Source organism: Danio rerio, chromosome 4, assembly GCF_049306965.1.
Source record: "Danio rerio strain Tuebingen ecotype United States chromosome 4, GRCz12tu, whole genome shotgun sequence".
NCBI lineage: Eukaryota > Metazoa > Chordata > Actinopteri > Cypriniformes > Danionidae > Danio > Danio rerio.
Genome location: NC_133179.1, coordinates 39,221,094 through 39,464,886, shown reverse-complemented (window position 1 = coordinate 39,464,886; position 243,793 = coordinate 39,221,094). Strand labels below are relative to the sequence as shown.

General features: G+C 38.8%; 9 protein-coding genes, 3 long non-coding RNA genes and 12 other non-coding genes across 26 annotated transcripts in view; 7 read left to right on the top strand and 17 right to left on the bottom strand.

Annotated features, from left to right (window-relative positions):
* Positions 1–2,761: 2,761 nt before the first annotated feature.
* LOC141381654 (uncharacterized) lies at positions 2,762–10,292 on the bottom strand. The gene has a single exon (XM_073947529.1). It carries the CDS (start codon positions 7,197–7,199, stop codon positions 5,418–5,420), a length of 1,782 nt encoding a protein of 593 aa, XP_073803630.1. The 5' UTR covers positions 7,200–10,292; the 3' UTR covers positions 2,762–5,417.
* A 2,569-nt stretch (positions 10,293–12,861) lies between these two features.
* On the bottom strand, positions 12,862–12,934 carry trnar-ccg (transfer RNA arginine (anticodon CCG)). Its single transcript has one exon. It is a non-coding gene; the product is annotated as a tRNA-Arg (tRNA).
* Positions 12,935–15,272: 2,338 nt separating this feature from the next.
* Positions 15,273–15,345, bottom strand: trnar-ucg (transfer RNA arginine (anticodon UCG)). Its single transcript has one exon. It is a non-coding gene; the product is annotated as a tRNA-Arg (tRNA).
* A 2,663-nt stretch (positions 15,346–18,008) lies between these two features.
* trnar-acg (transfer RNA arginine (anticodon ACG)) lies at positions 18,009–18,081 on the top strand. The gene has a single exon. It is a non-coding gene; the product is annotated as a tRNA-Arg (tRNA).
* A 1,421-nt stretch (positions 18,082–19,502) lies between these two features.
* Positions 19,503–19,589, top strand: trnay-gua (transfer RNA tyrosine (anticodon GUA)). Its single transcript is given in 2 exon segments — positions 19,503–19,539; positions 19,554–19,589. It is a non-coding gene; the product is annotated as a tRNA-Tyr (tRNA).
* Positions 19,590–19,674: 85 nt separating this feature from the next.
* Positions 19,675–19,746, bottom strand: trnae-cuc (transfer RNA glutamic acid (anticodon CUC)). Its single transcript has one exon. It is a non-coding gene; the product is annotated as a tRNA-Glu (tRNA).
* Positions 19,747–36,904: 17,158 nt separating this feature from the next.
* Positions 36,905–46,398, bottom strand: LOC137487280 (uncharacterized). Its single transcript, XM_068220016.2, has 3 exons — positions 46,348–46,398; positions 45,345–45,494; positions 36,905–41,655 (listed from the first exon to the last, which is right to left on the bottom strand). Exons 2-3 carry the CDS (start codon positions 45,427–45,429, stop codon positions 40,802–40,804), a joined length of 939 nt encoding a protein of 312 aa, XP_068076117.1. The 5' UTR covers positions 45,430–45,494; positions 46,348–46,398; the 3' UTR covers positions 36,905–40,801.
* Positions 46,399–50,021: 3,623 nt separating this feature from the next.
* On the bottom strand, positions 50,022–74,954 carry LOC108183677 (NLR family CARD domain-containing protein 3-like). Its single transcript, XM_068220619.2, has 10 exons — positions 74,874–74,954; positions 74,319–74,369; positions 73,476–73,580; positions 72,817–72,901; positions 68,880–69,075; positions 66,574–68,353; positions 59,291–59,464; positions 52,296–52,469; positions 51,422–51,468; positions 50,022–51,159 (listed from the first exon to the last, which is right to left on the bottom strand). Exons 2-10 carry the CDS (start codon positions 74,360–74,362, stop codon positions 50,630–50,632), a joined length of 3,135 nt encoding a protein of 1,044 aa, XP_068076720.2. The 5' UTR covers positions 74,363–74,369; positions 74,874–74,954; the 3' UTR covers positions 50,022–50,629.
* A 913-nt stretch (positions 74,955–75,867) lies between these two features.
* LOC141381773 (uncharacterized) lies at positions 75,868–91,962 on the top strand. Its single transcript, XR_012402427.1, has 4 exons — positions 75,868–76,093; positions 90,234–90,371; positions 90,466–90,589; positions 90,814–91,962. It is a non-coding gene; the product is annotated as an uncharacterized lncRNA (long non-coding RNA).
* LOC141381658 (uncharacterized) lies at positions 77,699–81,365 on the bottom strand. Its single transcript, XM_073947553.1, has 2 exons — positions 79,712–81,365; positions 77,699–79,533 (listed from the first exon to the last, which is right to left on the bottom strand). Exons 1-2 carry the CDS (start codon positions 80,123–80,125, stop codon positions 78,316–78,318), a joined length of 1,632 nt encoding a protein of 543 aa, XP_073803654.1. The 5' UTR covers positions 80,126–81,365; the 3' UTR covers positions 77,699–78,315.
* On the bottom strand, positions 86,600–91,638 carry LOC137491431 (uncharacterized). Its single transcript, XM_068220618.2, has 11 exons — positions 91,553–91,638; positions 90,760–90,984; positions 90,457–90,636; positions 90,207–90,354; positions 89,956–90,113; positions 89,483–89,849; positions 89,313–89,405; positions 89,079–89,227; positions 88,822–88,998; positions 88,551–88,724; positions 86,600–88,470 (listed from the first exon to the last, which is right to left on the bottom strand). The coding sequence occupies exons 1-11, from the start codon at positions 91,564–91,566 to the stop codon at positions 88,263–88,265; spliced, it is 1,893 nt and encodes a 630-aa protein (XP_068076719.2). The 5' UTR covers positions 91,567–91,638; the 3' UTR covers positions 86,600–88,262.
* Positions 91,963–101,258: 9,296 nt separating the features above from the next.
* Positions 101,259–119,535, top strand: LOC101885455 (protein NLRC3-like). 2 transcript variants are annotated; one of them, XM_073947393.1, is made up of 10 exons: positions 101,259–101,515; positions 101,962–102,056; positions 102,300–102,413; positions 103,453–103,566; positions 104,854–106,791; positions 108,830–109,003; positions 109,656–109,829; positions 115,554–115,727; positions 116,555–116,601; positions 117,227–119,535. In XM_073947393.1, the coding sequence occupies exons 2-10, from the start codon at positions 102,007–102,009 to the stop codon at positions 117,751–117,753; spliced, it is 3,312 nt and encodes a 1,103-aa protein (XP_073803494.1). In that variant the 5' UTR covers positions 101,259–101,515; positions 101,962–102,006; the 3' UTR covers positions 117,754–119,535. The 2 variants fall into 2 exon arrangements, with proteins under 2 accessions (XP_073803494.1, XP_017211025.1); XM_017355536.4 differs by lacking the exons at positions 108,830–109,003; positions 109,656–109,829; positions 115,554–115,727; positions 116,555–116,601; positions 117,227–119,535 and having other exon boundaries at positions 104,854–106,910.
* Positions 119,536–119,858: 323 nt separating this feature from the next.
* Positions 119,859–120,156, bottom strand: LOC141381772 (uncharacterized). The gene is made up of 2 exons (XR_012402426.1): positions 120,077–120,156; positions 119,859–119,959 (listed from the first exon to the last, which is right to left on the bottom strand). It is a non-coding gene; the product is annotated as an uncharacterized lncRNA (long non-coding RNA).
* A 23,350-nt stretch (positions 120,157–143,506) lies between these two features.
* Positions 143,507–143,580, top strand: trnat-cgu (transfer RNA threonine (anticodon CGU)). The gene has a single exon. It is a non-coding gene; the product is annotated as a tRNA-Thr (tRNA).
* A 7,269-nt stretch (positions 143,581–150,849) lies between these two features.
* Positions 150,850–164,819, bottom strand: LOC137490997 (uncharacterized). Of its 2 annotated transcripts, none has more exons than XM_073947999.1 (3): positions 164,673–164,819; positions 163,359–163,506; positions 150,850–152,819 (listed from the first exon to the last, which is right to left on the bottom strand). In XM_073947999.1, exons 2-3 carry the CDS (start codon positions 163,441–163,443, stop codon positions 152,125–152,127), a joined length of 780 nt encoding a protein of 259 aa, XP_073804100.1. In that variant the 5' UTR covers positions 163,444–163,506; positions 164,673–164,819; the 3' UTR covers positions 150,850–152,124. The 2 variants fall into 2 exon arrangements, with proteins under 2 accessions (XP_073804100.1, XP_068076130.1); XM_068220029.2 differs by lacking the exon at positions 164,673–164,819 and adding an exon at positions 164,095–164,127.
* A 3,043-nt stretch (positions 164,820–167,862) lies between these two features.
* LOC103910593 (uncharacterized) lies at positions 167,863–193,095 on the top strand. Its single transcript, XM_068219990.2, has 3 exons — positions 167,863–167,918; positions 168,542–168,691; positions 189,497–193,095. The coding sequence occupies exons 2-3, from the start codon at positions 168,607–168,609 to the stop codon at positions 190,867–190,869; spliced, it is 1,458 nt and encodes a 485-aa protein (XP_068076091.1). The 5' UTR covers positions 167,863–167,918; positions 168,542–168,606; the 3' UTR covers positions 190,870–193,095.
* Positions 193,096–200,141: 7,046 nt separating this feature from the next.
* Positions 200,142–200,213, bottom strand: trnap-agg (transfer RNA proline (anticodon AGG)). The gene has a single exon. It is a non-coding gene; the product is annotated as a tRNA-Pro (tRNA).
* Positions 200,214–201,813: 1,600 nt separating this feature from the next.
* Positions 201,814–205,577, bottom strand: LOC141381755 (uncharacterized). Its single transcript, XR_012402408.1, has 3 exons — positions 204,236–205,577; positions 202,933–204,064; positions 201,814–202,778 (listed from the first exon to the last, which is right to left on the bottom strand). It is a non-coding gene; the product is annotated as an uncharacterized lncRNA (long non-coding RNA).
* A 9,681-nt stretch (positions 205,578–215,258) lies between these two features.
* trnat-agu (transfer RNA threonine (anticodon AGU)) lies at positions 215,259–215,332 on the bottom strand. The gene has a single exon. It is a non-coding gene; the product is annotated as a tRNA-Thr (tRNA).
* Positions 215,333–216,065: 733 nt separating this feature from the next.
* trnas-aga (transfer RNA serine (anticodon AGA)) lies at positions 216,066–216,139 on the bottom strand. The gene has a single exon. It is a non-coding gene; the product is annotated as a tRNA-Ser (tRNA).
* Positions 216,140–216,326: 187 nt separating this feature from the next.
* trnat-ugu (transfer RNA threonine (anticodon UGU)) lies at positions 216,327–216,400 on the bottom strand. Its single transcript has one exon. It is a non-coding gene; the product is annotated as a tRNA-Thr (tRNA).
* A 9,267-nt stretch (positions 216,401–225,667) lies between these two features.
* trnat-agu (transfer RNA threonine (anticodon AGU)) lies at positions 225,668–225,741 on the bottom strand. The gene has a single exon. It is a non-coding gene; the product is annotated as a tRNA-Thr (tRNA).
* Positions 225,742–225,927: 186 nt separating this feature from the next.
* On the bottom strand, positions 225,928–226,001 carry trnat-ugu (transfer RNA threonine (anticodon UGU)). The gene has a single exon. It is a non-coding gene; the product is annotated as a tRNA-Thr (tRNA).
* A 16,453-nt stretch (positions 226,002–242,454) lies between these two features.
* LOC137490966 (uncharacterized) overlaps positions 242,455–243,793 on the top strand; it is a 3,247-nt gene continuing 1,908 nt past the window's right edge. Inside the window, exon 1 of the mRNA XM_068219983.2 lies at positions 242,455–243,793. This exon is cut by the window's right edge and continues 1,908 nt beyond it. Within this exon, the coding sequence (XP_068076084.1) occupies positions 242,520–243,793 (1,274 nt within the window). The 5' untranslated portion in view covers positions 242,455–242,519.

The window sequence follows — 243,793 nt, the reverse complement described above, 5'->3', positions numbered from 1 at the left end:
AAGGGTGTCAATTGAAGAGGGTATAACATTCGGGGGAGAATATTCATCTTTATTAAGCTTATTCTACCAAAGAGTGAAAGGGGAAGGGCTTGCCAGCGGTTTAAGTCTTTTTTGACCATTTGAACAATTGGGGCATAATTGAGTTTCCATAGTTGATTTAAGTCAGTTGACACTTTAATTCCGAGATTAACAAATCCAGATTTTGACCATTTAAAAGAAATATTTACTATAGATTCAGCATCGAAATTACCTAATGGCAATGCTTCTGATTTATTAAAGTTAATTTTGTAGCCAGAAGTTAAACTAAAATCTTCAAAAATGATAGTGTTCAGGTGACGATAAAAACAGCAGAATATCATCTGCATAAAGTGCAATTTTGTGTTCACAACTCTTCATTGATATACCCTTTATATTTTTATTCTGTTTGATAGCTTCTGCTAGTGCCAATGCAAACAAAAGAGGGCTCAGTGGGCAGCCCTGTCTGGTGCCCCTAGCAAGTGGAATAGGTTCTGATCGTAGACCATTAGTAATAATGCAAGACATGGGGGAGTGATAGATGGTTTGAATCTCTTTTAAAAATTCACCCTTTATACTAAAACTATGCAGAGTTTCAAACAGGTAACTCCACTCAACCCTATCAAAAGCTTTCTCTGTCCCTGAAGATACAGAAATTGCTTTATAGTTGTGTTGATTGGTGTACTGTATAACATTCATAAGTCTTCTTTTGCTGTTCACACCAGATGCGGAACGCGTGGATAAATCGCGCTATTTGCGCATAAATAGCCGCATAAACGTTTGAGTTTACTCGCTTCATTTGCGCGCCAAACCCCGCTTCTTTCGCGTGTCAAATTCACTTCAGAACCGACGCGGATTCGCTTGATGGGCAGAGCTTCTGCCCGAAGACTCTAGCTTCATAGCTAAATGGCTAACATGGATTTTATGAAGAAAATAACAGTGTTTATGTGCTTTATGAAGACTGAAAAACAGCGTTGATACGTTTAGGGTCGTGTCTGAGTCCACTACATTCTTTCAGAGGTGCATCCAGCCCTGTGAGCTCATAAACTCCTCCAGAAACTTAACCTGGATGATAGAGGTTTTCAGCGGTACTTCTGACAAAGCCAAGCCGAGTTTGATGAACTGTTGTTGGTGAAGGCTGGAGGATTTCCCTCGGAACACCGACAACAGGTTCTACGTCACAATCACGCCCCCACAAGAGCAAGCTTCAGATTGGTTAACGCAGCGCAAATGTTCGCTGAAGTTCAGATTTTCGAACTCGAGAGATTCAAACGCGCAAAACGCTTAATTTGCCCCGCGCCAATCGTGCAATTTGCGTTATTTGCGCCGCAGGATGTCTATTCGCGCGTTTGCATTGACTTAACATGTATATCACTCGCGCTTGACGCGCGTTTCGCGTCTGGTGTGAACGCAGCATTATATTTGTAATAGAGAAATGTTCTGTATTAAGCCTGTCTGGTCTGGGTTTATAAGGTGGGGGAGAACTATCTCGAGTCTCCTGGCCAGCAGCTTAGTGAGTATCTTGGCATCAATCCCAATTAAGCTAATGATCTTTATGAACTACATTCATCAGGTGATTTATTTTTCTACCACTCGATTTGAACATTTATAACCTACTTGGAAAACCCGATTGAGACAAATCCTGCATGTTCGTAGCAAGTGCACATAATTTAAGCTTATATTAGTGAGTTTGCATTATTGTATAAAACTTATGCAAATGCCTAAAGCCACGTTTGCTGTAAACCGGAGTAATGAGGAGATGGCAAGATGACATACTTAGTTACTTATTTTCATTCATTTGTACTTTTGTCTTTGTTTTCTTGCCTTTGTGCATGTCCTGAGGCTTAGCTGAAGACTTACGTGGCGACATTTTATATACCCGACAAGATGCAGAAATGCCATCTAAAAAGGTTTCCTGCTGTTTGTCCAATCAGGGACAGTGACAATGTAAATATACAAATAATAATGTTAACCCTGGGTTTGTGAATGTGAAACATCTGTTAATGAACATCCAGGATTATATTTTAACCCCAGGTATAACATGAGCAGTGTGGAACATGATTACAGATAACCCAGGATTCTGTTTATCCAGCGTTAGAATGACCCAGGGTTAACAATTTTTGCATACTGTAATCCATATCTAAATCAGCAAAAGTCTTTTTTAGACTAGTTTGTTGGCCAGTTGTAGTCAGTACAATGCTAAACGTTATTGTTCCACCATAGTTTGTTTGTTTTGCCTCACGTCGTCCCACAGCAACATCATATAGTTTAGAATACTGTACAATGTTTTATAATACTTAATTATCTAAGTGTCCATTTCATTCAGCATATTTAAAATTGGGGGCATCCACGATTTTTGACATACTTCAAACAAGACCATTTTGGTTGGTTGGTGTTTGAGAATGAAAATCAACCTGTTTGTTCCTGCAGATCTTCCTGTAGGGGATCAACCTACGTTTTAATATCGATCAGGGATTAATTAGCTCATTTCAATGAATCGGATCCTGAAGATTCGAATCATTGATTTGACTCAAATGAGTTAGATTGAATCAGATCAAAAGATTCACACTTTATCTACCATTTGTCCCGCAAATAGAAGACATCGTATCTTACCAATCTTGTTTATATTATTTACGTGGCCAACGATCATAACATAACACAGTATTGGGTTAACTTTTAGCAAGGTAACAAGATCTACAGCTCGAGGCAATGACTTAGAAGCACATAAACAAGAACACAGTTCTTACAAAATGAGTACAAAGATTTATTGAGCTACACTACGATAAATGAAACTAACTACGTAATAAGCAAACAACAAACAAACACACACACACATTCACACATACACACAGAGGAAGTTCAGAGGATGCAAAATGAGTTGACAACGTCCCAAATTAATTCTAATACTTCTTGCAAGATCTTAGAATAACACCTGAGAAACCACAAAAGCAGAGATATGGCTTATCTTTAACTGCTTAAGATCAATCTGCACAAGATCAGCAAGAGACAACATTAGTTTGTGTTACTTGCGCCCTTTTTGCTGAAGTCGAATCTCCCTCGCCGGCTGGCCTTGGGGAAACACGGTGCTCCTGATTGGGTGGTTTCTCGCTTCGATGACGTCTTTGGGATTCACGCGCTCGTGAATGGCTGTTGTCCTGGGTTACCGAGGTGACGGACTGCTGAGAGTCGGTTTGCGGAAGTTCATGCAGCTTCGGGAGTCCCGAAACTTAAGAGGTTTGCGTGGAAGTTCGTAGTGACCCAATCGCGTGGCGGCGCGGTGTCCGGGCAGGCGAAAGGGGGCAGAGAGCAAAAGCATGCGCAAGCTAGCTGATGCAAAAAGCAAAGTTTCTTTGTTGCAGGGCGTTTTTAAGTGACCTGGTCTGGTTCGTCCCCATGGCACTGTCTGCCAATGAGCAGTTGCCATGAAGGGCAGGGCCACGCCCCGTACTGACATAGGAAAGGTCATTAATTAACAGACTGCATGTAGATTTCACGTGGTAGAACTCTTGCAAGATTGAAACTATCTTACATCAAACGTTACAAGATGAATACTGTTTGTACTACTAGTTTTTCATTTACACCAACGTATTGCAAATGTCACTAGCTTTCGTTCAATACCAGACATCATACATTTCAGACACATACAGATTATTTTACTCTGTTATAAGGGTTAAAACAACACATTGATTAACCTAGTTGATTGGAATAAACAGCATATGAGGAACATTATGGCATATTATTCAAAGATACATCTGCCTTAGTTCTAACATTTTAAGAGATTGTCTTTCATTCATATGCATTAATGTTTCTAGAGATCTCTTTGTCTCTACGAAATTGTGCATCTAGCAGGATGTGCCCAAGGCGAGCACATCACCAGGAGTCAATTAAAAGTCTCGTGAAATGGTTTCCGCTGAAGATCCTGTAAGGGCCATTGTTTTTTAATTTAACTGATTTAATTAATCATTGGCTAGTTAGCCGAAGGGTGCCAGAACATCTGCATAGAAGTACTGGTCAGAGGAGCCCGAAATCAATTGGCGCTCTGTTATCCTGATGGTATAAGCCCTCAAGCTAGTTCAATGAATGAGACCATTGGAGATGCCCAAGATTTCAGATTCAACTTGTGTTGACCACTGCAATATGCCGATGAGTTCCTTCATCTCCCCCTTTGACTGGTGATGTTCCCGGTGTGAACATTGGCAGGCACTGGAACAAACAGGCAGAAGCAGAGAGAACAGGCAAACACAAGACACAAACAACATCATCACTAACTGAATCTTGGTGCAGGGTTTAGGCACTTTGGAATGCTCGGGTTAGCAATGCTCAAGGTGTAGAAGAGCATAGTTTAGTATGATCAGAATTTAGGCTTTTAAGACTAACCGAGGTATTGAAGGTTCAACGAAGTTGTATAGGCATTATCTCAATCAGTAAAGAATTCAATTTTTGGTCAGCGTTATCGCATCTAAGCATGCGCGAGATGTGGGGCGTGCACATTTGAACAACTTTTGGATGGCCTTTACTCGCTCGTGGAGGAAGAGGGCAAGTGTCAAAGTAAACGTATACCCTACAATGCTATTTTGACGAGAGTCGAACCAATAAATTTTATTCTTTACCCTCAATCCCTTTTTCGGTTCTGGATTGAAGATGAAGAAATGTGGAAAACTAATCTTTTGAGTTTTCGCCTAAAACGTGTCGTCAGACAGGTGCTACAACGTTAAATTACCAATACAGCGATCACACCTTTAAGGCATTGATCCGTGAGGCTTGGTGAAAGGAGTCAATCCTAATTCTGAGCTCTGGACTTAAACATCATCTGTGGGGGTTTCCTGATGAGGAAAGAGAAATCAATTAAAAGACAGAGAGAAAGAGAAAGAAAAGAACACTGAGACATAAGGACATTGAGTGAGGTTAAGACAAACAAATGTCACATATGTAATAGCTCCTCTCTACTAGAGATTAGTCCTAGTAGTGCAGTGGAGGGGAGAGTGCATGTATTGGGTTTAGGAAACATAGCTAGGGCTAGGTGTCTTCCTAAAATGGCACAAATGACAAAAACAGTTTAGCGTTAAAATAAGAGTTTAGGATAGTGGGTCTGTGTCAGCAGGTTGGTTCCTCCCCCTTTCTGGTCACTTGGAGTTGAGGGACTGGAGTTGGCATGGCACAGGTAGGATTTGGATTGATTCTGAGTTCAGCTGCGTGGCAAACGATCAAGACAGCACTCTTAGGAATTGGAAGGGTTTCATCCACAAGTGTTTGTGTGATGCAGTGGTGACCTGAGGCATCAGGTGTTGAGTTAGCGTCTAACTCTGGTGTTCAGGTACAGTCTATTGAGTCTTTGAAGTTATGGTGCTTACAGTTCTCTGTAAGTGAGGTGAAGAGGTGCTGTTTAGTGAGGTCGTTGCTTGTCAGGCAGAATCAGGTTTTCCTTTCCTTTCCCACTTCCGATCCGCTTCCCTTCGTTGGAAGAACTCTTTCAGGATCATTTTCATCAGTTCTTGAGGGTCAAAACATGGTGATGTTGTCCCTTGTGGGGATTCAGTTGGAGCTCGATCAGCGTGGAATCTTTGTGAGTTCTTTCGTTGACCTCTTGGGCTGGTTGTATCAAGGTGATGTTGCTTTACCTTGGAAGTACCACTTGATTCCCACGAGCTTGTCCCCCTTTGGTTTACAAATGAGGTAGACCTGTTCCACGGTCTCTCCCGGTGACGTTCAGGTGAGTGTTGTCGTCCAGACAGTCCTTTCCAGCGACGGTTCCACTGTTTGGGTCTGGTATCAGCATGACAGTCTCGTTGTCTGTTGTAAGACGACACATTCCACTCACTGTGAGGTAGTCTAGCATTGTCTGGGCCTTGGGCACCCTCAAGGGCCAGATCTTGACTTTGAGTGTTGAAGTCATAAACAGCAGGGATTTTGGCACTCTTCTCTGAAGCCGTCTTTTGTTTGACGTATGCTTTATGTGCCAAATCTCGTATTTGCTGAGTGTTCATGGTGTGGGGGCATGCAAGAACCCCAAGATGGTGGCTTACCCCAGGATGGAGGTTTCTCAGGAAGAGGATTTTGAAGTTCAGGTCCTCTTCCATCTCAGGTTCATTGCGGGTGCCGAAGTAGGCTCGTCTGAGTCTGCTGTAGTAGGCTTGAGAAGACTCATGGCGACTTTGTTTCGTCTCCAGGGCAGCTACAAGTCCTTGTTCAGACTCAATGTCATCAAACTCTCTGATGAGGGCTTCTCGGAGCAGGAGGTAGTCAGTCTTTGTGTGAGCCGGCTGACGGTCCAGGAAGCTGCGCACTTCAGGGCTGGAGGTTGCTCGGAGCAAATACAGTCTATCTTTGTCAGTGACATTGGGTCGCATTTCCAGGTGAAAGTCAATGTCCTGCAGATAGGCGTGAACATCTTGGCTACCTGGCAAATTCGGCGTGAACTTGCCCAGGTTCTTGACTAGCTTGTCAAGGTCTTTGAGGTCCAGGCCACAGGGTGATACGTGGCTGTCTGGAACAGAAGGAGATGGTGAGGGTTTTGGCAGTGACCCCTCAGCTTTCTCATTGTGTGTCAGTTCATATGCATGCTTGAGTTCATCTTTAATGCTGTTGGACTCTTCTTTGATGTAGTCCAGCTGCTGCGTTAGTCGTCTGACCTCATGTCTAGCTTCACTCAGGTGAGTTTCGAGGGCTTTGATTCTGCTGTCCTTGTCTTTAGAGTCAGCATTTACTTCTTCCAGTAGCTGTTCGACATACTCAAGCTTGTTAGCGACGTCAGCATGTTCGGCTTTGGCTTGCTCCATTTCTTGGGTGGTGGCGGCTGGAGTCTCGTGAAGTTTATCAATCTCCTCTTTGGCAGCTTGATCAGTCTCATCTGGCTGTTCCGGTCGTTCCTGAGCCTCCAGTTCTAGCTGGTTGATGCGGGACTGCACATGTGTCAGCTTGTGCTGGAGCTGGGCGGAATGCCTGTCACTCAGCTTAAGGGTGGCGATGAGGACGTGACTCAAAGTACCTGTGATCTTGGCTAGGTCTTTGTGATTGTAGCTTTTGCTCGGGTCTTGCTTCATAAGGCTGTTCAGGTTCTCATCCAGCTGGTCCTGTGTCAGATGCTGTAGCGTTTCGGCGGCCTTAGGGAGGAGGCTGTCCGTTGCAACACTTAGCCATGCTTCTAGGTCCTTCCAGTGGCCAACAGGGTCTTTAGGGCGAGCCATGTTTGCGGCGGTGAGGGGGAAGACCTATAACCGACACTGACACAGACCTAGAGGGGAGAGAGAGAGAAAAGGACAAAAGAAAACAAAAACAAATGGCAAACAAAAAGTGTCAGGGTGTAATGTCAGGTGTGAGCTACTGTTGAGTGTGGAATAAACAAGTGGGTGTTGTTCTCTGTGACTGTGATCCTCTAGGGGGCGTGCATCTAACTTGTAGTCTCTTTGGGGACAGTCAGTAAACACACACAGTTAGGACAGCTAGAGAACAGAGAAACAGAAGAAGACTGATAAGGAGAAGAGTGATAATTGGCTGCTTCCAGGTTCCTAGTGAGAACGATTCCTTTAGCTTTGTCAAGCATGAGGTGAAAGGATGTTTCTCTGCTGGAAGTTGGAGATGGGGAGCTCTAAACACCAGGACTGTGATTGTTATTAAATTTCCTCCGCTGTGAAAGAAAGTACAATAACAATGACAGTATTGGTTTCTTACTCATTAGGACTGACACCATACACCAAGTAGACCACTTTTGGATGTGGATCTAAAATCAAATTTGAAAACACCTGTCTTCTGGTTGACTCGTTTCGTCCTTAAGTGAGTAGCGTCCTATGGCGAGAAAGGGTAAAGAGAGAGTCAGATCACTTTAACATAAAATGTTTAAGTTTCACAGCATCTGTTAAATGTTTCTAACATTCTCTGCTTTCATGATTCACACAGGTACAATCTCAAAAGGGCAACGGTAGTCAACTCGGAAGAAGACAATTAAAAGAAACAATAGAAAGTGAAGCAAGTTTTCAAATTACAAAGATGACAAAGTGGTGGCACTGTTGAGTCAATACATCAAAAGGGGTTGGTTTATTGTGTTATCAAGATAACTAATTAGCCTAAGTAGACAGGAAAATCCTATATTTCCTTCGTGGTTTGGCTAATCGAAGGCTACTGCTCTGGTATGCTAGCTTTAACGATGACTTGAGTTCAGTTGTAGCCACCTACAGGCAACACTGTCTCATTGCATCAACCAAACACCAGGGGGAGCACTGTCCTGTGAGGTAATTTAATACCTAAAGGATAATTTAAAAAAAAAAACTTGATTGCAAATTAATTTAAAACTAATTCAAATTAGTAATGACATGAAATGATTCAGAAATATGATTTTTATCAATAACCTTGATTAAGAGTTGCTATAATTAAATAAATCAATAATTGTCATAGAAAAGGGAAACCAAACACCAATTAACTATTAATGAAATTAAAATTTTCAAATAGTAATAATGTTGGTTAAGGCTAACACTCAGTGAGGTTGTCATTAAAGTCATAAACACAATTATGATTTAATTAATCAGCAAGCATTCCTGCAAATCAGTTATGAGAACAAATCAATTTCAAAATCAATGATGATAGGGAATGCGTGGTATTCCTGATGTCATTAAATTTGATCAAAAGTGTTTATTTAAAATTAATCAATAACTGTTATTGAGATAGGGCAGCCAAGCATCAATGAACTATTAAATGAAATTAAAATTTCAGAATAGTGATTGTGTTTGTAAAGTCCTAGGACAATAAATGTTATAATTTAATTAATCCGTAAACACTGTGCTTATAAATCAACCTCAAATATCAACAGTCATAGAAAATGGTTGTTCCTATAATGTTAATAAGTTTCAGAAGAGAAAAGCATTAATCATTAATTAAGCATTAAGCATTAATTTGATTGAGCAATCAAAAGCATTATGTTATAGTCATAAACTATAATTCATTGCTAATAAACCAACAACTTATGAGCATTTGAATTTATAAAACAGGCCAGGTTAAACAGGAAAAGCATTTGACAATTGTGATTAAACTAGCGATGAGATCGCGTACAATGGGGTTTACTAAATCTGCATTAGTCAAAGCCTTTTCCAAGAAAGGGAGAAAAATGAGAAATAAGGCAAATAGCCTATAAAGAGTGAGAAATCAAGATTCAAAATCTCGCTAGCGTGAATTAGGTTGTCACTTCAACTTAACACACTGCATTCAAGACCACAAGAAGAGCGCTACTACACTAGCCTTTAATGCTATAATGGCATAGCCATACTACACACTTCAATGCAACAGCGTGAGCTTCAGTTAGCTTAGCCTTGTGCTAATGTCTACAGCCGATGCAAGCGCGGAGGACTGCGCATGCGCACTTGAGAGTACTCTGAAAAGTCTTCCAGGACTTTCGGGAGGCTGTTACTATGACGACGTACACAGAATGAACCAATATGCGGTTATGCACACAAATTTACATGCATCACGTGAAATAGCGGCGCATTTCACACTGCTCAACATAATATAGCACTATTAAGATCTCGGCGGATCCTAGCGCTCTGTGTCAGGACTATTCACAGTCAAAGACACGCGTGGATTCAATCACGCACACTTTACTTGATCAAGATAAGTTCTCCCGTGAGAATACGCTCTGCCGCTCTCTTGAGCGCGGCGCGCTGAGTTCACTAACTCTGTTGTTAGTGAATTAAATGGCAAAAAGACAGTTAGCTACTCTGTGCTTAATTTGACCAGGGAGAAATGCACAGTTAGTCTTTAAAGCTGGGACACGCACCTTTAAATCAACTGTGAAGGCCTCATAGGAGAAAGAATAAGGAACACGCTTATTGTTTCTCAATCCGTGCGCTTTACAGCGACGTATCGTTTTTGTCTCGTGGACAAATAACTATTTACTGCAGTTCGCTTTCTCAAAAGCACTCGAGTTGCGCATTCGTGCGTTTCAACACACTGGGTACCACAATAAATCATACAGTAACACAACAACTTTGTTTCTCTGTCTCTGATCTATTCTTCCGGACAAAATAGAAAAGATAAACAATGTTTTTGTGCTTAAAAGTCAGATCGTGCTGTGCCCGCATTCTCCACCATTAATATGTAGGGGATCAACCTACGTTTTAATATCGATCAGGGGTTTATTAGCTCATTTCAATGAATCGGATCCTGAAGATTCGAATCATTGATTCGACTCAATTGAGTCTGATTGAATCAGATTAAAAGATTCACACTTTATCTACCATTTGTCCCGCAAATAGAAGACATCGTATCTTACCAATCTTGTTAATATTATTTACGTGGCCAACGATAATAACATAACACAGTATTGGATGATCTTTTAGCAAGGTAACAAGATCTACAGCTCGAGGCAATGACTTAGAAGCACATAAACAAGAACACAGTTCTTACAAAATGAGTACAAAGATTTATTGAGCTACACTACGATAAATGAAACTAACTACGTAATAAGCAAACAACAAACAAACACACACATTCACACATACACACAGAGGAAGTTCAGAGGATGCAGGTGTCCGGGCAGGCGAAAGGGGGCAGAGAGCAAAAGCATGCGCAAGCTAGCTGATGCAAAAAGCAAAGTTTCTTTGTCGCAGGGCTTTTTTAAGTGACCTGGTCTGGTTCGTCCCCATGGCACTGTCTGCCAATGAGCAGTTGCCGTGAAGGGCGGGGCCACGCCCCGTACTGACGTAGGAAAGGTCAATAATTAACAGACTGCATGTAGATTTCACTTGGTAGAACTCTTGCAAGATTGAAACTATCTTACATCAAACGTTACAAGATGAATACTGTTTGTACTACTAGTTTTTCATTTACACCAACCTATTGCAAACGTCACTAGCTTTCGTTCAATACCAGACATCATACATTTCAGACACATACAGATTATTTTACTCTGTTATAAGGGTTAAAACAACACATTGATTAACCTAGTTGATTGGAATAAACAGCATATAAGGAATATTATGGCATATTAGTCAAAGATACATCTGCCTTAGTTCTAACATTAAGACATTAGCTTTTATTCATATGCATAAATGTTTCTAGAGATCTCTTTGTCTCAACGAAATTGTGCATCTAGCAGGATGTGCCCAAGGCGAGCACATGACCAGGAGTCAATTAAAAGTCTCGTGAAATGGTTTCCGCTGAAGATCCTGTAAGGGCCATTGTTTTTAATTTAACTGATTTAATTAATCATTGGCTAGTTAGCCGAAGGGTACCGGAACATCTGCATAGAGGTACTAGTCAGAGGAGCCCGAAATCAATTGGCGCTCTGTTATCCTGATGGTATAAGCCCTCAAGCTAGTTCAATGAATGAGACCATTGGAGATGCCCAAGATTTCAGATTCAACTTGTGTTGACCACTGAAAAAGGCCGATGAGTTCCTACAGATGATTAGCGCTACTGAAAGCGCGCCTGTAGCCATTGGCAACTGACTCAGTGTGAGAGAGTGTGTGTGTTCGGAGTTTCGCTCCTGTTTTCAGTATACAAAAAAACTTCAGTAAACAGTTCATTTTCGTTCTAAACAAAGTTTTCCAGTCGTCATTATTGCTGCTAGATGAAAAGACAGAACATAAAAAGGCAACATATCGACTCATGAGCACGATGATTGACATATATTTGTAAATAAGTAGTTGTTAAAACCTCTTCTTCGTTCACCGCAAATCTTGCCTTAAAAGGAAAGTGCATAATTTAGCCTTACCCTGAGTTTGTTTACACTCTGCCTGTATTAACATACATGCTGTATTTTAATATGGCTAATTTGGATGAATTGGCTCTGACTTTTGACAGCTTTTTCTTCTTTTTACGCGGTTATGCGCGAATTATATTTCACACGCAAGATGACTAAAAATTGAAATTAAAATACCTAAGATACTGAGCCATTACTACAAGTAAAAAAAACAAACAAAAAACAAAACAACAATTATACTTTAAAGGAGAACATTGACGTTTCGAAAAAAAAAATGAACTGAACTACAACTAAATTATTAAAAATAAACTTGCGGGACTTCATTTATGTCCTGCGGCAAAATTATTTTTTTTATACTTTTAGTGATCTGCTTGAGGTAAGCCAATTTCTTTTTATGCTTAATCAACAACGAAAACATAAGTAAAAATGTAAATGAAGATATAAATGAAAAAGCTTATTAAATGACTGTCCTAGTCCTATCAAAATAGCAAACAACATCTTTTTATATTTAGGCTAAAAGACTGCTTTATTTATTTATTTAGGCCTACTTATTTGTTATGAATGTTTGTGCTTATATTTTAGTTGTCTTTTATTTCTTCAATTCTACTTTCCAAAATGAATCCTCATTGCACTTAACAAGTTTACAATGATAATAAAGCATGTTAACAAATGTTTAATGATTAATGAAGGAATTATAATGCTTTGTTTTATCGTTTCATCTTTATTTATAAGAACAGTAGCATATTTACAGCTGCTGTATAGGCTATTTCTGTCTGTTAGCATCCCTTTGTGCCCCCTGGCGGCAAATTCACAGACTGCGGTCATACATTAAAAACTCGTGCTTGTCCATTTAAAGCGGCGGCGGTATATGCCACGGCGGTAATAGCCACATTGAACTCTCAACTACTGTAAATCATTCTAACATGTACAATACAGACAAAAAAAAGCAGTGGCAATGGTTTGGTTATTAGATTTGTATGGATCTTGAAAAACCCACCAGCTTTATATGTAAGCACAGAGTACCCTTTTAGTCATAACAGGAAATATGGATGACAATGAAGGAAGTTAATGACACACAAACACATCTCAAGAAGGTTTTCACAGCTACTGTATTTTATCCAACAACCATTGCTCCCAAGTTGAAGTGAGACCTTCAAAAACGACCCAGGTGAGACTTGAACCCACAATCCCCAGCTCCGGAGGCTGATGCCTTATCCATTAGGCCACTGGGCCACGTCACTAATAGTACAAACATTTTATTTCTGCTATCATTCACATTCTTGTCTCATCGGTCCTGGGGTATGGTTCTAGCGTATAGTGCGACTGGTCTTGAGAGTTTCAAATTCCAGTCAAGGCCACTCTCATTAACTTGAAATCACAACCTTTCTGCAGCTATTTTCTTGTTTGCATTTCATCATCATCCACCTAACATGAGACCGTTAGTTAAGAGCCATGGGGTACTTGAAGTCAAGATCTCCATTACTAGAGCTTAGCGGAACCTTTTAGGTTTGTAACGTGACAGTGAGATTCAAGCAAGAATGGATGAATCTTAATTGAAGTGTGCAGCAAGTCTGAGAATTCGAAGCTATTGTCCTCAGATCATCACACCTAAGCTTTGAGTAGACAAGCCAGGATTTTTTCACACAACTTAAATGTAACCCATAAAAACACAACCCGAACAGGACTTGAATCCACAATCCCCAGCTTCGAAGGGTGATGTCTTATCCATTAGGCCACTGGGCCAATACTAGCATTTGTTATATCTGTTGTATGACTCATGAAGTTCTTGTAACTCAGAAAGCAGCACGTTAGGATCCCTATTGCTTTCAGACGATCTGGTGTGTACACCTAATGACCAAACAGCTTCTCTGAAGAGTTTTCCTTTGTCATGTTTTTTTGACCTAAGGGTATGAACCTAGCTTTTTGAAGGTCACACTGGATTGCGCTGCACAGATACCTAAAAGGAACTGCATCAAAGACAACCCAGGTGGGACTTGAACCCACAATCTACTTCTAATCTAAATTAGTCGAACATGTACTATTATACCGACAAAATAGTTTGCTACCCTCAGGCAGATGGTTCTGCCGCATCCGGTCACGTACCAGCTGGCTGAAGGAAAGTTTCTTCCCTCAGACTATCAGGCTGATGAACACTTAACACACCACACACAGACTCTACCATACCCTTACTGCACACCATCAATATGTAGCATGCACTGCACTTTAAAAAATCCATACTTGAAACAATACTGCCTACAACTATGTGGACATCTATTCATTGTACACATCGCTGTCAATTTCACATTGTCGTTGTATTTGCACTGTCTGTATTTTGCACTGTCATTTCATTTGCACTGTCTGTATTTTGTACTGTCGTTGTATTTGCACTGTATTACTCTGTATTTTGTGCTCTCTGGAGCCAGCACCTAAGCTTTTCACTCATCATAGCACACATGTTGCTGATGATGTGACAATAAAAGTTAGTTGATTTGAAAAAAGGAGCGGCAATGATTCAGTTGTAAGATTTGTTTATGGACCATTGTAATACGGATGACAACAAAGGAAGTTAATGACACGCAAACACATCTCTAGAAGGTTTTCACAGCTACTGTGTTTCATTCAACAAACATTGCTCCCAACTTGAAGTGAGACCTTTAAAGACAACCCAGATGAGACTTGAACCAACAACGCCCAACTCCAGAGGCTGATGCCCTATCCTTTAGGCCACTGGGCCATGTTCCCAAGTTTTTGTCATGGAGCTCTTGTATGCCCTCAACAAGATGCCAACGCATGGAAAACTGCACTTTGGGATCTCGATGCCAGTTTGCATTCCATCAAATAAGATGGTTTGCAACTAATGGACAAACATTTTCTTTGTGTAATCATCCACATTCGTGTCTCATTGGTCCTGGGGTATAGTGTGAGACTGGTCTTGAGTTTCAAATTCCAGACGAGGCCACTCTCATTAACATGAAATCACAACCTTTCTGCAGCTATTTTCTTGTTTGCATTTCATCATCATCCATCTAACATGAGACCATTATTTGAAAGCCACAGGGTACTTAAAGTCAAGATCTCCATTACCAGAGCGTAACGTGATTGGATAATTCAAGCAAGATTGGATGAATCTTAATTGAAGTGTGCAGCAAGTCTGAGAATTTGAAGCGAACTATTGACCTCAGATCATCACGCCTAAGCTTTGAGGAGACATGTCAGCATTTTTTCCATACAATTTATATGTAACCCAACAAACACAACCCAAATGGGACTTAAACCCACAATCCCCAGCTTTGAAGGCTGATTCCTTATCCATTAGGCCACTGGGCCAATACTAGCATTTGTCATATCTGTTGTATGGCTCAGGAAGTTCTTATAACTCAGAAAACAGCACTTTAGGATCCCTATACCATATTACATTCAGACGATCTGGTGTGTACACCTAATGACAAAGCAGATTCTCTAAAGAGTTTTCCATTGTCATGTCTTTTTGACCTAAGGGTATGAACCTAGCTTTTTGAAGGTCACACTGGATTGTGCTGCATAGCCAACTTAATAAGAACTGCATCAAAGACAACCCAGGTGGGACTTGAACCCACAATCCCCAGCTTCGAAGGCTGGTGCCTTATCCATTAGGCCACTGGGCCCTTTGTACTGCCTGTGAACTGTAATACGCATCCAGGGAGTTGCTGACGCACATAACAAAAAACAACATGAACAAAAAGTAGATTGGACCGGTTTCACTGAATTTTTTTGTGGCACTGCCAAACAGACAAAAAAGTAGCATCTTATAGGATTTCTTTGAAGGAATTCAATTAGAATTTTGATCATATTTTGGAACCATTCCTATAGGATTGTTTTATAGTACAATACATAAAAATCCTTTTGGATAATTTCTATTGTATTTCAATGAGATCCAATTTATATCTTAATTAAGATATGCTTTTTTTTTTATAAGATATGCTATTTTTATACAATAGTTTTGAATGTATTATGCTGTTTGCTAAAGCTCACCTTCATGTACTTGAGTGTACAGTATTAGTGCACAAATTTCCAAAGAAACATGTCTATACCAAAAACATATACAATGTCGCTAGACCAAACTGTGGGCTGGCCCACTCGAAACAGAAGTTCACTTTGGGCCCATAGCAAGTCCACACAAAGTGGAGTGTATATAGCCACAATGGGCGAAGTATAGGTATACTATCTGAGTCAGAAGTATGTCCTGTGAGCATGCTCTGTGGGCATTTAGTAATTAACAAAATAGTAAGGTCCCACTAATACTAAGTTGAGTCCAGGCACAAAATGTGCCTATAAGGTCCCAGTAAAGCACTTTTATACAGGGCCATTGTGGCTTTAACACAAAACAAAACTAGTTCACTTCTACTATGTAGCAAAATAGCACAATATCACTTCAACTGCATAATTACATATTTTGAAAGAATAAACTAAAATCAGTAATAAATGAAACATCTAAAAATATAAAGACAACATGGACTATTTTCCAAAGGTTTGGGACAAAACTGCTTTAGTTTATAAAAATGCAGATATAAAAGTAACCTTGTAAATAATTATTCCTTTTTAATATGTTAACCTTTCAATTTGAATATGTTAAAATATAATTTATTCCAATGATGTTAAAGCTGCATTTGAGGCATTTGTGTCCTACATAAAATAATTTGAGACAAAACAACAAAACATATAAAAATATACTTAGTTAAAAGAAAAACAAAGTAAGATTTTCATGTGTGTATTTTCTCTACCATTTGTACCTTAAAGGGTCACGAAACACCAAAACACATTTTTGAGCTGTTGACAGTCATATATGTGTCCCACACTGCTAAAAACACTATTAGGACACAAATATTGCACTAAAAAGTGTAAATTGGTTGTTTTTGCGTTATTTCAAGCAAATTTGTACTTCCGGTTTGAAACTAATTTTTGAAGCTGCGTCTTAACCATGAGATAATAGTGTGTATTCCAGCGTGCAGACTGGACGTCTGTGCCAGAGTGTGTCTTATTACGTCTTACAGTAGTAATGGTGAAATGAAGCTTTCTGAACCAGTGAAGCGCTCGACTCAATTGTATCGGAAAAAGGTTCGTTACTCGAAGCTTTCTAAATCAGAGCTCGATGAGGACCTCTTCTGGTGAAAGTGTGGGAAAGCACTGTGTTGCCATAATGTCAAATGTTCACAACTGAACAACTCATTCATGTAGTAATACAACAGCAATATAAACAAATTACTCAATTACTGTAGTTTTTACACAAGATATATTACATTACACAACTAATGATTGTAGTAAAATCCAAGATATTCACAAAGTTTATCATAACACAATTAATCCCACTCCAAGCGGGGATCGAACCAGCGAATCCTGGTTGAAAGGCGAGTGATCCAGGAGGACGCTATGTGAACGATGCTTTAGGGTTGCTTTCACCAGATTGTCTCTGTTAAACACAATACTATGATATGCGGTGGTTTTCTTTAAAGATAGTCATAAAAAAAATACGCTAATACACTTTAGTATTGTTTAAAACCTTTTTACTAAAAAATACTATTGTAGTTTAGTTTAATTACTGGTGTGTGGGACTGGTGCAGTGCTTTGAAACAAATGCATGTAATAGACGCCAATTCTCTCGCTATACACTTTACTATGAGGGTGTTTAAACCTTTGAATCAAAATTTGAAGCAGTCACGTGGGTAAAGGCGAAAATGAAGCTTCGGACGTCACTGATCACGTGATGATGGCAAAACGAATCAAGCTCCGGTACACTGCTTCACTGCGAGATGTATTGTTTTTTTGATACATGCTCCGAAGCCTCGGCGCACAACGTCACATCACTATCTTATAGTGCGGCTCGAAGGACATCTTTTGCATTCAGAGCTGCTTTCGTGAAGAGATCATCGGCAACACTGCTCAAAGTTTACCATAGAGGTGAAAAGGAAGCTCCCTGACCAGGAATTGAACCCGGGACACAGCGATAAGAGCACTAAGTCCTAACCACAAGACCACCAGGGAAGGCCTGGCTAAAGGTTGCCTAGCTGTGGGCCTCCACCCAGGTGTGCTGCAGCTGCTCTGACAAAAATAACTCTAACGTTTGCAACCTCCTCCTGGGGAAGAGAAAGTCTCAGAGCCTGGATCACAGTTCTTCTTGGGAGGGACTGTCACATGCTCGGTGTAAGAGCATCCTATCGACACCACAACTTGCCATGACAACAAAGCACAGCATGCGTTGAAGGAACTCTATGTTCACCGAGCCGTGTCCTCTTTCCAATCAGCATGCTACTGAGCACTGCTGACGCCGACTGGGCCAGTGGCGCAATGGATAACGCGTCTGACTACGGATCAGAAGATTCTAGGTTCGACTCCTGGCTGGCTCGTTCAAGATTTTTTTGCGTTGCTCTCAGTGCAGTGCGGTCGCGGTTTGCCCCTGCCGGAGTTGTTCGGTTCTACTCTGGAGTGAATCGAGTTTCTGGGGCCGCCAGCACAGAGCCTGTGGGGTGCTCTCCTGGGTTCAAAGGATGCCCCAACTGCTCTCATGTCTTGGTCCCGTACATCTCTCAGGACTTCCAGAAGAAACCAGTACAGCCACTCTCCTGGGAAGACGGCAGTGACAGCTTGTAGACCAAAATGTTTGCTGTGAGGCTAAGGCGTTCTACTGCAGCACTGATACGCATTCGAAAAGCAGACAATATTCAAAAACAAAGTGCCAGCCTAAAACAAGATTGCAGTCAAAATGACCACCTCAGACAAGTGTGAGCAATGTTTCAGTCTCTGTTATATGTCGGCAAATATGCCACACAGTGCAGACGCTCATACTACTGAAAAGGAAGTTACCTGACTGAGAAAGGTATAAATAGAAATCGGAGCCTGCTCCAAATGGCCTGGTCAGCTCCAAGCGGGTGAGACTTGAGCTCGTACATGGCACAGAATACAACCTATCGCAGTTTATTAAAATCACACCTACCCCAGCCCTAGGCCCAACCTCACGGTAACCTGCTGTGTTTTATTCAATTTTACTCCTACCCCAACCCTAAACACAACCTCAGAGTAAGCAGTTAATATATATATTTTTTTTTTATGAATGTCTACTACAACTACATCAATCGCAAACCCAGCCTACGTGCGGCATAAGTGCCTACCACTTAGAGGTCATCCAGGCAACTTGCAGTGTAATCTCCTCCACTTGTAGGTCTCTGAGCTGCAGCAACACATACGCACTCTGACACACAGACACAAAAGAAACCATTGCTTTTAACCTCCTCTTGGAGAGGAGTGAGTCTCCGACCCTGGATCTCAGGTCTTCTATGGAGGGACTGTCAGGAATCCTGTAAGAGCATCCCATCCACACAACCTCTTGCCATAAAAACAAAGCAGAATGTGTGGTGAAGGAACTCCGGGTTGACAGAGCCTTGTCCTTGCTCCAAGCAATGTGCTAACAAGGTGCTGAACAGAGTGACGGTGGCACAAAGGTTAGCGCTTATGACTACGGATCAGAAGGTTCTCGGTTACGGAAACCAAGAAACTGTGTATGAGAGAGTGCGTAAGTGTATGAGTGGCACTTGTGCAAGCGGAGCAGGGACGTGCCAGCGATCAGAATGAACTGGAGTTTGTGCCAAGACTGGCTTTCCAAAGTGGCAGTTCCCATATGGTCTAGCGGTTAGGATTCCTGTTTTCATCCAGGCGGCCCGGGTTCGACTCCCAGTATGGGAAGGCTTGAGTGCTTTTGCTTCTGTTCTTTTTGGCCAGCGGTCGGACTGCAGCTACCTTATAGGATGTGGTTGTGGAACTGCGCCGTAAGCCTTCGATAGCTCAGTTGGTAGAGCGGAGGACTGTAGGTAGGATGATGACAATCCTTAGGTCGCTGGTTCGACTCCGGCTCGAAGGACATCTTTTGCGCTCAGAGCCGCTTTCTTGCCTTCGCCAAGTGAGTTCACCACTGCTCAAAGTTCAGCATGGAGGTGAAAAGGAAGTTCCCTGACCAGGAATCGAACCCGGGCCGCGGCGGTGAGAGCGCCGAATCCTAACCACTAGACCACCAGGGAAGGTCTGGCTGAATGTTGCCGTCAAGTCTAGCTGTGGGCCTCCACCCAGGTGTGCTGCAGCTGCTCTGACAAAAATAACTCTAACGTGGTTCCGGTTATGGCGCCTGAGGAGTAGACGTGCGCGTGGTCAGCTCCCAAAAAACTTTTCAGTTTTGTCTATTAACATCAGTGATTTTGTTCGTTTCTGGCAGTATTCGTTTATTTACTGTTCTGCGACATATTGTATCTTTAAAATGTCAAAAGGAAGGGGCAGACAGGTCGATAAAGAAGGCTCTCCTTCGCCGAATGCTAACGTCACGTTGGTTGAGATTCGCGCGCTACATGATGACCTTAGAGCCTCGATCGCAGAGGATTTTAAAACATCTTTTGAAAGTTTGGCAACCAAGCTTGACAATATTCAATCCACGGTGGCTGATCATGACCTTCGCATCGGAAACCTCGAGTCCGGTGCTACAGAGTTTAGTCAGCAACTCGATCAACTCAATGCTACGTGTTTGCGGCTCCAGAAGGACAACGAGTGGCTAAAAGCTAAAGTTTCCGATCTCGAAAGTCGCAGCCGGCGCCAAAACATTCGAATAGTCGGCTTACCCGAATCAGTCGAGGGGCCGCGACCGACGGCTTTTTTCTCTCAGCTTCTGGTCGATGTCCTTGGCTCCCAGGTGTTAACCTCGCCGCCCGAGCTGGACAGAGCTCACCGCAGCCTCGCGCCTAAACCTGCACCAGGCCAGAGACCGCGACCTGTCATCCTGCGATTTCATCGCTTTCAAACGAAGGATTTGGTCGTCCGCGAATCTCGCAAAAAGGGTGAGCTGCTGTATGATGGCCACAAGATTCGTATCTTTGAGGATTATTGCCCTGATGTTGTGAAACTTCGCGCCGAGTATAAAGACGTGATGTCATCACTCTACAAACGAGGACTCAAGCCTGCGCTTCTCTACCCTGCTAGACTTCGAATAACACTTCCAAACGGTGAGAAGAAATGGCTTGCTTCGGTTTCGGAAGCCAACAGTTTCATCCAGAGTTCGAGCTAGTAGCAAACGAGTTGAATTAGACTCTACTATGTACAGTCATTAATGTCTTTCTGGCCACCTCCCTCTCCAAGGATGCTATAGGATGTACCTGTGGATTTGAGATATAAACCTGCTCAGTATAAAGACTTTTCCGTGCTTGAACTTAAAAGCTCATTTTATTTATAGTAGGCTGAATTGTAGGCTTGCAGTTTATTTTCCCCTTTTTTTACATTGCATATTATGCTGCTTTGTTTTTTTATATCGATCTAAATAAGGGATGACTAGTACTTGGATTTTGGTTCAGATTCACAATAAGCTCAGTCAGGCTTTTTTATACTGCAAGCAGAATTTACTTTTTGACATTTTTTTTATTACTTAAAGAACAGCCTGGGAGGTTGGCCCAGCGGTTTTTATATTGGACATTGTTAAATTTGATAAAGCTATGTTGATGTTGCTTAGGTAAAAACTTACTGCAGACTATTTTATGTTATGTTAAAATCCAATCTACTTAGATTTGTGCTTATTTTGTGAGGCATAGTGTTACTGCCCTTTTGTATTTTGTGTGCAATTGCTTCGCCTTTCTTTTTTCTCTTCCACCAATTTGTTTTGCAGTCTAAGTTTGTCAGTAAGCATTGAATGAAAATCGAAATTTAATATTACTGATGTAATTATTATGTTTGGGAGGACTAGGAGTTAGGAAACTTGCCTGTTATGGTAAAGTGGGTTCAGCTGCAGTTCTTGTTGTCAGCTGGGGAAAGGGTGGGTTTAAAAGTGGGTTTATCTTTTTTTCCCTTTCTTTCTTTTTTTCCCTTTGTTACTGTTGTTTTGTTTTTGTTGTGCTTTTTTTTTCTTTTTGCATTTTTGTGTGCAATCACTTTTACTGCATTTTGTATCCTCATAATGCTTCTAGCCACCTGCTATGTTGGCTGTGCATACTTGGGGGTGGGTTCTCATAGACTCGATCACGCTTATAGTATTTGTTATTAATGTCTCTCATGAGTAACAAGGTAGCAACGCGTGGTGTACTAAAATTCACTAGTTGGAATGTTAAGGGGCTTAACTCCCCGGTGAAGCGAAATAAAGTTCTTAACTACTTAAAACATTTAAATACTAGCATTGCCTTTATCCAAGAAACACACCTTATGCCTGCCGATCATCTAAAGATAAGAAAGGGATGGGTAGGTCAGCTTTACCATTCTAGTTTTCAGAGTAAGTCCCGAGGTGTAGCTATTCTCATCCACAAATCGATTCCCTTTTCAGTCTCTGAGGTTATTTCGGATCCTAATGGGCGTTTTGTTATTCTCAGAGGACAAATAAACGGAGCTCGCTTGGTTTTGGCTAACGTATATGGACCTAATTGAGACGATGAGGCATTTTTCAAAAAAATTTTGTTTTCCCTCCCTGATTTACACTCAAACCAACTAATTCTAGGTGGGGATTTTAACTGTTGTTTAGACCCTCTTCTAGACCGCTCATCTTCCAGACTCTGTGCACAGTCTAAATCTAGTAGGATCATTCAGCTTTTTATGGAGCAATATGCTGTTTCTGATGTTTGGCGCTTTTTAAATCCGAATACAAAAAAATTCTCATTTTTTTCTCCTGTCCATCACTCTTTTTCCCGTATAGATTACTTTTTGGTTGATAATAATTTGCTTCCATTGATTAGTTCATGTGTTTATAATGCTATAGTAATTTCAGATCATGCCGCTGTTACATTTGATCTGGCTCTTCCTGGCTTTTCAATGTCTAGGCCACCCTGGCGTTTTAACTCCTTACTACTTAAAGATCCTGAGTTTATAGCAGTTATTAATGATCGTATTGATCTATTTATCTCTACAAATCTCTCTCCAGAAGTTTCACCTAAGACTATTTGGGAGGCATGCAAGGCTTACTTAGGGGGAGAAATTATCTTATATGCAGCATACAAGAAAAAAATAATGAACGAAAGTAGGGTCAAGCTTCTTAATTTGTTGTCAGACCTCCAGGCTAAATGTGCTAACTCAACAGACCCTGACCTTTTCGCTCGGTTTCTCACAACAAAGACAGAATTTGATTTGCTTACCACAGATGAGGCAATTGATGCTTTACATAAAACTCATTCCAATTATTATGAATTCGGTGATAAATCAAGTAAATTGCTTGCTCATCAGTTACGTCAGTCTGCAGCTTCACATCATATTACTCAAATCTCCACCCCCACTGGTTTTTCAGCCAACCCACTAACTATTAATGACATGTTTAAAGATTTTTATGCCTCTTTATATACTTCGGAAAATATAGTCGAAGAGGCTCAATTTGGCACTTTTTTCAAATTTCTAAATTTACCCTGTATTGATTCTAATATCTCCTCTAATTTGGCAGCTCCACTTGCATTGGAAGAAATTAAGACTGCTCTAAATCTCATGCAGAGTGGCAAGTGCCCAGGGCCTGATGGCTTTCCTGCAGAATTCTTTAGGACGTTTTCTGACAAATTGTCTCCTCTTTTACTTAACATGTTTAATGAGTCTTACAGTTCAGGTATCCTTCCTCCTTCTCTCCGACAGGCTATTATTTCCCTTATTCTTAAAAAAGATAAAGATCCCTCCCAGTGCAGTAGCTATCGTCCCATCTCTTTACTTTGTTCTGATGTCAAATTATTAGCTAAAGTTTTAGCAAGACGTTTAGAGACTGTTCTCCCAGCTATAATCTCACCAGACCAAACAGGTTTTATTAAAAATAGACACTCTTTTCACAATATTAGACGCCTTTTAAATATTCTCTACTCTTCTTCTTCAAATGCATCTCCAGAATTAGTTATTTCTATGGATGCTGAAAAGGCATTTGATAGAGTCGAGTGGAGGTATCTGCTTTACACACTGAAGAAATTTGGGTTTCCTGATCAAATTATAACTTGGATTAGACTTTTATACACATCTCCAATGGCCTGTGTACGAACAAATAACAATTATTCTAAATATTTCTCACTTGGTCGCGGTACTAGACAAGGCTGCCCACTCTCCCCTTTACTATTTGCAATAGCCATTGAGCCGTTGGCAATTGCTCTAAGAGCCAGTGCAATGGCTGGCATAAAAAGGGGGGAGTTGGAGCACAAACTGTCTTTATACGCCGATGATCTCTTGTTATACGTGTCTGACCCTTGTACCTCTATTCCTTTGGTGTTGAAATTGCTAGCAGACTTCGGCCTGATCTCAGGATATAAATTAAATTTGAGTAAAAGTGAATTGATGCCTATTAATACAGCAGCCTTGGATTACCCATTAGGTTCTCTACCTTTCAAATCCTCCTTACAAAGTTTCAAATATTTGGGCATAAATGTCACAAAAAGCTTTTCGGACTTATTTGACCTCAACTTTGTCCCATTAGTGAATAATCTTAGACAGGATTTTAATCGATGGTCTCTCCTCCCCTTATCTTTGATCGGTAGGGTTAACTGTATTAAGATGAATGTACTTCCTAGATTTCTTTACTTATTTCAATGTATTCCCATTTTTATTCCAAAATCTTTTTTTGTTTTACTTGATTGCTCTATTTCTAGTTTTCTCTGGAACAGAAAAACCCCAAAGATTCGTAAAAGTATACTTCAAAGAACAAAACAATTGGGTGGTCTAGCTCTTCCAAATTTCCAAATATATTACTGGGCAGCAAATATACGCTCTACTCTATATTGGCTAAATTCATGCAAATTAGCGAATCCCCCCTCTTGGCTGCACATTGAGTCTGTCTCGTGCAATAAGTCGTCCTCTTTGGCTGCTCTTTTATGCCTCCCATATACAATGACCCCAATTAAATATTTAAATAATATAATTGTAAAAAACAGTCTCAAAATTTGGACCCAATTTTTGCGCCATTTTGGTTTTCATAATATCTCTTTATTATCCCCAATACACTACAATCCTCTGTTTTACCCTTCTATCTTGGACAGTGCTTATGCCTCATGGAGAGATCTTGGATTGGCTTCTTTTGGTGATCTTTACATTGACGGTGTTTTTGCCTCTTTTGGTCAGTTGGCCTCTCAATTTAATGTCCCTAAATCCAATTTTTTCAGATACTTACAAACTCGAGATTTTGTGCGCAAAAAATTTGTTAACTTTCCAAATGCACCGCCAACTTCAGATCTAGACACAATACTGGGCATAGATCCCTGTGCTAAAGGTTCAATTTCTAAATTATTTAATATAATTGTTAATCTTCAATTTTCTTCTGATAACTTACGGACCACCTGGTCTCAAGACATGGGAATTGAGATTACAGAGGAGACATGGAAAGCGGTCTTGAACAGGGTTAACTCCTCCTCAATCTGTGCACGTCACAGGCTTATACAATGCAAGGTAGTGCATAGAGCTCATTGGTCCAAAAGCAGGCTAGCTCGCATCAATCCATCTGTAGACCCTGAGTGCGACAGGTGTCATTCTGGTACAGCTACTTTATTTCATATGTTTTGGTCCTGTCCTTCCCTGCTTTCCTTTTGGAGACAAATATTTCTCTCACTATCAGCTATTACCACTGTTGATATCCCACCATGTCCAATTATTGGTTTCTTTGGGGTTCTTCCGCACGACCACACTTTACCCTCTCATTTTGTAGACTTTGTAGCTTTCTTAACTCTTCTGGCTAGGCGATTAATTCTTCTGAACTGGAAGAGCCCACACCCTCCTTCTCACTCTTGTTGGATAAGAAATGTTCTTTATTTTATGAAATTAGAAAAAATTAGGTACTCTCTTCACCGAACTAGCACTATTTTTATTAATTTATGGGAACCCCTTCGCAAGTATGTCCAAACTCTTCAGCTTGACCCTGCTCCTTCTGATTGAGTCCCCACCCCCTAATGCCCAGCTTTTATGAGAAACTACTTCTGGTCAACACATTGTAGACTTGTTTCTTATGTATATATGATTGCACTAGTGTTGTTGTTTTTTATTTTATTTATCTATTTATTTTTATTATCTTATTTTTATTTATTATTGTTTATTTATATTATTATTACTATTTGCTCAAAATACTCTTCAGTGTATTTGCTTATTGTTACATGTTTATGTCTTTGTAAATTTTTGTAATGTTTCACAATGTATAAATAAAACATTAAAAAAAATAAAGACAACTTGACTGGTGAGCTGCAGAAAACGCAACATCTTCAGTTATTGTTATTGCTGAAAATGCACTGTGTACCCTCTTTCCTCTATAAGAACTAGCACTTTAATATAGAACAACAAATGACCATGTGACAATCTTGGCAACATTTAAAAAGACAAAAAACATTGTTAATTGCCTTTCCTTTTTCCCCATCCAGATGAAGCTCCAAACATAATTATAACAGATGGATTAATGGTTACAAATATTCAACTTTTCTATGCCACAAGATTTTTTTTTTTTTTTACAAAACTATAAATGTTCCTTTTAAAATTATGACATTGAACAACACTTTTTCAATTACAACTATATTGTAACACTTTTTTACTGCACTTCAAATGTTGTTTACACACCGAGAGACACAATGCATCTTTTCTATTCTTACAGACTTGCATGTACCACTAAAACAATAAAAATTAAAATGATCATGCAATTTTTTACTAAATGCAAAAATTACAAAAAACAACGGTTCCCCTTCGGGGGGAACTTCAGCACTATAAGTGGATTTGATTTGTAAAATCCACGCATTGGGAGGTTCGGTTCAGAAGCTACTCGTCTGAAAGAGTATTGAACGGGCCAATTAAGAATGAATTGGCAGCGCAAGCCTGCGCAGGTGAGCGGCATAAGCAATCAACTGAGTATATAAGCTCACCTGGCGCCAGCAGACGCTATCCTTTTCGCTTCAGAGACTTTCTGATCGAGTCGATGAGGGTTCCTCCTGCTGTGACCAGCGATTCTGAGCGAACGAGAGCATTCTCCCGGTCCAGAGTGTGTACACGCAGTGGCAGACGGTCGAGCTGGGTTTCTCCCTTGCCTGGCGTTCTTTGGGTCCGGTCCTCCAGAGCGGTGCGTATAAAGTTGCAAACTTCACAGAAAGAGCAACACAGTCGTGCAGCACGTCCTTATCAGGACGGCGCTCCGACTGTGCGTTTCTGGATGCGGTGGTTTCCTGTCCTCGGATGATGGGCGCGGGCACTGCGTTACATGTCTGGGGGTCCAGCATGTTAATGCGCTGCTCGCGGGCAGTTCATGTCGTCATTGCGATGCCATGACTGTTGCGCAAGATCGCGGTTAGCCTTTGCAAAAGGGTGAACCACCCCAGTTGTCCCCTGCTCTGCAGCGGGCACTCGGGCAGATCTGAGGGTTTCAGCGAGAGATAATCCGTCGCCCACGGGCCCGCGGACCTCCCGCTCCTCTAAGCGCTCCATCCAAGCTTCGGGCGGGGGAAGCGATCCGTCTAACAGATGGTAGCCCTTACGCCCGATGACACCGGAGACCAGATGTCCACCGCGGCATCGGAGGGTGGGCTTTCATTGTCCGATGATGATCCAGACCCGCTCGCCCCCTTCGGGCTGGTGAGCGCTGTCACTACGGATCCTGAAACGGACATGTTAGCCGTGCTTTCCCGGGCTGCTTCGGCCGTGGGTTGGAGATGGTTTATCCCCCAGCTCCGCGGCCGGACCGACTAGAGGGGCGTTCCCTTCTTCCCGGAGGTGCACAGTAGGCTCACGCGGTCTTGTAAAGCACTTTTTTCTGCTCGTGCTGCGTGTTCCTCCACCCTAACCACTCTTGACGGTGAAACAGCCAGGGGGTATGTGGCGATTCCTCAGGTTGAGTGCGCGATGGCGGTAAATCCGCGCGGCGCCTCTTCTTGGCGGGATCCGCCTCGTCTCCCATCCAAAGCCTGTAAGTTATCTACCTCCCTCGGAGCTAGAGCTTACATAGCTGCGGGCCAGGCTGCTTCCGCCTTGCATGCGATAGCCACCTACTAGCGCTACCAAGCGCAGGCGCTGGCCGAGCTGCACGAGGGTGGGTCCAACCCAGGCTTACGAGCTTCGCACCGCCGCCGACTTAGCTCTTCGGACTACTGAGTCCGCTGCGTGTGCGTTGGGGAGGACGATGTCCACATTAGTGGTCCAGGAGCGCCACCCCTGGCTGATATGCGCAAAGTCGACAAAGTCCGCTTTCTTGACTTCCCCATATCCCCAGCCAGGTTCGGCGACACTGTCTGTGAATTCACCCAGGAATTCAAGGCGGTGAGAGAGCAGTTGGTGGGTGATGTCTTATCGGCGGTCCGTAGCCCGCTCCGCCCGCCGTGCCATTCATACCTGCTCCTCGCCGAAGGCGCCCGCCTACGAGAGCTGCTCCGCCCCCGCACACGCCTCAGGCGAAGCGAGCGCGTCGGGCACCTCGGAAGCAGGCAGCCCCCCTGCCCAGAACGCCGCTAAGTCCGGCAACGGACCGCGAAGCGTCCCTGGGACAGGCCATCTGGAGAAGAGGGAACTTGCTCTTTCCCCGCTGGAGGGCGGGGCCCCATTTCCAACGGCACTTTTTACTGCCATGAAAACATTATGAAAGGGCACTTTTCACTTCCCCAGATGTGACAGCCCGAAATCTGCCAGTCTGGGACGCTATGCTTTCTAGCTTGCAGATTCGGTGCGTTTCGCCAGTGGCTCACGAGCGCTGGGAGGACGGTCTCCTTTCTCCCACCCCTCGAGCCTCCCCTCCGGAGCTCGGGTTTGGAGTGAGAGCAAATATCTCACCTCCAGCTTTTCCGTGGGACCCGCGAGCTTCCTGGATCAGCACACCCACTCCGCGCTGCCCCACTGCTGGTACGTCAGCGATTGTAGCGATGAGTCCATTAGCGAGAGCTCTGCCTGCCTGGTTAGCGCGGGCCAGCTCTTCGCGGTGGCTCATACGCACAATCAGACTCGGCTATGCGATTCAGTTCGCGAAACGGCCCCCCAAGTCACGGGTGTGTATTCACCAGGGTCAGCCCCCTGTCCGCCCCTGTCTTGCGAGAGGAGATTGCTGTCCTCCTGGCGAAGGATGCAATCGAGCCGCTCCCTCCAGCCGAGATGGAGAGTGGGTTTTACAGCCCACGCTTCATCGTGCCCAAAAGAGCGGTGGGTCACGGCCAATCCTAGATCTGCGCGTTTTGAACCGCTGCCTGCACAAGCTGCCGTTCAGAATGCTCACGCAGAAGCGCATCCTCCGGTGCGTTCGTCCTCTGGGTTGGTCTGCAGCATTAGACCTGATGGACGCGTATTTCCATGTCTCCACTCTTCCTCGCCACCGACAGTTTCTGCGGTTTGCGTTTGAAGGTCGAGCTTGGCAATACAAAGCCCTCCCCTTCGGGCTCTCTCTGTCTCCGCGGGTCCTCACCAAGCCCGCGGAGGGTGCCTCAGCGCCCCTTCGGCTCGCGGGCATCTGCATACTCAATTTCTTTACGACTGGCTGATTTTTGCCCTCTCTCAGAGCAGTTGATTATGCACAGAGACAAAGTGCTCTGGCACTTCCACCTGTGGGGGTTTCAGGTCAACCGAGAAAAGAGCAAACTCGCCCCCGTGCAGAGGATCTCTTCTCTCGGGCTGGAGCTGGACTCGGTCACCATGGCAGCGCGCCTCTCCGGAGAGCGCGCTCAGCTGATGCTGTACTGTCTGAGAGAGCTCGACAGTAAAATAGTGGTCCCACTGAAACTATTTCAGAGGCTCCTGGGGCATATGGCATCCGCAGCCGCTTCATGCCGCTCGGATTATTCTATATGAGACCACTTCAGCACTGGCTTCACGATCGAGTCCCCAGACGCGCATGGCACGCGCGCGCACACCGAGTCTCTGTTACTGCGCTGTGTCGCCGCGCCCTCAGCCCTTGGAGCGACCCCTCGTTCCTACAGACCTGGGTGTCTCTAGAACAGGCGTCCAGTCTTGTTGTCGTTTCAGCAGACACTTCCAACACGGGCTGGGGGGCTGTGCGTTGCGGGCATGCGGCTGCGGACCTGTGGAAAGGTACCCAGTTGCATTGGCATATCGCCTGGAGCTGTTGGCAGTGTTCCTCGCTCTCCACCGTTTTTTTCCGGTGCTGGAGCGGCAACACGTGCTGGTCAGGACGGACAGTACGGCGGCGGTGGCGTATATCAGCCGTATAGGGGGTATGCGCTCTCGCCGCATGTCTCAGCTCGCCCGCCGTCTGCTCCTCTGGAGTCATCCGCGGCTGAAATCGCTGCACACCATTCATATTAAGGCAAGCTCAACCGTGCAGCCGATGCGCTCTCACGGCAGCCTTGCGTCCTGGAGAATGGAGACTCCACCCTGAGTCTGTTCAGCTGATATGGGCGCGATTCGGGGAAGCCCAGATCGATCTGTTGCTTCCCCCGAGATCGCTCATTGCTAGTTGTTCTTTCCCTGACCGAGTGCTCTCGGCACGGATGCACTGGCTTACAGCTGGCCTCGGTGCACGCGCAAATACGCGTTTCCCCCAGTGAGCCTGCTCGCGCAGTTACTGTGCAAGGTCAGGAAGAGGACGAGGAACAGGTTGCTGGTTGCGCCCCTCTGGCTCAACCGGACCTGGATGTCAGAGCTCTCCCTCGCGATAGCCCTCCCCTGGCAGTCCCTTCGAGAGAGCACCTACTCTCTCAGGGACAGGGCACCACCTGGCACCCTCGCCGATCTTTGAAGAGATTTTAGACGCGAGGAAGACTTAGGTAACCTCCGATTGCGGTGGCTAATACCGTCACTCGGGCTAGAGCCCCCTCCCCGAGCGCGCCTATGCCCTGACGTGGAGTCTATTCACTGAATGGTGTGTCTCTCGCTGAGAAGACCCCCGTAATTTGCCAGATCAGCGTTGTGCTTTCTTTACGCCGAGAGAAGCTGGAGAGCAGGCTGTCGCCCTCCACACTCAAGGTTACGTGGCTGCCATCTCCGCTCTCATAACGCGGTGGCTGGCAGCACCGTGGGAACGCATAACCTCATCATCCGGTTCCTCAGGGGCGCTAAGCGAATTAATCCTTCCCGCCCCCTCTCATGCCCTCTTAGGATCTCGCCCTCGCTACACAAGCCGCGTCAGATCCCTTCGATCCTCGACTCAGTATCTTTCTGTCCCTGAAGACAGCTCTGCTGGTCGCGTTGATATCGATTAGAGGGTCGGGGACCCGGAGGCATTTTTCGGTCAGTGACTCGTGCCTGTAATTGGGCTGGCTTCTCTCACGTCCTGAGACCCCGCCCGCGATATGTGCCCAAGGTTCCTACCACTCCGTTTTAATACGAGGTAGTGAGCCTGCAAGCGCTGCCCTCGGAGGAGGCAGACCCAGCCCTTCTTTATTGTCCAGTTCGCGTTTTGCGTATTATCCGGACCGCACTCAGAGTTTAGATCATCTGAGCAGCTCTTCGTCTGTTATAACGGTCGGCAGCAGGGAAGTGCCGTACCGAAATAAGTTCCCACTAGATTGTGGATGCCTTTCTTTCACTATCAGAGCCGAGATAAGCCGCGTCCCCCGAGAGCGCGTGCGCACTCCACTCGGAGTTTCGCATCCTCTCGAGCGCGCGCACGCGGCGCCCCTCTAACAGACTTCTGTAGAGCTGCGGGCTGGGTGACACCCAACACATTTGCAAGGTTTTACAATCTGCGAGTGGAGCCGGTTTCCTCAAGGGTATTAGGTAACCCTTGGTGATTGAGGAAACAATTCGGTAGGGTGTTGAAACACGCTTGCTGCGCCATTTTCCCTAACACGGAGATACGTGCGCCTTTTTATCTGTCAGTAAAGTTCCCCGTCAGGTGAGCCCTGCAGATTCCTCCGTGGCCCCCAGCACTGACTCAGCGGAGGAGTCACTTGCTGGCCCACTACGTTGTAGGTCTGCCCGCTGGTCAGCCCGCGTTTTGGGTAAAGGTGCCTGCTATGCGTGGTCCCCACTAGGCGATCCCATATGCTTATTCAGCCACGGTTAAGTCCCCCCCCCTGGGCGGACCCGTGTCTTCCCTCCCCGCTAACCACTCTTTTGCTATGCGTACTCCCCCTTTTTAGGGCTAGTCCATATGTAAATTCTGCCATCTATCCCCCCTTGGGTAACGGATGGCCTCCGCAGCGTCCTCCCTATCGGGATTGCACGCTTCCCAACGTACTGTCGTATTTTCCTAGAATTATCTAGATGCTCACGACTTCCCAAAAAATATATCTAAATCCGTAAAACTTCTGTTGAAGTAGGATAAATTAGGGCCAGGGACACGTTGGAGGACCGCGCCCCCCATGATGCGGGTGCGTCACGCTTGCTTGACTATCTCCTCATCGGGGGTGTTGGTAAGGTGCAGTCATTATGGCGCTTTCAATGGGCTCCCAATGCGTGGATTTTACAAATCAAATCCACTTATAGTGCTGAAGTTCCCCCCGAAGGGGAACGTTCGAGGTTACTAAAGTAACCCTTCGTTCCCCGAGGAGGGGAACGGAAGCACTATACTCCGTCGCCATAATGACTGTCCCTTAGCTGTTGAAAGTCTCTTCAGCTTAAAAAGGATAGCGTCTGCTGGCGCCAGGTGAGCTTATATACTCAGTTGATTGCTTATGCCGCTCACCTGCGCAGGCTTGCGCTGCCAATTCATTCTTAATTGGCCCGTTCAATACTCTTTCAGACGAGTAGCTTCTGAACCGAACCTCCCAATGCGTGGATTTTACAAATCAAATCCACTTATAGTGCTTCCGTTCCCCTCCTCGGGGAACGAAGGGTTACTTTAGTAACCTCGAACGTTACTTATCCCCTTGGCACAAACCTATTTGACTTAAGCAAATGAAACAAAAAATAAAATAAACATTTAGCAGAAAGTAACTATTTACTTTTTTTTCTCCAACTACGAAAGTAAATGGCTATATGGTTCTAACATTTTAAATATTATTTTCTCTTTAACAGAAAAAAAATTATAATAAAGATTTAGAACCACTTAAGAGTAATTCAACAATAATAAATTAATAAATAAAAACTTTACTACAATTTTCTGTTTTGCTGAATGATCCTTTAAAAGCTACTCACTGGTCTCTTGCAGCACACTGAAAACTGTTATGCTTTTGCACGTCAAACTCAACGACTCTGCTGTTGTGGTTGGCCTCCTGCATCAAGGCCGTAAAATGACGCACATTGCTCGATTGTCCTTGTAGCACTTCAGACACGTTATGTACGCAACCCTCTACTTCCAAACACTTTCTCTTTGACTCAGCCATTATACTCTGTGGAACATACAAACACACATATCTTGCCCATATCCCTCCATTGCCAGCATGTTATTCTTATAGGTCGCCATTTGCAATGGCTTCTTCAGCTAAACTACAACATGCACCATTGCAAATAATTCTGTACTATATAACTACAAGCCATTTTACACTGTACGCCGCTCCTATACAACGGCTGGATAAACCAGCGGTTTAAAATTTCACTTAGCTACACAAATCTCGCAAAACAGGAAGGAACAGCAAGGAACACGGCAACATCCATTAATTACACGTTCACAACAAGGTCTCAAACATTGTTATTTCAAATATACTTTACACAACATTTTGCCACCACCGAAACAAGACTTATAGTATAAAAACATACAACACTAAGGTCTCCTAATGTTGCCGATGTTGTACTTTCTTCTTCTCCTCAAGTCCAACGACGATCGAAACTCCAACGCCAACCACAACTTTAAACATTTATACCTTTACCAGGATCGTTTAAAGCCACCATCGCGCCCTCCTATTGGCTCACCACATATACGCTTTGACGTCCGCGTCTGCGCTGTGCGCATCTTTTTCTTTGGGTTTTAACGGCAGCTGGCATCCTGTTTGTTGTGTTACTACCCCCTTTTATACTATTTTTATTTTATTCTATATTCTTTTTTCCAATCCAGTTTATCCGGCTTTGTTTTCAATGGTTAATGATGACTTCCTGATTCTGATTACTCTCTGGAATAATAATAATTAAAAAAAAAAAAGTTTTATTAGCTTATCGCATTGAAATTGAAGACTGCCATCCATATTAGGTTACAAATCCATGTCTAAATTGACTGAGTTCAAAGGTTAATTACAGTTAATTCTTTGCTATCTGAATGTTAAAGGTAAATATTTTAGACTTGATGGCATTTAAACAGTGACATTGGCTACGTCACTAACCACAATAGTCCAGAAAGCATCCTCACTCTAGCATAGGAAAAATAAGCAGAAAATTGAGTTGAAGTCATTTGTGTTAAAGGCAAATGCTGCAGTAAATCACCCTGTCTATGTGTGTGTGTCCTTAATGGTAGAGGAACATAATTGTTTGGATGTTGTGTAGAACAGAGATAAAGTTGAATGAAAGTGTTTGAATCTGATGGTTAAATAGCTGATGTACGAATTCAGTAAGAAGTATTTATACTGCTGCAGCGAAAATGAACATTTTAGGAAACAGAAACGCAGCGTGAGCTTTAACAGCATTTTGAAGCAGTCAAGTCAACTCAAGTCAATATTAAGATTCTTGTTCAATTGGTAATGCTTTCAAACAGGTTTTACTGTCAAATGACAAATATAAAAGATTTTCAACAAATCAACCATTTGAGCAAATAGCTAACCTGTGAGCAAATAGCTAACCTGTGAGCATTTCTAATTGACCAGACAGTAAGAATCAAATGAATTTTATACAAGATCATATTGTCTGCTTCTGTTATGTTGAATGGTTTAGTCAGAGTAAAGTAATATGGTACAAATAACAAGTTGAGAAGATAATTATGAGGTTTAGTCTTATTTCTGTTAAAAGATGCTTGAGTTTAAATTACTTATGTTTGATCATTGTAGAATTAGACTAAAATTGTGTTAGTTTTTTTACAATGTCTATGACAGTTTTTTAAATATATTTTATAAGTTTGCTAAACTCTTAACGCACCAACACACCCAAAACACACAATTGGCAAAACAGTTAATTTCATGCTCAAAATCAAACATTGTAAACTAAACCTCTAAACTTCTTTTCAAAATACAATAATCAACAAACACACTACACCATGTCTAACAACACACTGTAAACATGTTTCAAAACGAAATAATTGTTCAAAACACAAACACATGTTCTCTTCCAACAGAAACATGTAGTCAATCAGAACACATTGACAATAAAAACACTATCATCAGCTAAGTTTACAGAAACTGCATTATTTGATGTTACAGGTCTGCCCTTATATTTAAAGTCTCTCTAAATTTTTGTGTTATGGGTTTAGTACAGTAAATTCATGCATTTAGTTTTTTTATCCTGCAGAAATTGAATATAAAAATTTACGACCATCCCAGGGTAGCTTTAAAAAAATTCACAGTTTACTGTATGTAAAAAAATACAGACACAGAATTGCTGCAGTACAGACTTTATATGCAAAAGGACATCACTGCAAGATATACAAACAGAAAAAGCACCGCAATTATCATAAAAAAAACTAAGTAATTTTCTATTCTGCCTGGTTTTCTGCATTTGCCTGACTTCTTCTTCTCTGGCCTGGCCTGGTAACAGTGGCCCTTTGGCCTATTATGTTTCTCCTACGGCGACGCAATTTCACCAAGTTGAAGCCAGCCTCGTCAACATAGATAATTTCATGTGGGACTTGATTGGCCTCCAACTCTATGACAGTCTAAAAGTAATTAGACACAGTGTAAATGGCTCACTGTACTGTTTGAATTTAAACTGTTTCTAATTGAATTTATTTAGATTTCTGTTGTATTTAAATTTCTGTTTGTTTAAATTGGCGTTAACTGGATGCAAGAAATGTGTTAATTGTATAGCCCACAAAAACGGATGTTGTGCTAACCATGTTAAGAGTTTGGGAAACTTGTTAAATGTATTGAAAAAAGTATCATAACTATTGTAAAAAAAAACTGTAAACCCCTAAAAAGTGGGAACAAAAGAAATCGATTCACAATCCCTCTTCTTGCATAATAATGTCAGGAGTGCAATAACAGTGTTTATTCATTTAGCCCGGCTTTCAGAGAGTGGATCTGATATTAGTTTGTTAACTGTGAAGGTGAATTTGGCTTATAGCCCAGACAAGGGTGCTTGCACACTTCCTATTGATAATACACAGAAATGTGTTGCATCATTACAATCACATCATTATTTGAATGAAAATTTATTTTAAGTGGACTTGACTGATATGGAGTCTAGCAAGGTAATAATTAAACATGGTAATGGTGCTGAATTGGACTATTGTAATATAAAAATGTTTCATTATTCTAAGTTGAAGTTACAGAACACGCTGATGAATGTTTTAAGACTGGTGAAGATAAAGATGTTTTTGCAGGTCATAAATTTGAATCCAGTGTGGCTTAGGTTGAATGGATGACCTTTTGTGTCTGATCAGAGGAACTCTTGAGTCTTAGAATTAGCCTGGATGTTTGGATTTAGATTTGGAGCAAGTTGTAAATGCATCAGAGGATGTATCGATGAAAGTATGTGTTGTTTACTTCTGGATGACTATTAGGGCTTGCGCATTTGTGTTCATATTCTGGTGTTTGGTTCGCTGTTTTGTTTTTCGTATATTTTCACTGACGAACTGTCTTCAAAACTGAATAGCTTGATGAATACAAGGACGAAGCCCATTGTGAGTAGAAGGTGGAAGAGCCCTTAGCTTGGGGGACTGGAATTTTAAGGTTCCAGCATGTCCAAGAAACGGCGAAGAAACTCTGTAACCTAAGTAGGGAGCACGAATCATTACTTCCTCTTTCTTTAGTGACCTCACTGGTTGACCTGAAGCGGATTAATTCGCTTCGATCAAAAACAGGGGACTGAAGGAGTTGCAGTTCTACCTTCAAATTCATCTCAACAAATCAACGTTAATCCTTTTTCTCAACATCCTATTTCTCATCACTTTTTATTAAATATAATTATTTAATTACTTTTATTAAATTTAATTATTAATTATAGAACTTTAAATTGATTTAACTAATGTATAAATTCACGCTTCTTAATGTAAGAATGTTCAGTGTCCTTGTTTCTCTTTTTGCCTGTCTTTTTAAAATTTGTTTTCAGGAGACACACAAAAACCAGGTCATAGGTCATGGAGATCTCTCTCTCCCTCTGTCCCAGAGGAGAAGAAAATCACCTGTTCTAGTTTTCCAAATGTGGCAGGGGGGACAAGAAATTTAATTAAACACCTTAAACGACAACGTCACCCGGTTAAGCCGGGAATAATAATAATTAGTATTATATTTAACAGGCACCTATAGGTTCGTAGCCAAAGTAGGGTGAGCATGGAGACGTAAAATCAGAAAAAAAGCACTTTATTGAAATACAAAAGTTAAAATAATTAAAAAAAATTTTTTAACATGAGCCTATTACAAAACAACAACAAAAAAGACAACAATAATCCAAAACAATAGAGTGGGGTACCAGCGGAAGTTTGCAAGTGTCCACAACACCAAGGAATACAAACACACACGCACACACACAGCCCCTATGAAAACACAGCAAACTTATTTTACACAGCAAGATCTGTTTAGCACAGCACTCGGTGTATATATACACATACACACACTAATACAATGCACCCAAGCTGGGTCTTCCCCACCCCCCCATAACCAAATAGGTTTCAAAGAAAATACACAGAAGACAGTTACAAAACAAAGAGAAACTATTAAAGAAAAATATAAAAATCACAACCAAAAAGTAACAATTTAGAATAGACCTGAACAGAAAGGGAAAATTAGCAAAAATCACTCGAATGCATAACAAAAACACAAAGCCACGATTTACAATAAAAAAACTCAATCAAAACAAACAAATGCTCTGCCATACATACCATACAGATGTTATAACATGGCCTCACTCTGCAAACATCGGAAGTTATTGGTAACCACTAAATCGGACGCCACCAACGCACAAAGCACACATCAAAGCGCCGGGAACCAGAGCAGGCAGAAAGCACGCCGAACGAACAGCGTCTGGTGCAGAGCAGCTGAGGACCAAACCAGTCAATCCTGGCAACACTTATAGTACAGTTACTACCCAAATATACTGAAGTGTACACAAATTCATCTTCCGCACTTACCGTTTCTTTCAACCGGAAGGGTTTACCCTTCAGAAAAAAAAGACGGCAACACCGATGACACATTCTGAGTTACCAAATGCGCTTAACTTTTATACTTCCTAAACGGGATCTGATAGGTTTGATGACTTAGCATGACCCAGCCAATGGAAACTACAGTAATAGTCAACCCGGATCTCATAGACTCAACAAGTTAGTGTTACACCAGCCAATAGCCGTAAAGGGATATTCTACCCTGCTACACTGATATTGTCTACAATAATTTACCTGTTTTGATTGTAATTCTTATTAAAATAATTCCTTTTGTGTGGAGATAGACACTGTGTGTAGTCAGGATATTATAGCAGACTGTTGATGGAAACAGTCTTGAACCAGTTTGATAACACAGCTGAGCGTACAAGAAACATCCTTGAGTTTTTAACACAGATGGTCTCTTGTGTCTATTGTCACCCTGGTTTAGCTTTTCACAGGTTGGAGATCAGCTCCTAATAACTTAGGGTCGACCTAACCCCCAGGAACCATGTCGCCATCCATATCTGGAGTTATATACAATTCTTTCTTAACGCATGCATTGAGGTCATCCTTATCTGGAGCTACAATAATTTTTTTTTTTTTTAATGCAACCAATGAGAAATGTTTACCTGGATCCCACCTTTTCTGGACTTGTGTAGAGTATAATTACTGCATTGTTGTACTGTAAGTCAGAGCGGCCTAGGAACTCATTGCGAGTGTTGAAGCTGGCTTCTGCTGTTGAAACTGCAAACTATCTTCAGTAAACTTATTTATTTGAATCTCTGACTCCGGCTCTTCTTCATCTGACAGACTGGTCATTCTTTGGGTTAAACTGTATACCATCCCTACCGTAGTAAACTAGAACCTGTCTGCTAAATGACTAAATGTAAATGTAAATAATCTTTACTAATAAAAAATACAACACAGGACAATTGAATGGGCTTTCTAAACTTGAGGCCCTGCTATACTGCAAACTAACTGTCCTGGAGCTCCACCTTATTTGATGTGCGGTGTCTTCTCAGTGATGTTTCTCATTCAGGGAGTCAAGACAGAGAACATCATCCAAAACAACACTAGCTACATGAATACACTGGAGAGTGTGGAGAGTGAGAGAAACACGACACATTTACAACCCCACCAACAACCCCAGTGTAGGAGTATTGGAAAACAGTATACCGTCGCTCAGCCTATTTAAACATTATTCAGACATGAAAAGTCCTGTGCACATGAGAAAATGTTTTGCTGCATTCATATCATGTGTGCAACTTTTTGTCTATGTGTTTGTTAAGCTGCGCCGATTGAGCGAAACTCTGTTGACATGGATCAGATCTGTACAGTTTCTCCAGTGTGAATCCTCTTCTGTTTTCAGATGTGTTAACCGATTAAACCTCTTGTCACAGTGTGAATCGTCTGGTGCAGTTTCAATTTTGGAGCTGTAATAAAAGTCTTCTCACACTCGAACACATATCCACTTTCACACCAGTGTGGATCTTAATGTGTTTATTAAGGTTTGCTGATCGGTTAAAACTCTTTTCACACTGAGTGCATGTGAATGGTTTCTATCCAGAGTGGGTCTTCATGTGTTTATTAAGGTCTGAGGAGTTGCTGAAACTCATCCCACACCGAAGCTGCAGTCACACTAGAGTTTAATCATGCAAAATTCTGTTGTTTGGTTTCTCTCCAGTGTGGATCCTCAAGTGTAAATTACGGGATGATAATTGGCTGAAACTCTTCCCACACTGAGTGCATGTGAATGGTTTCTCTCCAGTGTGGATCCGTATGTGTTTACTTTAGGGATGGGAAGATTAACCGATATGTATCGATATGCGGTCATGCGCGTGCACGATGCGAGTGCATCAGTAGAGCAGCAGAGGATGAATGAAATTTTGGAAGCAAATCGAGATGCATCGGTTTTTGCGAGATGCATCGGCTTTTCCAAGATACAACTTATATTTTTAATATAGAATGTATTTTTTATTTATTACCAGTGTTGTCAACCTGTTTTTGCCGCATAATTTAATCGACCTACATAAAGTATGCATTAGCAACGGACTTGCGGATGTGTACACTTACACTACAACTCAGTGTATCAGGTGTGCGGATGAAGCTAGTGGTGCGCCCTCAGAAAGCGCGAGAAGCAAAACAAACATCTTATTCCTCACTGAGTTTTAAATCTAAAGTATGGCAACATTATGGATTCTGCAAAAAGGATGGATGACTTGACAGGACAGATGCAATTTGCAAAATGTGCCGCGCATCTGTAAAATACGTGGGCAGTACGACTAATCTGAAATCTCACTTGAAGCGGCGCCACGGTGTTGTTGTAGAAGCATCTTCCAGTGTTCCTGCATCCCCGGCTTCCTGCTCTGCTTCAACTGTTAGTCCCAGCTCCAAAAGTGGTGAGAAAAGCATTTCTCCATGCGCAAAAGTTCTGCTCGCTCTACGCCAATAACGAATGCTATTGCATTGTTCATCTGCAAAGATATTCAGCCTAGTGTCACGGAGAACGAAGGTTTTAAACACCTCCTGTTAATTTTTATTTATTTATATTTTTATTAGCCTGTTGTTTACAGTGATAGTGATGTTTCAAAGCAGCATAACACTGCTAGTTCACGACCTTAGGTTTTGAATATTCAGTGGCACAATATATCTTTGTAAAACTTGTTTTCATAGTTGAAAAGTTAAATCACAATTCTTGTTGTGCAATGGTAAACCTTTATGTTGAAAGAGTGCAAATATATACATTTATAATATATACTGCACTTATACATTCTGTTTATTTTGAAAATACTTAAATAATATGTGCTATAGGTTCTAAAATGGCCCTCTACTGTAAACTGACACTCTGGCTCTGAGAAAAGCCAGTTTGTAAAAAAGCTATGGTTTTACTTGGTTAATAAATAATCAAACTCATTCAATGGCACAGCATCCTTTCTTACATCATCTCATAAACTTCATCTAATAAGTTAGTGCTGAATTATCGCATTGTATCGTGATATGGGTGTAAATTGTATCGTGTTGCATCGCAATGTCACAAATATATCGCTAATATATATCGGATCGTATTCTTTGTATCGGGATGCGTATCAGATCTGCATTATAGCTTAGATGCCCGACCCTAGTTTACTAAGGTGTGATGAGCAGTAAAAATTCTTGCCACACTGATTGCTTGTGAGTGGTTTCTCTCCAGTGTGGATCCTCATGTGTTTATTAAGGTGTGATGATTGGCTGAAACTCTTTCCACACTGAGTGCATGTGAATGGTTTCTCTCCTGTGTGGATCCTCATGTGTTTATTAAGGTGTGATGATTGGCTGAAACTCTTCCCACACTGAGGGCATGTGAATAGTTTCTCTCCAGTGTGGATCCTCATGTGGTGATTAAGGTTTGATGATAGGCTGAAACTCTTACCACACTGTGTGCATGTGAATGGTTTCTCTCCTGTGTGGATCCTCATGTGTTTATTAAGGTGTGATGATTGGCTGAAACTCTTCCCACACTGAGGGCATGTGAATGGTTTCTCTCCAGTGTGGATCCTCATGTGTAGATTAAGGGATGATAATAGGCTGAAACTCTTCCCACACTGAGTGCATGTGAATGGTTTCTCTCCAGTATGGATCCTCATGTGTAGATTAAGGGATGATAATTGGCTGTAACTCTTCCCACACTGAGTGCATGTGTATGGTTTCTCTCCAGTGTGGATCCTCATGTGTAGATTAAGGGATGATAATTGGCTAAAACTCTTCCCACACTGAGTGCATGTGAATGGTTTCTCTCCAGTGTGGATCATCATGTGAATCTTAAGTTTGTTTTTGCATGACAAACTTTTTCCACACTGAGTGCAGATGAAACAATTCTTGTCTTTCCTTTTCAAAATACTATCAGTCTGTAAATGAGTTTTTTCCTCAATTTTGACATGATGTTGCTCCTCTTTACTCCACTTATTCTCTTCAATTAGTTCTGAAATATACACATATATATATATTAAAAAAAAACATTCATTTTCATTAAGTCTTTAAAAATCTTCATCAAAAGCTGAAAAGTGAAAAGACACTGGAAACATTGGCTAAACACACTGTAATTTTGATGCACATTAAATGCAAAATAAATCAGATCATATTTTGTTCGGTCCAATAATGGTGTACACATTTAAACAGATTTAATTCAATTCATCTTTATTTATCTAGTGCTATTACAATGTAAAATGTGCCAAAGCCGCTTAACATAGAATTTATTGTAAATTGAAACTGTCAGTCCAGTTTTCAGAGTTTCTTACATAATTGATCATAAGTCATATTGGTCATATTGATAAGACAGATTTGAAAGCTGTAAATGGCCTGTTTTTATTCGTAATCATTCATAATTACAACAAAATAGTTTTCTAAAATGTGTAAAGCCGACCAGGGCTCAAAATTAACCTTTTTGCTTGGTAGCACCAGTGCTCCTAATTTAAAAAATGTAGGCGCATCAACCAAAATTTAGTCGCACACACCAATTATAAGCATCATTACTACAAGTTTAATACAAACAGATTTATATAATTTGAAATAAACACTAATCAAACTAACAAGCAACAAAATGTATGCATGGGTGAGGAAAATATGTCTCAACGAAATCCCGTTATCACAAAAAAATACATTTTTATAACATAAATGAGGGACCAAAAGATACACGGACCCCTCACCAGCCCTTCACGCACTGCTTGACATGAATGAATCTGTTAACGATTGCTGTGCTGTTCTCACGGGTGCTGTCTGATACTGCACTGACGCTTTTGACATATACTGTACCTTATTATATGCATATGTCATGTGTATATAGCACATGTTCGTTGTTATTTCTAGCTCTCAAGTATATTTTGTCAATAATGGTGTAGCTTCGTAGTAAAACATCAAGAGCTGTTTAAATGGTTTTGTTTTATATGTGAGATCCCACATGGTCAGCTAGTTAAGAGTGGGAGTATCTGGAAGTGTGTGCAAGTTTACATGCAAGGTTTTAATATTGTGTTGTTTCGTGTTTTTAAGTGTTTGTGTGATCACCTCCCTTTTTCTTTTTTTTTTCTCTTTTTTTTGCCTCTCTCCCCCACACATCCCCCTACATACAAAACCCACAGATTCCTTTTAGATGCTACTGATAAATGTTTTAGACAGCCCTCCATAAAATGGGTGGAGTAAAGACAAAATTTACCAGTTGGAATGTACGGGGGTTAAATCACCCAGTGAAATGAAACAAGGTGTTCGCACATCTTAATAAGTAAAAATCAGATATTGTATATTCACAGGAGACGCATCTGTTGAAAAAAGACTATTCTAAACTCAATAGAGGAGCACAAATATATCCCTCTAACTTTAATACCAAAAGTAGGGGAGTTGCTGTACTCATACATAAAAATGTACATTTAGTTTGGGAGTCAAATGTGTTAGATAAAAATGGCAGATACATCCAAGGTAAACGTTTTTTTACTAGGGATGCACGATATATCGGCGGCCATATCGTAATCGGCCGATAAATGCTATTTTTAAGATTATCGTTATGCTATTATTAAAATTATGTCGATATTTTTACGCTGATAAAATGCGTATTCTTTACATAGGCTAAACAAACTTACTGCCGCCACTGGGTTTTGAGCGTCGCATCTGTGACGTAGCACAAATCAAGCACGCGCTTCACACTCACAGTACACAAGAAGGAAGACAACATGTCAGCAGTGTGGGAGTTTTTCACCGTTAAAAAAGAGGACCCCAGAATTGCAATCTGCAACTGCTTCAAATGTGAGGCACTGCGAGGGGGGAGTAGGAAAAAAAATTTCAATACTACAAATGTGATAATCCATCTGAAGTGTCGTCATCCGGAAATCTATAAAGACTATAAGACTAAACTCGCTGCCAAAAAAGCACCAAGTTTAACCACAACAGAGAATCCAACGCAACAAACACTTGACAATATAAAGAAATTTGGCAAGGACAGTGCAAAAGCAAACGCTATCACAGGCAGAGTCATGGAAATGATTGCAATCGACGACCAACCTTTCAGCGTTGTGGAAGATTTTGGATTTCGTCGTCTTATTGAATTTATTGAGCCGCGCTACTCCCTCCCTAGCCGGCGGCACTTCACTGCTGTTTCTCTCCTGGCTTTGTACAATGAAGTGTCAGCTCACATTCACACGCTTTTGGCAAAAAATGTGACTGATATAAGTTTTACAACCGACATATGGAGCTCAGATGTAAGTCCAGTGAGTATGTTAAGTCTTACAGCTCAGTGGATTGATGAAAACTTTGAGATGAAGAGGGCTATACTGCACGCGTGAGAATGCCCTGTGTCTCACACAGGCGCTGCTATAATGAGGCAACTCGAAAGCATGCTCGCTCGCTGGAACATAACTAAAGATATGGTACATGTTGTGCTGCGAGATAACGGCCGCAGTATGGTTAAAGCCATCAAAGACTGTGGTTTAAAAAGTCTTGGATGCATGGCTCACACTCTCCAGTTAGCCGTACAGGAAGGAGTTCTGAGCCAGCGAAGCATTTCCGACTGTATGGCTATAGGGAGAAAAATAGTAGGGCACTTTAAATATTCTCATCTTGCAATGTCCCGAATTGGAGAGATATAGACAGAGCTGGAACTGTTGAAAAATATGCTGCAACAAGACACTCTGACACGTTGGAACAGCATGTTTTATATGATGTCAAGCTTGTTAGCACAGAAGCAAGCACTTCGTGCATATGGGGCAGAATTTGAGCTTCCCGCATCCTTCAGCGCGCATCAATGGGGGCTAATTAAAAAAACAACAACATTGCTTGCTCCGTTCGAAGAGCTTGCGAGAGAAATAAGTGCACACACGGCAACTGCTTCAGACGTGATTCCCTCTATTGAGGCTCTGAAGCGATTTCTATCAAATAATAATAAATATCTCCCATAGGACAGCAGGTAAATTACTGTATCCCCTTATTTAAAAATAAATGAACAGCAAAATAAGAAATTCTATTTTATTTAACTCCTAATATATAGAGGTCAAAACATACTTTAGTTTTTGTCAACAATGATCAATATGACAAGATTAAAATTATTTAAGCTGATATTAATGCTGGCTGTGAGTGTAAGGTGTTTTAAAGTGTTTAATTAAATCTAAATGCTTATGTTAAAGGAAATATTATTTTGCATTGATCTTTATAGGTAAATGCATATCTAAGTGAGCCACCCATTGCCAGGGGTGAGAGCCCACTGCAGTTTTGGAACCGCAATATGTCCCATTTTCTAGCTTTGGCCACCGCTGCACGCAAGTACCTGTCAGCTCCTTGTACCATAATATAAGCATTTGTTCAATAATAATTTTAAAACGGCATTAGTGCCCAGTGACGTTTTTAATGCTCAAGGACATCTTACAAACAGTAGGAGAACAATAAAAGCAACAACCTTAAGAAAGTAAAGAAAATTGGAGACTAATAGTACATAAAATAATGACAAAAGACACGAGAACAAGCAACAAAAAAGAAACTCATTCCTGTCTTTCAATGAGTGCTTATGTGCGTTTAGGAGAACTAGGCAGCACACTCAGGGCTGCAAGATGGATTTAATTTATTATTCTTATTATTAAAATATCTGAATGAGGATCAAATGACTGAGTTGATCTTTGAGAATAAAAAATTAACCTGTTTGTTCTTGCAGATCTTCCTGTTTGACTGTGAATGTTTCTTCAATCTTCACATCTTCACTCTCCTCTTTAATAAACGCCATCTTTATAACAGTGTGGAGATCAGTCGCTTCAGCAGGAGTTTTTATCTGTGTTTGGACACTTTATCCTGTTTAAAATGAACAAAACAATAAAAATGTCCTGTTTAAAATAAATAAAACAATGAACAGAAACAAAATAACTTCTCTTCAACACTTGCTTCAACAGTTTCTTTATATGAGAGTCATTAACAAATAGAGGTAAAGTTGGTTTTATGTTCACACATTCAGACTTTCCCCTTAATAATATAATTTCATGAAAGTATTATTTGCAAACTCTAAATAGCGAAATCATATTAGCAACAAATGACTACCAAAGTACAACATTGTTCACAGTTAAATAAACAGTGTTAATGTTGTTTTCAAGTCACACTTGCATACTAATTCCGATCAAATATTCAAAGTAACATGGTAAACAATGTAGAGACTTGTAAATGAACGAATGTGCGAATATAAAACCAACTTTACCTCTATCATTAACAAACAGAAATCAGAAAAGTCTGATCAAGAAGAAACAATAGCCACTGATCAGCTGATTAAAACTAGTACTCAATTTCTTATATATAGTGATGTATATTTATAATGGAATGACATTGTGCTATTCAATCAATTAAACTTTCATTAAAACACTTATTACAAACTTTTACTTTATTCAAGTATCTTCTTAATTGTTTTGTTTGTTTTATTTATCTTATTGTCTGTTTATAGCTTTTTTTTGCACAAGACAAATTTCCTCTCTGGAACAAAAAGTTTATCCTATCTTTATTTAAAAAATGGACCTCATTACTGTAAGTTTTAGTAAATAGTACTACTTTGTATAAGGGTTAAAATAATATTGTCAACAGGTACATAATTTAGCACTGAATGAAAACACTGAAACTTTAATCAATCGCTTTATATAAGGGTAAACGCTTCAAAACAAACCTTTCTCCAGTTGAATCACAGCGTGAGAGCGGCGCAGGCTTATGACGTCACAAGTCACGCCAAAATAAAAGTCTTTTTTTTTTTTTTACTTTTTTGCCACTTACTCTTAGTCATGAGTCATGAGTCATGACTTATTATATATAGTTTTTCTCTGCGTTTGGACACAAGCGTTTACCATAGCAATAAAAATGTCCTGTTTAAAATAAATAAAACTATGAACAGAAACAAAATAACTTCTCTTCAACAGTTTCTTTATATGAAAGTAATTAACAAAAAGAAATCCGGTAAGTCCGAGCAAGAAACAACAGCCACAAATGAGCTGATTAAAACTAGTACTCCATTTCTTATATATAGTGATGTATACTTATGTGTTGTAGACATGCAAGCCATCATGAACTGGATTAAAAAAAGTTTCTCAAAATTGTCTTAAAATGTTTAGATTAAAAAATTTGATCAACTTTTAATACTAAAGTGTGTGTTTGTGAGAGAGATCTAATCTATTTTAATTTTTATTAATATTTTTTATGTTATCAATCTTTTTATTTTTATTAATCTATTTTTATTTTATTTATTTCTGTGTTTTTTCTGTATTATATTTTATATCCATATTTGTTTGCACTAGGCTTGATCCGTAAATTGTGTATTTTATAAACTGATCGTTTATAAGGACTAAGCTATTAATAACTGTAATTCCTCGAATGGAAAAGTCTTGATTAAAGAAAAAGAGAACTTAATTCGACATGCGCATATAGTGCGCTTATTTCTGCGCGCATCGCGCACTTTACCGAATTACCTTTTTTATTTTTTATGCACTATAAATGCATCTGGCAGCACCGAAAAGAGCAAATGCCAAGTTATTAGCGCAGCGCACAGACAGCTAGCTCGTCTAGTCTGAACCAGGGGTTTTCAAACTATTCATTGCACACCGATCCCATTGCATTTTATTTAGGATAAACCACTTATTTAAAATTAATTAATTAAAAGGTGCATACTCTCCAATACACCACTGAATTATAGTGTCATAATATTTAATAATTATAATTAAGATAGACACCTGACCTCCATTTAATAAACAATTTATTTGCCATACTCTGTTAATTTGAAGTTTAAAGTTTAAATCATTTATGTTAAACTTAAATTATTTAAAAACTTAAAAAGACTTAAATTTAGTCATTTAAGACATTTTAGGTCATAAGTTTACATACATTGACCGTTGCATTTAGTAGGCCTATTCTGGTCTAAATAAGCTTTTTGCATCTAGGGTGTTTACACACACAAATTAAGCAGTTTATACGTACATTTAATGTTACTTTGAAGTTACTTTTGATGCAATAAATAATCCTAAATAGTTGAAAGTGTTAACATATTCTTGAAATGTAGTTATTTTACAACTATGAAATTTATTACTAAACAAAGTGAATCATTATATGAATTTGCCAAGAAATAATCCACTTTACCACTGTAAAGCAATGCCACACACTCACTAGAACGGTAGAACCTGGACTGTATGATATGTTCTGTATGTAAAATAGAGAAAATAAGCAAGATGCGCAGTCTCATGCAGCCTTAGTGAAATATAGCGCTTCACAGCAATGAACTAAAAATAAAACCACCCTTGAAATGCTGGCGATCTTAATTTTTTCAGCTTACACTGACTGAGAATAATGTTGCACTATTTTATTAACAAATAATTAGAATGTTTTTTTTTCCTTCAACACATTCATCATTACTTTTGCCTGTGCAAGTTTCTTGCGCGCGCTTGAGCGCGAAGGCATCTATTTTCAGGTGCAAGATGCCACTTTGGGTGGCACCAGCACACTCTGCCACACCTGTGGCTATGTCCCTGCTACAATAATAATAACAACAACAACGACAAAATATTAACAAAAAATAATAATAATAAGACAGGCCTACTTTGACGTTGCAATAAAAAAGTATTAATTATCAAATAAATATTTACAATAGGCTAAAGGCATATATTAAATTAAAATAGGAGAAAATCCAATAGAAACAAATGGTACCATTTATTATAGCCCCATGCAGGGTCCAATGTGTTCTTACAACCATTGAATAACTAAGTAAATAATAATGACAATACTAATAATAATAGGCCTAATAATAATAATAATAATAATAATAAATTATTATTTTATACAGAGTAGGCTATTATTTAGGCCTACAATAGCTCTGAAACAATCATGCAAACCAGGTGCTCCTCGGAAATGGCTGTCTTTGCTCTGCATTAGGTGCACAGCAGCAAGAAGCTTGGCAGTGAACTATGACCTTATTTTAATGACAAATGTCTAAGAATACAGCTTTACGTTTTTATTTAATTTATACATACGCAATGAATGTAAGCCTGCTAACTGTGTGTGGTTCAAATGATAGAATATGTAAACTTTGTTTATATATATAATTAAATAATAATAATTAAAAGCCTGCGTGTAAGGCTTTTATTTTGAGGGTGACGTCACGAGCGCAGATTTGGTTGACCAATTAGAGGAAAGTGGGCGTTTCAGTACCGCCTACATGTGTAAAATGAATTTTAAAGTCGTTTATCCGTTTTCCTACCCTAAACCAAAAAACGAAAATCCAGCCAAAATCTCGTTTTTTCGTTTTCTCGTGAGCAAAAGAAAAACGGAAAAACGGCCGTTTTCTCCATTTCCTTTATTCCGTTTGAAAATGGAAAACAAATGAACAAAATGTACACGGACCCTTATCAACCTAAAATTATTGTGGGGTATTAATTTATAGATCCAGAAATGTCAAAATCAGATGTAGGTTCAAAGAAGCACACTAAGCAAGTTGATATAGAAACTAGGAGTAAAAATACACGACGCTCAACACGTGCACAGGTCCCTACTGGAAAAATGTTAGCTTATCAGCAGGAAGAGCAACAAAAAAAGAAGAAAAAAGTTATTTCTTCGTATGATAAATGGAAAATTGAAGCCCGTAATGCACGTGAGCAACTTAAATCGGATCTATCAGACACTCAATTAGCTATTTTAATTGAAACTTTGGAAATTGCTAAAAAATAAGGTTCTCAGTGCTTATGATGAATTTAGGAAACAAACATTACTGATCTCTGAACTGATGTTGAGATGAGACGAAAAATGGATTCATGTGAAGCAGTTACAACTGATCGCTTTCTTCAGTTTCTCCATTTGAATGAATTAAGACAGTGCTCTACCGCCACCTACTGGGTGGTTTTTAATTTGATATTGGTTCTACACTTTAATAAGTTACAAATAAATTCATAATCTAATAACACTGATTTAAATGCAGTCTTCTTGGTGTTATTTTTGTAATAGTAAATACAGGATAAATACTTTAATAGCACTTTCTAACAACACGTCTGGGTCCATTTCTGCCCTGCACAGATACTGTAGATCTTTCAAAATAATTTTAATAATGATTTTGTTTATCAAGTTATTAGTATTATTAATATTATCATTATTATTATGTTATTATAAGGAGTCACGTACAACATTTTTGTTCTGTTTCCCTCTTTCTCGGTTCAAGTAAAAAAATCTGGCTGATCTGTTGTTGTTGTTGTTGTTTTTTATGTCAGATGTCTCCCCGACCCCTACCGCACATCTGTGTCTGCACATGCACACGTACAAAAGGATGACTGACAATATACAGAAAATAATGATAATTTTAAATACAGCAGGTCTTGACTATCATCTTTAATAAACATAAACACAACTGTATATTTTTCACAAGGGAATTCCCCTTCAGCATTGAAGTACCAATGCGCTGAGCAATGCTTGCAGGACCCCCCTCTCGCCATCCCCAACAGACAAAACACTTGTAAAACAGTGTGACACTTTCTCTCTTTCACACACACACACACACACACACACACACGCACACACACACACACTCTCTCTCACACACAGACACACACACAAACACACACAAGCACACCCTCTCTCATATTTACACACACTCTCTCTTTCTCACACACACACAAACACACACTCTCTCTAACACACAGACACACACACACACAAACTGTCTCTCTCTCCTTATTACACAAACACAACAGTGAACAAATGCGCACACACACACAAACACACACACACACAAGCACGCACGCTCACAGATACACACACGCACACATACATGTACGCACACTCACAAAAACACACACGCACGCACGCACACACACACACACGGACACAAACATGCGCACACACACGGACACGCACACACACACACACACACACTGCTGCTGACTGCTCCTGCAGAGGATTCTGGGTAAATTTCTCGTCAGTCTTCAGCTCAGTTTCACTGATGATCCAGAACTAACAAACCCAAACCCAGGGCAGAGCGGCTCAGTGAATGTGGTCTGGACTGAGTGGATGAGGCTCATTGTGTCTCTATAGATGTTGTAGAAGATCAGAGTTCCTGCACTGTGATCCACAAACACTCCTATTCTCCTGCTGAGCGCCTTCACTGGGAGATCAGTGCGTGTGTTATTGTGTGAGAATGTGAAACTGGAGGAAGAGCAGAACAAACTCCAGGACTGAGCATTACCTCCAAACCAACACTCAGCCCCTCTTCCCTTCCTCCTGATGCTCTTATATGACACTGATATAGACACAACACCATCTCCACTGCAGTCAATCTCCCAGTAACAGCGTCCACACACACTCTCTCTGCACAACACCTGAGGCCACACATCAAATCTGTCTGGATGATCAGGATACGGCTGATTCTCTCTCACATTCTTCACCTCTCTGTTCTCCTCAGACAGAATGAGATGAGTGTGTGCTGTATTTGGATCCAGAGTGAGGAAACAGACATCTAAACACAAGAACACACACAATTACAACCGCAGCTGTGTGTGTGTGTGTGTGTGTGCGCATGCGTGTGGGAGTGTGTGTGTGTGAGAGAGAGATTGTGTGTGAGTGTGTGTGTGTCTGTCTATCTGTGAGAGAGTGTATGTGTGTGTGTGTGTGTCTGTGAGAAAGTGTGTGTGTGTGTGTGTGTGTGTGTGTGTGTGTGTGTGTGTGTGTGTGTGTGTGTGCATGTTTGTGCATATGTGTGTGAGTGTGTGTAGTCCTACATTTGCGTGGTCCTGCTGTAATCCTCGTGTGTCCTCCATGATCCAGACTGTAAACACACACAGATGGAGAGAATGAGCTGTTTAGTTTCCCCCTCAGCTAATAAGCTAAAGCTAGCACTGAGCTGCTCAGCTACACGCTCCAAACTCTTGAGCTAAAACACACAACACTTGTTGGTTGAGCCGGGATGCACAATGAATGTAACACAGTGCGTTCTTTTCCTCTGCTGTTGGTGAAGCGAGCGCAGATACTGCTCATGTTGATGGAGACACCCTGCTGCAACATTCATTTATTACAGTGATCACACTTAGCTTTGCCATCGTTCTTCAGCACATGCAGCCTTTGAGCACATGTTGCAGTCCATCTCTAAACTATGTTCAGATTATTAAAGCTGCTCGCCAGCGCCCAAGTTCCTGACAGATTAGCAAGTGAAAAATACACATGTGTGCACAGAGAAGAGGAATCCAGATGTTGATTTTAGAACAAGAGTCTGAACATTAATCCAAGTGTCTGATTCCAGAATCTGAATCCATCTTCAATCCCCAACCCTATTCCTGACCTGATATTGTAGGATTCTTCAGCAGAAATGGAGGAAGAAGTTTCTCTGCTCAGCTCAAATGCTGAAACTGTACAGTGTGTCCCGCTTAATGTCACTGTAACTGAGCCAATACACTCCAACATTAACAGAGGAGATTCATTTCACACTCAATGATTTGCTCTTCATAGACATGACTGGAATACTCTACAAGCTGTATCTTCTGTCTGTCCTCACCCCATAACCCTCACAGAAAACTGAAGCTGATCACAAAAGAGCTTTCTAGTGTCTTTTTAAAGCCATTCAGTGTAAAAGCACAAGGCCAGTGCTGCTCCACATACTTGAGTTTGTCCAGTGTGTAGTTTGGATCCTCCAGTTGTTCAGAGAGCAGCTTGACTCCTGAATCTCCTGGATGATTGTAGCTCAGATCCAGCTCTCTCAGGTGTGAGGGGTTTGAAGTCAGAGCTGAAGACAGAAAACCACAGCCTTCCTCTGTCACCATACAGCCAGACAATCTACAAACACAGCAATAGTCCACATCACACAGTTGGACAATCACACATCTCTTTGTGTTGTGAAGATGCTGACTGCTGTTTCTGCTCATGTCAACAGCAGTGATGAACACACACATCCTGATTAGCTCTCCTTATAGACCTTTTTCTTGGCTGCTGCATAGCGACCAGCGTCTTCCAGTAGACTGGTTAGAACTTCCGTTTACAGCGTTTACAATAGGTAATTTGCGCTCCGAAAATGGGTTTCAATAGCATTTTTAATGGATTTAATGTGTTTTTGTGACGCACAACTTAGAAATGTGTCTGTTAAGGACGTAAAGCTGCGTTCACACCAGATGCGGAACGCGCGGATAAATCGCACTATTCGTGCGTAAATAACTGTGTGAACATTTTAGTTTACTTGCTTCATTCGCGCATCAAGGTTACTTCAGAACAGACGAGGGTTTGTGCGATGGGCAGGGCTTCTGTCTGCCTGGTGACCAGGCCCGGCGCTACGGGGGGGCAAAGGGGGACATTGCCCCCTCAGAAAGAGTTTGTGCCCCCCCAGTTTTTATAAAGGATTGTTCACTCAAACTGAAAATTCTTTCTGTCATTAATTATTAACACCCCCGTCGTTCCAACCTTAAGAACCCACATTTAAATATTTTAAAATATATGACATAGCAATTGAATTATGAAAATGGTGAGATTAAAGCTATTCCTATAGTTCTGAGATCCGGTCCCCGCGTCAGGTCTGGTGCGCCCGTAAATAGCCTTTAAAACGCGCACACGGTGATGGAGGCGCACTCAACTCACAAGGGAGAAAAGTGGGTGACATGATAGGAGCAGCTTAATTCATAACATGCTTTGGTTAACTAATTATTTAAACACAACTCTCTTGAGCTCTAAAAGGAAAAAACACACATAAGAAATTTACTGTTAAATTAATTTTAGCAGAGATGCAACTGCCAGTCATTTATTAGTTCGGGAAGATGTAGCCTAATAAAAATGTTTTAATAAAAACAAATAGTTTACTGCAGTCCCACAGTAGGCTACACTATAAATAATATTTTAATTTATTTATCATAATTATTATTAATATTATTACAATTAAACTAAAATTGACAAAACGCAGAACTCTCTGAATGTTTGCTTTCATTTTGCTAAAAAGCGCACTTTTACAGTTGTGTAGAGAAACATCCCTTTATGCAGCAGCAGTCAAGGTAAAAATGCCTTTTGCGTTTATTAAGTCAAGTTTGCAGTGTTATAAATGGAATATAGTGCTTAAGTGGATTTATCGCGGATCAACCGAGAAACCTCACGTGCTGCAGGTAAGCAGAATGATAATCTTTTAAAAGATGTAATTTAGGCTATACTGCTTTTTGCTCATGCAAAATTAAACAACATACAATATATTGTAGATCTATTTTAAGAGCTAAAATACAACATATCAAGTTTGTTTTGACTTGTAGCTCATGGCCCTAAAATGAAAATAACCTGAAAACAAGCTATTAAAAAAAGGCTTAATAAATTAAATAATTAATAAATAAAATTACGGGTAGGCTTAGTAACCTAATGGTTTATGATGGTTTACAATATCACGAAAAAAACACACTTATGATAGCCTAAGATAAATCTTTGTTTTTACATTTAAAATGATGAGAAAAAAAAGTTATGTAGCATATTGAGTTGCGTGTTATCCGTGCCTAAATTTAACCAATTTTCACGGTAATAACATGTGAATTTTGGTATCTTTTTAGGTATGTTTCTGGCTACACTAATGCCTTAAAATGTAACTAAGTAATTGTTTTAAATGACATTAGATTGTATCATTTAGCTTTTCCCTAGCACTGATGTTGGTTGGATAATAGGCTACGTGAAGCGTGATGACTCGGTTAAGCTGATTTCACTATATTTATTTACCGGTTAAATGAATAGTCTGATCGTGGGTCAGCTTGCATGCTTGTGCATAATTTGACGTCTTTACCTACAACTTTAAACATTCATAGGCCTGTTATTTAAAATAAAACGGAAATAAGGAGAATAACATATGATTTAAAGCACTCGTTTGGCACTGAAGCCATCATCCGTCTGCATTAATAAGCGGTAAGCATTACTATCGTTAATAAAATTCGTAATAGCGAAACTGCATATTGTTGTTACTATTAAAACGTAGCCTATATTACTGCCCTAGGTCAGTAACTTAGGCAGTAATGCATAATAATAATAAATGTGAATAAATAACCTAAATGAAAGAAACAAGAGACCAAAATGAGTCACCAGGTCTAGTGCCCCCCTATGGATTTAAAGTGCCCCCTCAGTTTTGACTTCCTGGCGCCGGGCCTGCTGGTGACTCTAGCTTCGTTGCTAAATGGCTAACATGGATTTTATGAAGAAAATAACAGTGTTTATGTGTTTTATTAAGGCTGACAAACAGCGTCGATACATTTAGGTCCATGTCTGAGTCCACTAGATCAGTTCAGAGGTGCAACCAGCTTTATGAGCTTATAAACTCCTCCAGAAACTGAACCTGGATGATGGAGGCTGGAGGATTTCCCCCGGGACACCAACAACAGGCGCACGTCACAACCATGCCCCGACAAGAGCAAGCTCCTGATTGGTTAATGCAGCATGAATGTCCGCTTGAGTTCAGATTTTTTAACTTGAGCAATTCGAGCGTTAAGTGCGTCAAAGGTGCATAGCGCTCAATTTGTGCCGCGGCATTTGCACCGCCCCATTCGCACAATTTGCTTCATTTACGCCATATCATTCCATGTCATTCCTAGTTCACGTGTCTGCCATCAGAAATACAGTGTGTGTGTGTGTTCCCGGATTGTCAGCTGTTAGCTCAGCAACTCTTCAATACACACATACATGCAATACTTCACTGCATTGTAGAGCAAACCAGATTACTGGCATGAAACTTAACAGGTATGTAAGTCATGCAATTTACAAAAATGACCAATAGAAGTCACTACAGTTTGTTTTTTTCTGTCATTTTGAAATGACACTAGCCTATATTTTCACTTTGTCACATTTATTAAATCAGTGTGTTAATGGGACAGTACAGGCTTTGTGTGTGTGTGTGTCAAACATTTTGGCAAATTACATGTGTTTGGGTCGCATTTCTTCAAATGATCAGTCTAGTAGGTGGTGCTGACCGACAACAGTATTAGTTCAAAGATGATAAAAATAGACAAAATAAATTAAAACTATCATGTTAAAGCTGTCTAAATGTGACTGTTTACATGCATCAGCTGCAGACCGGAAGTTCTTAGCATTCTACTTGCGCATACACACAAAGCATAATGGGTAAGTTTGCGTTCTAAATAAAAGGTTTATTGAACAAGCCCTCGCATGAGCTTACACACTCAACAAGGACTCATCTGTAGAAGTGTACAGAGCAAAGACATTGTTCATAATACACCACATCAAGCTGTAAAGTCTGCTGTGAGGAGGAAGAAGACACACTTGAGCTCAGAAGATCATCTTAAAGTCATGTATAAAACACAACAGGAAATGAGCTGATTTCATCATTTATATTGTGATTCTGTTGTGGACTAAAACAAAATGAGCTCAGACAAACACAAAGCCGCTCTCTTCATGTGTTCATCACCTGACCCACAGTCACATTCACACTGATGGTCCATTAGGGGACTTTTATTCTGTCAGGAGAGAAACACCTGATCAATATTCATGACTGCTGACTCTCCTTCACATTCAGCCTTTAGCAGATATTGTTTTAGATGAGCGAGTAATCAGGATTATTTCAGCCAGTTTATCATGAGACTTTTATTTGTTCTCAAGAAACTGAAACTGCACAAATATCAGAGTAGCTCAAACCTTCAGCAGGACACAAAACACCAAACATATTCAGAAATTGAAAGATACTGCAATTAAAGTCAGGCTAAAATTGCAAAAAAAAAAAAAGAAAAGAAAAAAAAAACTACAAAATGTCAGCAAACTTTTTCCATTGTTTTGCTTCTCTTGTTTTTTCCTCTTATTTTAATTTTGTATTCAATATTTTTCTATAATACATAAATTTGACTGTACTAGTTTTGGACCGTTATCATAAGTTATTTTGTTAGATGAGCTCCAGATTTGGCTAACCTTTTGTATATGCACAAATATATTATTGTAGAGCTTCCTATTAAAATAAATATGAATTTAAAATAGAGGTGAGTGAGGGGTGTACTTATATATACTGAACACTGTTTATTGTTCACCCAGAGTGTTTACATGGTCACACAGCAGTAATACAATAAGCATTTAGTTTAGGCTAGCTTCTGCAGATGGACATTGCTTTACAATGCCCTTGATGGGTGAGTGGGGGAGTGTCTGTTGTCTGTGAATTATTCATGAGCATTGTCACTCACGCATACAGCTGGGATCACCCAAATCAATAGCTGCATTTCCACTATCGGGCCAGTGCGAGCCAGGGCTTTTATCGGGCCAGGCCGGGCCAATCGCCCGGGAGGTTGAGCAGTGAGGCCGAAATCATGTCGCGTTTCCACTGTCGGGCTAGTAGCTCGCAGCGCGTCACGCAAACCCCGCCCCCAGAACAACTCCCGAATCGAACGTCACTCAAACCGCCCACTTCAGCGAGAATCATGCAGATAAAGCACACCACATAATCACGAAACTATTAAAATTAGGACAACCAAAACAAACAAATGACACGTTACTGTACAGCAGTACAACGTATGTCTATAGGCACATGCCTGTGTGTTTTCATTCATCATATTTATTTACTCGCCGACCGACTATTGGCATCGAAATCCAGTGGTCTTGCCACCAACAGAGGGACCCAGCACAGGGAGCGCACACATCCATAATATAACACCACATATATAAAATTCTCTGTTAATAACTCGATATAAAATGTATTTTATAACATCCTCTAGACAGACGCTGTCCAACATTCATCCTAAATGCTCCGGAGAGAACTGAAACAGGATTTTTTTTTTCCCTATAGGCTTTATGACACTTAATAGGTGATTCCCTTTATTTAAAGATGTTGCTTATATCTTAAGTAAAGTGTTCAGTGTTTCAGCACATAAGAGCAGCACGTAATAAAATATAGCCTATATTTCATTGCGCTCAGCAGCTATGCACTAATAAAGCTCTTTATGTATTTAAAATTCCTTTTTTTAATTTTACCACATCATATAAAAACATACACACTTGTTTGAGGACACAGAATACATTTTGAACTTTTCATCGGGGTTTTCCCTGATGCGTCAAAAAAGTGCTGCGCAGCTGGAGAACAAAAAAAAGGTTGCCTATAGTTTCTGCTTTCACTCATTCCGAAAATGCTCGGTTTGCATGATTTGATTAATTTCATCGTATCCAAATACTTTATAAATCATATTTAAAGCATTCTCCGATGTTTATTTATTTATTAGAAAATATCTAAAATCTTTTTTTCAAAGAATCTTTTGAAAAATGAAAGTTTAATATAGCTTTGAAACAGTTTGATATAGTACCTAATTGTTATAGCTATAGCTTTTGTTAGTTTTATATTGGTTTATGTATTTAATGTGATTTTATTATATCTGATATTTGTAATTCTTTAAATTATTTCAATATAAGGCTATATTATCTAGATATGACACTATTGTTTTGAGCCTACAAAAGTGGACACGAAATTTGTAAAGTTTAATGCCTTTCTGTTGTATTCATATAGTGTATTATCTCCAAAATAAATAAAAACAATAAAAAGAATAAAAGAAAAAAGCAGCTCGCGGCATCAACAGAGCTGTGAAGGAGCGATTTTTTTCCTCGGTCTCATACACACATACAGGCATCTAAACGTGCACAAACACCTTTTAAACTTGACAAAAACTCTTGAAAACCTTTACTGTCTGCTGAGCCTTTAATATGGTGTAAAGATTAATCTGGGTTATTGAAACATCAAGGAAGATGCAGCAAAGAAAAGTCACTTATAAATTAAAACTACTTTATTATTTCATGCAACAGCCTTACATTTAAAAGAGAAACAGAAGGGCGATCATTTGCAAAAAAGACCCCAGCCTATAATTTGTTCCAGATGTTTTCTTTCCCTTATATATTTATTTGTTTATGTGTTTGGTCCATGTACTCGTGTGCGATCGGAAAACTGTGCCCGCCTCTCCTTTCACTCCGCCCCGAAGCCCCGGCTGGCCCTCTTTGGCCCAAGGTATTCGGCGGGCCGAAAAAGGCTGGCCGCTGGCCCCAAGAAAGCCCCGATTTGGCCCGATTAGGCCCCGGAAGTGACAGTGGAAACGCATTTGGCCTTGGCTCGCTCGCTTTAGGCGCGATAGTGGAAACGCGGCTAATCCTAACAAAATAAAGATCATTGTCATGTTTTCTTTGAATGAGAGCACAGAATAATTTCCACATAATTGTGCAGTAAATATTCTAGTCTACAAGACTGCTTACTCTAAAGTCTTGTTCAGGCACATTCAGTGTGGTTTTTGGATCTTATTTCAGCTACATTTTTTCTCTAAAACCTACTAACCACACATAATATTTGTTTTTAAAAACACAAGCATGTACTTCAATATTTCTCACATATTATTGTAGCTCAGTTTGTTCTGAATACAAATAGAACACATGTCGGCCAGTACTGTGTAATAAGTAGCTAAAATCAGCACAGATGTCAGGGCATGTCAAAACATCTTTGGGGTCCCAAAATCACCTCAGACCCCTGAGGGTCAACTACAGGTAAAGTATGAGCAGTGTGAAACATAATTACTGATAAACCAGAATTCCTGTTATCTGGGTTTAGTATCACCCAGGATTAACATGTTCAAGCCCTAATATGAAACTGTCTGTCTGTATTTGTTGAGTGGAGAATCATTTACCTCAGTGTGTCCAGTTTACAGTTTGGACTCTTCAGTCCATCAGAGAGAAGCTTCACTCCTGAATCCTGCAGGTCATTGTTACTCAGGTCCAGCTCTCTCAGCACACAGTTTGAGGATTGTAGAGCTGAAGACAAACTCCCACAGCACTGAACAGTGAGATTACAGCTCTGTAGCCTGTGTAGGGGACAAAAACAATATGTATGTGTTGATCTGGTGTGTTTAATAGTCTGAAGCACATATGACTATATTGACTGGTTTAACTTCACTAATTAGTGAACACATCTGGTGCTTTAAGCTTTAAATAGTACTTATGTCTATAAAACACAATTAAATGGCTTCCTTCAGATGTTCCAATAGCCCAACTCTTTATTAAACACCTATCACTGCGAGAGGAATTTTTAAAAATTGTTTTATTTATTATTAGTTTAATGAACAAACTAATGACAATAATCTTCTGTAGCATCTTTAAAAGTTGCATCTTAAAGTAATTTACAGAATAAAGTGAAAAAGATGCGTATATAACAGAAATATAGAAAATAAATGAATATATTTATTGTTGTTTATGTGTTTTTGTTTCTAAAGATTCCTCCATGTCAGTGATCAGGACTGCCTGTCCTGTTATCTTGCCTGCAGCTCTTCAGCCTTATCCAGCCATGTCCACCATTTCAGTTGTCTCTAGTACAGCAGTTTCAATCTTCTCTAGTACATCAGACACAGTTTCTAGCAATAACGGTATGTTCCCACATAGCAAATGTTTTCTGGCCCAGCCACACAATAACTTTTTCCTCGGCCCAAGTACCGCAAAGAATGACGGCCCTGAAGTGGCCCATAACTGGATTAAAGACAAGAGTCACACATGGGCCATAACCGGCCCGAATATCAGCCAATTTATCACCCTGAACTGGGCCAAAACAGGTTCATTATTGGTACCGATTCTCAGCCATAGGTTAACCATATCAACACCACCTTTTAACCAGAAACCCCAAAACTGAGCCATAACCCAGCCCGATACCTTAACCATGTGAACAAATAAATCACAATAAGTCTTAATTCTCAAAATGTGTTTATTTAACAATAATGCACAAGCCATAGAAAAATATGATGGCTAGAATTGTTAACATAACTGTGTGATAGTTGCCTAAACGACATCGGTTATAACTTAATGAATTTAAATGAACACAGCACAGAAATCAAAATAAATTACACTACCTGTCAAAAGTTTGGGGTCAATTTATTTATTTATTTTTATTAATTTAATTTAATAATTTAAATAACATTATTCCGTTCATCAAGGTGGCATTTATTAAATGTTAAAATAAAAAGTTAAAATGTTAAACATTTATTTATTACTTATTGTATGTAGGTTCAAATTAAATGATTACTCCAGTCATTATTGCTTTTATTATTCATTCATTAATTTTCTTTTTGGCTTAGTCCCTTTATTAATCTGGGGTCGCCACAGCGGAATGAACCGCCAACTTAACAAAGCATATGTTTTACGCAGTGAATGCCCTTCCAGCTGCAACTTATCACTGGGAAATGCTTTTATTATTATTACCATTAATAATATAAATTATAATAGGTGATGCAGTGGCGCAGTAGGTCGTGTTGTTGCCTCACAGCAAGAAGGTTGCTGGTTTGAGCCTCCCCTGGGTCAGTTGGCGTTTCTGTGTGGAGTTTGCATGTTCTCCCTGTCTTCGCGTGGGTTTCCTCCAGGAGCTCCGATTTCCCCCACAGTCCAAAGACATGCGGTACAGGTGAATTGGGTAGGCTAAATTGTCCGTAGTATATGAGTGTGTGTGTGAATGTGTGTGTGGATGCTTCCCAGAGATGGGTTGCGGCTGGAAGGGCATCCGCTGCGTAAAAAATTGCTGGATAAGTTGGCGGTTCATTCCGCTGTGGCGACCCCAGATTAATAAAGGGACTAAGCCGACAAGAAAATGAATGAATGAATGATAAAATTAAACAAAAATAAATAAATTATATTTGTTAATGTGTATTTGCACATTTAAAATGCATATTTGTTCAGGTCAAATTGATTTTTTGATCCTTTCTGAAAAATGAAAGCTGTTAGCCCAGATTCGGCCCACATCTAACTCACATGTATTTCATGTGTAAATATATATATATATATATATATATATATATATATATATATATATATATATATATATATATATATATATATATATATATATATATATTTTTTTTTTTTTTTTTTTTAACCTATAGCTTGTTTCACTGACTCAAAACAATTATTATTATTATTATTATTACTATTACTATTATTGTAACTATTATTCTTATAATTATTACATATGTTTTAGAGAGGCACAGAGAGAGAATAATCTTGCCTGGATATTGTGGATCTTGTGGATATCGCTACACTGATCTGGGCCACACACCTCCCATCCACAATTGGCCCAAATGTAGTTTACCGTCATGCAACCAGTGCCATCATTGCAATACATCGCCCACATTTGGCTGACATTATGCATGCCAGCAGTGCCATAATGAGGCCACATTTGGGCCAAGTCCGTTTGCTATGTGGGTTGTAGCGAGGACATAAACAAGGATGTAAACCACGGGAAATGCTGTTTGGCACCGCAAACAATTGAGCTAAACATTCATATTTATCCATCAAACCGCTGTAAACACACACAATATTCAGCAGCGCTGCAGTGTCTCTCTATGCTGATGCTTTCTTTGCGTTCTACATCTCAGATAATGAACTAGCAAAAGATATAAGAATGTTTCATATTACTTACACATGCTTATTCTGAATATATGTGAAAGACACTTGTCAGATGATATTTTAGAGAGCAGGCGTGAGCTTCAGCTGTGTCAATTTCTGTCTGATTCAGACTCACACTGATACGGCTAAAAGCTACTCTGACTGATAGGATTTGCACAGCGAAAAAAGTGTGTGCTTGTAGAGCCGTGACACTTTTCCTGGTGATGTGGAGCCGATCTGCAAATTACAGCACAATACATTAGCTGACCATTCAGAGCCTCTTGAGGACGGGCCTTTCAGAGGAACTAGGACATATGACATTTGTTTTCATGTTAGCTGAGTAGCTGTATATAATCAAAGTCAGATATATAAAAAATAACCTGATTTTCTACAATTGAAGCATAAGCACGCATCGCATTGCATCTTCTCAACACAACCAAGCCTTAAAAATACACTCAATAGTTGGAGAAGTTCTTAAGGAGAGTGGGAGATCGTTCCAGAGTCTTGGAGCTGCGACCGAAAAAGCTCTATTACCTCCACATTTTGAGCATGAACTTGCAAATAGAGTTGACCCTTAGAGTTAAGAGATCTCAGAGGTTGGTGTAGATTTATTAGCTCAGAAATATACTCAGGGGCCATGGAGGGATTTAAAAACATACAGCAGTACTTTGTACTGAATTCTAAACTGGATTGGCAGCCAGTGTAGAGAAACCAGAACGGGTGTAATCTGCTTTCCTTTTTTATTTCTGTTAAAGGGCCATGAAATCCCCTCGTTTCAGCAGGGTGTTTTCACACCTTTACTTTGGAAAAAGTCAGAAAAGTGGGCGTGTCCAGCTCTGTTTAGGGGGGAGTGTAGGAGGAACTAAAGTGGGAGGGTGTGGGAGTGTCTATTTGGGCACGCGCGAGTTTCAGTCAAAATACACACAGGAGAAAGTGATGGTGTTCAACCTACATGGACATCTGTAGTCGAATTATTTGCCAAATTATTAAATGTTGGACTTTAATTGCAGTTTGGCTCTTTCATTCAGGGAATTCATTCATGCCCCTCGCGACAAACGAGATATTTGATTCGAGGATCTGCTCTAAGCGTGTATTTTTCACGCAATGTTTGATACCGCACGGCGAATGAGAGAAAAAAAAACTCTGCATTTTCCGGAAACTTAGATGCACACGGCAGGTAGCGTCAGAAAGACGCGTGTGTTATTCCGGTCACAAAATGCGGTGCTAATATTTTTGCACTCAGTGCAATAGTTAACTTAATTCGATACGAACAAACTGAATAAACAAAGAGCACTGGTCGCTCACTTACCAAATCTGTAGAGACAGGACAATCACCAGCAACTAGAGCTGCGTCTTTATGAAGAGAATACTACAAGCGAATCCGGATCTCAGCGTTTGCAGATGGGAACAGCTCTCAGGTAAACAATAATCCTCCTTAGACACGTAAGTTATTGTTGTCGCGCGTCGCGTACACTGTTAATCCACACGTGATCCAGATGAGCTCTCACAGAGAGAAAATGAAAATGAAACTTAACTGCAGCAAACTATAAAAGCAACACTTCACGCTTGTTTTGCCAACACAACGTGGCGTCTCTGTGGTGTAAACAGTGACACTAATGAATATTAATGAAGTTGCACAATAGAGCGCGCTGATTGGTTTGAACCAAGCCTTACTCATGCATTAATGCATCACACTGTAAGACGTAATAAGACTCACGCTGGCACAGACGCCCAGTCTGCACGCTGGAATACACGCTATTATGTCATGACCGTGACGCAGCTTCAAAAATTAGTTTCAAACAGGAAGTATGAATTTGCTTGAAATAACGCAAAAACAACCAATTTACACTTTTTAGTGAAATATATGTGTCCTAATAGTGTTTTTAGCAGTGTGGGACACATATACGACTGTCAACAGCTCAAAAAATGTGTTTTGGTGTTTCGTGACCCTTTAAAGGTCTGAACTCTTTAAAGGAATGTATTTTTCAGGAAGCAATGACAAATTGCCAATAGAATCTGAATATTTTTTACCAAAATCAATCAATTCACACTTGTCCTCCTTCAGTTGGAGAAAGTTATTCACTAACCAATCTCTCAGATCAGCCAAACAATTAAACAAAGCCAGAAGGGAGAACTGATCCTCAAACTTCATGAGGAAGTAGATTTGAGAGTCATCAGCATATAGACAGTAACTTATGCCATGCTTTAAAAAAAATTAAAAAATTCCCAACGAAAATAAGTAAAGGGAAAACAAAACCGGACCCAGTATCAAGCTCTGCAGAAACCAAACACTAATTGAATGACAGAAGAACAAGAGTTGCCCAAACTGACTGATAAAGATCTATCCTTTAGATATGAAGAGAACCATTCCAAGGCTAGACCCTGGATACCAGCGTGTTCTCTAGGCTGATTAATGAGGATGTCATGATCCACTGTATCAAATGCAGCAGTGAGATCCAACAATAGAAGAACAACAGGGCCACCTAAATCAAGCTCCAAAAAGACATCTGTTTTCACTATCCTTAATCAAAATTTCTAATTAGTCACATCTATGGTTTAGACGCTTCCTTAGAAAATAATACAGGGAACAATAAGTCGTCATTTGTGGCTGTTTATTGCAGAGTTAGTTAAAACTGATATGAAGTATACAAAATCAAACGACTTTGGCCAACAAACACTGAAGGTGAGGTCTAAAGACCATGTGCTCCCAACAGGCTCTTCTCCAGTAGGCCACACCCAGGCCTTTTAAGCTTTCACTAGCCTGCAGGGGGTGCTAATCTCCAAAATAAAATAAGATTAACAACACAACCCTTAAATAAAATAAACAAATGGCTCCTACAGCATCATTTAAAAAGCCTCAATAGAGCGGACTTTGTGCTATGACCAGCTCCAAACTGACTGAAATTTATCAAAAACATTATTATTAAACATGAAATCATTCAGCTGTACAGACACAATCTTCTCTAAAGCCTCTGAGATAAAAGGCCTGATCCACGGGATCTGCCCTGGTTTACTGTCCAGTAATCCCTGCCTTGGCTTTGTCCTCCTCCCTGTCCACCTGCCTGTCAGTTTACCCCTCACCTGTCCTGTACCCTGTCATGGTTTCATTAACATGGTTGTCGTTTCCATGTATTCTCTGTGTTCACCCCAGTTTTCCCCAATGTTACCCCTGTTAGTTGCCCAGTTTCTTGTCACTCCTCTGTTAACTCACTAGTCTCTGTTTGTTTAAGCTCCTCTGTTTCAGTCATTATGTGTTGATCATAGTTTGCTGTGTGTGTGTATGTTTGTCTTTCTTTTTTGGTCTTGAGCTCTGTCAGTTTCTTTGTGTATGGAATATATTAAACATTAACACTGCACCTAGTTCCAGCTCTTCCATTTGCTTTTACTGCCTGCATGATAAGAAGAAGATATAATAAAGAAGAGAACTTTCACCTAATAACAAGAAGGTTGCTAGTCCGAGTCCCAGCTCCAGTTTCCCCCACAAGACATATGGAATAGGTGAATTGGGTAAACAAAACTGACCATAGTGTGTGTGTGTGTGTGTGTGTGTGTGTGTTTGTGTGTGCATGTGTGTGTGTGAATGAGAGAGTGTATGTGTGTTTACAAACATAATAAAAAGTATTAAATGAATATAAATCCAGAACAGCCGAAGGGTGGTGAATGAGTGAGTGATTGACCTTAATAGGAAACACTACAACACTAGTGGACTCAAAAGGCAATGTCAAATATTATCCATGAACAGGGACACAAGTCATTGTTACTTGATAATTACCAGCATAGAGAAAGTCAAAATAGACAGAATAGAGAGAAAAAAAAAACATCAGTGTGATCATTCCACCCTTACCAGAAATGATTTTAAAGGTGCTGCATCATTTATAGCTGACTTGTGTGCAATTTCCACACAAAAGAATCAATACAACACATACAAATCCCCATGTCAGTTATAAAATGATCCTCCATGAGGGAAGATAACCACAGATGCTGAGCAGACCTGAATTTTCAACTGTACTCTTTAAATATGCGTTTACCTCATCAATAACATCAGCTACTGATCATAGATAATGTACTTTAGTTTATTTGCGGTTTTAAAGAGATAGTTCACCCCTTTACTCATCAAGTGCTGCCAAGCCTTTATGATTTATTCTGCTGAACACAACAGAAAATTTTTTGAGACAGATGAAAACCATTAGCCATTGACCTCCATAATAGGAGAAACAAATGCTATGTAAGTCAATGGTTACAGGTTTCCAGCATTTCTCAAAAAATCTTTCTTTATTTTCAACAGGAGAAAGAAACTTTTAGAAAGGTTTAAAACCCCTTGAGGGTGAGTAAATGAGGAAATGTACACTCTTGGGTAAACTATTTCTTAAACAACCACTGCCAATACATTCATCTGGATATTATTAAAACACTAAAATATTAAATAATAAACAATTATCAACAGTATTTTGATGTGCAGATGACATCAATATGGTGCATGTTCATTAACATGATGTATTATTTAATTTTAGCCAATGTATATCTCTTAGATTAAAGCACTTAGACTTACAGAGCTCTTTTGGAGGATTTGATGACTGCTGATAGTCTGATGAGACACTCGTCTGATCTCTGGAATTTCTGAAGCTCAAACTCCTCCAGCTCCTCCTCTGAGGTCAACAACACAAAGACCAGAGCAGACCACTGGGCAGGTGAAAGGCGAGCATATGACAGACTTCCTCTACTGAGGTGAGACTGAATCTCTTTCAGCAGAGTTTGGTCGTTCAGTTCATTCAGACAGTAAAACAGATTGATGGATCTCTCTGGAGACAGATTCCCTTCAAGTTTCTGCTTGATGTAGGCAATTATTTCCTCTTTGCTCTGGTCTCTGTCATCCTGCTGTGTCAACAGGCCTCGTAAGAGTTGTTGATTGGACTGGAGTGACAGACCGAGAAGGAAGCGAAGGTAAAGATCCAGATGTCCATTCTCACTTTCCAGAGCCTTGTCCACTGCAGCCTTCAGGAAATCAATCTTGCCTTTAGTTTTGCTTTTCTGTATGAAAAACCATCCATGCTTCTTGTCATTGTCTAGAATCAGATGTTGATAAAGGGCTGCAATGAACTCCTGAATGCTCAAGTGAAGAAAGCAGTACATGGTACCAAGAATGATTCCCGTCTCCTCCTTAAAGATCTGGGTACACATGCCTGAGTACACCGATGCCTTATAGACGTCAATGCCATAGTCTTTCAGATCGCTCTCATAGAAGATCACATTGTTTCTTTTCAGCTGCTGGAAGGCCAGTTTCCCCAGTGAAAGGATGAGGTTTGGATCCCAGGAGACATCTGCTGTGTTTTCTCCATCATACTTTCTTCTGCTCTGCTGGATCTGAAAGCGGAGAAAGTGTGTGTACATCTGTGTCAGAGTCTTGGGAGATGCCTGCAGTGTTTCAGCATGAGCCCTGTGTTTCAGTTTCAGTATGTTCTGGAGAACAGTGGCTGAAATCCAGCAGAAGACTGGGATGTGGCACATAATAAAGAGACTCTTTGACTGTTTAATGTGATCAATGATTTCTCTGGCCTGATTCTGATCTGTGAGTCTCTTTCTGAAGTACTCCTCCTTTTGGGCATCATTGAATCCTCGTATCTCTGTCAGCCGGTCGATACAGTCAGCAGGAATCTTACTGGCAGCTGCTGGTCTGCTGGTGATCCAGATGAGAGCAGAAGGAAGCAGATTTCCCTTGATGAGGTTCGTCAGGAGAACATCCAGAGAGACTGCTGAAGATACATCACGACACGTCTCATTACCAGCAAAGTTCAGAGGAAGACGACATTCATCCAATCCATCAAGGATGAACAGGACTTTGGATCGTGTGCTTCTTGTAAGGTTCAGTCCTTTAGTCTCTGGGAAAAACTGAGTTATGAGGTCTTTTAAACTTTGTCTTTCTTTCTCCTTTAAGTTCATCTCTCTGAATGGAAGAGGAAATATGAAGCTGATGTCTTGATTTTCTTTCCCTTCAGCCCAATCCAGAACAAACTTTTGCACAGAGACTGATTTCCCGATGCCAGCAACTCCTTTTGTCAGGACAGTTCTGATCTGCTCGTCTTGTTCAGCTGCTACAAACAAATGTTTGCATTCAACCTGTATCTCTAGTGACTGATGATGTCTGGAAGCAGCTTCAATCTGTCTGATCTCATGTTCAGTGTTGACCTGTTCACTCGCACCCTGAGTGATGTAGAGATCTGTGTAGATGTTATTCATAAGTGTGGAGTCTCCTTGCTGAGCAATTCCTTCAAACACACTTTGATATTTCTTCTTCAGGCCACATTTAAGCTGATTAATGAAGAACAGGTCATCTAAACACAGGAGCAAAGAAGCAGAGATTTAGTCTTGACTTATTTTTAAGTGTCAGTCTGACAGATCACCATGAGTAGGGCCAGACAACATTTTCAGACATTGTTTGCTATTTCTGAGGAGAATTTTGTAAAATATCTGTAGATTACAGCGGAATGATTTTGGGAATATCATATCTTTGGTATTATCATAAATAAAAATTAATTATATAAAATACTAAATAAAAATAACACCTTTTTAACTTGTAAAATAATAATATTTAATAATATGTAATCTTTATGATAAAAATCAAATTAGGTCCACTTAATTTCTAAATAAAGCAAAAGTCTCGTAAATAACAGATCTACTAAAGGACAGAAAATATAACTTTATAAACTGTACTGTAAATAAATCTTATGAACATTTTCATATTAGTCAACAATATTACTGAATTAATAAAAAAATAATTAATTAATTAATTAAAAAATGATGGGCTAAAGATCTGTGTAAATCTGCAGGTTCCTGTGGTTATAGCCATGATTCTCTTACCCACAAGAGTATCAGCAGCTTGATCTTGCTTCATCTCTCTCAGGAAGAAGAGTGTGAGATCAAGAGCTGCTTCTGTGATTCTGCTTCTGTTCTCATTAAAGTCTTTTACAAACTCTTGTCTGTTTTCTGCTTGTAAGATTTTCTTAAATTTCTCCAGTTCATTCTTCAGAAATCTGATAATTTTGCTCTCAAGATTCTATGATTGAAGAAACAAGAAGAACATTTAACCAAAACATTCGGTAACACTTTATACAACTACACACTATGAACCATTTATTAAGCATTAGCATCTAGTGAATCATTATCTGTTAAACATTACCTCTACATTAATAACCGTTAGTAAGCAGTTTAGAACTGCAGCTACAAATGCTCTATTCTAGATTTACAACCACATTTATAATGTGCTTAATAATTGCATTTTCATGCTTTGTTAATGATTTATTTTCATTAAGTATCACATTATTTACAAACCATTTGTATTTAAGAGTACACTGTTAAAAATTGTCTCGTTAAAAAACAGTAAAATACTGGCAGCTGCAGTTGCCAGCAATGTACTGTTATTTTACAGTATGTTGCTGTAAAAATACATGGACTACATTGATTTACACAATACTCAAGTGAACTCATTTTGCCCACCTCAAATTGGTCGACTGCTGTATGAGTTTATGAAGTAATGTGCTATACATGCTTAGAAGTATACTTACAATGATAACTTATTTTAGTTAATTAGAAAAGTTTGGTTTAACTCTAATGTCTTATATTTCACAACAGCACACATACATGTAAATTTGGAATCTTATTAAGATCTGGTGATGTTCATGTTGCTATTAAATGACAGAGTCTGTTCTCATTTAGTATAATAAAATTTACTGCTCCTATTCAATGTTAAATCTATTTTTTTACATTATACGTCTATATATGGCAATGATTTCTGTAAGTTTTTAAGAATATCTTGGACAATAACACTGCTCTATGGTGTAAATTGACTCAAAGAGACATCAATAATCAGCATATGAACCTCAATAATGGTGACAACTAACAAAATTAACAGTTTAACTCACAAACAGGCAACTGAAAGTCTAAACATAAACAACAGCAGAATCAAACACAAATAAAGAAAACTGTTAGACCATTATACAACATTTATTTATACCGCAATGCATGCTGGGATATTTGTACAGTGCCACTCCCAGCATGCATTGCAGCATGAAACATTTGAGATGTTACCATTGTTGAAATACAAGGTCAGATTCATGAGGTCTGAGTGTTTATTTGTCATAACTGAACTGTTTTTGTATGTTATTTCTTAACTGTTAAGTAATTACGGAGGTATCTTTTCTGTTTCCACTTCTCATTAATTAAATTAATACCTGCAACTAAGCATAAAATCTATTGCATTAGGCCCTTCTTTCAGATTTATAACAAAACATTTATCAGAACTAATTTCAGTCAAATAGATTTCTCTGTTTATTGACTTCCCAACTTTATTGCTATAATACAAGTGTTTTGTTAACTCTGTATTACAGCAGTTGGAAAATCTTCTTAAATAAGTTCAAGGGTGAAGAGCCCAACTAAACCAGCCCCTCACTCCATTATGGTGACACAAAAAACACCTTAATTTCTGTTGGATCTCAATGAGAATAGTATGGAAGTCCAAGCAGTCAGTAATAAGTGTGTCTGCTGTTGTTTGTGGAGTTGTTTAATGATCCTCTGCTGAGACTGAAGCTGTTTTATTTTATTTAATGTTGTAACTCAAGTCACTGTTTGTGTTTCTTGTTTATTTTCTTCAGTAATTGTGATTATTAACAGCAGGTGTTCATCAGTGTCTGAATTCACTCATTAGTGTTCATTAAAACTGTCAGGTGAACTATATTAGTTAACTAGTGTATGAAATAGTGAACAAGGACACAAAGCGTGATTTCAAACACAGACTTCAAAACATCGAATCTGAACTCTGTTAGCTCACAGTTTTCTGCAGTTGGTTACTTTCTCGAAAACAAAAATGTTACCCACAAAGCATTGTTTTTAACAGAATATTACTGTTTAAGTGAAAAAAACATTATTTTACTGTAGAATCTGACCGTTTTTTAACAGCAATTTTTTACAGTGTAGTTGGTGGTTTTTAAGATCATTCAGAATGAGTTAGTAAATGATTAATAAACTATTGAAATCAACATTTATATATCTTATTATTCAGGCATATAGTAATAGTTAATTTGTATGTTAATAAATGCTTTATTAACTCAATTTCATGCAGTTTTGTGAGCTAATCTAAAGTGAGGATTAGTTATGCTTTATAAATCCCTTATAAATGACCATTAAAGGTTTGGTATCAAATGAATGATAAAACTGCAATCTTATCTAAAAAATTACTGTAAAGTTTAAACATTGCTGATTAACAGGAGTGTCAAAATATGACATAAAATTGGGAAAAACAACAACAATATAATAATTTAACAATATATTAGGAAGCAATGTTTAAACTGTACAGTAATTTTATTTTAGATAAGGATGCAAAGATACATTTTTTATTTGAAGTACAGCTTCATTTGTGTGTTTTCAAATGAATAGAAATTAATAAAGTTGTTTATTTTCTTTTTTCCTGTTTAGAATTTAACTGAGCCTTTAACAGTCATTTATAAGGGATTTATAAAGCATAACTAGTCCTCACTTTAAATTAGGTCACAAAACTGCATGAAGTTGAGATAATAAAGCATTTATTAACAAATAAATTAACTATTAATATATGCCTGAATAATAGGAGTTATAAATGTTCATTTGAACAGTTTATTAATCATTTATGAACTAATCCTGAATGATCTTAAACTACTCTTATATAACTGTTTTGGAAATAATGTAATAATTAAGTATTGAAAAATAAATCATTAACAAAGTATGAAAGTACAAGTATTAGGCACATCATAAATGTGGTTGTAAATCAAGCGTAGAGCATTTGTAGCTGCAGTTATAAACTGTTTACTAATGTTATTAATGTAGAGTTAATGCTTAACAGAAAATGAATTCACTATTTGCTAATGCTTAATAATGATTCATAGTATGAAGTTATTATTAAATGTTACCAAACATTAATTTGCAACTACTGAACAATTACAAATACATTATAATACATCATACTACAGGACTGTGCTTTATTTTATTGGCTGATTAACAATATAGAGTGTGCAGTTATTCTCAGATGAAGTAGATTCTGGCAGGCATTGAGCACATTTATGAATGCAGAATGATTTTAATAATTTTACAGCTACAGAAGCCAAGTCATATCAAAACACAACTGAAGGTTTTGGATTTGTAAGATAAGGATTTGTAATGATTTGTCTTATAAACAGGAGCAGTTTGAGAACAAAAATCTGTCTAATGTCTGTAATGCAATATCTGAACAGTGGCTTTAAATGTGAAAACATAAGCATCTCAGAGAGCATGTTTTTTGTGTGTTTAAAATAACTAATAATTTGTGTGTGTTTAAACTCTAATAGACACCTAAACATTGATGTTTTAGCTAAAACAAGGCTTACATTTATCTGTCAGTGAAAATATAGAAGACATGAAAGAATAGCCCAAACTAGACTAGTCATCAAATACACATGAATGAATGACTGCACGTGTGAAGTCTGTCTAATCTTTGTATTGTTAGTCTAGATTTGGATTACTTTTAAAGTTCCACAAAAGCTCAAACTTAGCCTTTAGTCAAGCCATCCTCATTTGGACATCTATTGAACCAAAATAATATGCAGAATAATTGACTAATCCATTCATTTCTTAGAAAATAATGCACACAGAGGGGTAACAGAGACTCCACGAGAATCACAGTTGTGCATTATTTTATTATAATCCAATGAACTGGAGTCAATGATTACTTAAATTAATTGCTTTACATTTTAATTAAGCAGTATATTTTTAAAATAACTATTTTTCACACCTGGAAGATCCACTGGAGATTGTCTGTGAAACTCATGTGTACCCGGTGAGTCTCGTCTCCTAAATCTGCTGACTCATATTCAACACTGTTAACAAATAAAACAACAGTAATTATACATTTAGCGGCAAACAAACACAGACAAATCTTACAAACACTGAAAATAATACATGTAGTGCTCATAATAGGGAGGTAGTGGACAGATTTGTTACTTGAGTTTTCTGTTACATTGAGCTGAGAAATCACATACTATTGTCTCTGTCATTAAAAAGCCCTGTCAACCACAAAGTCAGCTTTGAAATAAATATTTGATTTACAGTTCATTATTACACAAACTTTTAGCTACAAAACAACACAGCTACATTTACCTTCAAAAGCTTGACCTTTATTTAGATATACTTACAAAACAATATGGTTATAAACTTCTTCAAAACATCTTTCATGTTCCACAAATGAAATAATCAACATAAATCTGATATTAATATTTAATAAAAGATCCTCTGAATAAGACGCCAGGTGTCTGTAAATGTCTTAATGAATCACTAAAGTCATTTGATTAATCCAAACAACTGATTTATTCAGGAATGACTCTCTTTACTGAATTGTTGGTTTACACAAAACTGTTGATGTGAGCATGAGCAATAATGTAAAACACACAATACCTTTGTGCAGATGATGGTGTTTCCCCACTAAACTCTGGTGGATTCCCTTTTGACCAGTCACTCTTCAGAGACACAGAGCTGGACACACATGATCCTGATCTCACACTGAACAAACAAACACACCAGAGGAATAAACTGCAGGACAAACTTCAGTCTCCTTTAGAAGAGTTTATCAGACAAATAGGAGTTTGTGTAGTTTAATTAAGGGCAAACTAATCATTGGCTCAACCATAAAAAACAAAACATTAATAAAAATAAATGACAAAAGACAAAAAAATAAACAAAATTCCCTTCATTGAACTACACATTAAGTTTAACATGTATATCTGTATTAATCTTTGTGTATTGCTAATGTTTGTGGCTTATGTTTGTGGCTGTTTTTACCCCAATGACTTCATATAATGAAGCAATATCAGCATCTGATCATGCAGTTCTTATTGGTGCTGGTTGGAAAGAATTTTTACTGTTGATCAGATGTCAGCATTAACCCTTTAGATCGGCCTGAGCTGAATAGTTTCTGCATTTCATATGGAGTTCATTGGAGTAAAACCACAGATTAGTGTGTGCACAAACACACTTACTGTGTTTACTGTGTTCTGACAGCTGAGGGGTTTATTTTAAGGTTTTCAGACATATCAAAACAAGTGTGCAAAGGTCTCTCTTGTACCTTTACACAACAGGCTTTAAACCAGTAGATCTCCAACATTTTTCACCAAGTAGCAGCTAAGAAGAAAACTGTACCACCATTTGATCAGGCAATAGCAACACAAATAAGTGCATTGTTGTTGGTCTTTGTTCTTCAGACAAAGTGTTGAAATAATGGTGCAAAAACAGAGTCAATACCTGTGTTTCTCTGAGAGAGAGTCCTTTACTCGCTCCTCTGCCATACTGTAGCTAAAACACCAATGCAGACATTAGCAGAGCTTTGAGGAGACAATCATATATATATATATATATATATATATATATATATATATATATATATATATATATATATATATATATATATATAAAATGAGTTACTCTGACAGTAAAGGGTTAAATGCAGTGTTGTTTAAGGATCGTCAGCTTGTTGTTTTCAGCAGCTTTTCTTCCTGTTCAACTGGAAGGTCTGCTTTAACTTTACTTTTGATTTGGTGACTCTGAATGTTTAGAGTTATATTTAATGCTGAATTATTGGACACTATTGAGTCAGTCTGATATAGAAGAGCACAAACACTTTAAAGAGATTAAAAATAAAGCTTTTAGACACAGTGTTTAAATGAGCGTGTTTGACTCAGTGTTTAATCTGTGTTTGAGGATTTAATCTTCAGGATCAGACATTTAAATCACACTCACACATATAAAACCCCTTCATCATCTCCACAAATCAGCGTAATGTAGAAGTGTTAAACTCACATGCAGAAGTACAGACGCTCTTGTGCAGCAGGAACACAATCTGAGCTCTTTCACTCTTTCACTTCACTAAAACACACCTGTGTGATCTACAGGTAGATCCTGAAATATTATTGGCTCCACAGAGTGATGCTGACATGAATATTCATGAGACTCTCCTGACTGTGGGTGTGTCCTTGAGACAACACAAAAACAACTGGAGCTGAAGATATCTGTGCAGCTTCTCTGAGCACGAGTGTGTTGAAGGAATATAAAAAAAGTATAATATAGTATATATATATATATATATATATATATATATATATATATATATATATATATATATACACACACACATAGTGTAACATAATATATATGAGGTATATGAGAATAGAGAAAAAGGTATTTGAAATAAAATCCAAGAGCTCTGAAAAATATTTAAAGCAATGTTGGATCAATAAAATAAGATTACAGATGGAAATGGAAATGAGTACACCCCTTACAGATCTCTCTGATGAATTATTACTTTCTCTCAGATGCTGTTCAATAATATGTGTGTTTATACATTAGATTAGTCAGGACTGAAGCCAAAACAGTTTAATTTCGCTGAAATGTTCATTCATTCATTTTCTTTTTCGGCCTAGTCCCTGATTTTTATCAAGGGTCACTACAGCGGAATGAACCGCCTACTTACCGGAGCACCTAGAGCAGTGGTTCTCAAACTGTGGGCTTCCTCTTAGTGGTACGCGGAGGAATCGCCAAATAATGAAAGAAACAATTAACACTTTTAATCCTTTGATGGGTAATATAACATCGATGTGATCAGCATTGTCTGCTTGGTGAAGCGTACGATCACAACGCTGTGCTTAGAGTGTTTATTTAAGTGCTTTGTGACATAAGCTGCTGAAAATCAGTTTCCGAAGTTTAAGCATTGATTCTGAAGGGTGACTGACATGAAAAGTAGCCAATCACAGTCGACCTTTTCTAGTCGCGTGAAACGTAAGGGCGGGACAAAGGCTTTCTGTGTTGCAGAGACAGAGAAAACAACTTAAAAACAAATGTTTTGTTGGAATAATGCTTCTCGGATGTTTTCACTATAGAGTCTAGCAGAGTAATTAAATCGCGGACATATTTCCTGCCTTTTTGATGATCTACATACACGTTTCGCTCTCCGACAGCCAGTCGACTCGCCTCTGACCTGTCACTCCTCTAAATACATTCCGAATGGCGGCGCGGGAATGGAGGTATTGCGCAATTACTCATTTCTGCAAATGTGGCGAGTGCTTTATTTTAACACGAGAGAGCGCATTCATGTACGCAAATCGCTAAAACAGATATGCTAGCTCCTAAATAGGCTTTTTTTCAAATGAACTGCAAGTCCTCTCATGATCGCCTGTGTGCTCAGATTGAATACAATCGCGATCTCTCCACTATTAAAGTAGACATTATTTATCTTTATTCCTTGACTAAATTTAGTCAAAAGTATTCAAAGTTATCAAGTATTTAGAATTAGATTGATGCATGATTGATGACAATGCTTATGGTCTTATTTGGCTGTATTGTGAAGTGAAACTTACTTTTAGCAAAGGGGGACTTATTTCTTTACGACAAAAGAATTATGCTGGAAATGTTTCTGGATGAGGTATTTGTGTCATTTAACGTTATACATTTAGCTGTATTCTGATCTGTCTTAAAGCATTACAGGTCAAAACAATTCGTTGTTACGTATTGTTTATTTATCAAAATTAACAATAAGGCTCTTAAAGCACTGCTTTGATAAATGTAGTGTTGTCATATTTCAAATACTTCAAGTAAAATGAAGTCATTTATTTATTTTTTTTACTGACAGTGTACTTGTATTATTTTTTTTTGTATTTAAGATTAAGATCAAGTGTAAAATAAAATCTACATGTGATGTACAGCTATTTAAGTAACAGATTTGCCATATTGTAAAGAAAAATAGTGTAAAATATGTAAATAAAAGGCTGAATTTAAATATTTTTACCATATACTTTAATTAAACCTTTCAAAGCTTGAAAATATTGTTTAAAAATGGGCAAAAGGTGTCTCTATGGCCTTAAAGTTTATGTGGTAGTTTTGCCAGTGCTATTGAAAAAAGATTAATTGTCATAAAAGGAAAAATCGACCATACTTCCTTTGTTAGTGCAAATTCCTTTACATGTAGCTTTGAGATTTAAGCAATTAAACCATTCAATCAGGTTTACACTTAAAAAAAAGTGATTTCCTAATGAAAATCTGATTTTTTTTTTCAAAAGTAACCAACTAGTACTTTTTAAAAGAGTACTTTGTACTTTTACCTAATATTAGTATTATTTACTAAAATTTGTGTTATTTTAGCAGTGTAATAGTATTTTCCTTGAGTACAAAAAAGATTTCACAAGCATTAAGTGCAGGTTTATTATATTATTAATATATGATTAATAATAATAATAATTATTATTATTATTATTAATGGTTTTTATGTGTATCTATTCCTATGCAATGTTTTATGGGTTGTTGAGAATACATTTCAGGTCTTCAATACATAGCATGTCAGTCTTGAAAAATAAAATAGGTGCTGGAATTGATTTTTTATTAGGCTGTGCCTGTTTGAACCCTGTCATATGTACATTTAACATTTCAAGATTTGTCTAAAAGTGTATGAATATGACATATAGCCTATATTTATGAGGTCCAAACAACATTTCCAGCTTTTGATGAATAGGCTAATATGAATACTTTAAATTTAAGTGCAGCAGTTTTCTTTTTACTTTTTAAGAACAGCGCCATTTTTTATGAACCTTTAAAAGCACATTTTAACTAAAACTTTTTTTTTTTTTTTTACCTGCAAGCACAGTTAATGTTTAGACTATTTAAAATGTTTAAAGGGACTGACAATAATACAAATTCTTAATAATAGGAATTAATCTGCATCGTTTTAAACTGTGCACACATGTAGCTGCTTAATTAGGCCCACAACGCTATTTTTAATACTGGTTAAAAAATAGCGTCGTAAGGTGGTACTTGGAGAGACAATTTTTTTCTAAGGTGGTACTTGGTGAAAAAAGTTTGAGAACCACTGCACTAGACAGAGTGAATGACCACAAATAAGTGAATTCAGACACCTGCTGATGAACACCTGCTGTTAACAAGCACAATCACTAAAGGAAGAAGAAATTGAAGGAAGAAATAAAACTACAGACACAGCGTCACACCAAAGCAACTGATGAGCAGAAAGACTGAACTCAAGCTCTCTGTTCAAGACTGGCTGTGTATTCTGGAGCCTTCACACACACACACACACACACACACACACACATAAATAATATAAAAGTTAAATAAAATGTCAACAAAATAAATACACTATTTAAAGAAAATGTGAAATAAAAATATAAACTAACAGCAAGTGAAATTGAATAAACTGAAGAACTATTACACTATATACATACACAAACAAACAAACACATTATTTTGGATTGGTCCTTTTCATTTCCTCTAGCCACTCTTCTTTAGTCAAAGTTTCAGTCTGTGGGCAGTACACCCTGCCCCTGAGTTGGCTATGGCCTGTGGCATTTGTTTTGAACTGCCCACACTTTTTACAAGTGTTCACTTGAACAGTTCTCCAGTACGGTCTTTTGGGAATGGCTCCAGATGTGGACAGTGATGCAGCAGGCTGTGAGCTGGTACTGGACATTGTTGGCTGAAGTGGTGGCAGTCTGAGTGGCATCCCCTGCACCATTGGGATACCTTGGGCCATCTGCACTCCTTGCATCATCGGGATACCCTGGGCCATAGGGATTCCCTGGACCATTGGCACAGCCTGGAACATTGGTACACCCTGAAACATCGGCATACCCTGGTACCCTGGTGTAGCTGGGATGTATATGTTGGGTACCATCTGCAGCGATGCTCCAGGTGCTGGTGGTGTAAATATGACCTGGGTCTGTACTGGTGCCTTGGGTCTGAGTGGGGGTCGTCCAAAAGATGTCTGCCTCTGCCTTGCCTGACCTGCTGTGCTCTCTGGCAACACATACTGGTGCTGCTCTCCTGGTTGGTCTGGCTCTGTCCGAAGACTTTTGGCAACTGGGAGAGGTTCCTGGGCTTCTGGGAGGGGTTGAGGCAACTGAATACCCTGAAGCAGCACAGACAGCTCCTGCTTCTTCTGTCTGTTATTAAACCACTGAATCAGGGTATTCTGGTTTACCTCAACCAGCTGCATGGATGTACCTCCCATTACCAAGCTGTTGCCCAGTACGAGTTGCCTAATCCTGCGGTAGTCTTGCAGGATCAGAGACCATCTTAAAAGGGTTCCCTTGCCTTTTTGCTTGGGACTAGGGTGGATGGTAAAAAGCCTAATAAAGATGGTATCCACAAGACGGCAACAGCCAGGCCACTGAGCTGGAGCACTGCTTGCACCCAGCACACATCTGGTAGTGCTCTCCACGCCAGGGGTGTGAGTGGGCTTCTTGGGTGTTTTAAATCGCCCCCTCAGCAGTCGCTTCTGGTGTCGAGCTGCATACACCACCCGCTTCTTGTCTTGGTCATGCAGGCTTTGCCAAAGACTAATGATCTCGTTGGCCTCCTGGTTGGTGAGGCTGAGGCTTTTGTGGGTCCGGAGCTCAACCAGATATTCAGCCAGCCTGTCCACATGCTGGAAGCCCGGAATATTTTGGTAGTCAACAGCCTAATGAAAGCACAACAAAAAAAGTAGCACATTAAATTGTTCAATGCATAATTCCATAATTGTTTCTGTTATCATGTTGAAGCTGCACTACGGAAACAAACCTGATGCGTGTTTGACTTTACACTTTATTTTAAAATTATTCTAGATCATTGTAAAGACAGAAATTAGTGGGACTTACAGTCTCTTCATCACCATCATCATCGTCGTCATCATCATTATCTTCGTCATCATCTTCCGTAGCCTCTTCTGGCTCTAAGGGCACAGGTGAAATTGGTTCTTTAGGCTGCACAGGTGGGTCAGGAACCAGTGCAGGGCATGTGGAGACACTGTCACTGTCACTGGTGACTGCAGTGGAGGAACCCGATCTCAATGTGGAGGAGGATGGTGACAGAGCAGCCTCCGGATCAACAATAGTGTGATCCTCACTGATGTCACAGAAGCCCTCATCTTCTTCTCGCTCATCCACATTGAGATCCTCAATGAGCTCAGCAGTCTGCTCACAGTCTGGGTTCATGTTCTGCAGTGCCTGACCAGTCTGCTGAAACAGATACTGCACTCCAATGAGCTCACCTGAAAAAAAGAAATGAAACATAAATAAACAAATTTTAAGAGCCAAGTTTGATTGGGTGTTGAAGTAGCAAGTAGTTTTAAAAGCTCAACGTCAAGGAAGAAACAAACAAAATCATACATTTTAGTCAGAGATCCATTCTGAGATATTCTGGACAAAACATCTAATGAAATGCAATGGAAATACAACGAAGACAGAGAAATGTACAAATAAATTTCCCTCAAAGCTTGTAGCATTATGTTTGATAATGACATGTAATAATAATGTAATAATAATTTTGTATCTTGCTTTACTTCAGTAAATAGTCATGAAACAATACATTAGTTCTTACAAATATTTAAAGACAAGTAAAGATTTCACAGCACAAAGCTCATGAACATTGACCTACTGTATCAAACTGGATACAGTAGATGGAGAGAACACAGAAATTGCAGGTTTATTAACAATAGCAAAATCTCTTACCAGTGTAACTGTCACCGACTCGGTCCCAGATACTCCCCTCGCTGGCCAGCAGAGGCTGCCATCTCCGGACTTCTAGCATTACATCATCCACTTACGCTGATTGTGCACACACCTGTCCTGAATCTAGTTAACGACCCACGTACCCTAAATAAGCCGCACACAAACACTCATTCAGTGCGAAGTCTTGTTTAGCCCCGGCCAGCATTTCTGAGCGTTATTCCCTGCCTGATTCTTCGTGTATTACTCCAGCCTGCTTCTGACTCTGCTTCGCCTTCTGCCTACCCACAACCCACGCCTGATACACAGACTCTGATACTCTCTGCCTGCCCACGACCCACGCCTGATACACGGACTCTGATACTCGCTGCCTGCCCACGACCCACGCCTGATACACAGACTCTAATACTAGCAGCCTGCTATCAACCAATGTCTGGTAAACCCCTCTGTGTCTGTTCACCGCCAGTCTTGATACTTCACAGACTATTGTTGATGTGTGTTTGCACTTTAGTGCATATTGTGTGTTTGAGTGGAAGCTTGACTAATAAATACTGCATAATGGATCCCTCCGTGTCAGTCTCCTTGTTACAGAAGACTTCGCCTACCACGAATCCCGCAGCCATACAGGTTTTGTCACATGAAGTCACAGCTCAAGCTCAGGTACTAACCACACATCAACAGCAGCTAACGCATTTGACTCAGTTAACAGATGAACTGGTGAAATCTCTGCAAAACCTGCAAGCTGCTTCCACAGCGCAACTCACCGCCAATTACTCTACGAGTCAACCCTTGCTGACACAGACCCAGACTGCCTCAGGAGTTCGTTTGGCATTCCCCGATAAGTTCACAGGTAACCCAGCTAAATGTAAAGGCTTTCTACTGCAGTGTAAGCTGTTCATTGCCCAGCAACCCCATCTATTTTAGGATGAAAATGGGAAAATCACTTTTGTATGTTCACTGCTCACTGGAAAAGCTTTAGACTGGGCTACCGCAGTTTGGCCAGACAGTACCCCGATATTTCCCTCATTTAACGACTTTCTTAAATGATTTTGCACTGTGTTTGATCATCCTGAGGGTGGTCGTAATGCTGGTGAGGAGCTTTTGTGTGTGCAACAGGGAGATTGACCCACAGCTGAATTCGCGCTACATTTCCGCACACTGGCAGCGCAAACAGGCTGGGCTGATGATCCACTCACTACACTCTACAGAAAAGCTTTGAGACCAGAATTGCAAAGAGAGATGGCATGCCGAGATGACACTGGACCAACTTATCGAACTTTCAATCAGGTTAGATACTTTACTTCGCACCTGTAACCCTCTATGCTCTGCTATTTCCAGTCCTGTATCTCCTGAGACTCCCACGGAACCTATGCAGTTGGGCAGAACTCGCTTAACCCCCGAAGAACGTGAACGGAGGAGGAGGAATCACTTATGCCTGTATTGCGGACTTTCAGGTCATATGAAGATCTTGTGTCCCAACAAACCTCCACCTAAGTCCCTTCTATTCACGACCACTAATGACATTGTGAGTGTTCCTGTTTGTCTGAAATATAAGGGGATTGAGATTTCGACTTTGGCTATGGTCGATTCAGGAGCCGCTGGTAACTTTATTGACTACAAGTTTGCTTCAACTCACTCCATCCCTCTAACCTCCTGTAATTCCTCTTTAGCCATCACTGCTATAGATGGGCTTCCCCTGGGGGAAGGACACGTAAAGTGCCGAACTCTGCCATTATTTCTTCGCACAGGCTCTCTCCATGTAGAAGAAATCTCCCTCCTTGCTATTGACTCTCCTCGACACAACGTCATTCTCGGACTCCCCTGGTTACAACTTCATGACCCTCAAGTTTCCTGAAGAACTAGTGAGATTATTAAATGGAGCGAGAAATGCTTTACCCAGTATCTACACTCTGTTTCCCCTGTCCAGATCAACACCATATCTAGTATGGACGACTCAGAAATTTGTCAAGTTCTCGAGATGTATCACGATCTCCTCGAGCTTTTAACAAGCAAAAAGCTACCAAGCTCCCGCCTCATCGTGAGTATGATTCTGCCATTGAATTATTGCCAGGCACCACGCCCCCTCGTGGTCGCATTTTTCCTCTCTCTCGACCAGAAACTGAAGCCATGAACTCGTATATCTCTGAGGAGCTGGAAAAGGGATTCATAAGACCATCTACATCACGTGCTTCAGCTGGGTTCTTCGTCAAAAAGAAGGACGGCAGTTTGCGCCCTTGCATCGACTACAGAGGATTGAATGAAATAACCGTTAAGTACCGTTATCCCTTACCCCTAGTTCCAGCAGCCCTTGAACAGCTCCGCTCAGCCCAATATTTCACCAAATTGGATCTCCGCAGTGCTTACAACCTGGTCCGAATCCGCCAAGGAGATGAGTGGAAAACCGGGTTCTCTACCATCAATGGCCTCTACAAATACCTTGTCATGCCCTTCGGCCTAGCTAACAGTCCTTCCGTGTTCCAGGCATTCATTAATGAGATATTTCAAGACATGCTCAACCAGTGGGTCATCGTATACATTGACGACATTCTAATCTACTCCCACTACTTGCGGGAACAAATTCAGCATGTCAGAGCAGTGCTAAAACGCCTTATCCAGAACCAATTGTATGCCAAGATTTCCAAATGTGAGTTCCATCAGACCTGTATCTCTTTTCTGGGTTACATTATCAGTCCCGAGGGAGTTGCTATGGACCAACAGAAGGTCGACTCTGTCACTCACTGGCCACAACCCGAAACCATCCGGCAGTTACAATGTTTCCTAGGATTCGCCAACTTCTACAGACGGTTCATCAGGAACTTCAGTTCAGTAGCTGCTCCTCTCACAGCCATGGTTAAAGCCAATAATGCCCGTTTGAAGTGGAACTCGGACGCCATTAAAGCATTCAACTAGCTCAAAGCCCGTTTCTCCAGTGCACCCATTCTGTGTCACCCAAACCCCTCTCGACCCTTCGTTGTTGAGATTGACGCCTCCAATTCCGGTATCGGAGCCATCCTGTCACAAAGATCCTTGACCACTAACAAGCTCCATCCTTGTGCCTTCTACTCCCGTAAGTTGAATCCCGCTGAGAAGAATTACGACGTGGGTAATCGCGAGCTCCTCACCATGAAAGCTGCTCTTGAAGAATGGAAACATTGGCTTGAGGGTGCCAAACACCCATTCACCGTCATAACAGATCATAAGAATCTGGAGTACATCCGATCCTGTAAACGCTTAAACCCCAGACAAGCTTGATGGGCGCTATTCTTTACCCGTTTTGATTTTCAAGTCACCTACATACCAGGTTCGAAGAACATCAAGGCAGATGCTCTCTCTCGCATCTCTGATGAGAAGACCTCAACAGAGGAGTTTGAACCTATTCTGAAGAATCCGCTCATTATAGCACCCATTCAATGGGACATCGAACACGAGATCACTCAAGCTTCTGACCAGAATCCCACTCCGCAGGCTTGCCCCGAGAACAAGATTTACGTGCCCCCCTTGCTCCGTGAAAAGCTGATTGCAGAAGTGCATAATCATCCCAGTTCCGGTCATCCAGGTAGCACTGCAACAGTTCAATTAATCCAGTCCCGCTATTGGTGGTCGTCCATGAATAAAAACGTGATCAGTTTTCTCAATAAATGTTCCCCCTGTCAAATGGCTAAACATTCCCGTCACCGTCCAGCTGGCCTGCTAAAGCCATTAGAGATTCCTCGTCGCCCATGGTCACACATAGCTATCGACTTTATCACGGATCTACCCCAGTCACAGGGGAATACCACCATCCTCACGGTCATGGACCATTTCTCTAAGGCCTGTCGACTCATCGCCATACCCAAATTACCCACAGCCCTAGAAACAGCAGAACTCCTAAGCGAGTATGTCTTCCGGTATTATGGTCTTCCTGAAGACATTGTTTCTGACCGAGGTCCCCAGTTCACCTCCCGACTATGGTCCGCCTTCTTCCAGAACCTTCAAGTGAACGTCAGTTTGACTTCTGGCTATCACCCTCAGTCTAACGGACAGACAGAACGACTTAATCAGGAGATCGGTCGTTTTCTACGCACATACTGTCACTCCAACCAAGCAGACTGGAATAAGTTCCTCATGTGGGCCGAGTATGCGCAGAACTCCCTAAGAAAGGCATCTACAGGTCTGACTCCTTTCCAATGTGTGCTCGGTTTTCAACCTCCTCTATTCCCCTGGTCAGGTGAGACCACAGAACTCCCAGCAGTCGATACCTGGTTCAGAAAGTGTGAGGAGGTATGGAACGCAGCTCACACCCATTTGTCGCATGCCATCCGAAGGTTCAAAGAACAAGCTGACCGCCACCGTCGTCCTGGTCCCGTGTATTCCCCAGGACAATGGGTATGGCTATCCACTCGAGATCTTTGCTTAAGACTACCCTGCAAGAAGCTCAGTCCCAGGTACGTGGGTCCGTTTCAAATTGAATGTCAGATATCACCTGTTTCCTTTCGACTGACACTCCCTAACCATTATCTCATTTCTCCCACTTTCCATGTTCCATGCTCAAGCCTGCTGTTGGTCCAGCCGAGGCGGATAGGGAGGTGGCAGCTGGTAAACAGGGTCCCCCGCCTCTCATGATCGACAGAGAGGAGGCCTATCAGATCCACGAGATCCTGAGATCCAGACGCCGGGGTGGTCAACTTCAATACCTCATCGATTGGGAGGGGTACCGCCCGGAGGAAAGATCATGGATCAACCGTAAGGACATTCTTGACTCAACTTTGTTGGAGGAGTTCCACTCGCAGCATCTGGATATGCCGGCCCCTCGCCCCCGTGGAAGACCCCGGCGTCGAGACCCTTCTCACTTCAGGAGCCATTCGTTGGGGGGGGGCTCTGTCACCGACTCGGTCCCAGTCACTCCCCTCGCTGGCCAGCAGAGGCTGCCATCTCCGGACTTCTAGCATTACATCATTTACTACGCTGATTGTGCTCACACCTGTCCTGAATCTTGTTAACGACCCACGTACCCTTTATAAGCCGCACACAAACGCTCAGTCAGTGCGAAGTCTTGTTTAGCCCCGGCCAGCATTACTGATCGTTATTTCCTGCCTGATCTCTCGTGTACAACTCCAGCCTGTTTCTGACTCTGCTTCGCCTTCTGCCTGCCCACGACCCAAGCCTGATACACGGACTTTGATACTCGCTACCTGCCCACGACCCAAGCCTGATACACGGACTCTGATACTCACTGCCTGCCCACGACCCAAGCCTGATACACGGACTCTAATACTCGCTACCTTCCCACGACCCAAGCCTGATACAAGGACTCTGATACTCGCTACCTGCCCACGACCCAAGCCTGATACACGGACTCTGATTCACGCAGCCTGCCCTTTGACCCATGTCTGGTAGATCCCTCTGTGTCTGTTTACCACCAGTCTTGATACCTTTAAGACGTTTGTTGATGTGTGTTTGCACATTGGTGGATATTGTGTGTTTGAGTGAGAGCTTGATAGATAAATACTGCATAATGGATCCCTCCGTGTCAGTCTCCTCGTTACACCAGGTTAATTCTCAGCATTGAGGTCCATGTCTGCTGACCTTAAAAGCCTTGGTAATCTGAAACAAAATGAAGACGACAACCAGAAAGTGCACAACAATTTGGTTGAAACTTAAAGATGGGTAGAAGGGAGGGTTAAGAGCAGTTTGAGCGTACTTACCAGGCTGTAATTCCACATGTGTTGTACAAAATCCAGAGAGAGAGGAGAGAATATGGAGTAGCCTACTCACACTCTCACTATTGCATAAAGAAAACTTATGAGAAAAAAAAAGAGCAAAAGACAAGTCAGTAAGAGAAAATACAATTCTCTGAAAGTAAAGGTGAATGGTTTGTAAGCCCCACTTATTCAGCCTATCACAACCAAGCTAGTTTTGCTGCTGTTAGATCAAAAACAACAGCTGCCATTCATGTTCATACACTCTAAAAATAATTCTATAGGCCGGTCTGTCTTTATAAATAATGTCTGACATTTAACAATGAATTCTGTCCAAAATAGATTGTCTTTTTTTTCTTTTGCTAAAATAAATTATTATTGTATTTGACTGTAATTATCTTTTTTAATTAGGCTAATTGCCTTATTCTCTTCAAAGAGCAGCTCTCATACAGAGCCTGCTATTTCAGTGTTTTTTCCAGGATATTGTGGATATTTGAGGATTCCTTCTTTCTTTTCCTCGGCTGATCACATGGAAAAAGGAAAATGACAGGAAAAAAATTGTAATTTGATCATTAAGTTGTTTTTCCCTGTAATTTTCATTTTCTTATTGATTTAAACTATCACATCACTTTTCAGGTGAAGGGGAAACAGTGTTGTACTTATCTGAAAAAGCTTCATTTGTTTTAAATAATGAAGTGTATTTTCTGTTTTTAAGGATTGCATGTTTTTAAGTGGAATATATAGTTTAAATGATTGTTAATTATATCCCAACACTGTGTCTGTGTTTACACTTTTATTTAGTTTAAAAAGCATATGAATCCACTGAAACAGAACTTTGTGACACTGGGTACTTTCTGCAACTTTTTAGTAAGAATGTGAAATAACAGCACGATAAAAAACTATATATAATATTAATATCAAATAATAACTACACTAAAGAAAATAAACAACTTCCAGTATATACAAGTGCAAACAAATGAACAAAATCTGAACATTATTAAAACAACATAAAGACAACATAGGTAATGCCTTAAATTAAAATGGAGCTGAATCCTACAATGAATATACTATAACTTTGAAGAATTAAGATGCCAGGTTAATTCTCAGCAGGGAGGTCCATGGCAGCTGATCTTAAAAGCCTAGGTAATCTAAAAAAAAAGAAGACGACAACCAGAAACTGCACAATAATATGGTTGAAACTTGAGGGTGCGAGGGAGGGTTATGTGCAGCTTCAGCATACTTACCAGGCTGTAATTCCACATGTTGTACAGAATCCAGAGAGAGAGGAGAGAATATGGAGTAGCCTACTCACACTCTCACTGTTGCGTAAAGAAAACTTATGAGAAAAAAAAGAGCAAAAGACAAGTCAGTGAGAGAAAATACAATTCTCTGGAAGTAAAGGTGAATGGTTTGCAAGGCCCACTCATTCAGCCTATTACAACCAAGTCTCTATTTGGAGAGCAGTGTTGTTGCTTGGCAGTGCAGAAAGAGTACTCCAGGGTGAGAAGAGCAGTGATGGTTGTCCAGAGAGAGAGAGGAGAGAATATGGCCACAGGTGGAAACTTGGGAGTTGGACATGTTAGAAGTGAGTGAGTATGGGCGATGGAAAGATGTTGTTTTTCATCCAGTCCAATTCCAGCCCTTTCCCGGCAAAAGATCTCCTCTTTGAGCCATAATCATAGAGTAACTCCTCATCACTCGAAATGTCTTTTGTAGCAATGAAGAGAATGATGTCTCTATCATTAAGGACATACAGCCTGGGCCGGATATTGGCTCTTTTGCTGGAGTGACGGATCAGACGTCCATAATTGAACTTCATGGGATGGCACTGGCAACTTTCTTCATGTGCATCAATGCACATGGCTTCATGTTGCTTGTTCTTATAAAAAAACAAATGGCCAGCTCTGATGCTGCTTGTCGAAGCTATTGCCATCCCATCTTCATGGCTAACCAGCTCGCCGTGGTATTCACAGACAACCTCCCCGATCTGAAAGGGTCTTTTGGTGAAAACACCATCGCCCTTGTCAGGGACGGGCCTGACAGTCAGTCCTTTCCAGCGTTGAGACAAAATAATTTTTTTCACAAAGCTGCTGTCGATGACCAAGTCCAACCTGGCAACAGGTTTCCACTGCTTCAGAACCACTGCAGCCTGTGGGACGTTTGACGTCCACCCTTGTTTGTCCATCCAGCGGCTTATTTTGGACTCTGATGGCTGCTGTCCAGCAAAGTGTTCTAGAAACACAAAACACATCAGTATTCGGCTATTCTTACTCAATTCCCCTGTTTGTGTCATTAATCATCTGTATACTCACCGCAGCCAGCGGTCATAGCAGTCCCTCTCATGTTCTGAGCCACACAGCTCAGTCCTGCGTGCCCTTTTTGGAGGAGGCCCCTCCAGAGTCACTGGACAGAACTGCTCAAGAGTTTTGTAGGCCGTCTGTTCGTCCACACTTGTCTCACAGTTGGAGGCTCTACTGGATCTTTGTCTATAAGATCATAAAAAATAAATATTGAAGGAAGGAAAGGCATGGCTGTGGGTTGCAAATTTAAAAATAAGGATCATCTCAGCTGTTAGATGCTTACGGTGTTTTCCCAGCGAGCTGGTCTAGCACACTTAGAGCCAGAAACGGATCTGAAGATGTTCCCCTCATGTAGATTCTTTCAGCTGCCACCACATTTTTCTCCACTTCTGACAGGTTTTGTGCTGCTGCCTCAAATGCTCTCTGGGCATCGCCACACGTCACACTGGGAAGACTGTATCTGAAACACAAGGCATCGTAAGAAGGCAAAAAGTGGACAGATGAACATGTAGAGTTAAAGACAGGTGTAAGGTTGCTTACTTTTCATGTAGTCTTTTTAAGTCGTTGGAGGGATTATAAATTGATCTCCCACTACTTGACACAAAAAATGAATCAACTGCCACATCATCGCCAGTGCGGTTTTCTTGCAGCATTACTGGCCGCACCTCATTGAAGTACAAGTCGAACCACTAGTTAAAGAAAGGAAAAAAATAAGTCTAAATTTGACACAATACATTTATTGCTGTTATGATATAAAAGACAATATAAACTTACAAGTTCCTGTTCGTGTGACAATGGTACTTTGTGCTCCTTCACTGCAACACAGACACCATTCTCTATCCGGCTTCTCCCCTCCCAATCCTCAACCTGCAAAAAGACAGTTTTGCACATTGATGAAGCATATAAGAACAAGGAAGTCAATGTAGGGAAAAACAAACACTTACAGTCATGTGTGTCACAATTCCAGGCCGCTGGACTAGCTTCAGCATGATAACAGCCTCCAGGTAGTACAGGACGAGCAGCCGTTCATTTTTAGTCAAACAGTCCCCTGTGATGGCTCCTGGACCCTGCATTTTGCATATCACGGCCTGGAAATCTTTGAATGCAGCCTCCAAAACAGCAAGGCAGTCCTTTGGCAAAACTTCTTTGCCACAACCAAACTCTGATTTTTTTGCTGTGACCTCCATGCTCACTTCTTTGGACTTGCCACTCTGTATTCCATACAGCACATCCATAAAACTTTCACAGTCCTGGAACAAAGCTGGATTGTTGTGGCGAATGTCCGTGGAGGTAATAATGTATTTCATGAACCTTGAAAAGAGATCAACATTGGGTTTGTTACAGTCAGAACACAGCACAGATGACATGATTAGTTAACATGTACATGGCAAGCTTGTGGTGGTTCCACATTACTGACCTCGTGAGACTCTTCGAGTAGTTGAACACTGTCCATTTTGAGAGCTTTGTATCTGACAAGATGTTAAAGTACTCTCGCACTTTCTCCACCCGCCGAACAAACATCAAGTTAGGCTCAGTGGGGTCCATGTAATGCAAGAACCTGGACACTGTTTCCACCTGAAAGGACACATTTCACATTAAAATAAACTGTACTGCATAAAACAACACCCACTCACTCATTTTTACATATATAATTTCACTTGAACTTACTACTTGTTTGCTGTTTTTATATCCTAGGTCAGTGTAAAGGTACTTATTAAATCCTGCTAGAAGGGGGTGGTCAATGGAGTGCTTATTGTATAAGCCTTTTTTGACCATCTCCACCCTCACGGAAGAGGTCCACATCGGTCCACCAGTGCTGAAATAGAAAAGCAGGTGATCAAAACGACTTTGTATATTAAAGATAAGTCATATCCACAGTGTATATTTACTTTCTGGGAATGCTGATATAAAAGTATACCTTTGGTAGTACTCTCCAGAGCTCTCGTCGGATAAGGACTCATTTGGAGGCTCCAATGGACTTTCTGCACCTTCTCCAGAGCTTTGAGGCACAGAAGATGTTGTCGACCGAGCTGGTTCCGGGAGGACTGAAGGTAAGTTATTAATCACCAACCCCTTTGACTGCATCTCCGCAATCATCCTAAAACAAGGAACATAAAATAAGGTCAAATAAACAATACCAAAAATGTATATTTATCATTATATGCAGATGTTAGATTTGAAGTCCGATACATCAAATAAGATAACACAACTGAATACAAACCTGGCAAGAGGATTAGTAGAGTCCAATATGTCACAAATTTTTCCAAACTCCCAGAAACGTCCTTTGTGACAGAATTCAGACAACTCCTTCTTGGCCTCTTTGACGACAGCCTGGATCTCTGCTTCTGTGCTGTTCCTCATACACACCTTCCTGAGATGCCCAGGAAGAGAGTGAGGAGCCTTTTTGCACACAGGGCAGAGGAAAAACATCCTGCTGTGGAAGGATCTGTGTGGATAATAAAATCAAAATGTTATAAAATGAAGAGACCAAGAGCAGCTTTGGTAAGGTTTGGGGTCCACCACACCCCACCCCCAACTCCAGGTACAGAAACAAAGAAATGAGCACACAAACACTCACAGCAATGTCTGGCGGATATTTTGATTAGAGTTTTAAGACAAAACTTAATTTCATATTAATATAATACTGTTACTAACCATATTATTTAAAACATATTTAATAATATGACATTTATTATAAGAGAAGAATAAAATTATCTCAATTATTTCTTAAACAAGATTATACCAGCAGTTAGGATTTACAAGTCAAATATAAAATAACAACACAACTAGTGTACAAACTGCTGTCCTCTCACAAATATCTGTCCTCTTCAGAGGTTTTCTAAACTTCTAAATTTAAAAGTTTTTTTTATTTATCTAGAAGTACTAAGTTCTAGAAGACTCTTTAGATTTTTAAAGATTTGACTTCCACAAACTAACTCCACTGATAAAATGATACAAGCTAAACTGAGTTTAAGAAGCCTGCTGCATAAGGCATACTGACTAAATGTACTTACTGTTTAGAAGCCATTTCTGATGTTGAAATGTGAGTTCTGTCCACTGGTCAAACGCAGCAAGCTGTAGCTGAAAATGATACAACTGTAACTTTACCGAGATGAGATGGGCCTCTTTAACCTGAGCTGGCAGCAGATCAACAGCCTATCAGGAGACAGCATCCAACAGCAGCCCAATCTGCCCATCCCCAGGTGTTAATGGCCCAATAGGGGCAGAAACAACTTTAAAACAGTTACTACAACTGATCTAGGCATAGGTTTCGGTGCATTTAAAAATATATTGTCTTTCTTCTGACTTTGAGTACTTTTATATTTCACCACACAGATGCAGGAAAATATATTGTCCTAAAGTTCGAAACAGTACACATGCCAGGAAAATTAAATAGACACAATTCATGTGAAAATATACATATAAAACAGAAAAAAACAACAACAAAAAAATAAAATACAGTACAAGGATAAAATAAATCAAGTTAAATGAAAGTCAGCTGTTTAGTATCCATTCAAAGATAAAACCTAAAATAATTATATATTTTATTTTCAGTAATAATGGATAATAGGGTTGTGTGTGTGTGTGTGTGTGTGTGTGTGTGTGTGTGTGTGTGATTTTAAATAAGACAACAATTAAGTGAAAAAATAAAAAGTTTAACAGTAAAACTGTTTAACCATTTGCTTTGGAAGATTGTGTTGTTAAAGCCTCCTGAGAGAGCATGAAGAAGATATGAACAGTTTTACAGTGAATAGCGATTTCTGATGAAGTATATAATTATAATAGTTTGTGTTAGGCTCTTGAATTTTACCAAATAAAAATAAAGAGAGAGAGAGACTTGTAACACATTTTAGAGTAGATTTATACTTTGTTTGGTGATGGACACAATAAATAAAATAGAATATAATTGTATTTTCTGATTAATGTCTGCTCTAGGATTGAGTAACACATATCCTTTCTTGTGTCTTTATGATTATTAATAAAGTTGAATGTTTAAGAGCCTAGATTATATGATGACCATGATGTCCTCCCTCTTTAGAGTAAATCTGGAGTAACGTGTGCATGATTGTTTTTCTGTATGCCGAATCATTTGTTTTCTCAGGATCTACCCAGCCAGGTCAGAGGTCATGGAGACCTCTCGAGTGGACCTGGAAGAATAGGAAACAACTCTTTCCTGAGTTTTTTGCCCCTTCTATTTAAATCATTTAAAATTAATTGCTTTGTATGTAAGCTGCCAGTTTGGATGTTAAATGTATTTTTAATATATATTATTCTTATATTGTTACATATATGTAGGAACAAAATATATTGTTAATAATATACATATAAACTGTACATACATATTTTATTGAAACATATTTTTTCTCACATGAATTCTGATCTAAACAATTGTTGGCCGGTGTGGGTGTTAACGTTACTAATTTGCTAATGTTGCTGAGTTATGGAGGTATGAATAGTCTCGTTAGCAACTTGTTGTTCTTACATGAATACTGATCTGAACTCTTAATGGCTGGAGTGAGTGTTAACGTTTCTAATTTGCTTATGTTTTGCTGTGGATATATGAACGGTCTCGTTAGAAAGTTATTGTTCTAAATCATAATGTTGGTGCATTTGTGGTAATAGTCAAATGCAAGCTTTCCCGAATTACTGCCAGAATTTTATAAAAAAACAAAAAAACAAAACTGTTTTGTGTTGTTGACCTATTGGTTGAGGCTAATACAATTACTCCTGTGTTTTCCATTGTACACATAGACCGGTATAAGATTCTGGTATGATAACCTTGAATAAAAAAATCAGTATCTCAATATTGTGATTATTGCTCTAAAATATATTCTTTTTAAATGTCTGAGTAAAAACAAAACCTTTTCCCTTTTGAGTATGATATATTTTATTTTGAGAAACATTTAAAAGTTTTTTGGAATAGTTAAGATGGTAATAGTGAAGAATGAAAATTAATCATTCACTTCTGCTGTCTTTATTAGCTTCAAAAACTTCTTTACATTTTAAAATGGCATCTTTGTATATCTTTTGTGCTGGAGATACTGTTGTCCTAAAAAAAAAAACGTAATAAAAAAAAAAAACTTTACATACACCGTATGAACGATACAGCAGAAACCTCTGGCAGTTTTAAGACCTTGACTTTTCCAAACTGCGTTATACATTGAAAATAGTTATTGTCCTTTGTCTATACCATTGTATTGAAACATTACACAAATGTTGTGTGTGTGTGCATAACTATGTAAACCAAACCCTAACACATACACACACATTTTAATTTCTAATCAATTGTGTGTGTGTGTGTGTGTGTGTGTATAAACCAATAGATTAGAACAGCGAATGTGTGTGTGTTAGGGGTAGGTTTACATGGTTATGCAAATAAGTTAAGAGGCATTTAGTCATTTACTGAATTTTGCATAAATAACGGTGTCATAGTCTTAGAAGATCATACATGCATTGGAGAATATTTGAGGTATGACTGAATCAAGGGAAATGATAATATGTGTGGCACATTAAAAATAAGTTTAAGTTTCTGTGGTGTCCGAGCGCCATCTCCTGGTTGATGTCGGTAGTGGAAAGTGTTGCTTTCAGTTTCACTTTCATTTAGAAATAAACAGCATTAAAGGGTTGTGCTAATAGTTTAGATATTTCCATCAAGGGTAATACCCTATAAGCACAATTTTTGTAAACTGATTTAATAAATGTAACGATTTTTTCTGTTAATGAATAGTTTTGTTTTGTATAACTGCTCATTCATGATGGCTGATTTCATCAGGAGAACATTATTCTGTGATAAAACACACTGCACAAGATTTATTTGAGAGAGTCAAAGAGATTTATTTCATTTTCACTGTTTTACAAAAAAGAATCAAGACAAAAAAGACAGATATTCAAACTGCATCTGTGTTTTTTTAAACTTTTATGTTGCTGACTGAACAGTCAAGCAGCCAGTGTTAGTGAGGCAAGTACAAACTGTTTTATTTTTTTTTTATAATTGTTGTTATAATGTCATTTATTCTTGTGATTCAAAGCTGCATTTTCTGCATGGAGATCTGCTGTTTTTCTATGATCTGATGTTATTGGTACAAAATCACTAACAATGATTCTTACAATTATTAAAAAGAAAGTTCAAAGTAATAATTTGTATAACATTGCAAGATTTTTTTAAACATTGTACATGCATTTATGTTTAAAGTATTGAAAATTATTAAAAAAAATATTATTTTAAACTTTAATTTTTATCGAAGTTTTACAAAACACACATGGAGATTTAAAGGGTCACGAAACACCAAAACACATTTTTAGAGCTGTCGTATATGTGTCCCACACTGCTAAAAACACTATTAGGACACAAATATTTCACTAAAAAGTGTAAATTGGTTGTTTTTGCGTTATTTCAAGCAAATTCGTACTTCCTGTTTGAAACGAATTTTTGAAGCTGCGTCACGGCCATGACATAATAGCGTGTATTCCAGCGTGCAGACTGGGCGTCTGTGCCAGAGTGAGTCTTATTACGTCTTACAGTGTGATGCATTAATGCATGAGTAAGGCTTGGTTGAAGTGTTGCTTTTATAGTTTGCTGCAGTTAAGTTTCGTTTTCATTTTGTCTCTGTGAGAGCGCAGACTCACGCGTGGATTAACAGCTTACGCGACGTGCGACAACAATAACTTACGTGTCTAAGGAGGATTATTGTTTACCTGAGAGCTGTTCTCATCTGCAAACGCTGAGATCCAGATTGTAGTCTCCTCTAAATAAAGACGCTGCTCTAGTTGCTGGTGATTGTCCTGTCTCTACAGATTTGGTAAGTGAGCGACCAGTGCTCTTTGTTTATTCAGTTTGTATTTTATTCGTATCAAACAAACTATTGCACCGAGTGCAATAGTTAGCACTAACAGTTACAACCAAACTATAACCTCGTGTTGGATTTTGTGACCGGAATAACACACGCGGCTTTCTGACGCTACCTGCCGTGTGCATCTAAGTTTCCGGGAAATGCGGAGTTTTTTTTTTCTCATTCGCCGTGCGGTATCAAACATTGCATGAAAAATACACGCTTAGAGCAGCTCCTCGAATCAAATATCACGTTTGTTGGGAGGGACATTAATGAATTCCCTGAATGAAAGAGCCAAACTGCAGTTAAAGTCCACCATTTAATAATTTGGCAAATAATTCGACTACAGATGTCCATGTAAACACAGTCACATTGTCCGATGTGGGTGTGTGTTTTGACTCTGAAATTCAGCGCGCCCAAATAGACTCCCATACCAAGCCGCTATTCTTCCTCCGACACTCCCCCCTAAACAGAGCTGAACACGCCCACTTTTCTGACTTTTTCCAAAGTAGTGGTGTGAAAACACGCTGCTGAAACGAGGGGGTTTCATGGCCCTTTAAAAATCAATGTAAGAGATTTACCAAACAGCTTTATTACAGAAAGTAAATTAAATAAATTACTTTAAAAACAACTTAGTTACTGAATTGTTTATTTAAACTGACTTTAATTCATTGAAAATCCTCGATGATATAATTAGAAATAGAGAGATTATTCAGAATGATGGAGTAACAGCCACCTTTATTTTAAGCAGAAAAAGTTATTCTCAGTTCATCTAAAACCAGTAAAGCTTGGCCATGAATTAAATTGACTTGAAGCTCTTTAGTTGACTAAGAAGTTCTACAGTGAACTACTGAATACACCTTTTTAAGTTCACAGCTGTCACAGTGAGACCAGGTACTCCAGCCTTCCTGATTCCTTATCTGGTCATCGTCCTGTTCGTCTTTGTTTCTGTTCCAAGACCCACCACTGCTACGAAAATAACCCACCACTGCACCCACAATAACCCAGCACTGCAGGGGGCTAGCACTGTAACACAGCATGGTTGTCTTGCACCCATTTGTTCAAGACTTTGAAACTCTTGAAACTCGTGGTGTATACATTGAACAGTTAGGAGATTGTGTGAAAGGAGGTGTATTGTCATCTGATAATCTAGGTGCTTATTCCATTTGCAGGATTACAGGAGATTTCCACTGTTAAACACACATGTCGATTTTGAATTGCCAGGAGGTGTGAAATCCAGAAAAAGGGGGTCCAGTCAGGATCATTCAAATTGAAAACCAAAGAGGAACATGCCAGGCAAATTCCTGAAGTAATACATGATGAAGTTTTTAGTGAACAGTTGGGGAAAAGTATGTTCGATAAAAAAATACAGACTGTGGAATGTATTTTCAACAGAAATATTCTGTAAACTGAATTTACAAATACAAAATGTTAAAAACAGCAGATTACTGGTAACCACAGCTGCTGGTATTTTTCCGTAAAATCAAAAAAGGAAAAATAAAACAGAAAAACGGTTTTTGTGTCACCATTGTGGAGGATAGTAGTGTCTGTGTTCAAGTCCAAGATGAACTGAAAGTATTTGATGTTATACTGCATCTTCTTTTGTTTATAGGTAACTGTGTAGTTACTAATGCAGTCAAAATTTGGTCGCTAACTGCAATCACACATGAACATATTAATACATCTAATGACTTTACACTTTTGTGCACTAAGCTATGATTTTGTAAACTAAAAATTGTATCAGTTCATGAAATATGGTCATTTTTCGTAAATGTATACAGAAAAATCCTGGTAACTACAGCTGCTGGTATTTTTTCGTAAATTAAACAGATATTTTACACTATAAGAGTTTGCCAATTAACACTCTCTTAGTGTTGATAATTTTATTTTTTTTAAACTTTTATAGTGGTTCCCATATAAAATCTGAGGGAGTGTTAATTATAACTCTTAGGTAGTTAAATCTACTCTCTAAAATTTGCAGTGTATAAGTTATTGGTTATAGTAAGACTGGACCAGGGGTGCTCAACCCTGTTCCTGGAGATCGGCCTTCCTTAAGAGATCAGCTCAAACCCTGATCAAACACACCTGAATCAGTTAATTAGGACCTGAACAGCACTTGATAATTACAGGCAGGTGTGTTTGATATGGGTTGCAACTGAAATCTGCAGGAAGGTCTATCTCCAGGAACAGGGTTGGTCACCCCTGGACTGGACTATATGGCTTTTTTTATTTCCATAAAAAACTTTTCTTTTTGTCCTATTGTAAACAACTCAACAAACATCATCTTTTCTTTTTGTTAACATACTTAACTTTATTTCTGTCAGATGTTTACTAAAATGCACAACATATTACTTTGTTTAATGCCAACATTATTGTGAACAGTGTTTGCTTTACAAGGGAACTTTGGTTCACTATGGTTACTTCTAATGTTTAAGGGAAGTGTATTTATTTTGAACTTTTGAACAAAACTGAGTGGAATTACCTGTGCATTCAGTTCATACATTTTATAATATTATATATAAATAATATACTATAATGCATATTAAATTAGGGAGTCGCAGTGGTGCACTAGGTAGTGCTGTTGCCTCACAGCAAGAAAGCCGCTGGGTCGAGCCTCGGCTGGGTCAGTTGGCATTTCTGTGTGGAGTGTGCATGTTCTCCCTGCGTTCACGTGGGTTTTCTTCGGGTTTCCGGTTTCCCCCACAAGTCCAAAAACATGCGGTACAGGTGAATTGGGTAGGCTAAACAATTGTCCATAGTGTATATGTGTAAATAAGTGTGTATGAATGGTTTCCAGTGATGGGTTCAGCTGGAAGGGCATCCACTGCGTAAAACATATCCTGGATAAGTTGGCAGTTCATTCCGCTGTGGTGGCCCCTGATTGATTAAAGGAATGAATAAAATATTAAATTAATTTCTTATATTGGACACATTCCAGTCAATCAGAATCAATAATTTCAACAGACCATGGAACTTATTATTTAATGCAATAAACAGAAATTCCATATTTTTGTCATTAATATGATTATACAACTTTGATGTTCTTGATCTTAGAATTCACCGTTTGCTGTTGAAGCAGCTCTAAAAATGTTTAAACTATTTTCTTGTTCAATTTTTGATCACTATTTTTAGGTGAGAATTGGCCCCAATAATTCAATCACAGGTGAACAGTTTTCCCATTGAATTGGACTGACCCCAAAAAGGCCACAAAAGATCTACTAGTAGCCGTGTTTGGAAGCAACACTCTTGGTACACACTGCTACAATGGCAAATGTTCAAAGGCCTTCAGAGACAAAGCAGCTAAGCCACGGCTGGACTCCAAAAAGTCTGTGACATCATCGGTAAGTTTTTCTCCTAAAAAAATATTTTGGAAATATTGTCATATTTTAAGATATTTAAAATTGTATAATTACACTCAGGATTTGCTATCTACTTTAAAAACTTTGTCAGTGCTTGAGATTTAGCGTTAAAATAAATTTGTCAATTATTTATCAGAGTATTATTCACTTGGCAGATAGAAAAAAAATTATAAGAAATTTCAAATAAAATAAGTAAATAAATGGTATTAATTAAGTATTAATTATGATCAGACATTTATAAATTTTTAAATATTTAAATATGTGTGTTATGTGGAGTCAGGTTTAATTTTTGCTTTGCTAGATTTTAGTTTTGTTAAACAGTTTATAATCATCTCTTAAATCAAATATAAAGTAAACATTTTAAATGTACATTTTTAAATAACCCGTGGCTGGTTCGGGTACTGCTGAGTGCTGTGGCTGGGGGGTGTTTTGCTGTCAGATGGAGGTGTGTCTAAATATGTTTTGTTCGCTTTTCTCTGACAGGTTACATCAAAAATAAATATGTTGAAGCCAGCCAAATAAGGAAGGCCATCTCCCAAAAATGCACTGATGAGTGCAAAATGACAAAAAGACACCACAATTTTGTGTAATTTTTTTTAGAACTTTGTGTGTGAATATTTTTTATCTGTAAATATAAAATAAAAGTGAATTAAAAATGAACAATGCTGAAACAACAGGACATCATTTTGTTGCCCAATCAATATTATCAAAGGTTTGTGCACTAATGCTGTTGTCTAATATAGGTGGCACAATTATTAAGGTGTCAAATTGAGTTTTCAAAAGACAGTTACAGATACAAAAGAAAAGTCTACATTTAGGATTCCATAAAAATTTCATTAAAATCCTATATACTTGTCCTTTAAGTTGTATTAGAAAATCGAATGGATTCCTTTAGGTTTTAAGGTTCCAAAAACATATAGAAATTCTACATGGAATCCTATGCAGAAATCCTATTGGAATTTCTATCATGTTTTGGAAACTTTCCTAAGGAATTCCAATAGGATTTCTGTACAGGATTCCTTTTAGAATATCAGTCGGAATCTAATACAGAAATCCTATTGGAATCCTTTAGGAAAGGTTACAAAATATGATAGAAATTCTAATTGGAATCCTATAAAGAAATCCTACTGGAATCCTTAAGGATTTTTTGACAAGGGTTTGAGGTTTGTTTCCTGTTTTTCTGCTTGTAGATTGTTTGTAAAAAGTGCAGGAGCTTGACCAACATTCATTTTAAAAATCTTGAAAATGTTGATGTCTCAAAGGCACTTTATGGTGTTAATGACCCTAAAAACGTTTTTCAAAGTTGTCCTAAAAGTGTTAGATTAAAGGTTTTTATTAACTTCAAATACTGAATATCTGTGTCTGTGTGTGAGAGAGAGAGCAAGTGTGAAGTAGAAAACGAGGGAGAAAAATAGCAGTAAGTCATGACTGGAAGAGTGAGTGGCAAAAAAGCTAAACAAAAGAAAACGTATGACGTCATAAGGCTGCGCCATTCTTTCGCTGGATTCAACTGGACAAAGGTTTGTGTTTTAAAACTTTTACATAAATATAAACCGATTGATTAAAGTTTTAGGTTTTCATCCTATGCTTAATCATACACCTGCTGTTTACATTATTATTTGACACTTTATACAACGAAGTACTATTTTACTCACAGTAATGAGGGCTATTGTTTGAATAAGTTAACATATGTATATATATATATATATATATATATATATATATATATATATATATATATATATATATATATATATATATATATATATATATATATGACAAAATCTGTTTTGTGTCGTGCATTAGAATTTGCTTAAAAAAACTGGTTATCTCTGAGAAAGTATTGTTATTTTATATTATTGATGTGTTATTAGTTCAGAGAAGATAGCAAATTGTTGAATGCCATTTATAAAAAAAAATGTAAAAAAATTGACTACAGACTTTAATAAGATTTTATCAGACAATTATTTTAATTTGTATGATTTTATTTACTACTGTAAATATTGTTTGCTTGGTATTTATTTTGTGTTTGTGTCCTCTTTTATTATTGTAACTCCCTGAAGAAAGTCTTTTGGATACTGAACACATGACTGGTATTATCTTGTATTTTAAAATTATAGTCTTGGAAACATGCATTTTCTTTAACACTATTTAAGAAATTATAAGCGTTATAGCATTTGCTTACACAAGTGATTAGTGTGTTTACTATAGTAAACTATAGTCACCCTTAGTGTACATGTTTTGAAGTATTTGTAAATATTCCTATGGTCTTAATAAAATGCTGCAATGGACTTTGTATTTAAAATCTTTATTGCACAGCAGTTCAGCCATGGTTATTACAACTTGTTGGTTTTGTTTTAAACGTGGTAAAACATGGTTATGTGTAATAAAAGTATGTTAATCTATCTGTATGTTTGTGAAAAATTAATAAATCTTCAACTGTTATTGAGAGTGGTGTGTCGTGTTTATTATAAATAAGCAGCTGCTGCAGCTAGTGGTCCATAAGTATGAGCAAAACGCCTGAGAACAGCGCCTCCGCGGAGCGGCCGGTATTTCCGGTTGCGTCGTCCTAACATCGGCCGGACAGCGTTTCCGATCATTTGCCGACGTTGCGGCGACATTTTGCCAATTAGCAAACGCTCCCTGAGCGACATCGCACCGATGGAATTTTGAAAATCGGCACGACGTCGGCCAAACGTATGTGTGCTGTCTGGGACGCTGCTTTCTATAACTCGCCACACAAGAAGAAGAAGAAGAAGAAGAGGAGGAGGAGGCGGAGGATGTCCGGGTATGTGTTTGTTCTGTTTTCTTTGTGTCCAATGTTTATACTGCTTCAGGTAAAACCACCCTTGTAAAATGTTACTCCACAGGTGATTTGATAACCCTGCAGCTGTTTGACTCTTCTTTGCTCTGTTTAGAGTGTTTGTGACGGATGTTTTTCACTGAACTCATGACCTCAGAGACGAAAGTGAAAGTTTTAGTTGTTGTGTTGCCATTTTAAACAGACAGAATCCACAATTTACAACGCAGAACAGCTTTAAATCATTAATGTCTTGACAAAACCTGTAAGCTTTATGTGAATGTGTGTATGAAGTTATTATAATCAAACGGATGACGCTTTAGTTTACTCGTGATGAGCTTCTGGATTTGAGTGTCTCAGCTGCTGATCTATTCCTGCATTCAGCTGAATTATGATGGCTGATCAATGACTGGAGATCTGTGATTGTTCATCAGTTACTTCTAGAGTTTCTGCTGGAGATCAAACTCTTCAGATCCATCATGGAGGACACACACACACCTGAAGATCTGTACTTATCTACAGGATGCAGGTATTAGACCTACACTTGACATTTCACATGATTATTTTCTACAGGATATTATATTTACTCTCTGTTAGTTGTGTTTTTAATCTGTCAGAATATTTAACACACACAGCCAGAAAGATTTTATACATTATATATAAATTGTCATTAAATGCTGTTTAAACAGTGTTTTAATGATGAAATGTTGAGTAAATCTGGTGTGTTGATTCCAGTGTGTGCAGCACTGAACTTTAATCTTCTCTGTCTTAGTTCAGTTCATCAGAAGAGAGCAGAAGCAGAGCCCAGCTGTGTGTCTATGAAGAGTGACGCGTCTATGGATCCACCATTATATTTTAAGAGTGAAAACACAGAACCTGCTGTCAGGTAGATCATCTCTTTAATATCTGCAACTGATGAGTATTTTCATAATAAATGAATCAGGTAATTAGTGTTGTGGATCTGTTGGGTTTCAGATGTTAGATGTTGTATCTGAGCTCTGCAGGATAGTGCTTGAAGATCTCCACTTTACACTTCAGGCCACAATTGATGGTGTTAACAAACCAATCAGCGCTTTATTAATAGTTAGTGAGGTAGAAGGTGGGTTTAGGTTTTGGGTAGGGTTAGGGATCCACAATAAGATCATACTGTATGACTACTAATGAGCAGTTCATATGTTCACATTACACAGATAATAAGCCGGTAGTTAATAGTATGAATTGTGAGCTAAACTAAAGTGTTCCCGATCTCCTGCCATAAAGGGCTTTTCCTGCACACTTTCCCCTGCTGTTTCTGTGCTGTACTGATCAGCCATTCCTCTGATCTGAGTCTGTTTTCACTGAAGCGCAGTCATCATCATGTTGTGTTGGCCTCATAGATGCTGCTGATCAACACATTTGGTTTCTAGAATTGATATTTCTCGAGTTCTCCTGCTCATTCAGTCATGATAGATGATGGTAAATGAACTTGTCTTGCTGTCCTCAAAGTCTGGACTGGAGCTCTGCAGACAAACCCCTGATGAGTGACCTTCTAAAGACTGAGTGATGAGGAGGAGGATAAGGGGAGCTGCTGGAGGCGGGAATAACAGTCAGCTGACACAGTGCAGTTTATACTGCTGCTTATATAGTCATGTGATGATGATTGACACGCCTGAATGATTAAGCTCCTCCCACACCTACACTGTGGACTTCATTCAGTGATTTGATGATTAGTTTCAGCTCTAATCTGCTCTAATAGTGCTGCATTTCTGTTGGGTTTTCTCTACTAGAAATGAGCCTTGATTTGTGTTTGCTGATATTTTCCACATTCAGACAGTTTCTGTTCAAATATAAAGGAAATTAATTTAAGTGTTTTTGTAAATGAAGAATGATTAATATCAGGTTTGTGCAGTGTGTGCAGCGCTCAACTTTAATCTTCTCTGTTTTAGTTCAGTTCATCAGAAGAGAGCAGAAGCAGAGCCCAGCTGTGTGTCTATGAAGAGTGACGCGTCTATGACTGAACCAATAAAATTTAAGAGTGAAAACACACGACCTGCTGTCAGGTAGATCATCTCTACACACACATGATTACACTGCAGCATTTATATGATCCTGTGTTTCTAGTAGATCAGACATTATTACACTTTATTCTCACAGTCCATTCAAGACATTTTAGTGAAGTACTGAAGTAGTAATAAGTGACGAAAGTATTAATACTCAAACTGTTAGAGTTACTAGAGTGAGTTTACAGGCTTTTACAATAGTCAGCAAAGGATTTGTGATAAAAAGAAAGATTTTAGACAAGATGAATGAACAAGTTCTGTGAGGCAAACACACCACACAGGGTTCAAGGCTAAGGATTTTTTTCTAGTGGCCCAATCGGGCCAGTGGTTCAGAATTTTACTTGCCCTGCCGAAATGTTCACTGGCCCCACCCAAAAAAATAAGTTAATAGCTATTTCTTAGTGTCAAAAGCCAAACATAATTGTTTACACACACTTTGTTCAGCATAACTTTACTTTAAATGCAACTTACAATTTAAAAATGATTTATTTACAATTGATGAAACTAAACTTGGAAAAAAATCTACATGTATATTGTTAGCAAAAATGTGCACTTAAATTTTGACACCCACAGACATCGTCACCAAACATAAATCAGAGCGGTCAGACTTTCTCATACATGGCCTCATTTCAGTTGTCAAGTTTTGTAAAAATCTGTCTATTGAATTAATCAATCTATTACAAAATGTGGGCTAGAATTATGCATTATAGGCTTACATTATAGAGATAAATAATAGATGAAGCGGTGTAATGCCAAGAATTGCACCCCTGCCGTAAAGTGCACACCCTCTGAAATGTGCATATATTACCTTAAATTGATTTGAAAATAATAATAATAAAGTTATGACAACTAATGACAGTGACTGAGGTGAGCTCCATGAATGTAACCCTTACAGACGATATGTTTAATTAAATAAATCAATGAATAAATAAGTAGATTTAATTTAAATGCAACACTGATTAGATTAATTAAAGTGAATTGTTTAATGTGTGGTTTAGTTGAAAATGCCTAAGTTTAGAAACAGGCTCATTACATCAGTCTATAGTAATTATTATAGTAATCAGTCTATAGTCAATATTTAGTATTTTTCATTTATTTGTAAACCTACTTCTAAAATGAAGTCGGTTCTTGCTGATCTGGAACTGTTTCTGTATTACTGTAGTTTGGTTCTGGATTAAATCTGTGTATTGTGTCTCAGCTGGTTCAGAGAAAACACACATGGCTTTACTAGAGGATCTTTACACTCACACTCGTTGGTTCTTTGTGTTGTTGTTGTTGTTCCTGCAGTGTGGCTAGAGATGATCAGACTGGAGACCTGCAGCAGGATTCACTCCAACCAGAACATGATGAACTTCAGAGAGTCAAAGAGCAGCACAAAACCAGCATGAAGAACAAGTATGAGAGATTATTTGAGGGAATCAACCATGGAGAGACTCAAACCCTCCTGAACAGGATCTACACACAGCTCTACATCATAGAAGGAGAGAGTGAAGGAGTGAATGAAGAACATGAGGTTTTACAGATGGAGAAAAGAGCCAGAACAGAACCCTCACAACACACTCCAGTCTACTGCAATGACATCTTTAAAGCCTCAGCTGGAGCAGGACATGAGGAGAAGATGGAGAAGGAGAAAGCCCAGATCAAGACTGTTCTCACTAAAGGCATCGCTGGAATCGGGAAAACCGTCTCTGTGCAGAAGTTCATTCTGGACTGGGCCGAGGGAAAAGACAATCAGGATGTAGATTTCATGTTTGTGCTTCCATTTCGAGAGCTGAACTTGATCAGAGATCATCAGTACAGTCTTCACAGACTTCTGCTGGACTTTCATCCTGAACTTGAAGATCTGGAGCCCAAGATTTATGAGCAGTGTAGAGTTGTGTTCATCTTTGATGGTCTGGATGAAAGCAGAATCACACTCAACTTTTCAGATGAGGAGAAAGTTTGTGCTGTGACTGAATCTTCATCAGTGGCTGTGTTGATGTGGAGCCTCCTGAAAGGAGATCTGCTTCCCTCTGCTCTCATCTGGATCACCTCCAGACCAGCAGCAGCCCATCAGATCCCCTCCAGATACATCAAGCGTCTGACAGAAATTCAGGGATTCACTGAGCCTCAGAAGGAGGAATATTTCAGGAAGAGAATCAGCGGCGAGCATCAAGCCAGCAGAATCATCTCCCACATCAGAAGAGCAAGAAGCCTCCAGATCATGTGCCACATACCCGTCTTCTGCTGGATCTCCTCCACTGTGCTTCAGAAGCTCCTGGAAGAAGATGTGAGTGCAGAAATCCCTCAAACTCTGACTGAGATGTACATCCACTTCCTGCTGATTCAGATCAACATGAGGAAGCAGAAGTATGAAGAGAGAGATCCAGAGAAACTCCTGCAGTCCAACAGAGGAGTGATCCTCAAACTCGCTGAAGTGGCTTTCAGACAGCTGATGAAGGGCAATGTGATGTTCTATGAGGAGGACCTGATTGAGAGCGGCATAGACGTCACTGACGCCTCAGTGTATTCTGGGATCTGCACTGAGATCTTCAAGGAGGAATCTGTGATTCATCAGAGGAAAGTCTACAGCTTCATCCATCTCAGCTTTCAGGAGTTTCTGGCTGCTTTCTTTGTGTTTTACTGCCATTTAACAGAGAACAGAGAACCGCTGAGGGTGATTTATGACAGAGGATATTCAGATGATGAAGATGAGTCAGACAGTGATGAATCTGAATATTCAGATGATCAATATCTACAGGCCAGCTCTGAGAAGTCTCTGTATGATCTGCTCAGTTCAGCAGTATATAAAGCTGTCAGGAGCAGTAATGGTCATCTGGATCTGTTCCTGCGGTTCCTGCTGGGCGTCTCACTGGAGTCCAATCAGAGACTCTTCCAGGATCTGCTGACACACACAGAGGAGAGCTCAGAGAACATCAGGAGAATCACACAGTACATTAAAGACATGATCAAAAGAGATAAACGTCTCTCAGCTGAAAGATCCATCAATCTGTTCCTCTGTCTGCTGGAGGTGAAAGATCAGACTCTGGCCAAAGAGATTCAGGAGTTTGTGAAATCAGACAAACACTCAGAGGAGAAACTCTCTCCTGCTCACTGCTCAACAATCTCCTACATGATTGAGATGTCAGAGGAGCCGCTGGATGAGTTAGATTCTAATAAATTCAACACATCAGATGAGGGAAGACGGAGACTGACAGCAGCTGTGAGAAACTGCAGAAGAGCTCTGTAAGTATTCATTGATTGATCACAGAAGACACACATCAGTCTGCACTGAAGACTCAGATCAGTTTAGTGAATCACTGCCCTGCTTTAACAGAAAATCTTTAGCTGGCCATATCGTCCCCCTGTGAGATCGCTGATACACCATATCACTGCATGGGGACGCGGCGGCAGTGTTCTGTTTTATTATTTGCTCATTTATTTCATCATTTCTAAACATATTTAACAAACTTTTCTTGACTTTTTACTCACACAAACAACATTTGTACTTATTTAATAATCTACTTCATTTGCTTTACAGTTTATCCTGGAAAATAACTCAAATCCCTGTAAATCCCTGTGCTCCTCCAATTGAATAGGACATTTGTTGATGTGTATTTGCTCAAATCTAACACAGTGTTGCTCTTGGATTATTGTGTTTGTTTTCTGATTAGAGAAATAGTGTAATTTTAGACACAGTATTGCCGTCTCGCCGCAGACATGCCTCTAATATTACATTTACTGTAGGCCTAAACACTAAACTTTACACTGAGCTCAGTAAAATGCTCTCTGATTAGTTATTAATAATCTGTTCAATAACTCATTACAGTCACATGAATGGGGAAATACAGGTTTAGTTTATTTTAATGTAGTTTACATAAATCAATCAATAAAAAGAGCAGATTTAAATGAAATAATAGTCTTGTTCTGAAAATGCCCATGTGTCTGGAGTGTGTCAGCAATTCCTGCAATTCACTACAGTTTTGAGTGTGACTCCAAATCCAGTCCTCCATGGGTTAATACATTTGATTACATGTGTGATTTTGTTTTCAGCACATTCAACTGTGTAAAGAACAAAGTATTTAATAAGAATATTTCAGTCATTCAGATCTAGGATGTGTTATTTTAGTGTTCCCTTTATTGTTTGAGCAGTATATATATATATATATATATATATATATATATATATATATATATATATATATATATTAGCGCTGTCAAAATTAATGTGTTAACGCATGCGATTAATTTGAAATAATTAACGCGTTTAAAAAATTAACGCAATTAACGCTTTTTTTTACATTTATTTTTTCCTGTTGTGGCCAGGGGCAGAGCCGGCAATTTCCTGCTGTTTCGACATACTTTTTGGGCCGGGCTGATCATCTGCTTATGATCTGATCGGCCCATAAAACACTTAGCAGACTGTCATGTTTTTCTGCCAGTTTTTATTATGTTCATTATTTATTAGGCTCCCTTAAAACACACAGGCACCCACATTTCCAGTGTGGATTATAATTTTATTTTAATAATAAATAAATTTAAAAAAGTATTTTTTTTAATTTATCAACTATCGTTATTTCCTATATATGGCTTTTGTGGTTTTATAGAATGGGAGTTGGTAAACCTATTCAAGGGCATGCACAGATTTTCAATACTTTATTAATATTATTATTATAATTTTCCATATCTGCAATTCCTGTATTTTGGCTTTTTATTTGCAGTCCAATTAGAATCCAACTTGGAAATCAATGTTTTCTTTATTGGCATTGATTGTTTTGAAATTCTAATGTCATTAACATGCCTGTGTTTTAATTTCTGTAATAAATATGGCTGTCAAGCCAGGATCTTGATGGTTTATTGTGGGTATGTTGTTTACATGAAGAAATCTGTGTTACAAGTTAAACAAAATTCTAATAATGAATTATATTTTGAATTTAAACAGTATTTGTCTTGCGTTTACATTAATTTTGCACTCGAATAGCCAAAATTACAAGTTTCAGTCTTTTAAATGCGATTAATCGCGATTAATTTTTTTTAAAAGTGCGATTAATTAGTTAATTTTTTTTAATCGATTGACAGCACTAATATATATATATATATATATATATATATATATATATATATATATATATATATATATATATATATATATATATATATATATATATATATATATATATAGTTTATTATCAGTGTTACTTTTATCACTGTAGCCTGGACTCATGAACACTCAACACTGCTCATTTCTTACTGCTGATTTTGTTGCTGTTTGTCCTCTACACAGGCTACAGTGCTGTAATCTTACTGTTCAGTGTTGTGAGAGTTTGTCTTCAGCTCTACAATCCTCAAACTGTGTGCTGAGAGAGCTGGACCTGAGTAACAATGACCTGCAGGATTCAGGAGTGAAGCTTCTCTCTGATGGACTGAAGAGTCAACACTGTAAACTGGACACACTGAGGTAAATGATTCTCCACTCAACAACATTAAAAGTGTTTTGATTAAGATGGAAATGCCCAGATATGTTTAAGAGCATTAGTGGAGAAACTGCAAAATGCTGCTTCTCAAATGAAAGTCGCTCTTTTTCTTAAACAGTTCAGGAAATCAGTGTATTTTAATGATTATTTTAATTAATTACCTCTAAAATCTGTTATTCTTACTTTATTTTTTATATGATCATATTTATAGTTTATCTTTTAATTGGTTTATTGGAAAGATATATTTAGGAATTTGTCAGATGTTTTGGTCATTCTGACAAAAAATAAAAAATAAACTGAAACAAGAGAAGCAACGTTGATGAGGTCTGAGGAGGTTTCTGGACGCTGTAGCAGTTTTGACAGGCTCTAATCATTTGCATTTTGCAGGTTCATAAATATATAAAGTCTCGTGGTCCTCTAATCTGAACTCAAATTTAGCATTTTTTTACATTAAACATGTTCAAGAATATATTAAATGATATTTAATATTCAGTTTTATTAAATAACAATAGTCAATAATTTGAATTGACACAAATTCCAATAGTTTTGTCATATTATTTACCTTATAGTTTGTTTTTACATCAGATGAATGACTAAAATCACTCTGTTAATGTAATCTGTGTTCTTCTTTCTCAGACTGGCCATGTGTAAACTCACCGTTCGGAGCTGTGAGAGTTTGTCTTCAGCTCTACAATCCTCAAACTGTGTGCTGAGAGAGCTGGACCTGAGTAACAATGACCTGCAGGATTCAGGAGTGAAGCTTCTCTCTGATGGACTGAAGAGTCAACACTGTAAACTGAAGACACTGAGGTAAATGATTCTCCACTCAACAGATACAGTTATATTGGGTTATCAAATGTGGAGCCCCGTTCAGTGGATTAGCGAAAGAAGAAACAAAACATTTACAGTGATGTGATTTCAATCATAACTATACTAATGCAAGTGTATAAAATATATTTAAAAGCATCACTGAGTATATTACAAAATGTTGCACTTTCAGAGTTTCTCTTTTTCTTATATACCCAAATATGACTTAAAGTTAATAGAATCAGTTTATTTTAAAGGGGTGATCCAGAATGTAATTTTAAGGCTTGGTTGTGTTTATAATGTGCAAAGCAATGTGTGCTCATGTTTCAATTGAAGGATATCATATTATTTTTTCATATATCTCACTTTGATTATACTCAGCAAACATGAAAACGACTGTCATATTTCCTAGTTCCTCTGAAAGGCCCGCCCTCAAGTGACTCTGATTGGTCTTGTGTCATAATGTGCTGTGATTCGTGGATTGGCTCCACGTCATGCCCGTACAAGCACGCGCGTTTTGTGTAAACAGTCAGTCAATCTCATGCTCCCTCTCTAAAATAACATCTGACAAGAGTCTGTAACGAGTAAAAATGGGGGGGCTCCTTTAAGAGAGTGTGTGTGTGCGCGCCATTGTGTGTGTTTATGTGTGTGCGTGTGTATATGTGTGTGTATGGAACAAAATCAATGGCAAAAGTCTTGAATTAAAAAGCTTGTTGAATAGCACAAACTGAAAAAAATAATACACCGTATTAACAAGTTCTTGCATTTTAATGACTTGAATTCCAGGGTTTGTATTTTTAGGTCCTGAAATTTAACATATCTGTTTATTTAAGCTGTGAAAATTTCAACGAAAAATATTTCAAACACGTTTTCATACTTAAAAATTCAATAATTCATATTCAATTTTCAGATTTCACTTACAAAATATTCAATACCCTTTAAAAATTCGATGTATAATATTCAAAAGGTAATTTTCAGTTAATTTTATTTCAGTTCAAATATTCGCTTCCATAAATTCAGTGGATCAAATTCGACTGTTAAAATTCAACATTACATCCGGGAACTGCAGGAGAAGCAATAGATTGCAGATTGAAGATCGCCAGCTGCTCTAGCTTTTACCAGCAGGTGGAGATGGAATAATGTAAGATTTTTAACCCAGTAAACAGGCGAGAAAAGGCTAATAAAGGAACAAAAGTAGTATTTAATATTAATATCAATGCCTTGGACATTATAAATGATAAAAAGTATGAGTAAAATGAGTAAATGAGGTTTTAGTCATCTATGTTTGCCCTTATGTAACGGAAGCCAGCTGGTGATCGCATAAACCAGGGACAGACGTTCTGCAATCTGTAGCATCCTTGGAGCATTTGTCTCCCATGCCGGTATCACAAGCTCGCTCCCTGCTCGGACCGGTGCTGTTACACATAAACCATCTTTGGATGAATATGATGTTACACATTCTCTATCTTTATTAATTCTTCTTCCATAGACGTGAAGTATTATTTTGACAGCTAAGGAATACAAACGTAAGAGAAACAGGAGAGGAAATCTTATAATAATACAAAATAGATAAACATTGCCGAAGAACAATTAAGAACAAAGATATTCAAAAGCAGAGAGATTTTATGAGAATGTCACACAAAACAGTTACTTGGAACTGTTAAACAGAGAGTTCAGGTATGATTTAAGGTTGGGTATGGATGGGGCGTGTAATTTAAAATAATTTAACATAACAAGCGAATGCATTAAAGGAGCGTCTTCAGTTATTATTTAACCGCAGCTATGTCAGGATTGGGATAGGTTATATATTTTCATTATTTAAATTATTATTATGATTGTTAATATTATTATTTTATGACATTTATTTGGGCTATTGCACTTAAATAAGTCATCTGTGATTCTAAATTAATATTTCTATTTATCCTTTTTAGCTATCACTTTGCTATCGTCTTTCTCTTCTTTTTTTTCTAGTTTTTGGGGTTCTGCCATGGTTAAACGCTTGCAAAATGTCTTTAGTTTTGTCCAGATTAATTGTTTTTCCTCTAAAATCGAGACTAAGCAGAAGGAAAATGAATGTTTTGATGAATGAATGAAATGATTAGCGTTTTCATACCTGTGCTGTGTGGCTTGCACACGACAAAGTCGAATGAGTGGCCGCGAGCTCCGGAGGCCGGTCAGAGCCAGCGCCGCATATCAAACTGGTTAAGAGATACTGGATGGCTGCCAATATATGATGGGAATTCTTCCGAAGTTTCAGACGATATCTGGGCTTGTGCATAATAATGTAAAGTGAAAGTGAAAGTCGTGACATTTGGCCAAGCATAAGAATATAGCCTACAAGAGTGTATCGATTATTATATTAATCATGACATATGTCATGCTTGGGCTTATATGAATAACACCTCACTGTTTACCATGTTTTCCAAGTGGAGCTGAAGTCGGCGCAAAATGTTGCTTGTATAATTGTAAAAAGAGTGATGAATATTAATGGCTTTCTTATATCTGTCATTTCTGATAATATAATTGATTTAACTAGTGTAAGCTTATGAGTATCCAACACTCATTTAGCAAAAATGCATCGAGAATCCTAAACCAATAACTTTGTCAAGCAAAAATTATGATTTTATAGGCTACTGATTTTTTTTGAAAACAAGAAAAAAGAAACTATTAGCTACCCTAGCAATTGTTTATTTAAATATGATCATCTCAAAATATAAAACAAAAACATAATGGTTTGACTTTGTAAAACCATAAAACAGACTTGCAGAAAAGAGTTAATAGAATAAATGAGCAAATACATTCTCTCCAGTAGATGGCGATTAAAGCTCAGTAATAACCCCATGATGATGAACACTGAGATTTTTGCAGGAACCACTCAACCACGTATGTTAAAGCTGAAGTGACAACTATATTAAATTCAAACCAGTTTAGTTAAGTTTAGATGTGTAATTGCTAATTACATTGCTAATCATAAAATACAACCGGTCGCTGAAAAGTTATTAGACTACAATAAAAACTGTTCAAAGAAGGAATTTCTTTTTTTATACTGAAAACAAATTAAAGTCAGTTATGATAGCCCTATTATCAAACCACAGGCGACTCATTTGATTACTTATAATTGGCTGCGACATTGCCACTTTTGCGTTATTACCTTTTTCTCGCCTATAGGCTACATACCAATAAAACAATAATCTGGACAAACTAAAGATATTTTGCAAACGTTTACCCGTGGCAGAACCCCAAAAACTAAAAAAAAGAAGAGAAAGACAGGCATGACTTATTGAAGTAACTGTTTTGTTACTTTTGGTTTTTGTTTAACTGTTGGTTTTGAATATCTTTGTTCTTAATTGTTCTTTGGCTTCCGTTACATAAGGGCAAAAATAGATGACTAAAACCTCATTTACTCATTTTACAAGAACTTGTTAATACGGTGTAATATTTTTTTTTTCAGTTTGTGCTATTCAACAAGCTTTTTAATTCAAGACTATTGGCATTGATTTTGTTCCATATGTGTGCGTGTGTATTCTATGAACTATCTGTAACATGAGAAGCGCATGTGCGCGGGAGCAATGTTTTTTTTTTTCTCTGATGCTCGGATTAAGTTATTTTCTATAGTGACGCTGTTGACATAAGAATAAAGCACAAGATGTGGGATGCGACCTGTGTGAACCTTGTTTGATTTTTTTTTTGCTGCTACATGAGTTACACGACGAGATCAACGTGTTACACAAAATCTTTCATGTGTATTCAGAATATGCCTGAATATTGCGAGTTCATTATCTGAGATGTAAAACGCATGGAAAAGCTGCCTATATAGAGAAAAAATGCAGTTGCGTGCACACACAGAGAGACACGAACGTCCTGGTGAAGTGTGTGTGTGTGTGTATGTGTGCTTACAGCGGTTTGACTGATAAATATGAATTTTTAGCTAAATCGTTAGGTTTATACAATAAGGTTTGATCTACAAGCTAAAGTTTGTGACTGTCAGGGCTGTAGTATTCGAGTCCAGAATCAAGACGTTTCTTTCTATAGTCTAGGACTCGCTAATATTCAGACATGAACTTGGTCCAGCAATAGTCATTGGTTGAGTGTGTTTGTCTGGAAAACAGGCAACATCACTGTTAAATCCACTGTGAGTCTGGAATGGGCACTGACACTCTCGTGTGATACGCTTGTCTGCGGCTGCGTCTTATTGCTCCTCCTCCATATGAGTGCCCTGTTCAAGTGCACATCAGTCACTGTCACTCAGACACATGTGGGACACCGCTCTATTTCTTAAGACTCCTGGCTGCTAAAGCTAAACTAATAGAGCTGTTGTTTAGCTGAGAGCTAGCTAACGTTAACTGCTAGCATATTCCACCCTAAACATAAGAGTTAACATTCGCATTGGTTAGAAAGCATTAAAAGTGATATAATATAATGTATCTGCACATTTAGGGAGCATCTTTTAAGTCTGGACACCTGATTAGGGCTGGGCGATGTGGATTTGATTAGATCAGGTTAGATTAGATTAGATAATCCACATTATTGGGGAAAGATAATCTAGTGAAGTGATCAAGTAAATGTCGGCCCAGTCTGTAAGTGTAATTAGTCTAGTAATAACACGACACTTTCCTTTAGATTGTAGATGAATGCATATGCTAAAGCTTTATTTCATGTGTCAGTCGCTCCATCTCACCCACAGGAACAGGCTGACAGACATCTAGAATGACTTTAACACACAAATAAACCAAACAAACCTCCAGACATGTGAAGGAGAGATCAGGCCTTTTGCTCATGAGTATATCTGAGGTTTAGACCCCCTCACACGCTTTGGAGAGGAATGTGTGAGTGAAAGTGAAAGCGGATGGCCAATCATGAGCTGCGGCCTCAACACATTACACACATATTAGTCTGAGCACTGGCTAGACAGTATCTATAGGCTGTATACCATTTGCTTGTCCACAGTTTTAGTAGTTAATAAATGCGTCTTGATGATGCTGTGATGTAGGGCTGGACGAGAGTGTGAAGCTGCATTGAGTTTGTGCTGGCCATCCTCCAAGATAAGCAGCTCAGAATCGGTCTGTTGCTCTGTCCCGCCTGGGTGTTTTGGTCATTCAGAGGAGTTCACCAGTGTTTCTTTCTTCTCCAAGTATTCCGTGTATAGTATTCCAAGTATATCGTGTGTGTGTGTGTGTGTGTGTGTGTGTGTGTGTGTGTGTGTGTGTGTGTGTGTGTGTGTGTGTGTGTGTGTGTGTGTGTGTGTGTGTGTGTGTGTGTGTGTGTGTGTGTGTGTGCAGGCCGGCAGTGGCGTGTGGGCATGTCTCATGACAGATGTAAGGGAAGAGATGAGATTATCAGACATCAAGATATCTTTAAAGTCGATTATTAATAAATATTGTCTGACATCACCCAGCCTACACCTGATTACACATTTCAGACCTCTGCAACATTTGAGTAAATGTCTTACAGTCATACAACCAGCTTTAATCCTGCATCTTGGTGTCGATCATCAACAAATCACACTTATAATGTTTTAAAATCAACTATTAAACCACATTAAGATGAAACATTATTTGTGTGTGTGTGTTTGCTGATGCGAGGGCTCGATCAATAAGGAGAGCTAATCAGGATGTGTGTGTTCATCACTGCTGTTGACATGAGCAGAAACAGCAGTCAGCATCTTCACAACACAAAGAGATGTGTGATTGTCCAACTGTGTGATGTGGACTATTGCTGTGTTTGTAGATTGTCTGGCTGTATGGTGACAGAGGAAGGCTGTGGTTTTCTGTCTTCAGCTCTGACTTCAAACCCCTCACACCTGAGAGAGCTGGATCTGAGCTACAATCATCCAGGAGATTCAGGAGTCAAGCTGCTCTCTGAACAACTGGAGGATCCAAACTACACACTGGACAAACTCAAGTATGTGGAGCAGCACTGGCCTTGTGCTTTTACACTGAATGGCTTTAAAAAGACACTAGAAAGCTCTTTTGTGATCAGCTTCAGTTTTCTGTGAGGGTTATGGGGTAAGGACAGACAGAAGATACAGCTTGTAGAGTATTACAGTCATGTCTATGAAGAGCAAATCATTGAGTGTGAAATGAATCTCCTCTGTAAATGTTGGAGTGTATTGGCTCAGTTACAGTGACATTAAGCGGGACACACTGTACAGTTTCAGCATTTGAGCTGAGCAGAGAAACTTCTTCCTCCATTTCTGCTGAAGAATCCTACAATATCAGGTCAGGAATAGGGTTGGGGATTGAAGATGGATTCAGATTCTGGAATCAGACACTTGGATTAATGTTCAGACTCTTGTTCTAAAATCAACATCTGGATTCCTCTTCTCTGTGCACACATGTGTATTTTTCACTTGCTAATCTGTCAGGAACTTGGGCGCTGGCGAGCAGCTTTAATAATCTGAACATAGTTTAGAGATGGACTGCAACATGTGCTCAAAGGCTGCATGTGCTGAAGAACGATGGCAAAGCTAAGTGTGATCACTGTAATAAATGAATGTTGCAGCAGGGTGTCTCCATCAACATGAGCAGTATCTGCGCTCGCTTCACCAACAGCAGAGGAAAAGAACGCACTGTGTTACATTCATTGTGCATCCCGGCTCAACCAACAAGTGTTGTGTGTTTTAGCTGAAGAGTTTGGAGCGTGTAGCTGAGCAGCTCAGTGCTAGCTTTAGCTTATTAGCTGAGGGGGAAACTAAACAGCTCATTCTCTCCATCTGTGTGTGTTTACAGTCTGGATCATGGAGGACACACGAGGATTACAGCAGGACTGCACAAATGTAGGACTACACACACACACACACACTCACATGCACACGCACTCACAAACATACACACATGCACACACTCATTCTCTCTCTCTTACACACACAGACAGACATTCAAATAGCTATGAACACATGCGCTCACACACACACACACACACACACTCTCTCTCTCTCTCACACACACACGCACACACACACATGTACGCACAACTTTCTCTCTCACACACACACATGCACACATTCACTCACATACGCACACACACACACACACTCTCTCTCTCACACACGCACTCATACACACACACATTCTCTCTCTCACACACAGACACACACATAAACAGCTATGAACACACACACACAGTCCATCTCTCTCTCTCACACACACACACGCAAACAGTCTATCTCTCTCTCTCTCACACACACAAACAGTCTATCTCTCACACACACACAGACACACACACTCTCTCTCTCTCTCTCACACACACACTCACACACAGACACATGCACAAAAAGCAGTGAACATATGCATGCGCACACACAATCTAACACCCACACACACACTCTCTTTCTCTCTCACACACACACACACACACACACACACAGCTGTGGTTATAAATGTGTGTGTTCTTGTGTTCAGATGTCCGTTCTCTTACTCTGGATCCAAACACAGCACACACTCAACTCATTCTGTCTGAGGAGAACAGAAAGGTGAAGAGTGTGTGGGAGAATCAGCCGTATCCTGATCATCCATACAGATTTGATTATTGGCCTCAGGTGTTGTGCAGAGAGAGTGTGTGTGGACGCTGTTACTGGGAGATTGACTGGAGTGGAGATGATGGTGTGTGTATATCAGTGTCATATAAGAGCATCAGGAGGAAGGGAAGAGGTGCTGAGTCTTGGTTCGGATTTAATGCTCAGTCCTGGAGTTTGTTCTGCTCTTCCTCCAGTTCCTCATTCAGACACAATGACACACGCACTGATCTCCCAGTGAAGCGGCTCAGCAGGAGAATAGGAGTGTTTGTGGATCACAGTGCAGGAACTCTGATCTTCTACAACATCTATAGAGACACAATGAGCCTCATCCACTCAGTCCAGACCACATTCACTGAGCCGCTCTGCCCTGGGTTTACTGTTTATTCTGGATCATCAGTGAAACTGAGCTGAAGACTGACGAGAGATTTACCCAGAATCCTCTGCAGGAGCAGTCAGCAGCAGTGTGTGTGTGTGTGTCTGAATGAGAGAGAGTGTTTGTGTGTATCTGTGTGTGTGCAAGTGCGAGTCTGTGTTTGTGTCTATGGCCCCGTTTACACTAGTGCGTTTTAGTTTTAAAACGGCGTTTTAGAATGAAAACGATCCGCGTCCACACTCGCGTTTCACCCAGCGTTTCTGAACTGCTCTCCGTCCACACCAAAACGCTGAAAACGCACATCACGTGACCACACACACACTCTCAGGCAAGCGCTGTAGCCAATCTACCCAGATGAGAGCTGTGCTAGTCGGACTTCTCATCAAGCATCTCCCGCTGGATCTAACCTCACTATATTTATTAAACGGAATATTTCTTTCATCTTGTTGTCTTTATTTAACGACATATTCATTGGACATTGGAATCTATTACTTGTTCTCAGGTAACGTGTTTTGGCTAAGCGCAAAGATAAGTTAATGATTAATGTAAGCACGTACATTCTGTATATTGACTGATCGCTTGCCTTTATTTCCTATAATGTATAAACTTATTGTATGTTATACTTTTATAATGGCCATTATCGATTAAAACTGATATTCAGCAAAGAGAGGCTGTTTCGTATTTTCAATGAAATTGAAAGGAGGCAGTTGTTATCGGCTCCGTTTTGTTATAAATATCCACACAGTGAAGATGACGCTCATATATGCAGCAAGACGCCTCAACATTTTTGCTGTTTGTTTAGTTAATATTAAAATGAAAATAGGCAGTTCCTTATATCATGTTTACATTTTATTGTTGAGAAAGTAAAACAACGTAGCCAGGGTGATGTGAATGAAGTTATAAAGTACACTGTTCCCTTTGAAGATTTACCCGTGTCCTCGGTATAGTCTGTTTTCCATATCAAACTGAGAAGAAGAGACTGCAGCCATGATCAAACTTGCGAAGTTTTAACTTACACGGAGAAGATGCAGGACTGAACTGTGCGTGTTAGGCTACTTAATATTCAGGAAAAGCCCCAATCAGAGAGGCGAACGTCAGCAGCCCCGCCTCCGTTTTCAAATGTCTCCGTTTTCCATCATCCACACTGAGACGGAGCAGCTGCGTTTCAGAATGAAAACGGCCTCTCCAGCATTTTCGAAACGCTCCGTTTTCGGCGCTCGAGAACTCCGGCGTAGTGTGGACGGATGGCGTAACCGTAGCAAAACTTATGCGTTTTCAAACTAAAACGCATTAGTGTAAACGGGGCCTATGTGTGTGTGCGTGACAGAGAGTGTGTCCACATGCATGTGTGTGTGTGTGAGAGAGAGCCTGTGTTCGTTTGTGTCTGTGTGTCTGTGTGTGCGTGTGCGTGTGTCTCAGTCTTCATTAGTGTCATCATTGATGTTGATGAAGTGTCCTCCAGGATGCTGCTGTGTTCAGATCAGCTCATTCTTGTCTACAGATTGATCTTCTTCATTGTTTCTCTGTTGTTTGAGCACAAATAATAAAAGTCAATGTCAAATCCACTGCTGATATTAGAATGTGATGATGAACATGGAAATGTCTGAATCCTGTCTGAATCTCTGTCAAATCTTGAATCAACTGTTGAGAAATCCAGCAGCTCAATGAATAAAGGAGAAATGAAGTGTGACATTTGTTTCTGCTCTTCTGATCTTCTTCTTCTTCATGATTTGACTTGAACTGAACAATAGAAACACATTTATTCCAGTATTTATTGATCTTTTCATGTTAGTTGATGACAATAAAGTTGTTCTCTGTTAGTTCTTGTTGACTCTCAGTGCATTAACTGATGTTCACAAGCACAACTGTGGATTAATAATGCTTAATAAAGCAAAGAACTCAAGCTCAGTAATGTCTGTGTCCAGTAATAAGCCTGTAACTCTTGACTAGATGAGGAGTTTTCAGTGTTGTGTGGCAGGAGGGAATATGGGGGGGGGAAAAGAGTAGGGATTGTCAATTTATCCACAAAGCAAATCCAACTACGCCACCTGAGAGGTTTTCTCCCAGGAAATAGAAATTGGCTTAAACCTTACTCTTAGGCCACACAGGTTCAGTTCTCATATGGATAGGCAAGAGACGTGGGTATAGTATAAAAGTACAAAATTTATTTTCAGAATTTGTGGCAGATTAAAATAGTCACATAACATTCTCTGAACATTTTGCCAGCACCTCCCTCCAACACAACTGCAGTAAAATAAAAAAAAGAAAACAAATTTATAGAAGACAACAACAACAACGTTATTACAAAGTAAATATGAAAATGAAATTAACCGGGGAAATAAATTGAATAAACTAACTTACAGGGCTGAGGTCACACATGGGAGGGGGAATCACCAGTGCTCCGTTGTGTTCAAAAAGCACACTTCCACACACACACACACACACCACACTAGATCCACACACTCCACACTTCCCTAACCGTCCACAGCAAGAATGTCAAGTGCAGTGACACCACCACCACCTCAAGATCCTGCACCCATGGGACCTCAGTTCCTGCAAGGAAAATCAAAATCAATATACGGGATAAATTATACAAGAGTAAAACAAACAACAAACCAAACACAAGAAAAGAAAAACCAAATACAGCTTCTGTAGTTTCGCTATAGAAAAGCAAGATTCACACAGAACACAAAACTCACTCTTTTGCACACCGAATCACACAACCAAACAGAACAAAAATCACAAATTATATAACAGTAGCAATAGGAGATAGTAGTAGCAGGTCGTAGTAACAACAGCAGTAAATAGAGCACGTAACAGTTAGTAGTAGCAGTTAGCAGTAACTGCAACAGTAAAGTAGCAGCAAGCAGATAGTAGTAGCGGATAGCAGTAGCAGCTACTATTTAACTCACAGTAATGAGGTCTATTGTTTGAATAAAGATAAGATAAACTTTTTGTCCCCGAGAGAAAATTTGTCTTGGGCAAAAAAATGCTACACGTTGCTGTAAGCAGACAATAAAGTAAATAAAACAAACAACAATTAAGAACAAACTCAAATAAAGTTACAGGGATGTAACAGTGTGTAATAAGTGTTTTAATGAAGGTTTACTTTATTAAATAGTATAATGTCATTCCATTCTAAGTATACATCACTATAAGAAATGGAGTACTAGTTTTAATCAGGTCATTTGTGGCTTTTGTTTCTCGCTCTGACTTACCTGATTTCTTTTTGTTAATTTCTTTCATACAAAGAGACTGTTGAAGCAAGTGTTGAAGAGAAGTTACTTTATTTCTGTTCATTGTTTTATTTATTTTAAACGGAACATTTTTATTGTTTTGTTCATTTTAAGCAGGACAAAGTGTCCAAACGCAGAGAAAAATTCTGCTAAAGCGACTGATCTCCACACTGTTATAAAGATGGCGTTTATTAAAGAGGAGAGTGAAGATGTGAAGATTGAAGAAACAATTACAGTCAAACAGGAAGATCCACAGGAACAAACAGGTTAGTTTTCATTCTCAAAGACCAACTCAGTCATTTAATCCTCATTAAGATATATTATAATAATAAGAATACTAAATTAAATCCATCTTGCAGCTCTGAGTGTGCTGCCTAGTTCTCCTAAATGCACATAAGCACTCATTGAATGACAGGAATGAGTTTCATTTGTTACTTGTTCTCATGTCTTTTGTCATTCTTTTATGTATTATTAGTCTCCCGTTTTCATGATCATGGGCCAAAAATATCGTTATCGTGATGTTAATACGATTAATCTCCCAATCTATATACTCTTTCATTATGTTCTTGGCTGTTTTTGGACCCATTGACTTCCATTATAACCACATTTTTTAACCGCAAAGCCATGACACCAAATAATCATGCATTCTAGATTGTTGCTGTTTTCCTTGTTGGGAAGAGGTCAAATGTGTCATTTTTACTGTTGATCATCAGTTGGCTGCATTCACCCTTTAGATGGGCCTGTTCAAATAAGTTTCTGTCTTTTATATGGAGTTCAGTGGAGTAAAACAGCAGATTTTAGTGTGAGTGCATAAATACACTTTGTAGGGGGACCAACAGTTTTAACCCAAAAATGACCAGTCTATCAGATGAAGAAGAGCAGGAGTCAGAGATTCAATTAAAAGAAAGTTTATTGTAGATAGTTTGCTGTTTCTTCAGCAGAGGCCAGCTTCAACACTCACAACAAGTTTGTAGACCGATTTACATACAATCTCAGAACAACAACAATTAGATGTCTAGAATTCTCTCTTTTCTCTCTATGCAAACTGTTTTAAGAAATGTGTTAGTAAAGTGCACTGAAACTTCACAAAAACAAAACACACAGGGAATATTTGAACCTATCAGTTCACAATATACTGATGCCTGTTTTTCTAGGCTTTATTGATGATAATGGTCAGAAATGTTGGACCATTATTGCCTTTTTAGCATAAGCAGAGGAGTGAAACTAGCCATACAGTAATGTTTGAATTGTGGAGCGGGCTAAATCTAAAGAAACGTGTATTTTTTAGTAAGTGTACTTTTTCTTTTTTTGCTTTTATTCTTGCCATAATGAAAATATGTATTTGTAGGGCAGCCCATGTTCTGCTGTCATTAATATTTTAAGAAATTATAATGGGTAAAACTGTCCGAGATATGAACAAAAGCAAGTGATGCACCAAAGTTTGATAAAAAAAAAATCTTTAATGGTCATAAAAATCCTTATAATCATTAAAATAATTTATATAAACAAAAAATCTATTTAGTTTAAAACATTGAACGATATTAATGAAATGACGTAGTTTCGGAAACTTTCTACTTCTCTGTTTATCCGTCTGACTTTACAGTGGGTTTCTTTTGACCGCCCCCTGTCATTTTAAAGAACATCACAATGGCGGACGTGGCGAGTAAAGCCTCGTCCATTTCGCGAGGTGAGCGTGCAGTCAGCGGTGGTGTGTGGTGCGGTGCCAGGCTAGAGTATTCACCTTATTCTTCGCCGACGAGCGGGCGGAACCATTTGAATCTTTTTGGCACGAGACTTCCGGTCTTTCACTTACATTCATTTTTAGACATTAAAAACTGCTATTTTCGCTGTTTGATGTTGCAAACTGATATTTCCTTATTATATTATTCTACTTGGTCTTTATAGTCATGCAAACATTTGCTTGTTGAGCAAGTAGTTTGACCATTTTCTGCCGTTTATTATTCCTAGTCATTTCTACCTTAGGCGACTGAATCGGAAGTTCTAAAACAATCGCGAAAACAGGCGCACTTCCGCATTTTAGAATAAGGTCAATAAATCCAGCTTCTCTCTCTTTCACACACGCACGCACACACGCACACACACACACACACACACACTATACTCCATATAAAAGGCAGAAACTTTTTTGCACTGAAACTGATAATCAATTTTAAAAATCACAAATCTCTTCCCAACAGGGAAATGTAATGGTGATGTGGGAATGGTGATCCCCCCCCAAAATACAATAAACAAATATTAAACAAATATGTTTGTCACTTGTTTTTAAGTAGTTAATCTTGGGCGCCAGACAGAATATCTGTCAAAATACATTTCAAACAAAATATACCACGGCTAGCTCTCACCACCAGTTACAAATAAAAAAAATAAATAAATAACAAACAAAGAGAACCAGAAAAAAACTCAGATAATTGCTGTAATTGTCTAAATAAAGTTTGTATTAGTCAATAATATTAATAAAAAATACTTTTCACACACAAACATCAGTATCAACAACAAAACAAACAATATAACAATGAAACGCAGAACCCTCAGCACTTATAAATCAAATGAAAGAAAAAAATGCAAATGATTTCAGGCCAGCAGATTTGTCAGATTTGAAAACGGGGAAAATAATAATGATAACAATAGTACGGGGAGAAAACAAAACAAGAGAAACAAAATAAGCATTTGGGCAAAGAAAACAAAAACTTTTGCTTCTTACCCACGGAGTGGAGGGGTCAAGGGACATGAGTGGGGAATGGCGAATGTGGATGTGAAGGTTGAGGGTGTTGGTGAACCCAGCCGGTGAGTTGGCAGCTGACTCCATGTCAGGAGATAAATCAGTAAGTTGATTTTGTTCAGGACACACTGCACTGAAGTCTTTAGTGACGCACACATTCAACGACGTCACGTGCACTTCAGTAACAAGACAGCGGTCTTTGCTCTGTTGCTTCAATACATACTTCCGCTTTTTGTTTCTCACAGCCAGTCGCTTAGTTTACACTGCTCATCTCGACCCGACTTCTCTACTCGTTTCCCCACTCTGCAACAGTTCAGTCAACATCTCTTTCTTCTACACACCACATAATGCTGCCTTCTTTAACTCTCCTCCTCCTCCTTTATTCTCTCACCCATTTCCTTTTTGCCGTCACATGGGTGGAGACCAATTAAACAATGTCGTTACAAAAAACACCAACAATCATAAATTCATGAATATATGCTGTCATGGCTTTGCAATAAAAAAAAATGTTCTTATAATAGAGGTCAATGGAGAAAAAACAGCCATGAATATAACGAAAAGGGAGTAAATTTGCCCAGAGTGTATTGAGGTTTTTAAAAAAAATTTTAAAGCATTTTCCCATTGATGGGGAACTCATTGTGTCTTAATGAATTTATTACTCTCATTTATATGCTTATTTGAGTGATTTCCATGTTGTTGTTGTTGTTATTATTTATTGTATTTTATTTGCACTATAAAAAAAATTATAATAGAGGCCAATGGAGCATTTTTCCAGAATATGTCAAAATAAGATGTCCCCAAATATCAGTCCCTTTGCTGAAACACTGAGAACGTTTTGGCCAAATTAAGCCTCAAAATCACCCCAGAATGGATGAAAATGACCCAACAGCAAACAAAGGGAAAGGTGCACATTCAGCCTTTATGCAGATGCTGTACAGGTATGTCTCATGTCTGTGAGGCAATTATTCAGCTGTTACCCCAGAACTTTTTTTCTGATACATTTACCAGTCAGGCACACAACAAACAAGTATTCCCTGTCCACTTTACAAATCGTAGAAATCTGTGTCTTATCAATATGACCAAAATGACTTTTATGAAAAACTCTAAAAACTGGACTGACACTGTTTAAATTTACTATAACTTCTATGTTAAGCGGCTTTGACACAATTTACATTGTAAAAGCACTAGATAAATAAAGATGAATTGAATTGAATCTGCTTAAATGTGTACACGTTAATGGACCAAACACAATATGATCTGATTTATTTTACATTTAATGTGCATCAAAATTATAGTGTGTGTAGCCAATGTTTCCAGTGTCTTTCCACTTTTCAGCTTTTGATGAGAGTTTTTAAGACTTAATGAAAACTAATGTTTTATTTATTTCAGACCTAATTGAAGAGAATGAGGGGAGTAAAGAGGAGGAACATCATGTCAAAATTGAGGAAAAAACTCATTTACAGACTGATGGTGTTTTAAAAAGGAGAGACAAGAATCGTTTCACCTGCACTCAGTGTGGAAAGAGTTTCGCAACCAAAAGCAAACTTAAGATTCACATGATAATCCACACTGGAGAGAAACCATTCACATGCACAGTGTGGGAAGAGTTTCAACCAATCATCACACCTTAATTTACACATGATGATCCACACTGGAGAGAAACCCTTCACATGCACTCATTGTGGGAAAAGTTTTAACTGCTCATCACACCTTAATAAACACATGATGATCCACACTGGAAAGAAACCATTCACATGCACTCAGTGTGCGAAGAGTTTCAAACAATCGTCACACCTTAATCAACACATGAGGATCCACACTGGAGAGAAACCATACGTATGCACTCAGTGTGGGAAGAGTTTTAACTGCTTAACAAACCTTAATCACCACATGAGGATCCACACTGGAGAGAAACCATTCAAATGCACTCAGTGTGGGAAGAGTTTCAGCCAATCATCATACCTTAATCTACACATGAGGATCCATACTGGAGAGAAACCATACGCATGCACTCAGTGTGGGAAGAGTTTTTACTGCTCATCACACCTTAATCACCACATGATGATCCACACTGGAGAGAAACCATTTACATGCACTCAGTGTGGGGAGAGTTTCAGCAAATCATCATCCCTTAATAAACACATTGAAGGAACTCATGGGCATATTGCAGTGGTCAACACGAGTTGAATCTGAAATCTTGGGCATCACCAAATTGTCTCAGTCATTAAACTGGCTTAAGGGCTTAAACCATCATGATAACAAAGCACCAACTGATTTTGCGTTATTCTGACCAATACTTTGGCCGCAGATGTTCCAGGTACCCTTCAGCAAAATTAGTAAATGATTTAAACTAAACAAAGGGGCTTTACAGGATTTTCAGCAGGAACCGCCTCACAAGACTTTTGAATGACATTGAAATTGTGCATCCTGTCAGATGCACAATTTCGTAGAGACGAAGAGATCTCTAGAAACATTAATGCATACAAATGAAAGACAATCTCTTAATGTTAGAACTAAGGCAGATGTATCTTTAATGTTCCTCATATGCTGTGGTTATTTCAACCAACCAGGTTAATCAATGTGTTGTTTTTACCCTTAAAGCAGATTAAATTGATCTGCGTGTGTCTAAAATGTATGAGATCTGGTTTTGAATGAAAGCTAGTGACATTTGCAATCTGTTAGTGTAAATGAAAAACTAGTAGTACAAACAGTATTCGTCTTGTAACATTTGATGTAATATAGTTTCAATCTTGCAAGAGTTCTTCCACGTGAAATACATGCAGTGTGTTAATAATTGACCCTTTCTACATCGGCATGGGGTGTGGCCCCGCCCTTCATGGCAATTGCTCATTGGCAGACAGTGCCATAGGGATGGATCAGACCAGGGGCCTGTTTCAGAAAGCAGGTTAAGTGTAAACTCAGAGTGGTTTAACCCTGAAATGAGAGAAACTCTGGGTTTTCCTTTTCAAAATGGCAGGTTTGTTAAACTCGAGAAATCGGGGTAAGTCAAGCCTGTTTCTGAAAGAGAGTTAACTTTAACTCAGAGTCAGTTACCGTGGTAACTTACTCTGTGAATCTAACCTGGTCCGGAGCAGGTTTTATTCTCTAAACTCTGAGTTTCTGTCTGTCTCCTCCCCTTTTTAAAGATGAAGCGGCATTTCTCGCATTAGTCTTACATTTCCACACACCTATTTTAGAGCTCATTTTGGAGATGTGCATAAAAAAGATTGATGGAAACGTCATGATTCACATAACTTTTGAAAATACGCATAATATAACATGTGCATAACTGAGTAGATTAAACTTTTATATGATAAGAAAAGATGCACATAAACTACGAAGTGCACTTAACAAATTACAGTATGTACATTAAAAAATGGTTTGTTAGAGATGATGATGAAAATGTGTGTGAAAGGACAAACCAGCAGACTGAGCACACTGCAGAACATCTTAAATGTTGTTTTAGTCATTCTAAAATGCATTTACTGTTTCAGTATTAGTGTATATTATTAATTACCTCAGAGCGTCTGGAGCGTGTCAAGATCTCCGCGTCTGGCTTCAAACGCCCCCACGTGTTCATTGTGTGTCAATTGTCTTCTGAGGCTCAGGAGAGGTACATTAATTAAATAAAAAATAATTGACGCAGCTTCTTCTACCGCAGTAATTCTGTTTTTACTGTTGATATTTGGCGCAAGTTAATCAGGAAGTGACGATTGTGTTCTCTACGACTCTTTGGATAAAAACGCTGCTTTATTTTTAGGCGTTATTCCAGTTTTGCACAAATTTATGCAATAGCCTATATTTTGATGGAAACACAACAGCTATTGCCTACATTTTTGTTACACACAGAACAAAGTCACGTACGAGGCTTGTCCTTTTTTTCTTAAATAATTAACCTTCGACATGTACTGTTACTAGATTAATGGGATTATTATTCTGTCTAAATGATTTTATTACTGCTTACCTTCTTAATGTTATATAAACCTCTATCACTTGATCAATAAAAAGGCAGACACACAAGTGCACTGTTAAATCTATTAAAACTGATAAACGTGTATAAAAGTTTAGAAAAAAAGTATAAACGTCACACATTACATTACTTATTTTATTATACTTAAAATGTTTAAATACTTAAAATTAAAAATTACGCATTAACTTGGGCAGCTGTTTTCCCACGCTAATTGTCTCTGTTTCACTGATGGTTGCTTCATTTTAAATATATACACTCATATTTGCTATAACTTTGCATGAGTACATCAAGTTCAGCTGGAGAAAGAAATGCTGATCTCTTTTTATAAGATGTTGCCAAAGTCACTCGTAATGTCTACGCTCTATTGATAATGCCTTTTTATAGTCACGGTGTGTGCGCTTAATTCTGAGTTGGTCTGCTCAAAGTTGATTGACCCAACTCAGATCAGCTATTCTGAAACCGAAAATCTCGGTTTAAACTCCGTTTAAACTCCGAATTGTTTGAACCTCCTTACTGAAACAGGCCCCAGGTCACTTAAAGACACCCTGCAACAAAGAAACTTTGCTTTGAAACCGCACGAACTTCCGCAAACCGACTTTCAGCAGTCCATCACCTCAGTATCCCAGAACTACCCACCCACAAGCGAGGGAATTCCAAGGACGTCACAGAGCACTGTGTTTCCCCAAGGCCAACTGGCGAGGGAGATTCATCTTCAGCAAAAGTGCAAGTAACAAACAAACGTCTCTTGCTGATCTGGGGCCTGTTTCAGTAAGGAGGTTCAAACAACTCGGAGTTTAAACTTGAACTCTGAGTTGATTTACAGAGAGATTAAAAACTCTAGAGTTTTCGGTTTCAGAATAGCTGATATGAGTTAGGTCAATCAACTTTGAGTAGACCAACTCAGAGTTAAGCGCGCACACCGTGACTATAAAAAGGCATTATCAATGGAGCGCAGATATTACGAGTGACTATGGCAACATCTTAAAAAAAGAGATCAGCATTTCTTTCTCCGGCTGAATTTAATCTGATCATGCAAAGTTATAGCAAATATGAGCGTATATATTTAATAAGAAGCAACCATAAGTGAAACAGAGACAGTTAGCCTGGGAAAACAGCTGCTCAAGTTAATGCGTAATTTTTAATTTAAAGTATTTAATTTTTTAAGTATAATAAAATAAGTAATGTAATGTGTGATGTTTATAAAATGTTTCTAAACTTTTATACACGTTTATCAGTTTTAATAGATTTAACAGTGCACTTGTGTGTCTGCCTTTTTATTAATCAAGTGAAAGAGGTTGATATAACATTAAGAAGGTAAGCAGAACTAAAAAATAATTTTTAGACAGAATAATAATCCCATAAATCTAGTAACAGTACATGTCAAAGGTTAAGCTAATTATTTATGAAAAAGGACAAGCCTCGTACGTGACTTTGTTCTGTGTGTGACAAAAATGTAGGCAATAGCTGTGTTTCCATCCAAATATATTACATAAATTTGTGCAAAACTGGAATATTGCATAAAAGATGCAAATAAAGCAGCGTTTTTATCCAATGAGTCAAAGAGAACAAAATCGTCACTTCCTGATTAACTTGCGCCAAATATCAACAGTAGAAACAGAATTTACTGCGGTAGAAGAAGCTGCGGCAATTAATTATTTATTTGACAAATGTACTTGCGCCTCAGAGACACAAGACAATGCTGACACGCAAGGAACACGTGGGGGCGTTTGAAGCCAGATGCGGAGACTCTTGACACGCTCCAGACGCTCGGAGGTCATTAATAATATACACTAATACTGAAACAGTTCAGGCATTTTAGAATGACTAAAACAACATTTAAGATGTTCTGCAGTGTGCTCAGTCTGCTGGTTTGTCCATTCACTCACATTTTCATCATCATCTCTAACGAACCTTTTTTTAATGTACATACTGTAATTTGTTAAGTGTTTCCTTCGTAGTTTATGCACATCTTTTCTTATCAAATAAAAGTTTAACCTACTCAGTTATGCACATGTTTTATTATGAGTATTTTCAAAAGTTATGTGAATCATGACGTTTCCATTAATCGTTTTTATGGGCATCTCCAAAATGAGCTCTAAAATAGGTGGGTGTAAACGTATAAGGCGAAAAATACGATTCATCTTTAAAAAAGAGAAGGAGACCGACAGAAACTCAGAGTTTAGAGAATAAAACCTGCTCCGGACCAGGTTAGATTCACAGAGTAAGTTACCACGGTAACTGACTCTGAGTTAAAGTTAACTCTCTTTCAGAAACAGGCTTGACTTACCCCGATTTCTCGAGTTTAACAAACCTGCCATTTTGAAAAGGAAAACCCAGAGTTTCTCTCATTTCAGGGTTGAAATACTCTGAGTTTACACTTAACCTGCTTTCTGAAACAGGCCCCTGGTGCAGATTGTTCGTAAACAGTTAAAGATAAGCCATATCTCTGCTTTTGTGGTTTATCAGGTGTTATTCTAAGATCTTGTTAGAAGTATTAGAATTAATTTGGGATGGTTGTCAACTCATTTTACATCCTCTGAACTGCCTCTGTGTGTGCGAGTTTGTTTGTTGTTTGCTTATTACGTAGTTAGTTTTATGTATTGTAGTGTAGCTCAATAAATCTTTGTTCTCATTTTGTAAGAATTGTGTTCTTGTTTATGTGCTTCTAAGTCATTGCCTTGAGCTGTAGATCTTGTTACCTTGCTAAAAGTTAACTCAGTACTGTGTAAAATTATTATCGCTGGCCACGTAAATAATATTAACACGATTGGTAAGATACTGTTACGTAGCGGATGCACCCCGATACGCACATAAATTTAAGGATGACCGCTATAAAAAGTGGTCACCCGGAGTCCCCGTTCCTGCTCCCCAAGCACACACACACAGGCCAAGTTGTCAAAAAGGGGTATCAGATTTATTAAACAAAAAGGTCAAAATCAGAATTAGGGAACAAAAAGTAAACCAAAAAATAAAGTTCCTTAAATTAAGCATACAATTCTAACCTCCCTAACTAACCACAAAACAGGAGAAAACTGGACAAAAGAAAAAGGGCCTTCCCTTTGATCATTTAGCCTCAAGGTAAATATTAGCCACAGCTAACACATGATACCGTCCTAGTACCGTATTTAACAGAGTATCTCACCAGATGACTTTGAAACAGGGTTGGAGAAAGGTATTACACAATCAGCCACCGCTAATGCAGGTTACCGTCCTATTACCGTATTTAACAGAGTATCTCACCAGATTACTATGAAAAAAAAAGGTTTCAGACAGATCACTGCCGCACAGAGAACTCAGAGCGAACTGCTCAGACACACACACAATAGCGAGGGGAAACAGGATGAGAACTCGATGAGGAGCATCAACGGCGTGGCTTTATAGCTGGCGCCGCCCCTCTCACAGCTACACCTGATCTCCGCTTATGTGGAGAGAGAGAGAGAAAGATAGATAATGGAGGAAACACACACAGGAACAATACACACTAGCAATGTTTACCCATAGTAAAAAAAAATTACACCTAATTTTTTTTTCTATACACTTTACACAGAGCTTTCAGCACCAGGAGCTCTGGACAGCACGTCTGCTATCACATTCTCAGTCCCGCGCTTGTACACAATTTCAAGATTAAATTCCTGCAGTGAAAGTGCCCAACGCATCAACCGTTGATTCGCATTAAACATGCGATTTAGAAACACCAAAGGGTTGTGGTCGGTGTAAACTTTGGTCGGGAAACTTGAACCACCCAAATAAACTTTGAAGTGTTTCAAAGCTTACAACAAAGCAAGGGCTTCTTTTTCAATTGTGCTATAGTTGCACTGGTTTCGGTTAAACTTTGAGGAGTAGCACACGGGTTTTACAATGCCAGTTTCAGCAATTTGTGAAAGGACAGCTCCCGCCTCCACAGCGCTTGCGTCTACCTCCAGCTGAAAGGGGCGCTCAAAGTTCAGAGCAGTGAGAACAGGTGCGTTGCTCAGCAGATCTTTTACACCATTAAAAGAAAGTTCACACTCAGGAGACCAGCGAAATACGTTGGAGGGCCGAAGAAGATCAGTCAGGGGAGCCACCAGGCTGGCAAAGTTGCGGCAAAACCCTCTGTAATACCCGGCTATGCCGAGAAAACGGTGCAGCTCTCGCTTGTTAGAAGGCTTGGGAAAATTCATTATAGCCTCCACTTTAGCACAGACAGGGGACACTTGGCCCTGCCCCACACGTTTATCCAAGTAGGTGACATAAGCTTTGGCAAATTCGCATTTAGCGAGGTTTACAGTCAATGACGCAGCTTTCAATCTTGAAAATACTTCACGTAAGGTTTCAACGTGCTCCTCCCACATGGAAGAATACACCACAATATCATCCAGATATGAGTCACAGTTTTTGATGTCTCGTAAGACAATATTCTTAAGTCTTTGGAATGTGGAAGGGGCGTTCCTCATCCCGAACGCCATCACCGAGTACTGGCCAAAGAAGTCTGGGGTGACAAAGGCAGAAATTTCAGCAGCGCGTGCACTAAGTGAGATTTGCCAATACCCTTTAAGCAAGTCAAGCTTTGTAACAAACTTTGCAGGTCCAATTTTGTCGATACAGTCATCCATCCTCGGCAAAGGAAAACAGTCAGGTTTGGTAACTGCATTTACTTTTCTAAAATCAGTGCAAAAACGAAAAAATGCATCAGATTTCGGGACTAAGAGGCAGGGCGAACTCCGTGCACTCTGAGATGGCTCTGCTAAACCATGAGTGAGCATGTACTCCACTTCTGTTTTCATAATTTTGCGTTTAAAAGGCTTGACTCTATATGGGTGTTGCTTGATTGGAGATGCGCTGCCAACATCAATATCGTGACTCAAAACGTTCGTGTGGGACGGAACATCTGTGAAAATCTCTGGGAAACTGTGTGTCAAGTTTATCACACTGTCTTTTTGACCATCACCTAGGTAAGACAGACGGGAATTCAAGTCCTTTAATATTACGGAGTTTTGTAAACTCCCCACACACACTGCGTCACAAATTTCCACATCCATATCAGTCTCTTTTGGATCAGCTGGCACTGCCACTGCCACTGCAGATTTACACTTCACTTCGCTGGGGTTTCTTGAGTGATAGAGTTTCAGCATGTTGATATGGCACATTTTGATTTTCTTGCGACGATCAGGAGTTTTTAGCACATAGTTTGTGTCATTGATTTTTCTTTTTATCACATTCGGGCCCTCAAATTTAGTCTGAAGCGCAGAGCCTGGCACCGGCAGTAAGGCGAGCACTAAATCACCTGGCTTAAATGAACTGGCAACACTCCGTTTATCATAATGCTCCTTCATAGACGCTTGAGAATTGGTAAGGTGAATTTTGGCAAGCTCACATGAGCGCGACAAACGTTTACGTAACGAGTCCACGTACTCCGTTACTGGTACTGTAGAAGACTCACTCGCTAGTAACTGCTCATTCAAAAGCTTCAAAGGGCTGCAAAAAACGTGGCCATAAACGAGCTCTGCCAGACTATATCCGAGCGAATCTTGCACGGTTTCTCTCACAGCAAACATTAAAAACGGGAGGCTCTCTGCCCAATCTTTGTCTGCATCGACACAGTGAGTACGCAACATTGTTTTAAGCGTTTGGTGAAAGCGCTCTAACGCTCCCTGTGATTGCAGATGGTACGCGCTGGAGACTTGATGTGACACTGAAATTGCCTCGAGCGCACGCTTAAACTGAGTTGACATAAAATTCGTGCCACGATCGGTTTGAATTACGCGAGGCAGACCAAAGAGCGAACAGAATTTAATCAGCTCCTTCACGATAGACTGAGTTTTAATGTTGCGTAAAGGTACAGCTTCGGGAAATCTAGTGGCCGCGCACATTAGAGTTTAAATGTACTGATAACCCTGTTTAGATTTTGGAAGGGGACCAACAAAATCCAAAATCAAACACTCAAAGGGCTCACCCATCACTGGTATAGGGTGCAAGGGAGCCGGCCACACGACTTGATTAGGCTTCCCGGCGACCTGACACGCATGACATGAACGACAGTAATTCTTGACACTTGATCTTAGACTAGGCCAAAAGAAATACTTAGTGATGCTACTTAAAGTTTTATTAACACCAAAGTGTCCTGCCATGACGTGGTCATGCGCTAATTTCAACACTGCCGACCGATAACAGGTTGGCAACACAATTTGATAGATGGGCGGTGTGTCTGGATCAACCACAGACGCTGATGTCCACTTACGCATCAGAATATCACCATCCCAGAAGTATCCAATTCTAACTCCGACTCGGTTTTGACAGCAGAGTCAACACAATAAGACAATGACGGGTCGGATTTTTGTGCTTCACTCAATTGTTTCCGACCAATTTTAACAATTTGATTGTCCAATTTTATTTCATTTTCATTCACCACCTTGTCATCCACTGACAGAACGAGCTCGGTAGGATCCGTGCGCAGCAGAAACGAATCAGACAAATCAACAGTATCTTCAAAATTGCGTGACTGTGAGCATGTAATCGCACAGGCTGGGAAAAATTTAGACGTGTCGGTTACCTCAGCATCATTATTATCAGGACAATCGGACACAATTGGACAGGGGAAAACACTACCTCCGGCCAAATCGTTCCCCAGAATAAAATCTACTCCTTCAACGGAAAATTGTGCGCACACCCCGACTTTAACTACTCCAGCGACAAGTGCAGATTTAAAAACACAGAATGAACCGGAATTCTCACACAACTCAGTTCAATTCCGCGAATTAAAACATCTGAACCAGTATAAGTCCTCTCCGACAAATGCAGAATGTTCTCCCGAATGAAGGAGTGGACGGCACCAGTGTCCCGCAAGATGGATACGGCTTTCACAGTCTCCCCTGGAGACGTGGAAACCATGCCATCTAGCAGAAAAGGCTTGAAGACATCATTATGCAGCCCAGTGTTCTCAGCCTCCATCATTCGAGGTTCAATTACTGCATGTGCGACACTTTTAGTTTTACCGGACACATTCTTTAATTTCCATGCCATGCACTCCGCAATAAAATCATTCGGATCAAGGCAATAAAAACAAAGTCGTTTTTCTGTACGACTATTCACTCCACCCGCAGGTGCTCGCGTGCGGGCAGTCTCTGGCTTCACGGGACACGTATTTGTGAAATTTCTCTTACTATCCATATTACGCCCCAAGTCTAGGGGAAACGAAAAGGGCATAATAAACGAAGAACAAACAAATGTGTTGGGGTGGTGGATTTCCCAAACTAAACAAAACTTATAAAAAATATTCCCCTCGGTCGACAACCAAACTCACACACTCAATTGAGAGTATATATAAAGATATTTATTATAGAAAAATAGGGTTTGTATAAACGAGCATTTCGTCAGGGTGACCACAGGCCAAAATAACAAACAAAAGAATCTATAAAATAAATCCACTAAATTACCTATTACTATTTAAAGAAACATACAAGAATCTTACCTGACTCCCTAATATAAACAAAGTCAAAAGTAGTCAAATAAATAGGCAGGTCACCCCTACACGCTCAAACTCTCAATAAATATTCAAGCATAGGATGGTCATCAATACAAAAGTGATAATTGTTGGTCGTCGGCCGAAGGGGTGAGGGAAACCCAGGAGCTCCACTCCAAACACCGAACGCAGCAGAAATGAGCTCTCCGATTCCTGCCGGAAGCTCCCTTTTATACAGGCCTCGTAGACCAGCAGCCAATCAGAGCAGGGAATCACGCTGGCGTGGGAGCCTATAAGACATCAGAAAACAGCAAGGAGGCGGGACAAAAGAAAAAGGTGTACAATCTGCAATAATAAAAAAAATAAATAAACTTCAGTCGTAACACTCCCACACACAAAGAATCTACGTAGTAGATTACTCGACAATAAATGATCGAGATAAAGCATCGGCGAGAACATTATCTTTTCCCTTCTTGTACCGAATATCCATATTAAAATCTTGAATAAATAGACTCCAGCGCATAATGCGCTGATTTGCGTTCTTCATCCGAGACAAGAAGACAAGTGGATTGTGATCGGTAAAAACAAGCACGGGCAGAGAACTAGAGCCAATAAACACTTCAAAGTGTTGCAAAGCTAAAAGCAAGGCTAACGTCTCCTTTTCAATTGTGCTATAATTGAGCTGGTGCTTCAGGAATTTCTTTGAGAAATAGCCGATAAGATGTTCCACACCATTCGAGTCATCCTGAAGTAGGACAGCACCTGCGCCCGTAGCGCTCGCATCTACATCCAACTTGAACACATGTGAATAATTTGGAGCCATTAACACTGGAGCATTACTCAAAAGAGACTTGACAGAATCGAACGCGGACTGACATTCATCCGTCCACTCAAACTCATTTGAAATGCGAAGCAAATTCGTCAAAGGCAGCACAACATCTGAAAAGTTCCTGCAAAAACTCCGATAATAACCGGCCATTCCTAAAAATCTCCGAAGGTCACGTTTCGTTCGGGGAACGGCAAAGTCTACAATGGCTTGCACTTTCAAAGCGACAGGTCGAATTTCCCCCTGTCCCACCTGCTTTCCCAAATAGGTAACAGTCGCCTTACCAAACTCACACTTACTTAAATTAAGTGTCAAAGAGGCATCTCGCAAACGACAAAACACAGTTCTCAGTGTTGACAGATGTTCGTCCCATGTGTCAGAATAAATGACAATGTCGTCGAGGTACGCTTTACAATTAGACACTCCACTGAGCACTATATTCATTAAGCGCTGAAAGGTGGCGGGAGCGTTCCGTAGCCCGAAAGCCATCACCGAGTAATTCAGAAAGTCATCTGGCGTCACAAAAGCAGAAATTTCAGCAGCACGCTCCGTCAAGGTTATTTGCCAGTAACCCTTCAACAGATCTAATTTTGTGACAAAACGTGCAGAGCCTACTTTCTCAATACAATCTTCCATTAATGGAAGGGGATACGAATCGGGTTTCGTCACGGCATTTACCTTTCGGTAGTCTGTGCAGAACCGTTGCGTGCCATCAGACTTTGGAACGAGGATACACGGTGAGCTCCACGCGCTTGAGCTCGGGACTGCGAGACCATTTGTGACGAGATATTTAACCTCATCTCCCATTACCTTTCGTTTAGCAGGATTCACGCGGTAAGCACTCTGTTTAATAGGCCGGCATTCGCCCACGTCTATAACGTGCTTCAATACTGAAGTTCGTGAGGGGACATCTAAAAATAGTGAAGGGAAACAATGAATTAAATCAAGCATTTCGCTTTGCTGGCTATCAGACAAATGCAACAACTGTGACTTTAAAACACTCAGAGCCTGGGAATTATTCAATTTGCCACACGAAATTAAGGACTTCTGCATACTTAGACCGTCTTCATCTGAGCCACTGTCAGAAGTGATCACGACAGCCACAGGAGCGATTACAGAGCTTTTTGACTACGAATCATCTTCACGACTCACGTAATGCTTCAACATGTTAATGTGACACACACGGCATTTTCTACGTCTGTCGGGTGTGCGCACAACATAATTCGTGTCACACAGCTTTTTATCAATGACATACGGTCCAGAAAACTTTGCCTCTAATGCAGCACCTTGAACTGGCAACAAAACCAAGACTTTATCTCCTGCAGAAAACGAACGAGACACAGCCTTTTTATCATAGCGCTCTTTCATTTTTGCCTGAGCATTCCCCAAACTTATCTGAGCTAGTTTACACGCATTGTGCAAACGCTCGCGAAAAGTACAAACATAATCAAGAAGATGACACTCTTGTTTTGGCTCTGAAACCCACGACTCATGTAATAATTTTAAGGGCCCTCGAATATCGTACCCGAAAATTAATTGGGCCGGGCTAAAGCCCAATGACTCCTGGACAGACTCACGGATCGCAAATAACAATAAGGACAACCCCTCATCCCAGTCTTTGCTCGACTCAGCGCAGTATTTACTCAACATGGACTTCAAAGTTTGATGGAACCTTTCTAATGCCCCCTGAGATTCCGGATGGTAGGCACTCGATGTAACGTGTTTAATGTTCATTTGAGAAAGCACTTGTTTGAACACTCGGGACATAAAGTTTGTGCCCTGGTCAGTCTGGATCACTTTTGGAAAACCGAAGGTGGAAAAGAATGTGATCAGTGCTTTTAAAATAACTTTCGCTTTTAATGAGCGCAACGGTATAGCCTCTGGGTAGCGAGTAGTGGTGCACATGAGGGTGAGCAAATAAACGTGCCCAGATTTTGTACGTGGTAGTGGGCCAACACAATCTAAAATCACTCGTGAGAAGGGCTCATCGACGACTGGAATAGGTTTAAGAGGTGCAGGCGGAATTTTCTGATTAGGTTTTCCGACAATCTGGCATGTGTGACATGAACGACAATATTTTGCAACGTCTGCTTTCATTCCAGGCCAGAAGAAATATCGCAAAATACGATGATATGTTTTGGTAATGCCCAAATGTCCAGCGACATTATCATGTGCCACACTCAGAACCTGTCTGCGTAAACATTTAGGTACTACCAACTGAAAAACAACATCCCAGCCTAAACCATCAGACACTGTTGGAGTCCACTTTCTTTTTAACACATCGTCGTCCCAAAAATAACCAATCGGCTTATTTTTAATCGCCTCCGCAGTTAAAGCGGTAGTTCGGCAACGTGACAAAGAGGAGTCATTTTTCTGTTCAACAGAAATCAGCACCTTATCCGCGGACAGCGGGAGGTCATCCGATAGCGTTTCAGCACCACAGGACATGGACAGCGAATCAGCACCCTGCGTCTCAAGTGTCACGTCTTGCGCGCTGCCAATAAATGTGTCAGATAGATCAATCATATCGCCGAATTTACGAGCTTGCGCCCGCGTGATTACACAAGCAGAAAAGACGGTCGGAAATTCAGAAACTAAATCATTAGAATTAACCGTCTCACAAAGAGGATTCTCAATAACCTCTGGATATGGAAGAACTTTTCCTCCGGCTAAATCATTACCAATGATAACAGCAACACCCTTCACGGGCAACTGGTGACGAACAGCCAGTTTCACAAATCCTGTTACCAAATCAGACTGAATGTATACCTTATGCAGTGGCACTTTCAGAACCCCTAACTCAATCCCCTGAATAAGGACATCAGATCCACAATAACTTTCGTCCGAAAAAATGTAACGAATCAAATAATACAAAGGACTGTACAGACCCTGTATCTCGAAGAATGGCCACAGGAACTGAATCTTGTGCCAATCCACTCAGAGAAATCGTTCCCTGACACACAAATGGATCATACAAAGCATCAATATCCGAATCGGGCTTACTTTCCCTACTAACGAAGCCAACACTCTTAGCTGCCTTTACCTGATTTTTCTTTCTCAAACTAGGGCACATAGAAATTAAATGACCTAAATCGTGGCAGTAGAAGCATTCGCGAGATTCCGCAGTTTTTACCTGCTTTAGCGATTTTGAAGCTTTTCCATTTTTTTCGAAGACTGGCGAAAAATTTGACTCACGACGTGAAACAAACGTGCTCTTGTGCGTCAAAACAAACTCATCCGCGCAAACGGCGGCTTCAGCAAGAGTCGAAATTTTTTTTCTCATTCAGAAAAACAACAATTTTGTCCGGCAACGGATTTTTAAAATCCTCAATCAAAATTAGTTCACGAAGTTGCTCAAAATCAGTGACTTTACTGGAGTGACACCACTTATCGAATAGCATGCTCTTCTCCCGAGCATACTCCACAAAAGTTTGACTGGAACCCTTCGAATGCGAACGAAATTTTTGCCTATAGGCCTCGGGGACTAATTCATATGCTTTCAGCACCGCACTTTTCAGTTTATCATAATCCAAGCTGTCGTTAACAGATAAAGCGGAACTAACCTCTTGGGCTTTTCCCGTTAATTTGCACTGAATGAAAAGAGACCAAGTCTCTTTCTGCCAGCGCAACGCCGCAGCTATTCGCTCGAAAGCGCCGAAATATGAATCCACTTCGTTATCCTGAAATGGGGGTACGAGCGTAATATGACGACTGATGTCAAAGTCAGCATAATTATTAGAGGACACAGACAACAAATTAACCGGGGTTGGATTAGAATTAACAGCAAGTGAAGCTGATGGTGAAACAGTAGGTATAGGAGACAATTTAGGAGGCAAGACTGGTGAACGACGGTCAGCTTGCGTTTCTAACTCGCATTGCCTAAAACGTAGAAGCTGAGTAGTATGTTCTTGACACTTAATTTCGAGATCTAATTGTTTCAACTGAATAGCCAATTTTAAATCATCTAAATTTGTTCCACTTGGCGAATGCAACATAGAATCATCTGTCGCGTGGCTATCAGCACCGGCGTCTTTTTGCGCTGCTCCAGCAGGCCGAGGCTGTAAAACACCTTGCTGCACCAACGAATTATAAATTAAATCTCACACTTCTTTTTTCTTAGCAGTTTTTACCACGGAGATTTCATAGAAATCAGCCATTAAAAATAAATCAACCTTACGGCATGACTCCAAAAGTTCCCACGAAGGAGCTTGTTTAAACGCTTCTATGCTAAACTCCATAATCTCAACCTTTCCCCACAGCACAAGATCAAATTTCCAGTCACCAAAAATAGAGAATATATAAATGGTACTCACCAGCAATGTCACAAGATTTCTCTCCGGACGCGAAATTTAAACGAATAAACAGATCAAATTAAACTAAATTTGGATGAGGAAAAAACGGACGAGCCCCCAATTATTACGCCCCAAGTCTAGGGGAAACGAAAAGGGCATAATAAACGAAGAACAAACAAATGTGTTGGGGTGGTGGATTTCCCAAACTAAACAAAACTTAAAGCAAAATATTCCCCTCGGTCGACAACCAAACTCACACACTCAATTGAGAGTATATATAAAGATATTTATTATAGAAAAATAGGGTTTGTATAAACGAGCATTTCGTCAGGGTGACCACAGGCCAAAATAACAAACAAAAGAATCTATAAAATAAATCCACTAAATTACCTATTACTATTTAAAGAAACATACAAGAATCTTACCTGACTCCCTAATATAAACAAAGTTAAAAGTAGTCAAATAAATAGGCAGGTCACCCCTACACGCTCAAACTCTCAATAAATATTAAAGCATAGGATGGTCATCAATACAAAAGTGATAATTGTTGGTCGTCGGCCGAAGGGGTGAGGGAAACCCAGGAGCTCCACTCCAAACACCGAACGCAGCAGAAATGAGCTCTCCGATTCCTGCCGGAAGCTCCCTTTTATACAGGCCTCGTAGACCAGCAGCCAATCAGAGCAGGGAATCACGCCGGCGTGGGAGCCTATAAGACATCAGAAAACAGCAAGGAGGCGGGACAAAAGAAAAAGGTGTACAATCCGCAATAATAAAAAAAAAATAAATAAACTTCAGTCGTAACAATCCACTTTAAAATTTCCATGCAAGCGGGCTGCAGGAATGACAGCGCGGTGAGTGAGTACGTACTCATCGGCCAGTGTAGCGGCTTTAGACAGGGTAGTGACTTTTTTTCGTTCAAATATAAAACCATATTCTCAGGCAAACCATTTTGAAGTCCTCCAACAAAATTAACTCCTGGAGACCTTCAAAAGTGGTAACCTCAGATGCCGTGCACCATTTTTCTAACATGGTCTTTTTATCACGAGCAAACTCTAAAAAGGTTTGTTGAGCTTTTTTAATATGGCCCCTGAACTTCTGCCTGTATGCCTCTGGCACTAATTCGTACGCCTTTAATACAGCAGCTTTAACCACGTCATATTTGAGTGAATCTTGCATGGACAACACGGAGCACACCTCCTGCGCCTTGCCCACAAAACTGCTCTGCAGCATAATCGCCCACATTTCTTTTGGCCAGCCCAATTTGCCTGCCACTCTCTCAAAAGCAATAAAATAAGCGTCCACTTCCGATTCTCTAAATTGAGGAACGAGTTTCATATATTGACTGGGATCGAAATGACTACTCTCAGCAGCTTTTACTTCTCTCGCTTCCTGGCGTAGTTCTAATTCGCGAATACGTAATAAGTGAGTCTCATATTCTTGCTGTTTAATTTTAAACTTGAGTTCCTTTAACTTCAGTGCCACATTCACATTATAATCTGGTGCAGGTGAAACAGCGGCTTCGAGCTCCTCTGGAAAGACGCCTTGCGATGTCAGTTCAGAGAGAAGTTCGGCTTTAATTTCAGCTTTCGCTGCACCAGATGAAACGGATATTTTCTGCCACTTGCAGCAAATCTTTTTTTCGGAAGCGATCTAATCACTCTAACGACGGAGAATCAATAAAAGCTTACACTTCAGCTTCCATATTTCCTCCCCCTCACCCAAAATTTTAACACAAATCACGACATGATGTAAAGAGAGAAAAGTTTTTTCTCACCCAATTTGACGCGCAGACAAACAAAAGGCAGATGAGCTTTCACACAAACTTTAGGACGAGCCCCCAATTATGTTACGTAGCGGATGCACCCCGCTATGCACATAAGTTTAAGGATGACCACTATTAAAAGAGGTCACCCGGAGTCCCTGTTCCTGCTCCCCAAGCACACACACAGGCCAAGTTGTCAGAGGTATCAGATTTATTAAACAAAAAGATCAATATCAGAATGAGGGAACAAAAAGGCCAAAACAACAAACAAAACAAGGTACACTACCTAATATTAAACCTCTTACCTATACCAAAAATAAAGTTCCATAAATTAAGCATACAATTCTAAGCTCCATAACTAGCCACAAAACAGGAGAAAACTGGACAAAAGAAAAAAGGGCCTTCCCTTTGATCATTTAGCCTTAAGGTAAATATTAGCCACAGCTAACACATGATACCGTCCTAGTACCGTATTTAACAGAGTATCTCACCAGATGACTTTGAAACAGGGTTGGAGAAAGGTATTACACAATCAGCCACCGCTAATGCAGGTTACCATCCTATTACCGTATTTAACAGAGTATCTCACCAGATTACTTTGAAAAAAAGGTTTCAGACAGATCACTGCCGCACAGAGAACTCAGAGCGAACTGCTCAGACACACACAATAGCGAGGGGAAACAGGAAGAGAATTCAATGAGGAGCGTCAACGGCGTGGCTTTATAGCTGGCGCCGCCCCTCTCACAGCTGCACCTGATCTCCACTCATGTGGAGAGAGAGAGAAAGATAGATAATGGAGGAAACACACACAGGAACAATACACACTAGCATTGTCACAAATAATGTTACTCAATATGTAACACTAACATTTTAGGCATCTGTCCATCCCGTTTTGCTTCTTTCTTTCATTGCGCAGTGCAGGCTCAGATACTAGGGGTACTCTACAATAATAACCGATGACTTAATTGAGCTGTTTTAAATGAGGGAGATTAGAAAACGGTGTAGGGCCTAGTGGGCTTGAGGAATGACTCGAAGGCAACCTGTGGTTTTGGGGAAAAGTAACTGCCACCTATTGTTGAGATCAAGCCTTTTGGATTTGTCGTACAAGAGCCTCTTTATGCATGTGCAAAGTAACTGTTCAAATCCAAACTGCACCTTTCCCTCAGATTATGGGAGAGTGGCTTTCTGATCTGAAACTCTTTCAATGGCCAATAGCATATGTTTGTCCAGATTTCCATTTTCCGAGCTGACTCTGGGTTTGGATGAAATGAAACTGGAAGTTCCAAAAAACACTTAACACATGATTCAGGATACATTAAATAAAAATAAATTCACACATTTTTTGCTTTGATTTTGAACAGAGGCCAGGTTACCGGTCAGGTTTGAGACATGATCATCCAGACTCTAAAAGACCACGTCCGTCTTGTCAGCATTTTCTGCATCCTGACATGCTGGTTTTTGTTGTGTATTATTTTTTCTTCTTCGATTTTTGTTATCGGGCAAATGTCTCTTACAGAGAATTTTTGTGGCGCTGTGGCTTAGCTGGTCAAAGCGCCTGTCTCGTAAACAGGAGTTCCTGGGTTCAAATCCCAGCAGTGCCTAATGTACAGGTGCCCCGGTTGCTTTTTGTTAAGAGTAACGAGTGTTTACGCAGCTGGATGTTTAGCAGTCGGTTTCTTAACAAAACTCAAATCCTTAAGAACGCTGCTCGTTCAAGAGGGCTTTGGACGATGGCTTTATAAAGCATAGTGTGGTAATGCCTAACCAATGCGCTACTTGCACGCAGGCTCGTGACGTAGTTCCGCCTTGAAGTAATAGGGCCCGCGTAGTTCCGGTTTGTCGGCCATTGTTGCGAAGTTGGGAGAAAATGTTTAAAAAAAAGTGTTTATAGATTTAGGAGACAGCAGAAGGTATAAAACGTACACTGCTGCGTTCCGCTGTGTACATCTTCTGCGAAATTCAACAGAAGTATAAGTTTTCACAGTTTTCCTTCAAACGTGGACCTTAGAAAACAGTGGCTTGTGAACATACGCCGAGATGATTTTTGTCCAACCGGCAATTCCAAGGTTTGCAGTAGTCATTTTAGCAGGGATCAGATTATTAAACCGCAAACACCAGAGGCACGAAAAAAGTTAGTTACTGGCGCTGTGCCAGTGTTTTTTGCCTGGAATAACTATGCAGTTAAAGCATCGCGGTCCAGTGTGTGGAGAGGAGAGAGAGGCCGGCTGAAGTGGTATCCGTCGAACACACACCCATGGATGTTACTATGGATCATGATTACTGTACCATTCCCGAGCCTTCATCATTAGACCTGGCATATGCTAAAATAGAAGAACTTTCCAATGAAGTGGATGAGCTGAAAAAACAGCTACAAGAACTACACATTCAGCGTGATTTTGGATTGGAACGGTTTGCTGGCTCAGATGAGGACATCCGATTTTATACAAGGTAGAATCTTAGGATTAGATATGATTACATATACTAATTTTTAAATACCCGTGCCTGCATTACTAGCACGGAAACGTAAACAATTTGTAAATGTATTCAGTAACACTTCTGCTTATAGGTTCCCCAGCTACCGTCACCTGACGTCTTTCTGGTGGCTAATCGAGCCATCCATTCACAAAATCATTCGTGTGTCCAGGGCTAAATCTGCTGCTAGAAAGCAGGAAGACATCATGAATTTACTGCCACCATCAGAGGTAGGTTTTATACGCACAGTAAGCATGACTGTACACAAACACATTTATATATATATATATATATATATATATATATATATATATATATATATATATATATATATATATATATATATATATATATATATAATTAAACACACACACACACACACATGCTTAAACACACACTTGCATATAAATATATACATGCATACACATACATACATATACATGTATGTATGTGTGTGTATATATGTATGAGTGCATACATATATACATACACATACATATATACATGCATACACATGTATTTACATGTATGTGTGTGTGTGTGTGTGTGTGTGTGAAATTGATTACTTAATTGAGCTGTTTTAAATAAGGTAGATTAGGAAACGGTGCAAGGCCCAGTGGGTTTGAGGAATGAATCGAAGGCAACCTGTGGTTTTGGGCAAAAGTGGCTACCACCTATTGTTGAGATCATGCCTTTTGGATTTGTCATACAAGAGCCTCTTTATGCATGTGCAAAGTAGCTGAGTAGAAAGCAAGTAAATTGCCAAGTAGTGCCAAATGGACAGGTGCCAGAATTGCTTCTTCTTAAAAGTTACAAGTGTTTACGGAGCGAGCTGTTTAGCAGTCTGTTTTTTAAAAAAACTCAAAACCTTACAGGTTTTTCCAATTGTTTACACACAATTACTTGTACTTCAGACACAATGACTACAACATGTAACCGATGCACCAACCCGCTGAACCAACTCTGCTAAACTTCAAGCACAATTCCTGCTTTACACCCAAATTGCAGGATTAAAACACACTTTTTTTCAAAACACAACACACAATTCTCTGCATTTTGCACAATTTTCATGGAGAAAATATTTTGTTTTCACAAGGAACACTGTCATTCACAATTGTAAAGTCAGTTGTCCTACTTTGCATACTGATTCATCATATAAGTAAACACCTGTCACACAGAATTGCAATTTAGAAATCAGAGCTCATCTGGTTCATAACTGGTTCTCTGCCTACCCATGTTTTTAGTTGTTTATCTCCCCCTCCATATTCTCCATTCCTCAAACCTATTGAGGATTTTTTTTCCTGCCTGGAGATGTAAAGTGTATGACCGAAATCCACACACACGTATACCCCTTCTCCAAGCTCTAGCAGATGATGCTTTTCGTGACTGGATTCGCCATGCAAAGTGACATTTCCCCCGCTGCCTGGCCAGACCAGACCAAAACAGAAAAGAGGATGTAGACCATGTTATCTGCAACTTTGTGTTGGTTGTAATGTACACTGTGTACACTGTATTTATGGGGAAAATACAGTTAAATATATTTGGTGTTTGTCTGTTTTGTATAAAAACAATATTCTGAAATATTTTACAAAGCACTTCTGTAGGCCTACTGTCTGTAGTACAGTCTATTCCAATTGTTTACACACAATTACTTGTACTTCAGACACAATAACTACAACATATAACTGATGCAACAAACCCCATGAACCAACTCTGCTAAACTACAAGCACAATTCCTGCTTTACATTCAAACTGCAGGTTTAAAACACCCTTTTTTTAAAACACTACTGACAATTCTCTTCATTTTGCACAGTATTCATGCAGAAAATCTATTGTTTTCACAAGGAACACACTGTCATTCACAATTCTAAAGTGAGTTGTCCTACTTTGCATACTTACTCATCACATGAGTAAACACCTGTTACACAGAATTGCAATTTAGAAATGAGAGCTCATCTGGTTCATAACTGGTTCTCTGCCAACTCATTTTTTTTTAGTTGTTCATCTCCCTCTCCATATTCTCCATTCCTCAAACCTATTGAGGATTTTTTTTTCTCCCTAGAGATGTAAAGTGTATGACCAAAATCCACACACACGTATACCCCTTCTCCAAGCTATAGCAGTTGATGCTTTTCGAGACTGGATTTGCCATGCAAGGTAACAAGTCAGAAATCCTCATTTAACAATTGAGTCAGAATATACCTTAAAAAGCTGAAGCATTGAAGCAGGGCTTTTGCTTCATTTGGACTCTGGACTTCTGCAAGGGTTCATCCAGGATTTGAACCCGGGAGCTCTCGCACCTTAAGCGAGAATCATATCCCTAGACCAACAAGCCAGTGCAAGATAGCCACCGTACAAAACTATCTGCTGACAAACCAGCATTTTCAGAAAAAGGCCTCTGTGTAAGCCACAACGCCTTTACAAAACAGCGGACAACTGTAAGGGCTCAACCAAAATTTGAACCTGGGATTTCTCACGGCATGATTGAGAATCATACTCCTAGACCAGCAAGCCACTATGCAAGGAATGATTTATGAGGTGACACTATCTGGGGTCCGTTCTTCGTACCTCGCTTAAATGATCTAAGATGATTTGGCAGATCCTGGATCTTTTCATCTCGTTATCTGATCTCTCGCTAATTTGGTTCTTCAAACAAGTTTGTGAATCAGATTAGAATGTCTGGATGAACTGATCTGAGATCGCTGCATGTGTTGTGAAGGACAGATCTATCGATCCTCGAAATCATGATCAGCAATGCCATGATTGGCTGATGGCACATCAGCGTATTGACATCATCTGATTAATATTCAATTATCCATGTGAGCAAAATTACATCAAACTAGCAGTAAACGGTTTGTTAAATTTGAAACGCAATAACCTTCCACATTTGTTGTGAGCTGCAGGCTTTACACTTTTATGTGTCAAGAGTATTCATCATGTATTTTAATGCATATCAGTGTATTTAGTTCTACATTTAGAGAAGATTTTCTTTATTATAGTAGCCGGTTTTTTAATCGGTGTAAAGAAAAACTGGTTGTTTACAAAAGCATTTTAATATTGATAAGGCATCTGCAACTTTTGTGAAGCATCAAATCACTGGCATATTAACTATCAAAACATGTTTATGACTGCATAAATGTATTATTGCTTTTAAAAAAAAAGTCACATATTGTGCATTTCTATTATACACAAGTTGTACTAAAGTAATTTAAAAAGTTTATGTCAATACATTTTCTCTTTGCACCACCAGGTGGCAGTCTTTGTACTTTTATTTCGAGGGTGTAGATTGCATAAGTTTTATTAATATGTATAACTTCATTTATTGTATTAGTAACTATATATATATATATATATATATATATATATATATATATATATATATATATATATATATATACATAGTTAAAAATATTTACCATTTTCCCAAGTATATATAACTACTACTGTAAGAAAATATTAGAATTCGGTAATTACTTTCTGTATTATCTTTGCTTGAACTGAGCTAATCTAATCCTGTTTATATGAATTTAACCTGCTTCCGATCAGGTTTGACCTAGCAGAACTGTTGCTATGACAACAACTCTCAGATCAACTTTGAAGAACGAAACGATCCTGGATCGTGTTAAATCGTTAATATCTAAATACAGCTAACTGAGTAATCCACATACAAAGAACGGACCCCTGCTGACAAACTGGAAAGTCGAAAGACGTTTTTATGAAAGACATAATGCCCTGTAAAACGCAGGACACCTGCAAGGGCTTGTCTGGGATTTAAAACCCCGGACCTCTCGCACACGAAATGAGAATCATACCCGGGGGTGTCCAAACTCAGTCCTGGAGGGCCGGTGTCCTGCATAGTTTAGCTTCAACTTCCTTCAACACACTTCAACTCCATGGAGCTTTCTAGTATATTTAGAAGAGCTTGATTAGCTGGTTTAGGTGTGTTTAATTGGTGTTGAAACTAAAATATGCCGGACACCGGCCCTCGAGGACCGAGTTTGGACACCCCTGCCCTAGTCCAACGAGCCACTAAAGTGTTCACATTTTACATGGCGTCAGAAGTATCAGATAGTCAGAAATTTTTCTCTAACAAATCAAGGGCACCCTAAGCGAGAATCATACCCCTAGACCAACAAGCCACTGCAAAACAGCAACTTTATATGGCGACACTATCTGCCGACAAACTGGCATTCTCAGAAAAAGGCCTCTGTGTAAGCCACAACGCCCTTACAAAACAGCAGACAACTGTAAGGGCTCAACCGAAATTTGAACCTGGGATTTGTCATGGCATGAACGAGAATTATACTCCAAGACCAGCAAGCCACTTTGCAAGAATTTTTTTATGTGGTGACACTATCTGCTGACAAACTGGAAATCTTTGAAACACCTTTTTATAAAAGCCATAATTTTGAACCCAGGACCTCTCGCACCAAAAGCGTGAATCATACCCCTAGAAAAACAAGCCACTAAAATCTGAAGTTTTCACATGGCATCAGAAGCAGCAGATAGTCAGAAATCAAGTGCAGAGAATTTGTAAGATGGAGGAAGAGAGTCTGAAACAATGGTGGATAGTCTATTGGGTGAGAGAGAGCGTAGGTTTCTGCGAAAGGCAACTTGTTTTGGAGTGTGTGGTGGCTCAGGAGTCCTGTGGATGTTAAGAGACAAAAGGAAATATTCTGATGTGTGTAGTGGAGTTACTAGTGTTTGATCAGTGAAGCAATGTCGAGTGTAAATAAGATCAGTAGCAGAAGTTGGTGCTCTTTTGAGGTCAAAAGAGGCAAGCAGAGTCTGGAAGTCAGTAGCTTGAGGTTTTTCAATGTGGATGTTGAAGTCACCTAGCACCAACAAGGGAGTGTCATAAACAGAAAAAGATGAGAGAAGAACATCCAGTTCATCTAAGAAGTGACCTAATGTACCTGGTGGGCGGTAGATGACAACCACATTTATGTAGAAGGAGTGGATAATGGTGGCTGCATGGAATTCAAAGGAGCTGATCTTTGCCAGTGACTATCTCTGAGTAAATTTCCATTCTTTGGAAATCAGTAGTCCAGTTCCACCCCCTCTCCCTGTCTGACGAGGAGTGTGGGAGAAAGAGAAATTAGCAGAAAGAGTAGCATGTGAAGCAGTGTCCTCCGGTCTCAACCAGGTCTCAGTTAGAGCCATGAGATTATAGTCAGAATGTGTAGCTATGGAGGTAATAAAATCTGCCTTGTGAACAGCAGATTGACAATTTCAGAGGCCCACGGAGAGAGAGAGTTGTGAAATAGCAGATACATGTATTAAACGAAGGTTGTGATAATTATGCCTGCAGCCTTCCTCCCGTGCTTTGCGAGTGTTAGTAACAACAGGAATTAGTTAACACATAATAAAAGTGCAATGAAAACAATAATAAGTGCAAAGATTAAGTAAAATAAATAAATAAAGAACTCAGGTGCTTTGTCGGTGTCTTTGCTCGGTGGAGTCACACAGGTAGAGTCAATGGTCTTTACACTCGTCGGTTTTCACACGCAGTGAGACTAGCTGCTTATATACACCCCTGAGCGCTTGCTGATAGAATTCAGCTTGACATGCCTCAAGAGTTCCCACAATACAACAACAGAAACTGAGGCGAGGGGTGCAAAACCGACCGTGATCCACACACAAGCTCTTACAGTAACCAAGGAAACTTTGAGTAATCTTTCTAGCACTACACACAAACAACTGAAATCAAGTCTAAATGTACTTACACGCTGCTGGTCTCATTGCCAAAGTGCTTCTCCTTATATGGTTGAACAAGCCATCCTACTTCCCTTACTTACATTGTCTATCCATCCATCTATTTATTCATTTTGTTTATTAAATGTGTTATTTTTGAGGCTGACCTAAAAAAATTATAATAATTTTACTGCCAGAATTTTAGGTGCAGGCTAGGACTGTCTCTGCCATTGGCAGATAACGTTGTTTTTTTGGCTTCATAGGACATAGACTTTCAGCATGCAGTGGGACGGTTTGCTGCTGAGTGTGACATGGCAGGGAAATAAACAGCACCTCTGAGTCAGAAACCATGGTGCTTGGCTGGTAAAAAGGTTGCCATCTCCAGTTTGGAGAGTCTTTACCCCAAATGGAGTACAAGTATCTGCGTTTTTTTTTTTTTTTCTTCATGAAAAATGGAATGTGAGATTAAAAAATGGATCAGTGCAGCAGTTGCAGTAATGCATTTGATGTGATTGTCTGTTGTGGTAAAGTAGTTGAGATGAAAGGCAATGTTCTTAATTTACCACTCAATCTAGGTTCCTACTCACATCTATGGTTATGACTGAAAGGACAAGATCTTGGTAACAACCGGAAACATTTTGCAAAATGTTATGACCCGCTTGTTTGAGTTGCACTATAAAAGTGAGATGAGACAACAAAATAGCCTGAATGCAAATTATTTATTATAAAATGTAACTCAGAACAATCAATCAAAGCAACCAACAAATGTCTAGGCATAATAATGAAGATAAAGAACTTAGGATATAATCACAACAACACTTTAACTACATGATATAAGTAATGCAAAACAAAACCATAAAGTTAAAGAGTCAATGAGATGGCAGGTCTTGACATGAGCACTCCCGAGTAACCACAGCGTCCAGGGGTAGCTAGCACAACAACTTTTATATACCCATTGATGAGTAATGCAGGCATCTAATCAGGATTTACCACATATTCCAATCTGGAGTCTTGGGATCATCACAGTGTATTAATATTGAAAAAAAATAAAAACTTGTTGCTCTGCCAAAATCATCAAATATTCATCAAGTTTGTATTCTACTCAAAACAGTAAATGTAGTAAACTAGAAAGAATTTTGAATCTAAAAGTAAAGAAACTTTACTAATAAATACATTATTTGTTTCTCATTCAGGGAGTCAGACAAAGAACATCATCGAAAACAACACTAGCTACATGAATACACTAAAGAGTAGAGTACAGATATATCCACACCTGTACAATCGCTTGCAAAAAGATTTTAAGCAGCAGAGATGCTGTTTGCCAGATGTTTATGAAACTGTTCTTCTCTCAGTTGCCATCATTGTTTACAGTAAACGCAAGGAGCGCAACACATTTCTACAAAATTTTCACAGAGGCACAACAAACACACAGACGCAGGGGAGAAAGACAGTGACTGTTTACATGGACATCAGTAACTGACTGTTTAATGACAGTGGAATGTTTGATATCGCACATTGTATAAGAGAAAAAAAACTGCATTTCTCGATAACTGAGATGCACTCGGTATGTCAGAAAGCCATGTGCGCGTGTAGACTATCCTGTCAAAAAACGCGTTTACATGTTTACACTCAAGAGAGCAGCATTTACAGCAGATCCTTCAGTCCATAATATTGTATTGATATTAACGTACTGACTTTAAACAATTCCTCTTCTCCCACTTGTTTTGGCAACCCAACTAGTCGTCTCTCTGCCGTCTGAACACTCTATCAGGTAAAACAGTCTTTAAAGCTATCATACATATTAATGAAGTTGCCCCAAATACACAATAGAGCGCACTGATTGGTTTGAAAAAAGTCTCATGAATAAATGCAGTACACTCAGAGACAACATGAAATACTCCCAGGTACAGACAGACAGTCTACATGCTGGAATACACGCAAGGAAGTGTATGGGTAGAAAAGTCCAGTATGACTGCGGCTTAAGTGCATGTGAATGGTTTCTTTCCAGTGTGGATCCTCATGTGTTGATTAAGGTGTGATGAGCGGCTGAAACTCTTCCCACACTGAGTGCATGTGAATGGTTTCTCTCCAGTGTGGATCCTCATGTGGTGATTAAGGTGTGATGATTGGCTGAAACTCTTCCCACACTGAGTGCATGTGAATGGTTTTTCTCCAGTGTGGATCCTCATGTGTTTATAAAGGGATGATGAGCAGCTGAAACTCTTCCCACACTGAGTGCATGTGAATGGTTTCTCTCCAGTGTGGACCCTCATGTGGTAATTAAAGTGTGATGAGCTGCTGAAACTCTTCCAACACTGAGTGCATGTGAATGGTTTCTCTCCAGAGTGGATCCTCATGTGTAGATTACGGGACCACGATAAGCTGAAACTCTTCCCACACTGGGTGCATGTGAATGGTTTCTCTCCAGAGTGGATCCTCATGTGTAGATTACAGGACCACGATAAGCTGAAACTCTTTCCACACTGGGTGCATGTGAATGGCTTCTCTCCATTGTGGATTCTCATGTGAATCTTAAGAATGTCTTTTCTTCCAAAACTCTTTCCACACTGAGTGCAGGTGAAACGATTCTTGTCATCAGTCTGTAAAAAAGTTTTTTCCTCAATTTTGACATGATGTTCCTCCTGTTTACTCCCCTCGTTCTCTTCAATTATTTCTAAAATAGTAAAAAAAAATAAAACATTAGTTTTCATTAAGTCTTAAAGGGCACCTAGGTTACCCCTTTTTTCAGATTTAATATAAGTCTTTTGCGTCTCTAGAATTTGTATATAAAGTTTCAGATCAAAATACCCATCAGATTTTCCATTATACCTTTTACAAGATGGTGTTTTATACTGATTTCCAGCGGGGGGTGGTTTTGTCGTACTGTGCCTTTAAGCCAAGTTCTGCCCCCCCACTGTTTCTACATGACTCCTCCCTCAGCTGTGTCAGACAACAGACAGACTTAAAGGAAGAAGGTCTCGCGTAGCGTTTGTGAGAAACTACAGTAAGAACTAACCTTTACTAATCAGTATTGTGAAGTTGCCTTGATGAGTCACACACAATATCGTTACAAAGTTAACGCGCGCGCGCACACACACACACAGATACACACGCAGACAGGCAGGCAGACAGACAGAGCGCACTTAGCTTAGTTAAGGCTAACCTCAAGTGTGGATATCTGTTATGCTAATGTACAAAATAAACCTGATTTAACTTCCACAAACCGGGATTGAAGCGTCTTCTTTTATAATTGTTCTGACACGCGGCTGTGCTGATGAAGTAAAGCTGAAGTAAAATGCTGTAATTAATTACACACATACTCTGTTTTAAAACACTTTAAACATGTTAAACTTACTCTTAATCACATTTGATGACGATTGCTGATCCTAGCGAACAGAACAGACCTTTTATTCCCGGTTGCTTTGCGTATGTCTGCCTGGTCTTGTTGACATAAACACGTGACTACCGGAACATGTTAATGCGCGCAGCTGTCAATCAATTCGGTGGGCGGGGGGAATCGCACACCTACGTAATGGTGCAATCGATTTGAAAACAGCTCCAATTGGCCGACCCTTTTTTTGTAGTTAAATAGAAAAAAAAGGACTGGGTGTGTTCATATCACCCCAGTATGACGGTCGATACACTATACCAACACACAGATCTGTCCAAACAGCTTGAAAAGTAGATTTTTTACCATAGGTGCCCTTTAAGTCATCCTTATTTATCTAGTGCTTTTACAATGTAAATTGTGTCAAAGCCACTTAACATAGAAGTTAAAGTAAATTTAAACTGTGTCAATCCAGTTTTCAGAGTTTCTTAAATAATTGATCATAAAAGTCATTTTGGTCATATTGATCAGACACAGATTTGAAAGCTGTAAATGGCCTATTTTTATTCCTATATATTCACAATTACAACAAAATGTTTTTCTAAAATGTGTAAAGCAGACAGGGAATACTTGTATATTCTATGCCTGACTGGTAAACACACCAGAAAAAAAGGTTATTGGGTAATAGCTGAACAAACAGCTGAATTTTTGCCTTGCAGACATGAGACATGCCTGTCAGCATCTGCATAAAGCAGGGGTTCTCAAACTTTTGCAAGCTGGGCCCCCCCAAAGCCGGTTTATTGCAGCTAGGGCCCCAGTGACTCAGAGAGGGTACAAGGACCTTAAATTTTTGAGGCTTGCTTAGCTTCTCGAAGAGAAATCAAACAAATGAGCGCTTTCTAAAGTCTATGAGCACAGCACACACAAATAAACTAAATTGACATACTGCAGTTATATTTCGAAATGTGGTTTTTTTTATATTTATAACATTTGAATACAGTTCAGCAACATACATCACACAACCTGACGACAAAGGGAGCTGACAATTGACCATCACTAAATTTACCATCACCTCAAGATTGAAAATTTTACACTGATTTCATACAGGGTTCATACAGACACAGCCTAATGAAAATCAAAGACTTTTAGGCACTTTTTCCAGCATCTACTTTTATTTTCGAAACTGACATGCAATGTATTGACCACCTGAAATGTATTCTCAGCAACCCATAAAAACATTGCATAGGAACTATTAGCAAATTATTGTTATAATTAAATAAATGAGGTAGCCTTCCCAGTATAAAATAACAGTAGCAGACCTAACTTTATAGCTACAGCTCGGCAGAGTCAGCACAGGTATAAAAACAGGTGGTTTTATTCCTGATGAGAATATTTATTGTTGTCAGACTTCACTCTCACATAAATACACCTAAATAAATCAATCAAAACTCATAGCTAATCAGGATAGCCTGTGCGTGTAGGGGGAGAGTCAGAGGAGGGGAAGGTCCGTAAAAATTAGCATAAAAAAGGGAGTGTCAGTTTTGGGCACGTGCTGATTTTCACAGAGGCAAAACAAACACACAGACGCAGAGGAGAAAGTCAGTGACTGTGTTTACATGGACATCAGTAATCAAATTATTTGCCAAATTATTAAATGGTAGATTTTAATTGCAGTTTGGCTCTTTCATTCAGGAATTTCATTCGTGCCCGGTGACAAACGAGATATTTGATTCGAGGAATCGCTGGAAGCGTGTATCTTTCATGCAATGTTTGTTGCAAAAAAAAAAAATCCTTCACATTTCTCTGTAACTTAGATGCACTTGGTAGGTAGTGTCAGAAAGCCATGTATGTTATTCCTGTCACAAAATGTGGGTGTAAGTTTAATTGTGGTGCTATCATGTTTACACTCGGAGAGCAGCATCATTTATCGTACGGTAAACTTTATTAACTTAGAAACCATTTGACTAAGGTCTGTCTTTAAACACTGAAAGAGTACTGCTGACGAACTAACATTGCCTCTGAATAAACAAACAAAAACCACTGGTCGCTCACTTAACACATACTGGAGCTCTGTCTTTTATTAAAGGAGACGAGCAGCAAATCTGGATTTCACCATTTTCAGATGAGAAAAGCTCTCGGGTAAAAAATGTTCCTTAGACACACGTTTCTGTCACGCGTCGCGTGCAGCATAATCCACACGTGAGTCCAGCTACGCTATCATAGAGGGAAAATAAAAACAAAACCTTCACTGCAGCAAAGTATAAAACGCAACACTGACGACCCGAATCTCCAAATATTTCTTGTTCTCCCACTTGGCAACACAACGTGGCGTCTCTCTGCCGTCTGAACACTGTACAGGTACAAACAGTCTTCGAAGATATCATGCACATTAATTAGGTTGCACCGCATACACAATAGAGCGCGTTGATTGGTTTCAACCAAGTCTTACTCATGAATGAATGCAGCACACTCAGAGACGTCATAAGGTACTTCCAGGTAGATGTTCAGTCTGCACGCTGGAATACATGCTAAGATCTCATGGCCGTGACGGAGCTTAAAAATTCATTTTAAACCGGAAGTACGAATTTGCTCAAAATAACGCAAAAACAACCAATTTTCACTTTTTAGTGAAATATGTGTGTCCTAATAGTGTTTTTAGCAGTGTGGGACACATATACGACTGTCAACAACTCAAAAAATGTGTTTTGTTGTTTCGTGACCCTTTAATGTCAGAAGTAGAGTATGGTGGTATTGTTATTTTGGACCATTGTCCAGTCTCAATAAAACTATGTTTTCCAGGCAATGTAATCCCCCAATGTACATGGCGGTTTAACTCAAGACGATTGGCAGATGACGATTTTGTAAAATTTATTGATGCTCAAATAGATTTCTACTTTGAGACAAACGAATCCCCAGAGATAAGTTAAAGCATCCTATTGGATACTCTGAAAGCATATATAAGAGGACAGATTATTTCAGATCAACGTAGTGCAAATAAAACAATGTCAAAACGGCTTACAGAGATTATGAATAAAATACAATGGATCAGCTACACTCAACATCACCTTCTGAATAGCTCCATAAAAAAAAGACTTCTTCTGCAAGTGGAATATGACTCCTTGACAAGTGAAAAGGCGTTATGAACGAGCTGGCAGGTTATTGTGTTACCAACTGAAATGATCCTCAGCAGTTGGTTTTATATTTGCAGATCTGAGGTAAACAAAATTGAAAGTAATGAGGGTTTTTTCTTTAATTATTTGGAATTACCATCTGTGATTCAGATCAGTTGGCATCAGAAGGAAAATAACACCTTCTGAAATTGAAAATGCAATCCAAAAAATGAACACCAGAAAATTGAAAACTCAATCTGGCCCTGGTGGCTTCCCAGCTGAGTTTTATAAGAAGTTTACTGTCACGCTTACACCCCTGTTGTGCAAGGTATTTGCTGAAGCTCTTGTCTCAGAATCACTCATCCTCTTTATGACATCGGCTGCTATAACAGTACTTCTTAAAAGGTAAAATGATTTATTTAAATGTGAATCTTATCGTCCGATCAACTTAATCTGCTGTGATTATAAGATCCCGGGGTGTTTCTAGAAAACCTAGTAAGAGCTTGTTTGTCAAGCCAAGGTGTGTCTGATTGGCGTCGGAACTAAACTTTGCAGGACACCGGACCTCCATGACTGAGTTTGGACATGCCTGCTCTAGGGGAACGAGACAGGGCTACCCTCTGCTTTTTGACATTGCCCTTTAACCTCTTGCAATCGTAAAGAACTCAGATAGCTTGCAAAGAGTTTTCAGAGAGGGACAAGAACATAAGTTCCTGCTATATGCTGATGATCTTCTTTTTATGTCAAATCCAGATACATGTATTTCAAAAGCTCTTACAATAATTTCAGAACTGGCAAATGTTTCTGGATACATAGTCAATCTAGCCAAGTGTCTCCTTTTTCCTATCAATGATAGAGCACAGCAAATGTCCTTCCAATCCTTTCCATTTTCAGCAAGTCCTGATAAATTTGTATATCTGGGTGTGAGTGTGACACGCAAATATAAGGATTTGTTCAATAATAATTTTAAAACAACCTTAGACAAAGCCAAACGAGGCATGGCATGGTGGTCAATCCTCACTTTATCTTTGGATGGGAAAATCAATTCCATTAAAGTGGCAATACTACCAAAATTTCTGTTTCTATTTTTAGACTGCCTGTTTTTTATTGTCAAGTCATTTTTTAAGAAGTTGATTTACATATTTTCTGGACTATAAGATTAAATTTTTTCCCTAGGTTTTGACCATGAGGCTTATATAAAGAAGCAGCTATTCTGTGGATTTTTCTTCCACCGCTAGGGACGCTCTGATCGGAATTACTGGTAGAATAAAAAATAAGATAGACGAAAAATCAATGCAAAGAAAAATAGACTGCGCTACTTTTTCTTTAGCAGATAGAACACACATGACAAATTACTAACTGAAAATTATATTCAAATCCTTGCCCCTTCATCATGGAAACCACACAAAGAAGTTCATATGATGCAAGTTAAGTTGAAGGCCATCGGGCTTGCTACCCAGGAAGGAAACTGCGCTGCTGCACGCAAGCTTAGCGTCAACGAATCTATGGTGAGGCGTTGGAGGCGGCAGCGGGAAGAGCTCATGCAATGCCAAAAGTCAAGAAAAGCTTTCAGAAGACATAAAAGCAGTTGGCCTGAACTTGAAAATGTCCTGGAAGACTTGGTGAACACACAGAGAGCATATGGCCGAGGTGTGTTCACTGTACAGATCAGACTGAAAGCCAAAACAATCGGCTTCAAAATGAACATTGAAGGTTTCAAAGCAGGGCCGTCATGGTGTTTCAGATTTATGAGACGTAAAAACCTGTCCAATAGAGCACGGACCACTCTGTTAGCAACTCCCTCCTGACTATCAGGAAAAAGTTGAAAACTTCCATAAATTCGTTGAAACAAAGATACAAGAGAACTTCCGGACCAGACAACATCAATAATATGGATGAAGTACCTTTGATGTTTGATCTGCCTCTGACCAGGACTGTTACCAAGACAGGTGCATCATCCGTGTTGTTGAAAACAACTGGCCATGAGAGAACGCACTTTACCTGCGTTCTGACATGCACGGCATCCGGACAAAAAATTCCACCAATGGTGATTTTTAAGCACATAACTACGCCCCAAAGAACAACTCCCGAAAGGTATAGTGGTCAAAGTTAACGTCAAAGGTTGGATGGTGGAAGGCCTAATGAAGGAATGGTTACCGAAGTGCTACGGTAAGCCGATTTTTTCACCAGAAAAAAACGCTGCTTGTTTTGGATAGCATGAGGGTCCACATCACAGATTCTGTGAAAGCAGCGATCAAGAAAACAAACTCCTTTACAGCTGTGATTCCTGGAGGTACAACAACATATTTACAGCCACTTGACATCAGTGTGAATTGGGCATTTAAAAGGTGCACTCCGGGTTGAGTGGAAGACTTGGATGACAAGTGGTAAAAAGTCTTTCACAAAAACTGGCCGCATGCTAAAAACATCCTTTTCTGATGTCTGTCAGTGGATCCAAACAGCGTGGAGTGCTGTCAAAGAATCCACCATTACCATTGGGATCCGAAAGGCTGGACTGCTACGCGAAGAGAGCGGTGCACTTTCAGAGCTAAATTTACTAGAGGATGAAAGCAACACAGAGATCGAGACTGATGGAGACAAATGTGACGAAGCGCTTCTGAGGCTGTTCAACTCCGACACTGAAGAAGATGAATTCATGGGTTTCAGCAAAGATGATTAAAGTGACTTGTGGTTTCAAACACAAGAGAAATAAAGGTGAATAAATACCGTTTTTTTATGTTCTGTTTTTATCAGCAAAGTTGCTGCCGTGTTAAAAGGCAATGTTCAGAAAGAATCTGTTCAGGTACATACATACATGTACAGTTTCAGTACAAAATCGTTCTATACATGCAGTAAATTTAAAATTTTTCAACATAGATATCTGCGGCTTATAGCCCGGTGCGGTTTGTATAACTTTTTTCTTTTTTTTTTTAAATAGCGCGCATGTGGCTTATATACAGGTGCGCTCTATAGTCCAGAAAATATGGTAATTGTATTTTTACATTTCTCTAGGATAAGAAAATTCCTTGCATAAGAAAGGAACTCTTGGAAAAAAGAAGGAAGAGAGTGGATTGCCAATGCCAAATTTCTGCTCCAATTTTGTTAAATCCATTGTTCCCCCCCTCTCTTATAGATTCAGCGTTCCAATGATGGTCTAGGAAGGGAGTTAACTGTGATAAGAACCTGTTAAAAGATGCCATATTTTTCTCATTTCAACAGTTAAGAACAGACATTGAGATTCCACACTCTAATTTTTTAGGTACCTTCAGGTCTTTGGTTTCGTTAAAAAAACTTCTCTCCTTCACTGAACCAACCAAAAGCATGCTGTATAGATGAATTGGTAAACATGAACCCATATCAAAAAGGTGTAATGTCCATGTTATATGAAGTGATCCAAAGAACTGCCTCTACTTCCCTAAATCGTATAAAGCAAAACTGGGAAGACCAACTGGGACTAGAAATATCAGATACAGCCTGGCAATATGCCATAGAACTGGTACACTCATCTTCTGTATGTATTAGACATGGTCTTCTTCAGTTTAAGGTGCTTCATAGGCTTCACCTATCTAGGAGCAAGCTGGCAAAAATGTATTCAGGGTCAGATTCATCTTGCCCCAGATGTGGTTTGGAGCCAGCAGATCAAAGTCATATGTTCTGGGGATGCCCTAGATTACATCATTTTTGACCAATATTTTTAGATAATTTTCATCTAAATGTAATAAAGATATGGATCCTAATCCTTTGATCTCAATTTTTGGTACAGTGGCAGAAGAAATGTACCTGTCAGCTAATCACGTCGAAATCATTGCCTTTTCTTCTTTACTGACCAGACACCTGATTCTTCTCAGGTGGAAAAAGACGAACCTGCCATCCCACAATCATTGGATATTAGAAGTGTTATCACATCTTTAACTCGAGCACCTTAAGTACACCATCCGAGGCTCTACAAAAAAAGTTTTATGAGGTTTGGCAGCCTTTCCTATCCTACACTGAACGCTCAGGGGTTATTATATCCTAAGTGAGAGTTTATCCCTAATTTCCTGATTTGTTTTTACCTATTTTTATTTTTCTCTTTTTCCCTTTTTCTTTATGGGATATGAGTATGTCTGTAGGTATGTACCATGTTAATTTGTTCTTTAATTTGTTTGTTGTGGAAAAATCAAAGACTTTTGAAAAATCAATAAAAATATTTGAATAATAAGAATGTAAGCAGTACTAAATAGTTTTTTGAACAAGTAATAATCCCATTAATCTAGTTATAGTACATGTTCCTGTTGAAGATCTGTGAATTTAAACTATTTATTCATTAAAGAAGGACAAGCCATTCTCATACGTGACTTTGTTCTTTGAGTGACTGAAATGTAGGCAATAGCTATGTTTCCATCCAAAAATGCAAATTAAATTTATTTGCAAAACTGGAATATCACAAAAAATATTCAAATAAATTAGCGTTTCCATCCAATGAATCAAAGAAAACAAAATCGTCACTTCCTGATTAACTAGCATGAAATATCAACAGTAAAAACAGAATTTACTGCAGTAGGAGAAGCTACATGAATCTTTTCTTTATTTAATAAAAGACTTTCACATCAGAGGATAATGCCGACACACAATGAACATGTGGTGGTGTTTGAAGCAATGAGATGTGGAGAACAGACGCTCTTGACTCGCTCCAGACACTCTGGAGGTCATTAATAATATAATAACATTAATACTTAAACAGTTGAGGTGTTTTAGAATGACCAAAACAGCATTTCTCATATTTTTTAAATGTCTGGGTAAACAGACACTTTTTCCTCTTTGAACACAAAACATTTTCTTTTGAGAAACTTTTTAAATAATTTGGAGCAGTAAACATGTATGGCTAAATCATACAAATAAATCCTTGACTTCTGCTGTCTTCTTTGGTTTCAAAAACACAGATTTCTTTACAGTTTGAAACAGATATCTTTGGATATCTTTTCTGCTGGAGATACTGTTGTCCTTAAAACAAAATGTAAAAAAAAAAAAAAACTTACATATACAGATGAACGGTACAGCAGAAAATATTGGCGGTTTTAAAACCTTGACTTTTTTCAAACTGCGTTATACCTTGAAAACAGTTATTGTCCTACACCTCAGCAGCACAACACTGTTTTTAGGATCTAAAAATGTATTCTTTAAAAAAAAAGTCTCAAGCAAAAAGATTCCAATTTCAATGTCTGCTGGTACTTGAAGAATATGGTCAATATTCTGATGAACTTTACACTCAGATGTTTGCATATCATCAGCATGCTGTAATCCATTTCTTAAGCAACAAAAGTCATTTTAGACTAGTTTGTTGGCCAGTTGTAGTCAGTACAATGCTAAACATTATTGTTCCACTATGATTTTATTGTTTTGTCTCACGTCGTCCCACAACAACAAAATATAGTTTAGAATACAATATTTTATAATAATTAATTAATTTAGTGTCCATTTCATTCAGCATATTTCAAATTAGGGGCATCCACATTTTCTGACATACTTTAAATCAGGGTTTCTACAGGTGTCACCAAGTTAAATTTAAGACTTAAGACATTTTTTAAGACCATTATGAATGAAATTTTAGATTAAGGAATTTTTCAAATGCCCCAGATGAAAAAGATTTTTATTTGTCCTATCAAAAAATATAATATAAAATATTTAATAATACAATAATAAATCAATAATAATAATAATAATAATAACAATAAAATATTTTACATATTTCTTAGCAAAAGATCTTAAATATTGTGTAAAAACAAGAGAGCTCTACTTGGATCCACACTTTTTTTTTCCAAAATAAACTTTCTTTAAAATAAAAAACAAATTCACAAATGTTTTACTAACTATACTAAACTATAATAAACTAAATCTATGCACGACAATCTGTCCAGGTCGATGTCCTCAGCAGAAAAAACATAGAGCACGTTTAAACAAATGAAGCACGAAAATAATTAAAGCATTATGATAAATAGAGTTAAAATGACCTTTTTGAATGAAAGGTTAAAGGTTTTATTGAGATGGATTGTTGGTGATTGTATGGGTTTCGGCCAGATTAGGTAGCAAAACATGAAAAAAGGAAAATGAAGACTTGTTTTAAAAAGATTTAAGACCTACAACACAATCTTTCAGTAAATTTAAGACTTTTTAAGGCCGAAACCTTTAGGTTTTTGAATTTAAGTCATTTTAAGACCCTGCGGCTATTAAATAGGAAATAGCCCTGATAATTAGTTATTATAATAATGATGATGTAATTGTAGATACTGTCTGTGAGAACTAGTAACAACTACTACAAACAAGTTTAAACCCATAAAGAAGTTGATGAAAAAAGAGAATTGTGATCAACGTGACATATGCAAATGGAAAGTACTAAGCCAACACCATCACTGTAAAAGCAGATGATCTCTTCTATGGGAATACTGCAGGTCAAATATTGTCAGCTCAGTTAAACTTTTTTAATTTATTGTTTTTATTTGTTTTATATAGTGCCAGTGCTCAAGGACGCTTTACAAACAGTAGGAGAACAAGAAAATCAATAACCTTAAGAAGGTTGAGAAAATGGGAGACTAATAATACATAAAATAATGACAAAAGACACAAGAACAAGTAACAAATGAAACTCATTCCTTTTTTTCAATGAGTGCTTATGTGAATTTAGGAGAACTAGGCAGCACACTCAGGACAGCAAGATGGATTTAATTTAGTAGTATTATTAAAATATATCTGAATGAGGACCAAATGACTTAGTTGGTGTTTGAGAATGAAAACCAACCTGTTTGTTCCTGTAGATCTTCCTGTTTGACTGTGAATGTTTCTTCAATCTTCACATCTTCACTCTCCTCTTTATTAAACGCCATCTTTATAACAGTGTGGAGATCAGTCGCTTCAGCAGGAGTTTTTCTGTGTTTAGACACTTTATCCTGTTTAAAATGAACAACACAATAAAAAAATGTCCTGTTTAAAAAAAAAATAAAACAATGAACAGAAACAAAATAACTTCTCTTCAACACTTGCTTCAACAGTTTCCTTATATGACAGTCATTAACAAACAGAAATCAGGTAAGTCTGAGCAAGAAACAATAGACACAAATGAGCCGATTAAGACTAGTACTCCATTTCTTATATATAGTGATGTATTCTTCGAATAGAATGTCATTATGCTATTTAATGAATTAAACCTTCACTAAAACACTTATTACATATTTTACTGTTGCTGTATTCAAACTTTAACAAATGTTGTTAATTATTGTCTTTGTTTTATTTATTTTATTGTCTGCTTACAGCAACGCTGTAGAACTTATTTTGCACAAGACAAGAATTTCCTCTTGGGAACAAATAAAGTTTATCCTATTTTATTCAAACAATAGACCTTACTGTGAGTAAAATAATACTTCTTTGTATAAACGGTTAAAATAATATTGTCAACAGCAGGTACATCTAGCATTAAACGAACAACCTGAAATTTTAATCAGTCGGTTTACATCTGTGTAAAAGCTTTAAAAACAAACCTTTCTCCAGTTGAATCACAGTGTGGGAGCGGCGCAGCATTATGACATCACACCACCATGCCACAATAAAAGTCTTTTTTTTCCCCCCATTTATTCTTTATCATGACTTATTGATACAGTTCTCCCTCGTTTTCCACTTTATACTTTATCTGCTTTCTGTTTTGTACTTGTAAGACCATCATTTATGTTAATTGAATAAACCCATTTACCCCCACTAGATCTTTGCCTTCAGGTAGGTTGGTAAGAGGTTGCATTTTCTTTAAACGATTGCATTTCTTCATCCATAGCTTTAACCCACATTTACTTGCATTCACTGATGTTACCACCTCTTTGTATGTTTGAATGGGGAAACATCAAATTCTCCAAAATTGCCTGCCAGGTTCCAACCTATATATGTAATAGGTTGAAACTTATTTATAATCAAATAAACAAACAAAACAGTTGTAAAGAAGCTTTTTAAAATGACTGAAGAACTTAATACAACGTTGAACAGTGCATCCACGCATGTTTAGATTTTACAATTTATAATGTTAGCATTCAGATATTATTTGAGTGTAAATTCAGAATGTGCAACTTACCTTTTCAGTCTTCAATGAAGAAGTGGGATGAGAAAAGGCATCAGTGGGTTTTTCTTTGTATGTTGTTGTTAGTAATAATCCCAATGTAGGAATCTACAATCGTAGTTTGTCCTCCAAAGTTGTTTTCTTATAGCAAAATAAGCCAATGAAGATTCTTTTAGGAACCCAGAATATATAGATGCAACCCTGCTGAGATACTGGATCTGGAATGTGATTGGATAAGACTCAATTGGCCCCCATTAATGCTGGTATAAAGATGCAAATGAGCAATGGGGAGCAGTGAAGACTCAAGACACATACAGTGGGGGATGGGCAGTTCAGCAGCTTTACAAATCAGTTTTACAGAGAAATAATGATGTATTGGGAAAATAAGTTGACTTTAGCCATCTTTATTTGTTTTGCTGCTGTTGTTTTATAGTACTATTGATGAAAGCTTTTTTTTATTTTGGCTGCTGCATTTTGTAGTTAATGTTGATACACTTATGATATGTAACACATTTCATTTAATTTTTTCCCAAGCCTGGTTAAAAGGTAGTGCAAGAGTTGTGTTTTTTTTTTGCAGAAGCTTCTCAGTCTCTTGGCTGAAGTCTTTGTTTAAAGATGCAAATGAGCATTGAAGACTCAATTCATACCGATTTCTCAATACACACAACTACATTCACTTATATAATAGTGATAGAAGATGTATACTATTAAACTGTGATATATTATCATTCGTTGAAAGAAACAATTTCTAAACTTTACAGTGAAGTTTTATTCATGTTAGGTTCAGTCAATACATTGACATAAGCTAACTATTAGCAATGTTTTAGTTATTTATTTATCACTGAACTTGTTCTTTATTTGAGTTTAGAGTCCTTTATTTCTCTTAAAGCACATGCAGCTCATTACTGACTTTTGTAATAGTCAACACACTCTTAACAGATCAATTATTTACTTACAAAAATGTCTATAGATTTTAACTATTAAAATGTAACTTGTTTCTGTGCCAATTTTTTTCTTTTTTGCCTCTTATTCACCTGGTATGTATTAAAGATGTTTATCCCTCTATTTATCACTTGTGTTTGTGCAAACAAATATGCATAGACATTCACAAAAGCATATATAAGATACCATGTGACAAACCTTTTCCTTTTAACACAGTAAAGCTATCACATACTGTGATGCATCTAAATATTTATAATCAGAAAATAATTACATCACAAGTTAAATTATTGTATAGGCAGTTTATACAGAATAATTCAATGACAAGAGTTCACTTTTATATCTACAAAATGCAGAACTGTTAATGTGATTAACCTGCTCCACCTACAACAACTACAGCATTTCTCAGACTTCTTTTTTCCCCATGGTGTTTATTACAGTAGTGAACATGACATAAAACAACAACTGCACTTACTCCTTTAACTTGTTTGTAACAATGAAATTTAAATATCTGTGTCACATATTCATTTAAATAAATGGCTCATCATTGTGTGCAATCATCTTTAGTAATAGCTGCCTGATCATTAACTGAATAGGATCGTTTTACATATAAGAAACCCGTTAACATGTATAGCTGTTCATGCCAATACCAACTTGATAGACTATTACATGAACATATTACATGAACAGGACCTGCCTTACATCTCTTAAGACAAATAAGCATAGTGTCTATATCAATACATGCTTGATTCTCCAGATCGCTACATCTGAATGATGCCATTTGACCTGTTTTACAAATAACAACCATTTGTAAGCAAAGTTCTTCACTAATACCAGTTTACCTCAAATAATTACACATGTGAGTGCAGTGGTGCAGTGGGTAGCTCGATCGCCTCACAGCAAGAAGGTCGCTGATTCAAGCCTCAGCTGGGCCAGTTGGCATTTCTGTGTGGAGTTTGCATGTTCTTCCCGTGTTCGTGTGAGTTTCCTCCGGATGCTCTGGTTTCCCCAAAGTCCATAGACATGCGGTATGCATGCAGTGTGAATGAGTGTGTATGCATGTTTCCCAGTAATGGGTAGCAGCTTGAAGATCATTCGCTCTGACTCCTGATTGATAAAAATAATAAAAATAAATGAATACATGAGTAATATCACCTGAGTAGCAGTGCGATGTAGCCTTCTATCAGTTTTTGTATTTCTATTTGTTGTAATGGCCAGTTGTTATTGCAATTAAAAATGAATAAATACATTTTAAAAAGAAGCAGTGTAATGTGGCTGTAGGCTGTATATCAGCAATGATGGGAGGCGTGTTTTACAGTGTACACTAAGCACTCAAGAATGATTGTCCCTCTACCTGTTGTTTAATCCCCTGAGAACTTTGCTCATCTTCAGAACGCAAATGAAGACACTTTAGATGAAGTCAAAGAGCTCCTTCATCTGTCATAGACAGCAAGAGTGCCGAGATGCTCAAAGTCCAGAAAAGGAACCAAAAACATTTTTAAAACATGTGACATATGACTTTAGTGGTTCAACTGTAATCGAGTTCCAAGAACATTTTGTGTGCAAGAAAATGTTGAAAAAAGCAGCCAGGTCCAAAATGAGAACAGCTGAACCATGTCTGTTTTTGCCTCCGTATTCTCTTCATTTGCATTCAGCAGACGAAACTCAACAGGTTTGGCTCAAGTAGAGGATGAGTAAATGACAAAATTGTGATTTTTATGTGAACTATCCCTTTAATGCTTCTGTAAGTAAAGGTAAATTAAATATTATTACTGAAGATATTGCTAAAGAATGGCAGGAAACGTGGAACACAGATAACAAGAGACAACAATTTATGTGGAAAAAAGGAAACTCTATATAGACCTATGATGTTGTAGAAATAGAAAAGAAGAGGTTATAATTATAAGGATGAGATTTGGATTTAGATATTATTTATTCATTTTCTTGTCAGCTTAGTCCCTTTATTAATCTGGGGTCGCCACAGCGGAATGAACCGCCAACTTATCCAGCAAGTTTTTACACAGCGGATGCCCTTCCAGCCGTAACCCATCTCTGGGAAAACTCAGATATTAATAGGAAGTAATGTGTTGCAGACATACAAGTCATCATAAGTGGATTAAAAAAGTTAAGAAAATGTTTAGATTTAAGGTTTGTGTGAGAGTAAGCAGATATAGTGTAAAGTAAAAACCATGGGAGAAATATATCAAAAAGTCATGACTGCAAAAGTAAGTGGCAAGAAAGCTAAACAAGAAAAGACTTTTATTTTGGCGTGTGACGTCATCAGGCGGCGCCGCTTCAGCGCTGTGATTCAACTGGAGAAAGGTTTGTTTTAAAATGTTTACACATATATAAATCGATTTAAAGTTAAAGTTCGAAGGTTTTAGTTTGTTATACGATGCTAAATTATGTTCCTGCTGTTGGAAATATTTTAATCCTTTATTCAACGTAGTATTATTTTATTCTCAGTAACCGAGGGCTATTGTTTGAATAAAGTAACAGAAAAGTGTGTAATAAGTGTTCTAAAGAAACGTTTTGTTTATTACTCTCATATAAAGAAACCGTTGAAGCAAGTGTTGAAGAGAAGTTATTTTGTTTCTGTTCATTGTTTTATCTATTTTAAACAATAGAGGTAAAGTTGGTTTTATATTCACACATTCGTTCATTTAGAAGTCTCTATATTGTTTACCATGTTACTTTGAATATTCGAGTGGAATTAGCATGCCAGTATGACTTGAAAACAACATTAACACTGTTTATTTGACTGTGAACAATGCTGTACTTTGATAGTCATTGGCTGCTTATATTATTTCACTATTTAGATTTTGCAAATAATACTTTTCTGAAATTATATTATTAAGGGGGAAGTCTGAATGTGTAAATATAAAACCAACTTTACCTCTATTTTTAAACAGGGCATTTTTTATTGTTTTATTCGTTTTAAACAGGATAAAGTGTCCAAACACAGAGGAAAACTCCTGCTGAAGTGACTGATCTCCACACTGTTATAAAGATGGCGTTTATTAAAGAGGAGAGTGAAGATTTGAAAATCGAAGAGACATTCTCAGTCAAACATGAAGATCTGAAGGAACAAACAGGTTGGTTTTCATTCTCAAAGACCAATTCAGTCATATAGAGGTAAAGTTGGTTTTACACATTCGTTCATTTGGGAGTCTCTATATTGTTTACTATGTTACTTTGAATATTTGATCGGAAATAGCATGCAAGTATGACTTGAAATCACAGCATTTGACTGTGAACAATGTTGTACTTTGATAGCCATTGACTGCTAATTTGATTTCACTATTTAGATTTTGCAAAAATAATTTTATGAAATTATATTATTAAGGGGAAAGTCTGAATGTGCGAATATAAAGCCAACTTTACCTCTATAATTAAATCCATCTTGCAGCCCTGAGTGTGCTGCCTAGTTCTCCTAAATGCACATAAGCACTCATTGATAAACAGGAATGAGTTTCATTTGTTACTTGTTCTCATGTTTTTTGTCATTATTTTATGTATTATTAGTCTCCCATTTTCTCTACCTTCTTAAGGTTATTGCTTTCCTTGTTCTTCTACTGTTGATAAAGCGTACTTGAGTTTAACTGAGATGAGGGCGAGGCAGTGGCGCAGTAGGTAGTGCTGTCGCCTCACAGCAAGAAGGTCGCTGTTTCGAACCTCAGCTCAGCTGGCGTTTCTGTGTGGAGTTTGCATGTTCTCCCTGCCTTCGCGCGGGTTTCCTCCGGGTGCTCCGTTTTCCCCCACAGTCCAAAGACATGTGGTACAGGTGAACTGGGTAGGCTAAATTGTCCGTAGTGTGTGTGTGTGAATGTGTGTGTGGATGTTTCCCAGAGATAGGTTGCGGCTGGAAGGGCATCCGGAATATTAAAGGGACTAAGCTGACAAGAAAATGAATGACTATAACTGAGCTGTCGATATTTGACCTACAGTATAGTAGTATATCATAGAAGATATCTGCTATTACAGTGATGGTGTTGGCTTAGTACTTTCCATTTGCATATGTCACGTTGATCACAATTTCCTTTTTTCATCAACTTCTTTATGCGGTTAAACTGTTAGAATTACATCATTATTATAATACCAAATTACCAGGGCTAATAAAAATTTTAGGCCTTAAAAAGTCTTACATTTACTAAAGTATTGTGTTGTAGGTCTTTATTTTTATTTTTAAAAGTTTAAAGCCTACATTTTCCTCTATTCATGTTTTGCTACTCAGCCTGTCCAAAATCACCAACAATCCATCTCAATAAAACTTAAAATTACCTTTTTAAATAAAAAGTTTAAACTCTATTTATCATAATAGTTTAATTATTTTTTCTCACAATAACTTTTGTTTAAATAAGCTCCATGTATTTCCTGCTGAGGATATCGACTTGCATAGATTTATTTTATTATAGTTTCTAAAACTTTTCAAAATATTTGTAAATTTTTTTAAATAATTTTTTAAAGGTTATTTTGAAAAACAATTACAAAACAATACAACTAGAGCTTTTGTTAAGAAATATCGAAAATATTGTTTTTTTTTTCATTATTCATTTATTATTGTATTATTAAATAAAAATTTATATACTTTGAAAGGGCAAATTAAAATCTTTTCCATCTGGGCCATTTAAAAAATTTCTTTATGTCAGAAAGCTTGGATGCGCCCAATATTAAATATGCTGAATGAAATGGACACTAAAATAATTAACTGTTATAAAACATTGTACAGTATTCTAAACTATATGATGTTGTTGAGGGACGACATGAAGCAAAGCTAACAATTTATAGTGGAACAATAACGTTTAGCATTGCACTGACTACAACTGGCCAACAAACTAGTCTAAAATGACTTTTGCTGTTTAAGAAATGGATTACAGCATGCTGATGATATGCAAACATTTGAGTGTAAAGTTTGTCAGTATTGACCATATTCTTCACGTACCAGCAGGTGCCGCCATTGGACGGTATTAGGCATGGGACAATGACAGTTTTCTTTTTTTATAACTTTAATTTTTATTGATTTTTTAGTAGGTCACAATTGATTACAATCAAATGCAATTTTACAAATAGTAGAAAAGGCTAATTTGAGTCGGATATGACAAGCCATTTCAATAACCAGCAAATAACTAGAACAAAAAAAAAAAAAAAAAAAAAACAACAACAAAACAATAATAGATAAATAAATAAAATAAGATAGAAACAGAGCCTGTGTTGAGAATACTGTAGAAAAATAAATAAGTAAAAAAAAAAAAAAAAAAAAAAAAACATGGTTTATACAAAAAGGAAGGCAATTGGGTACATAAGAATAGGCACAGTTGACTTATATGTCTGAAACTTAAGCGAGTACAGACTGAGAGCCAGTCCCTAATGATTTGTCAATGTAAATTATCCATTTTTGCCATCTTTTGGCATACAAGTCCACCTTCAAACGTAACACACCAGTCATATGTTCCAATGTCCTTATTTCCTGAATTACATCAAGCCATTGTTGTTGTTTAGGTGAATCAGGCTTATACCAGCTTCTGGTTATGGTTTTCCTGGCTGCTGTAAGGAGTATTTTTACCAGGTATCGATCCTCCTGAAGTGTAACCAGTGAAATATGACCCAAGTACAGGACAATGCATGTAAATGGAATCTCATACCCAAGCACCTTTGTTAAGGTTAAGTGCACATCATTCCAAAATGGCTTCAGTTTTTCGCATCCCCAAAAAATGTGTGTATGGTGTGCTTCTAAGCAGCCACATTCTCTCCAACATTGCTGGGGTGTAGAAGAAGCTTTACTGCTGATTTTAGGTGTTATAAAGAATCGTACCAAATTCTTCCAATTGAATACCCTCAGTTGTTGTGAGCTTGTGGAGGAATGTTGAATTTCGCACATATCTAACCATACCTCTGGTAGAATTTCTACATTCAATTCTTTTTCCCACCTTGATTTAAGGTATAATGTTGAGTTGGTCTTACTTTCCATAATACTTACGTAAAAACTAGAGATTATTTTTGCACATTTACTATCTGATTTGTAAGCATTCATCATAATCTTTACAACTGGACTAATTTCGTGTGACGTTTCCATTTTTATTTCTCTGTAAAAATAATCTCTGAATTGTATAAACCTAAATAAGTCCCGATTAGTAAGAGAAAGTTTTTCTTTGAGTGTTTGGAAAGTCTGTAATTCCTTGTTTTCCAATACTGTACATATTGCACTAATGCCTTTTGTTGCCCATTGCTTAAATGTGGCGTCGCTTTCACCTGGTTTAAATTGAGTGTCAAAGGCTATCCATCGAAGAACTTTTTGGTCTTTGCTTAATTTAAATTGTCTAGCAAACTCAAACCAAAACTCCACTGCTCCAGAGGTTATTGAATCCAATTGACTTTTGACTACCGAAGGGATTTCTTTTTCTCCAAGAATTGACTGAATCTGATAACCCACCGTATATGTCTCAATTTCTTTCCATCTGGCAAAATAATTGTTGTTACACCAAAGAAAAAGTGGACGGAACTGAGCTGCGTAAAAATAATCTTTGAGATTCGGCAGGGCCATTCCTCCTTTTTGCTTGGACAACTGGAGTGTTGTGTATCTTATTCTAGGCTTCTTTCCATCCCAAATAAACCTGGAAATAAGTTTGTTCCAGATTGTAAACTGATGTTTAGGTATCTCTACTGGCAGGGCTTGAAATAGGTATAGTAATCTAGGTAATATGTTTGTTTTGATGACGTTTATCTTACTAGCAAAATCCAATGGGTAGGTAGACCACCGTTCCATATCGCTTTTAATACTCTGGTTAATCACATTATAGTTTGCATCGTACAGACTACTCAGGTTTTTTGTAATAATCACCCCTAAATATTTTATTTCTTTCATGTCCCATTTTAAATTATATCTATGTCTGATTTCCTCAGAAGGTTTGTAATTAAATGACAAAAGTTGTGTCTTCGCAATATTTAGTTTGTACCCAGCAAAGAAGTTAAATTCGTCGAGGAACTCCATCAGTACAGGGAGGGAAGCCTCAGGATCTGTTAAATGGATCAAGACATCGTCTGCAAATAAGCTAATTAAATGATCTTTATGTCCTATTGTAATGCCTTGTATTTGTTCATGTTGACGGATTGCCTGGGCCAGGGGTTCAATATAAACAGCAAATAATGTGGGACTAAGGCAACAGCCCTGTCTAGTTCCTCTTTGTAAACTAAACGATGGAGATAATGACCCATTAATTTTTATTTTGGCTGTAGGTTGTTGGTAAAGAGATCTAATTATATTTACAAAATGTTTTTTGAAGCCGAATCTAACCAAAGTTTGGTAAAGAAATTCCCAGTTGACCCGATCAAAGGCCTTTTCGGCATCCAGACTTAGTAATACTGCTGTCTTATTTTCCCTTTCTATTTTATCTATAAGATGCAGCGTCCTCCTAATATTATCATGTGTTTGACGGCTTTTTATGAATCCTGTCTGATCCTCGTCAATTAATTCAGGAAGGATAGTCTCTAATCTTTTGGCTATAATTGATGTATATATCTTATAATCTATATTAAGAATTGAAATGGGCCTATAATTGCAGCTAAATTCCCTGTCCTTACCCTCCTTTGGGAGTACTGAGATGATAGCCTCGTTCCATGAAGGTGGAAGTTTACATTCTGTTTTAATCCAGTTAAATGTTTTTAACAGAAGTGGGGATAGTATTTCTTTAAAAGTTTTATACCACTCGGCTGGAAAGCCGTCGCTACCTGGTGTTTTAGATGTTTTTAGTCTCCCAATCGCATTATTTATCTCTTCTAGTGTGAAATCTGCTGTAATGAAATCATTTTGTATTTTGCCTATACTTGGTAAATCTAGTTCATTAAGAAAATTTCTTGTCGCTTCCATTTTAGAGTTAGAAGCATCCGTATACAGTTGTTTATAATAATTTAGAAAAATGTCCTCTATTTTCTGTGGATGATAAACCAAATTATTTGTTTGTGGGTCTCGTATTCTATGAATAGTGCTATCAACTTCTTGTTTACGTAAGCGTCGGGCAAGCAATTTTGCTGCTTTAGGGCCGGATTCGTAGTATGTCTGCTTATAGAATCGAGCTTTCTTCTCAACATCTTGTTCCAACAGGCTGTTAATCTGTTTCCTTATTTGCTGCATACGTGATAGTAGGTTTGGGTCCCTGTTTATTTTGTGTTGTTGCTCCACATTTAATAAGTCTGATGTTAGGGTATTGTACTCCATAATTCTCTTTTTTTTATTTTGCGCTGATAGTGCAATCAAATTCCCACGCATCACAGCCTTCAATGAGTCCCACACTATGGATGGGTCTACCTCTCCATTATCATTTATCCTAATATATTCTTTTATATTTAATTTTATCTGTTCTGTATTTGCTTTGTTATTTAACAAACCCACATTCAACCTCCAACCTGTCTTTCTCTTCCTTCCTTCTATTTGAACTGTCAGGTACAAAGCGCTGTGGTCAGAGACCTCAGCTACTCCAATGCTACAATCTTTCACCCTATAACAGTCATTTTTTGGCATAAAAAAATAATCAATCCTAGAGTATGTACGGTGGGGAGCTGAGTAATGAGTGTAGTTTTTGAGAGATGGATTAATATGTCGCCAGACATCGCAGTATCCTATGTCATCCCAGGCTGTGTTAATTAATTTTGATATTTTGCTCCCATTTCTTTTGCTATTAGTTGTGTCTAAATGGTGGTTTAGTACCACATTGAAATCTCCACCACATATACAAATACCCTCTGCTTCCAGTACAATTACATCCATTAATGATTTGAAGAACAGTTTACTAGTATCGGGTGGAGCATACACATTTACTAAAGTTATTAACTCCTCTTCAATTTTACCCTTAACAATAAGATATCTCCCATCCTATTCTTTTATTTCCTTATATAATTCGAATTTAAATTTATTAGCAACAAGAATAGCAATTCCCCTTCTATGTGAATGCTCATATGAATTGTAATAAGTATTTTTAAAGCCAAATCTCTTTAATTTCTCATGCTCTTGTTGAGAGAGATGAGTTTCTTGCATAAAAATAATATCTGCTTTCTCTTTTTTAAATTTTGTCAATACCTTTGACCTTTTAATTGGGTTACCCAAACCGTTCACGTTTAAAGACATTAGCTTAACCTCAGTAGACTGTACCATCATCAAAAAGAGTCATTCTTACACCACTATGTTTCCACAGGCAAACCTTAAATAAAATAAACTGTAACACAGAAACAAGCCAAGAACTGCTTAGAACAAGCATTATAACAGAAAAGAATAAAGACTTCCAAAGTCTGAAGAGCGTTCTCACGTTTTCAGTTGAGGAGGGGGAAATCCTCTCTCCCGGAAAGGGCCCCCTCACCAATGAGTCCGCTACAGAGTGTATCATAGATCACTTACGTGTGTCCAATGGCACAGCTGACCTCGTCATCCCGCCAGCCGGCGCACATACATTAAACATCATTATGTAAAGGGTTGCTATAACGTGGGTTTTTAAACATTGCTGCGACCATGTTCAAATTCCCGTAGGCGTTCTTTAGCTCTTCTGGCAGTGTCCACACTCGTGGTTGATCCCACTCGCTGCCACGATGTAGCCCGCTGGAGACGATCCAACAGGTGGCTCTTACCCGGCGGTCTCACGGGCATCTCCACGCTGTATCCCCGCCGACGCAGCTCCTGCGCTGCCTCCCCGGCACTGCCGTACACCTGCACTCCTTCTTCCCAGTGAATGCGTATCCGATTGAAGGGCGTCTGAAAACGGATGCCCTTTTCTTTAAGAGCCTTTTTAATATTGGCGTACGCTTTGCGCTGATGGAGAACGGTGGCTGTATAGTCATGGTCGAAAAACAGCGGTTTATCTTCCATCATGATTTTCTTTCGCCAGGCTTTTTGAATAACCATCTCCTTGATGCTGTACTGCTGGAAATTTACTATAATGGACCTCGGACGCGAGTTTGGGCCCGGTCTAGGCGCCAGGGCTCTGTGCGCGCGTTGTATTTGCAAGTCAACGTCGCGAGCTCAAATTCGGAGCGGAGCATTTTTTCAACAAATTCTATCACCGAGCCTTGTTCAGCGTTCTCTGGTACACCATGGATCCTGATATTGTTTCGTCGAGCCCTCGATTCAATATCGTTCAACCTGTCTTCTAGTTTCTGTTGATCCTTTATTGCCTGTTGAAGGGCGGAGTTGGCCTCCGCACTCCATGTTTCGGTGTCATCGATCCGCGTCTCCATCTCGTTAATTTTCCTACCGTGTTCTTGCATGGTTAGCATGTTCGTTGAAAGTTGCTGGTTAACTTCTTGTTTGAACTCAATGAACTCTTCTCTCATATCATGCTTAATTTCGTCTTTGAATGTTTTTAAGTCTTCCTTAAGTTCCGACTTCAGATCGCTGATCTGTTTGCTTAAGGTTTCAAGCCCCGTGGACACATTCTCAGATGTTGATTCGCCTCCATTTTGTCGGTCCTCTTCTTCCCGCATGTCGTCCTCCTCGTCTAGGCCTGCACGGTGTGGGTGGTTACTCGTTGTACTTTGCGCCCCTTTACCTCTGCCTTTCTTTCCCCCCGTCATATCAATAAAAGGAAAATCACTTTTTAAAAATCTAAAATAATTACACGGGGGTAAATATAACGCCGACTTGCGAGAGCTAAGCGCTCAACCTGCCATTTCCCTCTGCAGCCAAACCGGAAGTCCTCACAATGACAGTTTTCAAGGTATACCGCGGTTTAAAAAAAGTTTTAAAACCATTATTTCTGCTGTACCATCCATACGTTTTTTTACATTTTGTTTGAAGATTTTCAGGACAACAGTGTCTCCAGCAGAAAATATATCCAAAGATGCTGTTTTAAATAGTAAAACAAATTAATTTGAATTATTTAGCCTGACATGTTTACTGCTCCAAAATACTTTCAAAGTTTCTCAAGTGAAAATATGTTGTGTTCAAAGGGGGAAAAAAAGTTTAGGTTTTTTAACCAGACATTTAAAAAGAATATATTTATAAATGGTAATCACAGTACTGAGAAATCATGATATTTTTAGTCAAGTTTATCACACCGTCAGAATCTTATACTGGTCTGTGACGGACTGAGCCAGCACACATAGTAAGGGGCATACAAAAAGTAGATTTTTTAAAATAATTATTTTTAATAAAGTCAAAAAATTTCTCAAAAACTCAAAAACTAAATAAATGAAACAATTAAATCAATTGAAAAATCAATAAACAAAAAAAAAAAAAAACTGAGTTCAAACCAAACTAATCATGAATAAACCAAAAACAGAACTCCTTGAAATGACAAGACTGACCACATTTATACCAGAGGGACTAGTCCACAGTAAACAAGAAGGGGGAGACAAAAACAGACAACAACAATAAACTAAGTCAAATATCTAAATACAAATCTAAATATTAGTTAAATAAATTCTAAATGAAGCAAAACTAAATATAAATCTGAACAAACACTGCAAATCATTAATGACCTTAAACTAAAGATCAGCTCTCCCTCCAAGCCATTAAGCCAATGGTATCGATTGGCGGAACCAATAGATGCCACTTGGCGGCACGTCTGCCCTTTAGTTTGTTGGACTACATCCAGAAACTCCGTTCCTCGTCGACACTGCAGCACGGTAACTTAAACTCAAAACAAAACTAAATTGACAAAACATACACCACACTGGCCATCACATGGTCCATGCTTAATAATGCTTGATGTTGCAAAGTCAATCATTCATTCATTTTCTTGTCGGCTTAGTCCCTTTATTAATCGGGGGTCGCCACAGCGGAATGAACTGCCAACTTATCCAGCAAGTTTTTATGCAGCGGATGCCCTTCCAGCCACAACCCATCCCTGGGAAACATCCACACACTCAATCATACACACACTCATATACTACGGACAATTTAGCCTACCCAATTCACCTGTACCGCATGTTTTTGGACTGTGGGGGAAACCGGAGCACCCGAAGGAAACCCATGGGAAGGCAGGGAGAACATACAAACTCCACACAGAAACGCTAACTAAGCCGAGGCTCAAACCAGCGAACTTCTTGTGGTGAGGCTACAGCACTATCTACTGTGCCTCTGCTTCGCCCCTGTTGCAAAGTCATATTTTCTAATTTAATTATTTTTCTTTGTATGTATAGACATGAACACATTTGTTTGTGGAGAAAGTAGCCGTTTATTAGTCCTAGTCATTTCTCTAATAGGCAACTGAAGCTTTAAAACAATAGCATATGAGATCAGGGCCCCATTTCAGAAAGGAGGTTGAGTGAAAACTCAGAGCATTTTAACCCTGAAATGAGAGAAACTCTGGTATTTGCGTATCAAAATGGCAAGTTTGTGAAATTCGAGAAAGCAGGTTAAGTCAAGCCTGTTTCTGAAAGAGAGGTAACTTGGTAACATACTCTGTGAACCTAACCTGGTCAGCAGGTTTTATTCTCTTAACTCTGTTTTGAGTTTCTGTCGGTCTCCTTTTCTTTTTTTTTAAAAATGAAGCAGTATTTCTCACTTAGCCTTACATATTCAGCAACCTATTTTTATGTGCATATTGGATAGGCTATGAGTGTTAAAAAAAAAACAGTTGATGGAAACATCATGATGCACATAACTTTTGAAATATAGGCATGAAAAAACATGCGCTAAATCTTCACCACATGTTCATTGTGTGCTGACATTGTCCTCTGAGGTGAAAGTCATTTATTAAACACAGAAAAGATTCATGTAGTTTTTCCTACCACAGTAAATTCTGTTTTTACTGTTGAGATTTGGCGCCAGTTAATCAGGAAGTGACGATTTTGTTCTTTTTGATTCATTAAATGGAAACGCTGCATTCATTCATTTTCTTTTTGGCTCAGTCCCTTTATTAATTGGGGGTCGTCACAGCGGAATGGACTGTGTACGTTTTGTTCATTTGTTTTCCATTTTTAAACGAAATAAAGGAAAGGAAAAAAATGGCATTTTTCTTTTGATTACGAGAAAACGAAAAAACGAGATTTTGGCTGGATTTTCGTTTTTTGGTTTAAGGTAGGAGAACGGATAAACGTCTTCAAAATTCCTTTTACACATGTAGGCGGTGCTGAAAAAATAGTGCCTAGTAGTTCCGATAAACAGATGAGCTCGCTGCATGTGCGTTGCGCTAATAATTATGGTGGCTTGAAAAGCCAACATACTGTTATCTCACTTAAACTTATTATTATTCTGCTTCTTCTTCTTTCTTCTGAGACTAATTTTAAAGTCTATCTCCTCCTAACCCTTTCAAGCTTCATACCTCAAACTTTCGTCAAACCTTCAAACTGGTCTGACTCGGGTTGCTATATCTTTTCCGACTAATCCGACTTTCGGTTTTCCGAAAAACGACCCGGAAAATTCCCAAAATTCCCATTGACTTAACATTGGGTCAAACTTTGTGACCTCATAACTCTGCATCAGACTGTCCTACAGACTTCTAACTGGGCTCATTTAACTCAGTCTAGCCAGCAGCCAATAACTGATGACCTTTAAACTTACTAGCCACTCCCTAGCAACCACTTTTGGCACCCTAGCAACTGTCCCATAGACTTCCATTGTAAAAGACTGCCATTGACTTAACATTGAGTCAACCTTTGTGAGCTCATAACTCTGCATCAGACTGTCCTACAGACTAGAGTCAGGCCCCATTCAACTCAGTCTAGTCAGCAGCCAATCACTGATGACCTTTAGACTTACTAGCCACTCCCTAGCAACCACTTATGGCAGCCTAGCAACTGTCCCGTAGACTTCCATTCAAAAGACTCTCATTGACTTAACATGGGATCAAACTTTGTGAGCTCATAACTCTGCATCAGACTGTCATACAGACTAATGGCTGAGCTCATTTAACTCAGTCTACCAAACTGCCAATAACTGATGAGCTTTTAACTTTCTAGCCACACCCCTAACTACCACATACTGCACCCTAGCAACTGTCCCGTAGACTTCCATTACAAAAGACTCCCATTGACTTAACATGGGATCAAACTTTGTGAGCTCATAACTCTGCATCAGACTGTCATAGAGACTAATGGCTGAGCTCATTTAACTCAGTCTAGCCAGCAGCCAATCACTGATGGTCTTTTAACTTTCTAGCCACACCCCTAACTACCACATACTGCACCCTAGCAACTGTCCTATAGAATGTAATTAGCTGTGCTATCAAATGCTTATAATTCTAACATGCTAATGACATGCCAATCATGCTAGCAACATGCTACTCATATGCTAATCATGCTAATGACATGCTAACTCATACTGGAAACATGCTAATGACATGCTAATTTGTACTAGAATCATGCTAGTAACATGCTAATTCAAACTAGACTCATGTTAATAACTGGCCTACATGCATATCTTTGCATAGCAGTGTCCTATTGACTTGGGGGATGGCTCATCTGACTCAGACAACCAATGAGCATCTCAATATGATAATGAAGCTCACAAGCCACGCCCCCAAATTGATTCCATAGACTTCCATTAAAATAGGCCAAGATGCATATCTTTGCATAGCAGTGTCATAGAGACATGGGGGTTGGTTCATTCGACTAAGACAACCAACCACATTCAAGTTCACTCTGTAACCTCGCCCATAGCAACAAAACAGAGTACCCTAGCAACCATTCATCAACAGCTATATCTCAGCATCAGAACATCGTAGAGACTTGGAGATTGGCTCGTTTGACTCATGCTAGCAAACGGAACTTCCTATATGCTACACATGCTAGCAGTGACTAGCTACATGCTAATATTGACTAGCCCAGTACTGTAACTTGCTAGAAATGCTTACTAAGTATAAATGTTTTATCAATTATGTATGTGAGGCTTGCCTAGTAACCAACCAGGGTACCCTAGCAACTGCCTAGCAACCACCCAAATTACCCTAGCAACCGCCTAGCAACCACCTAGCAACGGCCTAGTAATGCCTTAGTAAGGGCCTAGCGACCACTCAGGACACCCTAGCAACCGCCTAGCAACGCCTTAGCAACCACTCAGAATACCTTAGCAACCACCTAGCAACACCTTAGCAACCACCTAGCAACCACTTGGGACACCTTAGCAACCGCCTAGCAACACCTTAGCAACCACCTAGCAACCCCTCAGAACACCCTAGCAACTGCCTAGCAACGCCTTAGCAACCACCTAGCAACCACTCAGGACACCCTAGCAACCACCTAGCAACACCTTAGCAACCACCTAGCAACCACTCAAGACACCCTAGCAACCACCTAGCAACGCCTTAGTAACCACTCAGAACACCCTAGCAACCATCTAGCAACCACTTAGGACACCTTAGCAACCACCTAGCAACACCTTAGCAACCACCTAGCAACCACTCAGAACACCCTAGCAACCGCCTAGCAACACCTTAGCAACTACCTAGCAACCACTTAGGACACCCTAGCAACCGCCTAGCAACACCTTAGCAACCACTTAGGACACCCTAGCAAACGCCTAGCAACACCTTAGCAACCACCTAGCAACACCTTAGCAACCACCTAGCAACCACTCAGGACACCTTAGCAACCACCTAGCAACACCTTAGCAACCACCTAGCAACCACTCAGAACACCCTAGCAACCGCCTAGCAACACCTTAGCAACCACCTAGCAACCACTCAGGACACCCTAGCAACCACCTAGCAACACCTTAGCAACCACCTAGCAACCACTCAGGACACCCTAGCAACCACCTAGCAACGCCTTAGCAACCACTCAGAATACCCTAGCAACCACCTAGCAACCACTTAGGACACCTTAGCAACCACCTAGCAACACCTTAGCAACCACTCAGAACACCCTAGCAACCGCCTAGCAACACCTTAGCAACCACCTAGCAACCACTCAGAATACCCTAGCGACCACCTTGCAACACCTTAGTAACCACTTAGCAACTAGTCAGAACACCTTAGCAACTGCCTAGCACCACCTTAGCAACCACCTAGCAACCACTCAAAACACCCTAGCAACCGTCTAGCAACACCCTAGCAACCACCTAGCAACTAGTCAGACCACCTTAGCAACTGCCTTGCACCACCTTAGCAACCACCTAGCAACCACTTAAAACACCCTAGCAACCGCCTAGTAAAATGCTAATTCATGCTAGAATCATGCTAACAACATGCTAATTCATGCTAGAATCATGCTAGTAACATGCTAATTTATGCTAGATTTATGCTAACAACATGCTAATTCATGCTAGAATCATGCTAGTAACATGCTAATTCATGCTAGAATCATGCTAACAACATGCTAATTCATGCTAGAATTATCCTAGTAGCATGCTAATTCATGCTAGAATCATGCTAGTAACATGCTAATTCAACCACTTCAAACTTTCAGATTCGGCTTTTCAAGCCACCATAAAGTTTGTCCTCAAACTTTAATATCTAGTTTGACATTGCTCTTCTTGAGAAAGTGCTACAGCGGGCCCTGCTTATTTCACATATAAGGTTGGTGATAAGTAATTTTTTTATTTATTTTTTGCACATTATTTTGACAGTAAATAAGGCACCCAGTATTTCTGATGCACAGTCTCTTTTATGGCTACACTAATGAATTAGAGGACACAATCTCAAACAAAACTTGAAGCTTGTTTACATTATCTAAAGTCATTTCTCACAGGTTGTAAAGCTTATATATTTTCGTTTTAATATGCAAATAATTTTCTTTAATTTGTTATAGGCCTATTGTCCCTCATTGCATAAAATAATCAGCCTTTGTATTTAATATTTGTAAATTGTCCATCCAGTTTGACGCAAGCTAAACAACATTTTGGCCTGTTTTGCTTATTAAATGAGTGATTTTCACGGAGAAACAAATCATCCATTCACACAGTTTTGTATAGGACCTGTGTGAACAAAAATATACACTTCATCGTAGCCTATAGGAAAATGTATCTGTTTAGAAACAATTTTGTTTGGTATAATTAAAAATATTAAAAATACAATAAAAATAAAAAGGAAGAATAACATTTGAAGTGCTTCAAAATAATATTCACAATACGCTGCATGCAGCGCCAAAACACAAACTGTTTTTTAGTTTAATAAAATATTAATATGAAATTAAAATGAAATATTCATACTTCCATAACCTGTATTATAACTGTATTTATCTAAATGACAAATCATCCGTTCACTTTTAATCAAGAGTGTGCCAGAACAGCCTTTACAGACTCTTCTAAAAATGAGAATATTTACAGATTACCTCGGAATAAGAACTCGGTCTGTGAAGGATGCAGAACACAGAAACTCGTTGAGAATGGAGATGCATGTTAGATGTTTTATATCCCTTTAGATATTGTAAATAAGCAACAAGTTTTTATTGAGATTGTGTCATGTCTTTTCTTTGACATGCTCCGAAAAGGCGCTTCTATTTAGCCTGTAGCCTAAATAATAGTTTAGATTTTATAACATATAATGTTCCATTACTTTAAATGTATAATGTTTTTTAATATTTATGGATTATATAAAATATATAGTTTATATAAATGCGCTTTGATCATTCAAGGATCATAATGCGTTGCATATTCTTCTTATTCTTCATTAGGCTTGATCCGTAAATTGTGTATTTTATAAACTGATCGTTTATAAGGACTAAGCTATTAATAACTGTAATTCCTCGCATGGAAAAGTCTTGATGAAAGAAATAAAGAGAACTTAATTCGGCATAGGCATATAGTGTGCTTATTTCTGCGCGCTTTACCGAATTACCTTTTTTTATTATTTTATGCAGTAAATGCATCTGGCAGCACCGAAAAGAACAAATGTCAAGTTATTAGCGCAGCGCACAGACAGCTAGCTCGTCTGTTAGTCTGAACCAGGGCTTTTCAAACTATTCATTGCACATCCACCGATCCTATTGTATTTTATTTAGGATAAACCACTTATTTAAAATATTCCGCAGCCTGTATATATATGTATATGTGTGTGTATGTGTATATATATATATATATATATATATATATATATATATATATATATATATATATATATATATATATATAATGCCACAATAATAACAGCAACAAATAACAAAAAAATAAGACAGACCTACTTTGGTGTTGCATTAAAATCTTAAAGAGCGTTTTCACGGGTTGCCTGCATACTCTCCAATACACCACTGAATTATAATGTCATAATATTTAATAATTATGTTTAAGATAAACACCTGACCTCCATTTAATAAATACTTATTTGCCATATTCTGTAAATTTGAAGTTTAAAGTTTAAGTTAAATAATTTAAGTAAATAACTAAGTAAATAATAATATTAATAATGATAATATTATAATAATAATAAAAATAATAATAATAAATTATTATTTTATACAGAGTATTATTTAGGCCTACAATAGCCCTGAAACAATCATGTAAACCAGTTGCTGCTCGGAAATGGCTATCTTTGCTCAGCATCAGGTGCACAGCAGCAAGAAGCTTGGCAGTGAACTATGACCTTATTTTAATGGCAAACGTCTAAGGGTGCTTTCACACCTACACTTTTGTTTCGGATAGTGTCTCGGTTCGATTGGCATATGTGAACAGGGCAATCGTGCTCTGTTCCGCGCCAAAGTAATCGCTCCGAGATCGCTTGAATGAGGTGGTCTCGGCTCGATTGAAACGAACCCTGGAGCGGTTCGATTGCAGTGAGAAAGCGATCCGATCCGAGCGCGATTATATCACAGTGTTTTATGAATATGTAATAGGCTTACAGATATATGAAGAGAGAATTATGAGTAGGGCGGGAAGTTTCGCGAGTCTCCGGATGCCCGCAAACGAGTGAAGATCTCCCGGTAATCTCGCGTCTCTCTCCCAGTCCTCAAATAGGCATCGTCGCGCACCCTTCTCACCCCTCCCCACCGTGTCTCTCCTCAGACACGTCACGCGCGCGCACCCTGTCAATCACCACCAAACCACCACCTCTCCTGACAGCTTAGCGCAAAATAAACCCTGACACTCTGACCAATGTGAGGAGAGTTTACTCGCACGTGACATGTTTTAGCTCTTTTGGTCCGATTAGAAACTTTGCAGTGTGAAAGCGAACCGCTCCAAGAGCAAAGAGCAACAATGTAACATTTGTAATCTCTGTTTCGGAACAACTGAATCGATTCACAGGTGTGAAAGCACCCTAAGAATACTGCTAATTTATGTTTTTATTTAGTTTATACATACGCAATGAATGTAAGCCTGCCAACTGTGTGTGGTTCAAATGATAGAATATGTAAACTTAGTTTATATATAGGCTAATTAATAATAAATAAAAGTCTGCGTGTAAGGCTTTTATTTTGAGGGCGAACGTAAAAATGGGCGTTTCAGCACCGTCTACATGTGTAAAATTAATTTTAAAGTCGCTTATCCGTTTTCCTACCCTAAACCAAAAAAATGAAAATCCAGCCATAATTTCGTTTTTTCGTTTTCTCGTGAGCAAAAGAAAATGGGAAAACGGCCGTTTTCTCCATTTCCTTTATTCCGTTTGAAAATGGAAAACAAATGAACAAAACGTACACGGACCATACACTGACCGTTTTTGTTTTCTGGTGATTTTATTTTTTGCTATTCAAAATAAAAAATCTAATCATTTTTGAATTTTGTTTTTTCGTTTTTCACCACGAAAAAGAAAAATGAGCCGTTTTTTCATTTTCGTTTTAAAAACGCCAGAAGGTTATGAGTAGGCCCACATCAAATCTGTGTGCACAGAAATCCGCAGAATTTTAGCCCATCATTGAGTCTATTTATTTACTTGTATAAATGTGTGTACATTTATTTATTTTTCAGTTTTTTTAATTAATTTCAGTAATATTATTAACTAATATGAAAATGTTTATTTAATTTATCTACAATACAGTGTGTAAAGTAATATTTTCTGTCTTTTAGTAGAGATATTATAGAAGAGACTTGCTTTGTTTACCAAACAAGTGGATCTAGATAGATTTGCTTTGTAAAAAGCTTTTAATTAAGATACTCCCAAAATAAAACCACATAAATGCGCAGTTTTTATTTATTTATTTATTTTTTATACTAAATTCTCAGAAGAAATAGCAAAAAAGGTCAAGATTCTGTTTGGCCCTAGTTATGAGGTAAAATCTGAAAGAAAAGAGAAACCGGTGTGTAAATTAAAAATAATCACTTCATGGACTCAAGCAGTCAGGCAGGAACTAAAAGATAAACTTACGTAAAGTACGCCAGCACCTTTACTGAACAAATTCCTGTTTGTGCATTAAAAAAGGTTGGCTATAAGAGATTCTATGATGATGAAAATGTGTGTGAATGCACAAACCAGCAGGCTGAGCACGTCTAAAATGTTGTTTTGGTCATTCTAAAACACCTGGGGCCTGTTTCAGAAAGGAGGTTAAGTGAAAACTCAGAGTATTTTAACCCTGAAATGAGAGAAACTCTGGGTTTTCCGTTCCAAAATGGCAGGTTTGTTAAACTCGAGCAAGCAGGGTAAGTCAAGCCTGTTTCTGAAAGAGAGGTAACTTTAACTCAGAGTCAGTTACTGTGGTAACTTACTCTGTGAACCTAACCTGGTCAGAAACAGGTTTTATCCTCTAAACTCAGAGTTTCTGTTGGTCTCCTCCCCTTTTTTTAAAGACGAAGCGGTAATTCTAATTCTCTAAAACACTTTTATTGAACAAATTACAGTATGTACATTAAAAAAGGTAATCATTTGATGATGAAAATGTGTGTGAATGGACAAACCAGCAGGGTGAGCACACTGTAACACGTCTTAAATGTTGTTTTAGTCATTTTAAAATGCCTTAACTGATTCAGTATTAGTATATATTATTAATTACCTCCAAGCATCTGAAGCGTGTCAAGAGTCTCTGCGTCTCATGGCTTCAAACGCCCCCACGTGTTCACTGTATGTCAGCATTGTCTTCTGAGGCGCAAGTACTTTTATTAAATAAAGAAATAAGTAACGCAGCTTCTTTTACCACAGTAAATTCTGTTTTAACTGTTGACATTTGGGATTTTGTTCTCTTTGACTCGTTGGATGGAAACGCTGCTTTATTAGCATTTTTTTTTACAATATTCCAGTTTGCACATAAATTTGTGTAATATATTTGGATGAAAACATAGACATTGCCTACCTTTTAGTCACACACAGAACAATAAATAATTATCTTAAATTCACTGACCTTCGACATGTACTATATATATATGTACTATATCAACCTCTTTCACTTGATCAGTAAAAAGGCAGACACAAGTGCACTGTTAAATCTATTAAAACTGATAAACGTGTATAAAAGTTTAGAAAAAAATTATAAACATCACACATTACATTACTTATTTTACTATACATAAATATTTAAATATTTTAAATGTAAAATTTCGCATTTACCTGAGCAGCTGTTTTCCCTGGCTAACTGTCTCTGTTTCACTGATGGTTGCTTCTTTTTAAATAAATATGCTCATATTTGCTATAACTTTGCATGAGTACATCAAATTCAGCTGGAGAAAGAAATGGTGATCTCTTTTTTTTTAAATGTTGCCTTGGTCACTCGTAATATCTGCGCTCCATTAATAATGCCTTTTTATAGTCACGGTGTGCGCGCTTAACTCTGAGTTGGTCTACTCAAAGTTGATTGACCTAACTCAGATCAGCTGTTCTGAAACCGAAAACTCTAGAGTTTTTAATCTCTCGGTAAATCAACTCAGAGTTCTAGTTTAAACTCCGAGTTGTTTGAACCTCCTTACTGAAACAGGCCCCTGAACCATTTCAGTATTCATGTCATTATATTATTAATGATCTCCAGAGCGTCTGGAGTGTGTCAAGAGTGTCTGTTCTCTGCATCTCATGGCTTCAAACGCCACCACATGTTCATTGTCCTCTGAGGGGAAAGTCATTTATTAAATAAGCAAAAGATTCATGTAACAATTTCTACCGTAATAAATTCTGTTTTTACTGTTGATACTTGGAACCAGTTAATCAGGATGTGACGATTTTGTTCTCTTTGATTCATTGGATGGAAACGCTGATTTATTTGTGTATTTTTCATACAATATTCCAGTTTTGCAAATAAATTTAGTTCTCATTTTTGGATGGAAGCACAGCTATTACCAACATCTCAGTCTCACAAAGAACAGTACGTCACGTATGCGAATGGCTTGGCCTTTAATGAATAATTAGCTTAAAATTACAGACCTTCGACAGGGACATGTACTGTATCTATGAAAGCCCGCTCACATTCTTCGGTCCATGGAATCGGATTCTTTATGGCTTTAGCCATGTCTTCTAAAGACATTCCTCTCAGACTTCCCTCACATAAATTGGGACCCAACTTCATTGGACCATTTCCCATAATCAAGGTGCTCAGTCTAGTGTTGGTTCAACTCAAATTAAGTCTAAGTTTAAAAACATTCATCCAGTCTTTTTTTTCAGGTGTCTAAGATCAAACCCATGCTTCTCTCCCCACTGCACTCCATAACCTCTGCTCCTCTGCCTCCCAGACTGGTTGAGGGTGCACTCACATACACAGTGCACTGGCCCCTGCATGTGAGGAGGAGAGGTAGGGAGGTTATCAGTATCGGGTAGACTGGAAAGGTTATGGTCCACAGGAAAGATGTTGGATTCCGGCTCTGGATATTCTGGACCGCTCTCTCATTGATCAGTTTCATTAGTTCCATAGTGAGTCTTAAGGGAATGCCAGGGGCCGTTCTTGAGAGAGGGGGTACTGTCACCGTACCTCACGCTTTTGCTCTCTTCTCCTGTTCTGGGTTACAGATTATCTCATGTCATCTGCTTTTATTTGCAGTCACAGAAGCTCTCGTTTCCCTTTTTTCCTGTTTATACCACATCATTCCCTTCATGTTTGTCAGTATGTTATTGATAATTTGTGTGCATATTATTTTGGTACTCACCCTGTATTTGTGTCCAGGACCGCTAGTGAGTGAGTGTCTGGTTGTTTTTTCCCATGAAACTTTATCAGCGCTCACCCGACCGGGTGTTTACTTTGATTGTTGCTTTTTCCGGTTCTCACTCCTTAATAAACCCTTGTTGTTTTTCTGCATTTAATTCAGTTTTTTTTTTTGGTTTTTGTTTTTTTACTTATGACACAAGAATTTTCTTTCTCATTTGTGTTTACATGTCTTTAGATTTTGGCAAGATGTCTAGCTTTTGAGGCTCTTTTGGTCTACTTCAGACAGGTCCTATTTAGGTAATTTCTTGATTGAGAACGTGTGGTAGTTATCAGGTCTGGGTGTGGCTAGAGAACTTGAACCCGGTGTGATAAATAAAGTTATGTTTAATGGGGAAAAACATTTTCACACAAGTCTGTGTAGTTCAGTGTTTTGTCTTCCTTTTAAGAATAAAATTCTTCATTTAAAAACTGCACAATGCATTTAGTTATGTTATCTTTGTCTAATATTTACATTTGTTTGATGATCTGAAACAGTTAAGTGTTAATATTCTGCATTGCATTCGTTACATGCAGATTACTAAACCAGAGAACATTTGTCATCTAAAGGTGCAGGTTTAAGGCTTTATGCAGATGTTATGCAGATATGTCTCATGTCTGTGGGGCAAATATTCTCAGAGATTCAGCTGCTTTTTTTTCTGACAGGTTTACCAGTCAGGCACAGAATGAAAAAGCATTCCCTATCTGCTTTACAAGTTTTTCAAAAACATGTTGTTTTGTGTGATTACGAATATATACAAATAGAAACTGGCCGTTTACAGCTTTCTAATTTATGTCTCATCAATATGACCAAAATGCTCTGGGATTAATCATATAAGTATCCGCTTAAATGTGTTTGTGTGTAATGGACACTAGGAGGTTAATATGACAAGATCAATCTAAATATGATCTGCTGTTTTTACATTTAATGTGCATCAAAATTAAAGTTTTCACTTCCTTTTCACTGAGAGTTTTAATGATTTACTAAAAGCTGAACTTTTTTTTTATTATTTCAGACCTAGTTAAAGAGTATGAGAGGAGTAAAGAGGAGGAACATCATGTCAAAATTGAAGACAAAACTCATTTAGAGACTGATGATATTTTAAAAATGAGAGACAAGCGTTGTTTTACCTGCAATCAGTGTGGGAAGAGTTTGGCAAACAAAAGCAAACTAAAGATCCACATGAGGATCCACAATAGGGAGAAACTATTCACATGCACTCAGTGTGGGAAGAATTTCAACCAATCATCAAACCTTAATCAACACATGAGGATCCACACTGGGGAGAAGCTATTCACATGCACCCAGTGTGGGAAGAGTTTCAGCAACTCAGCAAACCTTAATCAACACATGAGGATTCACACTGGAGAGAAACCATTCACATGTACTCAGTGTGGGAAGAGTTTCAGCCAATCATCAAACCTTAATCATCACATGAGGATCCACACTGGAGAGAAACCATTCACATGCAGTCAGTGTGGGAAGAGTTTCAGCCAATCTTCATCCCTTAATCTACACATGAGGATACACACTGGAGAGAAACCATTCACATGTACTCAGTGTGGTAAGAGTTTCAGCCAATCATCAATCCTTAATATACACATGAGGAACCACACTGGAGAGAAACCATTCACATGCCTTCAGTGTGGGAAGAGTTTTAGCCAATCAACATACCTTAATCAACACATGAGGATCCACACTGGGGAGAACCTATTCACATGCACCCAGTGTGGGAAGAGTTTCAGCAACTCAGCAAACCTTAATCTACACATGAGGATTCACACTGGAGAGAAACCATTCACATGTACTCAGTGTGGGAAGAGTTTCAGCCAATCATCAAACCTTAATATACACATGAGGATTCACACTGGAGAGAAACCATTCACATGCAGTCAGTGTGGGAAGAGTTTCAGCCAATCACCATACCTTAATCATCACATGAGGATCCACACTGGAGAGAAACCATTCACATGCAGTCAGTGTGGGAAGAGTTTCAGCCAATCATCATCCCTTAATCTACACATGAGGATCCACACTGGAGAGAAACCATTCACATGTACTCAGTGTGGTAAGAGTTTCAGCCAATCATCAAACCTTAATATACACATGAGGAACCACACTGGAGAGAAACCATTCACATGCCTTCAGTGTGGGAAGAGTTTTAGCCGATCATCATCCCTTAATCGACACATGATGATCCACACTGGAGAGAAAGAGTTTATGTGCTTGAAGTGTGAGAATACTTTTATTACAGCTGCAGAATTGAAACGCCACCAGAGGGTTCACACTGGAGAAAAACCGTACAAGTGTTCACAGTGCAGTAAGAGGTTTGCTCGCTCAGGAACCCTGAAAACACATGAGAGGATTCACACTGGAGAGAAACTGTAGACATGATCAGTGTGTACAAAGTTTCACTTAATCAGGGCAGCTTAAGAAACACATGGGATGGTTTTTGGTAAGGCGCCGACACGTGTAGCAGCATAGAAAGAGCGCTTCCATACACACTGCTATTAATCCTCCTTTTTACATCATATATAATAACCTAAATCATATTTAAATGACATGGAGGAGGGACAAAAACAAAAAGCCTAGGACAAAACAACCAGTAAATCCTGAAAAAAATGAGAAATCAACAGATGAAAAATCCAAGACGGACTGGATAGCTGATAGCCTGTCACCTATCATTGCAGCAATATTTACAGACATCAAAGCTTTCCAGAAGAATATTAAATCTGATTTAACCGCCTTCCAAGATTCTCTCGCAAAAGATGTGAAAATGGAATTAAGTAACTGTAAACAAGAAGTCAATCAACAACTGGATGACCTTATCACGGACCTAAATGCAACGACAGAAAAGGTCAACGAAGTGGAGCAGCGAGTTGGAGAATTTTGGATGAGAACATTGCAGAGATGAAAGAAATGCTCAATCAATCCATTCAAATACAAGAAAATTTAAAAGAGAAACTGTGAGATATAGAAAAACGCTCCCGTAGAAATAATAATCAGATTTTTGGAATCCCGGAAGTAAGCATTCTGAATGAAAAGGGAATTAAGTTCTAAACACCACCGCCGGCAAGACTTAAAATCTTTTTGGAAAACAAAGGACCTGGTCCTCCGCTTTGCATGGAGAAAAAAAGTAATACACTGAAATAAAAAAAGAATTTTCTTTGACCAAGACTACCCACCTGAGATCCAACAGAAAAGACGGGCTTTTGCTCCGATAAGAAAAATTCTGAATGAAAAGGGGATTAAGTTCCAAACACCGAATCTTTCTGGAAAACAGGGCGGTCATGTACAATTTGATGATGGAGGCATCAAGAGAAAGTCCGAAAGAAAAAGGACTGATAAACAGCGAAGAAGAAACTATTATAGGAATCCCTGGGAAAGAGAAACAAAGACCTTGGCAAAAGGTTGGAGTGACATGGAAGAAAAGTAAGGAAAAACATCAAGCGAAGATCCGGGAAAAACTATGTGAATTTCAAAGGGACAACACTATCTTTGTTTGGAAGAAGGGTAAAACCTGGCAGATCCTAACAAAGAACTCTGAGAGACTGGTAAAACTTCTTGACTTGATTCACCGATAATGGACCAAGGTTATAATAGTTTTGGATTTTTCATTAGTTTTAGTTTCTATTTCGTTTTGACTTTTTATTTTTAAATTTAGTTAGTTTTAATTAGTTTTAGAGGCAGATTTCTTAGTTTTTATTAGTTTCTATATTTTAAAAATGTCTTTTTATTAGTTTCAGTATTAGTTTCAGTTTTTTTTTTAAATGAGGATATTTGTTAGATGCAAAATTCTAAATCAACAATATAAATATTGTATAATAAAAACTCAATCACACATTTTTTGAAACATGTATTCAAAGAATATGAACACTATCATCCACCACAACCATCTACCCATCCTCAAGTTAGACACACAGTAGTGATGGACAGGGCCAGGGGCCCATCCGCACTTAGATTTTGCCTACTTTTCATCACCAGAAAGACAAGTGGGAATTATTGATAAGTGTGTGTATTATAGAGGACTCAGATTCCTAGAACTGGATTGGAGAGGTGTTATCCAAATCATGTGCAGTATAAGTTTGTAGAAGTTATATATTAAAATACCCTAAATATACATTTTAATACTGCTTCAGTGAACTTGAACAAGTATAATAAAATCCATTAATTTCCCCTAGTTGTATTAGTATTTTTTTCTTTCAAATTAAATGCTTTAAAAATAAGTTAAATCTTTGTAGAATAGAAATATATGTACTGTATATCAATTATTTAAAAAATGTGGGCAATACATTATAGATACATTTTTTTTAATCAAATATTATATTAATCTTATTTTTTAATTCAACTATAGGGTGCGGCTATAGTGGGCCTTCAAGACATTGTGCCCAATGGGCTCTGAATTATTAATCCGGGCCTGCTGATGGGTAATTCAGATTTTTAACTTGGATGTTAGGACTCAACATTATGTAGTCAGCAATAGTAATTTAAGTCAATTAAAATGATCAGAAAAGTCTTACAGTAAAGTTTTGCAACCCATCTGAATCATGATTCACTCATTTAAATTCCATTATGATTGTCTGCTATGAAATAAACTTGCGTTTTTTCACCAGATCTTCTCATTTAAGCCTTAGTTTACCCGTGCTTCAGTTCTTCCAGTTCAGTTCAGTGGTTCAGTTCAGTCACACAGCAGGCTGAGGGCTGTACTGTTTTTGTTTGGTTCACTGAATCACGCATGCGCAGTATTAACGGTTCACCGCTTCTCAATGTAAAGTTGCTGTTCTAATAACTGAATGAGAGTATATATTGGCTTATTTAGAGTCAGAGGGGTATTAGACTTGTTATAAAGTAAGTAGTTGGTGGATAAGTTCTTACTGGAGACGCGAATCGTTTCAAATGATTTAGTTCGATTTAGTGAACTAGTTCAACTGGTTCAGTTAGAAGATCCGGTTAAAAAGATTTGTTCGCGATCGCGATACAGAAATAAAACCCATTATTGGGCATAAACGTGTTAAAGTAATACTTTTAATTCTCTTTATTTAATGCTGTCAACGTGCTGCTGTCATGTCCACTCATTGCTTTTGTCGCGGGAGCAACAGCGAGGATGACTGTAGGAGAGCCGGCTCGATCTGGCCAATGGCAGCAGGAGACACTGAGGTGCGGAAGGATCAAACACAAACACCTGCAGCGCGGAATATATTTACTTCTAAAAGGCTTACAGTAAGATTATGTATTAAATACATTTACAAACACGAAAACTAGGTTTTTGCTATCATTTTAGTTCGTTTCAGTTAGTTTTGTATCTACACAACACAGTTTCAGTTAGTTCTAGTTTTTAAAAGAACTCGTTTTTATTTTTATTACAGTTAACGACAATTATTTTACATTTTAGTTTTAATTTTTTCGTTTTCGTTAACTATAATAACCTTGTAATGGACATTTAAATAGTTTAAAGGAAGAATGGTATTTAAACAGTCTGACCAACGACACAAGATGAATAAATAAAGCACACCAAGACTCAAGCCATTGATTAACATACTGGTAGGAAGACATAAAAGGATTCGAATTTATACACTTAAAATCCCTTGCTATAATTAGTATAAATATTAATTTGAAAACCTAGCCAGAAATACAAGAATATTCCCAGACATGGGAGCTGAATATATTCGTTAACATTTTTTGTGCAATAGGCACAGCAAGGAGAGGCCCTTTAGAGAAGGAAGACTTTCCCCTCACGTTAAGAAGTTATTTAAGACTTTAAGGGTTGAAGACCGTTTTCGTTATTTTTTGTATGTGTTCAAGATTTTCTTGTTTGTGTTTTTCATGTTCCGGTCACAGTGATCTTCGCAATAACATCTGATTATAGTATATGCAAAAACAGAAATATAGAGTAATTACTTTCAATATTAATGGGTTAGTAAATCCGATTAAAAGAAGCAAACTAATGGCTAAAATAAAAAGAGAAAAGCAACAGATAATCTTCTGGCAAGAGAAACATCTTTCTGATACAGAACATAAGAAATTAGAAAAAAAATGGGATTTAAGGTTTTCTTTTTATTTTATTATCTTTCTCATATAATAATGGTCGTAAATAAGGAGTAATGACATTAATCTTAAATAAAATCTAATTTCAGTTAATTTCTGAAATAACTGATAAAGAAGGATGAAGGAACTATCGACCAAAAAGTTGCGTTAGTTAATATATTTAGACCTCCTGAAAAAGACAAAGCATTTCTCAAAAAAAAAAAAAAAAAAAGTATTATAGCTAAGGAGGTGTCAGGTATGTTGATCTGTGGGGGAGACTGGAATGTACAACTTCAGCCTAAATTGGACTCGTCCTCTAATAAGCAAATTAGTCAGAAAACTAAACAAATAAAATATCTGATGAAAGAATTAGGCTTAATAGATGTTTGGAGAGACATATACCCTCTTAAAAAATAATGTACTTTCTTTTCTACCGCCCACATGTATCATTCTAGAATTTATCTTTTTACTTTAGGTCTGATCAACATAAAATAAAAGACTGTAAAATAGGAACAAAGGACATCTCAGACCAAGCAGGAGCTTATTTAACAGTGTACCTGGACAATAAACCCAAAAAGACATTTTGGCGATTTAACCCTTATCATTTGAATGATTTAACATGTGTAGAATATGTTAAAAAAGAACTATTAGAATATTTAAAACAATGATAATGGAGAGGGGTCACCTAGTATCCTATAGGACGCAGCTAAAGCTGTTATGCGAGGTAAACTTAAAATGTGGGGATCAAGGAAAATAAACTGCATTACATGAATAATCTAAATATACAACTTAAAGAATTAGTTACTAAATATGTAATGTAATGTTATGTGTATTTATATAGCGCATTTATTGTGTATGGCCACACACCCAAAGCGCTTCACAATCATGAGGGGGGGTCTCCACACCACCACCAGTGTGCAGCATCCACTTGGATGATGCGACGGCAGCCACAGGACAACGGCGCCAGTGAGCTCACCACACACCAGCTATTGGTGGAGTGGAGAGACAGTGATAGAGCCAATTTGGTGGAAGGGGATGATTGGGAAGCCATGATTCAATGACTGTAAAAAAAATATGGACGACGCGACAGCCCCTTTTCCCATTGAACGCCTTGAGGGCAAAACGCCTGTTTGACGGGCACAAATTGTCGCAAAAGACTGCTGAAATTGGAGCCTGGACATGCACAGAAGGACTGTCTGATGCTGCGTTCACACCAGACGCGGAACACGCGTCAAACGCGAGTGATTTACATGTTAAGTCAATGCATACCCGCGAATACACATCCTGCGGCACGATACGCGTGAATGTCACGGCGCGAATGATGAGAATTGCATGGCGCGAATGGCGTGGCACAAATTGAGTGTTTTGCGCTTTTGACGTGAATCACTCGAGTTCGAAAATCTAAACTTCAGCGGGCATTCGCGCCGCGTTAACCAATCAGGAGCTTGCTCTTGTGGGGGCGTGATTGTAACGTATCACCTGTTGTCGGTGTCCCAGGGGAAATCCCCCAGCAGACACCGACAAGAAGTTCATCAAACTGGGCTGGGCTCAGTCAGAAGCACTGCTGAAAACTTCCATCAGCCAGGTTCAGTTTCTGGAGGAGTCTATGAGCTTAAAGAGCTGGATGCACCTCTGAAAGGATGTAGTGGACTCAGACACAGCCCTAAACGTATTGATGCCGTTTATCATCCTTCATTAAGCACATAAACACTGTTATTTTCTTCATAAAATCCATGTTAGCCCTTTAGCTATGAAGCTAGAGTCACGGGGCAGACAGAAGCCCTGCCCTTCACACGAATCTGTGTCTGTTCTGAAGTGAATTTGACACGCGAATGAAGCGAGTAACCTCAAATGTTCACGCAGCTATTTACGCGCGATTTATCCGCGCGTTCCGTGTCTGGTGTGAACACAGCATGATGGAGCCAGAGGAGGAGCCGCGAAAATGAGCGGAATCGAGCTTCCAACCAAACGCTTTATGTAAAATCAACCACGCCCCCCGAACTGCTCATTTGACTGCCGGTAACTGCACTATAACAGTCATTTGACTGCCGGTAACTGCACTATAACAAAGGCTAGCTGATGTAAATAGAAGCACTTACATTTAAAAACACAGAATAATATGCGGTTTAAAAACGCTGTGATGTAAGCTGTTAAACTTTAATAAAAGCAATACATGCTGGACTGCAGAAATAAACGATCTTTTATACACTAGCTTGAACATGAGCACAAATAATATATTCTCTTATAACAGGGTTGTTGGTATTTGTTATCTTCATAGGGGTGGAAATAACACTTGTAAAATATGAACAATAACATATAAACAACACGTACATTTTAAAAATGGTTTTTTATTTTTAATTAGCCATCAACAGAACCCAAAATATAGCCTACACACAGATTTACCAGGCAGGAACAATTGTGCGTTTAGAAGATAAATACAGAAGATTACTAAATATCAACAGGATATTTACACATCCCAACCCTGCAATTTGTGCAAAAAAACTGTGCAGTATTAATACAATGTCCATCTGCTGCAACATCGCTAGTATATTGTTTATTGATTTTCGCTTGAATTGTTTATTTATTTAATTTTTTTTGTCTCCGTTTTCATTTGGTTTATTCGATGCCTTCATTTTATCTGGCAACGAGGAATTTACTTTCATTTTAATGTTTAGTTTGAGTTTTCAAATAAAACGCCAACAGTAAATGATGTAAATAAATAATATCTAACATTTACAGCTCTATTAGGTTATATAAGATTCGGTTTCAATAATGTTTTATAACAGCAAATTCAGTAGATTACTTAATAACATGCCGAAACTTAAAATGCAGAGACGTCCTGCAAAGCAAGTTCAAATAACCTTACAGGAGATCAACGTGGAGATTATTATTTTAGACACATAAAATTAATGCTAACGATCACCTGTATTTTCCCCATACTTAAATTAGTTTATTTTATTGTGCAGTTTTATTGTCATTTTCGTATTTCTTAATTATTGTGCACTACAAAATGTATTCAATTGTATTATTATTTAACACTTGTGCAATCGATACAGGTTTATTGTTATTTATTTTGTCCTTTATTTAAATAATTGCTATGTATGCTGTTTGCATCTTTATTCAAAGGTTAAACTCAGTGATACACTTTGCGTTCACATAGTAGCATGCGTTTGTTGTTATATCAACAAAAATGGATGTAATAACGTTAACAAATGTGAGGGTTTTATATAATGAAGATTCTATCGCGCCAGCTCCGGGCAGCAGCGCATAACCTACTCGCGGCGTCGCGGGATGATTCCGGCTCGCATGCGGCAGCGCCTGCCCGCTTGGCCGCCGCATCTGGCTCAATTGACTCAGGCTGGAATCGGGCAGTGAGTCCAGGCATCCGGAGTAGGTCCAGCAGAGGTAGTCAGTCTGAGGGGTAAGTCTCCGGCAGGCAAGAACTGGCCCCAGTGTATTTTGCTATCTGGGTGGCTAGGCGTGTATTAGCAAACTAATAAAGCCCGAAAAAAGCTCTGACCTTAGCGAATAAACAGTGTTCCACCAGATCATGTATGTCAGAAACTGTAGTTTACTGCTGAACTCATTTTGTCATAGTAAAATATCACAGAAATCGAATAATAACACTTCAGTCTTCTGCCGAAGCTCAGACGCCGCGCTTTGAGAAACTGTCAATCACCGCTGTCAATCACGATGACACGCCCAGCATTAAATTACTGCTAAAAACAAACTGTTTACAAAAATGAAGATCTGCACCTATTTCAGCACAATAATCAGTGCCTTAATCGACCAGAACCATCTTTCGGGACATTTTATTGCAAGTGTAATAAATTTTTTTATTTGGGCTCAAGTCTCCTTCATTAACACGGAGGAGGCGGGCTTTATGACTTGTACTGCAGCCAGCCCCCAGGGGGCGATCTAACGGCCGAGACCTTCACTCAAACGCAGGCTTGCGGCACACTTGGTTCGTACGGGTGCTGGAAATCCTGGAAAATGCTTGATTTTTAATATAGTGTTTTCAAGGTTAGAAAAGTGCTTGAAGTTTGAACAAAGTGCTTGAACCTGCTTGAAATTGAAGTTGCAGTACTCGAAATTACAACCGTTGTGGTCGCATATGCACTTGAATTTTTATCTATGCGAGCTTCACGCAGAATGCATTTTTGCACTTAAAAACGCCAAACGCAGCGCTCAGGAACAGTTGTCATGTCAACATGCTGCAGTAAACAAATCCCACAATGCCAGCCCCACTGCTCTTCTGATTGGCCCACTGCTCTTGCAATGAACGCGAACGCACTGGTCAGTATAAGCTGTCAATCAGTTCAGATGACAGAGAGATACTGCCACAAAAATGTAAAGGTCTGGATCAGAGAGAATGAAAATAACACTGACAGATTTAGTTTTCCACCACCTGATGTTAGAAATAGTGGCACATCTGATCAGCGATCATGTGGTGAATGTTAATTCACCATTTACACTTTTTGAAGAGTGGATAAAAGACTTCTGGTGGGTTAAAAGTCTGCTATGAAAATGACTAAAGTCATTCACTGTAAAGCCTGAGGTAAGTTACGGAGTTTGCAAGTAACCGTGTTTGCCACACATTTTAAGCACGATATGTTTTGTTTAATCCTTCATTTAATAGTCATGATGTTGTCAGTCATGCAACTGCAGCCTATACTCTGTCGTAAAAGAGCTTGCATTCAGATTAAAATAATATTGCAGCTCATGAAAAGACGGTTACTATCAGGGCTTAACATTAACATCCGCCAACCTGCCAAATGCTGGTAAATTTCAGCTTTGGCGGGTTAGACAGATACCTCCACTAGCCACTTTGCAACTTTGAAACAGGCTCCTGGAAAAACCATGATGGCATCTCAAAACAACAAAGAACTGCAAGTGCTCGTCCCGGATTTGAACCCAGGACCTCTCGTATCCAAAGCGAGAATCATACCCCTAGATCAACGAGCCACAAAAGCCTGAATATTTTAGATGGCATCGGAAGCAGCAGATGGTCATAAATCCTTATTTAACAATTGAGCCAGAACATACCTTCAAAAGCTCAAGCAGGGATTGTGCTTCATTTGGACCCGGGACTTCTGCAAAACTTATATGGGTATTTGATCCCAGGACCTCTTGCACCCAGACTTTACTTGGCAACACTATTTGCTGACAAACCAGCATTCTCAGAAAAAAGGCCTCTGTGTAAGCCACAACGCCCTTACAAAACAGCAGACAACTGTAAGGGCTCAACCAAAATTTAAACCTGGGATTTCTCACAGCATGAACGAGAATCATGCTCCTAGACCAGCAAGCTACTATGCAAGGAATGTTTTATGTGGCGACACTTTCTGCTGACAAACTGGAATTCTTCAAAAGACGTTTTTATGAAAGCCATAATGCCCTGTAAAACAACGGAGAATTGTAAGGGCTCATCAGGGACTTGAACCCAGGACTTCTCGCACCCGAAGCGAGAATCATTCACCCAGACCAAGGAGCCAGCAAAGCTTAAACATTTTACATGGCATCAGAAGCAGCAGATGGTCATAAATCCTTATTTAACAGTTGAGTCAGAACATACCTTCAAAAGCTCAAGCATTTAAGCAGGGATTGTTCTTTATTTGGACCCGGGACTTCTGCAAAGGCTCATCCGGGATTTGAACCCGGGACCTCTCGCACCCTAAGCGAGAATCATACCCCTAGACCAACGAGCCACTGAATGCAACAATTTTACATGGCAACACTATCTGCTGACAAACTGGCATTCTCAGAAAACGGCCTCTGTGTAAGCCACAACGCCCTTACAAAACAGCAGACAAGTGTAGGGGCTCAACCAAAATTTGAACTTGGGATTTCTCACGGCATGAACGAGAATCATGCTCCTAGACCAGCAAGCTACTATGCAAGGAATGTTTATGTCGCGACACTATCTGCTGACAAACTGGAATTCTTCAAAAGAAGATTGAAATAGGTCTCATTCATTTCATTGATTTGAAGCTGCAAGGAAAGAAGGAAAACAGTTCCACCAAGATTTGAGCTTGGATCACTGGATTCAAAGTCCTGAGTGCAAACCATTACACCATGGAACCAAGACCTTCATTAGATGACATCTAATGCTTGCAAACTGGCATTGAAACAGGCCTCTGTGAACACTAAGATGTCCCTCTAAACAACAGGGAACTGCAAGGGCTTATCCGGGATTTGAACCCAGGACCTCACGCAACTAAAGCAAGAATCATACCCCTAGACCAGGGGTGTCCAAGCGTTTTGGGCCGAGGGCCAGATACAAAAAAAAAAAAACGTTGTCCCGGGCCAAATTTTACATTCATCACACAGACACGCGTAAATATATATATATATATAGGGTGATATTGATGGCAGGCTATCGTAACAAGGCCAAATAATAATAAAGCAAGACTAATAACCTTACAAATCAATGACAATTATGAGGGGAAAGCTTTGAAAAAAGTTGTTATATACTTAATTAAAAATAAATTTTAACTGTTATGAGAATTATTGCAATTTCAGAAAGAATTAGTCTATGTTGGTTGTTTTGCCAAAAAAAAAAAAAAAAAAACTGCAGTGTTAACCCTTACTGTAGATTATGCAGTAAATAACTGTAAAATAGCCAGTGTTTAGCTGTAATGAAAAGAAACAGTATTTTACTGTAAATGGAGCAGGATTTGTATGAAATTCTGTAGTGCAAAGAATAAATTACAGTAATTTACTGTATGTACCCATTACAGATATTTACTGTGATAATAAATGATAAATCACTGTTCAATCATTACTGCCCCATCTACTCAGTTGCTTTATGTTGCTATTTATATTATATATATATATATATATATATATATATATATATATATATATATATATATATATATATATATATTTACTGTTCAGTTTTGGCATGTGAATGGTCAGTATTGAGGGGAGAGGGAGGCATTGCATTGATGATTAGCTGAATTTCTCTGCAGCCATTTCTGTGTTTTCTTTGGTTCCTTTTATGTTTTTAACATTGAGTATCAGGAGTCAACCAATGCCACAGAGCTTATTTAAAGGTAAGTATAAGATATGGACGAGATGCATTTAAAGACAAAAATATTCACACAGAGCAAAGAAATTGTCACAATAATTCTTATACCTTTGTTTACTTTTCCTATAATTAATCTAATTTGCCTAGTTTGACCTATAGTTAAGCTTTTAAATTGCACTTTAAGCTGAATATTAGTATTTTGCTAAATAACTAGTAAAAATGTGTTATTTAAAAAATATCTTAAACAGCATGTACATACATTTTTGCAGAGACTCAATGAATTTGTCTGGAAAACTTCGAATGAAGTAAGTAAAACTGGCATTAACAATATAGTATAAAGGCTTTCCTAAATAATTTTTTACTCAGGTTATTTGTTGTGTTTTTTTATTATTACTACAGGTTTAGAATGACATGAGAATCAGATTATTTATTTATTTATTTATTTATTTTTTTTTGCTTTGGATGAAGTTTGTATATTTTTATTGTTTTTATTCAATGATATGTGCATGATTGTGATAAATGTAGGCAGTTGCTTTGAAAATATGCTATGTACCAGGGCTGTAAACTCCTGGAGGGCCGCAGCCCAGAAGAATTTAGTTCCAGCCCTGCTTCAACACACTACCTTTAGATTTAGTTTTATAACTGCACTGTTACCCTGTAGATTATGCAGTAAATAACTGTAAAACAGCCAGTGTCTTGCTGTGATTGAAGGAAACAGTATTTTACTGTAAAAGGAGTAGACTTTGTATGAAATTGTGTAGTGCAAAGAATAAATTACAGTAATTTAGTTTTTGTACCCATTACAGATAGTAACTGACAATAAATGACAAATTACCCATCACTGTCCCATCTACTCTGATGCTTTATGTTTCTATTTATAGATATGTGCATTTTAAAGGCAGAAAATAATGATTTAGGCATTAACACACTCACACAGGCTGTCTGTCTCATTCTAAACACAATGGTGTTAGAACAAGTTTTCAGAAAATGCTGGCCCTTTAAGGGAGCCAGGTGTTTGATTTGTTTACTGCTGAGTGTGCTCTATTCTCTGTCCATCAATTCAGATGTAGAGTCTGCTATGTTTTAGGCTTTAAATAAAAATCTACAATGAGTAAGTAAAATGTGTTCAAATGTTTTTGAGGGTTTATAAAATAAGGCTGTGTTTTAACTTATATTGTTGTTCTCTTGAACTGTGTACTTGAAAGCTACATTGTTAGCTAGTTAGCCTCTCCTCATATAACTTCTTACATTACTTTTGTTTAAGTAAATTTATTTATTGATATTGCTTATTGCCATAATGTACAGATGCTAACAGTTTCATGTATTTTTCTGGCAACTAAGCAAAAATTAATTCCATCACCTCACTAAGGTAACATGTGCACAGAAATCATCACAGGGAATCACAAAAACATATGATACACATAGCCATCCACACACAAAAGCTCCACTGTCAGGTCCCAGATTGTTAGTTTGTTGCTAAGTATTTTTCAGAGCTGTGTTTCCACCTATGAATTTATATTAGAGACAATAGACAAGTTTGTTGTCATGAGATTTTTAAAGTAAATAATAATTATAGCAATAAAAGATTGGATCCTTTGGTTTTTCTCTGTTGCTGACTTTTTTTTTCTTTTTTATATAATTATTTTAAACTTTTTATTGCGCGCGCTCTTGTACTAGTGTTTGTGTTTGTTCTGTCAGCATCGCGCTGCTTTATTCTCGGCGCCTCCGTCTAGTTGGTTTCAGTTGGTTGGCGCTGAGATGAAGCATGCGCGTTGCTTAAGTGTGAGCGCACGGTAAGGTGTTTATCTATCGTGTGCTCGTGTCTTGCGTCTCTTGTCAAAGTACGTAGCTCGGTGTTTACATTGTGGTCACGTGCTTTTGTCGTGTGCTTCAGTGTTGTGTTTGTTGTCATGAACATGCAGTTAATGAGTTCTCTTATTGGCTGCATGTTCTTGTCCTGTTATGTGAGCGCATGGCTTGTGTTGTGTTATAGACTTTTATTCATATGCATGTGAATGCTGCAGACCTTGAATGCAAGCTCATGCGACAAATTTCACAGTTTGCAGCATTAGAAAGTTCAAGCTTGGGGAATTCTGACCTGTGAAATCACATCATGTGATTGCTTCAGACCAAACAAAAATCAAAACATGACCTCTCAGGACAAAAAATTTAAACTATGGACCAGTCGCTCGCTTTTTCAAGCTCTAATCATTTTGTTTAATCCCACTCCTTTTCGCAGTGCCGTATGACAGAATTTTGCATGCTCAAACGTTAGTGTGACTGCAGCCTTACTGTGCAGACTTGTGGCTCTCAGTAATATGTAAGACAATATTCATATCTGCTGATTTCTTAATTTTGTTTGACATTTTCTGTTGTATATTTGTTTGCTGCTAAAACAATAAAATACATTTGTCTGATAATTTTTTATGCCTTCTATTTTTAAATAACAGCTAAGAATACTGATTAATTTTAGTGACACTACAATAACTATATATGACATACTATTAATGTGTATGCAGTATAATGCTGTGAGATGTAACAATACAGTACAGTAATTAACTGTACAGCTTCCAGTTAGTTACCACTACTGCTCTATTACAGTAATTAACTGGCAACACTGTTGCCAGCTACTCTCTGTAATGGTTTGGTTACAGTAAATAATTGGCAACGCTGTATATTCAACACTTATTTATACACTAATATTCAACAGTAGTAAAGATGATTTTTCACAGTATTTAATTTTTTTTTTTTATTCAGCAGACCATTTATTGATTCATGTTTATTAAAATTACATGTTCTATGCTAAAATCAGAAGTTTCTTGCAGTAATGCTTTTTTAATGGAAGGCAAATTAATATACCTTTTTATTACATGCAAAACATTACAAAACTATTATTAATCTTGTTGCTGCTGTTTTTAGTTGTAGTATAATTGCTGATTTCAAATACATGCTTTTATGACTTGGCAATAGTGTGGAGTACACAACACTTTTTAAAAAAAAAAATTATTAAATAAATCTATGTTTTTTATACCATGTACAGTGGATACGATGAAATAATAACAGATAACAAAGGCTTAAATTAAACCTCAAAAGAGACAAAAAAGATATATTTATTTTTTATATAATTAAGTAAACTTAATATCAAAACAAGTAAAAGAAAATAACACCTTTGAATCTGCTTTAATTCCTATAACGCTACAATTAAGGTGTTTGATAATTAGGTGCAATGGGAGCCTAGCAATGAGGTACTCTGGATTTCCTGGGGAGAGTGTTCAAGTGTTAATGTTTTGTTTTTTTGACAGGTTCTTTAAAGACATTTAAGTTTCTGTTTGTAAATAATAATGGAATAGCTTTTCTCACAAAAAATGACAAAATAGTTTTAATAAGTTCCTGTCTTTAAAATGATTTTACTAAGATGACATCCCTAATACGTATGAAACCAAGTGTGAAGATTGGGATGGCTCAATACCATAAATTTGGATTTGGATGCCGAATGTCTCAAAATCGATACTAATTTGATAAGATAAATTTTATATTTAACTATTTATTAGCGTAGTGTTAACATTATTCTAGCATAAATTTTTATGTTTTTAGCCTAACTTAAGACGTTAAATTTGAAATGGGGCAATAGTGGGTAATGATAGACAACACTTTTTGTAAAACACATTTCATATTTTACTTGTTAACTTGTAAACTTACTAAACTGTACAATTAATAAAGTAAAACAGAACAGAAGTAGAACAGAACAGAAGTAGCAAAGATTGATTCGTGATTATTAAAAAACAAAACAAAAAAAAAACAAGCATTGTAAAGTTAGATAAAATTACTCAGAAACTTCACTAATTTCAAAAACACGCCTGTTGACATGCTTTAAAGCCAAATGCAGCGTGAGCCTGGCAATAAGGTCATCAAAAACGATCTGAGGAACCACATATACTTGACTGTCACTTCCCAGGAAGTGGCAAGTGTGACTGACGTTGGACACCCCGATCACTTCAACGGCCGTTTCTTGCATCTGGCCCTCTGCGATCTAGGTATGTAAAAAAAAAAAAAATATATATATATATATATATATATATATATATATATATATATATATATTAAGGGTGGAGCCGAACCCGAATACGGTATTCGGAAAGGCACGAATAGCGCGTTTTTACGAATACTTAATTCGAACAAATACTTAAAAAATTATTTGTATTCGGGAGCAAGAAAAACACTATATCACAAAGCAGCGTTTCCTCATGAGACCACAGTGCATGCCCGCGTGAGTGAGAGAGAGAGAGAGAGAGAGAGAGAGAGACGCTCAGTCAGAAGTCGGAGGGCGCTTCTCCACAGCAACAGACAGAAGGCTCGGCTGAGCGAAAAAAATACTTCACTGCATCATTATTTTTGTTAAATAGATTTTTGTACCTTAATTGGGTTCCAAAGGCAGTTTATAAACTTGTAGCGGAGTTGAAGCGGAGTTTGATCTGACGTCTGCAACCGGGTGCTCTGTTTACGCAACGTTAGCTCTGTTAGCGCGGTAATTTAGACAATAGACTGTTGACAGAGTAACGTTAACATTCGTTTATAAAGGTTAAAACGATGCATTTGCAGTTGTGTCGAATGGTATGCACCTATGGGAGTTATATGGTACGTCTACATTACTGTCTTTTGCAGACAGCAAGATATATGCTATAGGCTAGTTAACCTTAGCATAGCTTCCCGTCACTTTTTATTAACTTACTAACTCCTCAAATACATTTTGGCACTATGAAAAAATGAGACTGCTGCTGAGCCATTTCTTGGTCCTCCACCAGTCAAAAGAAAAAAAAAAAACCTTCAGGTTCTGTGTGGAATCATTTTACAGTCAGTGGTGCTGCAGATAAAACAAAGTGATACTGTATAATGTGTGCAAAAGTGAAATCAGCAGAGGCAGAGATATTAAACATCTGTTAACATCTAAACATCTGTTCTTCTATCCATAATCATTAAATCATTTCTTTTCGGCTAAATCCCTTTATCAATCTGGGGTTGCCACAGTGGAATGAACCACCAATTTATCCAGCATATGTTTTACGCAGTGGCTGCCCTTCCAGCTGCTACCCAGCACTAGGAAACATCCATACACTCTTTCACACACATACAATAGGGACAATTTAGCTTACCCAATTCACCTACATTGCATGTGTTTGGACTGTGGTGGAAACCGGAGCACCCGGAGGAAACCCACGCCAACATGGGGAGAACCCAGTCACATGCACTAAAAGCATCCTCTCCTGATACTGTCTGTGAACCCACCACAAGCATCAATCCCCTCAATCAGCACAGCTATGTTCTGCTAAATCCTCCACAAGCACCAAACCATCAACACAGCCACATTCTGCCCCAGCAAGTCAGTTTCAAAAAAAAAAAAAAAAAAACTTTGTGTCTGTTTTGTGGCTGGCAGATGACAATAGCAGGGCTGTATCTTTTAGTATTATATAGAATACTTTTGTTCTGCCAGATCTCCCAGGCAGGGTTTTATTTAGATTTATTTAGTTAATTTAAGTTTTTGGAATTCTGTGCATTGGAAAGAAGTTCTTTCAGAAGAAGAACAGTTTTTTGAAGTATTATTTGTTTTTATTCTGTCTATTCAGTGTCCTTCAACAAGAACGGTGGTGGTGGGGTTCATAATATTCACAATGGTATTTTATTAGTTGTTGGTTTAACCATGGATGAGATAATGGCTTCTATGTTATTTTCTTTTCAATGACATTTCTTATCACATGTTCAAAAACAACAACCAATATTGCATATCTATAATTTATATAATGGGTATAATTAAACAATACTTCCACTATAACGTAAATTAAAAGTGTAATAGAAAAAATATATATTTTTGCGCTATTTTGAATTTTACTCAAATACAAATACAAATACAAATACTTTTCCCCCCTCAACAAATACAAATACCAGCTGCTCCGCACATCCCTAATATATATATATATATATATATATATATATATATATATATATATATATATATATATATATATATATATATATATATATTTATATGTGTGTGTGTGTATGCAAGTTTCAATGTACCAACACTGTCTCAGTTTGTTGTAATATAGAAATGTTTTACATGTACCTCCACAGTTGTGTAATTTAAAGAATGAAACTTTCCAGTTCCTGTTTCCTAGACGCAGGGACATATGTGGGTGATGAGGACCTCATCACCCACGAAAAGCTCCGTCAAAGCTGCCTCCCTCCATAGTAAAACACTGAAGGTCCCCTCCAGGCATTTAATTTTTAGGTCCACTATTGGCACTCTTGCCCTCGTCATCCTCACCCCATGGAACTGCAAAAGAGCAATTTACGGGTGAGTGTAGTAGCATTTCCCATGTATGTTTCTTCTGTTTCTCAACACTGCATAATATGGATACTTATTTGATTCACCCATATTTTAGTCAATTAACCTTAGTTATTCCCCATATAATAGCCCGTTTCCACTGAGTGGTATGGTTCGCTTTGGTAAGCTTTTATAGCAGTTTCCACTGTCAAAAGGTGTACCGTACCAAACAGGTATCGTACCACTTTTTCGGCAAACATGAGAAAGGGTACCAAAAGGCAGAGCTAGATGTGCAGCTGAACACTATTGGTTTACAGAGATACCTCATTTGCTTGTGCAACAAGCCAGAATGAAAATAAAAAAGCTGCCATGTTTAAAATACACAGCCGATATATATATATAGGGCTCGAAATTGCGACCATTTTGGTTGCATATGCGCCCAAAATTTTATCTATGCGACCTCAAAATATGTTTAGGAGCATTTTTGCGAGTGCTTAGAATTGTTGTGTGCGAGCAGTTTTTACTGCAAAATGTTCACCTCATGCGCGGATTCGGGAGACATGCATGCAGAATGCATCTCTGCACTTGAAACGCGAAACGCAGTGCTCAGGAATGGTTTAAAACAGTTGTCATGTAAACTTGCAGCAGTAAACAAATGTAAGTAAAGCAAAAAAACAAAGGAGAAGGCAGAAAAAGTAAGCACATTACTTTTTTTCAGCAAACGTGAACAAACTACCATGTTTAACTATTATATCACCTTTTGGACTAATATGAACTCAGAATGATGGAATGACTTTCTAACAGAGGCTACATGTGCTACTGAAGATTAGACACCGATGAGAGGTTAGCACTGACTGTAGGTTATATTTTGTGGCGTTTTGAACCTAAATAAGCACTAAATGTATGCTGTGTGTAGTTCTTCTGTAGTTGGTAACATATCGGAGACTGTAAGGGGCTCTATGTGTTCATATATGTTGCATTTATTAATTTAATATAATTACAGACGTCACTGTCATTGATCTGCAGTTATAATCTATTCATGGTCATAGAAAAGTTAGTAATAAACATTTATACAGAAGTATTTGTGTATGAAGCGTCTGTTTTGTGAAAAGGGCTTCTCATATGATTTGTGAATGACCTGTACAGCTTTACTGTAGACATTTTCTCTAGCGAAAATTATGTGACTGAAACTTTGTCATACACCACGCCCAGGCTATCCTTGGTAGTAGAAACGCAAGCCTGATAAAGGTAAACCGTACCGTACTGTACCAGTCAGTGGAAACGAGCCATAACGGAGAAATACAAAGGCAGTATTGGGTGCCTCGTAATTTTTGTAAAAAAAAAAAAAAAAAAAACAGCAACACAGATTGATTGCCAACACACCGTAAAACAAAATATGCTCATGTAATACTTAAACAAACTTTTATTCCCTCTTTACAAAGAGTTAAAGAAAATCTGAAGCTGATAAAGTGTATATTAAGCATTTATGATAGATTTAAGATTAGTTATTTGTGATTTGAAATGCAGAAGCATTCACTTGAGATCGGGTATCAGATTTGCACAATCCATATGCACTGACTAGCTCAAAAGCTTGACAGAGCCCCTGCACGTAGCTACAGTTGCTAAGCCACGATTGGTGGATGGCGGTTGTTGGGCGTGGCTTAGCGAATGGTCAATTGATTTAGCAAGGATGTACTGGCAATTGATCAAAGCCTTTCATCAAAGTTGTCCTAAAGCTATTAAAAAACACGCACTCTAGTCTCAGAACAATTTTGAACACTTCAGCTCAGTAATGCAGGCTAGGCGGAATAGTGCTGTTTACTGAGGTTTTTGTTGTTAAGCAAAAAAAAAAAAATCAACATTATCGATGCTGTAAAAAGCCCTTATGAAAGTGAAAAAAAAAATCACATCAATGTTTCACCAGGAGATTTTAGTGGCTGAACATCACGTCTGTGCATATAAGCCTTTCATAACGCAAGACACTCTACATCAGCTTTTGAGGACTAAAATAGTTTAAAAACATAAATATACCTGTCTAAAAGAAATACTTCAGCCATGGTGTCCTCTTACCTCCAGCTTGCAAAACTCCAATATTGACTCAGGATTTTAAATAGTTTCAATTCAGCATTTGATTTTACCGTAGTTTGAGTTTACCGACTGTAATTGTCTCGTGTGCATGTGTCGTGAACGCACAGAACTCATGCAGGCCGACATATGCTAATGGCGGATATGCGTGAACAGAGATGTGCAGAAGTGCAATTCTGCATTTGTTGAGAGACAGTTTGAGCTACTTATTGAAATTATGGGAGATGTCGGCCTGACACTAATTTATTTGGATGAACATTTTTTTAGTCGTATGCCTTACCCAGAATATAAAAATGCATATAAATACATTTAGATCATTTACTGTATTAATTACTATTGGACTGTGAAGAGACTTTCAACCAGCACAACAAAAAATGCTTCTGAAGACAATCACCTACTGCACCTTTAAGCCTGGTCTGTAAAAATGGAGAAAGAATTGATTTAACACTGCACACACACAGCAAATTTGCCAGTGTACATTTTACACCACAGGTGTTGAATTTAACACTTTTCTGGTGTCTATATGAGTCCCACCAGCCAAGTGTCCAGATTACACTTTGAAACGTGTTGAATATGTACACCTCTGCAGTGTAAAATATTTTACACTTAAGTGTGTAAAAATGCACACCACATTAAACATTTTTAACACCTGCAGTGCAAATTGTCCAGTGTACATATAACTCCTCAGGTGTCAAATTACACTCTCTTCTGGTGTATATACGAGTCCCACCAGCCCAGTGTATAAGTTACTCTTTGAAAAGTGTTGAATATATACACTTAAGCTGAGTAAATAATTTTACACTAAGAGTGTAAAAACTATAAACTAGATATAGTGTATAGTAAATACTCCATCACTATAGCCAGGTCATATTCAGCATAAATTCTATTTTTCATTGAACTAACATGAGTAAAAGTTAACATTTTCCACACATGAAACTCATAAAGATAAGTGTATATTTGAAAATTTTAACACCCTGGAATAGTAACAAAATGTAAATAAATTCTTCTGTTACAGCCTGATTAAAATAAGTGTTTAGCGCATAAATTAAACAATCATGGAGAAAGTTACAAAACACAATTTATTTTCTGTAAAATACACAGCACAGGCAACATTAAATCACTTCACAGAATATGCATTTCATACCTGAAAACTTTCATTTGTCATTAATGTCATTTTTTAGACATTTGTCACATTGAAAAAAATTCAGTGGAAATGTTTAATATTTTAGTTGTCACTGCCAAACATAAACAAGACAACATGAGCTAAAGCCCCATTCCTGAACCAAAATGCTTTATAAAAATATAAAAGTAATTTTTGCATACAGTTGTTTAAAAAAATACATGGATTAAAACCACAGCAAAAATCATTCAAAAAGGGGGATTTCCTTGAAATTAGTAATGTTCAACAAAAGCACACTTTCAATTTCATAAGCAAGCAAAAAAACGCTGTCCATCAAACAATATCAGACATTTTACTGAGCACAGAAATAGCATCTTTCAAATCTAAACATACAGGAAAGCCTCAGCAATGTACCATCACTGAACTAAAGTGGTTCATATGAAAACGTGTACAGTGTTACAACCTCTTTGATGTTAGTCTAGGGCAGGGGTGGCGAACCCGCGGCTCGCGAGCCACTTGCGGCTCTTTTACTGCTCTTGTTCGGCTCAACCTCTCGCGCGATTTAACATACATTAACCAATTGACTAACGCCCCATTCACACGGGGCTTCTGCGTCTCTTTCTGCTTTTGTGCGGCTCAACCTCTTGCGCGATTTAACATATAATAACCAATTGACTAATGCCCCATTCACACGGGGCTTCAGCGTTGCTCGCTGCAGAAGATGGGAGTAGCTCAACTTTTCAAGCACTTACGGACGCGTTAGCCAATCAGATCGCTGTATGCAAATACATCTGCTAGACAGTGGCCTATTGCTGACTGAATTTTATTTTCTGACGCTTCCATTCAGACACGCCTTCAGTCAAGGGTTGACACTGAAGCCCCGTTTGATTGGGGCGCAACACGAGTGACGTGCAGTTCGTTAATATCAATCGTCATGGTAGAGTCAGGAAAGCGTACAGCTAAGCGTAAATACGAAGATGAGCGCAGAACATTTTTATCTGAATGGGAGATATTCAGTTTTGGAAGATTGTGCCCGTTGAGAGATATCCCAATGTCAAACAGGCTGCACTCAAACTGTTGTCAATGTTTGGGTCAACTTATGTCTGTGAATCACTTTTTTCGACACTGAAACTAGTGAAATCAAAGCATCGCTCTGTTCTTACTGACACACATGTGAAAGAGTTACTACGAGTAGCCACAACTGAATACGAGCCAGACCTGAAAAAGATTGTGGAAACCAAGGAATGTCAGGTGTCCCACTGAGTCAAGTAAAATGAGGTAGGCTAATTTAAATCCATGAAAACTATTGCGTTATATAATTAGGTGTATAAGTTATTGTGACAGATATACTGTTGTTTGCGCATCTGTTGTGTGGCTCTTTGCAGTGATAAAGTTTTTTTTTGGCTCATCATGCCAAACAGGTTCGCCACCCCTGGTCTAGGGTAAAAGTAATAACATTTAAGAGGTGTGGTACCTTTACAAGATGATGGGTGAAAACAAAAGACACAATCAACAAAACTGCCAACAAAAGTGATTTAATGTACAAAAAAGTGGATTCAGAATAATGCCCAAATATATATACACTAGAGATGCGCGGATGGGCTATTATTTCATCCGCAACCGCATGACAAAATTCATCATCCGTCCGCCATCCATCAGCAGTAACATTTTTGACCAATTTTTAAAACCGCACCCGCCCGCCATCTGCTGATTGGGCTCTTTATTTGAATGGCTTATTCCTTTTTATTATTAAATGAATGTTTCTTTATTGATCATTATAGAATAGAGAATGACTTTAATGTAGACATGCAGTTAATCCAAACGTGCAAGTCATTAATTGACGACGCTTTGAAGTGACGCTAAAGATACGAGGACGTGTCTTTTCACTTGATTCGATTCCTCGGTCCTTCCTTTTCCTTGCGTCCTTCCCTCGTATCCCGATGGGGTGGAAACACGAGGAAAGAAAGCAAGGAAAGGAAACGAGGATGCACAAATAAGAAATGAGAAGCACCCGAGCTCTCAGAATATCAGCAGTGAACTCCGTCTCCAATCGGCGCACAGGGACAAAAATAAATAAATAGCCTAAATTAAACGCACTGTACTGTACAACTTTTTTTATTGTAGCCTAATAGAAAACGCATTGACACATCATTTCAACATGCTGCTATTTAGCCTACTACTAAATGCCTATTTCACTTTATTTTTTAGTAAATAGATAGAATAATAAGTCATTTACATTATAGCCTAATAATGTTTACATTTGTAGTTGTCCATAGCAACCCCAAAAACGTACCTGGTTGCCTTGCACATCTAATTAATGGGCACAGTTTTTCGACTATTTTTTTATTTATTTATTTTTTATTTTTTGCTGTGGATGTTATTGAGCTTGTAGAAATCGGAAACAACACCAGTTCTGCGACACAGATGAACCTTTATTTATATCTCTATCAGACAATACCTATTTTATATGCCAAAAGAAACAACAGGCAGTAAAAAAATATTAACAAAAATATCTTAATGTAGGCATAGGCTATAGTCCCATGCTTTGGCAAACAGTTGAAATTTTTTTTAATAAAAACGTCATATCGTGCCTAAACCTTATAGGCTCAGTCACCCCCACAATTAGAAATTAAATTAGAAAAATAGATTTGCCATCCCTCTTTGAGCGAACATAAAGTCTGATCAGGCTAAGTGCATGTATGACAGTGTCAGGATTCAGACAGGAGCGCCTGCATAGCCACTATAATGCGCCCTGCTGCACTGAAGGAGCGCTCGCTCGCAGCACTTGTTGCTGAAATGCATAGAATTCTCTTGGAAAGATGCTGTAGTCGTGGGAATGACTGGCCTTATTTCTCCCAAAAGGAAGTAAATTTTCCTCTGCTGATCCGTCTATACGGAAGTTTGTAGAGGAATACTTCTGTACTTCATCCAGAATTAGTGTATCCGATTCCTCCTCCCATTCTGTGAAGTTAGTCCTAGGCTTTTTCGTTGGTGCGCCAGCTATGCCTATAAAAACAGTGCAACCGCCCGCCACCCGCCCGAATTTAATTAAAATATTATTTTTTTGTAACGTCATCCACCCGTCCGCGGCTATAACCGCCATCCGCGCATCTCTAATATACACTCAGAAAAATATTTACAATAATAAAGTAACAAATTAAACAAAGTATCAAACAAAATTAGGTCAACTCAAGAGTAAGGGGACGCCAGTGAAGCCAAATCAAAGAAATAAAAATAACAAAACAATTCTAACTCATAAGCGAAACCCTTACCTCACTAGAACATGGAAAGAAAAAGAAAAGAAAAATCTTCAGCGCCGAGCGCCGTAAACTTACCTATTCTGAACTAAAAACAAAACAAATACATAAGCGGCATTCACTTTCTTACCTGGTGCAATGGATTGACTACGTGTATGTAAGATGGAAGTCGTACGACATCTTCCCTGTCCGCCTTACTCTGAGGACAAAAGTCAACTCTCAATGATCTGTTTTGGATTTGAGCAGGTAAGAGTTGTGCCAAAGTAACAAACTAACAATCGAATATAAATGTACAGAAATCACAATCTCGTTCAAAAATGGGCAGAAAATATACTAAATAATTTTATCCAAACGAAAGTTAAGCAAAATTAACGAATAACAAAATCATGCCGGCAAAAATACACAAAAACGGGATCAAAGGAAAAGCGTGCTGTCATCCGATCTCCCTGGCGTCCTTATATGTGACAGCGCCACGTCACCCAATGATGAGTGACTGGTCTCCTGACCAATCAGATTCCGCGAAGGCGGACCTAAAGGATATGACAGGTAGAGATGGGGAGAGAGAAAGAGAGGGAGAGAGAAAAAGAGAGAGAGAACGGGAAGCAAAAATTCCACCAATATACGGCAACCGTTACACAGGCACTTTGACCAACTAAGCCACAGCGCCAAACGACCTTGACAGGGGCTAATTGTTTAATTCCAAAAAATAAAAAAAAACTAACAACGGTAGCGCTGCATGTGGGAATGTCTGGACTTGAAATATTAAAGTCCAATTGGTTAGGCATTACCACACTATGCTATATAAAGCCATCGTCCAAAGCCCTCTTGAACGAGCAGCGTTCTTAAGGATTTGAGTTTTGTTAAGAAACCGACTGCTAAACATAACGCTGCGTAAACACTCGTTACTCTTAAAAAAAGCGAACATGAAACCTGTAAGTTAGGCACTGCTGGGATTTGAACCCAGGATCTCCTGTTTACTAGACAGGTGCTTTGACCAACTAAACCACAGTGCCAACGCTGAATAATAGGCAAGATGTTGTTGCACACAGAGACTAAAAAAAGACAGCAAGTCTTAAAATGGCACGCAAAGAGGTTTTTTAACTCTATTTGTCGCACTATTCATTACGCCTCAAAGCTATACAATTTTATAATTCATTCCGGTAAGCTCTATAAGATGCCTAAAATGTTAGAAATGCACCACACCTTAAGTCAGTGAAGAAAAAGAGCCAAGCTTGCAACTCGAACCCACAACCTTTGAATGGCTCAGCTCACAGACTAGAAGTCCAATGCGCTATCCATTGCACCACAGAGCCTGAGTGCTCTGCTTCCTCTAGCACTGTTGCACAGAAAGCACTTTTTAGTACTCTCTGGCCCATGAAAGAACAGCCAACTGCAGACAAGGAACTACTGGGATTCGAAGCCAGGATCTCCTGTTTACTAGACAGGCACTTTGACCAACTAAGCCACAGCGCCAAACAACCTTGACAGGGGCTAATTGTTTAATTCCAAAAAATAAAAAAAAACTAACAATGGTAGCGCTGAATGTGGGAATGTCTGGACTTGAAATATTAAAGTCAAATTGGTTAGGCATTACCACACTATGCTATATAAAGCCATGGTCCAAAGCCCTCTTGAACGAGCAGCGATCTTAAGGATTTGAGTTTTGTTAAGAAACCGACTGCTAAACATCCCGCTGCGTAAACACTCGTTACTCTTAACAAAAAGCAAACATGAAACCTGTACATTAGGCACTGCTGGGATTTGAACCCAGGATCTCCTGTTTTCTAGACGGGTGCTTTGACCAACTAAGCCACAGCACCAACGCTGAATAGGAGGCAAGACGTTTTTGCTCACAGAGACTAAAAAAAAGACAGCAAGTCTTAAAATGGCAAGCAAAGAGGTTGTTTAACTCTATTTGTCGCACTATTCATTACGCCTCAAAGCTATACAATTTTATAATTCATTCCGGTGAGCTCTATAAAACAAGCACACGCACCACCTGGACTAAGGTGCTGCTGGGATTTGAGCCCAGGATCTCCTGTTTACAAGACAGGAACTTTGACCAGCTAAGCCACAGCGCCACAGATATTTGCAGTAAGAGACATTTGCCCGATTACAAAAATCGAAGAAAAAAAAATAATACACAACAAAAACCAGCATGTCAGGATGCAGAAAATGCTGACAAGACGGACGCGGTCTTTTAGAGTCTGGATGATCATGTCTCAAGCCTGACCATGTCATCCAAACCCAGAGTCAGCTCGGAAAATGGAAATCAGGACAAACATATGCTATCGGCCATTGAAAGAGTTTCAGATCAGAAAGCCACTCTCCCATAATCTGAGGGAAAGGTGCAGTTTGGATTTGAACCTAGCACCTGCTGTTCCCAAGACAGGTGCTCTGGCCAACTTAGTCTTAACACTAAAAGAAAAAACCTCTGGATACGATACTTCCAAACGCAGTTTCTTCTAAGACAGTGGGGGGGGGGGGGAAGCAAAATTTACTGTGCTTTCTACTCAGTTACTTTGCACATGGATAAAGAGGCTCTTGTACGACAAATCCAAAAGGCGTGATCTCAACAATAGGTGGCAGTTACTTTTCCCCAAAACCACAGGTTGCCGACGATTCATTCCTCAAGCCCACTAGGCCCTACACTGTTTTCTAATCTCCCTTATATAAAACAGCTCAATTAAGTCATCGGCTTTATTGTAGAGTACCCCTAGTATCTGAGCCTGCACTGCGCAATGAAAGTAAGAAGCAAAACGGGATGGACAGATGCCTAAAATGTTAGAAACGCACGACACCTTAAGTCAGTGAAGAAAAATAGCAAAGCTTGTGACTTTCAGGGGTGATAGCGTTCCGGCACCACGCCGGATTTCCGGCGTACTGTGGCTGCGGGTAGGGTTGTGACGGTGAGGAAATTTCCCCACCGGTTAATCGACATGTGACAACACCGGTAATACCGGTATCACCGTGGGAGTGGGCATTTTTTCATTTCCTCTTTTTTTCTGCTTTTAAATAGCTTATAAATGCGTGCGTATAATACTTTCACTTTCAGTTTTGCGGGAGTTGCCAATTCGGTGTCAATTGTTTGAATGGACGGAAAGGAAACTACAAAAAAAATCCCTGTTATTTAACAAAACATAACTTTTATTTACATAACGAATAAAACACAACACTGCTACAGGCTGAAAAAAACTGTGTAAGTTGGAACCATACAAATAACAACCATAAACGCCTTGTTATATATTATGAGCTTAGTCCTTATGAACAATCCGTTTATAAAATACATTATTAACGAATTTAGGCTATTGAAGAATAAACCGAATATGAAATATGATCCTTGCATAATGATCACAAACAAGCGAGCACTCATTTTATATTTAAACTATATGAAAAAAAATTAAGAATTGGAACATTATGTAAAAAATCAAAGGGCAGGCTAAATAAAAGCGCCTCGTCACAGCTAATCGCACATGTGTCAGTTTACAGCTTCTGGAGAGATCAGACAACCTATACAGATCACACAATCTCAATAAACAACATGTAGGCCTAAATGTATAAATATTTCGATAAGTATTGTTATGGAATATTTATAACTAAATGATCTTGCTTTTTGGTTTTATCGATACAGCTTTGATCTCTCTTACAAGCGGCAGTTACAGGCGCAGCATAAGGGCGTCTCACACTGTCAGTGGCGGAATACACACAGCACTGCCAAGACGTTTTATTTTTATTTTATTTGTTGCAGATTTGCGCGTTGTTCCTTTTAAAAAAACTTTTATTTTTTAATTCTCTCAAGTTTAATGTTGTCTATCGAGTAACTGTCGAGTCCCTCGGATTGGAGTTCAGTGCGCATTAAGACTATTGACCAACCGCCCTGTAAGTTTAAACACTACAGGTCCACAGCTCTGGTGTGGTATGAATTACACGTTTTAAATGACAGCGAGACATGCTACGTTTAGTTTTTATTGTAAAATATACATTAGTATGACCCAGTACACGGTAAAATAATATGTTTTTAATGGTTTGTCTATTGACGGCGTATAGCCGTTAATTAAATATGCTGAGCATATTTTCATTAAAATTAAAACACATTAATACAAATTAGCCACCCTTTGATTTTTTTTCGTTTACGTATATTTTTATCAAACGAAAAATGCTATGAATTGTTAATTTTAGTTTTCATTTTATTACAATTAATAGGCCTATAATTTATAGGCTACACAACTCATATCTTTGGCTCCAATTGCGTTTTTACAGATATCCTACCAATAGACTTTTTTTTTGGCTCAAAGACATTTATGCCTATTAATTTCAGAGGTGCATTTTGACAGATTTCGTAAAGGCTTCAGCTATTCTACCTGTCAGCTGCACCTGCCTAAGTTTTGCAACTTGACTTGTGTTGTGGCTCGATGTCTGAATGAGAGAGAGAGAAAGAGAGAGAGAGAGAGAGAGAGAGAGAGAGAGAGAGAGAGAAATCAGTCCTCAGATTCGATGTGTGGCCGCACATCTCAGTTACTTTATTGCAATTTTTAATATTGGCTCATCTAAATAAACTTTTCATATATTAAAAGCCGAAATATTGCCAGACAGAAGAAGCAACTTTCGGTTTTTGAAGAGAGCGGATTCCATCTTTTTGGCCTAGACATTATGGATTTTTTTGACATTAAACACATAATCAAGTGGAAATAAGAACAGCTGAACTTCGGAAAAAGTCCTCACGTTGCCGATGTTTCTCTGCAGTTGGATTGTCAAAGGCGCGGCATTGCTAAATCGTTTTAATAAAAAAAAGATATTTATTATTAAACATTGTGAGATGATGGTCGCGTGATTTTTTTTTTAAATGAGAGTATGCGTTGCGTATTTATGGCCATTGATCTATCCGCGACCCACCCATAGTTAAACATGAAGGTGCGTGTATAAATTATGTTTCCAGATACTGACACCTTTGTCAGGCAAAGTTTGCAGATTGCCTCATTAACGTCATCAGGTTCTCTTATGCATTTGGTTTGAACCCAAAATTTTGCCAAACATGCGCTTTTGCATTGCGTTTTGACAATAAATCGTCCGCCATCCTCTTTCTGTAAATTCGACTCCTCTTTTCTCCTCACGTGGTAAATGAAATATGACGCACTGTAGCTATGTTTAGATTTTAATTATAGAGCATGCTCTCGTTTTAAGTCAATTATTTATAATTATATTTTCCATTTATTTTAAATAAATGTTTAATAAAAAAAAATAAAAAAACGAATTCTTAAAAAAAAAAAAAACAAATGTGGGGACGGTGTCACGGTAGAAAAGTGATGTCACCGGTGTTGCGTCTTAACACCGATATCACCGTCAACATCGTCTATCGTGGCAAGCCTAGCTGCGGGGAAAAAATCAGGTTCACGGATATTGATCTGTCATTTCTCTAGATTCACAGAATTCACTCACTGCTGAAAGCGCCGGATTGGTTTTTATTAAGTGCCATTTTGTGTGCTCGTGAATCATCTTTTGAGTGTAGACGCCATGTAAATAAAAGATTAATTGTGTAATTTAGAGAGCTTTATAAATTATAACGGATCTTTGTGAGATCTCTATGAACTAAGATTAGTGACGCTTTTTAGTGATAATAAGAGGAGCGTGCTTTGCACTTTCCAGGCTATAATCCATTCAGAAATTGTATGAAACTTTCGTTTTCGGCACATATACGCTGATATGTTTTGGGAATGACATCTGCATATTTACGCTGGGTTTATTCTCGAAATAACGGTGAAGCAATAGACGGGACAAAAATATATTTCCCCCTTCTCCTTAAACAACTTAGTGTTTCAGCTATGAAATAGTTCAGTTTTGTATGTAGCCTAATGGCAAAGTGTTTATATTTAGTTTCGTTTTTTATTCAGCTTATTTAGAAAAACGTTTGGAGCATTTTAAAAATAAGTTTTTACAGCGCCCAGCGGAAGACCATCATTGTCTGTTTGATCAGTTTGCCTTCTCAGATCATCACGACTTGCCTAAAATAAAAGATATAAAACAGTTCAAGTATAAAACAATGGTAGCTTAAACGTTAAAGAATGTGTGCTATTACGCGCATAGTTTGCTTATAAAAAGCTTGCAGGACATCGAGGCGCCAGAGCAATCACTTGCATTTTTTCAGTGGGAGCAATTTAAAGTTATCCGTCATTTTGCTCACAAAGTACGAGTAACACATCAAAAAACGTTACAGCGTTTTTATAAAATAAAGAAAACCAAAATTATGCGCTTTCTGTCGTCTGGTTTTTGAACAGGAGCGCTTAACAAAATGAAGCAAAATGTATATGCCTCACAGACATAATAAATATATTTATAGAAAGCTTTAAATTATTACTTAACGAAATAAAACAAATCGAAAACAAAAAAAGTCCTTCATATAATCCGTAAAGATGAATTTCTCTTTAAAGGCGAGTCCAAGAGGAGATTGCCAGTCAGGATCTTTGCGACACTGACTCAGAATAAGTTTATTAATAAATAATTAAGATTTCCTTACTCTTTCCTGGACACATTCATTGTTATTTGTTTTTGCCGGTGATTGGGGCGAGTTTTAGCTTATTGTGTGCGCTTGAACGCGGATTCACAGTAGCAGTTTTAACATGGAGTGACACGACATCTGACGTACAGATGACACTGGCACATGCCACTGAGTGTAGTGACACTTCCGGTGGCACGTCCGGTTTTCCACTGTCATGTGTCGGCATGCACTAAATTCCAGGGGTTTCATTACCACGACGTAAAATGGGCGTGGCTCGGTCGGTGTTTGGGAAACGCCCCCTTAAAAAAAAAACAATACTGAGAGGTCACCGATCATGCGCAGTACAGGTTCTTTTTTAGCGCGGTCATTTCAAACAGGATGATTATGGATAAAGAACCTACCGCGGTGGATAACGAAGGAAAAAACAATCATACAGGTTATTTTTTTGTTGTTATAATGTTATATTTTAAAGATTTCATTAGCAAGAACAGCTGACCTAGTTTTAATCCGTTTTACTCCGTTTTACTGTCTCTGGGCTTTTGTACTTCCATTTTAAACCAATTAATAATGGTTGTGGTAAGATTAACCGTGTTTTTGTAGTTTAAAATATGGTATTCAGTCATGTTTAAACAAATAAATACCACATTTTCTGTAATAAATCGTGGTTAATTTTTCTTTCTCGATCTTAGTTAATTAACATAACTCATATTTATTTTCTATTTTTATTTAAAGTCATCATACACAAAACACCTGGGATCAGGACAGGTATCTGATGTCAACTAATATAAAAGTGATCATACATGTAACCCCTGAGATCAGGACAGGTATTTGATGTTACTGTATATAATATAAAAGTGATCATACATGAAACACCTGGGATCAGGACAGGTATCTGATGTTACTGTATATAAAAGTGATCATACATGAAACCCCTGGGATCAGGACAGGTATCTGATGTTAATATATATAAAAGTGATCATACATGAAACCCCTGGGATCAGGACAGGTATCTGATGTTACTGTATATAAAAGTGATCATACATGAAACCCCTGGGATCAGGACAGGTATCTGATGTTACTGTATATAATATAAAAGTGATCATACATGAAACCCCTGGGATCAGGACAGGTATCTGATGTTAATGTATATAATATAAAAGTGATCATACATGAAACACCTGGGATCAGGACAGGTATTTGATGTTACTGTATATAAAAGTGATCATACATGAAACCCCTGGGATCAGGACAGGTATCTGATGTTACTGTATATAAAAGTGATCATACATGAAACCCCTGAGATCAGGACAGGTATCTGATGTTACTGTATATAAAAGTGATCATACATGAAACCCCTGAGATCAGGACAGGTATCTGATGTTACTGTATATAATATAAAAGTGATCATACATGAAACACCTGGGATCAGGTCAGGTATCTGATGTTAACTAATATAAAAGTAATTATACATGAAACCCCTGGCATCAGGACAGGTATCTGATGCTACTGTATATGATATATAAAGTATTTGACACAAAAGCTGTAGGATCGGGACAGGTATCTTAAGTTATAACAGTATTAATGTAATCTGAGAGGTATCTTAAGTTAATTTGTTTAATATAACATACACTGACTTCACATGAAACACCTGCGATCAGGACAGCTATTTAGTACTGCATATAAAAGGCATTTGACACGAAACCCCTGCGAATACGTACAGGTATCTGAATCTAACGGCTGTTTTCACAATCTGCGCATGATCCGTGACCTATGCAAATTCACAGATAGGCCACGCCCACTCGATGACGTAGTAGCGGTTACGCTGTACTGAAACCCCTGGAAAAAAGTGCCTGCCGTCATGTGTCACTCGCTTGTGGCATGTGTAGTGACCTGTGTCACTCAGAGTGTCGCGCTGCATGTCACTGCAGTGACATCGACACCCGGCGAAGCTTATGACATTAATTAACACGAGCAAAACCATATTTAATCATTAGGCGACTTTTAACCTAATTTATCGCGTCACAAGTTAGTTTATTTGCTGAGCTACTCCACGATGTTTTAATTTAAACGCATTTATTTTATGTATTCGTAGTCATACTTCCGTACGTAATATAGTCATTTGACAGTACATGTCAGTCAAATTTATTGTGGCATGCTTATGTATGGGAGGGGTTACACTTATCTGTTGTACTGGATATTATTGCATCCTGGCAGTTCCTTTGTTCCCTACAATATGGACTTCTCTATGTTTTTAATTCATTCATTTATTTTATTATTTAACTTATTTTCATTTTAAGGTATTTTAAATAATATCCTTTAAAAAGTTATAATAAAATGCATGTTGAAAACTCATAACATATATGCATGTAAGATAACAGGTGTCATTTGCCTAATGATTTTTAAATATTAAAGCAAAGAGACTTGTAAGATTAATGTGCTTATAACGTGCTTATACTGACACCTACTGGCACATGTCACAAGATCACTGACACTGGCATGTGTCACTGACATTACTGGCATGTGTCACTGACATTACTGGCATGTGTCTAAAAAGAGCCACTTGACAATAATGATGATCAGGGTTACACATAGGCTGTTAATATATTTGGGCCCAGGGGCCCACAAGTTATGTGTTTAAAGTGCGTTGCATACATAGTACCCCCACCCCTACTCACCTCAGGGGCAAGGAAAAAAAGTTCAGGCTCAGGATTTTTTTCCACTATCAGCCCTGGACTTTGGTGGGACTCGAACCTACAACCTTTGAATGGCTCAACTCACAGCCTAGAAGTGCAATGCGCTATCCATTGCGCCACAGAGCCTGAGTGCTCTGCTTCCTGTAGCACTGTTGCACAGAAAGCACTTTTTAGTACTCTCTGGCCTATGAAAGAACAGCAAACTGCGGACAAGGCACTGCTGGGATTCGAAGCCAGGATCTTCTGTTTACTAGACAGGCACTTTGACCAACTAAGCCACAGCGCCAAATGACCTTGACAGGGGCTAATTGTTTAATTCCAAAAAAAAAAAAAAAAACTAACAACGGTAGCGCTGCATGTGGGAATGTCTGGACTTGAAATATTAAAGTCCAATTGGTTAGGCATTACCACACTATGCTATATAAAGCCATCGTCCAAAGCCCTCTTGAACGAGCAGCGTTCTTAAGGATTTGAGTTTTGTTAAGAAACCGACTGCTAAACATCCCGCTGCATAAACACTCGTTACTCTTAACAAAAAGCAAACACAAAACCTGTACATTAGGCACTGCTGGGATTTGAACCCAGGATTTCCTGTTTACTAGACGGGCGTTTTGACCAACTAAGCCACAGCACCAACGCTGAATAGGAGGCAAGACGTTTTTGCTCACAGAGACTAAAAAAAGACAGCAAGTCTTAAAATGGCATGCAAAGAGATGTTTAACTCTATTTGTCGCAATATTCATTATGCCTCAAAGCTATACAATTTTATAATTCATTCCGGTGAGCTCTATAAAACAAGCACACACACCACCTGGACTAAAGCACTGCTTAGATTTGAGCCCAGGATCTCCTGTTTACAAGAAAGGCGATTTGACCAGCTAAGCCACAGCGCCACAAATATTTGAAGTAAGAGACATTTTCCTGAAAACAAAAATCGAAGAGGAAAAAATAATACACAACAAAAACCAGCATGTCAGGATGCAGAAAATGCTGACAAGATGGACGCGGTCTTTTAGAGTCTGGATGATCATGTCTCAAACCTGACCATGTAATCCAAACCCAGAGTCAGCTCGGAAAATGGAAATCAGGACAAACATATGCTATCGGCCATTGAAAGAGTTTCAGATCAGAAAGCCACTCTCCCATAATCTGAGGGAAAGGTGCAGTTTGGATTTGAACCTAGCACCTGCTGTTCCCAAGACAGGTGCTCTGGCCAACTTAGTCTTAACACTAAAAGAAAAAACCTCTGGATACGATACTTCCAAACGCAGTTTCATCTAAGACAGTGCGGGGGAAGCAAAATTTACTGTGCTTTCTACTCAGTTACTTTGCACATGCATAAAGAGGCTCTTGTACGACAAATCCAAAAGGCGTGATCTCAACAATAGGTGGCAGTTACGTTTCCCCAAAACCACAGGTTGCCGACGATTCATTCCTCAAGCCCACTAGGCCCTACACCGTTTTCTAATCTCCCTTATTTAAAACAGCTCAATTAAGTCATCGGCTTCATTGTAGAGTAGCCCTAGTATCTGAGCCTGCACTGCGCAATGAAAGAAAGAAGCAAAACGGGATGGACAGATGCCTAAAATGTTAGAAACGCACCACACCTTAAGTTAGTGAAGAAGAAGAGCAAAGCTTGCGACTCTGATGGGACTCGAACCCACAAACTTTGAATGGCTCAGCTCACAGTCTGGAAGTCCAATATGCTATCCATTGCGCCACAGAGCCTAAGTGCTCAGCTTCCTCTAGCACTGTTGCACAGAAAGCACTTTCTAGTACTCTCTGGCCCATGAAAGAACAGCCAACTGCAGACAAGGCACTGCTGGGATTCGAAGTCAGGATCTCTTGATTACTAGACAGGTTTTTTGACCAACTAAGCCACAGCGCCAAACGACCTTGACAGGGGCTAATTGTTTAATTCCAAAAAATAAAAATAAAAATAAAAACGGTAGCTCTGCATGTGGGAATGTCTGGACTTGAAATATTAAAGTCCAATTGGTTAGGCATTACCACACTATGCTATATAAAGCCATCGTCCAAAGCCCTCTTGAACGAGCAGCGTTCTTAAGGATTTGAGTTTTGTTAAGAAACCGACTGCTAAACATCCCGCTGCGTAAACACTCGTTACTCTTAACAAAAAGCAAACACGAAACCTGTACATTAAGCACTGCTGGGATTTGAACCCAGGATCTCCTATTTACTAGACAGGCGCTTTGACCAACTAAGCCACAGCACCAACGCTGAATAGGAGGCAAGACGTTTTTGCTCACAGAGACTAAAAAAAGACAGCAAGTCTTAAAATGGCAAGCAAAGAGGTTGTTTAACTTTATTAGTCGCACTATTCATTACGCCTCAAAGCTATACAATTTTATAATTCATTCCGGTAAGCTCTATAAAACAAGCATATGCACCACCTGGACTAAGGCGCTGCTGGGATTTGAGCCCAGGATCTCCTGTTCACAAGACAGGCGCTTTGACCAGCTAAGCCACAGCACCACAGATATTTGCAGTTAGAGACATTTACCCGATAACAAAAATTGAAGAAGAAAAAATAATACACAACAAAAACCAGCATGTCAGGATGCAGAAAATGCTGACAAGACGGACGCGGTCTTTTAGAGTCTGGATGATCATGTCTCAAACCTGACCGCTAACCTGGCCTCTGTTCAAGATCGAATTTATTTTTATTTAATCTATCCTAAATCATGTGTTGAGTGTTTTTCGGAACCTTCAGTTTCATTACATCCAAACCCAGAGTCAGCTCGGAAAATGAAAATCAGGACAAACATATGCTATCGGCCATTGAAAGAGTTTCAGATCAGAAAGCCACTCTCCCATAATCTAAGGGAAAGGTGCAGTTTGGATTTGAACCTAGCACCTGCTGTTCCCAAGACAGGTGCTCTGGCCAACTTAGTCATAACACTAAAAGAAAAAACCTCTGGATACGATACTTCCAAACGCAGTTTCATCTAAGACAGTGGGGGGGAAGCAAAATTTACTGTGCTTTCTACTCAGTTACTTTGCACATGCATAAAGAGGCTCTTGTACGACAAATCCAAAAGGTGTGATCTCAACAATAGGTGGCAGTTACTTTTCCCCAAAACCACAGGTTGCCGACGAGTCATTCCTCAAGCCCACTGGGCCCTGTTGGAATATCTATCTCTATTCCATGCCTGTTCAAGAGAAAAGGTCAGGAGAGGTTTTTCTTCAATGTCAAAAGTTGTAACAATTTATTGGATACAAATGAATAATTCGATGACAGAGCTCTGGGTTACGTTACCCCAATGCAATACAAGAATTACATTCAAGAGGTTCGCAACTAACATACGTTTCCTGACTTCACCATATATACACAACTGATCTTAACAGGTGGAGTTTTGGTGTAACGTCACTTGTCAGTCATTGTTCAGTCCTCCATTGGCCACACCTTCGACATACTTCCTCTCCTTTCTGTGTTCTGTGTTCAGTTTTAACACCTCTCTTCAGACAGGAAGTTTCTGCAGAGCTGAATTTAATTTTGGACCCGCATCTATCTACTTCTGCAAAAATGCTAATTAGTATGCACAGCACTCACCCACAACATTAGAAGTTCAGTTAATATATGACCCTTACATGACCAATACCAATAAGTGTTTGATTAAAAGAAAAAGAGTCAAAAATAATAAAAAATGGTTCCTATTATTCAATAATTTCCCCCTTACTGCTCCTCATTGGAGCAGACAAAACAAAAACAGATAATCAAATCCCCACAAATGTTTTAACTGTCATTACTGCAGGCCTTTGCCTAAATCTTGTTTTACCTCTTATTCAAAATAATAATTCAAATTTTCTATTCTTATACACTTTAGCAATAAAGGTAATTAATTTTTTCTTCCCTATCAAAATTAGAATAAGAATGAGAATAATAAAAAGTAAACAAAATTTAAAAACTCCAACACACACACAAAAAAAATCTGATTAAAAGGAAATCCACACCCATAAAGATATGCTATAATTAAAAATCCCACTATATAATTAAGATCAAAGATCAACGCTTGTGAAAATATGACTGGAATTAGAAATTACAAATTGTAAAAACATCATTCAAATCAGAAATTCTCTAATACCACATTTTAATCTCCCTGAATAGTTCAGACTGAATTTCAACATTTTAAAGTCATTAAAGAACAAAATCACAATTGAGATTTAGGATGAAAAATCAACAGCTTCAAAGTAGGATTAAACTTGACAATTATTAAAATAAAAAGTTCAGAACTCAATCATAACAAGGTTAATAAACTAACAATTCAAACTCAATACCAAATTATTAAAACCAAAATTCAAACATATTTAAACTAGAGATTTTTTTTTTCCTCAATGTCTTTAAATGAGAAAATCAAAAGCACAACAATGTAATTAAAATAAAATAAAAATCTTAAGAATCTCTTCAAATAAAAGGTTCAAAAGCAACAATGGCTTAAAATAAAAATCTTAAAATGTCTTTAAATGAAAGATTTAAAAAACAACAATGGCTCAAACTAAAATAATTCTTAAAAATGTTTTCAAATAAAAGAATCTTCAAATAAAAGAATCTTACAATCATAATGATGTGTTTTAAAATAAAATAATCTTAAAAATGTCTCAAAATAAAAGATCCAAAAAGCATCTTAAAAAAAAAAAAAAAAAAAAATATATATATATATATATATATATGAAAATAAAGGATAAAAAATCATGGAAATTTCTTAAAATGAAAGATAATAAAAATATAAAAAATGTCTTCACATAAAAGATAAAAAATGTGTCTAAAATAAAAGAATAAAAATACAAAAAAAATAAAAAAACTAATGTGTAAAATAAAATAATTTTTAAAATAAATTTTAAATATTAAATTTTTCAAAAATTTCTCCAGTCTAATTTGTCCAATTCATTCATTCATTCATTTTTTTTTAAAGCTTAGTCCCTTTATTAATTTGGGGTCCCCACCGTCAGTGAAATGAACCGCCAACTTATTCAACATATGTTTTACACAGCAGATGCCCTTCCAGCTGCAACCCATCTCTGGGAAACGTCCATACACACTTAATCACACACTTTCTGTCAGGTTGTGATATGCTAGTAAATCAGTCTTATTTTCTCTTTCTATTTTAGAATTTAATGTGGTTTTCGGTTCCCCTTTTTGTGTTGGCCTGTATCTAATATACAGTTGGCCTCATGCATTGGTGGTGCAGCGTGTTCAGCTCCCACACTAATACATGCTTACACACTCCAATTAGATATCAGATATCCCCTTTTTGTGTTTTATCCCCCTTTCGGCCTGGGCCTACCTCCAGGCCGTTTTTACACACCTATGTTAACTTTCAGGTCAATCCGGCCAGCTTTACACCTTCAGCAACCTGTTTAGAAAAATCTGGGAAAAAGTTGCTAATTTGTCATTATATAATCTCTACATAAGTGATCTACTGCACATCCAAGCTGCACCAGGTCCCCAAAACTGCAGTCCTGTAAACAATTGAAAAGTCATTAATTCCATCATTTTGTTCCATAATGAACTAATACCTCCAATATGATTTTTATCCAATTCAGTTTGTTCTGTGCACAGATTTTTGACAATTGTTTTTAAATTTGTATCAATTTTCTCTACCTTTCCCTGTAATTATTAGTTTTACACCATCCCTAAATTCATGCTTCAGGCCCATTACTTGCTGCAATTTCAAATATTCATTATTTCCGTGTTTATCATTATCCAATCTAATTCTTACTCAACATCTATTTGTTTCTAAATCGTCTTTCATTAAACACTTCATCACTGTCTGACTGTCCTCTTTGCTTGCTGGCTCCTTTGGCCATTCATTATAGCTGTTAATCATGACTAGCAGATATATTTTTATTCGCCTGTTCTCCCATATCTCTATAATCAATTATAACCTCACCCTCATTCTTCCCTTGCAGTTTCTGATACCTCTAAATATAATTTAAGTGTTATTACCATGTCTTTTACAGTCACTGGTATACGGTTATTTAAAATGGCTTATTTATTTAGCAATCTGACTCCACTTATCTCAGACACCACTCATCCTAATATTGAGGCGTGTCATCTAATCACCTATAATTTTTACTTACTTCTTTTAAATCTAGTTCCATTTAAATGTCATAACAACTGCTTACTTCTAATCCATTAGTTGTCCACTTTTTTTCTGCAAGTAAAATTTCATCAACATGCTTAATCAACACCACTCTCTCTGATAATTCAAAAATCAATCACTTTACATTTTTTCATCAGTATGACCATATTTCTGCATACACTATTATTTTATAATCCTCCATTTAAGTATTTCACTAATAATCAATCAGTTTTTAAATTTGACACTACTTTTGATAATTCATTTTCTCAACTATTTATTACTTAGTTTGTTCTAATCATTTTTATGATTTTCTTTTTGGCTACTAATTAGTTCTACGTCATTTCGGTTCAACTGGTTGCCCATACACTTTTTATATACTTTTATAAGCTAACTAAAAATCACTAAATTTTCTTATCCGTTTCTTTCAGCTGTATTTTGACTTCATCATTAAACTTCTTCACATGGTTACATGTGAAAGAAAATCTGTTTTCTTAAACTCCCTTTATTCTATTTCAATTCTTTTATCAGATTAGAACTATTAATTTTTACCTGATGACGTGAGTTCAATTTTTCATGTTTCAATTTCTTCTTTACCCATAAATATTTTTTCTGTTACCAATCTTCTCTAGTTTTTAATATCCCATCTTAATTTAGACGATTCAACATAATATTTTGCTTTTAGTAAATATTTACTTAAATAATCAATTCCATCAAAATTTATAATTCAAATGACTTCCAGTTACCAATAGTTGTTTCTTCTTCTTTATTCACCACCATACATTGTACTTCTTCCTATATCCTGTTTATGCCCTGTATCAGTAAACCTATGAAAATTTGCAAAAATAGTTAAATATCATTTCAACAGTATACATTTAGAGATTCATTGTATATTTTCCTTTAAGTCTTTTTCTTAGTTATTATTTGCATAACAAAACCTTAATAAATTCTGTTTCTCTGATATTACTAGTCATCATATGGTCTCAAATGGTTCTTGACAGCACCCTGCCTCTTACTTTACCCACAAGTTCCTTTTTCTGAGTGTCTGATCTCCAGACATAATTAGCAGTTGTGGGGAGTCAACGGATCGTTCCAGAACCGAACAAGCCACAGACCATGTTATCCTTAAAAGATTGGTTGGTACCTACAGGTCTGAGCTTTGATTTCATTTTCAAAGCAATCCACAGGCACCCAGCAAAAGGCAATCCACAGGATAACTAGCCAGTCAACATCACAGTTGCGTGTTAATTAACTTTACACCTTAAAACAATAAGAGGCTCTACAATCAAAAACCCACCAAACCGGTTTTTGAGAAGTACCTTTTGGTTCGCTTGTCCTTTGGCGTCTGCAAGGAATACACATTCTCAGGCAGACACAGAAGCGATCAGAAACGCTTACAAAGTTTAATGGACATTTAAGTAAAACAGTTTATTTGAGTAATGTATGTTTGCTTTATGTTTCTGTAGGTTTTTGTGTGTACATGTTCCATGTGTTTAACAAAACTGTTATAGATAGTTCTTGAGTAATAGCCCTCAGTGACAAATGAAATCTACAGAATGTTTGTGAAATACTTTATGTTTGGTATCGATTGAAAGCTAGGAACATTTTAAATGCATTGGTTTATATGAAGAAACCATACTATGAAAAGTGTTGAAGTTATAAGACTTTATTTTAACCACTATGCTATCAAAGCAGCACCCACACCAGGTGTCAACCCGGCCTCCTAGAGGGCAGAATTGGGGTGTGACTCCACCTCGCACCTTCTCTGATTGGACAAGTATTGTGTAGACCCAGCCTCTACCAAAGCCTATAAAACTTTGAACAAAAGAATTTCATTGTCGTCTTTTGCCGGTCATCTTTGCCAGTCGTCACCGCCGTCGCTGCCCGGACGTCGCTCTTCTCGTGCTGTGGCCGTTACATCGCCTCGCCGGAAGCCTCGTTATCCCTAGCAACCGACTAAGGAAACCCCTCTTCACCTACGAGGGAATTCCATCACGTCACTGAAGTTACTACGCTGACCAATCAGCTTCACCGGGATTTCCCTTTGGACCAGTCGAGGAAACCAAAAATTCCATCAGAACGCAAGTAGCACAAACAAGGTTTCTATCCATTGCTGACACTGGTGTGAATTATGTTTAAGTAGTAAAGAATAGCGAAATTCTCTGCTTTTATGGTTTCTCTCAGGTTGCAATGCTAAGAACTTAGCAAAGGCTAGAAGTTAAATCCACTCAGCCAAAACTCTCCTCAAACTGCTTGTGCGTGTGTGTATGTATGTGCATTTGTTTGTTTTACGTAGATTAGTACTTTGTGTTATAGAGTAGCAATAAACTTTTGTTTCGTTTTAAGATCCGTGTTGGTGTGTTGTGTGCTTTATAAGTTAATGCCTCAGCTTCAGATACTGCTACCTTGCTCATTAAATAATTAGATACTGTTTTTATATTGTTATTGTTGGCCACGTAATAATATAATACAGAATTGCTTTACACTAAACGTTCTATTTGCTGGACAAATACTAAAGTTAAGTGTAAGCTTTAAATAATTCTATGTGAATCATGTTCGAATCTTTGATTCGAATCCCCAAAGTTTAAACATGATTTAAACCAAAGAGCTGATTCTTACACAGTTTACTGTGGTCCGGTTTGGAGGAGCCCACATTTCTGAGGCAGACCACTGATCTTTCACAGTGCCCCTCAATACTCGGATGCTCTAGGCCTTTTAAGCATCACTGCTCCACTCCACAACCATCTCACTCAACACCTGCCTACCTGTACAGGTGCCTAATCTCTGCGACAAAAATTCCTGGCTTAGGTTGCTCCCGCTGGCCAACGAGAGTCTTACCCGTCTTTGGAATAATGTCTCATGGAGACCAGTTACTGCTCTTCTCCACTGCAACCTCCTTCTCAGTTTTCCTTCAGAACTTGGTATCTCTGATGTTAGGGAAATATGCACTCAAGAACCATGTGAGCCACTGAGACCACATTCTAGAGTTTAACCAATGAGACAGGTTTTATTAAGTTTAAAATCGATTTGACCTCCAATAATAGTTTTAAGTAAAGTTTGGCATCTTCACTCCCATCCACTCAGCACTATGGTCTGCTTAGTCTGCAGGCAAAGCTGTAGGGCACTACGATGGTGGAGACTAAAAAACAAGACACAGTTGAGTTATTATTCATAAAACACAAATTATGACATGGCCTACCCTGTGGTATAATTGTTCAACATTATTGCTATATCTCAGGGTTCATATTAGGCCTTGACCCCTCATGTTTGTTTAATATATATTTTTATATCTGAAATGCAATGTTTAATTATTGATTTCTTTCTTGGTGTTTATCATTTTAAATATAGAGAATTTGAACTCACTTCATCTTGTTCATCCACATCCACTTAAGTGTCCATGATTTTTCTTTGACCCTAGATGATGGCTTAGATAGTCTTATGCAGCTGACTTTCATACATGAAAAGAGCCAGTGTAAGTCATATATATATATATTTTTTATCATTATTATTACTAATATTATTATTCTATTTTGTTTTCTCACCTAAACTCAGTCTTGTCCTCTCACATCAAATCTCAGTTCCTCAAAGTGTCACTTCCCCTAAGTGTTACAAGTGCAACTATTTTTCTAGTTTCTATCTCATCGGTTTAATGTCTCTGTCTTTCTCTCTCTCTATGTATATAATATTTTTCAAACATATTTCAATATATTTTAAACATATCTTCTTCTTTTTTCTATCAAACCATAACTTGGATTTCTTTAATTCTAAGCTTTTAAGTTTTTCTTATCCATATTTTTTTATCTTCCTTACATATTTGCTCATTAACTCTTCAGTTGATCAATTTTAAACTGTCACATTTTCTTCTAATTTTTCTCTTCATCGACCAGAGACTTATGCCAATTTTATCTCTTTGCTGTTTAACAGCTCATCTCGAAGTCATGTTCCTCATTTTTCCTCTAATGTATTTATTCTAATGTTTCTTTAGTAGCTGGTCTTTATGTTGTATTTTAATTTCTCTTTATTTTTTCTATTAGTATTATTAATTTATTTGTTCTTATTGTTCTAGTCAACAACTACTGGTCTATTGTTTAAGTCATCCTCCTCTATTTAGTAAATTAATTTCTTTATTAATATATTCATTCGTATAGCTTCAAATTCCATTTCAACACATATAACTGTATTAAGCATATTTCCCATTATTTCTTTATTTCACTTGTCTTTTTTATACCGCATTGTAATAGATCTGTTTATTTTGTAACTGATACTATATCCCTAATTATTATATCACAGTCTATCATTATTTAATCAAAACAATTTTATATACTCTTTTAATATAATTTACTCTCTTCTGCCCCTACTTCAACTGCTTCTTCCTCATGAAAAGGAGTGGCTCCTTTTTTCTGACTTCCTTTTCGGCGAGCTGGCTGAAATTGCGAATAAAACGCCAGTAAAAATTGGCGAAGCCCAGAAATCTCTGCAGGGCCTTACGAGACTCCGGAATTGGCCAATTTACCACAGCCTGAACCTTCTCTGGATCCATGCGCACCCCCTTGACTGACACAATGTGTCCTAGAAAGGGAACAGACTGTGCATGGGACACGCATTTCTCCGCCTTGACAAAAAGCCCATTCTCTAGCAGCCGCTAAAGCACTCGCCTGACGTGCTGCACATGTTCCTGGAGAGAACGAGAAAAAATCAGAATGTCATCCAGGTAGACATAAATAAACTGATCTATCATGTCTCGCAACACGTCATTTACGAGTGCTTGGAAAACCGCAGGAGCATTAGAAAGCCCGAACGAAAGAACACAATATTCAAAATGCCCCCTGTGGGTCAAAAATTCAGTTTTCCACTCATGACCCTGCTTCATGCGAACCAAATTATATGCGTTATGGAGATCTAATTTCGTGAAAAACGAACCCCCCTGCTGATGCTCGAACGCTGAAGACATCAGCGGCAAAGGATACGTGTTCTTCACCGTGATGCTGTTCAGCCCTCGATAGTCAATGCAGGGTCTAAGAGACCCATCCTTCTTTTTCACAAAAAAAAAACCGCCCCCGCCGGTGAAGAAGAGGGCCGTATGATCTTGGCTGCTAGAGAATCAGAAATATATTTCTCCATGGCCTCTCTCTCAGGAATAGAAAGAGAGTATAACTTGCCTTTGGGCGGAGACGTACCTGGCAATAAGGCTATTGCACAGTCATAGGGACGGTGAGGAGGCAGTGAAGCAGCTCGAGACGTACTGAACACTCTCTTCAGGTCGAGGTACTCACTGGGCCTGTTTGACAGGTCCATGCACTCCTCCTGAAACACAGAACAAGAAACAGCAGAACGAGCAGATGAAAGACAAGACTGATGACAATTCTCACTCCACGAAAATATAGTATTAAGACCCCAGTTGATATGAGGCTTATGGAGAATCAACCAAGGATGACCTAAAACCACCGGTGTGATAGAACAGTCTGTTAAAAAAAATGAAATGTTTTCAACATGATTTCCAGACGTGATCAGTTTAATGGGTTTAGTGGAGTGAGTGATAGTGGGAAGGGAAAGTCCGCTGAGTGCGCGTACTGCAATGGGTTGTATGGGCTCCACCTGTATGGGCTCCGGGACAGCGCTACTCATCTCCCGCACCACCGCCGAGACCGGAAGCTCAGGAACAGGATCCGGAAATCTGCCATGCCTCAAGCGACTCTCACGGCGGAGCTGTCTGGAATCCACCTGTATAGCCAGATCCACTAATTTGTCCAGCGCCTTAGGCAGATCTAAAGATCTCATCCTGGAGACGATCAGAAAGGCCATGAAGGAACATGTCCCATTGAGCCTCCGCGTTCCAACCGCTTTCAGCAGCCAACGTGCGGAACTCGATTGAATAGTCCGCCACGCTCCGATTCCCCTGGCGAAGCTCAGCAAGGACTCGGGCGGCCTCTCTCCCAGAGGCGGCCCGATCAAAGACCTTTTTGAGTTCTTTGGAGAAAAGATCGAAGGATGAACAACATGGTAGCTTTTTCTCCCATGCTGTGGTACCCCATTGGGCTACTCTTCCAGACAAGAGGGTGATTACGAACGCCACCTTGGACAGCTCAGACGAAAACAAGGATGGCTGCAGGGTGATGTACAGGGAGCATTTGGCCAGGAAGAACCGACACAAGTGAGGCTCTCCAGCATAGCAGGTCGGAGGAGAAAGGCGAGGCTCCGCAGAGCGGCTAGCGTTAGCAATCACTGGCGCAGACATCACCTCCGGAGCTGGTGCAGGATCCGCTTGAGTTGCTCCAGAACCCAGCTGCTGTACCTGCGTAGTCAGCAGTGAAACCTGCCCAACCAGGGCCTGGATAGCCTGTGCTGTGGTGGCCAACGCTTCATCTTGGCGATCGATCCGGGCATTGCTGGTTGTGAGGAACTCCGAAATCTGTGATGCACTCGCTGGATCCATGGTGAAGGTCAGTTCGTTTTGTCACACTCAAATAAATGTTCAGATAGATCCAATTGCGAGTGAACAAAAGGAATTTATTTGACACAGTCAAACTCAAAAAACAGGTGCAACAAATAAGTGCGGTGCTAGGGCTAGAGGAACAGGGCAGAAACACACACATGAGTACACGTAACGAACTGACAAAGACACACAGAAAACGTGGCCCATATATAGGCCCGAATAAGAGCCTCAGCTGGCGGGCTCATCAAGCCAGCTGAGTGCCGTCATCACACGTGATCAAAACAGATACACGTGGAGAACAAAAACAAACCAACATGATCAAACAGACACTCCGGAAGAGCGCACAAACCTGCAACGTGACACTTATAGCCCAAAATTCAGCATTCGTCAATGCCGTTGCCCAGATAAAATCACAGTATTCGCAGAGACAGCAGTCACCTGAACAGCACACCCTAGGATGGTATTCTATTCAATTCAGTGTAGGAGCACAGACCTCGTCTGATCTTTCCTTCTACCAAACAAGCAAAAACAGTCAAAGTGTATCAACTTATGTTCTGATTTACTTAGTAAATGCCATATGACGAAACCGTAATAATACCCGAAGCTGCACAGTCACAGCTTTATCTGGTCTACTGTGCAATACAGTCTCAGCCCATCCTGGCCTTCCTGTATCTACACTATACTACTCTATCCTAAACTATTAGGCTTCTCTACACTATTCTATACTATTCTAAACTACCCTATCTATTTCTTCATATTATTCTGACAGACTGGTTAACATTTAAAGCATATCTACATTTAAACTCATCGAATTATTCAAATGCTTATACTTTTAACTACATCAATCCTACATATCACATGACATCAAACAATTTAGATTAGGCCAATTGCAGAAATTCGATGTAACAGGTTTTCTGCTTACCTTTTTTTTTCGGCGCCGATGATGTCAATGCAATACGACAGATCAATAACTTCCTCTCCCCCTTTTCCACATAGGAGGTGACCAAATTGTTGGAATATCTATCTCTATTCCATGCGTGTTCAATAAGAAAAGGTCTGGAGAGGTTTTTCTTCAATGTCAAAAATATTAGTAATTTATTAGATACAAATAAATAATTCGATGACAGAGCTCTGGGTTACATTACCCCAATGCAATACAAGAATTACATTCAAGAGGTTCGCAACTAACATACATTTCCTGACTTCAGCATATATACACCACCAATCTTAACAGGTGGAGTTTTGGTGTAACGTCACTTGTCCTCCATTGGCCGCCCCTTCGACATACTTCCTCTTTTTCTATGAATTCTCTGCCCAACAACAAAGTATACATCTTTCTGTGTTCTGTGTTCAGTTTTAACACCTCTCTTCAGACAGGAAGTTTCTGCAGAGCTGAATTTATTTTGGACCCGCATCTATCTACTTCTGCAAAAATGCTAATTAGTATGCACAGCACTCACCCACAACATTAGAAGTTCAGTTAATATATGACCCTTATATGACCAATACAAATAATTGTTTTTATATTATAACAATCATATAATAATTATGTTGTAGTAATTAACGTTACTGTAATGGTTATTAATTTAAACCACCTTGTTAAAAAAATACTTGCTTTGCAATTGGTATCCGAATTGATCCGGATCGAAATCTTTTATTACAGTACAAATCATGGATGGTATAAGGGCTGTGATTGGCCATAGCGTTCATTGTAACTCGGAACACGATTGGCTGCCTTAACCAAGAATAGGGTGAATCTTGGTTCCAGCTCACAAAGTGATTGGCCGGTGTAACCAAGAATAACCACGACTTACAGGTGGCAGTATGAGCTAACCGGCCACTTACTGCCAAGCTTAATAAAAGTCTTCCAGTTGGTGCTGCCCGGGCTAAAGAAAAAAAATGTAAAAAAAATAATAATAAAACGGCCTTGCCAGAAAGTAGCAGAATGTCAATACAAGGCGTGGCAATGTGCATTGATTTCTGAGTAACTCGTCATTCGGCATGCAGGGCTCCTCACACGTTTACTGGAGCAGGACCAGGTAGGGCCTTCAAAAGAAAAGCGCACTATTCCAGGCAATTTGATGACTAAACGGCAGGCAGGGCAAAGAGGCCACCACAGAGCAAATTTGATCTTTTTTTTCTATTTTGACCACGTCGAAAATTGCCAATTTTTGATTGCTCTGAGGGGAATTGGCTCAAATGGTTAAGCGCTCGCTTTGCATGCTAGAGGTAGCGGGAACAATGCCTGCATTCTCCACCTCTGTTTTCATGCCTTTTTACATTGGCTTTTTTTGCAAAGCTGGTGGCACCTTGAGGATTTAAAGCCAAACTACTTACATCAGCTTTGCCGGTTTCCGTGTAGTACATATCATTGCAAACCTTCAGAAGCCCTTTCAAATAATAGTTTTCATTTATTCAGCAGCGTGTCTGCAGTGGGACATCAAAGCGCTAAATACATAGCATTATAGAGTGCTGTCGATCCGGCCATTGGAATCATCGCCAGAAGCAATGTGACTATCTGGGAGGAAGATAGCGTTTTGGTCAAGTGGAAGGAGGTGGACTTAAGGGTGAAGCAGCTAGGCTTTTTGGGTGACTTTCAGTCACCTGACCCTTGTGCACAAAATAAAACAGCAGCACTGTTTTGCCGAAACCCAGGATCGGACCAGGGACCTTTAAATCTTAAGTCTAATGCTCTCCCAACAGAGCTATTTCGTGTGCCCTTTCACTTGTATCCTGCAGCATACATGTGCTGGTTCCAATGTAATACCCTTTTGATCCACTAGGTGGTAGTGTTCTGTTAATTTTATCATTATATTAAGAAGTGAACTTTCACCTAAACACCAGCCATTTTGAAACATTCAGTCAATGCTGACAGCCACACGGTCTCTCAGACCTTCATCTGTCTATTCATTTTGCATTTCCTAATAGAAGCTTTGTTTGTAAGTACCAAAATATTTTATAAGGATTTTGTGTGCATCACAAATTAATATTGGGGACATATTTCATGCTAAACTTTACTTAGTAAGATTGCTTTAGATCAGCAGTTCATGCATCCACATCATTATAGTGATATTGTATGTGCGTTTCACTCGATTGTACAGTAATATTTCTCAAATTCTTATTTTGTAATGTTTGTTTTCTCTCTGTATTTCAGTTTTACTCTGTTCCACATACATTTGAAGTGGTGGTCACAATAAATCCATATTCAGTTCAGTATCTCAGTGGAAGGAGTTGTCTATCTGTCTAGTTCAAGAAGGGGAACTCTTTTACGAGGGCAGAATAGTAAAAAGACAAATACTGATCGACACATTAATGAATAGAAGATCAAGTTCAGCATTCATTTCAGAATGTCTTCATCTGAGAAACATAGTCTAAGAACAAGATCGGCATGTACTCGATCATCAAGACACTCAAGCAAGTCTGCAGCAAGTGCAGCAGCATTGGAGGCCCGTGCAAAGGCAGAAGCTGCACTAACTAGAGCCACATATGCACAAAAAGAGATAGAAGTGAAAGTAAAGCAAGCTCAAGTACAAGCTCAGCTTAAAGTGGAGGAGGCTCGTCTGGAGGCTACACTAAATGCACTACAACAAGAAAGAGAGGCAGAAGCGGCTGCAGCTGAGGCATCAGTGTTTGAGGCTGCAGCAGATATAAGGGGTACAGATCAACTCTCTGATAATCAAGACCCACATTCTTCACACAATTCTCTGCAAAGAACTAAAGAATATGTTGAAGACCAGCAAAAATATAAAGAAAGTTACATGCCAGAGTTTGCAGAAACCACTGAACAGAAGCCAGTAGCTTCTAATCTGGTTGATGTTCAACAGCCTCAACCTATCGAGCAAGATAATTCATTTCAAAGTCTGCCAGCAAGACAGTCAGCAATTAAAATTGTCACTAATGCTGCTACCCCTCTTATCCCTACCACTCAGGCTGGAGCGATCAAAAGAGAAGGTGCAAACACATCATTGTTTAAATCAGCAGTGCCGGATGCACTACCTCCAAGACACAACGCTTCACTCACAAGCCCCCCACACTCACATTGCAATGAGCACTATAATGCTCGCTCAGAAGTGTTTGAGCTTGCAAAGTTTCTAGCTCGACGTGATCTTCTGACAGGTGGGCTTTCAAGATTTAATGACAAGCCAGAGAACTATTGGGCATGGAAGTCCAGCTTTTGCAATGCTATTGAAGGACTTGATCTTAAACCTAGTGAGGAACTAGACCTACTTGTTCAGTGGCTGGGTCCAGAATCAACTGAACATGCAAAACGCATTAGGTCAGTTCATATTAGTTATCCTGACGTTGGGCTCAGCATGGTCTGGAAACGGCTAGAGGATTGCTATGGTTCAGCCGAAGCTATGGAGGCAGCGCTCTTTAACAAACTTGAATGTTTCCCTAAGCTGTCAAACAAGGATCATCAACGTCTCAGAGAGCTGGGAGACCTACTCCTTGAATTAAAGATAGCCAAAGCTGAAGGTTATCTGCCAGGCCTGACCTTCTTGGATACTTCAAGAGGCATCAGCTCCATCCTAGAGAAACTGCCATTTAATTTGCAAGAAAAATGGATGTTGCAAGGAACTCGTTACAAACAGGAGTATGGAGTTAGTTTTCCTCCTTTTTCATTCTTTTGTGATTTCATTTGTGGTGAGGCCCGCATGAGAAATGATCACAGCTTTAAACTGACTACACAAAATGTGTCATTATCCAGATGTGAAAAATATCCAAAGGCAATCAGAGCTCCTGTTACTGTCCACAAAACAGAAATTGACAATGCCATTCAAAGAAATAAATTTAATAGGACAAATGATAACCTCAACAGACAATGTCCTATTCATAAAAAGCCACATCCCCTCAGAAAGTGTAGAGGTTTCAGGGAGAAGACCTTGCTGGACAGGAAAGCTTTCCTCAGAGAGAACTCCATTTGCTTCAAATGCTGTTCCTCGACTACCCACCAGGCAAAGGATTGTAAGGCAGTAATCCAGTGCTCTGAATGCAACAGTGACAAGCACATAGCCGCTCTACACAATGGTCCAGCCCCCTGGTTAGAAAAAAAGGATACAGAACCTTCAGCAGATTATGGCGGGGAGCAGGAAGAATTTCTTTCCCCAGTTGCAACATCTTCCTGTACAAAAGTATGTGGGGATCCAAATAGCAGAAAGTCATGTTCAAAGATCTGCTTGGTAAATGTATATCCAGAAGGTGAGCCTCATAACAAAAGGAAGGTTTACGCAGTCATAGATGATCAGAGTAATAGGTCTCTGGCGAGATCAGCCTTTTTTGAGATGTTTAAAGTTGAAGACAACACAGCACCTTACATGCTCAGAACATGTGCGGGCATTGCAAAGACTGAAGGACGAAGAGCTGATGGATTTATAATAGAATCCTTCGATGGAAAGACATCTCTTGCTCTTCCATCACTGATAGAATGTAATCTCATCCCAAACAACAGATCAGAGATTCCTACTCCAGAGGCAGCACAATACCATAGTCATTTAAGATCGGTAGCCTCTAAAATTCCAAGTCTAGATACAAAGGCCAAAATTCTGCTTCTGCTCGGGAGAGATCTCATTCAGGTACATAAAGTGGAGGAACAATGTAATGGACCACTACATGATCCATTTGCCCAGAGGCTGGCCCTTGGGTGGGTGATAGTTGGAGATATCTGCCTAAACGGAGCCCACAAACCTGCTACAGTGGATGTTTTTAAGACTCACATCTTAGCAAATGGACGCCCCAGCTACATGAGTCCCTGTCCAAACAGCATGTTTGTGAAGGACTATTTCAGTCTGCACAATGAGCCAAAAACTTCATTGAACCCCAAGCAGAAAACCTTATCAGTATCTGAAGAATGTTCCATTGGAGAGTCAGTTTTTCGCTGCACAAAGAATGATGAAAAAACAGCTCCCTCCATGGATGACTTGGCATTCTTGAAGATTATGGAAGAACAATTCCATCAGGATGAATCCAATAGCTGGGTTGCCCCTCTACCATTCCGCAGCCCTCGGCAGCGCCTCCCGAACAATAAGGTTCAAGCCAACAATCGTCTTATGTTGCTGACACGCAAACTAAGAAAGCACCCAGAGGTAAAGGAGCACTTTGTGGATTTTATGGGCAAAATCTTTGAAAATGGCCATGCAGAGTTGGCACCACAGTTACAGGAAAATGAAGAGTGCTGGTATCTGCCCATGTTTGGGGTGTACCATCCTAAGAAACCTGGACAGATAAGAGTAGTGTTCGACTCCAGTGCACAACATCAAGGAGTGTCACTAAATGATGTTCTCCTCACTGGCCCTAATGCAAACAATAGCCTTTTGGGGGTATTACTGCGATTCAGGAAAGAACGAGTAGCAGTGATGGCTGATATCCAGCAAATGTTTCACTCATTTGTGGTAGCAAAAGAACATCGTAATTTCCTACGATTTCTTTGGTATGCCAACAGTGACTTAAACAGTGAGGTGCGAGAGTATCGCATGCGAGTGCATGTTTTTGGTAACAGCCCATCTCCAGCAGTTGCCATATATGGACTCAGAAGAGCTGCACTCCACAGAAGAGGAAGCCATCAAACTGCTCAAAGACACTCAGGAAATGCTGGCCCAGTCTAATCTGCATCTTCACAAGATTGCTTCTAATAAAGTGGAAGTTATGAAAGCATTTCCTTCAGAGGATCTTGCAAAGGAGTTAAAGAACCTAGATCTGAATACTGGACTCCCATCAGTCCAAAGAAGTCTTGGAGTGAGTTGGGACATGAGTGAAGATGTGTTTATCTTTCAAGTTGCAGATCAGATGAGACCATACACCAGACGTGGGGTTCTGTCAACGATAAACAGTTTGTTCGACCCATTGGGGTTTGCTGCACCTGTTGTCATTCAAGGCAGACTTCTACTCAGAACACTAACCACAGAATCTTGTGACTGGGATGCACCTCTATCAAGTGAGAAATTCAAGGAATGGAAGATTTGGAGAGACTCGTTAAAGAAGCTCGAGCTTGTCAAAATCCCTCGCACATATGCCACCATCTCTCTTCATCAAGCGCAAAGAAGAGAAATGTGTGTCTTCTGTGATGCGTCCACAAATGCCATTGCAGCTGTCGCATACAGCAAAATTACCAGTATAAGTGGTAATGTAGAAGTTGGATTCATATTTGGCAAGGTTAAACTAGCTCCGCGACCAGAGATCTCTGTCCCTAGACTTGAACTGTGTGCAGCTGTTCTGGCTGTGGAAATAGCTGAAATTATTGCAGACGAAATTGACATCAAGCTGGATGTTGTGACATTCTATTCAGACAGCAAGGTTGTCTTAGGTTACATCTGTAATAGATCCAGGAAGTTTCATGTGTATGTGCACAACAGAGTGCAAAGGATTCAGAGGTCCACGCACCCTGAGCAGTGGAAATACGTCCCAACCGATCAAAACCCTGCTGACCAAGCCACAAGATCTGTTCCAGCAGCTGATCTTTCCCATAGCATGTGGTTGACTGGTCCCAGATTCTTGTTTAATACAACACAGGAAACGTCTCACACAGGTCCCTTTGCCATGATACATCCAGATTTGGACATTGAAGTACGCTCCCAGGTTATTTCCTGTGCCACTCACACTTCAAGAAGAGAGTTAGATCCCAAACGCTTTGAGAGATTCTCAAGCTGGCATACACTGGTTCGGGCAATAGCCAGACTTGTGCACATAACTCATTCTTTTCAGAAGGATAACGATAAAAGCACTTGTAGAGGCTGGCACATATGTGACAAACCCTGCTC

Coding starts and splice junctions, on each gene's coding strand:
- LOC141381654 (XM_073947529.1), bottom strand. CDS start 7,199: ATGGCTCGCCCTAAAGACCCTGTTGGCCACTGGAAGGACCTAGAAGCA.
- LOC137487280 (XM_068220016.2), bottom strand. CDS start 45,429: ATGGCGTTTATTAAAGAGGAGAGTGAAGATGTGAAGATTGAAGAAACA. Junction 41,656..45,344: donor AGATCTGCAAGAACAAACAG/GTTAATTTTTTA, acceptor TGTATATTTCAG/AACTAATTGAAGAGAATAAG.
- LOC108183677 (XM_068220619.2), bottom strand. CDS start 74,362: ATGGCAGAGGAGCGAGTAAAGGACTCTCTCTCAGAGAAACACAG. Junction 69,076..72,816: donor ATCTCCAGTGGATCTTCCAG/GTGTGAAAAATA, acceptor CTTCAATCATAG/AATCTTGAGAGCAAAATTAT. Junction 51,160..51,421: donor TACAGCAGGACCACGCAAAT/GTAGGACTACAC, acceptor TCTTGTGTTTAG/ATGTCTGTTTCCTCACTCTG.
- LOC141381658 (XM_073947553.1), bottom strand. CDS start 80,125: ATGTTTCATTTCTTTTTTTCAGGTGAGCTCATTGGAGTGCAGTATCTG. Junction 79,534..79,711: donor ATGATGGTGATGAAGAGACT/GTAAGTCCCACT, acceptor TGCTTTCATTAG/GCTGTTGACTACCAAAATAT.
- LOC137491431 (XM_068220618.2), bottom strand. Junction 89,850..89,955: donor TACTCGAAGAGTCTCACGAG/GTCAGTAATGTG, acceptor TCTCTTTTCAAG/GTTCATGAAATACATTATTA. Junction 89,228..89,312: donor TGTCACACGAACAGGAACTT/GTAAGTTTATAT, acceptor TTCTTTAACTAG/TGGTTCGACTTGTACTTCAA.
- LOC101885455 (XM_073947393.1), top strand. CDS start 102,007: ATGGAGGACACACACACACCTGAAGATCTGTACTTATCTACAGGATGC. Junction 109,830..115,553: donor TGTAAACTGAAGACACTGAG/GTAAATGATTCT, acceptor CTGTGTTTGTAG/ATTGTCTGGCTGTATGGTGA. Junction 115,728..116,554: donor TACACACTGGACAAACTCAA/GTATGTGGAGCA, acceptor GTGTGTTTACAG/TCTGGATCATGGAGGACACA.
- LOC137490997 (XM_073947999.1), bottom strand. CDS start 163,443: ATGGCGTTTAATAAAGAGGAGAGTGAAGATGTGAAGATTGAAGAAACA. Junction 152,820..163,358: donor AGATCTACAGGAACAAACAG/GTTGGTTTTCAT, acceptor TTACTATTTTAG/AAATAATTGAAGAGAACGAG.
- LOC103910593 (XM_068219990.2), top strand. CDS start 168,607: ATGGCGTTTATTAAAGAGGAGAGTGAAGATTTGAAAATCGAAGAGACA. Junction 168,692..189,496: donor AGATCTGAAGGAACAAACAG/GTTGGTTTTCAT, acceptor TTATTATTTCAG/ACCTAGTTAAAGAGTATGAG.